A 240,808-nucleotide genomic window follows, 5' to 3' on the forward strand; every position below is an offset into this window, starting at 1 on the left:
TCGCCTGGAAGCGTGTTCAGCCTCTCCCCCTCGCAGGGACTACCGGTCTGAAGAGGAAAGGTCCGGCTCGGACGAGGACACAGAGCCGGAACCATCGCCTAAGCTCTCCAGCATGGTGGCAGACTTGGTCACGGCGGTCCGTGACACCTTTGACATCCAGGGGGAACCTCCTTCTACTAGTAACCAGGAGTTCCCCCTTTTCCACTCTAGAAAACCAGAGGCAGTCACATTCCCCATTCATGGCGAGTTTGCCAAGGTTCTTTCCAAGGCTTGGGAGCGCCCTAATCACAGTGCCACAAGGCGCATGGATACTCTGTATCCTTTCCCGGCAGATAGTGTGCAGCAGTGGTCTTCTCCTCCTAAGGTCGACCCGCCGGTGGACAGATTGGCTAAGAATACGGCAATACCAGTCCTGGACAGGTCCTCCCTACAGGACTCAGTTGACAGGCGTTTGGACTCTTTTTCCAAAGCCATCTTTACTCTGGCGGGCACAGGTCTGCGGCCCGCGTTCGCCTCAGCCTGGGTAGCCAGGGCGCTGTCGGTGTGGTTGCAACGTCATCATCAGGACCTCGCGGAGCAGGATGCCTCTGCGGACACCCTGTCGGGGGGTAATAATTCAATTAAGAATTATTAATTATGGTAAAAAAATAATTAACCATAAAAAAAAAAATTTATAAAATTTATCATAAATTCTTAAAATCATGACCTGGTGAATTGTAGCCAACCTAATTGATACAATTCACATCTGAGTCCGACTATTTCCTCAGATAAATAAGTTCTTTTTGACGTGAGATGACGTCAATGATAAAATGTAGTTCTGCATTATATAAGAATACACAGGTATTATAAAAATATGCAGATTTATTGGTTACAAGGTTATAAGCATATATAAGTAAATAAACACAATGATACATGCAAATGAATATATATAGCGTTAATATAAAGCATTACAAGCTTAACAATACATGTGAGTGGAAATAACTTGTCACATTATACACAAGCTATTAATAGGTTAGGATATCAAAATATGAACATAAGTTATATACATTACTTCTGTTCAGAGAAAACCTCATGATATCAGGATGGGCATGTCTAATCCTAGACATCAATATAGAATGCTAAATACATTCTGCCCCCCTAACCAACTACACATCACATGGCTTCAAGATGGGCACTTCCATCCAAGGATATAACTTAGAAGAGACAACTGTATCCTTCCGCCCCATCCTGGACTATTTTCACATATATAACTTTGGTAAGACTATTAAGACAAATGACAGGGATCTAGGATCTTAAATGGGAAGGACTTGACGTCTTTCCTGTGGGAATCCATCACTTAGCTTGGCGAAGAATGTTCTATCAATATATATATATATAAAAGCAATCATTTAATGCTTTGCTAGATTATGAGTCTAGATTCTTCTGCAGGTAGAATGAAGCCTCACAATATCCTAAGACTATATCTCAATATGGAGATGATCAATTTATTTAATCATTTATTTATTCGCCAATGTAGATGGTATAATTTCACCCACATTATCAAATTAGTCTTAATAAAATGAAATATCATTTTCTGTGTCTCTTACCAAGTCCTAGCAGGAATCTCACTTCTGCTCCTAGGAAAGCTGGGTGGTCCATCATAGCGCATCTCATTATGGCTTTCATCTTGATAAACCCCTCTAGAGAGCTCCACTTCTCTCTTTTCCTTCTTTAATCTCCAGCTCTCGCCCTTTTTTTTCCTCTCTTGCTAGCTAGCCTTTTTTTTAATGCTACTCCGCACACGAGTAATTATTCCCCCCCTTATCTAAGAATCATCCCCTTTACATTATGGATTAGCCAAGATGAGTTCATGGAAAGTTCAGTCTACATAAACGGACATTGTATTAAAAGTTATTGCTAAAGATATGAGACCATCTGTAAGGAGTATGCCAACTCCCTAAAACATGTCTGTCTGGAGGGAACAAGGTTACTTGATAAGGAACTCATATCCTTGGGGCACACCTGCTATAAGAGGTTCAATTTATATATTCATAATTATATTATATATATCTTTGCATGGTATATTTATTTTACAACATATGTTAATCAATAATTCATATAATGTGTTATCTATGTGTAACAATGTATCGATTTATATATATGTTATACCATATATTTACCATTTAGAAGGTACAGAAACAAAGTAAGTTTAAGTTAATTGGGTTTCTGGGAGAAGTAAGTGCCATTTCAAAATAATAGTTATTCATGGACGTAGATAAGTGAAATGTACAAGTTCCGATGCCAAGCATCAAAGCCGCTATATAAAACTTTCACCAAGTCAACCTATATTTCAAAAAGATAGGAGAAACAGGACCTGTCCAACAAACCCAGCAACAACAGGTAGGACCCAAACAGATAAAACCCCAAAACCTCAATGGGTTAGAGAGAGATAATTCTGGTGCTGAAAGGTCTAACTACCGTCCCTATTACAATAGGGGCCCCCAGGGATCTAGGCCCTTTAACAATAGAAGGGGGTACAGGAATTGGAACGACAGGCCCAGACAACAAAGGGAAGATAGGCAGGAACCCTCAAGTTCACCTAGAAGTAGGTCACCCACCAATAACCAGGCCGCCCCACAAAATCAAAATGTACGCAAACCAAACAGGTTTGATCAACTGGCTGAACAAATGACCCAGCTGTATGACAACCCTGAACTTCGTCCTCTAGATGTCCCAAGCGACATTTCTCTGCGAGGCCTCATTGGACGTCAACACTCTCTTTGCGCGGGTGTCGGCCCTCTCGGTCACGCAGCGCAGGGAGGTCTGGTTGAAGGTCTGGGATGCAGACGCTTCCTCCAAGCGCTCCCTCACTAACCTCCCCTTTGCGGGCTCCAGACTCTTCGGTGCTAAGATGGACAAGATTATCTCTGACGCTACGGGGGACAAGAGTACACACCTGCCCCGAATCTAGATCCAAGCGCGCCTTCGGAGCTCGCCCCTCTGGCTCTAGAAACCAGTCCTTTCGGCGCTTCTCCTCCTCCAGGTCTCCGGCAGCCCCCTCCTCCGGCGGCTCTCAGGACTCCCACAAGAAGCCTTCCTTTAAGCCTCAACCTTCCTGGAGCCCGCGGGCCCAATTCCAGGGGAGTTCTGCCCGCCCTGCGACTCCCAAGCAGTCCTCAGCCTGAAGGGGCGCCCCCACCGCTGGCGGTGGGGGGCAGTCTGCTCTCCTTTCAGCAGGTCTGGAGAGCTCACGTTCAAGACGCCTGGGCTCTGGAAATTGTAACTTCCGGGAACAAGATAGAATTAGTTTCTAGACCTCCGGAACGTTTCTTTCCTTCTCGGGTTCCGGGGGATCTGGCCCGTGCCTCGGCCCTGTTACAAGCAGTCTCCTACCTTCTGGCCCGGGGAGTAGTTGTTCCAGTCCCTCTGGAGGAACAGGGTGCAGGATTCTACTCAAATCTCTTTGTAGTGCCAAAGAAGGAGGGATCAGTGCGTCCAGTCTTAGACGTGAAGCTACTAAACAAGTCCCTGCGGGTGCGGAGGTTCCGTATGGAATTCCTCCGCTCCGTTATTGCTTCCCTTCTTCCAGGGGAGTTCCTCGCGTCGGTGGACATCGGGGACGCCTATCTGCATGTCCCTATCGCAGAATCTCACCACAGGTTCTTGCGCTTCGCCATTCCCTTTGGGCTGGCGACTGACCCGCGGGTATTCACAAAGATCTTGGCGCTTCTCCGTACCAGGGGCATATCTCTGCTGCCCTACCTGGACGACATTCTGATAAAGGCTCCCTCTCGTCCCCAGGCCGAAGACAGCGTCAGGATCACTGTTCAAACTCTGCAACAGTTCGGCTGGCTAATCAACTTCCCGAAGTCCTCTCTCCAACCTTCCCAGAGGGTGATCTTCCTGGGGATGGTTATGGACACTACTGCAGCCCGGGTTTTCTTTCCGGATTGCAAGTTCTCTTGGATACGGGAGTCAGTGTCTCGCCTTCTGCATTCCCAGTGTCTCACCATCCGGGAGTGTATGCAGGTTCAGGGGCTTATGGTGTCCTCCTTTGAGGCAGTCCCCTTGGCCCAGTTTCACACTCGGCCTCTGCAGCAGGCGATCCTGTCCTTCTGGGAAAAGACATCCAGGGGTTTAGATTCTCGGATCAGTCTTCCGCCTCGGATGTGCATAGATCTCCCGTGGTGGCTGTCCCCTCAGAATCTGACTTCGGGAAAATCCTTCCTCCCGATCTCCTGGACAGTCGTCACCACCGATGCCAGTCTTCTGGGTTGGGGTCGTGTTCTCCGGGCTCAGACTGTTCAGGGTGTGTGGTCAGAGGTGGAAGCCCACCTTTCGATCAACATACTGGAGCTCAGAGCAATTTTCCTCTCTCTGTCTCATTGGACCCCCCCCCTAGCGGGTCTCCCGGTCAGGGTCCAATCGGACAATGCCACAGTCGTGGCCTACATCAATCATTAGGGCGGAACCCGCAGTCGACCGGAGATGCAGGAGGTGAAAAGGATCCTACAGTGGGCGGAGGCTCACGTTCCTATATTGTCTGCAGTGTACATCCCAGGGGTCGAAAACTGGACGGCAGACTTTCTCAGCCGCAACAGGGTGGATCCGGGAGAGTGGTCTCTGCATCCGGACGTGGACTTGATGGCGTCCAGGCTCAACAACAAGGTTACCACGTTCCTGGCCCGAGCTCGGGATCCGGAGGCGTACGGGATGGACGCGCTGGTGTCTCCATGGCAGGACTTCGCGCTCCTCTATGTCTTCCCACCACTGCCTCTGCTTCCAAAGGTTCTTCGCAGGGTAGCAGCAGAAGGAATCCCGACCATCCTCATCGCCCCCGATTGTCCTCGCCGCACCTGGTTCTCGGAGGTCTCTCGGATGCTGGCAGACGCTCCGTGGCCTCTTCCTCTCAGGGAGGACTTGCTGTCTCGGGGCCCGCTCTTCCACCGGAATTTACAGTCACTTCGTTTAACGGCGTGGCTGTTGAGACCACCATCTTGAAGAGGAGGGGCTTCTCGGACTCTGTCGTGAAGACCATAATCAAAGCCAGAAAACCAGCCTCATCCCGGATATACTATCGAACCTGGAAGGCCTTTCTTGCCTTTTGCGAGAAGTTGGGCGTTTTTCCCCTTCGTTTCTCCGTCCCGGTAGTCCTCTCCTTTCTTCAGTCGGGCCTTGAGATGGGAATGTCCCTTAGCTCTCTGAAGGGTCAGGTCTCTGGCTCTGCTCGGTCCGGTGAAGACCTTCCTACAGGGGGTGGCGCATTCGGTTCCTCCGTATGTTCCTCCCCTGCCCCCCGGGGATCTGAACCTGGTTCTGTCTTCTCTCCAGGTGGCTCCTTTTGAGCCCCTGAGGGACATTTTCCTGAGTATTCTCACCTGGAAGGTGGTCTTTTTGGTGGCCATCACCTCTATCAGGAAGGTGTCGGAGCTGGCGGCACTTTCCTCTAAGGAGCCCTTTTTGGTCTTCCACAAAGATAAGGTGGTTCTGCGCCCAGTTCCTTCTTACTTGCCCAAGGTGGTCTCCGCCTTCCACCTCAACGAGGATATAATCCTGCCCTCCTTTTTCCCCGCCTCGGCGAACCCCAAGGAGCGCACTCTCCATTCTCTTGATGTTGTCCGTGCTTTGCGGGTGTACCTGTCGGTTACTGCCCCATTTCGCCGCTCGGACTCCCTTTTTGTGATTTCCGAGGGGCCTCGTAAGGGTCTGGCGGCCTCCAAGGTCACTGTGGCTCGGTGGATCCGGTCGACTATTGCCATGGCCTATCGGTCCCGGGGAAGGGTTCTCCCAGCGGGGGTTACCGCGCACTCCTCCAGGGCGGTGGGGGCCTTCTGGGCTAGGCGTCTACATCTCAGCTTTGTAAGGCGGCCACCTGGTCGTCCTTACATACCTTTACAAAGTTCTACCAGCTGCACTCTCTGGCGTCAGCTGATGCTTCCCTTGGGCGCAAGGTATTGCAGGCTGTGGTTCCTGTTTAACCGTTGGATGTTTTCCCTCTGGAGGTTCTGGTCTTCCCACCCCATGGACTGCTCTAGGACGTCCCATGGTCTGTGTTCCCCAATGGAATGGGCGAGAAAAAGAGATTTTTTTGTGAAACTCACCTGTAAAATCTTTTTCTCGTCTTTTCCATTGGGGGACACAGCTCCCACCCATTCTTGTCTGTTGCAGGAGGGGTTGGTTCTATTCTTTTGGGACCTTATGGTTAACGGCCTGATGGTGGTATTCCTAGGTTCTGGTGTTCTTTGTTAACATTTAGTTTTTGGTCTCCTTTGCCTACTGCTTTTGCACGCACTGAGGTCCTCCTGTTTGAGCATGGGGGTATAGCCAGTGCAGGAGGAGCTGTTTTTTCTTATTGCATAGTGTCTCCTCCTAGTGGTGGACTAAGCTATACCCATGGTCTGTGTCCCCCAATGGAAAAGACGAGAAAAAGATTTTACAGGTGAGTTTCACAAAAAATCTCCTTGTTCAGAAGCCCAAAGCAGCTCTTGTGCTTGGGCAGTACCAGGGTGGAGTAGGCCACCCGTGGTCTGGCTTGTTTCCAGATGAAGGAGGAAAAGGTTCTGCGGACAGCTAGAAGGAACGAATCTGAAAGGGAAATGGGTAAAGTCTGTAGTAAGTAGAGTAATTTAGGCATAATAAATGTTTTAAGAAGATTCTTCCTGCCTATCCAAGACACATAGGTAATATTTAGGTCTTTAAGTTGTTGCTTGATATTTGACAGGAGAGAAGGGTAATTTAGTTGAAAAGACAGGTTAGGGTCTTTCAGGATGTTCACCCCCAGGTAGTTTATGTGGGAATCAGCCCATTGAAATGGGAATACCCCAGCCAGTTTTGAAACCGTATGTGTGGATATATTATTACTTAAGGCATTGCATTTAGATAGGTTTATCTTGAAATTGGACATGTGCCCAAACTCTTCAAATAGTTTAAGAATAGCTGGGAAAGTTGCTTCGGGGTCTGATAACAGCAGCATATCATCTGCGAATTTAGAGATCTTATGAGTCACTGTACCCACAACCAGGACCTTAATCATGTCATACTGTCTGATGGCCTGTAGAAGTGCTTCTAAGCAGATGATGAAGAGTGAGGGAGAAAGTGGGCAACCCTGGCGTGTGCCATTCGAGATGGAGAGAGAACATTCACCTTAATTCTAGCGTGCGGAGAGGAGTACAGGGACATAATCGCCTTGATAAATTGGTGAGGAAAACCAAACTTGAGTGGCTTCCATAAACCTCCAATCCACCTGATCGAAAGCTTTCTCTGCATCTGTGCTAAGCAGGAAGAGCCAGGTGCCATTAGCTAGGGCATGTACAATGGCCTGCTGTATTCTGAAAGCGCTGTCTCTGCACTCTCTACAAACCCAGACTGATCAGGGGATATTAGTTTTGAGTGCAGGAAGCAATCCTACTAGCTAGGATTTTTGCCCATAGTTTAATGTTGGCGTTTAGTAAAGAGATGGGTCAGTAACTTGAAGGGAATTTGGGATCTTTATCTGGCTTGGGAAGGACCACAATATGGGCTTCTAATGCTTGATGTGCAGGAGAAGAACCAGAGAGTAGTGTATTGAAATAGGTCACCAACTGCGGTCCCAATACCAGGAGGAATTTTTTGGAGTAGGAGATTGGTAACCTATAGGGCCCGGGGCTTTTACCTTTGGGGATTGTGGTGAGGATTTTCTTCACTTCCTCTAGTGTTACAGGGGTAACCAGCAACATACAATCATTAGGGTCTAATGCGGGCAGTTTAAGGGTGGAGAAGAACTTTTGTATGTTTACAAGTCTGGTTGTCAAGTGGTTCATGGGGGCATATATTGTAGAGGAACTGGTAGAATGTGGTGAAGATCTTGGCAATGTCATGGGGTGAGGTGCTAGTCGAGCCATTATGTGACTTCATCTGTTTAATATGTAGCCGTTCTGCTCTCTTTTTAATAAGTGCTGACATGATTTTGTTGCCTTTTTCACCATGGGCGTAGTGCTTGTGTCTAAGGCTACTTTCACACTTGCGTTGGTCTTTTCCGGCATAGAGTTCCGTCACAGGGGCTCTATACCGGAAAAGAACTGATCAGGCATAGCCCCATGCTTTCTGAATGGAGAGTAATCCGTTCAGTTTGCATCAGGATGTCTTCAGTTCAGTCGTTTTGACTGATCAGGCAAAAGAGAAAACCGCAGCACGCTACGGTTTTATCTCCGGCTAAAAAAACTGAAGACTTGCCTGAATGCCTGAATTTTTTCCCATAGGAATGTATTAGTGCCGGATCCGGCATTCAGAATACCGGATCCGTCCTTCCGGCCTGCGCATGCGCAGACTGAAAAAAAGGTGAAAAAATAAATGCCGGATCCGTTTTTGCCGGATGACACCGGAAAGACGGATCCGGCATTTCAATGCATTTTTTCGACTGATCAGGCATTTTTAAGACTGATCAGGATCCTGATCAGTCTTACTAATGCCATCAGTTAGCATACATTTTGCCTGATCCGGCAGGCAGTTCCGGCGACGGAACTGCTTGCCGGATCTCTCTGCCGCAAGTATGAAAGTAGCCTTAGCCTAATCAAGGCAATGGCAGCTTTAGTGTTCAGGATGGATTTGAGCTTGTTCCACAGCATCAATAAAGTGTCGTGATCCCTCACAGCCAGTGACCTTTTGTGGGAACTCTATCTATGTGATTTGTGAGAGGTGATTTGTGACAAATGGTTTTTCTTCAAGTGAGATCCTAGGGAGATCAGCTCCCCTCAAATAACCATTTTGTGTGCTTCCCAAATGGAGGAGGGTGAGGCCTCTGAAGGGTTGTTTATTTCAAAGTAGTTTTGAATTGTCTTGCTTAGTGAATCTATATGAACGGGGGTATCTAATAAGGTGGGGTTCAGACGCCAAGTCCACACTCTGTCTGTGATCTCGGGTACATACAGTCGTGTTCAAAATAATAGCAGTGTGTTTAAAAAAGTGAATAAAGCTCAAAATCCTTCTAATAGCTTTTTTTTTTCCCACACACACACAAATGCATTGGGAACACTACACATTCTATTCCAAATAAAAACATGAAGAAAAATATCAAATTTGTGTTGTTCCTCTAAAATTTTTTTAAGAAAAGTGAATATTAGACTGTTAGCAGTGTTTGTATTCTTCTTTACAAACTCAAACATTCACTATATAAACTAAAAAATGTTTGAAGATTTTTCTTTCCTTTGAATCACTTAACTAATATTTAGTTGTATAACCACTGTTTCTGAGAACTGCTGTACATCTGTGTTGCATGGAGTCAACCAACTTCTGGCACCTGTGAACAGGTATTCCAGCCCGGGATGATTGGACTACATTCCACAGTTCTCTATTTCTTGGTTTTGCCTCAGAAACTGCATTTTTGATGTCACCCCACCCCTATGTCCTTAAGTACCAGGACATCAGGGCGTACCTGTGCGCCCTGTGTCCTGAAGAGGTTAAAAAAAGTTATTTAAAAAATAAAAATAAAAAAATCTGAAAAATTGCTCCTAAAATTATAAGCCTTCGAATGTCCTAAAAAAATAAAAGGACGTTTACAAAATTAAGCCAACATAAAGCAGACATCTGGTGAATCTTAACTATTTTGTGGGGTGATAAATTCAAATTTAAAAAATTGAATTTTTCCAAACTTTCTGTAAATGAAATATAAGTTTAAGATATCGACCTGAATTTACCACTACGTAGAAACATAGAATGTGTCGGCAGATAAGAACCATTTGGCCCATCTAGTCTGCCCAATATACTGAATACTATGGATAGCCCCCGGCCCTATCTTATATGAAGGATGGCCTTATGCCTATCCCATGCATGCTTAAACCCCTTCACTGTATTTGCAGCTACCACTTCTGCAGGAAGGCTATTCCATGCATCCACTACTCTCTCAGTAAAGTAATACTTCCTTATATTACTTTTAAACCTTTGCCCCTCTAATTTAAAACTGTGTCCTCTTGTAGTAGTTTTTCTTCTTTTAAATATGCTCTCTTCCTTTACCGAGTTGATTCCCTTTATGTATTTAAAAGTTTCTATCATATCCCCTCTGTCTCTTCTTTCTTCCAAGCTATACATATTAAGGTCCTTTAACCTTTCCTGGTAAGTTTTATCCTGCAATCCATGTACTAGTTTAGTAGCTCTTCTCTGAACTCTCTCTAGAGTATCTATATCCTTCTGGAGATATGGCCTCCAGTACTGCGCACAATAATCCAAGTGAGGTCTCACCAGTGTTCTGTACAGCGGCATAAGCACTTCACTCTTTCTACTGCTTATACCTCTCCCTATACATCCTGGCATTTCGTGCTGCTCTATTACATTGTCTTCCCACCTTTAAGTCTTCTGAAATAATTACTCCTAAATCCCTTTCCTCAGATACTGAGGTCAGGACTGTGTCAAATATTCTATAAGCGGTGTTATACGCTTATTTTCATTGAGGTACGCCAAGATAGCGTCTCTTAGAAAACCTTCAAACAGTAGTTTACCCACGAAAAGATGTTAGACTTACCAGCCTATGGTTTCCAGGCTCTGTTTTTGACCCCTTTTTGAATATTGGCACCACATTTGCTAAGTGCCAAGCCTGTGGAATGCTCTCTGTCAATATAAAGTCCTTAAATATCAGAAATAAGGGTCTGTCTATGACATTACTTAATTCTCTTAGGATTGGGGGTGTATGGCATCTGGTCCTGGCGATTTGTTAATTTCAATCTTTTTAAGACGCCGCTGTACTTCTTCCTGGGTTAGACAGGCCACTTTTACTGGGGAAACAGTGGGAAATAAAAATATTTTTTTTATAGCTTTGCTTTATCCTCATTGCTGTCTACAGCTCCTCCCTCATCACTCTGTAAAGGGCCAACACTTTCAGATTTAAACTTTTTACCATATATATAATTGAAGAACATTTTAGGGTTGGTTTTACTGTCTTTGGCAATAAGTTTCTCTGTCTCTAGCTTGGCTGCTTTTATTTGTCTTTGAAATATATTTCTTTGCCTTATAGTTTTTCAGTGCTTCCTCACTACCTTCCTGTTTTAGTGATTTAAATGTTTTTGGTCATTCATTGCTTTCTTTACATTTCTTTTTATCCACATTGTTTTTTTTACCCTTTTATTCCCATAAAAGGTATGTACCTCTAACAATTATTTGGTATGGTTTTAAAAATATTCCATTTTGTGGGTGCATTTTTATTTTTGAAGACATTGTCCCAGTTAGTGAGGCTAATGGCCTCTCTTGGCTGGTCAAATTTAGTTTTTGAAAGTTTGGTATTTTTGTGCATCCCTGAAGAAACACTCTTTTGATTGCCTGCATGTCTGTTGTTCTGTCAGGTCTATTGGTTCATACTATGGCTGTCCATCTAGTAGGAACCTCAACCAGTTGGGAAAAGTAATTCTCTTTAGTTATTGCCCAGAGCCTGTTTTGTTTACGAGATATACAGGTTGCAGTTTCACAGTCTATATGTGGATAGTTGAAGTCCCCCATAATAATGACCTCATTATTATTTGCTGCCTCATCTCTCTCATTTAGCAGTAGATTTTCTGTGGACTCTGGTATATTAGGTTGCTTATAACAAACTTCTATCAGCATTTTATAATTTTTTTTTGTATGTAACCATGTATTTCTACCCACAGTGACTCCACATGTTCATGTCGCTCACTTATATCTTCTCGGAGTGTGGGCTTTAGACAGGACTTTACATAACGGCAAACCCCTCTCCCTTTCCGGTTTTCACAATCTTTTCTAAACAGACTGTAACTTTGTATGTTAACTGCCCAGTCATAACTATCACCCAGCCAAGTCTCAGTTATTCCCACTAGTCCTCTTCAGACATTACTAATTCCAGTTCACCAGTTTTATTAGTCAGGCTTCAGGTATTAGTGTGTATATATGCAACATCTCTCAAGTGCAACTCTTAAGTGCACTGACTGAATTATACCAGAATTGGACCAGAAGGAGACCACAGGTAATTACAGACATAGTTAATGCAAACAATGTTTACATTTTTCCTCTTACTCCTCCTACTTTTCCACAACCTCCTGAAATACCCCCACATCCATTCACCCAGCAAGGAACTATTCATCTCTTCCTCCATCTTACCTTCTCATCTGACCCTTTGCACAAACCTGTTTGTCAACATAAAACACTTCCTTCCCAAACACACACAGACACCTCATGCCCTCTCTTATTCTCATCTATTAACACTTTCTCTGCTTCTCCTTACTGCTGGTGATATCTCTCCAAATCCAGGACCCCCTCAGCAAATCCCCACTATCACCTCCATGTCCCACTACAGATCTCCTTCTACAAATTTCTCCAACCCCTTGAACCTATATACCATTCCTCTGAACCCTGCTCCTTTGGTTCCTCTTGCAGGAGCATTATGGAACGCGCGCTCCGTCTGTAATAAACTGTCGTACATTCACGAACTTTTCATCTCTCAAAACCTTTCCTTTCTGGGTCTCACAGAAACATGGCTGACACCCTCAGACACCTCCTCCCCTGCTGCACTCTCTTATAGTGGATTTCAATTCACTCACACCCCCCGCCCCGGCTGCAAACATGGTGGAGGAGTTGGTCTTCTCCTATCAGACACCTGCTCCTACAGCTCAACTCCACTGCCACCCTCCATTACGCTCACCTCATTTGAAGTACACTCTGTTCGCATCTACTCTCCCTCCAACCTTCAAGTAGCAGTCATTTACCGCCCTCCAGGCCCAGCCACCATCTTTCTTGACCACTTTAACACCTGGCTACTACACTTTCTTTCTTCCGACATCCCCACTATCATCATGGGTGACTTCAACATCCCTATTGACACATGCCACTCGGCCGTCCCTAAACTCCTGTCACTCTCTTCCTCCTTCGGCCTATCCCAGTGGTCTTCAGCTCCCACCCACAGAGATGGTCACACTCTGGATCTGATCTTTACCCGCCTCTGCTCCCTATCTAACCTTTCTAATTCGCCTCTCCCCCTATCCGACCACAACCTACTCACCTTCTCTTCACTGGTCTCTTCTGCAGCTCCTCCGGTCCACACACTAGCACACCCCCGCAGGAACCTCAAACATCTCGACTTTCACTTGCTTTCTGACTTTTTTCTCCCACTCTCTACCATCTGTTGCCTCCAAGACCCAGATGCTGCTACCACCCTATATAACACCACAATAAGTACAGCTCTCGACACTGTTGCCCCCCTCACACACAACAAAATCCGGAAAATCAACAGACAACCCTGGCACACCAACCTGACCAAAAAACTCAGACAAGCTTCCAGGGCTGCTGAGCGGCAATGGAAGAAATCCCATTCAAATGATCATTTCACCGCATACAAGCAATCCCTCCTCATATTCAAATCCTCACTCGCTAATGCAAAACAGGCCTACTTCTCACGTCTCATATTTTCCCTGTCACACAGCCCTAAACAACTTTTTAACACTTTTAACTCCCTTCTCCGTCCCCCAGTGCCGCCACCCTCTCCACTCTTCTCAGCTGAGGACTTTGCCAAATATTTCAAACAAAAGATAGTCCACATCAGAGAAAGCTTTACTGCACAGTCCCCACAGACCCTCTACACAACAGCTCGGTCCTCTTCTCCCAAAACCCGCTTCTCCACCATTACAGAAGAAAAACTCTCCACTCTACTCTCCAAATCTCATCTGACCACCTGTGCACTTGACCCAATCCCATCCCACCTCATCCCTAACCTCACCACAGTGTTTATCCCAGCCCTAACTCATCTCTTCAACCTATCACTAAACTCTGGTGTCTTCCCCTCTGCTTTTAAACATGCTACCATTACACCCATCCCCAAAAAGCCTTCACTTGACCCATCTTCCTTGTCCAGTTATCGCCCCATATCACTTCTTCCGTATGCCTCAAAGCTACTTGAACAACATGTCCATTCAGAACTGTCCTCCCACCTCTCCTCCTGCTCCCTCTTTGACCGCCTACAATCTGGCTTCCGACCCCACCACTCGACCGAGACTGCCCTTACCAAAGTCACCAATGACCTACTGACAGCCAAAACCAAGAAACAATACTCTGTCCTCCTTCTCCTTGACCTGTCCTCTGCCTTCGACACTGTTGACCACTCCCTTCTGTTGCAAACTCTCTCATCTCTTGGCATCACTGACCTGGCCCTCTCCTGGATCACATCATACCTCACAGACCGGAGGTTTAGCGTCTCCCACTCCCACACCACCTCCTCGTCTCATTCCCTCTCTGTTGGTGTCCCGCAAGGCTCTGTCCTAGGACCCCTACTCTTCTCTATCTACACTTTTGGCCTGGGACAGCTCATAGAGTCCCATGGCTTTCAGTATCACTCCTACGCTGACGACACACAAATCTACCTCTCTGGTCCAGACATCACCACCTTACTGTTAAGGAAGGGTGGCAGGTATACATAAATATATATGCATGCCTACTGGGGCATGCATATATATATATGTATTAGCGGTGCATAATGTTCCCCTCAGAGGGCGATGTGCCCAGCACCTGCGCCCATCCGCCTCTGATATTCCCCAGGGGCTCATTCATGCCCCTGTGGGAATTCATATAATGTGCCCCCTGAATATATATATATATATATATATATATATATATATATATATATATAAAATGTGTGCCCCCTTAATATATGCCCCCCTTATCATATAGATATATATATATATATGCCCCCCCTATCATATAATGCCCCCTTATCATATATAGCCCCATACCATATAAATCCCCCCCCCCCCCCCCTACATGGACACAGATGCATCAATGTAAATGTGCCCCAAGCATTCACATTGATGTAATCTGGGTGAAGGCGCTAGGATGACCGGACAAGGTCCGGTCATTCTGGTGAGCTCAAAGGATTCAAATTCAATAGAATTTGAATCCTTTTGTTCTAATTATCTGCAGCCCTGCTGGAGATAATTACGCATAATAGAGAGAGAGGAGATACCTCCGCTCCCTCTATTATGTGCATTCTGGCATCGCAATTACCATTGTGATGTCCGGAATGCCGAGAGTTACAGGCGGGAGATCAAAGGATCTCCCGCCTGTCAGCAAGTGCACACGGCCCTGCGGCGCGCGGGCAGGCGCGGTGACCTCATCTCACCGCGCCGGCCCACGTGTCCTTCACTGTGGTGCGCGCTCACGCGCCGCTGTGTGGGCGGTACGGCAGTGCGGGCGGCCGGACATATAAGTCCGGCAGGCCCTGCACTGAGGTGGAAGAGAGCCGGCCGCCCACCCTCACTGAAGGATCATCCCCAGGACGACGAGCATCCCCTAGGCAACGAGCGGAAGGACTAAGTATCACCCTATATATATACAGCTATCCCACCAACGATTCTCCCTTTAGCTAAACCCCCTGACTATACACCCCTTGTTAGACACCCCTGGTAACCCCTATATCACCCCTGGTAACCCCTATCACCCCTGGTATACCCCTTGTTAACCCTATTGCCCCTGGCACTATACCCTAGTCCCTGCCCTGAAACCCTTGCTGTGCTTTAACACATTTGCAGGGTATTAACCCTTGCATTACTGTGTAGCTATATTTGTGTCGGTGGCCTGCATACACCCCTACAGTGCCACCGCTAACCCTCGTCGTACCCCGTAGGGACAGTGAGTAACCAGGTGGGTGGGCTGTGAATATACTTGTATGTGTGAATTGTATAGATAGTTTATGGGTGGAATTTGGGAACGTGTAGTGTAGTTTAGGATTATATGTGTAGTGCTGTGTATTGTTATTGTATTGCGTGCGTAGTGTATTGTAAGTAATAAATAACGTTATATTTGTACCCTTTGTGTAGCGTGTACTTGTTAGCGGTAGTGAGTAAGGTGCATGCAGCTAGTGTAGTGATTAGTGTAAGGCATAGCAAAAGTATTGTGTTATTATTACATAAAGGTATAAATAGGCGGAGTCATCAATAGACGGCTCCTCCTATTTATGAATATTAATTATCGATATTTGCATAAATATTGGTGATTAATATTCCCGGATGCTGTGGTACAGCCCGGTGTCATTCGAGGATGAACAAGCTAAGGATCCTCTTCTAATGACACACATCCAAGTACCACAGCATCCCTGGTTCTTACAACAGGGGATCCTGTGTTACGACACCGGTACACAGTCGCTTCCTCTCCCGGTGGTTCCACAGCATCTGTAAGCAGAGCTGACGCGGTTGAACCACCAAATGTTTGGGCATCTTGGCCGGAATAAGCTCTTGCCTCTCCTGAGAGACAAATTGTTCTGGCTCGGAATGTCCAACACAGTAGAGGAGGTTACGCAACAGTGCCTGGTGTGTGCTCAGGTTAACCCAAGGGCATCTGCCCTGAAGCCAGTGTTACAGCGGGTTCCTCCTGCTGATAGTCCATGGTCCGCAATCCAAATTGATTTCATCGGACCTTTGCCAACTGGGAGTCGTAACTGTCGTTACGCCCTGGTGGTAGTGGATGTCTTCTCGAAGTGGGGTAGAAGCCATCCCTACGGTCAATGATTCGGCCTCCACCACTGCCCGTGTTCTCTGGGAACAAGTTCTGTCACGATGGGGGATCCCCAGATTGATAGAATCCGACAGAGGGACTCATTTCACGGGTAAGGTCATGAAAGAGCTTTGTGGTCTCCTAGACATAAAGCAAAGGTTTCATGTCCCTTACCACCCTCAGTCAGCGGGCATCGTGGAGCGGATGAACCGGACCATCAAAACCCGGCTTTCCAAGGCACTGCTGGAGAAAGGTTCCTCTTGGGTAACCTCCCTTCCAGCTGTGCTCATGGGTATCCGAGCCACAGGCCTCTAGTACCGGTATCTCCCCATTTGAACTCATGACCGGACGTAGGATGCCCCTATGTCTACCAAACGAACCCCAAGTGTCGGAGCCCACGAAGAACGCCATCGCCAGAGACTTGTTTCTTCAACAGGTTCAGCAGAACCTGAAGGAGTTACTGCCTCATGCAGCTATACGGTTACACAAACCGTATCTACAGGGGGAAACGCCTATGCCCTCTGTAGGAGAAATGGTAATGGTGAAAGTCTTTCGTCGGGTTGGCCCATGGGACGCAAACTGGGAGGGACCGTACAAGGTCCTTAAAGTGATGGGGGACACCATGCTGAAGGTACAAAGGCCTATCACGAGCAAGAAGAAATCCCGTAGACGCCAGGAAGTTTTTTGGATTCACATCGACCAGGCCAAAGCCATCCGAGCCTCCCCAACTCAATAACGCATACCGTTCCGAGTTGGGGGGGGGGGGGGGGGGGAGGGCTTGGTGGGACGAGTGTGAATCCAATACACTTAACACATTCCATCTCATTGCAGAACACAAGAGGGAGACACTCCATGGGACCACACTGCCAGGGAAGAGCTAGGCATCCTCTGAATGGGATACGTATCCAGCTTGTGACACTGGTGGTAAGCATGTTGATGGCGGGCTCAGGCTCTTCAGGGGAGGACCTGGGGACTAATATTGGTATGGCCAGCATATCACTTGATAGACCCGGCCTTTTAATGGTGGAATGTTTGGATGGCAAAATCCTGGAACCATACAAGAACGTTACCTTTACACCAGGTCAATGGTATCTGTATGGTTTCCAGAGAGAGGGTTTTGCCAACGGTGTAATTCAGCATTATACCCCGGTGGAGAATGTGTCTGCCATACAACATGACTTGCACGCCCTCTGTCTCAAAGGCATTTTCAGGACTTGGACCCTGTACCTATCAAATCCTTAAGATGGGTGTCTAGGAATCCACACTTACACCCTTACCAGCAAGTGAGAGCCAACACTACCACAGTGTTGTGTACCAAGGAGGGTTTGCTGAGTCCTGAAGATGTCACTGGGGCAGAGTACAGCGGTTGGTATATCCTGAAAGCTACTTTCCTAGGGAAGGATAGCAGAGACGGGTTGAGGGTTAGGACATATTTCGATAGGCCCATTCCGATAAAAGGCACCCTGAAGGCTTATTGTATGTTGAGGGATTCCCAGATGATTATCACCAGGGAATCCAGTTATGTACAGGGACATGTATCCACAGATTACTTGCGAACCAGCATAATGATGTTAAAGTTAAACTGCAGTGACTCTGATCAGGCCATTTGGAATGATCAGAGTGGTCCGGTAAAACTGGAGGTTTTGTATCGAGCCACAGTTTTAAAAGGTACGGACCGATGCCAAGGACCCAAGGTATGCGCAGTTAAAGGGGTCTCCATCCATACGGTCTTTCATGATCACGATCATGAGAGACAACTGCGTTCCTGAGGTGACGGGATACTATTTCGTCACCTATGCCCACTGGGAACAGGATACCCAGATGGTGATGTTGGACACTAATCCCTGGAGGTGGGATTTAGTGTGCAATGGGGTGGACACCCCTACAGTGGATGTATGGATGGATGGTACCCCTATGACTGAGGAATACCGGGGTAGGTATGTGTCTTCCGATTGGACAGACCCCAGGGGCAGGGACATTAACTTTGACATCAATATAGATGGTTCATTCAAGTGGCCTTTTTGCGAGGCAGCTGACGAAGGGTGCTGGACCTTTACTCAATGGGTCTATCTGTCTCAAACCAAACCCGTAGGGAAACTAGTGTTACAGGCTGGAGAAGACGAACAATGGTATCCATTCAAAGGACGGGGACAGGTCTGTGTTACAGTAGTAAGGGTCCCCTACGAAACAGAAGGTCTCCAACCAGTAAGACCACATTCGGACTCTTGCACCACCCCTATCCATCAATTGGCAGACCCTGTAGCTCCTCAACTGTCATTCCCCTGGAAGATCATCACGGATGCAAAATTTATCCTGTTTACCTGGAGAATTTTCGTAGATGACTTCCGAGTTGATCACTGGGATCACAGGTGTGAGGAGTTCGTTAGGAACCAAATTGACATGGTAAGAGGTTGGATAGAGGCGGGGCAAGAGGTCAGGAAAGACGACTCTCGACTCAGGAAGAACAGGGGAAGGAGAGACCTGGTGGCTATGGGACTTGGCAGAGGTGCTTTGGGAGTGGGTGCCCTGAACACTATGGATATGGAAGTCCTGAGAAGTAAGCTTGGGGAGGTTGCGCGACATGCCGGGGAAGGATTCAAGACCCAGATTGATGTAGACCACGTCTTAGAGGGTTTACAACACTCGCACATTGATGCCACTACCTCTCTATCTTCTGCTATACGTGAGAAGTTTAGAAGGTTAGTTGTGGGTCTCTTGGAGGAGCAGGATCGGGCTCAGCTTGCTCTAGCGTGTACGCAGGTCCAGAGTGAACTCTCGGACAACCTTAAACATGTTGTCACGGCACTACACAACGGCCACTTCCCATTCAACCTCCGTCAGCGAATAAGTCCACTGATTTCTCCTTTTGCCATTAATCACACCAACTGGTGGGTGGTTCAGTGGCATGGATGTCAAAATTTAACCTGCACTGCTTCGTCCCTGGCACCTGTGTCCGGTCGCATCAGACAAGGATACAGTGTCGTCAATCTAGGAACGGTGATCAACAACCAGACTGTGCTTCATCCCCAGCTCCCCTCGGGCGTTCTAACCTATGAGGAGGGCCATCCCTCTTTGTTTGATACAGAGGGATGTCGGATTAGGGAGAATGCCATCCTCTGTCAGGGTAGTCGGGAGCGGATGCTCAGACACCAGTGTTGGAACACCGAGGGGTCCTGTGAGATGAAGGCCAACCCAATGCCCTCATCCTCTTTGAAATATTTGGGACAGGGGTATTGGTGTTGGTACCAAGGGAGTGATCAATCATATGCAATTTTTGGGCTTAACTCTACCGAACGAGGAACACTCCGCCCCGGATCGTACTGCACCCTTAGTCCCGTTTTAGGTTTGAACGTCGCAGAGCAGCAGGGAAGAACCCCGATTACCCCAGAGAAAAGGCTTGACATCCACCCCGATGTTCTTGTAAGACTTCAGAAGATTCCTCTTGGCTTCGGCAAAGAACTTAGACATCTCCTGATGGATTTCAGCCAAGAGGAAGAGATCATACAACGTCTTCGGGAGACGGAGAAGCAAGCCACCATTCAACTAACCCATGACCGAACAAAGATTATCGCGGTTGCCACAGCATTGGACAAGGACTCAAAGGTTTCGTGGTGGGAAAGTCTTTTCGGATACAGTCCTAAGGCAACGTCATTTTTCAATTTATTGATACACCCGGTGATAGTGCTTCTGGTTGGACTCATGTACCTTGGACTATGGTGGATGTATCGGAGAGTCAAGAGACTAACGGACCAACTAAACCAGAACCAGACGGCACTTCACGAAATCAACCGCCGAAGGCTCAGGACCTGACTTCACAAAAAGTCCTGAGGCCTAATCACCCAAAGGACAGGACAATTGGACTGAACTCTTGGGTTTAGGGGGGTTGGGGGTTATTGGGTAAATAGATGGTGTGAATGGGGATAAGATTAGGGCACGATAGGGACAGGCCCCCTCTGGTTGCCATTTGCCACTTTGACCCCTGAACGGTAAGGATCATAAGGGAATAACCTGGATGTGTAGTGTAACGGAGGTATTCCCGTTGTTAGAATTTAGGTACCGTGACATCACCTCTATTGAAGAAAAAAAAAAAGAAAAAATCTGACCTGCCTTGTAAAGACCGATTCAGCTGTCCATGGGAGAACCGCACCCATCCTTCGATCAAGATGGAACAAGACATGCTTAAGGAGAGTTGGCGCAGAATAGAGACTGAGACTGTAAGGGTGGACCCACTCCAGATTCCTTGGGCGTGGACGACACCTGAAGATCGGCAGCAATGCCGAGAGACAGCGAGGGTGTGGTCATTCTAAACTTATCAGGAGTGACCAACACCGGAAGAATGAGAGAAAGACCAGTCAAAGACTGCGAGGGTCAAGCCACTCCGGAAGTCCAGAAAGAAATGACAGTAGGAGGGGCTGACACCGTAACAATCAAGGCAGAAGAGAGTTCCTGGGAAACAAAGACGACGGTGTATCCTGTGGATGGAGGAGTCGGTTACGGTGAAGGGCAGGTCGGAGGAAGTCGTTGGGTTAGATGATGTCTAGGTACCTAAGAGACAGGGTGCACTCCGATTTTCCTGGACCATCACCGAGGATGGGGTTGAGGGGGGCAAAGATGCCTCCACCCTTCCCCCCAAGATATTGTCGTATTTCCGACAACAGGGGGATTGTTGAGGAAGGGTGGCAGGTATACATAAATATATATGCATGCCTACTGGGGCATGCATATATATATATATATATATATATATATATATATATATGTATGTATTAGCGGTGCATAATGTTCCCCTCAGAGGGTGATGTGCCCAGCACCTGCGCCCATCCGCCTCTGATATTCCCCAGGGGCTCATTCATGCCCCTGTGGGAATTCATATAATGTGCCCCCTTAATATATGCCCCCCTTATCATATATATATATATATATATATATATATATATATATGCCCCCTGAATCATATAATGCCCCCTCATCATACAGGGAGTGCAGAATTATTAGGCAAATGAGTATTTTGACCACATCATCCTCTTTATGCATGTTGTCTTACTCCAAGCTGTATAGGCTCGAAAGCCTACTACCAATTAAGCATATTAGGTGATGTGCATCTCTGTAATGAGAAGGGGTGTGGTCTAATGACATCAACACCCTATATTAGGTGTGCATAATTATTAGGCAACTTCCTTTCCTTTGGCAAAATGGGTCAAAAGAAGGACTTGACAGGCTCAGAAAAGTCAAAAATAGTGAGATATCTTGCAGAGGGATGCAGCACTCTTAAAATTGCAAAGCTTCTGAAGCTTGATCATCGAACAATCAAGCGTTTCATTCAAAATAGTCAACAGGGTCGCAAGAAGCGTGTGGAAAAACCAAGGCGCAAAATAACTGCCCATGAACTGAGAAAAGTCAAGCGTGCAGCTGCCAAGATGCCACTTGCCACCAGTTTGGCCAACATCACTGGAGTGCCCAAAAGCACAAGGTGTGCAATACTCAGAGACATGGCCAGGGTAAGAAAGGCTGAAAGACGACCACCACTGAACAAGACACACAAGCTGAAACGTCAAGACTGGGCCAAGAAATATCTCAAGACTGATTTTTCTAAGGTTTTATGGACTGATGAAATGAGAGTGAGTCTTGATGGGCCAGATGGATGGGCCCGTGGCTGGATTGGTAAAGGGCAGAGAGCTCCAGTCCGACTCAGACGCCAGCAAGGTGGAGTACTGGTTTGGGCTGGTATCATCAAAGATGAGCTTGTGGGGCCTTTTCGGGTTGAGGATGGAGTCAAGCTCAACTCCCAGTCCTACTGCCAGTTTCTGGAAGACAACTTCTTCAAGCAGTGGTACAGGAAGAAGTCTGCATCCTTCAAGAAAAACATGATTTTCATGCAGGACAATGCTCCATCACACGCGTCCAAGTACTCCACAGCGTGGCTGGCAAGAAAGGGTATAAAAGAAGAAAATCTAATGACATGGCCTCCTTGTTCACCTGATCTGAACCCCATTGAGAACCTGTGGTCCATCATCAAATGTGAGATTTACAAGGAGGGAAAACAGTACACCTCTCTGAACAGTGTCTGGGAGGCTGTGGTTGCTGCTGCACGCAATGTTGATGGTGAACAGATCAAAACACTGACAGAATCCATGGATGGCAGGCTTTTGAGTGTCCTTGCAAAGAAAGGTGGCTATATTGGTCACTGATTTGTTTTTGTTTTGTTTTGTTTTTGAATGTCAGAAATGTATATTTGTGAATGTTGAGATGTTATATTGGTTTCACTGGTAAAAATAAATAATTGAAATGGGTATATATTTGTTTTTTGTTAAGTTGCCTAATAATTATGCACAGTAATAGTCACCTGCACACACAGATATCCCCCTAAAATAGCTAAAACTAAAAACAAACTAAAAACTACTTCCAAAAATATTCAGCTTTGATATTAATGAGTTTTTTGGGTTGATTGAGAACATGGTTGTTGTTCAATAATAAAATTAATCCTCAAAAATACAACTTGCCTAATAATTCTGCACTCCCTGTATATAGCCCCATACCATATAAATCCCCCCCCCCCCCCTACATGGACACAGATGCATCAATGTAAATGTGCCCCAAGCATTCACATTGATGTAATCTGGGTGAAGGCGCCAGGATGACCGGACAAGGTCCGGTCATTCTGGTGAACTCAAAGGATTCAAATTCAATAGAATTTGAATCCTTTTGTTCTAATTATCTGCAGCCCTGCTGGAGATAATTAAGCATAATAGAGAGAGAGGAGATACCTCCGCTCCCTCTATTATGTGCATTCTGGCATCGCAATTACCATTGCGATGTCCGGAATGCCGAGAGTTACAGGCGGGAGATCAAAGGATCTCCCGCCTGTCAGCAAGTGCACACGGCCCTGCGGCGAGTGTGCAGGGACGCGCGGGCAGGCGCGGTGACGTCATCTCACTGCGCCGGCCCACATGTCCTTCACTGTGGTGCGCGCTCACGCGCCGCTGTGTGGGCGGTACGGCAGTGCGGGCGGCCGGACATATAAGTCCGGCAGGCCCTGCACTGAGGTAGAAGAGAGCCGGCCGCCCACCCTCACTGAAGGATCATCCCCAGGATGACGAGCATCCCCTAGGCAACGAGCGGAAGGACTAAGTATCACCATATATATATATATATATATATACACACACACACACACACACACACACACATACACAGCTATCCCACCAACGATTCTCCCCTTATCTAAACCCCCTGACTATACATCCCTTGTTAGACACCCCTGGTAACCCCTATATCACCCCTGGTAACCCCTATCACCCCTGTTAACCCTTTACACCCCTGGTACACCCCTTGTTAACCCTATTGCCCCTGACACTATACCCTAGTCCCTGCCCTGAAACCCTTGCTGTGCTTTAACACATTTGCAGGGTATTAACCCTTGCATTACTGTGTAGCTATATTTGTGTCGGTGGCCTGCATACACCCCTACAGTGCCACTGCTAACCCTCGTCGTACCCCGTAGGGACAGTGAGTAACCAGGTGGGTGGGCTGTGAATATACTTGTATGTGTGAATTGTATAGATAGTTTATGGGTGGAATTTGGGAACGTGTAGTGTAGTTTAGGATTATATGTGTAGTGCTGTGTATTGTTATTGTATTGCGTGCGTAGTGTATTGTAAGTAATAAATACCGTTATATTTGTACCCTTTGTGTAGCGTGTACTTGTTAGCGGTAGTGAGTAAGGCGCATGCAGCTAGTGTAGTGATTAGTGTAAGGCATAGCAAAAGTAATGTGTTATTATTACATAAAGGTATAAATAGGCTGAGTCATCAATAGACGACTCCTCCTATTTATGAATATTAATTATCGATATTTGCATAAATATTGGTGATTAATATTCCCCCTTTACACTTACTATCAAGAATCCCACAATGTCTATCTTCTATATCATCCTTCTTCGCCTCTCGCTTTCTTAAACTTAACATGGATAAGACAGAATTCATAATCTTTCCCCCATCTTGTTCAACCTCCCCAACAGACCTATCTATCATGATCAATGGCTGCACACTCTTCCCAGTCAACAAAGTCCGCTGCCTTGGAGTGACCTTGGATTCTGCCCTTTCCTTTCGACCGCACATCCAAGCCCTTTCCACCACTTGCCGCCTCCAACTCAAAAACATCTCCCGCATCCGTGCTTTCCTTAACTTTGAATCTGCGAAAATGCTTGTACATGCCCTCATTATCTCCCGCCTAGACTACTGCAACATTCTCCTCTGTGGCCTTCCATCTAGCACTCTCGCACCCCTCCAATCTATCCTCAACTCTGCTGCCCGACTAATCCACCTCTCACCCTATTACTCCTCTGCCTCTCCCCTCTGCCAATCCCTTCACTGGCTCCCCATTGCCCAACGAATTCACTTCAAAGTACTAACAAATACATACAAGGCCGTCCATAACCTGTCCCCTCCCTACATCTCTGAGCTACTTTCCCGATACACCCCCACACGCACTCTCCGATCCTCACAAGACCTCCTTCTCTCCGCTCTTCTCATTGCCTCTGACCACAATCGACTCCAAGATTTCTCCCGTGTATCCCCCATACTCTGGAACTCGCTACCCCAACATATCAGACTCTCACCTACAGTGGAATCCTTCAAAAGAAACCTGAAAACCCACCTCTTCAGACAAGCCTACAACCCGTGACCCTGCTGCCTCTATACCGCCATGACCAACTTAACCCGCACCTACTGTGTCCTTCTCCCATACCATGTAGATTGTAAGCCCTCACGGGCAGGGCCCTCTCTCCTTCTGTACCAGTCTGTAACTCGTCTTGATCCTGCTTAGTGCACTTGTCTGTATTATGTATGTGCACCCCTTATCATATGTACAGCGCTATGGAATGAATGGCGCTTTAATAATAAATAATAATAATAAATATATATATACAGTCTTGTGAAAAAATTAGGACACCCTTTGAAAGCATGTGGTTTTTTGTAACATTTTTAATAAATGGTTATTTCATCTCCGTTTCAACAATACAGAGAGATTAAAGTAATCCGACTAAACAAAGAAAACTGAAGAAAAGTCTTTTCAAGATCTTCTGTAAATGTCATTCTACAAAAATGCCTATTCTAACTGAGGAAAAAGATAGGACCCCCTTGCCCCTAATAGCGAGTGTTACCTCCTTTGGCTGAAATAACTGCAGTGAGACAGTTCTTGTAGCCATCTACCAGTCTTCGACATCGGTCTGAGGAAATTTTACCCCACTCCTCAATGCAGAACTTTTTCAGCTGTGAGATGTTTGAGGGGTTTCTTGCACGTACAGCCCTTTTCAAGTCACCCCACAGCATCTCAATGGGATTCAAATCTGGACTTTGACTTGGCCATTCCAGGACTCTCCATTTCTTCTTTTTCAGCCAATCTTTGGTTGATTTACTAGTATGTTTTGGGTCATTGTCATGTTGCATGGTCCAGTTCCGCTTCAGCTTTAATTTTCTAACTGATGGTCTCACATGTTCTTCAAGCACCTTCTGATACACAGTAGAATTCATCGTGGATTCTATGATGGTGAGCTGACCAGGTCCTGCTGCAGCAAAGCAGCCCCAAACCATGACACTTCCACCTCCATGCTTCACAGTTGGTATGAGGTTCTTTTCTTGGAATGCTGTGTTTGGTTTACGCCAAACATGTCCTCTGCTGTTGTGTCCAAATAATTCAATTTTGGACTCATCTGTCCAAAGAACATTATTCCAGAAGTCCTGGTCTTTGTCAACTTTATCGCTGGCAAATGTCAGTCTGGCCTCGATGTTTCTCTTGGAAAGCAAAGGTTTCCTCCTTGCACACCTGCCATGCAAGTTAAACTTGTACAGTCTCTTTCTGATTGTAGAGGCATGTACTTCTACATCAACAGTAGCCAGAGCCTGCTGTAGTTCTCGAGATGACACTTTAGGGTTTTTGGAGACCTCTTTTAGCATCTTGCGGTCTGCTCTTGGGGTGAACTTGCTGGGGCGACCAGTCCTGGGCATGTTGGCAGTTGTTTTGAAAGCCCTCCACTTGTAGACTATCTTCCGGACAGTGGAATGGCTGATTTCAAAATCTTTTGAGATCTTTTTAAATCCCTTCCCAGACTCATAGGCTGCTACAATCTTTTTTCTGAAGTCCTCTGACAGCTCTTTTGCTCTCACCATGGTGCTCACTCTCACTTCAACAGTCAGGAGCACACCAAACTAAATGTCTGAGGTTTAAATAGGGCAAGCCTCATTCAACATGCAGAGTAACGATCTACTAATTATGTGCACCTGGTGTGATATACCTGTGTGAGATCTGAGCCAATTTAAGAGGGAATACATGTGAGGGTGTCCTATCTTTTTCCTCAGTTAGAATAGGCATTTTTGTAGAATGACATTTACAGAAGATCTTGAAAAGACTTTTCTTCAGTTTTCTTTGTTTAGTTGGATTACTTTAATCTCTCTGTATTGTTGAAACGGAGATGAAATAACCATTTATTAAAAATGTTACAAAAAACCACATGCTTTCAAAGGGTGTCCTAATTTTTTCACATGACAGTATATATATATATATATATATATATATATATATATACATACATATACATATATATATATATATACACACACACACACACACACACACACACACATACACTGCTCAAAAAAATAAAGGGAGAATTAAATATTCTTCTGAAATACTTTGTTCTTTACATAGTTGAATGTGCTGACAACAAAATCACAGAAAAATAAAAAAATGGAAATCAAACTTTTAAACCCATGGAGGTCTGGATTTGGAGTCACACTCAAAATTAAAGTGGAAAAACACACTACAGGCTGATCCAACTTTGATGTAATGTCCTTAAAACAAGTCAAAATGAGGCTCAGTAGTGTGTGTGGCCTCCACGTGCCTGTATGACCTCCCTACAACGCCTGTGCATGCTCCTGATGAGGTGGCGGACGGTCTCCTGAGGGATCTCCTCCCAGACCTGGACTAAAGCATCTGCCAACTCCTGGACAGTCTGTGGTGCAACGTGACGTTGGTGGATAGAGCGAGACATGATGTCCCAGATGTGCTCAATGGGATTCAGGTCTGGGGAACGGGCGGGCCAGTCCATAGCATCAATGCCTTTGTCTTCCAGGAACTGCTGACACACTCTAGCCTCATGAGGTCTAGCATTGTCTTGCATTAGGAGGAACCCAGGGCCAACCGCACCAGCATATGGTCTCACAAGGGGTCTGAAGATCTCATCTCGGTACCTAATGGCAGTCAGGCTACCTCTGGCGAGCACATGGAGGACTGTGTGGCCCTCCAAAGAAATGCCACCCCACACCATTACTGACCCAATGCCAAACCGGTCATGCTGGAGGATGTTGCAGGCAGCAGAACGTTCTCCACGGCGTCTCCAGACTCTGTCACGTCTGTCACATATGCTCAGTGTGAACCTGCTTTCATCTGTGAAGAGCACAGGGCGCCTGTGGCGAATTTGCCAATCTTGGTGTTCACTGGCAAATGCCAAATGTCCTGCATGGTGTTGGGCTGTAAGCACAACCCCCACCTGTGGACGTCGGGCCCTCATATCACCCTCATGGAGTCTGTTTCTGACCGTTTGAGCAGACACATGCACATTTGTGGCCTGCTGGAGGTCATTTTGCAGGGCTCTGGCAGTGCTCCTCCTGTTCCTCCTTGCACAAAGGCGGAGGTAGCGGTCCTGCTGCTGGGTTGTTGCCCTCCTACGGCCTCCTCCACGTCTCCTGATGTACTGGCCTGTCTCCTGGTAGCGCCTCCATGCTCTGGACACTACGCTGACAGACACAGCAAACCTTCTTGCCACAGCTCGTATTGATGTGCCATCCTGGATAAGCTGCACTACCTGAGCCACTTGTGTGGGTTGTAGACTCCGTCTCATGCTACCACTAGAGTGAAAGCCCCGCCAGCATTCAAAAGTAACCAAAACATCAGCCAGGAAGCATAGGAACTGAGAAGTGGTCTGGGGTCACCACCTGCAGAACCACTCCTTTATTGGGGGTGTCTTGCTAATTGCCTATAATTTCCACCTGTTGTCTATCCCATTTGCACAACAGCATGTGAAATTGATTGTCACTCAGTGTTGCTTCCTAAGTGGACAGTTTGATTTCACAGAAGTGTGATTGACTTGGAGTTACATTGTGTTGTTTAAGTGTTCCCTTTATTTTTTTGAGCAGTGTATATATATATATATATATATATATATATATATATATATATCACCAAAAAAATTCTATACCTTTATGAACTGTTCTAGTCCCTCACCCCATTCCTCCCTCAGTTGCACTATCTTCCCCTCCTATAATGCAATTACCTTCCCCCAGTCCCTAGTTTAAACACTCCTCCAACATTCTAGCCATCTTCTCCCCCAACACAGCTGCACCTTCCCCACTGAGGTGCAGCCCTTCCACTATGATAGAGCCTGTACCCGACAGAGAAGTCAGTCAAGTTCTCCAGGAAACCAAACCCATCCTTCCTATACCAGTTATTGAGCCACTTGTTTAACTCTCCATTATTCTGTTGCCTTTATGGTGTGGCTGGTGGTACCAATAGTATTTCAGAAAATACTGCCTTTGAGGTCTTTGCCCTGAGCTTGCGATCTAAATCTCTAAAATCCTTATTAAGATCCCTCCACTCAAAATAATAAAAGCTCCACAAAAGGTATGTTTGCCCTGCTCTCCTCAGCCCTTACTTAGTGCTACCAGCGTTTACCATCGTCAAAATGCCTGACAAACTCTCTTCAAGAAACATATACATTTTGACAGTGACTTTTTTCAATCACCACCCTCTAAGAACCATAACTTTTTTATTTTTCAACTGACATAGCAGTTAAGAGGACTTGTCTTTTTCAGTATGAATGGTATTTTTTAATTGAACCATTTAATATAATGGAAAACTTCTCCAATTTTTTTTGGGGGATGGAAATGAAAAATTGCAATTCTGCCATTAGGTTTAATTTTGTTGCACTTACTGTTTAAGTTATACATTTTAGTATTATGTTTTACTACTTTTAAACTGTATTTTTTAATTAAATGGAAGAGGTAGAGGAAGAAAGGGTTAGGAAGGGGAGAAATAAACAATATGTTGCCCAACTTACATCGAAAGTATATATAATATAATCATTATAACAGCAGTGAAGACTTCTGAATAGTCGTAGCAAAAGGCAAGAAAAAAAAAGACCTACAAGTGGTCACATTACAGTAGAACTGTGTATTCAAGGTCCAAACTATTTAGATTTAAAAAAAAAAGCTGTTTAAATATAAATATAAGCTTTCTGTCACCTTATTCTGAGCCCATAACGTATTCCTCTGTAGGCTATAATTTTTGTTGGTACATATGACTTATTTAATTTTTTGAGGATGCTGCTGCAGGGAGTCACAGTGTAGCTAAGGGAAGCAGCGGCAGCCATTAGAAGTAGGTTTCTACATTGGATAGGCCTCTTCATTGGATTTACATGCTCTGATCTCTGCCTCCTGCTTCATCTTCCCTGCAGTCTTGGAGGTTTATTATTGAGGACTTTTACAAGCAGCTTTTATGAGATGGCTAGCAATTTTCTCATTCGTCTGGATTTGCAGACGTTAACTGCTTAGACTCTGTGTGTTTGGTTTACATCTGCTGACAGTGAATCCTGGAGCTCTGAGCATAGCTTCTGCTTTAATTCCATCTATCTAACTATTTGATAGGCCTATCTGAAATGTCAGGGGTGGAATTAACACTCATTACTAACTCATTGCTGCCACTTTTCCAGAGTGTACTTTTAAACAGAGTTTTGCTGTATGGGTTGAAAAACCAACACAGCTCCATCACCACAAACCACTGCAAAAGTTCTAGTGGACAGGATGAGGCAGGCGGAGGAGACTACTGAATCTCCACAAAAAACGGAATTAGACTTACTGGTAATCCAGTTTCCATGAAATCACCATGACGGCCACACAGGAGATTGACCCATGACCTCTGTGGGGGCAGGAAACAGAGAAGAGGTTAAATTGCCCCCTCCCACCACCACACCTCAGTGTTTCAAAGATATCAAGTGCCATAACAAAATTATTAGTATTTCCCAGTATTACTTCATGCCAGGAGAAATAAAGGTGAAACTTCATAAAAAGAGTAGGGAATATACGGGCCATCATGGTGATTTCATGGAAACTGAATTACCGGTAAGTCTAATTCCGGTTTTCCCATATCATCACCATGACGGCCACACAGGAGAGTTATACAATTACTTCTTATGGGGGAGGGGGAAAGGCAACCGCCTGAAGAACCTTCCAACCAAAGGAGAGGCCAGAGGTTCCAGATAAATCCAAGCGGTAATGTCTCACAAATGTGTGAATGCTAGACCAGGAGGCAGCCCTGCATATATCGTCCATGGAAGCCACTGCTCTGTCAGCAAAAGTAGTGGCGACAGCTCTGGTAGAATGTGCCCGAATATTAAATGGAGGATCCAGATTTTGATTCCTATAGCATAGGGTAATGGTGTCTTTTATCCATCTTGCAATGGAGGATTTTGAGACCTTGGATCCCTTATTTTTCCAAGCAAACTGGACAAGCAGGCTGTCAGACTTCTTAAAATCTTTAGTGGCATCTAAATATTTAAGGACTGTACGTCTAACATCAAGGGAATGAAATTTATTTTCCTCCTGATCCTTAGGATTGTTGAAGAAAGATGGAAGAAAGATCTCTTGGCCTCTGTTGTGGTCTGAGGCTACCTTTGGCAGGAAACCTGGGTCTAATTTTAGCACAATTTTATCCTCAGTGATGGAAAGGTATGGTTCACGAATAGAGAGAGCTTGAATCTCTCCTAGTCTTTTAGCGGAGGTAATTGCTATGAGGAAGGTGGTCTTAAATGAAAGTAACTTAATTGAACAGTTCTCCAACGGCTCAAACTGGGAACGCATAAGGTTATTGAGTACCAGATTCAAGTCCCAGGTCGGGGTGCGAGATCTTAAGGTGGGTCTAAGTCTACGGGCAGCTCTTATAAACAGCTTAATCCATCTATGGTCTGCAGGTTGGTATCAAAGAGGGCGCTTAATGCAGAAATCTGAAATCTTAAAAGGTAGATGGAGAGAGACCTAGTTCAAGCCCATTTTGTAGAAAATCCAGAATATTTTGAATGTTAGGCTCTTCAAGGTTTGGATTCTTTTCACCTGACCATGAGCAGAACCTTTTCCAGATTTTCAAATATATCGCAGATGTCACCTTTTTCCTGGAGCATCTCAAGGTGGCTATGACTTTGTCCGACAGGCCCTGAGACTTTAAGATGGAGACCTCCGGATCCAGGCCGTGAGTTTCAGGAATTCCGGATGAGGATGTAGTAAAGGACCCTGGTATAGGATGTCCCCTCTGAGTGGGAGTCTCACCGGGTCGTCTATTGCCAGTCTCAGGAGCGGAGCAAACCAACTCCTCTTGGGCCAGAACGGGGTGATCAATATCACTGTGGTTCTCCCTTCCAGTATCTTCTGAATGACCCTCGGGATGAGAGGCATTGGAGGGAATGCGTATGCTAGATCCCAACACCATTTCAGAGAGAAGGCATCTATTCTCCAAGGATGGTCTCCCGCATTCAGGGAGCAGAATGTTTGTAATTTTGTATTATTTTTTGTTGCAAAAAGGTCTATTGTAGGAAGTCCCCATCTCTGGGTTAGCATGTTGAAGACTTCTTGATTCAGAGCCCATTCTGTGTGGTCTATTTTTTGCCTGCTTAAAAACTCCGCTTCTAGATTTTGGGACCCCTTCAGGTGCATTGCTGAGATTGATCTTAGCTCTTTTTCTGCAAAGGAGAAAATTTCCTCTGTGATATTCTGGAGTCTCCTTGATCGAGTACCTCCCTGGTGTTTCAGGTAGGAGACCACGGTCGTGTTGTCCAATAGAACCTTCACATGCTGCCTTCTTATCAGCTGCATGGCTGAAAGTAGAGCCTCCCTTACCGCGTACAGTTCCCTGAAATTTGAGGATTGGACAGATATGTGATGCTTCCAAGCTCCCTGGAAGTAAGCTTTGTCGGCTTTCGCTCCCCATCCAGATTTGCTGGCATCCGTGAAGATTGTTATTGATGGCGATTTAATCCATGGAACCCCCTGGGAAAGATTCTTCTCCTTTGTCCACCATGAGAGAGAAACCTTTACTGACCCTGGAATCCAACGCTTGAAATCTAGAGAGCCCTTCTTGTTCCATTGGGACAATAGCTAATTCTGTATTACTCGACAGTGAGCCTGCACCCACTCCACTGAAGGCATACAGGAGGTTAGGAGGCCGAGAAGGCTCATCGCTTCTCTCACTGAACATTTGTTCCGTTGTTGAAAGTGCCTCACCTTGCTTACCAGAGACTGGATCTGGATCTGTGGCAGGAAAGTCGACTGTGTTAGGGAGTCTAGTATATTTCTTCCTTGTGGATGGTACTAACAGACTTGGGTTTGTTCACAAGTCATCCTAGCTCTGACAGACGGGATAAAAATATTTTAAGTCTGACAGCAGGAGCTCCCTTGAGTCTGCTATAATTAAGAAATCGTCCAGGTACGGCACTATTTAACCCTTCTTGTCAGGGTGGAGCTATCATTTCTATCACCAGTTTAGGGAATAGCCTTGGTGCAGCTGAAATCCCGAAGGGTAGCGCTATGAATTGAAAATGGAGAATCTGATTGAAAGGGTCTGAAATCGCAAACCTTAGCTATCTCTGGTGATCTGGGTGAATGGGAACGTGCAAGTAAGCGTCTTTCAGGTTGACCGAGCACATAAATGCTCCTAGCTTTATCAGAAGTACAATTGATTTCAGAGACTCCATTTTGAATTTTCTGTAAAGAATAAACTTGTTCAGTTGTTTCAGGTTTATAATAGTTCTAAAGTCTCCTTCCTTCTTTTTTTTTTACTAAAAATAGAGTTGAATAGTACCCCCGACCTCTTTGAGACGCGGGAACTGGGATTACTGCTCCCTTTTTTACCAGGTCCTGGACTCCCTGGAAAACATTTAGGTTGGAGGATCTGGAAGGCACCTGTAACGGATCTCCTGACACCCCAACTGCGTACCTCCGTTGATGGATGCCCCCAGTGCCTCCCGAGGACTCCAAGCACTCCACTCGGCACCGATACCACCACAGGAACCAGGAACAGCTCTTACAAGAGCTAGGGGTTATAGCCAGGGGAGTATAGCAAATCTTCAGCGTATAGTAATCCCCACACACATGAGACGAGGCTCTATGTTGAAGGTAAAACAGGAACTCTTTATTGAACACACAGCATTGACTTATATACACATGACATACTGAGGACATGACATAGCAGCCAATCCTGTACAGTTTAAACACAAAACTAACCCTATTCAACAAACACAATGGCATTGTCTGTGACGCAATTAACAAACACACTGGCATGGTCTGTGACGCAATTAACAAAATACAATTACCAAAACACATTGGGTTAACTTAATCAGTCACATGCAGAAAACACACATTTTCCCCAAAACACAGAAAACACCTCAAAACCCCACATATCCCCATAATGTATACATCCATGGATAGCTCTGATCTGGGTGAACATATCCAAAAATCACCCAGATCCGAGCAGGTTTTCCCGAATTCCATGGAAGTCACATTTGGCCGGCCACAAGCATGGCTTTCCTGCCCAAAACAGTTCCACAGATTTAAGCTGTGCGGCCGGTCTGTCTTCTCCTTCAAAGTTAGTATATGGGCCATAATCCTGAGGCAAGAGGCTGGCAAACAGGCCCCTCCAAAACCCAGTGGTAAGGTTATTTTCGCCACACATCTCCCCCTCCCAGGGAAGACTAACCAGATACCTGACCTCACGCCGGTCGGTATCTGAGTTAGTCTGGCAGTCCACCCACAACCAAATACTGGACCTGTTGAATTTGGTAGCCTGTCTCTGCCACCAAGGTTATGTTGGTAACTCGTACTCCCGGTCTCTGTGTTGCTCCCTGGCTTGGAGTGGAGGTTGCTTTGTGGGCAGGGATCAGCAGTACTCTGCCCTGGTGCCAGCGCTACCACGGAAGAAGCCTGGTTGGAGCCTGGTTGTTGAAGGGGGAGACCGACTGTCTCCCCTTTGGATTCCCAGCTCTGCTGCTGGAGGGGGTGATCGACTGTCTACCCTTTGGCTAAACAGCCCTGTTGCTGGGGGACAGGACCGACTGTCCCTACCCCCAGTGCTGTAAGTCCCATCTGCACTGTTGTGGGGCTTACTGTCTCCCCCTGGTGCGTTAAGCTGCCGCTGGGGAGAGGGGGTAACGAGCTCCTCTCCCATACATACTTCCAGCCGCTGGGGAGGGTGACCGACCGTCTCCGCTCCCAATACAGTGTCCTGCTGCTGGGGAAAGGAGACTGGGCTCTCTATTCCCTGCTGGACACTCTGCCGCTGGGGGACAGGACCGACTGTCTCTGCCCCCTGTAACCCAGCCTGCCGCTGGGGAATGGAGACTGGGCTCCCAATTCCCAATAAATCACATTGCCGCTGGGGGACAGGACCGACTGTCTCTGCCCCCTGTAACTCAGCCTGCCGCAGGGAAATAGAGACTGGGCTCCCAATTCCCAATAAATCACATTGCCGCTGGGGGACAGGACCGACTGTCTCTGCCCCCTGTAACTCATCCTGCCGCTGGAGAATGGAGACTGGGCTCCCAATTCCCTGCAGGACCGGTGGAGAGACCTCGGTCCCATCTCCACCGGCCCCCTGGGGCTCTTCCCAGTAAACCTCCACAATATCTTCCCTGCTGAAGAGGTCTGGCTCTGGGTCTGTCACTCTGCTCTCCTGCTGAGCCTTCTCACTGGAGTGGAACAGCTGCTGGTAGCCCTGTTCCAGCTCCATCTCCCGGGTCACCAGGTGGACCAGGTCCTGCTCAATCTCATGAGTGTCGTCCCAGTCATACCTGCTCTCCTTCCATTCCAAGAGATCACAGAACCGGGCTTGTGTAGGGCTCCCAAACTCCAGCTCTGAAAAAGTCTCCCATAACAAGCCAGGACCATCAAACTCCTCTCCCTCTGGCTTGTCATGCTCAGCTGTCCTGGGAAGGTACTGTGCCTCATACCACCAGAGCGCCTGGTAGGCATCTTCCAGCCACAGCTCCTGCCATGCTAGGTGTTCCAATTTCTTTACCCATTCCTCCCAGGGCTGCTCTCCCAGGAAGGGCATTCGCAGGGCTACTCCCTTCTGCCACCGCTGGTCTTCCGTGGGGAGTCTCTCGTCCCGCATATACTCCACAATACACAGTGCCTGGTACCAGATGCCTTTGCGGACTGCATCTCGGTCATCCATGACACCCTCATCGTACTCCACTGCTGTTTCCATTCTGGTGCTGTCAGGGTCGCTGTACTAGGACATGCGTTGCCCTCAAATTGTAAAATGCATGGAATGGTGTCTCCTGTAGCTGTCCTTCTGGCTGTGGGAACGATCGCGCCGCTTGCCACCAATGTAACAGATCGCCTGACACCCCGACTGCGTACCTCCGTTGATGGATGCCCTCAGTGCCTCCCAAGGACTCCAAGCACTCCACTCGACACAGATACCACCACAGGAACCAGGAACAGCTCTTACAAGAGCTAGGGGTTATAGCCAGGGGAGTATAGCAAATCTTCAGCGTATAGTAATCCCCACACACATGAGACGAGGCTCTATGTTGAAGGTAAAACAGGAACTCTTTATTGAACACACAGCATTGACTTATATACACATGACATACTGAGGACATGACATAGCAGCCAATCCTGTACAGTTTAAACACAAAACTAACCCTATTCAACAAACACAATGGCATTGTCTGTGACGCAATTAACAAACACACTGGCATGGTCTGTGACGCAATTAACAAAATACAATTAAACACATTGGGCTAACTTAAATCAGTCACAGACAGAAAACACACATTTTCCCCAAAACACAGAAAACACCTCAAAACCCCACATATCCCCATAATGTATACATCCCTGGATAGCTTTGATCTGGGTGAACAACATATCCAAAAATCACCCAGATAAGAGCAGGGGTTCCCGAATTCCATGGAAGTCACATTTGGCCGGCCGCAAGCATGGCTTTCCTGCCCAAAACAGTTCCACAGATTTAAGCTGTGCGGCCGGTCTGTCTTCTCCTTCAAAGTTAGTATATGGGCCATAATCCTGAGGCAAGAGGCTGGCAAACAGGCCCCTCCAAAACCCAGTGGCGAGGTTATTTTCGCCACAGCATCCTTGTTACGACAAATCTTGGAGGGGGAAGGGAGGTGAACTCGAGCTTGTATCCTGACCGAATGATATCCAAGGCCCAAGGATTTTTTGATGCAAGCGCCCATGGACCAAGGAAATCCTTCAGTCTCCCCCCTACAATGGCGTCATTGTTTGTCTTCAGATTTAGATTGGGGCTTAAGAAGGAAGCCTCTTCCTTTACCCCCCTTGAGATAAGCCCAACGGCCTGACTTGCCTTTCCCTCTACCAGCCTTATTTTGTCCACCATATGACCGAAAGGACTGGTTCCTTCTATAAGATCTTTCTTCGGGGAATCCTTTTTTCCTATCAGCCGCTTTCTCTAGTATTTTGTCTAGAACCGGCCCGAATACATATTCCCCTGAAAAAGAAATAGATACTAGCTTCTGTTTGGATATTCTATCACCCGACCAGGACTTCATCCATAAACCCCGGCGAGCCGCATTGGAAAGTCCAGCCTCTTTAGCACAGAATCTAATAGATTCAGCTGAGGCGTCCGCAAGGAATCCTGTAGCTGACTTAAGTAGAGGGATAGACTGTAGGATTTCTTCCCTAGAAGTCTTGTTTCTCAGGTGATTTTCTAGCTCTCCTAGTCATAAATACATAGACCTAGCTACCGACGTGGCTGCAATGTTGGTCTTAACATTATACAATCGAGGCCTCCTAAGACTTTCTCAGAAGGGCATCTGCTTTACGTTCCATAGCATTCCTTAATTGAGCGGCATCCTTTAACGGCAGGGCAGTTTTTTTATTTACTTTCACCACCTGCACGTCGATCTTAGGGGTCTCATCGAATAGTTTGGACTGAGAAGGGTCAAACAAACGATTTTTGAATTCCTTGGATATTCCAAGTCTTTTCTCTGGTTCTGACCACTCTTCCAGAATCATCTCTTTTATATTTTCGTTTATGGGGAAGACTCTGGATTTCTTCACTCTAAGGCCCCCAAACATTTCGTCCTGAATAGATAGAGACTTAGGGGCTTCTTCAATCCCCATTGTCACTCTGACCGCTTTTAATAAGTTACCCATTTCCTCAGAGGAAAAATAGAATTTTTTGTTACTTTCATAGATCTCTCCCTCAGAGAGAGGAATCATCTTCCCATTGCATGGAAGTAGAAGCCTTATCAGCGTCATCAGATTCCGAGGAGGAAATGATCTTAGAACGTGGACGTTTGTGAGAGGGCTGGCCTTGGGAATCAGATGGAGCGGCTCTAGCGGCCCTAAATTCCTCCTGAACCACGGATCTAATACCATCCATAAGGGAGGGTTGCTCCTGCCGCATCACATCAGAAATACACTCTTTACATAGCTTCTTTCCATATCCATCAGGCAGTCTTTTAGCGCAAGAAATGCAGCAAGGTTTTTTTTAACCTTTTTTTGAGCCTCTTTTGCCTGAAATTAAATAGATATGGAATAGAGCCATCAGTAAAAACCCCAGGCAGAAAACTTCAATTGAAATCACAAGCGGACCCCCAGAGGGATACTTACAGGAGGCAGAGAGGGAGCATCAAGCTCCATGGAAGTTTGCAGATCGGGACCTGACATGCTCTGGCAGTAGGGGACAGTATACACAGTACAGTTACTTACAGACCTCAGATCAGCGTTCCGTGGCCGTCCCGCCTTTTATTCAAACACCTCTGCCTTCTGCGCTTGTGCTTCCGGGTTGCGTCACATGACCGGACCCGGAAGTGACGTCTCAGACGTCGGCGTGCGCACACGCCGGCCGCTGCTCAGCCCGTCCCACCGGGGAGGAGGAGGAGGAAGTTGCAGCCCGGGAGCAGGCTCCAGACCAGCCAGAGCGAGCCCTCCCGATACCCGCCAGCCCAGCATAAGCACGCGGCCGCCGGCGGACTGGAGGAGCTCCGACTTGAGCTTCAGGTAAACCAGGAGACCATCCTCGGACCCTCCTGGAGAAGCACAAAATAAAAAAAAAGGGTGTAGGAAAAAGTTCAATTTCCCATCTTCATCTCCCTGCCAGCCCGCAGGGAGACTCTTCTCTGACCCTGGCCACAGTGGGGACAGGAACACTGTGGTGGTGGGAGGGGGCAATTTAACCTCTTCTCTGTTTCCTGCCCCCCTGTTTCCTGCCCCCACAGAGGTCATGGGTCAATCCCCTGTGTGGCCGTCATGGTGATGATATGGGAAATACAGGGGAGCCAGACACAAATAAGATTATATGTCAGCCATTGCAGCATATCAATCCACCCTAACAGCCAAGATTGATCATCTGCAAATAGACAAACTGTGGAGGACTCTGCCCACTCCAATTCGTAGATTACCTAGGTATGGCAACGCAGGCGAGGGCGGGGAGATGCAGAGAACTTGAATAGACATAACAACGTCAGAATACTGAGTCAGAGAGAGCCAATGGGATCAAACCTAGAAGCCTTTGCAGTACCACAAATTCTGTGGAATGCTCGTACAGGTTGCTGAAGATCATTAGCTCCCATTATTGTGTTCTTGTGCTCCTAAATCTCAGGGATGATTACATGTTACTTTTTTCTCTGTATTATTAGAGCTCATGTTCTTATACATATGCCACTCTTAATATAGGGGATTTTCCCTCTTCTTTTTTCCCCAATTAGCTTCACTCTAGTTGAGTTGAAGGCACTTGGAGCTACTGCTTACCCCCTAGGAGGCTACAAGATGTTTTTCTACAGTGGTTGGTTTGGAATTATATGTTCAGATAGGTTGGGAATGTTTAGGTGGCGTGGGGTGGGATTGTAGGTTTTGCTGAGATTTGTAATGTTCAGTCTGTTAGTGAATGTTGCAGTATGCAAACAAAAACTCCTTGGTTTCAATATTTCATCTACTGAGATAGATGGCAACTTGTAAAATCTAATGAAATGTGTGGGGTTTTCACTGTAAGAATAACAGGTTCCTAGTTTTTAAATATCTTAAAGGGTGTAGTCCTGATATAAACCTCTGTAGTTCATATCATCTGATATCTCTAATACATTTAGCTGGCAAGATAAAGGAAAAAGTTTTAGCTTTAAAGGTAGGTTGATAGATGTGATTCTCCGGGTCAGTGGTACTGACCAGTCCGGTTTTATGCCGGGGAAAACTAGGGATACTGAGGCAATCATTCACTAACTTGAATAGTTTATGTGATAATATGAGTAGTAGAGTTATTGCAGCTATAGATAATGAAAAGGCATTGTGCAGGCTATATGACCATCTTCAAACAACATTACATCAGTGTCAGATCGCATCATACGTCAATGTCTTAGCTAAAGTGGACTTAATAGAAGACGATCGAGGAGTGTTTAAAGCAAATCATAAAAAAAGCGAGACTGGAATTTGTCAAAATGATTGACAAGTCACAAAGGTTCTGGGGGAATGTCCTTTTGATAGTTGAGACAAAACTGGAGCTTTTTGGCAAGTCACATAAGTTCTTTTCGCAGATGTAAAAATGAAGCATACAAAACACCTACTGTGAAACATGGACGAGGCTCGGTTATGTTTTGGGGTTGCTTTGCTGCATCTGGCACAGGGTGTCTTGAATCTGTGCAGAGTACAATGAAATCTCATCACTATCAAGGCATTCTGGACTGAAATGTGCTGCCCAGTGTGTCTTAGTCGCTGGTCATCGGTCCTCCAACAGGATAATGACGCAAAAAACACAGCTAAAAACATCCGAGAATGGCCAAGAGCAAAGCACTGGACTATTGTGAAGTGCCCTTCTATGATCCCTGCTGTAAATCCTATTGAACATCTGTGGAAGGAGCTGAAACATGCGGTCTGGAGAATGCCCCTTTAAGCCTGAGACAGCTGGAGCAGATTGCTCACGAGGAGTGGGCCAGAATATCTGTGGACAAGTGCAGAAGTCTCATTGAGAGTTACAAAAATCACGTGTTTGCAGTGATTGCCTCAAAAGGTTGTGCAAGAAAATATCAAGTTAATATTAAGTTAAAAGGGGTTGAGCGAAACTGATTCGGATTGCTGTATCCGAACCAGATTCTTTTAAAAACTTTAAGAATATTGGCTCCGCCCTACTGTAAAATGTATTGCCTCAGCAGAGGTCATCCCGAAGTTTCAGCAAATATCATGAAACTTACTTAGTTTCACCTCTATCATGTGTCACTTTGTTTATTTGCATAAATTACTGTATCAAAATACTAAGCCGAACTCTGCATTGTGCCCCATTTACGAAGCAGAGTTAAGCTTCATATTTTGATACAGTAATTTATGTGAATAAATGTGATCGAGGCAAGACAAAGTAAGTCTCAAGATATTTGCTGACACTTCGGAAAGACCTCTGTGGAGGTAATATTCCTAACATAGTTTTTAAAAGAATCTGGTTCAGATACAGCTATCCGAACCAGATTTGCTCAACCCTATCTGGATAGATCACCAGTACCTGATCAGTAGTAGTCAGACACTCGAGACTCCCGTTGATCAGCTGTTTGAGAAGACACCGGCACTCACAGTAGTGCCGCGGCCTTCTCTCAGCAAACCAAGCATAGTGCCATACATTTTATATCAGGCTTTGGGTACTGCACAGTTAACATCTGTAAAAGGACTAAAAGATCACACCACGTGGAAAAAAAAAAAAAACATACATTTTATTGGACAACTGCAAGCACCTTAATTCACAATTGGTTACTGTTACAACACGGGGTATTTTCACATCTAATTATTGCAAAGGCTTGTGATTAAACCGAGATGGATAAGTTGAGAAAAGAATAAGTGGCACCATAATTTGTAAAACCAGAAATAAATTTACATTCAATCCACAGACTTCTAAAAAGGTTAAACAGATCTCTGCTTACATTCTAAAATCTGCATCACCTATAGTATTTCTACTCTGTATTGTAAAGGGAGCACTTAAACAATCTGAATATTGAAAGGGAAAATTAATTGCTAGTAGTTCATTTATTCAAAATACAAGTAACCAGTGCATTTCTTTTAAAAAAATAATGCTGAATTATATGTACAACTAAGCAATTGTGAAATGGGCTAGTTAATGTTCAGAATATTACACCAAATAATAGCTACTAAGCCCACTGCACTACATACCGAAGCATAAGGTTGGTTTTTAAAATAAGTTATTTTGCATATGTGCAAAATTATAATAAAGGTTTTACTTGGACATTATACACATCATAACCCAGTGGCAATTTCCATAGCTAATGTAAAGTACAACATTAATATGATCCTACAAGAATACTAACTATTGTAGAAGTCTGCCACAGGAAAAGTTGAGAATCTGTTCTACCCAAGATCCAAAATCCTAGCAGTTACACAATTTCCTTTTTTAAATACCCTACTGCCTCTAGTAGTTCTTCAAACTTACCTTGGCTTGAACACCACTTTATTAAACTAAATAGTTCTTTTCACAATTCCCCTCAACAAAAGGATATACAATATGTTTTCTACATAGGATTTTACTTCTCCCCCCAAAAGGCAAAGGGATAAAACAGAAATACTCTGGTTGGAGGAGCATCATTTCATAGAAGTGTATCTTCTCTATATACTCCAGTGCTCTGTGCAAAAAAAGACCAATCTGGGCAAGTTCAGGCTCTGTGCCAAAAGAGACCAATCTGGGCAAGTTCATGGGGCATACAATGCAAATGGTCTGTTGTGAGTGTACAGACTAATGTATTTTGCAAAAGAGGAGGTAGCTGAAAGTATACAAAGATGGGCTTGGCCTCACCTGCAAAGATGAAATGTTGCTGCAGCAATTTTAATACCTACAAAACATTATGAATGTTACAATGTGCATACACTGATTTAACTACATTGAAGTCAACTCCCCCTAAAGTGCCACTTGGGGTAATTGTTTAAAAAAAAAACCGTGGAGCAGCTTCATTTACCAAAACTCAGGAGATGTTTAAACACCTTCTAGAAAAGCAGATAAAATTGTGTTGAGGAGACTAATCTGCTTTGGAACTGTAATCCCCCTACCTGTAAAGTAACCCTACATTGCTAGATGGGCAGAGAACAGAACGCAGCCCTCAATCGCAAAGCAAGGGTGTTAATGAAAATAAACATTTACAAAGTGAATGTACATACACTATAGTACAAGAATGATAATCCCTTGGTTAAGGTAAAAAGTTTACAGGGCCTTGTATTAGACCTTGTTTGTCTTTCAAAAGCTTGGATTTACCCAACATCAGCTAAAACCTATCTTCATAAATAGTTACAAAATCTGCCAGACACATGGAAAAAATGTACTCCTTGTTCAAAAAATTGGACATCTGAATGCCACGTAACATGAAAAACAAGACCAGATTTTGTGTTTTTTCTCAGTCTTTTTTTCTCCCCAGTCCCCCATCCCCAGAAAAAAGTGGGTCAGTAAAGCTTACAGCTGAAGACATAGAGGCTATTTTTTCCAATGACCACAGCGCACACCAAGCAAAGGAAAACAAAACAGAAACAAAGTACAGTACTTCAAAAAGAAAGTGTCAGGCCACAGCCAGATCACTCAAAATCCTTTTATAGATACTGTGAAAGTCAGCGGTTAGATCCAAAGGAGCAACTCTGAAGACCAAAACAACTTCTAAGAACTTAACCAGGGATGTCTCAAGCACTCGCCAGCAGATGCACGTTTCTCTGGGACCATTTCCAGCATAGGAGTGAGAAAATCTGTAAACTGCGCAGCATCTTCATGAGGCCACCCGTACTTCTCCACCAGAACATCAAAGAGACTCCACGGCTTTAGTTTAGTGATGTGTCGAAGCTCTCCTAAATTATTTGAAACACATTTTTAGTAAACCGATAGAGATAGGTAGCAGGGTACCATCTCACAAATCAGGACAAATCATCAACACCATTCTCTATTATGAAACAGTTTACTCTAAATTTATCGCTAGCAAGTACAATATAAACTAAGCTTGATAACTTTACTTTATGTCAGGCTGTTTATACTGTATAAAAAAAAAAATATATATATATATATATATATATAATTTGGATGGGTGACAATTCAGGCATATGAAAAAAAAAAAAAAAAGCCTCACTCACATGTCAGTGTTCGGTCAGTGATTTCATTCAGTGATTTTGAGCCAAAAACAGGTGCGTCTGTAAACACAGAACAGGTGCAGCTCTTTCCCGTATACCTTAGTCTGTATAGACTCCAATCCTGGTTTTGACTCACAATCACTGACCAGAACAATGTGAATGAGGCTTAAAGGGGTTGATTTTTCCATGTATAGAAAGCTAATACAAGCCACTTACTAATGTATTGTGATTGTCCATATTGCTTTCTTTTGCTGGATGGATTCATTTTCCATTACATTATACACTGCTCGTTTCCATGGTCACGACCACCCTGCAATCCATCAGCAGTGGCCGTGCTTACACATTGCAGGCAAAAGCGCTGGCCTCTCTGGTGGTTAGGAACCTGGGAGCGCCCATAATCTGGTGCTTTTTCCTAAAGTGTGCAAGTACTGCCATCGCTGATTAATTGCAGGGTGGTAATAACCATGGAAAAAAGCAGTGTATAATGTGATGGAGCTATGAATCCAGCCAGCAAAGGAAGCAATATGGATAATAACATATCTGTAAAGAATAAATCAAGGCAACTGGACTTGCTGTAGATTTCTTGAAAACGTTTCACTCGTTCTTCCAACAAGCTTTCTCAATTCTGAGTGACTGTACAAGAATTGTACAGTCACTCAGAATTGAGAAAGCTCGTTGGAAGAACGAGTGAAACGTTTTCAAGAAATCTACAGTACGTCCAGTTGCCTTGATTTATTCTTTACAGATATACCATGACTTGGATAAATGAGAACCTTTACAGACATGGATAATAACAGTACATTGGTAAGTGGCTTGTATTAACTTTCTCTACATAATAAATGCCATTTGCTAAGGTGATACAACCCCTTTAAAGCACAGAATGTTTAGGACATTACTTTACAGGGTCACAGTAGAAAATGCAATTTTAGGAAAATAATGAAGGTTACTTTAAGGTCTATTAGAGAGTATTAAATACAGCGGGTGAAATAAGTATTGAACACGTCACCAATTTTCTAAGTAAATATATTTCTGAAGGTGATATTGACATGAAATTCTCACCAGATGTCGGTAACAACCCATCAAATCCACACAGGCAAAGAAATTAAACCATAGATGTCCATAAATTAAGTTATGTGTAACAATGAGAAATGACACAGGGAAAAAGTAGGATGACAGCAGATTTTTGTCAAGAATGTCTTGGTACATTTAACAATTCATCCTTCCTTAAATTATATGAAGTTTGTCAGTGCCCTATGCTGAAAAACAGCCCCGTACCATGATGTTCCCACTTCCAAACTTCACTGTTAGTATGGTGTTTTTGGGGTGAAATGCAGTGCCTTTTGGCCTCCAAAAAAATGTGTGTATTATGGCACCCAAAGAGTTCAATTATGGTCTCATCTGACCAGACTATATTCTCCCAGCATTTCACAGACTTGTCTAAATGTTGTTGAGCAAACTTTAAGCGTGCTTCAATGTATGTTCAATGGAGTCTTGTATGGTAAGCATGCATACAGGCCTTGGAGGTTGAGTGCATTACTTATTGTTTTCTTTGAAACAATTGTACCTGCTGATTCCAGGTTTTTCTGTAGCTCTCCACACGTGGTCCTTGGCTCTTGGACAATGTCACGAACCAGCGGGTGTGAACCCACTGTGCCACGTGTCCTACCTCCTCTAAGGGCGTTGTCTAAGTGAACCCCTCGATCTTCACAGTACCCCTGATGGTGGGGATAGACTTTCCCGAGGGGAACACCAGGTCGCTACCTCTTGAGGAGGAAAGGCATACTAGGCAGCTGGTCCAGGCGGACCAGGAGGTACCTGAGAAAGGTACCAGAGGTACAGGCATTATCAGCAGGCTGAGTCGTTACCAGGAGCAACAGTGCAGGACAGAAGGATGAGGCCGAGGCGAAATCAGACAGGCAAAAGGTCAGGGCAGGAAGCGGCACAGGTACAGGTCAGGCAATCCGGGTCGGCAACAGGAGAGTCAAGGCAAGCAGGCAGGGATCAAACTGGTAGCAGAATCCAGGAACACAAGTACGAGTCATGAACACAAGCGGATATCAGGAACCTTAGCAGGACACAAGGACCTTGACACTGAGGCAACTTATATATGTGCAGGAGGGCTAGGATTGGTCAGTGAGGTCACATGACCTAATCCATAAAGTCCAGGAAGTGACGAGCGCCGGCCCTTATGGAAGTGCTGCAGGAAACAAACAGCAAGCATGCTGTGGCCAGGGCAGAGAGGAAACTGTGGAGCGGATCCCAGAACAACAGTACCTACACAGACAGAGCCCAGGACTGCAGTGGTGAATGGGAAGCACTGGCCGCAGATCACCGCTGAAAACGGCGGTAAGCAGTGGAACAGTGGTGCACAGCAGCCGCTGTCACAGACAATTCTTCTGATAATTCTTTCCTTTCCTCTGCCTCAAATCTTGCAGGGAGCATCTGGTCGCCGTCGGTCAATGGTTAAATTATGTTTTTCTACTTTCGGATTATGACCCCAACAGTGCTCACTGGAGCCTTCAGTAGTTTAGAAATTCTTCTGTAACCAATGCCATCAGTATGTTTTGCAAAAATAAGGTTGCGAAGGTCTTCATTGGTTTTACCCATCATGAGATGTTTCTTGTGTGGCACCTTTGTAATGAGACACCTATTTATAGGCCATCAGTGGAACCAGCTAATAACTTTTCAATAAGTGGCGGGATTGCTTTCTAATTACTGATAGATTTCAGCTGGTGTCATGACTTTCCATGGCTTTTTGCACCTCTCTTTCTTTATGTGTTCAATACTTTTTCCCTGTGTCATTTCTCATTATTAGGCCTCCTGCACACGACCGTATGGCTTTTTCAGTGTTTTGCGGTCTGTTTTTCACGGATCCGTTGTGTTTCCGTTTCTGTTCCGTTTTTCCGTATGGCATATACAGTATACAGTAATTACATAGATAAAATTGGGCTGGGCATAACATTTTCAATAGATGGTTCCGCAAAAACGGAACGGAAACGGAAGACATACGGATGCATTTCCGTATGTGTTCCGTTTTTTTGCGGACCCATTGACTTGAATGGAGCCACAGAACGTGATTTGCGGGCAATAATAGGACATGTTCTATCTTTAAACGAAACGGAAAAACGGAAATCCGGAAACGGAATTCATACATTCCGTTTTTTTTGCGGAACCATTGAAATGAATGGTTCCGTATACGGAACGCAAAAAACGGCAAGTAAATGGGGGGGAAAAAAACGGTTGTGTGCAGGAGGCCTTACACATAACTTAACTTATGGACATCTATGGTTTGATTTCTTTTCCTGTGTGGATTGGATGGTGAGAATTTCATGTCAATAGCACCTTTAGAAATATATTTACTTAGAAAATTGGTGACGTGTTCAATACTTATTTCACCTGCTGTATATACAAATCTTTAAGGCCACGTTCACATCACTGTTTAGTTTTCTGCTCTGATCTGTCACGTTATGAAAAAAAAAAAAGAAAGAAAAACAGGACACTCCTAGAGTTAAAGGGGTTGAACAAGATAATTATAAATCTCACACAAGCCCTGTTACAGCTTAAAAGAAAAAAAAAAAATCACCCCTTTCTCCAGTGACATGCAAGTGCATGGAACATCACCGCTACAGCCACTCACTGTCTTCAGTGTTGACCTCTGAGGACAATCATTGGCTGCAGCAGTCACATGCAGTATTCCAGAACGTGCCCGCTACTGTTTGTAAACAAGCAGCGGCAGGAGGACTGAAGCAGCACTGAAGAGAACAGCACTGGAGGAAGGGGCGAGTTCAAGATGATTTTCTATTTCAGGCTATTGCAGGGCTTCTCACAGTTTTAATTATCTCAGACAACCCCTTTAAAGATGGCGCCCACTCCAAGTGAAGCGAGTGCCATAGCAATCAGGTGACTGCTGTTTCACACAGCAGACACCTGGGGCTAATGTTCATGATCGGTGGTAATGCTGATCTCAGATATTTAACCCCTCAGATCAACTGTGAACACAGCATCTGAGAGGCGGAAGTGTGTGCTCGAATGCCGGGCGGAGATTGGGAAAGGTGTTCCATGAAAGTAAGGAGCCAGAGTACTAGGCTTCTAGGCTCATTACTTTTATATTACAATTCAGGCCTGCAGGTGGCAGCACTAAATTGTAATATAGCGATCTACAGTCATGGCCGTAAATGTTGGCACCCCTGAAATTTTTCAAGAAAATGAAATATTTCTCACAGAAAAGTATTGCAGTAACACATGTTTTGCTATACACGTTTATTCCCTTTGTGTGTATTGGAACAAAACCAAAAAAGGAAGGAAAAAAAGCTAATTCCTTGACTTTCCTTGATATTTGGTCGCACACCCTTTGGAAAAAAATTACTGAAATCAGTCGCTTCCTAGCGTTTCCATAGCGTTTCATTTCATTTAAATGTCGACGGATAGTTTGCGCTGACACTGATGCTCCCCGAGCCTGCAGGACAGCTTGAATATCTTTGGAACTTGTTTGGGGCTGCTTATCCACCATCCGGACTATCCTGCGTTGACACCTTTCATCAATTTTTCTCTTCCGTCCACGCCCAGGGAGATTAACTACAGTGCCATGGGTTGCAAGCTTCTTGATAATGTTGCGCACTGTGGACAAAGGCAAATCTAGATCTCTGGAGATGGACTTGTAGCTTTCGGATTGTTGATATTTTTCCACAATTTTGGTTCTCAAGTCCTCAGACAGTTCTCTTCTCCTCTTTCTGTTGTCCATGCTTAGTGTGGCACACACAGACACACCATGCAAAGACTAAGTGAACTTCTCTCCTTTTTATCTGCTTTCATGTGTGATTTTTATATTGCCCACTCCTGTTACTTGCCCCAGGTGAGTTTAAAGGAGCATCACATACTTGAAACAATCTTATTTATCCACAATTTTGAAAGGGTGCCAATAATTTTGTCCAGCCCATTTTTGGAGTTTGGTGTGACATTATGTCCAATTTGCTTTTTTTCCTCCCTTTTTTGGTTTTGTTCCAATACACACAAAGGGAATAAACATGTGTATAGCAAAACGTGTGTTACTGCAATACTTTTCTGTGAGAAATACTTCATTTTCTTGAACAATTTCAGGGTTGCCAACATTCCAACATTTACAGCCATGACTGTATGTATAGGGCAATGGACACAATTTCATTACTCTATACAAACTGGAATTTAAAGGGGTTCTGCAGTTTGTTTAAATTGATGAGCTATCCTCTGGATAGATCATCAGCATCTGATCAGCGGGGCTCCGAGACACGGGACCCCTGCCGATCAGCTATTTGAGAAGGCAGTGGTGCTCCAGCAGCGCCTCGGCCTTATCACTGTTTACCGCAGGCCCGGTGACGTCTCGACTAGAATCAACTGGCCTGGGCACGGCTAAGCTCTGTTCACTTGAATGGCATCTGTCAGCAGATCTCTAACTATGAAACTGGCTGATCTGTTGCATGTGCACTTGGCAGCTGAAGGCATCTGTGTTGGTCCCATGCTCACATGTGCCCGCATTGCTGAGAAAAATAAAGTTTTAATATATGCAAATGAGCCTCTAGGCGCAACAGGGGCATAAGCCTTTACACCTAGAGGTTCTGCTCTCTCTGCAACTGCCACTCCCTCCACATTTTGATTGACAGGGCCAGAGATGATCACATTTACAGCTCATTTGCATATATTAAAACTTAATTTTTCGTAGCAATGCGGGCGCATATGAACATGAGACCAACACAGATGCCTTCATCTGCCAAGCGCATATGCAACAGGTCTGCCAGCTTCATAGTTAGAGATCTGCTGACAGATGCCCTTTAAGTGAACAAGAAAACAAAGCGTATCCTGTAAGTAACTGATTACCTTACAATTTACAGTGACAGGTTCTCTTCAAATAATGCATTTTACGATAGCGGAATGCTATTGTTCTGCATAAAACTTTATGAGAGAATGTAACTGCTCATCTATCAGGCAATGTACATGTTAATTAAAGAGAAATCATGTACAATCTCACTATAATGTGATGTTTATAGTATGCAATCTGAGTGATACACAAGGCAAAGTGGATAACATGTAGATTACCATATGATTCAGGATATATTCATTTACACACTGCTCTGTGGTGTAAAACACAGTTACCTTTTTTGGTGAAAAAATCTTTGGAATATTTCCCCAACATAGCAAATTTTCGAGGGATTTTTCCCAGCAGTTCAGTGATCAATGCTATGTGATCTGTATTTGAAGAACATTGCCAGCAAAACAGAAACATACAACTTATCAGTACATTTCATACATTTACAAGTCAGGCCCGGCACAGACAGAATCAATCTGCATGCTGTCAGATCACGGGTTCCACATGATCTGCCGTGAGAACATTTAGTTACGCTTAGGAACTCAAACGTGAGAGGCTGTAGTTGGTGGGCCACCAGATATAATGTACCAGTTCAATAACGCCTAGGGATCTCTTACATATCAAAGAAAAAGCAGCAAAGATTTCATTCTGTCTGCATCACAGTGCCTTCTGTAAGGAAGAGGTACTACCTCTGCGATTGAAGAATTCCCGAGAATATTTTCCAGACAGAGCAAAGTGTCTTGGGATATTGCCTAGAAGCTCAATGATGTGTGCTATATGGTCTATGAAGGAGAGAAAAAGAGGAGTGAAGGAGTGAGAAAAAAAAAGAACAGAATGAAAAATAAAGGGGAAGGGAAATAGAATTAATTACAAAAGAAAAAAAAAAAAAACTTAAAACCAATTATGTGGCAAAATCATGCAGATCAGCGACACCATTAGTAGTATATATGACTAGTGTTCATGTGCAGAATAAATCAACCAAGCAATAAAGCATGGGGATGAAGAGGTTCACAGGCGGAAAATAGAAAAGCCTTGCTATGCCAGTTAGGAAAATTAGTCCTGTAATATGTTCTGTAACCACCAGCCTTAACATGGTTGCCTAATGCTATGAAGAAAATACAATTCGAACTATGAGCTGAACTTTCTATAGGCGTGATGTGCTTTTACTTCAATACATAATGGTCAGTGCCAGTCTTCTTCAGTATCAATCCACTAACCAATTTCTAATGATTTGGCTTCTAGCTCCTCATTGCGTTATTGTTTTTTTATTTAGGGCGTTACTGGAATGAATCCAGCTTCTTTCACCAAACCATAGTGAAGAGCTGCTCAAAGACATCTTCTGTCAACCTGCATTAGCAATGCTTATCCAAACTCACAAACCCAACAGTTCATACATAAAATACATATAAAATGAATGCACTTGTTGGGTAGATTTACTAATCCTGTCTAATAGGCAGAAAAAAATCTGTAAGATTTATCATGGTGACCGATGTTGGGTGATAAATTTGGTGCAGAGTTAGAAGGTTTAGTCTAATTTTCCACCACCTATTGGCTGGCTTACTTTGAGGTAAGAAGTGAACATGCCTCTGAGGAAAGCAGGAGGGAAGTCAAAGGCTTGTGGTCAAAAATTCAGCAGAGCATTCGGCCATAAGACAAGACACACCCTGCGGTAACGGTAGGCTGCATGTTGCTGCATCCATGTTTGACTACAATGGGTCCTCCAGCACAATGGACTGATTAGGATCTGGGTCTCAGAGTCTGAGAAGGGAGACCTTATGAATTCTGCACCTTTTGGCAGAGAAGACGGCTTAGAAAAGGAACCTGAGATATCATCAGATGACTAGTTTGCAGTGGACCATTTACCTGCCCTCGTCAGGGCAGTCAGGTAGGGGGTTGCTGCTCTTTTTGCAGCGGAATGAAGCCATAGGTGCAGGAGGAGCTGAAATGGCGCCATAGCAGGCTTCAGGATTGTCTTCCAGCCAAACATTGCAGTAACAATAAAAATATGTCTTCAATCGTATCTGGAAAGAGGATCATTGGCTTTTTCCTACGTCGTTTGTGGATTCTGCCCATAATGTGGGTAGAGAAAAAGTTGGGTAAAGTGAGGTTAGGTAGAGCAGAGCTCCTAACAGGCGCTGCTCATCTACATGCTGCCAAGTCAAGCTCCCCCCAAATGTGGATTGTCAAGCAGAGGCTGATATATATGCATCAATGTCATCTATAAAACTTGTCAGTTAAGGTAAAAAGCTTTATGCAGACTGACAGAGTAATGAAGCATATAAAACAGACTGCCTACTCCTAATGAAAGGCTGGCAAATCACACCTAGAAATAAGTCATTGCCTGCTTTCTGTAGGCTACATACTATATTATTGCAGCTCAAGCAAAACCTTTCAAACCAATGCATGTCTTACACAGGGATTTAATGTCGTCTGAGTGACACTATGAAATAATATGAGCTTGCTGAACAATTTCCATCCACTTCACTCTTGATTATGAGAAGAAATAAAACACATTTAAACAATTACACAGAAACATACATAAAATGTAGCTTCTCTTTCCTCATAAACACTGTAAATGGGTCTGACCGCACCATGTGTCCTGTAAAATGTGGCTTGATCACTCAAAGCGGATTCGTCCCTATGACATGTCTGTTTTAGTAACTACTTGGAGCATTTATTCATGTGACTATGTTGTGGCAGCCCGCTGTTATTGCTTCTACAAGTTTATGAATGACCTGCCAAAAGTCTGCAATAAAGATACAACTGGGGGAGAGTCCCTGCACAGTTTGATACTATGAAATCAATGCTGTCAGTGTCACACCCCCAGATGAATGTTTATTGCGGACTGCTGGCAATTCATTCATAAACATCAAGTAGTAATAATAGAGGAATGGCACAACACAGTCATAAGAGTAGATGCTTCTGTTATTACATGGAGAATGCAGGTAGTTCCTAAAACAGACATGTCAGGAGTGGGGACACGTCCTCTTTAATAGACTATGTGACTAATAAGATACCATGCAGAGTAGGTGTGCCAACTAGGTCCAGTTAACTACATATGTAGCCAGTGTGATCTTGACCCTAGGTGTGTCAGGAGGCCACTTTAACATGATTTGTTGTATTACTGAAATGTGATTTTTATTTTTTTTGACAAGTGACATTTACAATAGTGGAGAAATTTATCAATTATTGTAATGCCTGCTCCCGCAATTAAATCTGCAGCTCTGCTGCTTTCACCACAGCTCACATGACCACGCCAGTACCCGAGGTCATTGGTGGTCAGTGGTAACAACCATCTGTGCCCCAAGTTAGTGTTCCTCAACTCCAGTCCTCAGGGCCCACCTGCCGGTCAGGATTTGAGAATATCCCACAGAATGAATATCTGTGGCAAGTCCTGATGTATTGACACAAATTATATCACCTGCTCAGTACTAACTGGCAGGGGCGTCCTGGAGGTGAGGAACACTTCCCTAAGTCATTAGGATAAACACAACCCCAGTGGTCGGTGTGCCATCATGAATACATGAACCTCCTATTTTCTCCTCCAAAGGGAGGATTTAAGAAGAAGGGGGGGTCCAGGCTGTGCTGAGGACAAGAATGGCGCATCTGCCATCTACATTTAATACTTACATTACATTTAAGGCTACTTTCACACTCGCGTTTTGGATCTGCACAGACGGATCCGTTCAGATAATACAACCGTTTGCATCTGTTCAGAATGGATCCGTTTGTACTATCTGTAACATAGCCAAGACAGATCAGCTTTGGACACCATTGGAAGTCAATGGAGGATGGATCCATTTTCGATTGTGCCAGATTGAGTCATAGAAAATGGATCCGTCCCCATTGACTTACATTATGTGCCAGGACGGATCCGTTTGGCTCAGTTTTGTCAGACGGACACCAACTTGCTGCAGTGTTTTGGTGTCAGCCTCCAAAGCGAAATGGAGGCGGAACGGAGGCAAACTGATGCATTCCCGAGCAGATCCTTTTCCATTCAGAATGCATTAGGGCAAAACGGATCAGTTTTGGACCGCTTGTGAGAGCCCTGAACGGATCTCACAAACGGAAAGCCAAAACGCCAGTGTGAAAGTAGCCTAAGCCAACTAAAACAGTTTTTTAAACCGAAAACCTGCTTTAATAATGTTTACCTCGATCACGTTAATGTCACGGACGTTCCCGCGACAAGTGGCAGGAAATCAGTGAGACTGGCAACACGTGGTTTGATCTGACAGGTTTTCCCTGTGGATCAATAGGCGTCTGTGTTTTTGGTAATGGCCACAGCCCTTGCCTCAGGTGTTGCTAATGTGGTCATTTAACCTTCCTTATTTATTGTTGCTTCTCACAATGCTGTGCTGTTTATAGCTTCAGGTTCAGTTGTGGATTGCTGGTGTGTGGATCTCGGCGGAGTTCCTGGTGCTTCCATAGTGCCTTTGAAGTTAAGTCTTTCCTTTCTTTTCTTGTATTTTGTTTGGGTTCTGTGTGTTGCATTTTCCCTATTGTTTATATTAGGCCTGAAGGAGACTCCCGTTTCGTCCTTCCATTTGGAGAAACAAGTAGTCTCGTCCCTGCCATTAGTACCAGGGTCCTATAGGGCTAGATAGGGCTCTAGGTATTCTTGTGTATGAACATACCTACCTCTGGGGTCTGTTCATACTGGTAGTCAGTCTGGAACTTGGCTAGCGTTTTACTAGGAGGTGTCCTTCTTCCTTCCCTAGTTCTCAGGCCTTATTCCCTGTTCCCCCCTCCCCTCTTATGCTCGGTGTGGTGTATCCCTCCCACACCGAAGCGTGACAGTTAAATATAGTCACCTCATTTTAATAATTAGTTTGAGCTAAAAATATTTATCTTGTACCTACAGAATATGGAGACAAGGATTGAGGCTATCTGATTTTCATGTTTTTCAGCAAAAGTTAGTAAATATTGTATTCTTGAAAAGAAGATTATTTCCATCACCAAATTAGATAGATTTATAAAGGATAGGAGTTCCTCCCTATAAGTATAGTACGCACCTTCATCTCTGGAGTAGTCTTCTCCGGAATGTGGTTCAAATAAATAGTCTCCAGTTGCTAGTTCAAATGCCTAAATGGAGGAAAAACCAAAAAAGTCATGTAAAAAAAGTAAAAGCCAAATGTATGAAGCGTTTTCTTTTTTTTCTATAATAAAAATCTTGACAGAAAAGAAAGAAAGAAACTGAAACTTTATTATTGTCCTTGTAGTTACACAATGAAACTTTGCTCGATAGCTCCACCTTGAGAGCTCTAGGCCGCTGCGTCTGCGTTCACCGCCATCTGGGAAGTCTAAATTCCCTATCAGTATGTCTTTGGAGTGTGGGAGGAAACTGGAGAACCTGGAGGAAACCCACGTAATCATGGGGAGAACATACAAACTCCATGCAGATGTGGTTCTTGGTTGGAATTGAACCCAAGAGCCTAGCAATGAAAAGCACTCATGACACAACCATTTTAACCCCTTTTAATCAAATTACAGAACAGTTATAAAATAATATGGAGCGTTATCAAAGTGATTGTTCCTTCAAAGGCTTTTACCTTCACTTTATGTGGCACACGTCACATCAGGTGGTCTGTAGCGCTGCTACACCAGAGGGCTAGGGTTCCACTAATGTATACAGAACTGTCCCTGCCCACTCATTTAGAATTTTTTAAGCTGCTGTTGTGCATAATGCAAACGCCCAGGAGAACAGCAATTTGCAGTATTTAAACTGCTATATATAAACCCAAGTTATTCATTTCCCAAAAAATCTATGCTCAAATCTTCAATCCTCCAATGATCCAGCATGTGACCACTGAGGCCACATCGGTCAAGTGCCATTATCCGTTGGCAGGGATTTGAAGAGAGAAGTACTAATTAATTTTTTTATTTTTATTTTAGAACATTTGGTGCTCCTCTTATTGCATTTCTCAAACTCTCGTACAACCCCTTTAAGAAAGGAATAGAATACAAGGAGGGGGTGGAGGAGATAAACCCTTACCATACAAGCTGTACTCCAGATATCGGCAGGAGTGCTGTACCCCGCTCCTATGAGAACTTCTATGGAGCGATACTGTCTAGTCTGTATATCTTCAGTGAAGTGCTTGTGCTGCATCAAGAAAATATCTCTTTATAGATAGGTAATAAATGTAAATGCAAGCTATCCATAGGTAATAATGATTACTGTACATACCACCCAACAAGCATTTCCAAGATCTGCAATTTTAACCCTAATGTTGTCAGCATTTCTAGGATCCAGTGGATTCACCAGCAGATCTGCAGCACGCATTTTATCTGCAACAAAAAAGTAATCAGAAATTAAATATAAACTGGAGAATAATTAGGAATATCATTATCAATAGAGGTTAACACTAAAGCTGATGAATGGCCATACTCTTCCATATGGTACTATATGGAGTATGCCATTTGCAAGAGCTGTTTTGGTGGCACGAGAGGGGTCTACATAATATTTAATAAGCACATTTTAAATGTTATGGCTGATTGGTGTGTATACACACAACTTGAGTAGGGTTAAATAGTTTAACTTCAAGGGGTATTCCATGATATTAATATTGATGGGACTATCAGATCGCCAGGTCTTTGAACCCTGCAGTCATCAGCTGTTTTAGAGTAGCTCCAGCATTGGAGGTCAGCACAGTAACTACAATTCTCTGTCCACTGTATAGTCAGTGGTAGCAGCACTGCAACTACAAACCCAGTCCACTGCACAATGGACGGAGCTGTGTAGTTACAACACAGGAGCTACTGTGAAATGAAACAACTGATTAGTGGGGGTGCAGGATGTTGGACCCTCGCTGATCTGATGACCTATCCTGTGGATTAGGTCTCTGGAATATCCCTTTAAAATTAACAGTTGACACTGCAAACACATTTATTAACCTGAAATACTCTTAAATTTAGGCGCCTTTTCATAACTCCAGCAGGTCCACTGCCAGTTTAGCCGGGTATCAAGACCGGCGTCTTAAACACTGGTCTTAATAAATGTGCCCCCATATCTAGTTTCAAATATGAATGGTCAAAATGGTATAAAGATAACAGAGTATATATGTACTGTGGTTTTTCATCACTGAAGGCTCATACACATGAACATACTCAAGATATGTGTTCTATGGATCTTGGCAAGTCATAGTGTCCAATGGGACCATAATGTGCTTCCATATGCTAGATATTGTTATTCAGAGACATTAAACTGGTTCCATGATATGCCCTCATGTTGCCTCACACGGTGGACTTGAGTTGCCCCAAATCCATGTGCATGAGGCCTTGTTCTATATTGCACACCATATACACGTATAGGACGTACAGACACTGAATGTGTTATGTTCTGACATCTCAACATCTCAAGAACAGCTTGTTCTTATAGTTCTCTGAGATATCGGAAAGTCACCGCTGCAGAACGAACAGTGGCAGGAGGACCAGACCAGTGATGCAGCGATAGACACAGGAGAAAGAGGTGATATATAATGTTATTTGAGGCAATAAGAGGGTTTGTCTGAAATTTTTAATTATCTGTAATCTGTATCAAGCATGTGACATGAAGGAAGTCCCGGAATCCATGCCTATGGAGCAGTCGTAGTTCTACTACCATTATGAAAAACAACCCTTCCCTTCGTGAATATTACAGTGTGATAATGAAGAGAACCTAATACTGCCTAACTGCTGCTTCTTACTATGATACCTAAACCTAAAGTTGGCCATGCATATTAGATCAGAACCCAGTAATTTCGATGGGACCTGCTGACCATCTAATGATAGAAGGATTGAGCTGTCGGATTTCAACACAGAGAACCTTTTGTTTTTGGGGAGATCAACCACTGCCAAAGGTGTCTGGCAGCAGCCTACCCTCCACTTCCCATTCAGAACACATGCTCGCTCATTCAAGCCCAGTAAGCATGCATATGGAGGGAAAGAGGCTTGGGACAGACATCCATCAGCTGAACACACATTCAGCCAACAGCTATCTAGAGCGCAACACCAGTTTTACTATGCCCCAGTACAAACATTGAACACATTTGGAAATGTGATTACTTTGTTTGGGGAGCCAGCTTTTACACTTTTATGAGATGCAGACGCCAACAAATACCTGCCTTGCCAGAATTACAAGAGCAGCAAGCTGGTCCAAAAAAACGACCTTCATGAAGTCTCTTCCATGGAAGCAGAGCAAACATAACCTCACTAAATGAATTCACAGCAACCGACTGAACTGGCAGCTTATAGTAGGTTAGCAGTCACTTCCACAGTCTTCTCTATTGTAACAAGACAGGGGAAGTGTCACCGGTATAATTTATGCATCAAGGGAAAATCAAAGTCAACCACTGAATTTACTAAAATAAAGGTTTTGCTCCTGCTTTGGTGAAATGTGGAATTTTCCAATAGAATCTTATTCAAAGTAGAAGTTTTTTTTTCTCCAACTAAATGTCTTAGGCCCCTTTCACACGGGCGATATTTCCGCACGAGTGCGATGCGTGAGGTGAACGCTTGCACCCGCACTTAATCCGGACCCATTCATTTCTATGGGGCTGTGCACATGAGCGGTGATTTTCATACATCACTTGTGCGTTGCGTGAAAATCGCAGCATGCTCTATATTATTGCGTTTTTTCACCCAACGCAGGCCCCATAGAAGTGAATGGAGCTGCGTGAAAATCGCAAGCAAGTGCGGATGCGGTGCGATTTTCACGCGTGGTTGCTAAGATGAAAGTCTATTCACCGTATTATTTTCCCTTATAATATGGTTATAAGAGAAAATAATAGCATTCTTTAATACAGAATGCTTAGTAGAAGGTCAATTGAGGGTTAAAAAAAATAAAAATAAAATAAAAACTCACCTCCTCCTCTTGATCGCGTAGTTGCCGATCTCTTCTTACTACTTTAATCATGAGCTGCTGGCTAAAGGACCTGTGGTGACATCACATCACATGGTCCAATCACATGGTCAATCACCATGGTGATGGACCATGTTATGAGCTCAGTGACGTCACCACAGGTCCTTCGAAGGGTCCTGAAGAAAGAACAGGAGACCGGCAGCTGCGCGATCAATTGGAGGCGGTGAGTTAATTTTTTATTTAGTTTTTTTTTTTAACCCTCAATTGACCTTGTACTAAGCATTCTGTATTAAAGTATGCTATTATTTTCCCTTATAACCATGTTATAAGGGAAAATAATTACATCTACACAACACCGAACCCAAACCTGAACTTCAGTGAAGAAGTTCGGGTCTGGGTACCACATTCAGATTTTTATCACGCGCGTGCAAAACGCATTGCACCCGCGCGATAAAAACTGAACAACGTAACGCAATCGCAGTCAAAACTGACTGCAATTGCGTACCTACTCGTGCGGGTTTGCCGCAATGCACCCGGGACGCATCCGGGCCTAATCCGGACACGCTCGTCTGCAACGGGCCTTAGGAAAACGATGGCACATGAGATTAGAAAAAACGTAGTTTGTCTTTGTCCATGGGCTGTGTCTGGACTTAGCTGCAATAGCAGCAGCAATGTAAATGAGTGGTGAGGTTTCTAGTGATTTCTCATGCAACCCCTTAAATTATGAAGGCAGGGGCTAGTTTTAGCTAGGATGGAAGTAGTCATCATCCGCTGACCAAATAGTTTGCTTGTCAATTAAAACTCCATTCATATGTTTCCACTCACATACGCATAGATTCTAAGCTCACTTTAGTTGGATCATGATACGCACAGCACTTCTAAATTAAGCTCCACTGTGCTGTCTGCATTAGCATGAGCAATAAACATACGGCTGACATTTTTAGAGAGGGGAAAATGCGCTGCCGATGTAAAAGCCTCCAGCTGCTATAATGTAGACTAGGACTGAAATGATTACTCGATTGAATTGAGTAATTCGACACAAAAAAAATCCTTGATGCAAATTTTTTGCATCGAGGATTCGTTTGTGTCATATGACCACGGAGCGGGAGTGAAGCGCTTGCTATTACTTACCGCTCCGTGGTTACCCGACGGCCTGGACCACGCTGCACTATCTTCCTGACACATTGTCAGGTCATAGTGCATGAAAGAGAGCTCTATGACCCGACGCTGTGTGACGTCAGGACGATAGTACAGCGAGCAGAGAAGAAGATGGAGGAGCTGTGGAGTGGCGACCCTACAGGAAAGGTAAGTACTGTCGCTGGGAACATGGCTAGGAGGGGAAGATGGTGGCACTGGGGGGCAGTCGGTGGCACTGGGAGGCAAGCTGGTGGCACTGGGAAGCAGTTGGTGGCACTGGGGGGCAAACTAGAGACAAGCTGTTGGCACTGGGGGGCAAACTAGAGACAAGCTGTTGGCACTGGGGGGCAAGCTGTTGGCACTGGGGGACAAGCTGGTGGCACTGGGGGCTAGTGGAGCTGATGCACTTGGGCTGATCGCACGGGGGGAACAAAGGGTGTTGGGGACTGATGGCAGGCGGTCTGATGAGTTTTTATAAAGGAAAACAGTCTATTAATTTTTTCTTATTAGATTATTCGATTAATCGTAAAAAATTATCGATAGAATACTCTATTTCTAAAATAATCGTTTACTGCAGCCCTAATGTAGACACATTACTGTTACATTCAGGGTGAACCTTTCAAATCTTACAAACTGAATTTGGACTAGAACACTCTGTGTTCTATCAATATCTTCAACTGCAGCATGCTATTAATTCTCAGGGGCGCACAACACACTTTTTTTTTTTATAGGATTGTTCTGGCCCTTACATCTAAAACACTGATCTCCTTTACTTATGGGGATCTCTTGCCAAAGTGTGTTGGAGACCCTTTACAGGGGCTGAAGGATAAGTGGGAAGTAGATGTTGGACCCCTATCCGACACCCAGTGGGAAAATGTTCTAGCTTACACTCAGTCACTCTCCTCATCGGTGGCACAGCGTAGGTCACAAATATTTTTACTACATAGGGTATATAGAACACCTCTATTGCTATATAAAATGGGCATTCGAATGGCTGCTAGTTGTCCTAGATGTAACCATCTTGAGGGCGGCGGATATGGCTCATATATTGTGGTCATGTCCGGCTCTCACAGGTCTGTGGTCGGCAGTTTACACCCGTCTGGAAGACGTCTATGATGTTACTCCACCAAAAGTCCCCAGGGTTGGGCTCCTGGGTTGTGTAATGGATATTCCTACTACAGATATAATACAGTTGGCGCTTGCCAAGATCTTATATTTAACTAGGAAACTTATAGCTAAGCATTGGCTACAATCATCTGCTACAGGAATAACAGAATTAATAAATGTGGCAAATATGATTTATATGGAATGGAAACTATATGTGAAAAGAGGCAATATTAGGAAATTTGAGAAACAATGGAATGCTTGGATTGCGCATCCAGGGCTCGCTACTGCGACTCTGCTGCGCACACAGATTCTACCATTTAGAGGTTTCTAATCTGCCTGGGAATGGCTGAGCTGTCGGGGACTGCACAGAGGAAGAATGGGGGGCGGTGAGAGAAATTGGGTTTATGTTGGGGAGGTGGTTTTTCCACCTTTTTGCACTTTTGTATTTCGTGTATCTCTGTATGCCCAGATTCCTCCTGGCTGGCCCAGACACACTTCCAAACAGATTGTGGCAGTCAGTGCATTATCCTCCGCACAACGAATGTGTATTTCGCAAGTTCAGAACAGAGTATTTTGTAGCTGATTTTGGAGCGCTAAAAAACGCCTCAAAACAACCTTTCATACATTTCAACAGAATTCATCACTTTTTTTTTTTCACATGGGAAATAGTATAGAAAAAAAGAAACAGCATTCCCCATCTTGGGGCAGAATCCTTGCTGAATCTCCAATTGAAATGAATGGGAAGCATAAAAAAAAATCTCCGTATGGATCCACTCCAAAAAACTCAAGCTGAAAATGCAGGTTTGTATTGAGGAAAACACCCACTGGTTTAAAAAAAACAAAAACGTACAAAACAAAAACTTGCCAGAAAAAAAAAAAACATGCTGAAAAAAAATAAAAAAATAAAAATGTATGGCTTCTTCCATAACATGCCCTCAAACGCACAAACTCAATAATAAAATAAACTTTATTTATGGAGGGAAACACAATCTTTTTTTGTATGAACCTTGTGGATAAATTTGCTGTACACTGTCAGATTTCACGTGACCGTTAGCTAAGGACAATGCCAATCTCTACAGAGATTCAACCATTTCAGGTGGTTGCATAGAAAAGGTATGCAAACCATTGCAATGCAAAAAACTGCTGAGTGATTGGCCATGTTACATTCTTTCAGGAGCTCAGAGAATGAAATGATTACTAATCAGCCGTATACAACCAATTGTTCACCACTTTTAGCAAGGCGTATGTACCGGTAATAATTAGGGCTTCAGCTTAGGCTACTTTCACACTGGCGTTTTTCTTTTCCGGCGCTGAGTTCCGTCCTAGGGGCTCAAATCCGGAAAATAACTGATCAGTTTTATCCTAATGCATTCTGAATGGAGAGAAATCCGTTCAGGATGTCTTCAGTTCAGTCTTTTTGACTGATCAGGCTTTTCAGAAAACCGTAGCATGTTGTATTTTTACCTCCGGCCAAAAATCCGGAACACTTTGATTGAACGCCGGATCCGGCCTTTTTCCCATTGACTTGCATTAACGTCGGATCCGGCACCGTGTGTTCTGTCAAAACGGATCCGGCTTTTGCATGTTAAACCCGAAAAATGTGAAAAAAAAAAGTTAAAGTCCATAAATGGCAGATCCGTTTTTTCCAATGCATTTTTTCATTGTGATCAAAATCCTGATCAGGATTCAAATGTAATCAGTTTTCACACATTTTTCCGGATCCGGCGGGCAGTTCCGTTGACGGAATTGAACGCCTTATTCAAACAACACTAGTGTGAAAGTAGCCTTATTTTTTTGTTTCATATTAATGCACAGTATACATGTAAATATTCTAGCTACAATGTTCGAGATGCAGCGCTCATTTGACGTCAGGCAGCAGCATGAAAAACTAGATTTTTGTACTTTCTGTAAGATCTGTTTCTCTTCCGTTCATTGGGGGACACAGGCTTGACCATGGGTATAGCTGTAGCCGCTAGAAGGGCGGACACTAAGCACATAAATTGTAATCTCCTCCCCTTCAGCTATACCCTTCCTACAGGGACTAAGCTAAATCAGTTAGTGCAAAAGCAGTAGGAGAAGCAACGGGGGGAGGGGGGGGGGGGGAATACACAGGCCCGAAAAGGCTCATTAAACAAAAGAATGGGTGGGATTTGTGTCCCCCAATGAACGGAAGAGAAACAGATTTTATGGTAAGTACAAAAATCTAGCTTTCTCATCCGTATCATTGGGGGACACAGGCTTGACCATGGGACGTTACAGGGAAGTCCCCAAAGGTGGGCATAACAAGAACCGCCGTTTGCAAAACTACGCCCCAGAGAAGCGTCAGAAGACGCAAAGGTGTGCACTCTATAAAACTTGGAAAAAGTATGCAAAGACGATCAAGTAGCCACCTTGCACACCTGAAGGGCCGAAGCCCCGTGATGCACCGCCCAAGAGGCCCCCACTGCCCGAGCCGAATGAGCAGCCACCCAGAAGGATGGGGCCCGGCCATTAACGTGGTATGCTTCCACAATGGCCAAACTAATCCATCGGGAAATGGAAGCCTTCGACGCCGCCAGCCCTCTTCTCGGCCCCTCTGGAATCACGAACAGGGAATCAGTCCGCCGGAAATATGCCGTCTGGGACAGATAGACTCAAACGGCTTGTACCAAATCCAGGGTATGGAGCGACTGCTCCCGAGGATGAGACGGGTCCGGACAAAATGAAGGGAGAATAATCTCATTTAGATGGAATTCTGACACCACCTTCGGCAGGAAGGAATGCACAGGGTGAAGGACCACCTTATGCTGATGGAGGATCAGGAAAGGCGACCGACATGAAAGAGCCGCGAGTTCCGACGCACTACGGATGGACGTGATTGCCACCAACGACGCCACCTTGTAAGACAGGAAGCGAAGCGACACCTGCTGCAAGGAGTCCAACGGAGAAGATTGGAGAGCGTTGAGCACTAGATTAAGACACCAAGGATCCAACGGAGGACGGAAAGGGGGAGCAGAATGCGCCACCCCCTGCAGAAACATCCGAACCGCCGAAAATGAAGCTAAAATTCCTTCTGAAAAAAAAAATGGAGAGAGCCGACACTTGCCCTTTGAGGGAGCTGTGAGCCAGCCCCAAGTCCATGCCCGAATGCAGGAAAGCAAAGAGTTACGGCAAAGAGAACCGAACGGGAGGCAGCTGATGCCGCTCGCACCAACTAAACTAAGACTTCCAGGTCTGGTGGTAGATTCTGGAAGACGATGGCTTCCTGGCCCGAAAACATGGTTTGGACCACCGCTCGGCTAATCTGAAAGAGGTGGGGAAAAAAAGGCTTCTGCTTTTTTGACCTATTAGACCGCCCCCTGTTCTGTGGTAAATGCGAGCTCTTACCACCTGTAGCGTCCAAGATGATCTCATCCAGGCGCTTACCAAAAAGTCTGCAGCCGTTAAAGGGGAGGGCTGTCAGAATCCGGGTTGAAGCATTATCTGCTGCTTAGCCATAGGACACGGTGAATAGCCACCAACAGAGCTGACGAACGAGCCATAAGCCTGGCCGCATCCAAAGAAGCTTCACAAATATACGCACTGGCATGAGAGAGCTGCAGGGCCATATCTGCAAGTTTCCCCCCGGGAACTCCCGAGTCGAGACCCTGATGTAAATTACTTGCCCACTCCCCATAGCCTTGCTCACCCAAGTAGAGGCAAACACCGGCTGCAGAACTGTGCCCACTCCTTAAAAGGCAGATTCAACAAACGCTTCCAGCTTCTTATCTCTGATATCAGAGAAAGAAGCCCCATCCGCTATCGGCAAGGTAGTATGTTTAGCCAAGCGGGAAACTGGCGGGTCCACTATAGGAGAGGACGACCATTTCTTAGTCAAATCCTCCGGAAAAGGATAAAAGGATGTTTAAGTGTTTTGGCAAGGTAAAACATCTATTAGGGAAATTCCACTCCTTGGAATGAGAGGAATCAAACTCCTGGTGGTTGGGGAAACTCTTGTGCGAGCGACGGGACCTTCTAAAGGAAAAACCCGAGCTGGCAGATGACTGTGCGGGATCCTCAACCTGCAACGTCTCGATCACTGTTATAAGAATATCCACCATGGAAAACAGTTTGGCGGACTGACTCTCCAGCGAGAGACAACATCATTATCTGACCCCCCCTCACAACACGCCTCTTCCATTGAGGACACATCAGAGTGAGACTCTCTAGCAGGAAGGGGAGAGGCTGAGGAAACGGGAGACACAGACACCCTTTTATGGGGGGGGTGTTCTGGCCCGTTTTGCAGGACGGCCGCGATGGGCATGCGCCCCCTGATCCCCAGAGTTGGACCGGTCAGAGGACTGCCTTGCTGACAAATGTCCCAATATTTCCACAATGGCCTTGTTGGTATTGGAGACATCCTTTACCACCCTACACAGGGAACGCCCCCATTCCGGTTGTACCATAGGCTGGGCAGCAGGAACCATCGAGGCCGAGCCACTTAATGGTGGAGTCGCACACGCAAAGCAGAAGAAGTCTGACGTTAAGAGGATGGAAATTTTGCGGGACACGACGCACAGGCAAAATGTGGAGGGGCGGGTACTGGAAGGGGGGAGCACTTTCCTCTCCTCCTCTTTTTTTAATTTTTATTATTTTTTATTATTATTATTTTTTTATACTCACCTGTCTGGCGTCTTCTGCCCCCCTGGCTCCAGCCGGATCACCACCTTCGGTGTGTGGCCCCTTGGGGAGGGACGGTACACCGGGACAGAGGGTACTTGCGGTGGACGACTGTGGTGAACCGAACGGCTTTGTGGAAACCTGTGGTCTTCCTTTGCTTCTGGAGAACGGGAAGGAGCAGGGAGGATTGGGGGACCCCCTGGTCTCCCATCTCCTGGGTGGGAGTGCAGGCAGCTTTAATGACTGCCTGTAACTCCCGCTAGGGAAAAAGGAAAAACAAAAAAGAACCAAAAACCAGCAGACCTCAGGGAGGTAGGCCTCCTACAGACACTAAGATAAAACTGATTAAGCTTAGTCCCTGTAGGAAGGGTATAGCTGAAGGGGAGGAGATTACACTTTGTGTGCTTAGTGTCCGCCTCCTAGCGGCAACAGCTATACCCATGGTCAAGCCTGTGTCCCCCAATGATACGGATGAGAAAGTTTTACTTCTTGGTTCTGTGCCATTGTACACTGGCTTAGCGTGCAGTGATGAGGAATGTTTGTTCCCAATCATCCCCTGTTCGCTAGTTGCATTTACATAGAGCAAACATTTACTCTGTATGGGGATGAATGATTATTAGTACGATCATTCGTCCCCACACAGTTTCATTGGGCCACAAACTATGGACCAGCTGGTAAATGAGTGTTTGTTTGTTTTTTGTTTCCCAGTTGATTGCTGCCACATTTAAATGGGCCAAGAATTGTAAAACGGCCTTAAATCGGTATTCTCACCTGGAATATTGGTGGTGTATCACTAGGATATGCCACCAATGTCAGATAGGTGCAGGTCCCAGAGGTGGGGTCTATATCTAGAATGGAGCCCCAAAGATGATTTTAGGTTTAGATTCACCTTTGGGGGAACTACAACAGTGCATCTAAAGAGTGTTACAATAACAGATCCAGCATGATGTAACTTAAGCTCTCCTACCATTTACAATAGCTGCACTGTGTAAGCCGACAAAATGTACTAAACGTCAATATGTATAGCTGGGGAAAGGCTTCTGCTCTGGAGGTCTGGCAACAGCACATGGTTGTACTTTCGGTGAGGGTAACACCACACAACGGTAAAATATCGCGTCGCCGTACAGGCTGCAGCTGGCTCCTGTTGAGGACCACACTGTTTAGCTGGTGTGGTCTGCATTGTTAATAACCGCACAGTATTGTGGGTGCTCCAAGGGCATTAACAATGCAGAACAGTGCAATCTTTGTTAGTTTAACAGGAGCCAGCTGTGGCCTGTACGGCTACACGGTACTCAACCACATCCTGACATGACCGCATTGTGTGGGGGTACCCCGACATGTAATACTAGATTAACGATCACCTACGCATGTGGCGAACATACAGTTAGAAAAACAAAAAATGCCTAATTTTAGGGCCCTCAGGATAATTTCACAAGTACTCAATTCGGTCAGTGGACCGACAAAAATCCCTGTAGGGATCCTAAACTAAATAACTTTATTGTTACATATCTAAAATCTAAAGACCTACAGGGATAGGTTAAAGCTATCAGGAATGAAAGGGGGGTGACTGTTCCTCACTTGCAATTGGTGCCACCTCACACTTTATGGACCAATTGGTTATTTTATGGGCGCAGAGCCTGTCACAGAACTGAGGATAGCTAGACTACATTAAGGATCAGGTGTGTGGTACTGCTGTGCGAGACTGAGAGTTCATTAACCCTTTCGTGACCAAGGGTCATTGATGCCCTAATGTCCAGGTCAAAATTTACAAATCTGACATGCGTCACTTTATGTGGTAATAGCTTTGGAACACTTTTACTTATCCAAACCATTCTGAGATTGTTTTCTCGTGACATATTGTACTTCATGATAGTCATATATTTGAGTCAATATATTTCACCTTTATTTATGAAAAAATCCAAAATGTACCCAAAATTTTGAAAAATTCACAATTTTACAAATTTCAATTTCTCTGCTTCTAAAACAGAAAGTCATATCTAATAAAATATTTATTACTTAACATTTCCCATATGTCTACTTTATGTTGGCATCATTTTGGAAATGTCATTTTATTTTTTTAGGACGTTAGAAGGCTTAGAAGTTTAGAAGCAATTCTTAAAATTTTTAAGAAAATTTCCAAAACCCACTTTATAAGGACCAGTTCATGTCTGAAGTCACTTTGTGGGGCCTACATAGTGGATACCCCCATAAATGACCCCATTGCAAAAACTACACCCCTCAAGTTACTCAAAACTGATTTTACAAACTTTTTTAACCCTTTAGGTGTTCCACAAGAATTAAAGGAAAATGGAGATGAAATTTCTAAATTTCACATTTTTGGCAGATTTTCCATTTTATTGCATTTTTTTATTTAACACATTGAGGGTTAACAGCCAAACAAAACTCAATATTTATTACCCTGATTCCGCGGTTTACAGAAACACCCCACATGTGGTCGTAAACTGCTGTACGGGCACACGGCAGGGCGCAGAAGGAAAGGAATGCCATACGGTTTTTGGAAGGCAGATTTTGCTGGATTGGTTTTCTGAACGCCATATGTTTTTTATTTTTCTGCCGATCGTCTTGTGCAAGGGCTCGTTTTTTGCAGAAAGTGTTGAGGTTTTAATTGGTACCATTTTTGGGTACATAGGATTTTTTGATCATTCATTATTACACTTTATATGGCAAGGTGACCAAAAAATTGGCTGTTTTGGAACAGCTTTCATTTATTTATTTTTACAGCGTTCATCTGAGGAGTTAGGTCATGTGATAGTTTTATAGAGAAGATCGTTACGGACGTGGCAATACCTAATATGTATACCTTTTTCTTATTTATTTAAGTTTTACACAATAATAGCATTTCTGAAACCAAAAAAATTATGTTTTAGTGTCTCCATAGTCTGAGAGCCATAGCTTTTATATTTTTTGGGCGATTGTCTTAAATAGGGTATCATGTTTTGCGGGATGAGGTGACGGTTTAATTGGTACTATTTTGGGGGTCATAAGCCTTTTTTATCGCTTGCTGTTGCACTATTTGTGATGTAAGGTGACAAAAATAGCTTTTTTTGGCACATTTTTTTTTATTTTTTTTTAATAGTGTTTATCGGACTGGGTCTATCATGTGATATATTTATAGAGACGGTCGTTACGGACGCGGTGACACCTAATTTGTGTATTTTATTTTTTTATTTTTTTTTATAGGAAAAGGCAATTTCTTTTTTTAATTTACATTTTTATTTATTTATTTTTCATTTTTATTATTTTCACTTTCCTTTTTTATCAAGTCCCTCTTGGATCATGAAGATCCAATGGGGCTGATGGCTGTACTATACTTTGCAATGCTCTTGCATTGCAAAGTATAATACTATTAGATGCCCTGTAGGTGGCAGCACCAGATGCCTTTGCCATGGCAACCGGACGCCTTTGCAAAGCGTCCGGTTGCCATGGCAACCATCGGGCGCTGCTATCAGCGCTGCAGCCCCGATGGTTCAGAGAGGGAGCTCCCTCCCTCTATTAACCCCATGGATGCAGAACCGCAGCATCTATGGGGTTACAGCAGAGTGTCAGCATAGAGCTGACACTCGCTGCTGATGGCGGCGGCTCAGGAATGGAGCCGCCGCCATCACACACAGCGGGGGCACAGGATCGGGGGCAGCGCTGGAATGGGGGGGGGGGGGGGGGGGTTGTATTGGGGTACGGCGGCTAACCTTGAGGGTGAGGGAGGCTGGGGCAGGAGGGGCGGGGAGACAGCATGGGGCGGACCGCATCAGGGAGGGACTACATAAATATGGACGGGGAAACTACTTCATCAGGGGCAGGCGCGCACAGGGGGGTGTTGGAGGAGCACAGATCGGGGGGCACAGGAAAGGGGCACAGATTGGGGGCCACAGAGACACTACCTGATTTCAGGCTGTGATCTGCAGAGCGCAGATCAGAGCCTGAAACCGGCATTTTTTCCACTGCCGCGATCCGATTGGTTAGTCTGCACAGACTAACCAATCGGATCGATTGTCGGCAAGGGGCCACTCTGATTGGTCCCTTGCCGGCATTACTGAACTGTATGCTGTCCGTGACAGCAGCAGTGCGGGGGCAGAAGCTTTAATCCAAGCGCTTTGCAGCGCTTGGATTAAAGAACTGTCTTGACGTTTATAGACGTGATAGCTGCACGGGGCATGTGCAGCTATCACGTATATACAGATTGCAGTCGGGAAAGGGTTAATAAACAATTAGGTGCAATCTAGGTTGCTACCATTGAATGTTATCTTACAGTCTCCCAGAAACTCGTAGCAATTATTGCCAATGGTAATGGAATTGTTTGATTCGTGCAACTCACATTTCATCAATTAGCATTCAGACCAAGGGTACTATTCAGTTCTGTTGTATAGGTACTGGGGCTCAGCACCACAGGGACCCCTACAGGGATTTTTGTCAGTCCACTGACCGAATTGAGTACTTGTGAACATACAGTTAAACTCTAGGCCAGCTGTTTTCCAAAAGGTGGATATCTAATTGGGACAACTTCTTAAAGGAAACGTGTAGTCAGAAAATTACCTATTGCTTAAATCAAGTTTTTATGATAATATATATATATATTGTATATATTTTTTTAAATTTCCATGCAACTATCTATATATATTTTGTTTAAATGTTAAAATTATGCACTTTTACACTGGCTACTAGGCCTACAATATGTCAAGAGTTCCTGTCCTTTGACAGCAGCTACAAGGACCATAGACACAATGGACTGGAGGGGACCCCATTGACTTCTATGGGAGGGTTTTCTAAGAATGTGCTGTGAGCTGCCCAGAGGGCAGGAGAGAGTAGATGAGCTGTTATCACCTATTGTGAATGGTGCCGCCATAACATCAGCGCAGATTTTCCAGCAGGAGCCTCCATTAGAGATCCAGGCAAAACAAAAGAAAAAGACGACATATCACTGCATGCAGTGGTATTTTGTCCGGCCAGCTGGCAGTATTCATGCAGGACAACCAACTGACCCCATTATAGTAAATGGGATCTATACGGTTCCAGCAGTATCTGGCATACACCAGATCCATCAGTTCTAGTATTCTCCTCCTATGCTGCTACAGAATACAAGAATCCTAGCATAGATGTGTACTTAGCCTTATCTATATACAGGCAATATATATCATTGTAATTCTGCTTGTGATGATAATCTGATGGCTACTGAAAAGCTACCCGTTCAGAACAGAAAGTCTGAAAATATAATTAGGCCTAGTGACCAGTGCAAAATCTGCAGTTTTAGGTATTTTTTTTTTAAATATAGCGACATTGAAAATTAAAATAAAAATCAACACAATTTGTAAAATAAATATATTGAACATAAAACGTGAGTCAAACACATTACTTTTAAAGGAGTTGTCCGGTTTCCGATATTGATGACCTATTCTCAGGTAAACAGTGAAGAGAATGCAGCACTCATATGAGCGCTGCTGTCTCTTCAAACAGCTAATTGGCTGAGGTGCCGGGAGTTGGACTCCCACCGATCTGATAATGATAACTTATCCCGAGGATAGGTCATCAATATTGGAAACCAGACAACCCCTTTAAAGTCTGCTAGTACAAAATAAAGTTTATTAAGTTTGGATTTATAAAAGGGTGCTCAACAAACACGGTCTAAAAGTGCCCAACACGATAACTCAATCACTGTGTGGATAGTTTTGGAAGAGGACACTGCAAGTTAGGCTACTTTCACACTGGCGTTTTGGTTTCTGTTTGGGAGATCCGTTCAGGGATCTCACAAGCGGTCCAAAACAGATCAGTTTTGCCCTAATGCATTCTGAATGGCTCAGAATGCATCAGTTTGGCTCCGTTCTGCTTCCATTCCGCTTTGGAGGTGGACACCAAAATGCTGCTTGCAGCGTTTTGGTGTCCCTTTGACAAAACTGAGCCAAACGGATCCGTCCTGACACACAATGTGTTTTCACTGACACAATAGAAAACTGATCCTTCCTCCATTGACTTTCAATGGTGTTCAAGACGGATCCGTTTTGGCTATGTTAAAGATAATACAAACGGATCCGTTCTGAACAGTTGCATGCGGTTGTATTATCGATGAGGATCAGTCTGTGCAGATCTATGACAGATCCGCACCAAACACGAGTGTGAAAGTAGCCTTACCTATGATGTACAACTTACTTTTTGGCATATCTCCAGTACTTGATGCGGAAACCGTCCTGCTTCTGTCTTGGCAAGGGCTACTTTCATGCCGCTCTATAACTGTGGAATCCTCAGAAGCTGCCAAAGCAGATTTTACAGACTCTAATGGGTCGGAAAACATTGCTGCTGAAAAATCAGAGAACTCTAACTCCGTATTCTTATGTTGTCCATTTGGCAAATCACTGTTATACTGTTCATAAGAGCTACTGTATGTATAATCACTTTCGGCATTTGACTCATCATGGTTAGAGTCATCTGGATTTGGGCAGTCTTCCTCTTCCTCATCTTCATCATCTAACGGCTGTTCCAGGGAGAATGGACCATTTTCCAAATGGCCATTTGTTTTTGGAGACTCTATCCATGTTGGATCTGTGTTCACCAGTTCTGGCTCCACATCATCATCCTCATCATCATCCTCATCATCATCTTTTTCAACAATTTCCTTTTCGGTATCTTCTTTCTCATCATGATCTTCCCCTTCTGAAGAAACATTACCTGCTAAAACTGTAAAAATACATTTCAAACAAACCTTAGGCTGCTTACAGGAACATCATGGCTTTAAGTTATAAAACAAGACATGATAATGTGATGGCTCTGTTGTCCTGGCTGAGCCAAATCAGAGAAAATCAAGGTGTCAAAAGATCCTTGCGTCTTTGGCAGATATAGTGACGATGTCAGTGAATATCAGCCCTAGCAGTGAAATATAGGTTTATATAATCTGGACCAGGCTTTCTGTGTAAAAAGCAAACGTAAATCCGATAGGAGACCTAGAACTGCAGACAAATATTGGGAAAGCAGCGTTCATTCCTGATAATTTCCCGCTCGTCAGTGGAGGTGAAGAGTTGCATTTACATGCAGCAGTCACCTCCACGGTATGTGGATGAGTAATGGCTACTGCGATTACTCGTCCCCAGACAGTCATTGTTACTGGGCAGCAGAGTGCTGTTTACACAGCATGATCTGCTGCTCAGAAACAATGACTGAGATGTCCGCAGGAACAATCATTCCACCCGATGAATGTTTCAGTTGTTCATGGGGTGATCTGCAGCACCTTTACACTGGCAAATTATTGGGAACTAGTGTCTAATATGAATGTTTGTTACCGATAACCCGCCTGACAATTGGACAATGTAGATGAAGCATAGGAGTGCTGACTGTGTGTAGGTGGGGTTATCAGGACTCTCACAGTCTACCCTAAGGCTAGGGCTGCGCGACACAAAGGGAACAACTACACCAATGTCACGCAATAATTTTCATAATTTCATAATTATAGTCTATGGTGTCGCACTGCAACATGCTGCAACTGCGACAGTCACCGAAAAATCCATCTTGGGTGGATTTTTTTGCTACTGTCGCGTTGCAGCATGTCGCAGTGCGACACTATAGACTATCATTATAAAAAACATGTCGTCGTGTAGCCCTAGCCTAAGAGTCCTATCGGGATTTACGCCGTTTTTTTTCACACAGAAATACTGATTCGAACCATATGAACCTATATATTATGCAGCTGTTTCTCTTCATGCATCCCACCCTGCACTCAGATATGGCAGACATTTACTCCTAACAGGTTCGCTTTAAGTATCTTACAGCAGCCCATGTATACTGTCCAATAGGCAAGTGATAGGTAATGGGCCATCAATCTCCCCCTTAAAGGGGTATTCCCATCTGAGAATCCTAGGGGAATATTGCTAGGATATGCCCCCATTGTCTGATAGAGCGGGGAAGGTGGCGGCCGGAGGACCCCACGTTTCCCTGGGTCAGTCCACCACCAAGCGCTCTCCCCATAGTAGTGAATGGGAGCGCATTGTGCTTGCGTGGCTAGGATTAGAAGAAAAAAAACACACCACACCTGTCAATGCTTTGGGTTTAGTATTACAGCTCACTTCCATTGAAATGAATGGGGATGAACTGCAATACCACAAATGACCTGTGGACAAGTGTTGCATTGCTTCTGGAAGGAAGCAGCCATGTTTTTCTAATCCTGAACAACTCCATGTAAAACTTCTTTATTCCCAATTGGAAATGGCAATGAATCAGATTTTTTTTTTAAAGGCTCCTGATCTTGTGTTTATTTAGTTACACTGTACAGGGAGTGTGAAAAAAGCTCTGCATTTAATACGCACCATAGTCATTGACTGGCTCCTCATCAGTAGCATCCTCCAGACAAACCGTCTTCAATTTGGCTTCTGGCTGGCTATCAGCATCCTGCTCATTTTCATTTTCTGCAGTTTTTTTCCTTTCTGCCTCCCTCTCCAGCGCTTCGATTTCTTGAAGGCGTTTTTCTAGGAGCTCTGCTTGACGCTTCTGCTTTTTTTTAAGTTTTTTCTTTTTATTTTTGGAAATCTTTCCAACCTGTGCAGGAAAAGCAACATGTTTCTTAGTTAACCGTTTTTCTAATAAAATGTAAAGAAAAATAAATTACAGTAAATACTCTGAGCTCAAATAAAAAAGAAGCCTTTCAAAAGTAAGATAAAGAAAAGTTATCCCACTGGTCACCAGCATAAAACTATATGGTGTTCAATGACCCGTTTTCACGAAGATCACATAATGTACATGGGAAAGTTTTTCTGTACGACATTTCACCCCTTTACACTGTAATAGAATCCGCAATGTGTACATATTTTTGAAATCTCATCCACTTTGCAGATCTGACATTGGAAAATCTGCAGCTAATAAACAGTGCATGCATGTAGCCTTAGGGTATTTTCACAAGAAGCATATTTTTTGAAGTGTTTGTGACTGTCCAATTCATCTGAATAGGACCTGCGTGTATCCATGTGCTTTTCTTCAAAACAACCTCATTCAGATGAATGACACGGATTTTTAAATCACAGAAACATTAGCAACAAATCTGACAAGTGTGAACTTATACAACCGGTAAAAAAGACACGATCGCACATCCACATTCTATGCATTGATCTATTGCAAAGCCTAATTATACGTATGCTCTATGTATACTGAACGGTATAGGCCCATTTACCAGGTCACAGTGGCCTCTTTTGAGTGGGTTTCTACTCCTACACTGCAGATGCTATGCTACGGCAGCAACGGTTGCTACAAATTCATGTAGGATTTCAGCTGAAAGAGGCCACCATGATGTGATGTGCGGGCCTAAGCATTCTGGCCATAACATATACAAAGAGCCTTGTGTTCATATTTATACATTTTGCTAAGCAGCACTAGTGTAGATCAGTGTATAATATTTGGATTCATGCCTTTTACTACAGTTGTTGCACATGTGAACTTTCCCTAAGACTTGTGAAAATACTGTTCAACTTACCACATACAGGTAGCTTCTTCAACAGCTCCTGCGGGAATTGTCCAGGGGTGTACATAGAAGTAAGGGGGGCCCCATAGCAAAAATCAAAATGGGCACCTCATTTTGAAGCTAAATTTTGTTTTCCAAGACGACAAGTGTTTGTTTCATCCATCTCCTTTCATTTGTCCATGGGCCAATACTCTGCTCCCTCTTTTATTTAGTTCCTAAATTAGTTCATCTGATTAGAAGAGTTCTAAAGTAGGTACCCAGTAGTAAAGGAGATGGGATTAACAAGGGCTTGGACTTCTGTATGAAAGGGCTCCACAGCATGGCCTCTAAAACCTAGGTGCGTCTTATAGAGCAAAAAATATGGTACATTTTTCACAGAAGCTGAAGGCCACTTGTCAGTATGAAAAATAGTAAACAACAGTTGATAATTCAAAAGTGACAATCAATATGGCAGCACTTCCTGTTGTCACTTCTACAAGGACGGTCAACACAACTGAACAGAAAAAAAAAAGATCTTTGTAAATGAAATAATCTAAAGCTATTTAATACTATGGACATTTTTAGATTTGGAAATTCTCCTCAATGTATATTTTGAGAATTCTAAGCAGAAGTCAATTTAAATGAACTTGGTGTCAGATTACTGGAATTTTCATTTAAATGGAATGATATGTCTAACCATCAAAAAGTAATTCCTAGGAATATAAACCAGTGGCATTACACTGTACAGTAAAATGAACTGACAAATAAGCAAAAACAGAAAATAATAATATAAATATATTAATTACAATGGGGTATTCCCATCTGTTACATTTATGGCATGTCGTTAGGATATACTATCAATGTCGGACAGGTGCAGGTCTCCCCTCTGGGACCAGCTCTAATCTTCAGAACGGACCCAGAAGTAAAGGACAGCGCAAAACACATGCGCAGCTTACTCTCCATTCACTGCTACAGGACTTCTGAAAATGGCTAAGTAAGTGTGCTCTACTGTTTTTGGGAGTCCTTTAGCAGTGAATAGAGGAAGCCGCACATAAGTCATCTCCATTCACTGCTATGGGACTGCCTGAAACACGTGAACCAGCACAAGGCTATTTCTGGAACTCCCATAGCGGTGAATGGAGTGGCCACACATCTGTTGTTGCTCCCCCTTCACTTCAGGGGCCCTATTCTGGAGACCGGACATGGTCCCAGAGGTGGGACCTGCACTTCATATTGATGGCATATTTTAGCAATATGCCATCAATGTTCCAGATGTGAATACCCATTTACCGTAAGTCTGTGGATTCATAATACTGTTCTCACACAATCATTATAAAAAGATACTTTCAAGTACTTACTGGCTTCTGCTGTGGAGCAGTGCTCACTAAAAGAAAAAAAAGAAAAATGATAAAATATCATTCTTAAAATCATATTAGGACTTAAGTGCAGAGTATAGAGTACACAGTTAAAGGGGTAGTCCGGTTATATTGGTATCCCCTATCCACAGGATGGGGGATAACTATTAGATCAGTGGGGGTCTGATATACCAGAGGTCCAGAATACCCCTTTAAGTACACAAAGTATGTACTACAAAGCCCCTTACCCCCTTAACGACCAAGCCAATATTTTATTGCATTTACGTATTTTTTCCTCTCTGCCTTCCAAGAGCCCAAACGTTTGAAATTCTCTGTTCACATAACCATGACATTCTAGTAATTTCATGCAGGTAATGTATTTTTAATGGCACTATTTAAAGGAGTTTTCCGAGATTTATTTCACTGATGATCTATCCTTTGGTTAGGTCATCAGTATCTGATCAGTTGGGGTTCGACACTGGGTACCCCCACCAATCAGCTCTTTCAGAAAGCAGCAGTGCTAGAAGTAGCACGACAACCTTCTCTCTGCTTTTCCTAGGCCAAGTGACGACACAGCAGCTCAGCCCCATTCAAGTGAATGAGGCTGAGTGTAATAACAAACACAGCTGCTATACAATGTACAGTACAGCACTGTGCTTGGTGAGCACCGAGAAGGCCGCAGCACTCACAGGAGCGCCGCTGCCTTCTCAAAACACCCCCATGACAAGATGTTTGAATTTATGTTGTATTGCCCATTTTTATTATTTCTTCACTATGCATGATGAATATTTATATTTATAAGACATTTTCAGACATGGCAATAACTGATATTTAGATAGATTGGTGGTTGGCTCACACCCAGGTGATTATGGGCAGGTGCTACTAACTCGTAACTTGGGTGCCCGGACCCAAAGAAATTGTAAATAGTAAAAAAGAAAGGGAGTGAGCACTCACACCATCTGGACCATAGGATATATTTATTAAATGGTATCCAATATATCATTCATATAAATGCACTCAAATACAATAAAACTTCATAAAAGTAGTGGTTGGTACCAACATATAAAATAACACTGAAGAATGGTAATTGTGCAATCCTTGCGTAATTGGTATTCAAAATTGGCACTTTGTACTGCCCAGAATTATGCAGTAAATAGACCACTAATGGTAGTGGTAATACCGCAAACCGCAGTCGGCAATTGAAGTGTCCTGGAGAGAAGTACCTGTGACTCCAAAATGGTATTCAAATCTCCTCGTGCATGCAAATATATATTACACTAGAAAAGTCTCTCCACGATTCATTAGATGTAACCGTCCAGGACTATAGGTTTCACACCACTTAATGCACAGTTCAAGTTCATACCTTATTCCAAATTGTTCCATGCTAAGCCGTCCTTCCACGAGGAGCGAGTGATGCCGGCTGCTACGGCGTCTCACGTCGCAAGTCTCGGGTTGCTGACGTCACTGTATCGCGGGATCACGAAATTCGGCTGGTAAGAATAGTAATTCGTTGGTGGCACCTGTAGTTGTATCCTGTATCCTGGAGCGGTATTCGTATTAGTGGGATTCCTTATCGCATGGCCATGCAATATCTTTAATCAAGGTCCAGTGGGTAAGGTAGGCGCTTTTCTTCCAGTGGTGACTACTTTTATGAAGTTTTATTGTATTTGAGTGCATTTATATGAATGATATATTGGATACCATTTAATAAATATATCCTATGGTCCAGATGGTGTGAGTGCTCACTCCCTTTCTTTTTTACTAATAACTGATATTTAATTTAATTTTTTTTTATGTAAAATTGAGAAAGAGGGGTGATTTAATTAGTAGTGTTTTTTTTTTTTTTAACTTGTCACTTGTACCATAGACTTCAATTAGGCAGGGCTTAACAGACATCTTACTATGTTAGGCCTGGGAGCCTTCACAAGGCAACAGACTGCCACAGTAACCGACTGGAACCCCACAATTTCGCAGCAGGGGATGTGGCATCTGAGGGGTTAAATAACCAAGCTGAGTTTTTTTTTTATTTTATATATATTTGACTTCCTTTGCACAATAAGAACACTTCTTTCAAATAAAAATCTTTAGTTTTTGTGCCACCATATTCTGACAGCAGTAACATTTTTCAATTTTACGAGGACAGAAATGTGTGAGGGCTTATCTCCTAAGGAACAAGCTGTAGTTTTCACGGGTACCATTTTTGGGTGCATATGACGTCTGAATCATAACAAAAATAGCAATTCTCACACAGCATTCCTGCCTATAATGAATGAACTGACAACTGGACACTGCCGCATCCTCATTCACTATAATGGGATCTGGTGGATTTCTGGCATAAATGCTGGCTTTCTCTTGGAAAAATAGTGCTGCATGCAACGCTATTTTCCCAGTAGAAAGCTAGCATTCTTACCAGAAACCTGTCAGGTCCCAGCTGGATCCCAATATAGTGAATGGGGATCAGGTGATGTTCAGCTAGGCTAGATACGGTAACTGTTAGTCTGCTCCGGTGCCGGAACAAACTAGCGAAGTTACCTTAACGGAGAGTGAATGAAGCTTTACTAACAAAGACAAGTCAGGAGTGCCCTGTAAATGTGCTGAAGGTTGATAGTTTCACACCATTGTATATGAAAATCTAAGCTTTTTACCTGCTGAACCAGATGGAGGTGGTGCACCCGCTTTCTGCCATTCTGTGGCTTCTGCAGCCATTCTACGGACATAAGCATCATCAACACACATCAAGATGTTTTCTGGTTTTATATCGGTGTGGATGATTTTACATTTGCTATGCAGATAGTCCAAGCCCTGGAGGACCTACAAAACAAAAGCAATTACCGGTTTATGTGGAAAGATTCTATATTTAGAGTCATTTTATGTCACTTCCACACAGATCTATTCAGCACAGTAAACAGACTATATGACAATATCATTCAGGTCAAGTAGATGCAGAACAACCACTCAGACTGCTGTACATGCATGTGTATTAAATTTAACCATGGTCCTAACTAGATCAATGCACAAATGTCACCTATTTTGTCATACAAAACTATTTTTTTCTAATTTTTAAAAATGCTCCTTTAATTGGTAACTGTGTACACAGCATTACCAGAGCTCATAGACTGCAGACACAGTTCTGATAAGAAGGCAGAAAGAGTAATAAAGCAACTCATTTAAATAGGATCCTCTTCATAGGGATGTAACAGAGCAGAGGTTGTCACTTGACACAATGCATTGATACCATGTCTTTATCACAGGTGTGCACTACAAAAAAGGTTTCTTTTCAAAAAGGTATGATCACCCCCTTTAAACTCCGTCTGACCACATAAAGTGGGTGTTGCATGCCAACTAAAAGTTGTGCACAAGTTATATGAAAATTGCAGTGCTGATTCTGCACATCCTGACTGCTAGGTTATGAACACATTAGTAACACTTTGTAAGGCCTCATGCACACCGCCGTTGTGTGGCCGTTTAGTGCTCTGGGGACCGCAATTTGCGGTCCCCAATGCATGGGCAACATCCATGCGGCGGCAGGGACGAATCAAGACCCGTTCAACTTGAATGGGTCAGTGATCCATCCGCACCGTAAAAAAATTTAAAGTTCTATTTTTTTGCGGTGCGGAGGCACGGACAGAAACACCACGATAGCACTCCATAGTGCTTCTGTTCCGCACCGCATCTCCCGGATTGCGGACCCATTCAAGTGAATGGGTCCGCATCCGCGATGTACACGGCCGTTGCCCGTGTATTGCGGACCTGCTGTTTGTGGGCCGCAATACGGACACAGCCGGGCAACGGCCGCGTGCATGAGGCCTAAGGCTGAAACAATAACGCCCATCTAGTTCAGCCTATCCTGCAAAGTAGGTGCATTGTAGGAGCAATTTGTCGCACTGTGTTCACTGTTATGGTGAAAACTGTTGTGCTTCACATACCTTGTATCTTGAATTATTTCAATAAAAAAAAAAGAAAGTGAAAAACATTTTAAAAGAAAAGTTGAACTGGCATTTCCCTTTAAGTGACCCTGTTACCCACAAAGGGTTCTTGGACACACAAACCTGACCAAACAGTACCTTTGTCGTTATAGTCCGATTTTCTTAAGTTGCAAAAACAAGGTTTTAATAGTATGTAAATGAAGGCTCGCAAGTTCCCAGGGGCAGCGTTCGGGCTGGAAGTGCCTAGGCCGCTCGGTGCTTTGTGCTCCTTACTCCTCCCCAGCCACATCTGGCCGGTCCTGTAATCATCTTACATCATCCTCTGCAGATCCCGTGCTTTCACAGTTCACCAGTGAGCCTGGGCATAACCACTAAGGGCATCGGCTTTGTTTGCAGCAGTGCGCATGCGCACAAAGCCGATGCCCTCAGTGGTTATTGCAGTGCTCATGCCCAGGCCTGCACGTTGTCTTAAGGATGAATTTCTCTGATTTAGCATCAACCAAACTATTTACTCTGAGCTTGCTTTGAGATGTATAGCTGTGGCCTTCACAATTTTGCAGAGAAAAGAATAAAAGCACAAAACTACCTGATGTATAATACTTTTCACACAGCGAATGGGAAGACCCTGATAGTTTGACTTGATGATCCATTTCAATAAGTGATGACCCAGAACTTCAAACACCATACAGACATCTGATAATATGTTAAGGTTAAACATTACAGCAATACAAATGCGCCTGCAACTTAAATAGGAATTTCATCACCATAATTCTACCACGCATTTGTCTTTCAGAGAAAAGCTAAGTAGAATTCTGCTGCACAGTGAGATTAAGATATTTTCCTAAATAATTTTAAAAGCACTGGAATATTTAAAATATTTTTTTTTTAAAAAAAAGCATTCCCTCAGGGTGCACATGATGTTCCGAAGGTGCAGGGGTCCCTGTTGCACTCCAATCACTAGTTGCATTGATTACACACATAATCCAGTGTTTGGCTGAGCAGCAATCCCAGCCATATCCTCTAGTGTCGAGAAAGGATTGCAGAGCGGACACTGCACCGTTGGAACAGCGGGAGTTTCCGCTATTTTTTACAGTATGTGCAGCACAGGGTAAAGCTTTTTTGTTGCAGGAATTACTCCTTTGATACTAATTAAATTGAAGGCTTTTAAAAAGTATTCTGTATAAAAAACTGCTAAAAAAAAAAAAAAAAAATGAAGGGAACACTTACAGGGGTTGTCCCACGAAAATTTTTCTACAGTTTTCAAACCAGCACCTGGATCTGAATACTTTTGTAATTGCATGTAATTAAAAAATTTTAGAGAAAAGGTATAGTGGCTCACCCGTCTCAATTTTTTGTTATTAGGTGCTCGGTTATAGGCCCACCCCTCGGCCTTTTAGTATCAATGGACAATATTACAGAGTATTAACAGGCACCCAATCACCTAGAGCTGCATTGAAGATTAATTCTTTAATACATCAAATATATCATATATAAATAGACAATTAAATTAAATATACACTACAAAAAAAAAAAAAAAATATATATATATATATATATATATATATACACACACACACATATATATATTAAAAAGATATAAAAATTGAAAAAGTAAAAAAGGTAAAGAATGCAATAGACGTGTTCACATCAGAAGTTCATAAGGTGGTCACTTATTAATTGTATACACTCACCTAAAGAATTATTAGGAACACCTGTTCTATTTCTCATTAATGCAATTATCTAGTCAACCAATCACATGGCATTTGCTTCAATGCATTTAGGGGGGTGGTCCTGGTCAAGACAATCTCCTGAACTCCAAACTGAATGTCAGAATGGGAAAGAAAGGTGATTTAAGCAATTTTGAGCGTGGCATGGTTGTTGGTGCCAGACGGGCCGGTCTGAGTATTTCACAATCTGCTCAGTTACTGGGATTTTCACGCACAACCATTTCTAGGGTTTACAAAGAATGGTGTGAAAAGGGAAAAACATCCAGTATGCGGCAGTCCTGTGGGCGAAAATGCCTTGTTGATGCTAGAGGTCAGAGGAGAATGGGCCGACTGATTCAAGCTGATAGAAGAGCAACGTTGACTGAAATAACTACTCGTTACAACCGAGGTATGCAGCAAAGCATTTGTGAAGCCACAACACGCACAACCTTGAGGCGGATGGGCTACAACAGCAGAAGACCCCACCGGGTACCACTCATCTCCACTACAAATAGGAAAAAGAGGCTACAATTTGCATGAGCTCACCAAAATTGGACTGTTGAAGACTGGAAAAATGTTGCCTGGTCTGATGAGTCTCGATTTCTGTTGAGACATTCAAATGGTAGAGTCCGAATTTGGCGTAAACAGAATGAGAACATGTATCCATCATGCCTTGTTACCACTGTGCAGGCTGGTGGTGGTGGTGTAATGGTGTGGGGGGTGTTTTCTGGGCACACTTTAGGCCCTTTAGTGCCAATTGGCCATCAATTAAATGTCACGGGCTACCTGAGCATTGTTTCTGACCATGTCCATCCCTTCATGACCACCATGTACCCATCCTCTGATGGCTACTTCCAGCAGGATAATGCACCATGTCACAAAGCTCGAATAATTTCAAATTGGTTTCTTGAACATGACAATGAGTTCACTGTACTAAAATGGCCCCCACAGTCACCAGATCTCAACCCAATAGAGCATCTTTGCCCTGGATGTGCATCCCTCAAATCTCCATCAACTGCAAGATGCTATCCTATCAATATGGGCCAACATTTCTAAAGAATGCTATCAGCACCTTGTTGAATCAATGCCACGTAGAATTAAGGCAGTTCTGAAGGCAAAAGGGGGTCCAACACCGTATTAGTATGGTGTTCCTAATAATTCTTTAGGTGAGTGTATATGATTCTTAATCAGGTAAGTATAAAACATGATTCCTATCTTATGAAATACGTACATACGTAAAGTAGATGATATCCCAAAAAACATCCAGAGAATGATAAATAGCATTACTCGTTTCAAAAATTTTATCAAAAATAGTCCAAATATTCTTAATTCATCCAATGATTGTTCCAAATGTCCTTAGTATATCCAATGATCAGTGTATATAACTTAAAATAGCTGTAAATGATCAATAATGTCACTTAATCATGATTTAATTTCATTTGTAAATCAGTGTTCATGATTGCAGGTAGTTTGTGATGTTACTTAGTACAAATAAAAAAAAACCTTAACGCCCAGCGCCGTACATGTACGGCGCAAGGTCCACGGGGCTCTGTTTAACGATCGGGAGAGAGGTAAGGGCAGCAAAGAAAAGAAGAACATCTGGAATAGCTGAACAGATTTTTTGTTTCATTTGCAGCTGTTCCAGATCCCTAAACCACCATCCGTCCCTGTGATTCAGAATACCGGAATGCCGGATCCGTCGTTCCGGCATGCGCAGATCGGTAAAAATGTGAAAAAATGTACAAGACGGATCCGTCGGTCCGCATGACAAGCGGAGAGACGGATCCGTCCTTGCAATGCATTTGTGAGACGGATCCGCACCCGGATCCGTCTCAAAAATGCTTTCAGTCAGCGGCAGATCGGCGGGCAGTTCCGACGCAAGTGTGAAAGTAGCCTTAGTCCTAGTAAATAATTATTTTTTCACAAATATGTGGTTTGAAATGCTTTCACAAGTATTTCTGTCTTCTGTGAAACACCTGTTTGCTGAAAAGTACTCTTTCCACCATTTAAAATGTTCATACGGGGGTGCTCTTTCCGAAATGGGGTCACTTGTTGGGGTTTTTGATTTCTGGGGACCTCAGGAACAGTGATGGCCAGCGCAGATTGGCCAGCGCTGCAGCAAGGGACACGCCTCATACAAGAAATCACTCCAGTACAGCAGAGGGAGCGCAGACACCGGAGCCTATACCGGGCGAACGGAGCGGCGCCCAGACATACTAGTAAGTGCAGGGGGACCCCTGGGCGCCGCTCTGCCCACTGATATAGTTAGTTTTTAGTTTGTAGAGTAGTGAAAGGTCCTCTTTAAGTCATGGCTGCCATGGTATATTAGTGAGCAGCATTATACTCACATGCGCCGTTGCCGCCTGTCACTACCAGAGCTTTGGGACGTTCTCACAGCTCTGTTTCTCCACCCCTGTGAAGATGTCACTACTAGAGCTGGGAGGCGTTCTCACTACTCTGTTTACTTCTGGTTTCTTTCACCACAGCTGTCCTTCATGTGTTTGATTTCCCTCTCTTTATATCACCCCTCCTCCTATGATAGGATGTGGATTATAGTTCTCACTTCAGTTGTGGCTCTTGCTTTGGTTTCTTCACTTGTAGCTATCAGTCCACTGGACCTGTGTTCTGCTGCAGCTAGCACTCCGGATTTTGCCAGCCTGTCCTTGGATCCGTCTTCTCTGCGGCTACAACACCTTCAGCTAAGTCTGCAGACATTGTTGTATTCCTGTTTGTTTTCTGACTGGATCTGAGGTGGCCACGGTTCCCTCCATATACTGCGTAGGGCACTGGTGGCCGTGCCCCTTCCACTATTGTAGGGGTTACAGTGGTCATTAGTCTTAGGCACGTGGGCATGCCTCGTTATGCCTTTCGGCCTGATGAATGCTCCGGCCGTCTTTCAGCATTTTGTTAATAGTATTTTCTATCATTTAATGGGGAAATTCGTATTGGTATATCTTGATGATATTTTGATTTTTTCCCCTGATGTTCAGACCCATCAGGATCATCTTTTTCAGGTTCTGCAGATTCTGCGGGAAAATAAATTGTACGCCAAGCTGGAGAAATGTCTTTTTATGGTATCGGAGATTCAATTTCTGGGTTTTCTCCTCTCTGCTTCTGGTTTTCGCATGGATCCCGAGAAGGTCCGTGCTGTACTTGAGTGGGAGCTTCCTGAGAATCAGAAGGCATTGATGCGCTTTCTGGGTTTTGCGAACTATTACAGAAAGTTCATTTTGAATTATTCCTCTGTTGTCAAACCCCTCACTGACATGACAAAAAAGGGGGCGGATTTTTCCTCTTGGTCGGAGGAGGCGCTTGCAGCCTTTTCTAAGATTAAAGAGAATTTTGCGTCTGCTCCCGTCTTGGTGCATCCCGATGTTTCCTTACCTTTTATTGTTGAGGTGGATGCTTCCGAGGTGGGTGTGGGTGCGGTTTTGTCCCAGGGCCCTTCCCCTGCCAAGTGGCGACCCTGTGCCTTTTTCTCTAAAAAACTCTCCCCGGCAGAGAGAAACTATGATGTGGGAGATAGGGAGTTGTTGGCCATCAAGTTGGCTTTCGAGGAATGGCGCCATTGGTTGGAGGGGGCCAGGCACCCTATCACCGTTTTTACCGACCATAAGAATCTGGCATACTTGGAGTCGGCCAGGCGTATGAATCCGAGACAGGCCAGATGGTCTCTGTTCTTCTCCAGATTCAATTTTGTTGTTACATTCCGACCTGGGATAAAAAATGTGAAGGCTGATGCTCTCTCTCGCTGTTTTCCGGGAGGAGGAAACTCAGAGGACCCGGGTCCCATTTTGGCGGAGGGGGTAGTTGTTTCTGCTCTATATTCCGATTTGGAGGCCGAGGTCCAGGCTGCCCAGACTGAGACACCTGCCCGTTGTCCTTCTGGGAAGTTGTTCGTGCCTCCTGAGCTACGTCACAAACTCTTTAAGGAGCATCATGATACGGTTCTTGCTGGTCACCCCGGGAGTAGAGCCACGGTGGATCTCATTGCTCGGAGATTTTGGTGGCCGGCTCTTCGTAAGTCGGTGGAGGGTTTTGTGGCTGCTTGTGAGACGTGCGCTCGCGCTAAGGTCCCTCGTTCACGGCCTTCAGGTTCCCTTCTCCCGTTACCCATTCCTTCCCGTCCTTGGACACACCTGTCCATGGACTTTATCACCGATCTTCCTCGTTCCTCTGGGAAGTCGGTGATCCTGGTGGTGGTGGACCGTTTTAGCAAGATGGCTCATTTCGTACCTTTCCCTGGTTTACCCAATGCTAAAACGTTGGCGCAAGCTTTTGTCGACCATATTGTTAAATTGCACGGCATTCCCTCTGATATTGTTTCCGATAGAGGCACGCAGTTTGTGTCCAGGTTCTGGAAGGCTTTCTGTTCTCGCCTGGGGGTTCGGCTGTCCTTCTCTTCTGCTTTTCATCCGCAGTCGAATGGTCAGACTGAGCGCCTCAATCAGAATCTGGAGACATATTTGCGCTGTTTTGTTTCAGAGAACCAGGAGGATTGGTGTTCATTTCTCCCTCTTGCTGAGTTTGCGCTGAACAACAGTCGTCAGGAATCTTCTGATAAGTCACCATTCTTTGGTGCATATGGGTTCCATCCGCAGTTTGGTACATTCTCGGGAGGGGCTCTTTCTGGTTTACCTGAGGAGGAGAGATTTTCCTCGTCTTTGTCTACCATTTGGCAAAAGATTCAGAGTAATCTTAAAAAGATGAGTGAGAGGTATAAGTGTGTGGCTGATAAGAGACGTGTGCCTGGTCCGGACCTGAATGTGGGTGATCTGGTGTGGTTGTCTACTAGAAACATTAAGTTGAAGGTTCCCTCCTGGAAATTGGGTCCCAAGTTTATTGGGCCTTATAAAATCTTGTCAGTCATCAATCCTGTTGCCTTCCGTCTTGATCTTCCACGGGTTTGGAAGATACATAATGTATTTCACAGATCTCTCTTAAAACCATATGTCCAGCCCACGGTACCCTCCTCTTTGCCTCCTCCTCCAATTTTGGTTGATAGCAATCTGGAGTTTGAGGTTTCCAGAATTGTGGACTCTCGCATGGTCCGCGGTTCTCTTCAGTACCTCGTTCATTGGAAGGGTTATGGTCCTGAGGAGAGGATGTGGGTTCCGGTGTCGGACATTAAAGCCACTCGCCTCATCAGGGCATTTCATAGGGCTCATCCTGAGAAGGTGGGTCCTGGTTGTCCGGAGTCCACCCGTAGAGCGGGGGGTACTGTCACTACCAGAGCTTTGGGACGTTCTCACCGCTCTGTTTCTCCACCCCTGTGATGATATCACCACTAGACCTGGGAGAGGTTCTCACTACTCTGTTTACTTCTGGTTTCTTTCACCACAGCTGTCCTTCATGTGTTTGATTTCCCTCTCTTTATATCACCCCTCCTCCTATGATAGGATGTGGATTATAGTTCTCACTTCAGTTGTGGCTCTTGCTTTGGTTTCTTCACTTGTAGCTATCAGTCCACTGGACCTGTGTTCTGCTGCAGCTAGCACTCCGGATTTTGCCAGCCTGTCCTTGGATCCGTCTTCTCTGCGGCTACAACACCTTCAGCTAAGTCTGCAGACATTGTTGTATTCCTGTTTGTTTTCTGACTGGATCTGAGGTGGCCACGGTTCCCTCCATATACTGCGTAGGGCACTGGTGGCCGTGCCCCTTCCACTATTGTAGGGGTTACAGTGGTCATTAGTCCTAGGCACGTGGGCATGCCTCGTTCCGCCTTTTGGATCCGGGCATGTGCTTTAGCAGAATAGGGAAAGCGTTGAGGGTCGGACAGGGGTCACCCTTTATCCTCCCTAGTTCTGGGTCCAGTCAGTTGCTCTGTACTGTGAATTACTATCGTTGCTCGCATACACCCGTGACACCGCCAGGCGCTCCTTCTTCTGTATGTGCGGCGCATTGCTAATGCTTATAGCATTAGCAATGCGCCGCACAGACCTATGAGAAGAAGGAGCGCCCGACGGCCACGGCGCACGTGAGTATAATGCTGCTCACTAACATACCATGGCAGCCAGGACTTCAGTAGCGTCTTGGCTGCCATGGTAACCGATCACTGGGACTCCGGTCGGAACTGCCCACTGCCACCAATGATTGGGGGGGGGGGGGGGGGACCCTGTGGCCACTGCCACCAATGATTAATACTGGGGGGGGGGGGGGGGCGCACTGCCCACTGCCACCAATGCAGAGACTGAAGAACATTCCTGGCACCCGACCTCTGACAGGACGCTGTGATCCGCGCAATTAACCCCTTAGGTGCCACACCTGAGGGGTTAATTGCGCGGATCACAGCGTCCTCTCAGAGGTCGGGTGCCGGGAATGCGAGTCACAGAATTCCTTCCCCCACGCCGAACTGCTAAGAGCGCCGCCGCAAGTGGCCAGCAGGTATCGGGGACATTTGCACGAGTACAAGTATCCAGCAGGTATCGGTTCATGCTGGGGCGGGCGGCCGCGGACGCAGATTTAGAAGCGGTCAGCGCACATGACCGCTTCTATGACGTCACAAAATACTGCGTTAATTAGGAAACAGCGATATCGCCGTTTTTTTTTTAATACAGCGGTATATCGCCCAACCCCATTTCCACTTTAGGGGTATGTCAGGATGTGTTCAATTGCAAGATGGCGCCTGTCAATTATTCCAGTGAAATCTGCCTTCCAGATTCCATTTGGTGCTCCTTTCCTTCTGACCCCTGTGGTACACCCATATAGCAGTATATAAGCATATATGGGGTATTGCTGTAATCAGGAGAAAATAGGCAATAAATTAGGGGTACATTTTCTCCAGTTTCCCCTGGTTAAAAGTAAAAAATTTGGGCCTAAAGTCATTTTTCTGGAAAAAAAAATTATTTTTAATTTTCACAGCCAATTCCATGAATCACCTTTGAGGACAAAGTTCTCACTACATATCTTGAAATATTCCTTGAGGGGTGTAGTTTCCAGAATGGGGTCACTTTTTGGGGGTTTCCACTCTAGGGTTACCTCAGGGTGTCTGCATATGCGACATAGCTACCAAAAGCCAATCCTGCAAAATCTGTCCTACAAAAAGTCCTATGGCGCTACTTCCCTTTTGAACCCTGCCACGCACCTATACATCATTTTTTGAGCACATATGGGGTGTTGGCGTATTCAGGGGGAAATGGGGAACAAATGTGGGGTGCATTTTGTCCTGTTACCCCTTGTAAAAGTGAAAAATGTGGGTGAAAAGCAACTTTTTCTGGAAAGAATTGTAATCTTTCATTTTAACAGCCAAGCGTTTCCTAATTCTGTGAAACGCTGATGGGTCAAAGGGCTCACTACACACTTTGAAATATTCCTTGAGGGGTGTAGTTTCCGGAATGTTGACACTTTTTGAGGGTTTCCACTGTAGGGCCACCTCAGGGTGTCTTCATATGCGACATAGCTCCCAATTACAATTCCAGCTAAATCCGCTCTCCAAAAGCCATATGGTGCTCCTTCCACTCTGAAGCATGCTATGCGCCCATACATCAGTTTTTGAGCACACATGGGGTCTTTCTGTAAACTCCAGATTCAGAGTAATAGATTGAGGTTTTTTTGGCTGTTAACCCTTGATGTCTTAGAGGAAAAAATAGAAAAATCCCATTTTTATTTAATTCTCGTGGGGCGACTAAAGGGTTAACAAAGTCTGCAAAATCAGTTTTGAATAGCTTGAGGGGTGTAGTTTCTAAAATGGGGTGATTTATGGGTGGTTTCTAATATGTAAGCCCCAGAAAGTGACTTCATAACTGAACTGGTCCTGAAAAAATTGGGGTTTGGAAATGTTCTTAAAAATTTTAAGATTTGCTTCTAAACTTCTAAGCCTTCTAACGTCCCAGAATAATAAAATGTCATTTTCAAAATGATCCAAACATGAAATAGACATATGGGGAATATAAAGTAATAACTACTTTTAGAGGTATTACTATCTATTATAAAAGTAGAGAAATTGAAATTTGCAAATTTTTCAACTTTTTGGGTAAATTTGGTCTTTTTTTTTTTTTATAAATAAAAATGAAATTTTTTTACTCCATTTTACCACTGTCATGAAGTACAATATGTGACAAGAAAACAATCTCAGAACGGCTTCGATAAGTAAAAGCGTTTTAAAGTGATTACCACATAAAGTGACACGTCATATTTTCTAAAAATGGCCTGGGCAGAAAGGTGAAAAATGGCAGGGTTGTGAAAGGGTTAAGAATCAATGTTCATGGTTATCTGTTGTTTTTCATCTCCTTTTCAAGATGCAGATATACCTCTTATTTATTGCACATATACCGTTATAGTTAATAACTAGAGTGGATATTATTGGTATAGTGTAATGTAACTTTCTTTCACTATTATTGGTTAGGCTACTTTCACACCTGCGTTAGGTGCGGATCCGTCTGGTATGTGCACAGACGGATCCGCACCTATAAATGCAAACGCTGGTATCCGTTCAGTACGGATCTGTCTGCATAACTTAGTAAAAAAAAAAATCTGTGTAAGGCCGAATGCACACGGCCGTGTTCCGCGGCCGAGAGCGGTCCGTGGTATGCCGGGCTGAATTCCTGTTCAGAGCGGGAGCGCACGGCATCATTGGTTGCTATGACGCCGAACGCTTCATGCCGCCGCTGCACTACAGCAATACACTCGTATGGTCTATGATTACTGTACAGCAGCGGCGGCATGAAGCGCACAGCGTCATAGCAACCAATGACACCCTGCGCTCCTGCTCTGAACAGAAATCCAGCCCGGCATATCACAGACTGCTCCCGTGTGCATTCGGCCTAAGTCAAACGGATCCGTCCTGACTTAAATTGAAAGTCAATGGGGGACGAACAATTGCACCATATTTGTGTCAATGTAAACGGATCCCGTCCCCATTGATTTACATTGTAAGTCAGGACGGATCCGTTTGGCTCCGCACCGCCAGGCGGACACCACAACGCTGCGAGCAGCGTTTTGGTGTCCGCCTCCAGAGCGGAATGGAGGCGGAACGGAGCCAAACTGATGCATTCTGAACGGATCCTTATCCATTCAGAATGCATTGGGGCAAAACTGATCCGTTGGGGGCCGCTTGTGAGAGCCCTGAAACGGAACTCACAGGCGGACCCAGAAACGGCAGTGTGAAAGTAGCCTAAGAATGTCTTCCCAGGGTTTATTATCTGTGGGAGCAATGTGTATTGCTCTCAGCCAGATCTTCTGGCTCCCCGTGTATCAGCTTATGCAATGACTTTGCTTGGCTTCCTGCGTGTTGGAGCTCATTGCTTACCCTCCGATGCAGCACACTGTTTATTGGTAGTACCGGAGTCTTTATCCAGCGATTTAGTTTTGCTCTCAAATATTGCAGCTGTAATGGTACCGGGGATGTCTTTTTGGATTACATTAATTACACCATACGCGTTTCGGAACTGCCGGATCCTTCTTCAGTGGCTCATACATGTAATCCATTTTCCTCTACTATTTATACTAAGTTCTTGGGTGGAGCAAAATTTCTCTAAGATCCAGCAAAAAAGTGGAATGGATCCTCCAACTTCACATACACTATAGGATAAATCCTAAGTTGAATGGTTAGCATAATGAATAATATATCAAGTGTCAACAGTGAGCAACAAGGCATTGGGACATATCATTCATCTTGATATATCAAAATATATAGATTGTGGAGACATATTTTTTTGATGGACCCATATTTAATTAAACTCTTGACACTTAAACTTCGGGTACATCAATGGTTTAGGGCATGGATGCTCAACCTGTGGAACTCAAGCTGTTGCAAAACTACAACTCCCAGCATGCCCTAATAGCTGTAGGCTGTCCAGGCATACTGGAAGTTGTAATTTTGCAACAGCTGGAGGGCTGCAGGTTGGGCATCTCTGGTTTAGGGGATACCTGCAACCCAATCAGTCTGCACAGGTAGTCCTGCTCCTCCAGGATTGCACATCCATATGTGCCGTTGTAAGAAGGATTGCTGTGTTTCCCAGTACAGTCCCAAAAGCATGGAGAAGAAACCAGAACACAGGCCATTATACGAGGAGTGCCGAACAGAGTAAAAAAAAAATATTACCAACAGAGCATCAGGTGAAGTATCTGCTCCTTTGTGTGAAGTGGAACAGAAAACGCATTGCCAGAGCCCGAAAAAATGACCGCCAGGTGGCTACTGGTCTACATGCGTCTAAACAGACTGTCAGAAACAAGACTCCATGAGGGTGGAATGAGGGCCCAACGCACTGTAGTAAGACCTCTGCTCACTGCCCAGCACTCTACAGCTCGATTGTTTTTTTGCCACAGGATACCAGAACTGGCAGGTCCGCCACTGGCACACTATTCTCTTCACAGATGAGAAAAGGTTCACTCTGAGCAAATGCGACAGACATGAAAGTCTGCAGATGCCGTTATGATTGTTATGTTGCCTGTAACATCATCCAGCATGACCAATTTGGTGGTTGGTCAGTGGTTGTCTGGGAAACATATCCTTAAAGAGTCCCACAACCTCCATGTGATAGCTAGAAGTACTCTGAATGCCGTTAGGTACCAGGCCCTAGGTTCCTTCTGGGGCAGGACAATGTCAGGTTTATGTGGCCAGTCTGTGTAGTTCGTTCCTGAATAACAAAAGGTACTGATGCCACTGACTGGACCTCATGTACCACAGACCTGAAAGCAACGGAGAATCTCTGGGACATTCTTTATCAATACATTCAATGCTGCCAAGAAGCTCCACTGACAGTTCAGGAATTCACTTCTGCCCTGATGCAGGTTTGGGAGGAGATCTACCAGGACATTATGATTTAAGTATTTTCTTAATTTTTTGGAGCAGTGTAGATCAAAGGATAATTCAGAGAGATGAAGCAGCACAGCAGTAAAAGCAATGGTGCTCCAGTGATTAATGGATCTCTATTTGTTCACCCAAGTGACAGACATGGTCAAATAAATGAAGATCCACTAATCACCAAGGTGCTGCCTCTCATTTTTTGCTGTATACAGATGTATAAATGTTCCTTAAAAACAAATTACAAATCACCTCTTAGACCAGCACCTATAACTAGAACACAGCCTCCAAAGTGAACGAGAGTACAGTCGTGGCCAAAAGTTTTGAGAATGACACAAATATTAGTTTTCACAAAGTTTGCTGCTAAACTGCTTTTAGATCTTTGTTTCAGTTGTTTCTGTGATGTAGTGAAATATAATTACACACACTTCATACTTTTTAAAGGCTTTTATCGACAATTACATGACATTTATGCAAAGAGTCAGTATTTGCAGTGTTGGCCCTTCTTTTTCAGGACCTCTGCAATTCGACTGGGCATGCTCTCAATCAACTTCTGGGCCAATTCCTGACTGATAGCAACCCATTCTTTCATAATCACTTCTTGGAGTTTGTCAGAATTAGTGGGTTTTTGTTTGTCCACCCGCCTCTTGAGGATTGACCACAAGTTCTCAATGGGATTAAGATCTGGGGAGTTTCCAGGGCATGGACCCAAAATGTCAACGTTTTGGTCCCCGAGCCACTTAGTTATGACTTTTGCCTTGTGGCACGGTGCTCAATCGTGCTGGAAAGTGCATTGTTCTTCACCAAACTGTTGTTGGATTGTTAGAAGAAGTTGCTGTTGGAGGGAGTTTTGGTACCATTCTTTATTCATGGCTGTGTTTTTGGGCAAAAATTGTGAGTGAGCCCACTCCCTTGGATGAGAAGCAACTCCACACATGAATGGTCTCAGGATGCTTTACTGTTACTGTTGGCATGACACAGAACTGATGGTAGCGCTCACCTTTTCTTCTCCGGACAAGCCTTTTTCCAGATGCCCCAAACAATCGGAAAGAGGCTTCATCGCAGAATATGACTTTGCCCCAGTCCTCAGCAGTCCATTCACCATACTTTCTGCAGAAGGTCAATCTGTCCCTGATGTTTTTTTTGGAGAGAAGTGGCTTCTTTGCTGCCCTTCTTGACACCAGGCCATCTTCCAAAAGTCTTCGCCTCACTGTGCGTGCAGATGTGCTCACACCTGCCTGCTGCCATTCCTGAGCAAGCTCTGCACTGGTGGCACTCCGATCCCGCAGCTGAATCCTCTTTAGGAGACTATCCTGGCGCTTGCTGGACTTTCTTGGACGCCCTGAAGCCTTCTTAACAAGAATTGAACCTCTTTCCTTGAAGTTCTTGATGATCCTATAAATTGTTGATTGAGGTGCAATCTTAGTAGCCACAATATCCTTGCCTGTGAAGCCATTTTTATGCAACGCAATGATGGCTGCACACGTTTCTTTGCAGGTCACCATGGTTAACAATGGAAGAACAATGATTTTAAGCATCACCCCACTTTTAACATGTCAAGGCTGCCATTTTAACCCAATCAGCCTGACATAATGATCTCCAGCCTTGTGCTCGTCAACATTCTCACCTGAGTTAACAAGACGATTACTGAAATGATCTCAGCAGGTCCTTTAAAGGGATTCTGTCATCAGAAATGACCCCTATAAGCTAAACATATGGCGATGTCCCTTGTAAAACACAGAATCCTAAAGAGAGTTTATCAAATGCCCCTGTGGCTCTATATTCCTAAAAAAGCGGTTTATATCACCTGTCAATCACTTCAAAATGTGTTTAAGGGGACGTCTCATGGTGAAAGGTGCCCGGCTGCAGCCATGTCGTTTAGGTGCCCAGCGCCGCCTTCTTAGCTGAAATCGCCGCCCTCCCTTTCATGCGATCCGCCTACCTCACGTCATCACTGCCTCTCTAACCACCGCTCGCTTCATCCAGATCCCGCGAGCTTTGAACCAGGCTGTAGGAGGTTGGATGGCTGGGATGGGCTGTAATAGGGCAGTCAGTGGAGGTTCGAGCGAAGTGCGCCGGCCGGCACATGCGCACTTCGCTATACGAGGCCCCTGTCAGTAGTCCGCACGGGGGCATCAGGATATACCTAGTGCGCACGCACGGGATCTGGATGAAGCAAGCGGTGGTTAGAGAGGCAGTGATGACGTGAGGTAGGCGGATCGCATGAAAGGGAGGACGGCGATTTCAGCTCAGAAGGCGGCACTGGGCACCTAAACGACATGGCTGCAGCCGGGCACCTTTCACCATGAGACGTCCCCTTGGACACATTTTGAAGTGATTGACAGGTGATATAAAATGCTTTTTTAGGAATATAGAGCCACAGGGGCATTTGATAAACACACTTTAGGATTCTGTGTTTTACAAGGGACATTGCCATATGTTTAGCTTATAGAATCCCTTTAATGACAGCAATGAAATTCAGTGGAAAGTTTTTTTGGGGATTAAGTTAATTTTCATGGCAAAGAAGGACTATGCAATTCATCTGTTCACTCTTCATAACATTCTGGAGTATATGCAAATTGCTATTATAAAAACTTAAGCAGCAACTTTTCCAATTTCCAATATTTATGTAATTCTCAAAACTTTTGGCCACGACTGTACACCGTGCATGCGGTGTCACCCTTCATTAATTTCTATGGGGCTAAAGAAAATAGCCAAACGCTGGCTTGGCTATTTTCGGAACTCTCATAGAAGTGAACGGAAAGTACAATGTGCATTTGCAGTACGTGCTCTTTCACTTGTGGGGGTCTGTTTTGGAGATAGGTGAAGGTTCCAGAGGTGAGACCCGCACCTATCTGACATTGGTGGAATATTGCTAGACTATGCCACCAATGTCCCAGATGATACCCTGATGCCTTAAAGACCTGGAGATTAAGTTGGGCATTTCACAAACAGACCATAATCGACCATGTTTATTCTGCAAAGGATACGTATGCCGTTCATTCCAGAAATTTTGAAGTCATCAATTAATTGCACCACCATGTCTTTATTTGGATCTCCAGGGTCACTTTCACGTACCTGCAAGGAAAAAATAATTCACACTGTAAACAGAAATAAATAATTTGCGAAGACTGCCACCATCGGTACATTGTACAAATGCTCATGTATTGCAATAATGCTCTCTTAACACGGGAATGTTTTTTCAGGGAAAAAAAGACATTTACTGTCCTGTTCCGAAGCAATATAAGCCAACTGAAGGTTAAAGGGGTTTTCCAAGACTTTTCTACAGACCTATGGATAGGCAATTAGTATCTGATCAGTGGGGGTAGGACACCTGGGACCCCCGCCGATCAGTTGTTTGAGAAGGCACCAGGGCTTGCACTTGCACCATTGCCTTCCTGCAGTTTAGTCTTACACGATGTGACGTCACATTTATTGGTCAAAAGGCCTAGGCGGAGCTCAATCCCACCCACTTCAACTGGGATGAGTTGCACCTAGGCAATAGCGAGATACTAAGCACAGCTTCTGTACAATACACGGCACTGTGCTTGGTGAACTGAGAGAAGGCAGGGGTGATACTGCAAAGGTCGGTGCCTTCTCAAAAACTTGATCGGCAGGGGTCCGGGTGTCAGACTCAAATACTTATTACCTATCCAGAGCTCATCAGTATAAAAGTCAGGTCATCGGCATAAAACTCTTGGAAAACCCCTTTATTGGGAAAAGTCGAATAAATAGTTAAATAACTCCAAATGGAGGACTACTGCTACCAATGAAGTGCCTATTTTCTGAAAGGGGTTGTCCTCGAATGACCACTAATCATTAGTGTTGGGCGAGCATGCTTGGCCAAACACCATTTTGACTCGAGCATCGCCATGCTCGGCACATCGCGGTGCTTGGCCCACCGAACACGGCGTGTGCTGGAACGCGATACTCGAGTCTACTCCCCGCATGTTTGTTGGCTGCGTAGCAGCCAATAAACATGCGGGGAAGTACTGGCACTCACTGTAATGTCGTAGCCATGTTGGGGGAAGTGGCCATGCTGCTGATGGTGCACGCAGAGGCCGTGGCGAAACTGTGCCTGCTGCCAGAGCACAAGAAACACACTCATCCATGATACCTAGATTCATGTCCCAGTTTGCAGGGAGGCGCAGGACACCACTCTCAAAGTCATACTAGTGTGACCAGGTGGTCGGTTGGATTGCAGCAGATAATGCTTCCAGTCCGTTAAGCACCACCCTGTCTTCCACAAAGTCCAGTCTCAGTAGCCAAGAGTCTGGTAAACAGAATCCTCACCCTGATCCTCCTTCCTCCCACCATAGAGATTCTTGGCAAACAAGTGATCCCACACTTGGATATCCCGAGGAGCTCCTTTCATCTCCATTACTTTATTTGGGCCTCTCGCCAATCTCGCTTGAAGAGGGACATAAGGAGATCTTGTGCACGGATTCCCAAACTCTTGAGCATTCACAGTCAGAAGATGAGGACGGTGGGGAACGGTAATTAGTGTTTCATGAGGTGGATGATGAGACACACTTGCCAATAAGTCAACGGCAACTAGTGTCTCAAGAGGTTGATTATGAGGATGAGACACAGTTGTCAATAAGTGAACTTCTTGTTAGGTCAACAAGTCAGGAGGATGAGCAGAGTGAGGAAGTGGAAGAGGAGGTGGTGGACGATTAAATCACTGACCCAACCTGGGAAGGTGGAAAGCTGAGCAAGGACAGCAGTACAGAGGGGGGGGGGGGGTCCGCAGCACTGCGACAGGCTGGAAGAGGCAGTGAGGTGGCAAAAGAGAGAAGGCAGGCCACACCAAACAGGCCCGCAGCTGTTCCCGGGAGCACCCCCTTGCGGCAATCTCCCTTGCCAAGGGGTAGGTGTTCCGCAGTCTGACGCTTTTTTGGGGAAAGTGCAGACGATAAAATTCTTCTATGTCATTTGCAACCTGTGCCGTACCAAAATGAGCAGGGGCGTTACAACTAGCAACCTCCCCACCACCAGCATGATCCGCCACATGGCATCAAAGCACCCTAATAGGTGGGCCAAACGCCTGGGTCCACAATCAGTGTCTACAGGTCACACCACCGCCTCCTCTTCCCCTGTGTTACGTGCTGGCCAATCCCTTGTCCAAGACGCAGGCCCCGATGCCTCCTGCCCTGCACCTGGACCTTCACAAGCACTATCAGCTAGCACATCCACTTTTGTGTCCCAGCACAGTGTACAGATGTCCATACCCCAAGGCCTTTGAACGAAAGCACAAATACTCAGACAACCACCCACAGGCCATAGCACTAAATGCGCACCTTTCCAAATTGCTGGTCCTGGAAATGTTGCCATTTAGGCTTGTGGACACTGAGGCTTTCCGCAGCCTGATGCGGCGCCCGTCCCTCGTTACTCTGTTCCCACCCGCCACTATTTTTCCCGGTGTGCCGTCCCCGCCTTACACCAGCATGTGTCCCGTAACATCACCCGTGCCCTGACCAACATAGTTATTGGGAAGGCCCACTTAACGACTGACACATCGACAAGTGCTTTTAGCCAGGGACATTACATTTTCCTGACGGCACACTGGGTGAACGTTGTGGAGCCCGGGAGCAAGTCGCACCCTGGGATGGCACAGGTGTTAGCGACGCCAAGGATTGCGGGCCCTACTTCCATCAGGATTTCCACCACCACCAGTCAGTAGCTAGAAGCAGTGTAGAACTGCAGTGGGGAAGCGGCAACAGGCCGTGCTGAAACTAATTTGTTCCACATGTTTACCAGGCTTTGTGAGCAGCAGAGGGCAGTAGTGGAATACCAGCTGCAACATGGTCGTCGCCTTTCCAGTCAACTTCCACTCTTCACAAGCGATGAGTGTGCATGGATGTCTGACCTCTGCGAGGTTTTATACAAATTTGAGGAATCAACACAGATGGTGAGCAGCGATGCCGCTATCAGCGTTATCAATCCCACTTCTGTGTCAACTGAAACGCTCGCTGCTCACAATGAAGGCTGATGCTTTGCATGTGGAAAAGGGGGAAATGGGGGAAGACAGTACAAAGGGTGATAGCCAGACCACCCTCAGTTCGTCTTCTCAGCGCGAATTGGATAATGAGGAGGAGGAGCAGGAGACGGTTGCCTCCGCTACAGAGGGTAGTACCCATAGCAGGTTTATTCCATCTCTTCAGCGTGAATGGGCCGAAGAGGAGGAAGAGGATGTGGAGATTGAGAGTCATCCTCCTGATGAGCACAGCAAAGTCTTGTCTATTTGGACTCTGGCACACATGGCTGACTTAATGTTATGCTGACTTTCCCGTGACGGGAAGTTATACGCATTTTGGCCAACACCAATTACTGGTTGTTCACCCTTCTCGACCCCCGCTACAAAGAGAACTTCTCATCTCTCATTCCTATGGTGGAGAGGACTAGCAAAATACCAGAAGGTCCTTGTGGAAAAATTGATCCAAAAGTTTCCAGCTGACAACGCTGGAGGCAGAGTACGTAGTTCCTTGGGCAACCGAGGAGGAGACTAGAAGAACACAAAACAGTTCCAACAGAGGCAGGGCAACACTCTCCAAGGTCTGGGACAGTTTCATGACACCCCGCCAGCACCCTTACCCTGATGCACGGCTTAGTGTCACAAGGAGGGAAAAGTTTTGGAAGATGGTGAAGGAGTACGTAGCAGACCGTGTCAGCGTCCTCAGTGATCCCTCTGTGCCTTACAACTATTGGGTGTCCAAGCTGGACATGTGGCACGAACTGGCGCTGTATGCTGCCCTGCCGCCAGCGTTTTGTCAGAGCGGGTATTTAGTGCTGCTGGGGGCATAATAACTGATAAGCGCATCCGCCTGTCAACTGAAAATGCTGACAGGTTGACTCTTATCAAAATGAACAAGGCCTGGATTGCCCCTGATTTCTCTACTCCACCAGAGGAAAGCGGCTGAACATAAAGGCACTTTAAATGTGTCTTTTATGATGTATTGAATACACTGTATTCCCATGCGCCCCTTCCACGACAAAAAACGGTATATGGTTCAATCTTCCTTTTCTCGTCCTTCTCCTCCTCCATCATATCAACATGCTTATTAGGTTGCCCTTGCTCCTAATGTTTTAGAGGGTCAGCTCAGCAGCAGACCCTCACTCCTAATGTTTTAGAGCAGGCATGCTCAACCTGCGGCTCTCCAGCTGTTGTAAAACTACAACTCCCACAATGCACTTCTGTAGGCTGTTAGGAGTTGTCGTTTTGCAACAGCTGGAGGGCCGCAGGTTGAGCATGTCTGTTTTAGAGGGTCAGCTCAGCAGCAGGCCCTCGCCCCTAATGCTTTAGAGGGTCACCAGCAGGCCCTTGCTCCTAATGTTTTTGAGGGTCACCAGCAGGCCATCAATCATAATTTTTCAAAGGTGTGTATGATGCCATCCTTTTTATGTGTAATAAAGGGTGAATTTTGAGTTGCAGGTTCCTTGTACTTTTTGGCAGCCCTTTAACTTAGTACAGAGGCCCTCCTTTATGTGATATACAGGTTGTATCAGAGTGCCTCTTCCTTGTAATTTTTGGGAGCACTTTATATACAAGTAAATATACAGGAAAGAATGTTTCCTAACAATTTTTCCTCTAAAATCGAATTTATCTTCGGTTTTGTGCGTATTATTGTCAGTCTGTAAAAGTGGCGTACTACTCGGACAACATCGTTTCCGGCAGCGACCTGGGAGTCAAAGATGCATCCAGACATCCTCCCCATGCTGTTCCCGAACCATTTCAGTGGTGTTTCCATCAATTTGTGACCTTTTCCTGAAAACCAGACACCCTCCCCTCTTCAGAGCAGGGGGTGCCTGGTTTAATGCTCTGGTTCTCATACTGACTTACAGTGAGCTCTGGTGATCTGTAGCGCACCCGAGCATCCCAAAGTGTTCTACTCGAGCACCAGAGCACTTTGGAGCTCGATCAACACTACTAATCATCCATCTATAGGATATGTGGTGGGGGTCTGACTGCTGGGACCCACATCAATCACCCGTATCCCTTGTCTGAATGGAATGGCGACTGCTACTCCATTCAAAGTGTGTAGGATACAGAGCTCAGCTTGCCCCATAGAATTTGAATAGAACAGCAGTGTGCATGTGAACACTGATCCATTCAAATTACTCGTTTTGATGCAACCCATAATCTTATTGGCCTCAGCCATCAATATCAGATCAGAAAGGAAGGGGGGGGGTCTAACACCCTAGCACACTGCCTATTAGGCTCCATTCACACGTCCGCAACGTGTTTTGCGGTTCCACGGAGCCGCAAAACACGGAAAGCGGCAATGCGCGTTCCGCATTTTGCAGACCGCACATTGCCAGTACTAATAGAATATGCCTGTTCTTGTCCGCAATTGCGGACAAGAATAGGACATGTTCTATTTTTTTGCGGAACGGAAGTGCGGTGTGCTGCCCCATAGAAAGTAATGGGTCCGCAATTCCGTTCCGAACAAAATTGCGGACGTGTGAATGGAGTCTTAGCTGTTTGGGAGTAGATCTGGCACTGGAGATAATCACCAAAACTACACTGCATCAGATCTACTTAAACAGCTGATCGGAATGTAGGATTTTCACCAATCTGATACTGACAAACTGTCCTAGGGATCGGTCAGAAATTGTTAGATCTCAGGCAAGCACTTTAAAAAGGTACTTTGCTAGAATAACATATTTTAAGTGTAATGTTAAGAAATAACTGATCACATTCAATTGTCAGAAATAAACAATTTATCCCAGGGGAAGGGGGGATTGTGATTACCGGTATATACTGTAGCAAACATTATTAAAGATATTGAGGATTAAATAAAAAAAAATCCTTCAGCAGTGAACTTACACATCTGAGCAGCTTAATCTCATCCAAAGCAGTCTCCGTATAGTGTTGAGCGCTTTTTACGACTTTCATTGCCACAAATCTCTTTCCCCTAGAAAATGTATAATTTTACATATGTGTTGATGACATAAATAAAATACTCTTTCCAATGTAAAGGAAAACTTAATTCAGAAACTACAGGTGAAAAATACATATTTCATATGTCCATATTCCTTTCTGTAAAAAAAAAAAAAAAATGATAATATCAAAATCTGCAGTGGGGTCTTTTTTCTGACGCTCCTTGACCTTTGTTAATGGTAACACTTTTGTAATGCCTTCTATGGCCACAGACCAACAGCTAATATTCATTACATTATTATATAGGATTGCCGAGGAAGGCACATTAATCCAATTTTAAAGATGAGAAATCTCAGTCTCTGAACATCTAGAAGTAATTAACATCGAAAAACCCAACTATGGAGTTTTCCTTTAAATATGTTTGTCCTTAAATAAGACAAAGTAAATTATGCTGCAACTGCCCTTGTTATTTGTTGTATATTAGACTATGTCAAGACATCTGGTACCATTATGACGTCAATAACACGTGACTGCGGCAGTCAAACACTGGGTGCACTGAAACCGTGCAACCCTTTTAATTAGAGCACATTTTGAGAAGCTTTCCAAAAATCTTTTAGTCTTTGTTTAGGGTTGTTTCCATAACAAAAAATTTTGATTTACTTTCGATACCATAAAAAAAGTATTGCAATACTCGATACCATGCGAAAAAAAGAAAAACACCATAAAAAGCCGCGTGCATTCCGCATTTTATGGAACGTCCGGCCCATAATAGAACAGTCCAATCCAATTTTTTGGGGGGACAAGGTGACAAAAAAAAAAGGTGAATTGCGCAGGTTTTATTTTGTTTTTTTTCTGTTATGGCGTTCACCGCATAGGACATTTTTAAAATATTTTAATAGTTTAGACTTTTCGGAAGTGGTGATATGTTTGTTTATTTATTGTTTATATATTTTATATGTAAAATTGGTAAAGGAGGTGATTTAAACTTAATATTTATTTATTTTAAACTTTTTTTAGTTTTTTTTGTTTACTTTTAAATTAATAACTATTTCCCCCCTTAGGGGCTAGAACCTGGGATCTTTTAATCCATTTTCCTATTCACCCTAATAGAGCTCTATTAGGGTGAATAGGACTTTACACTCTCCCTGCTGCTTTGTGCTCTGTGCACACGGCAGAAGGGAGATTACCATGGCAGCCAGGGCTCCGATCAGAAGCTGCTACTGCCACCAATGAGGAACTGCCACCAATGATTTTAAATACTGGGGGGTGGGCGCACTGCACCACCAATGATAATTAACTTTTAATACAGGAGGCAATTGCGGCACCTGAAAGGTTAACTGCCGCTGATCGCAGCTCCCCACCAGCTACCGCCTATTGGATTTGTATTAAACGCACAAAGGGGGATAGGGGGGGGGAGAGAGAGAGAGAGAGAGACTCCTTCTCCCCTGTGCTGAGGGGAACACTGAGCGCACCGAGAGCGGCACGCTCCATGTTCTCTGATACTAGACAGCGCAATAGCGAAGCTTAGTATTGAAAAAAAGTCATATCCCGGTATCGAGGTCGATACCAGACAAAAGAATCGATTCGGATATCGCATTTTCGATACCCAAACAACCCTAATACAAAGGGGGAGATTTATCTAGCCCTCTGCTCCTGAACTGTGGTGACAAAAAGTCAAAATTTTCTGCGCAAGCCCCCTTTTCCACAAAACAAGGTCACTTGCCCCCACTCTCTGCCATGCTTGCCACGTTTGTCAAAAGTAGGTAGGATATTATGGGCAGACCCATTTAGAGTACCATTAGCATTACATCACATTACTATGCCAACGCAAACTACCAGTACATTTGTACTGGAAGAATAACTAAGGCAGTATCAGAGGCTGCAGATAAACACCGGACTTAGGCCTCATGCACACGGCTGTTGTTTTGGTCCGCATCCGAGATGCAGTTTTGGCGGCTCAGATGCAGACCCATTCACTTCAATGGGGCCGCAAAAGATGCAGACAGCAGTTCATGTGCTGTCCTCATCCGTTGCTCCAGTCCATGGTCCCACCCAAAAAAATATAACCTGTCCTATTCTTGTCCACGCTTTGCGGACAAGAATAGGCAGTTATATTAAAGGCTGTCCGTGCCGTTCCACAAATTGTGGAGCGGACGCCATTCGTGTTTTGCGGACCGCAAAACACACAACGGTCGTGTGCATGTAGCCTTATTCTCCAATCAAAAATAACTGATCTCTGACGGTAGTGACACAAACGGATCAGAAGAACAGAAAGCTAAACGGTGATGTGAAGTTGGCCTGACCAAGTTTTTTAGGAAACTGATGCAAAAACAAATCCCAGTTTGAGAATCCTATAACAGAATATGGTCTCTTGTGAGAAAGTATATTGGAGATTAAACGAGAGGCCTTCCTATTTTAGTAAGAGCTATAAAGAAATGTTAGTGGCATAATAAATTATTCAAGAAAATAGAAAATCTTACTGCATGTCCCAGCAGAGCCACACTGTGGAGAAATGACCCCATCCTAGCTTCCTAATAACGTGGTAACGACCATTAAACAGATCTCCTATTTTCACAGGATGGTAGCCACCTGTAGGAAAAAAAAAGTTCCAATGAATGTTATACACAAATCACGGGGAGTTACATAAAAGCAGTGTTTAATAGTTTGGCATAAATCACATGATCAGATGCGAACCTCCATTGTAGCAATATTTGTTGTATGTTATGTGGAAGGCGCCATCATCCAAGTCCAGTGTCGCCTTTCACACTTAAAGTGGCTTTGCCACCAGTATTAACTCTATTAACCAGACATACTGACAGGTAGGGCTCCCCATGCTGATTAAAATAATATATCTTTCTTTGGTCTGTATGAGAAACAGCTGCAGATATCTGCGTTTTTATTTTATATACAAATGAGAAGAAGTTCAAGCACCAGGAGGCGGTCTGAATCCTTTGAGCACTGCTTTGTAAAATCCCATGTGCTTTGCACATTCCCACCTCCCCTTGATTGACAGGGGTAGACATCAGCATGCAGAGGGCAGAGCTGCATCTTAGCATCTACATATTATATACACTATGTACTATAGCTTCACCACATTGAGATCTGCTCAAAAAGCTAATCTACATATTACTGCTTTATTCACAAGCACAATACATGATTATAAATACACCAGTAATAAGTGTTAGCTTATAAGAAAAGAAAAAAAATCTATCTTCTCTATGTGTTAACCGCCTGAATAAAGTACATTAAGAACATTTTATTGAACAACAATTAAAAATTGGTTCTCCACCAGATACAACAATCAGGCTGCTGGTGAGAGTCGGAGTATAGAAAATGTATGTATATACTATCTTCTCAACTCCCACCGCCATAAAACGTCTCCCTTTTATTATGTGGGAGCTACTTAAAGCCCACAAGAGTAGTGGGGTGACTAGGTCCAAACCAGATAATGTCCGGTCTACCCTTCTATCCCCAGTATATATCCTGGAGTGAAGGATTAGACCCCTGGTATTATTTAGATGGACCAACCACTGGGTCACCGCTGCACTATATGAGCGGCTCTGCACTGATAATGATCTATAAAAACTGAACATAGGAAGGCGCATTTATTTGCTCGACGCGTTTCCCTGCCGATATTAAACTGTATTTCCTCAGGAGCATACAGCAACCAAACACAGAAGGTGTTGTTCAGACATATTGCTACATCACTCTGATGGTGAGTGTAGTGATAGAAACATATACCATGCCCGCCTGTCTCTGATATCTTGCAAGCAGACTTGAATCTAGTATAGCAAACTCTGCACGCCTCTGATGGCAGAAGAGTAGAGCCTCCGGCCCTCATAGGAGATATACTGGGGATAGAAGGTTAGAAGGATAGGCCGGACATTATCTGGTCTGGGGCTGATGGCGCTGGCTGGGGGACATGATGATGGTGGCAATGGAATGCGGCTGATAAACAAAAAATATAGTTTTCATAAAGCAAATTTTAGCTTTACGTTTTTTATTATTCGAGTACTCGATTAATACTCGATTGCTAAAATAATCGTTTCCTGCAGCCCTAGATGTCATCAAGCTGTGTGCCTGTTTTAGTCAACTCGCCTGCATGGAGCAGCTTACACGTGTGGAAGATGAGGAGGAGAAGGTGCTCACAAAGAAGACCAGTGCGAAGTCGGTCATATGGACCTGGTTTGGGTTTAAAGGGGTTCTCCGGGTTCAGAGCTGAACCCGGACATACCCTTATTTTAACCCAGGCAGCCACCCTGAGGATAGCATCGGAGCATCGCATGCTCCATAGCTCTCCTTTACCCTGCGCTAAATCACGCAGGGCATGGGCTCTTTTGTTTAGCATAACACACTGCCGGTGTGTTCGGTGACGGTGACAGTGTGTTCGGTGACGCTCTGATGGGCGGGCTTTAGCGCTTCCCTAGCCGTTTTACTGGCTAGGGCAGCGCTAAATCCCGTCCATCAGTGTCGGTGACATCACCGGGCTTCCTGGCAGCACCATGGAGAGCCCGGTACGTCACCGGATCGCCAAAAAATGCTTTTGCCCTGCGCGATTTAACGCAGGGCAAAGGAGAACATCGGAGCATGAGATGCTCCGATGCTAGCCTCAGGGGGGCTGCCTGGGTGAAAATAAGGGTATGTCCGGGTTCAGCTCTGAACCCGGACAACCCCTTTAAGGAGTCAGATGTTCAGCAGAAAAATATAATCTGCAAACTATGCCGGGCGAGAATAATAGCAAAGATAGGGAATACAACAAATTTGTTTCATCACCTCAAAACGAAGCACGTTTTGGAATACAAAGATAGCCAAAAACTGCGCCCTCCTCCACAAACGCCCAGTCAGTCAAGTGGAAACCAAAAAGGTGGTCCTGCCCCCACACACCAAATTAATATTTTAAAAGCATTTTCTAAAGGAATTCCATATGACAAAAGTAATTGGCGGTGGATTGATATTACAAATGCCATTACCCCGTACCTGTGTAAGGACACAATGCTGTTTCTTACAGTGGAGAAAAGGCGGCTTTCAGAACATGATTAAGACACTCGATCCATGTTACGAGGTACCTAGCCGCAAACAATTTACCCAAACTGAAATGCCCAAACTGTATGACAAAGTCCACGAGCAAGTGAAGAAAAAACTCCGGAGCATAAAACACTATGCAACTACTATGGACTTGTGGTCCAGTCGCACAATGGAGCCTTACATTAGTCTCAGTCCACTTCATCAATGACGAGTGGAAGTTGTGCAGCAGATGCCTACAGACAGCTTATTTCCCCGAGGATCATACGGGTGAATTAATATCTCAGGGAGTAAAGGAAGCACTGGAGTCATGGGGACTTGAAGAGTTACAAGTCTGCATAACCACCGACAATGGCGCAAATATCATGAAAGCAGTGGAAATGAACGGCTGGACAAGACTGCAGTGCTTCGGCCACAGGCTCCACCTCGCCATCGGTAGGTAAACGTTTCTCATTACGTGGTGCTATTGTTCTAATAATATCTTAACCACCTCCAGACCGCCTAACGCAGATTCGCGTTCCGGAGGTGGCAGCGCTGCGCACAGTCACGCATATAAGCGTCATCTCGCGAGATTTCCTGTGAACGCGCGCACACAGGCGCGCGCGCTCACAGGATCGGAAGGTAAGCGAGTGGATCTCCAGCCTGCCAGCGGCGATCGTTCGCTGGCAGGCTGGAGATGTGATTTTTTTTAACCCCTAACAGGTATATTAGACGCTGTTTTGATAACAGCGTCTAATATACCTGCTACCTGGTCCTCTGGTGGTCCCCTTTGTTTGGATCGACCACCAGAGGACACAGGCAGCTCAGTAATATGTTGCACCAAGCACCACTACACTACACCCCCCCCCCCTGTCACTTATTAACCTCTTATTTACCCTTGATCACCCTTGATCACCCCCCTGTCATTGATTACCCCCCTGTAAAGCTCTATTCAGACGTCCGCATGATTTTTACGGATCCACTGATAGATGGATCGGATCCGCAAAACGCATACGGACGTCTGAATGGAGCCTTACAGGGGCGTGATCAATGACTGTGGTGATCACCCCATATAGACTCCCTGATCACCCCCCTGTCATTAATTACACCCCTGTCAAGCTCCATTCAGATGTCCGCATGATTTTTACGGATCCACTGATAGATGGATCGGATCCGCAAAACACATATGGACATCTGAATGGAGCCTTATAGGGGGGTGATCAATGACAGGGGGGTAATCACCCCATATAGACTCCCTGATCACCCCCCTGTCATTGATCACCCCCCTGTAAGGCTCCATTCAGACATTTTTTTGGCCCAAGTTAGCGGAAATTATTTATTTTTTCTTACAAAGTCTCATATTCCACTAACTTGTGTCAAAAAATAAAATCTCACATGAACTCACCATACCCCTCACGGAATCCAAACGCGTAATTTTTTTTTAGAGATTTATATTCCAGACTTCTTCTCACGCTTTAGGGCCCCTAGAATGCCAGGGCAGTATAAATACCCCACATGTGACCCCATTTCGGAAAGAAGACACCCCAAGGTATTCCGTGAGGGGCATATTGAGTCCATGAAAGATTGAAATTTTTGTCCCAAGTTAGCGGAAAGGGAGACTTTGTGAGAAAAAAACAAATAAAATCAATTTCCGCTAACTTGTGCCAAAAAAAAAAAAATAATTCTATGAACTCGCCATGCCCCTCATTGAATACCTTGGGGTGTCTTCTTTCCAAAATGGGGTCACATGTGGGGTATTTATACTGCCCTGGCATTCTAGGGGCCCTAAAGCGTGAGAAGAAGTCTGGGATCCAAATGTCTAAAAATGCCCTCATAAAAGGAATGTGGGCCCCTTTGCGCATCTAGGCTGCAAAAAAGTGTCACACATCTGGTATCGCCGTACTCAAGAGAAGTTGGGCAATGTGTTTTGGGGTGTCATTTTACATATACCCATGCTGGGTGAGATAAATATCTTGGTCAAATGCCAACTTTGTATAAAAAAAAGGGAAAAGTTGTCTTTTGCCGAGATATTTCTCTCACCCAGCATGAGTATATGTAAAAAGACACCCCAAAACACATTGCCCAACTTCTCCTGAATACGGCGATACCACATGTGTGACACTTTTTTGCAGCCTAGGTGGGCAAAGGGGCCCACATTCCAAAGAGCACCTTTCGGATTTCACCGGTCATTTTTTACACATTTTGATTTCAAACTACTTACCACACACTTGGGCCCCTAGAATGCCAGGGCAGTATAACTACCCCACAAGTGACCCCATTTTGGAAAGAAGACACCTCAAGGTATTCGCTGATGGGCATAGTGAGTTCATGGAAGTTTTTATTTTTTGTCACAAGTTAGTGGAATATGAGACTTTGTAAGAAAAAAATAAATTAAAAAAAAATCATCATTTTCCACTAACTAAGGTGCACATTCCAAAGAGCACCTTTCGGATTTCACAGGGCATTTTTTACAGAATTTGATTTCAAACTCCTTACCACACATTTGGGCCCCTAGAATGCCAGGGCAGTATAACTGCCCCACAAGTGACCCCATTTTGGAAAGAAGACACCCCAAGGTATTCGCTGATGGGCATAGTGAGTTCATGGAAGTTTTTATTTTTTGTCACAAGTTAGTGGAATATGAGACTTTGTAAGAAAAAAAAAAAAAAAAAATCATCATTTTCCGCTAACTTGTGACAAAAAATAAAAAGTTCTATGAACTCACTTTGCCCATCAGTGAATACCTTAGGGTGTGTACTTTCCGAAATGGGGTCATTTGTGGGCTGTTTGTACTGTCTGGCCATTGTAGAACCTCAGGAAACATGACAGGTGCTCAGAAAGTCAGAGCTGCTTCAAAAAGCGGAAATTCACATTTTTGTACCATAGTTTGTAAACGCTATAACTTTTACCCAAACCATTTTTTTTTTACCCAAACATTTTTTTTTATCAAAGACATGTAGAACAATAAATTTAGAGCAAAATTTATATATGGATGTCGTTTTTTTTTGCAAAATTTTACAACTGAAAGTGAAAAATTTCATTTTTTTTGCAAAAAAATAGTTAAATTTCGATTAATAACAAAAAAAGTAAAAATGTCAGCAGCAATGAAATACCACCAAATGAAAGCTCTATTAGTGAGAAGAAAAGGAGGTAAAATTCATTTGGGTGGTAAGTTGCATGACCGAGCAATAAACGGTGAAAGTAGTGTAGGTCAGAAGTGTAAAAAGTGGCCTGGTCTTTCAGGGTGTTTAAGCCATAGGGGCTGAGGTGGTTAAAATGTTGTCCTTAGAGAGAAGTGTGAAAGATGCCCGTGTTGAACATGCAATTGGCAAATGCAAGAAAACAGTGAGTGCCTTTTTTTTACACTTGGAAAAGGAAGAGAGAAATGTCTAATGCACAAGCTGAGCTAAACCTGCCTCCTCACCGCCTCATTGTGAACCTACAAAACCTCTGTCTACCACTGAGGTGTTGTCCTTTGCTTCTCTGTATATCCTTTTCCAGCTTGGCTTTTTCCTTCCATATTTTATATATATTATAATAAAGTTGATACTATTTTTGATAACTAGTTCCACTGGCTTTTCCTCACAGCCTCTTCACTGAAACACCAACAAGATGGGGGTCTCGACAGCAGATGATTCAGCGGCTGCTTGAACAAGAGAAGGCCATATCACAGGTCCTGAAAGCAGACAGGAAAACCAGGCACCTGGTACCAACTTGGCAGGACATTGATGTGTTGTGTTAGAATCTATGAACAAGACCCTCAATCCCCTGTTGGAGTTCACAGATGCTCTGTCTGGAGAAGATCTGGAGAAGAGTATGTGAGTGTGTCGTATGTCAAACCTGTGCTCCACCTTCTAAACACCACAGTTCTTCCTCTAGCAGCTGATGACATTGACACAGACCTCACGAAGGACACGAAGAGAGCCATCCTCAAGTATTTAAATGAGAAGGATTCAGACGCTGCAACTGATGACGTCCTGGATATGGCCTCCTTTGTCGACCCACGCTTCAGATCATCATATATAGCAGATCACCGAAGAGAGTTCATCTTCACAAAAGCAGCAGCAGATATTCAGGCACTGCTAGAGACGCAAGCTGTGTCTGCCACAGAGTCACCACCATCACACACAAGCACCGAAGCCCAGAGAGAACCCAAGAGGAGTAAACAAAGTCTGGGCAGCTTTTTCAAAAATGCATCCGCTCAGCCTGGCCCAGATCCCTTCACTGACAGAGATTAGAGAAGCAATTGAAATTGGAGCTCAAGGCTACATGCACACGACCGTGGTGTGTTTTGCGGTCCGCAAATCACGGATGCCGTCCATTTGTGTACAGCAATTTGCTGAACGGCACAGACAGCCTTTAATATAACTGCCTATTCTTGTCTGCAAAGAGCGGACAAGAATAGGACATGTTATATTATTTTTATTTTTTTGCGGGGCCACGGAACGGAGCAACGAATGCAGACAGCACACGGAGTGCTGTCCGCATCTTTTGCGGCCCCATTGAAGTGAATGGGTCCGCATCTGAGCCGACAAAACTGCGTCTCAGATGCAGACCAAAACAACGGCCGTGTGCATGAGGCCTTAGAGTTACCTGCAGGCACTGGATGTAGAAGGAGAAGCTGACCCACTGGTCCAGGGTGGCAAGCCTTGCCAAGAAATGCCTTTGCATACCTGCCACGCGTGCCCCCTCAGAAAGGGCATTCAGCACCAGTGGCAACATAGTAACATGCCACCGATCTGCACTGAAGCCCGAGTCTGTGGACAAACTTGTGTTCCCGGCGAAAAACCTCATTTGATGTGCAAGAAGTTTAATCACGGCACTCAAGGAGCATAAACACTGATGTTGTTCAGTCATGTTCGTATTTGCACTACATACTGCAAACAAAGTTTGAAATTTGTAGTATATTTCCAGGGAACCTGTCATCAGCTTAGTGAAAGTACCCTAACACTTCATCTTTACATTGTTTAGAAAAAGATCTGTTACACAATACACATCTTAACCACTTCCCGCAACTGTAACGCCGAAAGGCGTCATTGCGGCGGCTCCCCCAGGCTACGCTAACGCCAATAGGCGTCATCTCGCGTGAGCCGAGATTTCCTGTGAACGCGCGCACACAGGCGCGCGCGCTCACAGGAACGGAAGGTAAGAGAGTTGATCTCCAGCCTGCCAGCGGCGATCGTTCGCTGGCAGGCTGGAGATGTGTTTTTTTTAACCCCTAACAGGTATATTAGACGCTGTTTTGATAACAGCGTCTAATATACCTGCTACCTGGTCCTCTGGTGGTCCCCTTTGTTTGGATCGACCACCAGAGGACACAGGTAGCTCAGTAAAGTCCCACCAAGCACCACTACACTACACTACACCCCCCCCCCCGTCACTTATTAACCCCTTATTAGCCCCTGATCACCCCATATAGACTCCCTGATCACCCCCCTGTCATTGATCACCCCCCTGTCATTGATCACCCCCCTGTAAAGCTCCATTCAGACGTCCGCATGATTTTTACGGATCCACTAATAGATGGATCGGATCCGCAAAACGCATCCGGACGTCTGAATGAAGCCTTACAGGGGCGTGATCAATGACTGTGGTGATCACCCCATATAGACTCCCTGATCACCCCCCTGTCATTGATTACCCCCCTGTCATTGATCACCCCCCTGTAAAGCTCCATTCAGACGTCCGCATGATTTTTACGGATCCACTGATAGATGGATCGGATCCGCAAAACGCATCCGGACGTCTGAATGAAGCCTTACAGGGGCATGATCAATGACTGTGGTGATCACCCCATATAGACTCCCTGATCACCCCCCTGTAAAGCTCCATTCAGATGTCCGCATGATTTTTACGGATGCACTGATAGATGGATCGGATCCGCAAAACGCATCCGGACGTCTGAATGAAGCCTTACAGGGGCATGATCAATGATTGTGGTGATCACCCCATATAGACTCCCTGATCACCCCCCTGTCATTGATCACCCCCCTGTAAAGCTCCATTCAGATGTCCGCATGATTTTTACGGATGCACTGATAGATGGATCGGATCCGCAAAACGCATACGGACGTCAGAATGAAGCCTTACAGGGGCATGATCAATGACTGTGGTGATCACCCCCCTGTCATTGATTACCCCCCCGTAAAGCTCCATTCAGATGTCCGCATGATTTTTACGGATGCACTGATAGATGGATCGGATCCGCAAAACGCATCCGGACGTCTGAATGAAGCCTTACAGGGGCATGATCAATGACTGTGGTGATCACCCCCCTGTCATTGATTACCCCCCTGTAAAGCTCCATTCAGATGTCCGCATGATTTTTACGGATGCACTGATAGATGGATCGGATCCGCAAAACGCATCCGGACGTCTGAATGAAGCCTTACAGGGGCATGATCAATGACTGTGGTGATCACCCCCCTGTCATTGATTACCCCCCTGTAAAGCTCCATTCAGATGTCCGCATGATTTTTACGGATGCACTGATAGATGGATCGGATCCGCAAAACGCATCCGGACGTCTGAATGAAGCCTTACAGGGGCGTGATCAATGACTGTGGTTATCACCCCATATAGACTCCCTGATCACCCCCCTGTCATTGATTACACCCCTGTCATTGATCACCCCCCTGTAAAGCTCCATTCAGATGTCCGCATGATTTTTACGGATCCACTGATAGATGGATCGGATCCGCAAAACGCATCCGGACGTCTGAATGAAGCCTTACAGGGGCGTGATCAATGACTGTGGTGATCACCCCATATAGACTCCCTGATCACCCCCCTGTCATTGATTACCCCCCTGTAAAGCTCCATTCAGACGTCCGCATGATTTTTACGGATCCACTGATAGATGGATCGGATCCGCAAAACGCATCCGGACATCTGAATGAAGCCTTACAGGGGCATGATCAATGACTGTGGTGATCACCCCATATAGACTCCCTGATCACCCCCCTGTCATTGATTACCCCCCTGTAAAGCTCCATTCAGATGTCCGCATGATTTTTACGGATGCACTGATAGATGGATCGGATCCGCAAAACGCATCCAGACGTCTGAATGAAGCCTTACACGGGCGTGATCAATGACTGTGGTTATCACCCCATATAGACTCCCTGATCACCCCCCTGTCATTGATCACCCCCCCTGTCATTGATCACCCCCCTGTCATTGATCACCCCCCCTGTCATTGATCACCCCTCTGTAAGGCTCCATTCAGACATTTTTTTGGCCCAAGTTAGCGGAAATTTTTTATTTTTTTTTCTTACAAAGTCTCATATTCCACTAACTTGTGTCAAAAAATAAAATCTCACATGAACTCACCATACCCCTCACGGAAACCAAATGCGTAAATTTTTTTAGACATTTATATTCCAGACTTCTTCTCACGCTTTAGGGCCCCTAGAATGCCAGGGCAGTATAAATACCCCACATGTGACCCCATTTCGGAAAGAAGACACCCCCAGGTATTCCGTGAGGGGCATATTGAGTCCATGAAAGATTGAAATTTTTGTCCCAAGTTAGCGGAACGGGAGACTTTGTGAGAAAAAAATTAAAAATATCAATTTCCGCTAACTTGTGCCAAAAAAAAAAAATTTCTATGAACTCGCCATGCCCCTCATTGAATACCTTGGGGTGTCTTCTTTCCAAAATGGGGTCACATGTGGGGTATTTATACTGCCCTGGCATTCTAGGGGCCCCAAAGCGTGAGAAGAAGTCTGGTATCCAAATGTCTAAAAATGCCCTCCTAAAAGGAATTTGGGCACCTTTGCGCATCTAGGCTGCAATAAAGTGTCACACATCTGGTATCGCCGTACTCAGGAGAAGTTGGGGAATGTGTTTTGGGGTGTCATTTTACATATACCCATGCTGGGTGAGAGAAATATCTTGGTCAAATGCCAACTTTGTATAAAAAAATGGTAAAAGTTGTCTTTTGCCAAGATATTTCTCTCACCCAGCAAGGGTATATGTAAAATGACACCCCAAAACACATTCCCCAACTTCTCCTGAATACGGCGATACCACATGTGTGACACTTTTTTGCAGCCTAGGTGGGCAAAGGGGCCCATATTCCAAAGAGCACCTTTAGGATTTCACAGGTCATTTACCTACTTACCACACATTAGGGCCCCTGGAAAATGCCAGGGCAGTATAACTACCCCACAAGTGACCCCATTTTGGAAAGAAGACACCCCAAGGTATTCCGTGAGGGGCATGGCAAGTTCCTAGAATTTTTTATTTTTTGTCACAAGTTAGTGGAAAATGATGATTTTTTTTTTTTTTTTTTTTTTCATACAAAGTCTCATATTCCACTAACTTGTGACAAAAAATAAAAACTTCCATGAACTCACTATGCCCATCAGCGAATACCTTGGGGTCTCTTCTTTCCAAAATGGGGTCACTTGTGGGGTAGTTATACTGCCCTGGCATTCTAGGGGCCCAAATGTGTGGTAAGGAGTTTGAAATCAAATTCTGTAAAAAATGACCTGTGAAATCCGAAAGGTGCTCTTTGGAATATGGGCCCCTTTGCCCACCTAGGCTGCAAAAAAGTGTCACACATCTGGTATTGCCGTACTCAGGAGAAGGTGGGGAATGTGTTTTGGGGTGTCATTTTACATATACCCATGCTGGGTGAGAGAAATATCTTGGCAAAAGACAACTTTTCCCATTTTTTTATACAAAGTTGGCATTTGACCAAGATATTTATCTCACCCAGCATGGGTATATGTAAAATGACACCCCAAAACACATTCCTCAACTTCTCCTGAGTACGTAGATACCAGATGTGTGACACTTTTTTGCAGCCTAGGTGGGCAAAGGGGCCCACATTCCAAAAGCACCTTTCGGATTTCACTCGTCATTTTTTACAGAATTTGATTTCAAACTCCTTACCACACATTTGGGCCCCTAGAATGCCAGGGCAGTATAACTACCCCACAAGTGACCCCATTTTGGAAAGAAGAGACCCCAAGGTATTTCGTGATGGGCATAGTGAGTTCATAGAAGTTTTTATTTTTTGTCACAAGTTAGTGGAATATGAGACTTTGTAGGAAAAAAAATAAAATAAAAAAAAATCATCATTTTCCGCTAACTTGTGACAAAAAATAAAAAGTTCTATGAACTCACTATGCCCATCAGCGAATACCTTAGGGTGTGTACTTTCCGAAATGGGGTCATTTGTGGGGTGTTTGTACTGTCTGGGCATTGTAGAACCTCAGGAAACATGACAGGTGCTCAGAAAGTCAGAGCTGCTTCAAAAAGCGGAAATTCACATTTTTGTACCATAGTTTGTAAACGCTATAACTTTTACCCAAACCATTTTTTTTTTACCCAAACATTTTTTTTTTATCAAAGACATGTAGAACTATAAATTTAGAGCAAAATTTCTATATGGATCTCGTTTTTTTTGCAAAATTTTACAACTGAAAGTGAAAAATGTCATTTTTTTGCAAAAAAATCGTTAAATTTCGATTAATAACAAAAAAAGTAAAAATGTCAGCAGCAATGAAATACCACCAAATGAAAGCTCTATTAGTGAGAAGAAAAGGAGGTAAAATTCATTTGGGTGGTAAGTTGCATGACCGAGCAATAAACGGTGAAAGTAGTGTAGTGCCGATTTGTAAAAAAGGGCCTGGTCTTTAGGGGGGTATAAACCTGTGGTCCTTAAGTGGTTAAACATTTCTTGAAAAGTTTTGTAATTTGTATACATACAGAAGAAAATAATATATTGCAATATATCGTTATATCGCACATGCTTCAAATTATATTGAGATATAGATTTTAGGCCATATCGCCCAACCCTACCCAAAACTAAAACTAAGTGTACACAACCAAAAATGAGTTGGGGGGGAATCATAACCAGTGTCAGGAAATATTATTACGCTAAAAAAGGAGTTGAGGCTTGGAAAAAACTCCCATCAGATGTGGTTGGAAAATTTACAGTATGTGAATTTAATAATTTCAGGACCCTGCGATTTACCGTTTAACCCTCTGCCTTCGCGCAGCCATAACTTTTATTATTTTTTTATTCACATAGTTGTATGAGGGATTGTTTTTTTATTAGTACCATTTACCATTACATACAATGTCGAGGGAAGCCGGAGAAAAAAATCCAAATGGGGTGGAATTGGAAAAAACACCGTTTTACAGCGTTCCCCATGTGGTTGAACGGACCTATAAGGGTCATTACAATTACAATTACAGGGATAACACATTTACAGGTGAAAATCGAAAAATTAGAATATTGTGCAAAAGTTCATTTATTTCAGTAATGCAACTTAAAAGGTGAAACTGATATATAAGATAGACTCATTACATGCAAAGTGAGATATTTAAAGCCTTTATTTGTTATAATTTGGATGATTATGGCTTATAGCTTATGAAACCCCAAAGTCACAATCTCAGGTACCCTTTGATCAGGGGGTATGGATTAATTAGCTGACTAGAGTGTGACACTTTGAGCCTAGAATATTTAACCTTTTCACAATATTCTAATTTTAAGCTGCATTAATCCAATTTATTTTAATTTGCATTACTGAACTAAATGGACTTTTGCACGATATTCAAATTTTTCGAGTTTCGCCTGTATGTACTCTTTTTGTTTTACTACTGAAAAAAAAAGAAAAACGGAAAAAAATAGTATTTTCTTTTCATTGCCATATTCTGACCCCCATAACTTTTTTATAGTTATAGAGCTGTATGCGGGCTCATTTTTTGCAGGACGATCTGTAGTTTTTGTTGATTCCATTTTGGAGCGTGCATGACTTTTTGATCACTATTTAATTCCTTTAGGGAGGTGGTGACAAAAAAAATAGAAAATCTGCCATTTTGATAATTTTTTTCCATTATGCCGTATGGGAATAATATGTTAATAGTACAGGCGTTTTCAGGTGCGGCGATGACCAAGAGATTTTTTTTTTTTTTATTCTAGGGAAAGGGGGCTATTTGAACTATATATTTTTATTCTTTTTAATTCATAAGAAGCTATCATTAGATTGCTACTTGCAGTCTGTAATGGATATCTATCCATTGGAACATACTAGTAATCTGCCAGGAAGCCTTGTACAGGCTCACGTCTATTACTAGTACGGCACACCTTCCTCGATCTCCGCCAGGGGAAGGCGGCCAGGGCAATGCACGGCCACCCAATAGCTTTAGCGCTCTCAGATGCCGTGGCCACATGTGACCATGGCATCTGAGGGATTAAGTGACTGCGATCAGCATTACTGCCGATTGCACATATTAGCCCCTGGCAATTGCTGTTTAAAACAGTAGAAACCTGGTAGTTAAGGCGTCTGCAGCACTTGTATGCGGGTGCCATCGCTAAAGACCAGACATCCAGCTGCCAAGCACACATGCAACAGATCAGCCAGTCTCATGGGTAAAAATCTGTTGACAGATGCCCTTCAACTTTGTCTACATGATAAATGCCACTTGTTGAAAGTGAGAAAACCCCTTTAAAGTTCTTTTGAAAGATGGAAGCTGTGCTATTACTGGTTGCTATAGGAAACAACAACAGTTTTCTTTTAAGCCCATTTTGAACTGTAAATGAAGACGTGTTTGTATGGTCTAGTAAAACGGACAGTGGCATGGTGCTGAGAGAAAGGAACTTTGTCACCAATTTGCCTCCAAGCAGAACTTTAGGAGACAGAGTTCTCCTCAAGTTGTACCTCTCTCACCTTTGTCCAACTAGGTTGGATAACTGAAGCCGTGTACAGTTCACACAATGACATACATACTTCTACTGCGGACACCCCCCACCCCAGCCTGGTAGCTGCTGGTGCACCACTTCTTGGATTGTTGGACATTGATGTACAGTAGTGGACAGTTATAATTGCGTAGCCAAATAGTCCCCTGGAATAGTGTATCTAGACCCTTTTTATAGATTCCACAGCAAGTAAATTTTTTATCATATATATTGCATGAATGACTGTACTGCTTACATCCTCAGCTAAAGAAATATACTTTCTTGATTCAGAGCTAATTTTAACAGATCGATTATTATGTTCGGCCACAAATGCAATTATAGTATGGTTGACTGTAATTAACACTATGTAGTCAAAGGAATAGGAAACTTGACAAGGTGTCCTTTTCCTATCATTGCAACTTAAACGGTCTTTACTACTGTTCCCACCTTATGTTGACAGTCCATTATAATTGCTGGAATAACGGCAAACTGAGAATCTGTGCATTTAACCCCTTAGATGCTGTGGGCGATAGTGCCTGCATCATCTAAGAAGTTTCACAGAAGGAAGGGGCTTCATCTGTCAGCCTGTTGGCACCCACTCATGACTGCTGGGTACCAATGGATTACCATGGCAGCTGGGGACCTAACTAAGACCCTCAGGTCTGCCATAAGTATCTATCTATTAGGCTATGCCACAGGCCTAATAGAAATCAAACATCTAGAGTTCTTACCTTTACAGTAATCAGCAGGGTCTTCTTGTTCCTCATCATCAGAGCCCAAAATTTCTTCCTCTGGCTCAGGTGGTGCTGGCTCTGGTAGTGGAGGTGGTGGTGGGGGAGCTGGAGGAGCTGATGGAACTTTCTGTTGAGCCTCCGGCCTAAAAAAAAAAGCAGCGCAATTACTTAAAAATGTTCTATCCCAAGCTAAGTCTCAACATTTAGAATGCCTGAAAGGACTGCCCACAGGAACAGGTAGCAGAGCCATACTAGCTGTCAGGGTTATTAAAGCATGCAACAGTTTAACGGTCCATTCACACGTCCGTAAGTGTTTTGCGGATCCGCAAAACACGGACACCTGCAATGTGCGATCCGCAATTTACGGATCTGCACATCACAGACACTATAATAGAAAATGCCTTTTCTGGTCCGCAATTGCGGACAAGAATAGGACATGTTCTATTTTTTTTCAGTAACGAAATTGCGGATCCCGAAAATGCAGATGCGGATTCAGGAAATGTGGATTTGCATCCGTTCCAGCCCCATTGAAAGTGAATGGGTCCGCAAATTGCGGAACGAATGCGGACCCAAATTACGGACGTGTGAATGGACCCTAAGCATGATGTTGCAGAAATGCAAAAAAACAAACATTGACATGCACTGTGTGCTATAATCCTGCAATAGTGAGGGCAACCCAATGGCTCTCATTACAATCCTATGTGCAGCATCTCAATACATACTGTACATGCACAACTTGTAAATATATTGTGTTACAGTCTGGAAACTGATGGCATTTTATCAGGATAGGTCATCAACATCAGATCGGTGGGGGTTTCCCTTTTCTCTTCTTGTGCGGTGCTGCTGTCTATGGCTAAGACCATAGACCGCAGAGGTGAACAGGAAGACAGAAGCACTGTGCGGGCTGTCTCTTCGTACAGCTGATCGTCGGGGGTGCCGGGTGCAGGACCTCGCCGATCTGATATTCGTGACCTATCCTGAGGATAGGTCATCAATAGTAAAAGCCCAGAGTAGAACCTCTTTATATATATAAAAAAAAAAAAAAAAAAAACAAACACACACACACACACTACAGGACTGTGTTCTTTGACTATACAGAGCAGGATATGTCATTATTAAAGAATAAGATAGAAGCTCTTGTATAATCCTTTTGTATACCTGTTTTATTTGATGTGTAGTTTGTGGGTTGTCCACCATCTTGATTTTTTTCTCCCCCTTAGATATTCCTAATGAATCTGACATTTCCCATTATGCCTGGGTTTGCAGAGATAGAGTAGGCAGAGTCTCACCACCCTGCACGGCTCTGTGTCCTCTGAGGGCAGCCATGACATATCAGTGACACAGAACTACTGTCCCCTCACACTGCAGTCTCTACAGGTTTTCCTATGTATTACAGCTTGAGTGTCTGTCATCGCTCTCTCCACTCTTAGCTCTTACATACAAGAGGTAGGGAGAGCAGTGTGAAGCTACATCTTATAAAACTATAGCTGGAGAGTCAGCACACACAGATAGTACAGACAGGCAGTGCAAGTCCGGAGGTTTATATAACTGCAGTTAATTAGTGTATACCCTATATATCTGTACTGATGGTCCTTTACATAGGGGAGCCATACTATCTTTAAAGGGGTTGTCCGGGTTCAGAGCTGAACCCGGACATAGCCATAATTTCACCCAGGCAGCCCCCCTGATGTTAGCATCGGAGCATTTCATGCAAGGGCTCTTTTATTTACAATAATACACTGCCAGACGGAGGCTTCTGCCCAGCAGTGTGTTCGGTGACGTCACCGATTCTGATGGGCCATCAGTCCCAGTGACGTCATCGGGCTCACTGCTGGGCGGAAGCCTCCGCCTGGCAGCCCTATGGAGAGCCTGATTTAGTGCAGGGCAAAGGAGAGCATCGGAGCATAAACCGCTCCGATGCTCAAGTCAGGGGGGCTGCGTGGGTAAAAATAAGGGTATGTCCGGGTTCAGCTCTGAACCCGGACAACCCCTTTAACAAAATACAGTAATATACAGAGAAATATGGAGGGAAGAGAGGGGAGGAGCCTGGGAGCTGGCAGGAGGGATTTGTTTGGAGATGATGTCCTCCTGTAGTTCACACAGATAGACTGCTGGGAGACTGACCACTGCTGTTTACACACATCTGAGCAAGCTCCGTGGTGGTGGTCATACTTGAGATCACATGGCCAGATTTCCATAATGAAAAGGTTCAAGAAGAATATGGCAGGCAGTTCCATTGCCGGAACTGCCTGCCGGATTCGGAAATCCATATGCAAACGGATATCATTTGTTTCCGGATCAGTCTGACAAATGCATTGAAATACCAGATCAGTCTCTCCAGTGTCATCCGGAAAAACGTATCCAGTATTTATTTTTTTCACATTTTTAAAGGTCTGTGCATGCGCAGACCAGAAAATCGCATCCGTCAATGCGGCAATTTCCTGAACACTTGCTACCGGATCCAGCATTAATATACTTCAATGGAAATTAATGCCAGCAAGTGTTCTGGAATTTTGGCAGGAGAAAATACTGCACCATGCTGCAGTATTTTCTCCGGCCAAATACCGTAAAAGGGACGGAACGGAAGCCTTCCTGATGCATACTGAACGGACGGCTTTCCAATCAGAATGCATTAGGATTAAACTGAAGCTTTTTTTCTGGTATTGAGCCCCTAGGACGGAACTCCATACCGGAAAATTTTAACGCTAGTGTGAAAGTAGCCAAACAGGTGCTTGCAGTGTGCCTTCCATACTGAAAGATTCATACTTATCTGCTCTCCGCTGCCCCAGTCCTCTGTGCTGGCTCCCGCATCTCCATTTTCTGGTCTGGGGTTTGTTTTCTTCCTCTCCGGCACGGTCACTTGATACTCTTGGAGACGCAGTAGCCAGCGTGGAGGGCCGGAGCGGCAGAGAGCAGGTAAGTATGATCCTTTCAGTAGGGGAGACACCTGTTTATTAGAAATTGTGTATAACTGGAAGACGCCTTTAATTTGTTTTTATTAGAAAGGAGGCTTCATTTAGCAATCTATATGTAATAATAAGAACACCGACAAAGAAACCCCTATACCTAAATATCAAAATTGTGCTCAGATACTTTGCCACAAGGCAGACTACTTGTCCAGTGACCAAGCTGCACGATGAAAGGGCTGATGACACAGGAAAATCATTTGCTCATAATGACACTTAGGGCTGCACAATTCATGAACAGCTCACCTCAGACGCCGCTCTACCAGCACTGCAGGGGATGGCAATTTGGCTTCTAGCCCTGTACACATTTGTGACAAAACCATGATGTGCAATAATCCGTAATGACACAAATAAGTGCAGAGCTGTGCAAAACCTGCACACATTAGGTCAAATGACAATATCCGGGTAGGTTCTGAAGCCAGGAGGTAGGGATCCAAGGTGACACTGAAGAGTTAACTCCTCATATCTATTCCTTGTCCTCAGGTATCAAGAGTATGCCCTGACAGAAGGCTCTATGTCACCTATTTACACCACTACTCTGGACATTGAGGGGGTGGGCACCTTCACGTAGGCTACGGTAAACCAAGATGCTAATAAGCAGCTGCTAATGCCGTCACAAACACCAGCGATAGTACATTGGCATACACTGCAGCAAAACTGGGATGGTTTCTGATTCAGGAGTCTAGAAAACTGTAGCAGTGACCACCTATATGTATGCGCTATAGTGGATAAAAGAAGATGAAATCTAACTAATGAACAACTAAATTAAAAGTGCAAACTTCACAATTTGGACCCTGGTGCCTCTCTTTACTTGGTAGATTTTTTATATTTTAGAAAGTGATTCAAATATATAACATTATTTTTAATTATTATACACGCTGACAAAACTGAATCTATTTTACAGATGTAGCAGAGATGAAAGCTTAACGCCTTAAAGGGAACCTGTCATCAACGTTATGCTGACCGTACTGAGTGCAGCATATAATAGTGACAGAAATGCTGATCTCAGCAATGTGTCACTCATGAACTAATAGTAAGTGGTTGCTGAGAACCAGCATAATAATCATTGCAGCCCAGGCCTGGAAAAGAGTCAATTCTACCTGAGAAGAGTCACGGTTATCCATAATCTCCTGCTCTCTCACCCATCTGCTGATGATTGGCAGTTCTCTCCTAGAGAGAGAAAGGGAGACAACTAGGTAGAGGACTGCCAGTCATCAGCAGGTGGGCAGGAGAGCAGGAGATTATGAATAACCAGGACTCTTCTCAGGTGGCTGGGACTCTTTTCCAGGCCCAGTCTGCAATGATTGTGATGTTGGTTCTCAGCAACCACTTACTTTTGACTTATAAATGACAGACCGCTGAAATCAGCTCACCTGTCTCTACTTTATTCTGCCGTTAGTATGGGCAGCATAAAGTTGATGACAGGTTCCCTTTAAGTAAACAATGGCAAGACAATGTTAATTGACTTTAGCAGCAGCTTTTGTCATGAAGTAACACTGACGTGTATAATCACCGGTCCTTTTGGTTCTGCGACATCAGTATTTATAAGGGTCTTGGCGCGGTCTATTGCTTTATACTATCAGCTATTTCAGGCAGAGAGGAAGCTGATGACATCTAGTACCTGTTCTTCCATGGCTGTTGTTATAGCAACACATTTCCTGTCCTGCAGCAATGAAGCCTGCCGCACGTACACACACACTGGTTCCTAGACATGATTAGGGGGCCCCCAAGTTGCTACGATGGCAGCAAAGGGAGATGCTTTATGACAACAGCTTGTTTGTAACTGGAGGGGACGCCATACCCAGACTAAAATGAATGAAAATCACACTACAGATTTACGCTTTCAGCGGCTATTGATTCTGTATGGATGCTTGGTGAGAGAATTTTGGCTACCAATTAGAAGCTTTGGGGACATTTATGAAACGATCTCTGTTGCCGATGACAACCAATTAAGGCACAGCTTTAATTTCTTACAGTGCATAAAAATAAAAAATGACAGCTGCACTGTGATTGGCTGCTTTGTGCCGAAAGTGGACTGAAAAAGAAGAGGACCCCTAGGCATGAACAGTATATGGGCCCCAGGCTCCCAAAAAGTCTGGCAAAGAGAACTCCTTATGTCTATCTAGCAATCCAGCAGTAATTATAAGCGATGAAATTAATTTGTTTGCCCGCTTAAATGCAGAAGGAAGCTGTTTTAATGGGAATTTGTCCCATCATGTACAGTAATACATGAACAGCACTGCTGCTCGTTTGTATCTCGATGCTCAGCCCCGTTTCTGCGCTGGTAGTGGAGCGCGTGGAGAGGACTCCATTATGTGCGCGCTCAGGCGGCTTCTCAAAACGTGCCAGGGCTGGTTTGAAGCTTACTGCTCTGGAGTCAGCAGCGGTGTTCATGTACTCCTGTACTCAACAGGGCTGGTCCGAGGTGACAGATTCCATTAAAAGAGACAGCGCGCCCACATACCTACTGGATCCCTGTGCAGCTGCAGAAGTTGCACGTATGCAATGTCCATCCCTGCTATGGGCAACAAAGACTGTAAATTTATAAAAACTAAGCATTCATATCAATTCCCTAAATTGCAGACGAGCAATAAGGCTTCATGCATACGGCCGTATCAGTTGTTGCCAATCAAACAAAAAGATACCGGTCGTGTGCGTCCTGCACTTGCTCATTCTGCATTTCCCGCCATATGTTAAAAACTAACTAAGAATAGGACAAGTTCTACCTTTTTTGTGGGATGGCGGAATGGACATAGGGATGCGGACAGCACACTGTGCGCTAGGGCGCATTCAAGCGACCCGCAGTGTTTTGCAGATCCACAAATTGCAGATCTGCAAAACAGGGATAGCAGCCATGTGCATTCCACAATTTGCGGATTGCACATGGTTGCAACCATAATAGAAAATACCTATTCTAGTCTGAAATTGCGGACAAGAATAGGACATGCTCTATATTTTCTACGGAGCCACGGATGCGAACAGCACACGGTGTGCTGTCCGCACCTTTTGTGGCCCCATAGAAATGAATGGACAGGGCTCCAGACTAAAAAAAATATCAAGGAGCCATTGGATCCTAACCTGAAAAATTTAGTCGCCAAATTTAAATTTTTAGTCGCCAAATTTAAAATACATATAATTACGGTATAATAATAAAAAAAACACATGTCTTAACTAGGGTTGTCACGATACCAAAATTTTTACTCGATACCATAAAAAAGTATTGCGATACTTGATACCACGTGAAAAAAATAAAACACCAAAAAAGCCGCGTGCATTCAAGATATTATGGAACGTCTTGACCCTAATAGAACAGTCCTAACCTATTTTTTGTCAGGACAAGGTGACAAAAAAATGGCAAATTGCAGTTTTTTTTTTTTTGTTTTTTTTTTCTGTTACGGCGTTCACCACATAGGAGATATTTTTTTATATTTTGCACTTTTTCGGGCGTGGCGATATGTAATTTTTTTTATTGTTTATATATTTTATATGTAAAATTAAGCAAGGGGGTGATTTAAACTTAATATATATATATATATATTTTTTTACATTTAATAACTATTTCCCCCCTTATGGGCTAGAACCTGCGTTCTTTCATCCCTTGTCCTATTTACCCCAATAGATCTCTATCAGGGTGAATAGGACCTCACACTGTCCCTGCTGCTCTGTGCTCACAGCAGCAGGGATCTGAACATGGCAGCCAGGGCTTCAGTAGCGTCCTGGCTGCCATGGTAACCGATTGGAGCCCCAGGATTACACTGCTGGGGCTCCAATCGGAACTGCCACTGCCACCAATGATTATAATACTTTGGTGGGGGCGGGGGGGGGGGGATTGGGGGCGCACTGCGCCACCAATGATTCTACTTTATAATACTGGGGTTGGGGGGGGGTTCAGTGCACTGTGCCACGAATGAATATAGTTTATGCTTAATACAAACGCAGGCTGCGCTGTGGGTGCCGGCCATATTCCTTACCCGGCACCCAGCCTCTATGACTGCGCGCTGCGATCCGCCGCTATTAACCCCTCAGGTGAGAGTTAAGTAGGCGGGGGGATACTGGGCTGCGGCAGCCATTAGCAAGTGGCGAGTTGATCATCAGTCATCTCGCCAGTTGCTAATGTTAAGTATGTAAAGGGTTAATAGAAGCCCTGCGCTGGTCAAGACACTAAATAGCCAGTGAACCATATATCTCTTTCAAAAGTCCGTGCTTAGTAGGAGGGGAGGTTATCTCCTCCTACTAAGCACTGACTATTGAAAGAGATATAGTTCACTGACTTTTTAGTGTCTTGACCAGCACGGGGCTCCTATTAACCCTTTTCTTCCGTTATTAATAAGATAATTTTTGTGAGCCCAGGCAGGGAGCTCACACGGAGCTGAGTATTATCAGGGTCGTAAAGACATAAGGATTAGCCTTTAGCAGCGCAGGGGTGACTGTGAATTGTTTGTAGAATGTTAAGTATGCGCTGAAAAACTTCTCAAGCTAACTTTCACACTTGCATTTGGGGTTCCGCTTGTGAGATCCGTTTGAGGGCTCTCACAAGCGGCCCCAAACGGATCCGTTCATCCCCAATGCATTCTGAATGGATAAGGATCTGTTCAGAATGCATCAGTTTGGCTCTGTTCCGCCTCCATTCCGCTCTGGAGGCGGACACCAAAATGCAGCTTGCAGCGTTTTGGTGTCTGCCTGGCCGTACGGAGCCAAATGGATCCGTCCTGACTTACAATGCAAGTCAATGGGGACAGATCCGTTTGACGTTGACACAATATGGTGCAATTGCAAACGGATCCGTCCCCCATTGACTTTCAATGTAAAGTCAGTTTATACCATCGGATCAGAGTTTTCTCCAATCTGATAGTAGATTTTAACTTGAAGCGTCCCAATCACCATGGGAACGTATCTATGTTAGAATATACCATCGGATTTGAGTTAGATCGTGAAAACTCAGATTCGACAGTATATTCTAACACAGAGGCGTTCCCATAGTGATGGGGACGCTTCAAGTTAGAATATACTAAGAACTGTGTACATAACTGCCCCCTGCTGCCTGGCAGCACCCGATCTCTTACAGGGGGCTGTGATCCGCACAATTAACCCCTCAGGTGCCACACCTGATGGGTTAATTGTGCGTATCATAGCCCCTGTAAGAGATCAGGTGCTGCCAGGAAGCAGGGGCCAGAACCCCCTCCCTCCCCAGTTTTAAATTCATTGGTGGCCAGTGCAGCCCCCCCTCCCTCCCTAGTATTAAATTCATTGGTGGCCAGTACGGCCCCCCCCCCTCCCTCCCCTGTATTAAGTTCATAGGTGGCCAGTGCGGCCTCCCCTCCCCCCCCCCCCTAATTAAAATCACCCCCCCATCATTGGTGGCAGCGGAGAGTTCCGATCAGAGCCCCAGTTTAATCGCTGGGGCTCCGATCGGTTACCATGGCAGCCAAGACGCTACTGCAGTCCTGGCTGCCATGGTTACTTAGCAATTTTAGAAGCATTATTCTTACCTGCGCTGTCTGTGGCCGGCCGGTCGCTCCTCTTACTGGTAAGTGAAAGGTCTGTGCGGCGCATTGCTTATAGCACAGACCTTTCACTTACCAGTAGGAGGAGCGCCCAGCCGGTGACAGACAGCGCAGGTAAGTATAATGCTTCTATATAATTACACGCACTTCATACGTTTCAAAGGCTTTTATCGACAATTACATGACATTTATGCAAAGAGTCAGTATTTGCAGTGTTGGCCCTTCTTTTTCAGGACCTCTGCAATTCGACTGGCATGCTCTCAATCAACTTCTGGGCCAATTCCTGACTGATAGCAACCCATTCTTTCATAATCACTTCTTGGAGTTTATCAGAATTAGTGGGTTTTTGTTTGCCCACCCGCCTCTTGAGGATTGACCACAAGTTCTCAATGGGATTAAGATCTGGGGAGTTTCCAGGCCATGAACCCAAAATGTCAACGTTTTGGTCCCCGAGCCACTTGGTTATCACTTTTGCCTTATGGCACGGTGCTCCATCGTGCTGGAAAATGCATTGTTCTTCACCAAACTGTTGTTGGATTGTTGGAAGAAGTTGCTGTTGGAGGGTGTTTTGGTACCATTCTTTATTCATGGCTGTGTTTTGGGGCAAAATTGTGAGTGAGCCCACTCTCTTGGATGAGAAGCAACCCCACACATGAATGGTCTCAGGATGCTTTACTGTTGGCATGACACAGAACTGATGGTAGCGCTCACCTTTTCTTCTCCGGACAAGCCTTTTTCCAGATGCCCCAAACAATCGGAAAGAGGCTCCATCGGAGAATATGACTTTGCCCCAGTCCTCAGCAGTGCATTCACTATACTTTCTGCAGAAGATCAATCGGTTGCTGATGTTTTTTTTTTGAGAGAAGTGGCTTCTTTGCTACCCTTCTTGACACCAGGCCATCTTCCAAAAGTCTTCGCCTCACTGTGCGTGCAGATGCGCTCACACCTGCCTGCTGCTATTCCTGAGCAAGCTCTGAACTTCGATCCCGCAGCGCAATCCTCTTTAGGAGACGATCCTGGCGCTTGCTGGACTTCCTTGGACGCCCTGAAGCCTTCTTAACAAGAATTGAACCTCTTTCCTTGAAGTTCTTGATGATCCTATAAATTGTTGACTGAGGTGCAATCTTAGTAGCCACAATATCCTTGCCTGTGAAGCCATTTTTATGCAACGCAATGATGGCTGCACGCGTTTCTTTGCAGGTCACCATGGTTAACAATGGAAGAACAATGATTTCAAGCATCACCCTTCTTCTAACATGTCAAGACTGCCATTTTAACCCAATCAGCCTGACATAATGATCTCCAGCCTTGTGCTCGTCAACATTCTCACCTGAGTTAACAAGACGATTACTGAAATTATCTCAGCAGGTCCTTTAATGACAGCAATGAAATGAAGTGGAAAGTTTTTTTTGGGATTAAGTTAAAGCGAACCTTTCACCAGGATTTCACCTAATAAACTATTACCAGTACCTTATAGATTATGCTCATTCTGTTTAAATGCATTCTTGTCCCGCTTTCCTGGGATGTATATTGATGAAAAAACGACTTATAAAGTCCTTGTCTCCAGCTCCTGCAGTCACGGTGGAAGTCAAGGGGGTAGCCCTTCCCTCACTCCGGGCTGTACCTCCCCTGCCCTAACCCCTCCTCTAACTAGTGTAACTGACAGCCGGCTCAGTCGCCGGGACCGCGCTTGTACTGGCGGCGCATGCGCCGTTGGTCTCAGTAGCACCGCGATCTCGTCTATCGCGCGGACTGAAGCGCGATCCTGTAAGTGAATTGCGCATGCGCCGTCCGTCCCCGATGCCTCCCTGTCTTCTGTTCTTCAGGCGCGCGCCTGAATAGAAGACAGGGAGGCATCGGGGACGGACGGCGCATGCGCAATTCACTTACAGGATCACGCTTCAGTCCGCGCGATAGACGGGATCGCGCTGCTACTGAGACCAACGGCGCATGCGCCGCCAGTACAAGCGCGGTCCCGGCGACTGAGTCGGCAGTCAGTTACACTAGTTAGAGGCGGGGTTAGGGCAGGGGAGGTACAGCCCGGAGTGAGGGAAGGGCTACCCCCTTGACTTCCACCGTGACTGCAGGAGCTGGAGACAAGGACTTTATAAGGCTACTTTCACACTTGCGTTCGGAGCGGATCCGTCTGATGTTTCATCAGACGGATCCGCTCCGATAATGCAGACGTTCGCATCCGTTCAGAACGGATGCGTCTGCATTAAAACTTAGAAAATTTTCTAAGTGTGAAAGTTGTCTGAGCGGATCCGTTCAGACTTTACATTGAAAGTCAATGGGGAACGGATCCGCTTGAAGATTGAGCCATATAGTGTCATCTTCAAGCGGATCCGTCCCCATTGACTTACATTGTAAGTGTGGACGGATCCGCTCGCCTCCGCACGGCCAGGCGGACACCCGAACGCTGCAAGCAGCGTTCAGGTGTCCGCTCACTGAGCGGAGCGGAGGCTGAACGCTGGCAGGCGGATGCATTCTCAGTGGATCCGCCTCCACTGAGAATGCATTGGGGCCAGACGGATGCGTTCGGGGCCGCTCGTGAGCCCCTTCAAACGGTGCGCACGAGCGGACACCCGAACGCTAGTGTGAAAGTAGCCTAAGTCGTTTTTTTCATCAATATACATCCCAGGAAAGCGGGACAAGAATGCATTTAAACAGAATGAGCATAATCTATAAAGGTACTGGTAATAGTTTATTAGGTGAAATCCTGGTGAAAGGTTCGCTTTAATTTTCATAGCAAAGAAGGACTATGCAATTCATCTGATCACTCTTCATAACATTCTGGAGTATATGCAAATTGCTATTATAAAAACTTAAGCAGCAACTTTTCCAATCTCCAATATTTATGTAATTCTCAAAACTTTTGGCCACGACTGTATGTTCTCCCCATGTTTGCGTATTTTTCTCTGGGTACTCCAGTTTCCTCACACACTCCAAAGACATACTGATAGGTAAATTTTACGTAAGAACACGAGGAGGTACAGCTCCAGCACAATACAACAAGGAAAGATTGACATGGATCAGGCTTGTTTCAGAGAGTCCAAAACAGGAATTCAGGCGTCAGACACGGCGGATCCGTACACAGATTAGCTTCAGTCTAAATCAATACTCCATTCTATGGCATTACCAGATGTTGTCAGGATTCAGGCGCTGGAGGTGTGCTTAAAATCTGTCGGAATCCTGAACATGTGAACATGGCCTAACAGCGAAAGGGTTAATGATTCTATAGGGTGATGTCTGCTTTTATGTAGGTCATATGCTAACATGGTTTTCTAACATTCCTGTACTGGATTATTTCTCATCTTTAAAAGGGATGAAACTGGAGCTCATGTATGTAAAAAACGTTTATGGAATTCTCCCAACCTCCCTATGCTGTATGCCTTAGTAGTGGAGGCATTGTTCAGTTATGTAAGAAAGGGAAGGTACATTTAGAGCCTACATCATTTCCATGATTTATTCGCACATCTCATCAGGGCAAGCAGCTAAAAATAAAGGAAACGGTGAAAAAAAAAAAAAAAAAAAAAAGATTCAGCTTGGATGGCCGCTGAATTATCGGATTGTATTTTACCTAATGTTAGGTGACAAATATAGAATCTGAGGAAGTCAGCTGAGAATGAATCAGGGCGACAAGACAGAGGGCTCTCTAAATACTGCGAGTACATGCAAGTCCACATGGGTTATGGGTTACATCATTCTGAATCTAACAGCTTGACATATAGGTGAGGTTTATGAAATGGCTCATACACATTACAATAAACAGCCCGGAAATGACCGCACAGACTTCACAAACACCCTTACAGGGCGGCATTAATGTAATCGCATCTGAATGAGAATCAAAGGCTGGAAGAATTTACAGTTCAAGAAAGATTGGTCTATAAAGTCAAACTACAGCATCTTCCATTCTGGCCTTAATCTTTCAGTCCCAGCCTTCACATCAGGATCCATATTGAGAAGCGTTACCAGGTGTCATTGAGAGATTTTGACAGTTTAACCCCTTAAGGACTTAGGACGTACCGGTACGGCATGGTTCCCGAATCCTTAAGGACCCATGACGTACCGGTACGTCATGGCTTTAATTTGCTATTCCGTCGCCGCGGGGGTTAATCGGAACGGGATTTCGGCTGAAATCATTCAGCCGGCATCCCGTAACAATGCAGGGGGGGGTCATTTGACCCCCCCGTATCGACGATCGCAGAAAACCGCAGGTCAATTCAGACCTGCGGTTTTCTGCGTTTCCGGTCCATTCGGGTGTCCTGTGACCCGATGAACCGGAAAAAGACTGCGATCGGTGGCGTAATTATACACCACCTATCGCAGTCCGAGGATTTGGAGAGGCGGCGCTGGCCCTGGTGCTGAACGCTGCTGTCCAGGGTGCTGATTGGTGCAGGGGAGAGAGGCGCGAGATTCAAACTTCCTGCGCTCCTCTCTCCCCTCCTCTTCCTGTCCAGCACCCTGACCGTGCAGCACCGTCCAGCGTCCAGCTCCTGAGTCCCCCTAATCGTAGTCCATCACCCTCCTGCACCCATCGCCACCCAGGTAGGTTAGGGTCAGTGAGGGAGAGGCACCGTTAGGAAGGGAAAGAAGGGAAAAGTTAGGGAAAAAAAAAAAAACTTTTACTAAACTTTCTTTTCTTTCTTTCTTTCTGATCCATCTAATCCCCAGACCCCCCCCTGCCACTTGCCCCCCCCCACCAACCCCCCACCACCACCAGCGCCCCCACCTCACCACCCCCCCCCCCTTACCACCCCCCCCCCCCCCCCCTTACCACCACTTTTTTAAAAAAAAAAATTTTCTGCGTGCGCTGACTGTCCGGCACTTTTCTTTTTTTGTCCGGCCACTGTTAGCGCATCGCCCGCCTCACCGCCCCACCGCTGATCAGCGTTGTACCGCTGATCAGCAACTTTGAACTTTTTTTTTTTCTAAACACTTGCCCCTTTTTTTTCCTTATTTAGTACGCGAACACCCGTTGCCCCCACACACACGCACATATAATAAAGTTTGCCACACACGCACACATACACGCACACACACCCATGGCCCGCCGGATGTTCTCGGCCGAGGAGGCATACGCCCAGATTGCCTCCGACTCCGAGAGCCCCAGTGAGGATGAGGATGACCCCACGTTCCTTTTGTCATCCGCATCCTCCTCATCATCATCGGATGACGATGAGCCACCAAGGCGGCGGAGACGCCGCCAGGCGGAGCCAGGGGCCCCACATGCTAGGGATCCTGTGGCCCACCCTAGTACGAGCCGCCCTGGGGTTCGTACTGGTTTCCCGGCCCACCAAATAAGTCCACCGGAGCCCCCTGCCGATGAACTTAGCTGGTGTCCCCCAGTGGACTTTGAGCCTGAGATTCCGGATTTTGCTGGCAATCCTGGAATCCAGATTCCCACAGTGGGGTTTACTGAAATTGACTATTTTAGTTTTTTTTTCAGTAACCCACTGGTGAATCTGATGGTGGAGCAGACGAATCTGTATGCCCAACAGTTCGTCGCTCAAAACCCAGGCTCATTTTTGGCTAGACCCGGTGGCTGGACGCCGGTCAGTGCAGCCGAGATGAGGACATTTTGGGGCCTCGTGCTGCATATGGGTCTAGTCCAAAAACCCAGTGTCAGACAATACTGGAGTGGGGACGTCCTATACCAGACCCCACTGTACAGTATGGTTATGACACGTCCCCGGTTTGAGGCCATCCGGAAATGTCTGCATTATTCCGATAATGCAGCATGTCCACCCCGAGGTGATCCTGCCTATGACCGGCTGTATAAGATACGGCCGGTCATCGATCACTTTGGGGCCACATTTCAGCAGGCCTACGTACCTGGAAGGGAGGTCGCGGTTGATGAGTCTCTCGTTGCGTTCAAGGGGAGACTCAGTTTCCGCCAATATATTCCCACAAAGCGGGCGAGGTATGGCGTGAAGCTATACAAAATTTGTGAGAGTACCTCAAGGTACACTTACAAATTTTGTGTGTACGAGGGGCGAGATTCCCGGATTCAACCCCCAGAATGTCCCCCCACTCTGGGTGTTACCGGGAAACTCGTGTGGGACCTTATGTACCCACTGCTGGATAACGGTTACCACTTGTACGTGGACAACTTTTATACCAGCATTCCCTTGTTCAGGTCCCTTGCCGCCAGATCCACGTTCGCTTGTGGGACCGTGCGGAAAAATCAACGCGGCCTCCCTGCCCACCCCCTCCAGGTACCTATCCCCAGGGGTGAGACCCGTGCACTTACCAGTGGAAACCTGTTGCTGGTCAGATATAAGGACAAGAGGGATGTCCTTATGCTGTCCACAATCCACGGTAACAGCACCACCCCAGTCCCTGTGCGAGGTACCGCGGCAACGGTCCTCAAGCCCGATTGTATCGTCGACTACAATCGGTATATGGGAGGAGTTGATCTCTCTGATCAAGTCCTCAAGCCATATAATGCCATGCGCAAAACCCGGGCATGGTACAAAAAAGTTGCGGTCTACTTGGTGCAGGTTGCCATGTACAACTCTTTTGTACTATCCCGAAGCGCTGGCAGCACAGGGACATTCCTCCAATTCTATGAGGCAGTCCTCAAAGACCTGATCTTTTCGGACCGGGAAAGAGCAGGCCGGAGTACCTCGGGAATTGGAGGCGCCCGGATCGTCCCTGGCCAACACTTTCCAGGTGTGGTCCCCCATACTGGAAAGAAGGGACGAACCCAAAAAAGATGCAGAGTGTGTCACAAGAGGGGGATACGGAAGGACACCACTACTCAATGTGACACGTGCCCCGATCATCCGGGCCTCTGCATTATCAATTGCTTCAGGGAGTATCACACTTCCATGGAGTACTAAATTTTTATAATCCCCAACAGTCCACTAGAGAACATAAAAAACTATGGCTCTCAGACTTTGGAGACACGGAAACAATTTTTTTTCCCCAAAAAAATATTAGTTTTAGAGCAGGCATCCTCAAACTGCGGCCCTCCAGATGTTGTAAAACTATAACTCCCAGCATGCCCAGACAACCTACAGCCATCAGCAGGGCATGGTGGGAATTGTAGTTTTACAACATCTGGAGGGCCGCAGTTTTTAGGATGCCTGCTTAGTGTCTCCAAAGTCTGAGAGCCATACATATTGGGCATCGTCGCGTGCGTAAAAGTCGTCGCTATAAAAATAACTTTTGACACCATGTTCCATTAGAAGCCCCCCCTGATGTAGCCTAGACTAGAAACTCCAAAAAAGTGACCCCATCTAAGAAACTACACCCCTCAAGGTATTCAAAAGTTACTTTACAAACTATGTTAACCCTTTAGGTGTTCCACAAAACTAAATAGCGAATGTAGAAACAATTTTTAATTTTTTTTTTTGTTACATTGCCTCAAAAAAGCGTAATGAAGAGCAACTAAAAATCATATTTACCCCTAAAATAGTCCCAAAACAACAACCACCTGATCCCGTAGTTTCCTAGATGGGGTCACTTTTATGGAGTTTCTACTCTAGGGGTGCATCAGGGGGCTTGAAAGGGTACATGATGTAAATAAACCAGTCCAGCAAAATCTGCCTTCCAAAAACCATATGACGTTCCCCTTCTTCTATGTCCTGCCGTTTAGCCAAATAGTAGTTTACGACCACATATGGGGTGTTTCTGCAAACTACAGAATCAGGGCAACCCATTTTAAGTTTTGTTTGGCAGTTAACTCTTGTTTTACTCCTGGAATAAATTGATTATATTGGAAAATTTTCCAAAAAATAGAAATTTCTAAATTGTTTCTCCATCTGTCAATAACTCTTGTGGAACACCTAAAGGGTTAACAAAGTTTGTAAACCCAGTTTTGAATACCTTGAGGGGTGTACTTTCTTAGATGGAGTCACTTTTTTGAAATTTCTATTCTAGGGGTGCAACAGGGGGCTTCAAATGGGACATGGTATAAACAAAACCAGTCCTGCAAAATCTGCCTTCCAAAACCCATATGGTGTTCCCCTCCTTCTATGTGCTCCCGTTTGGTCAAACAGTAGTTTACGACCACATATGGGGTGTTTTTGCAAACTACAGAATCAGGGCAACCCATTTTGAGTTTTGTTTGGCAGTTAACCCCTGTTTTACTCCTGGAAAAAATTGATTATATTGGAAAATTTTCCAAAAAATTGAAATTTCTAAATTGTTTCTCCATCTGCCAATAACTCTTGTGGAGCACCTAAAGGGTTAACAAAGTTTGTAAACCCAGTTTTGAATACCTTGAGGGGTGTACTTTCTTAGATGGAGTCACTTTTTTGAAATTTCTATTCTAGGGGTGCAACAGGGGGCTTCAAATGGGACATGGTATAAACAAAACCAGTCCTGCAAAATCTGCCTTCCAAAACCCATATGGTGTTCCCCTCCTTCTATGTGCTCCCGTTAGGCCAAACAGTAGTTTACGACCACATATGGGGTGTTTTTGCAAACTACAGAATCAGGGCAACCCATTTTGAGTTTTGTTTGGCAGTTAACCCCTGTTTTACTCCTGGAAAAAATTGATTATATTGGAAAATTTTCCAAAAAATTGAAATTTCTAAATTGTTTCTCCATCTGCCAATAACTCTTGTGGAGCACCTAAAGGGTTAACAAAGTTTGTAAACCCAGTTTTGAATACCTTGAGGGGTGTACTTTCTTAGATGGAGTCACTTTTTTGAAATTTCTATTCTAGGGGTGCAACAGGGGGCTTCAAATGGGACATGGTATAAACAAAACCAGTCCTGCAAAATCTGCCTTCCAAAACCCATATGGTGTTCCCCTCCTTCTATGTGCTCCCGTTTGGCCAAACAGTAGTTTACGACCACATATGGGGTGTTTTTGCAAACTACAGAATCAGGGCAACCCATTTTGAGTTTTGTTTGGCAGTTAACCCCTGTTTTACTCCTGGAAAAAATTGATTATATTGGAAAATTTTCCAAAAAATTGAAATTTCTAAATTGTTTCTCCATCTGCCAATAACTCTTGTGGACCACCTAAAGGGTTAACAAAGTTTGTAAACCCAGTTTTGAATACCTTGAGGGGTGTACTTTCTTAGATGGAGTCACTTTTTTGAAATTTCTATTCTAGGGGTGCAACAGGGGGCTTCAAATGGGACATGGTATAAACAAAACCAGTCCTGCAAAATCTGCCTTCCAAAACCCATATGGTGTTCCCCTTCTTCTATGTGCTCCCGTTCGGCCAAACAGTAGTTTACGACCACATATGGGGTGTTTCTGCAAACTACAGAATCGGGGCAACCCATTTTGAGTTTTGTTTGGCAGTTAACCCTTGTTTTACTCCTGGAAAAAATTGATTATATTGGAAAATTTTCCAAAAAATTTAAATTTCAAAATTGTTTCTCCATCTGCCATTAACTCTTGTGGAAGACCTAAAGGGTTAATAAAGTTTGAAAAAACAGTTTTGAATACCTTGAGGGGTGTAGTTTCTAGAATGGGGTCATTTTTGGGAGGTTTCTATTATCTAAGCCTCACAATATGACTTCAAACCTGAACTGGTCCATAAAAAGTGGGATTTTGAAGATTTCTGAAAATTTCAAAATTTGCTTCTAAACTTCTAAGCCTTGTAACATCCCCAAAAAATAAAATATCATTCCCAAAATGCTGCAAACATGAAGTAGACATATGGGGAATGTAAAGTCATCACAATTTTTGGGGGTATTACTATGTATTACAGAGGTAGAGAAACTGAAACTTTGAAATTTGCTAATTTTTCAAAATTTTCGGTAAAAATTGTATTTTTTTATGCAAAAAAATTAACTTTTTTGACCCAATTTTAGCAGTGTCATGAAGTACAATATGTGACGAAAAAACAATCTCAGAACGGCCTGGGTAAGTCAAAGCGTTTTAAAGTTATGAGCACTTAAAGTGACACTGGTCAGATTTGCAAAAAATGGCCAAGTCCTTAAGGTGAAATAGGGCCGAGTCCTTAAGGGGTTAAGAAAAAATTATATATATATATATATATATATATATATATATATATATATATATATATATATATATATATATAAATGAAAAGAAAGAAGATCCGCAGCACTCCTTGAAAGATAAAATGTGCTCTTTATTCACACATATCAAATATTGACAACGTTTCGGTTCTCTCACAGAACCTTTCTCAAGTCAGGTGGCTTGAGAAAGGTTCTGTGAGAGAACCGAAACGTTGTCAATATTTGATATGTGTGAATAAAGAGCACATTTAATCTTTCAAGGAGTGCTGCGGATCTTCTTTCTTATCTTCCGTCCTGAATCGAAGGACCACGGCCTGCACCCGGTGATACTGCTGAAGGGAGTGCTGCCAGATTTTCCATATATATATATATATATATATATATATATATATATATATATACACACACACACACACACACACACAGTTGCAAGAAAAAGTATTCAGCTTGGGCCCCCTTCATTCAGTGCTGGTGCACCTAGCTTTTCTGCTGCCCAAGGCAAATATTGAAATGGCCCCCCGTTCCCTCTAGTCCTACTGTTAAAGGGGTTGTCCTCTTTTTACTACTGATGACCTATCCTCAGGATAGCTCATCAATATCAGATCGGCAGGGTCCCTCAGCACCCCCGACAATCAGCTATTTGAAGAGAGGGCAGAGCTCATATGAGAGCTGCTTTCTCTGTTCTGTTCACCTGCTCCCGTAGCATTTTCTGTGGTGAGCAGGTAAACAGAGCAGAAAAGGCAGCGCTCATACAAAAATAAAAAGCGGACAACCCTCTTTCAAGGCATACTTGGAAAACATTACATACAGCACTACAGAACATACAGGGTAATACAGCGCCACATACAGTTGCAAGAAAAAGTATGTGAACCATTTGGAATGATATTGATTTCTGCACAAATTGGTCATAAAATGTGATCTGATCTTCATCTAAGTCACAACAATAGACAATCACAGTCTGCTTAAACTAATAACACACAAAGAATTAAATGTTACCATGTTTTTATTGAACACACCATGCAAACATTCACAGTGCAGGTGGAAAAAGTATGTGAACCCCTAGACTAATGACATCTCCAAGAGCTAATTGGAGTGAGATGTCAGCCAATTGGAGTCCAATCAATGAGATGAGATTGGAGGTGTTGGTTACAGCTGCCCTGCCCTATAAAAAACACACACCTGTTCTGGGTTTGCTTTTCACAAGAAGCATTGCCTGATGTGAATGATGCCTCGCACAAAAGAGCTCTCAGAAGACCTACGATTAAGAATTGTTGACTTGCATAAAGCTGGAAAGGGTTATAAAAGTATCTCCAAAAGCCTTGCTGTTCATCAGTCCACGGTAAGACAAATTGTCTATAAATGGAGAAAGTTCAGCACTGTTGCTATACTCTCCCTAGAAGTGGCAGTCCTGTAAAGATGACTGCAAGAGCACAGCGCAGACTGCTCAATGAGGTGAAGAAGAATCCTAGTGTCAGCTAAAGACTTACAAAAGTCTCTGGCATATGCTAACATCCCTGTTAGTGAATCTACGATACGTAAAACACTAAACAATAATGGATTTCATGGGAGGATACCACAGAGGAAGCCACTGCTGTCCAAAAAAAACATTTCTGCACGTTTACAGTTTGCACAAGAGCACCTGGATGTTCCACAGCAGTACTGGCAAAATATTCTGTGGACAGATGAAACCAAAGTTGAGTTGTTTGGAAGAAACACACAACACTATGTGTGGAGAAAAAGAGGCACAGCACACCAACATCAAAACCTCATCCCAACTGTGAAGTATGGTGGTAGGGGCATCATGGTTTGGGGCTGCTTTGCTGCGTTAGGGCCTGGACGGAATGCTATCATCAAAGGAAAAATGAATTTCCAAGTTTATCAAGATATTTTGCCGGAGAACTTAAGGCCATCTGTCCACCAGCAGAAGCTCAACAGAAGACGGGTGTTGCAACAGGACAACGACCCAAAGCATAGAAGTAAATCAACAACAGAATGGCTTAAACAGAAGAAAATACACCTTCTGGAGTGGCCCAGTCAGGGTCCTGACCTCAACCCGATTGAGATGCTGTGGCATGACCTCAAGAAAGCGATTCACACCAGACATCCCAAGAATATTGCTGAACTGAAACAGTTCTGTAAAGAGGAATGGTCAAGAATTACTCCTGACCGTTGTGCACGTCTGATCTGCAACTACAGTAAACGTTTGGTTGAAGTTATTGCTGCCAAAGGAGGTTCAACCAGTTATTAAATCCAAGGGTTCACATACTTTTTCCACCTGCACTGTAAATGTTTACATGGTGTGTTCGATAAAAACATGGTAACATTTAATTCTGTGTGTGTTATTAGTTTAAGCAGACTGTGATTGTCTATTGTTGTGACTTAGATGAAGATCAGATCACATTCTATGACCAATTTGTGCAGAAATCTATATCATTCCAAAGGGTTCACATACTTTTTCTTGCAACTAATGTGTGTATATATATATATATATATATATATATATATATATATATATTTATTATGTGGCAAAAATATTTAGAGGAGCAAGTCCAAGCAGCAGAAGATAAGATCTATACCAGCAACGAGCTGGCAAAGATTTCTGATGTAATGTATGCCATTGTTTAAGAGGACCGTTCATGGGTTCTGGTATTACAATATCAATACCTGAGTGACACTGTAAGGCCTCATGCACGGTCGTCGTTTTGGTCCGCATCCGAGACGCAGTTTTTGCTGCTCGGATGTGGACCCATTCACTTCAATGGGGCAGCAAAACATGCGAACAGCACTCCGTGTGCTGTCCGCATCCGTTGCTCCGTTCCGTGGCCCCCGCAAAAAAAATATAACCCGTCCTATTCTTGTCTGTTTTGCGGACAAGAATAGGCAGTTATATTAATGGCTGTCCGTGCCGTTCCAAAAATTGCAGAAAGCACACAGACTCCATTCGTGTTTTGCGGATCCGCAATTTGCAGACCGCAAAACACACCACGGTCGTGTGTATGTAGCCTAAGGCATATTTACTAGATGTCATATCGTTGCACCGTTGTCCACCCCCTCATTAGGTTTTGCCACCCTGTGTGCTCATCAATAGCATCGGTACAGAGAGGAGGAGATGGCCATGTTTCTCGGGGGGCGTTGCCTCCCTGGCTGTGAGCTGTCCAATCACAGTGGAGCACGTCACAGCCAGAGGGAAGGTGAGCTCTTTTTTCTCAATCGGTGACGTGGTCCGCTGTGATTGGACCGCTCACAGCCAGGGAGAAGGAGACGTCCCCTGAGAAACACGGCCGTCTCCTCCTCCCTGTACCGATGCCATTGATTAGCATGCAGGGTGGCAAAACAGAACGGGGGGCACAGTGCTGCAACAGAGCAGTGTATCAGTAAAAAAAAATTTGCAATATGACATCTAGTGCCCTGCCATACCAGTTATTGATATTGTATATCAGAACCTGTGAAAGGTCCTCTTTAAATGTGTCGGGCACAGAACTTTAATAAATTCCCCTAATTCTGTTATGCCATTTTTCTGTAATCCCTTCAGGAAGTATTTTATGATCTATCCCCCTTAAAAGAGGCAAGTCCCTACACACTCTAATCTTGTCCAATCAGTGGTGCTGAATGTGTACCCACACACACTATTGGCAAAGAAAATGGCCAGGAGACAATTTAGATCCTCCTGCATAATTTCATGAGCCACACAAAAATATACTAAAACAGACATATCAGTTAAGCTGAGAAGTCATCTTAAAGAGGACCTTAAATGGGTTATCCCCCGAACAGCAGCTGTCCACAAGATAGGTGACAAATGTATGATTGCTGGGGGACTGAGAGCTGGGACACCAATGGCCACAAGCTAACTCTGATCCCGTCATTTAACCCCTCAGATGCCAAAATCTATAGTGAGGAAAGGGGCGACAGGAAAGGGCTCCCGCTACAAATTTGTGGGGCTCTGATCAGTTGCTTTGACAGCATGGGGCCTTGTGAGGGCTCCCAGGCATGTTACAGTCAGCTACCTGCAAAGCTGTGTCATAGACTGCAATGGTATTCAATTGTAGTCTATGGTACAAATAATCACATAATCAAGTCCCCTTAGGGGGGACTAAAAATTAGAGTGAAATTTAAAAAGCAAAGTTTTAAAATATTCTTTTTTAAATCCACAAAAAAAAAAAAATTAAAATTCAAACCAGCCCACGTTCCCAAATTTGCACATAAAAATATACAAAGCGAGAAGGAAATAAATGATAATGAAAAAATGGAAACTGGTCCGGTCCTTAAGGAGTTAATTAAATTAAATTAACACATTTGCTTAACAAATCCAATTAAAAGATACACTAAAAATAGATACAAATGTATACCAAAGAAAAAGGCATCAGTTTTACTTTGAGTTCAATGTTAAAAAAAAAAAAAAAAAAAAAAAAGTCACTTTTTTTTTTTAAGCAGACATGAAAGAAAATGTGAACCATACTTTTAGGTCTAACGGGAAAAAAAAACTACTTGTGATTGTTTTTTTTTGTTTTTTTTAAACATACCGGAATATGGTAAACTGACCTGCCAAGAGAGCGATAGAAACATGATCTGAACATAGCCAAACAAGATACAAAATTAGCCGTAACTAAAATAGACATATCACACATTTTTGAAGATTTTATATGCAAATTTGCTTATTGCAGGTCTCAGGCCAAAGTCATGCTGAGGATTCTGTCAGGATTTCGGAACACCTAAATCCTAACAGAAGACACTGAATACCAAATCCATGTTTCAGCAGCAAATTTCTTCCACAGATTTCGCAAAAAGTCCACAAAGAATTTACCGTGCTGTGTGAATACTGCCTGAAGGGACGCCAGTCAATACTAGATCATAGTGTTTACAGTAGAAGTCATAAGTTAACATACATCTGAAATAAATAATTGTCACTAATATTATTCTGACATTATTCTATCTTAAAGGGGTTGTTCCCTCCTGTGGACCTTGTTTTACAGACCTCCCAGTGTGGCTGATGATAATCAAACTTACCATCGCTGCCCATCTGGCTCTGCAGGTCCTGGGTCTCCTCAAGTCAACAACGGGTTCGACTCCAGGTCATCTTTGGCTGGGCGGTGACATGGACCTAGGCATCATGTTGCTGGGTCATGTGACGCCTGGCTGACATATCAACGCGGCAACTATTGATTGGCTGCAGCGGTTATGTGACTCGGTGTCAAACTGAATGTTGACGTGGGGAGACCCAGGACCTGCAGAGCTGGCAGGCAGAGATGGAGCCGAAACCCAAGGGGGTCGGGTAAGTACGATTACCATCGTGGCTGGGAGATCTATAGAAAAGGTGACTAACTCCTTTAAAATACAGTAGCGAACCTAACTGACCTAAAAGAGGGAATGTGTATAGGATTAAATGTCAGGAATTGTGAGTTTTAGTGAATGCGTTTACCGAGACAGTAATACTGATGACCTATCCCCTGGATAGGTCATCAGTATCTGATCGGTGGGGGTCTGACACCTGGGACCCCCGTAGATTAGCTGTTTCAGAAGGCAGCGGCACTTGCAGTAACACAGCAGCTTCTCTCCGCTTTTCCTGGCCCGAGTGACAACACGTTCATCAGTCAGGTGGCCTAGGCAAAGGGAAGGGAATGGGGCTGAGCTGCCATACCAAGCACAGCGCTGTGCTTGGTGAGCATGGAGACGGCCGCAGCACTAACAGGAGCCCAGATGCCTTCTTAAAACAGCTGATTGGCAGGAATCCCACCACCGATCAGATCCTGAAGATAGGTCATCAGCATTAACATCTTGGAAAACCCTATTTGTGCATTTCTTATTTGAATTCCCTGGTCCACCCATAGAACTTACTTGCAGCATCATCTCATTGCAGAGTAATTTTGATATTTGATGTCCTTTTTGTAATTTGGGGTTTTCGTAGGGCTACTTTCACACTGGCGTTTTGGTTTTCCGTTTGTAAGATCCGTTCAGGGCTCTCACAAGCGGTCCAAAACGGATCAGTTTTGCCCTTAATGCATTCTGAATGGAAAAGGATCCGCTCAGAATGCATCAGTTTGCCTCCGTTCTGTCTCCATTCCGCTCTGGAGGCGGACACCAAAACGCTGCTTGCAGCGTTTTGATGTCCGTCTGACGAAACTGAGCCAAACGGATCCGTCCTGACACACAATGTAAGTCAATGGGACAGATCAGTTTTTTATGACAATAGAAAATGGATCCGTCCTCCATTGACTTTCAATGGTGTTGAAGACGGATCCGTCTTGGCTATGTTAAAGATAATACAAATGGATCCGTCTATGCTACTTTCACACGTTTGTATTATCTGTAACATAGCCAAAACGGATCCGTCTTGAACACCATTGAAAGTCAATAGGGAACGGATCCGTTTTCTATTGTGCAATATTGTGTCAGTGTCCACCAGGCAGCGTTTTGGTGTCCGCCTCCAAAGCGGAGTGGAGACTGAACGGAGGCAAACTGATGCATTCTGAGCGGATCCTTTTCCATTCAGAATGCATTAGGGCAAAACTGATCCATTTTGGACCGCTTGTGAGAGCCCTGAACGGATCTCACAATCGGAAACCAAAACGCAGGCTGTACGCCATAATCATCCAAATTATAAAGGCTTGAAATATCTCGCTCTGCATGTAATGAGTCTATCTCACATGTTAGTTTCACCTTTTAAGCTGCATTACTGAAATAAATGAAATTTTGCACAATATTCTAATTTTTGGAGTTTCATCTGTATGTATATATACCGCACAGGACAACAGAAAACTGCATGCTGTAACTGTGTGCACTAACTAATGGAGCCTCCTACACTGGATACAGCAAACGCCATAAAGCTTCAATGACATCCAGAGTTTGTAGCTATGACAACAGGCAGAGCCAATCACACAGATCAAGTATATGTCACGGCTGCAGAAGAATAGGACCTGAACGCCCACAAATGCATTGCTGAAGAGAAATCTAGGCTATCCAGCCTTCCCATATGGAAAAGACTAGTTTTATGCATTAAAAAAAATGGCATTGCAACAATATAATGCACAATGACAGGATTCCTTAACATCAAATCAGTAAGTATATACCATGAAATAGTGGAACACATGCCAGCTACATGATCGTGAATGAAAGCTTACGTTGAAGAGGGCACAAGAGACTCATATTCTAGGAGGTCCGCACGTATCAGAGAAGTACAAGCTAATCACAAGGACTGCTTGGTAAGCTTGAGTTGTCCCTATGGGCAGGATGTAACTAACCATATTAGGCAGCACATCCGGAAGCTGTTGTGATTAGAAACGCGTGGGCCTCATTGGTGAGGATCTACACATACAGACATCTCCTAACGTTCACAATACTGCCGACATTCTTCATAGCATGTACTATGGAAATGACAGGCAAAAATGTACATCGGAAGCAGTGACCTAGAATCTGGCACTCTCTGATTTGTTACTACTTGGGCTACGTCAGGATAGATTTGGGCAGTAAAAAGCATCCCGTGACCTTCTAGGGATTACATTTTTGCCCAAAAATTTAAATGTCTACAGGTCTGATTTAGACAGTCTAGGACTGCAGGTCGTATAAGTACATAGTGGATGCTAGGAGTAGTAGTCTTGCGTACAACAATATGACTACCACTCTTTTTATTAATTTGTTTGAAAAAAATAAAATTTCAGACAGCCCGCAAGCTGGTGCCAAAAAAGCCCGCCTGCCAGCCTTACAGCATTGTATATAGGCCGCCCGTCTTCATTTTTTTTATTTTTTATGACAAGTAATATTTGCGTGGGTCTTTTGTCTTCTGTAAAGTCCAAATATAAAAAATGTTATTTTTATTTCTATAGGCATATCTTCTTCAAGTGAGGCTGGGAGCTCTCCTCATCGACAACGCCGCCGACATGACACGGTATGTCAAGTTGGGTAGCATTCCCAAATGTAATATAGTGTCATTATTCTAATTATTATATTTTTTTTCCTCAGTCATCGTCTCTGGAGGAGATGCATCCCGGCCAAGAAAGGACTACCGAGGAGGAAGTCGGGAGTGGAGGACAGCAAACGGTAGGTGTTAAAAAAAAAATTCCCTCAAAGATACATGTTATTGTATGTTCTTAAATTATAATATTTTTTTTTTTGTATTTTACAGCCATCTCGTACCGTTGCCTCTCAGAGAGGTCGTCGAGCCTCTGCCAGAGGAAGTCGGGGAGCATGCGATGGTCGGGGTCATGTGAGCATTTTCAATCAAAGTCTTTGTAATTTAAAAATGTACAAACATTGTTAATTAATTTTATTTATTTTTTTAGGGTTCCCGAGTCTCCACCAGAATGGATGAGGAGGACGTCGACAATTTTTTAAAAATTCATAATGAACTTCTCATCCAGATGGTGGAGGAGCAACCACACCGACCGCCGTCACGCAGACCACCAAGCAACCCGGCTCCTCTGGCAAGAGATATGCGAGGCCATTGTGCCAAATTGAGACGACCTCAGAGACGGGCAACGGGATCAGTGCCATAAGTATACAGTATTTAATTTGTAAATAGCATACACGTATGTTTTATTGCTCAGAAGTGGTTTACAGTCTAGTTTATGTTGGTCACTGCCACAGATAGTTTAACAACAAATGTATTTTTATTGTTGTTGTGGCTGGTTCAATTAAAAAGTAAACCATTTTTGATGTCAACAAATCATGTATTTTAAAGCATAACCTTTTTTTTTTGTTTTGTTTTTCTTTTGTTCCAGGGTATACAGTCATGGTTCGGTGGTGGTCAATCTGGGAGGAACCTCAAGGTGGCCATATCGCTACAATGCCGCCTTGGGGTTCCTACGAAGAACCCTAGAGCTGCGAAGGTAAGATATTATGTTTATACAGATTATGAATTATGTTCTCCAATCTATGTGTATGGCCCAGGCAGACTGTCATTTGGCTATCTGTCTTGGACATCCACATAGTATTTTGTGGAGTAGAGATGAGAGAAGCATGCTTCAGATTATACATCTGAAGTTGCTTTCACAACAAAAATTCATACTATACATAGACACTTCTCTGTACACTAATATAATGTATGGGCTCTATGTACAGTATTTGTATGAAATTTTTTATTTTCTGAAACTTCCTATGTAGCATCAGAAGTCGCTTTGCTCACCTCTATCCAGAGGTTCTCCACCAAAATACAATTGCTAATTGTTATTTTTTTTCTTTTTCTTTGCTTTACAGAACAGCAAGCGGTACTCGGGAGCACGAAGTTCCCCAGGGGGCGGTCCCGCAATGTTCCACTACCTATCGGCTACAGGCTCTATCGTAGGGACGGGCTGGGGAGAAAGATGGCTAGAAGGTTGGAGGAGTGTTTAAACTAGGGACTGGGGGGGAGGGTAATTACGTTATAGGAGGGGAAGATAGTGCAGATAGAGACCGGGGGCAAGGTAATAAGAATGGGGGAGGAATGGAAGGAGGGACTAGAACAATTCAGAAGGAAAGGTGTAGGGTAAAAAATATACATAAACCTCTCAAATGTATGTATACTAATGCCAGAAGCCTGACTAATAAAACTGGTGAACTGGAATTAGTGATGTGTGAGGAGGACTATGACATAGTGGGAATAACTGAGACATGGCTGGATGATAGCTATGACTGGGCAGTTAATGAACAAGGTTACAGTCTGTTTAGAAAGGATCGTCAAAACCGGAGAGGGGGAGGGTTCTGCCTTTATATAAAGTCCTGTCTAAAGCCCACAGTCCGAGAAGATATAAGTGAGGGACATGAACATGTGGAGTCACTGTGGGTAGAGATACATGGAGCTAAAAACAACAATAAATTACTAATAGGAGTTTACTATAAACCACCTAATATACCAGAGTCCACAGAAAATCTACTACTAAACGAGATAGACGAGGCGGCAAATCATAATGAGGTGGTTATTATGGGGGACTTCAACTACCCAGATATAGACTGGGAAACTGAAACTTGTATATCTCATAAGGGAAACAGGTTCGTGGCAATAACCAAAGACAATTACCTCTCCCAACTGGTTCAGGACCCGACTAGAGGGACGGCCATACTGGACTTAGTATTAACCAATAGACCTGACAGAACAACAGACGTGCAGGTTGGGGGACACCTGGGAAATAGTGACCATAAAGTAATAACCTTCCAATTATCATTCAAAAGAGCGTTTCTACAGGGAGGAACAAAAATACCAAAACTTCAAAAAAGCTAAATTTAGCCAACTAAGAGAGGCCATAGGCCAAACTAACTGGGACAAAGTCCTCACAAATACAGACACAAAATGGGATATCTTTAAAAACATCCTAAAAACTCATTGTGAGAGGTACATACCGTATGGTAATAAAAGGTTAAGGAACAAAAAGAAACCAATGTGGATAAATAGAACTGTAAAGAAAGCAATAAATGACAAAAAGAAAGCATATAAAACACTAAAACAGGAGGGTAGCACAGAAGCACTGAAAAACTATAAGGAAAAAAATAGAACATGTAAAAAACAAATAAAAGCGGCCAAACTAGAGACCGAGAGATTAATTGCCAAAGAGAGTAAAACTAACCCTAAAATGTTCTTCAATTATATAAATGTTAAAAAGTATAAATCTGAAGGTGTTGGCCCTTTAAAGAGTAATGAGGGGGGAGTCGCAGAGAGCGACGAGGAGAAAGCAAAGCTGTTAAATATTTTTTTCTCCAATGTATTCACTGAGGAAAATAAATTGTCAGATGACATGCAGAATGCAAAAATAAATTCCCCATTAAAAGTGTCCTGTCTGACCCAGGAAGAAGTACATCAGCGACTTAAAAAGATTAAAATAGACAAATCGCCAGGATCGGATGACATACACCCCCGTATCCTAAAGGAATTAAGTAATGTCATAGCCAGACCCTTATTTCTGATATTTGCAGACTCTATATTGACAGGGAATGTCCCACAGGATTGGCGCGTGGCATATGTGGTGCAAATATTCAAAAAGGGGCCAAAAACAGAGCCTGGAAACTATAGGCTGGTAAGTTTAACATCTGTTGTGGGTAAACTGTTTGAAGGTTTTCTGAGAGATGCTATATTAGAGCATCTCAACGGAAATAAGCAAATAACGCCATATCAGCATGGCTTCGTGAGGGATCGGTCATGTCAGACTAATTTAATCAGTTTCTATGAGGAGGTAAGTTCTAGACTTGACAGCGGCGAATCAATGGATGTCGTATATCTGGACTTCTCCAAAGCATTTGACACTGTACCACATAAAAGGTTAGTATATAAAATGAGAATGCTCGGACTGGGAGAAAACATCTGTATGTGGGTAAGTAACTGGCTGAGTGATAGAAAACAGAGGGTGGTTATTAACGGTACACACTCAGATTGGGTCACTGTCACTAGTGGAGTACCTCAGGGGTCAGTATTGGGCCCTATTCTCTTCAATATATTTATTAATGATCTTGTAGAAGGCTTGCATAGTAAAGTATCAATTTTCGCAGATGACACTAAACTGTATAAAGTAATTTACACTGATGAGGACAGTATACTACTACAGAGGGATCTGGATAGATTGGAGGCTTGGGCAGATAAGTGGCAGATGAGGTTTAACACTGATAAATGTAAAGTTATGCACATGGGAAGGAAAAATGCAAGTCACCCGTACATACTAAATGGTAAAACACTCGGTAACACTGACATGGAAAAGGATCTAGGAATTTTAATAAACAGCAAACTAAGCAGCAAAAAACAGTGTCAGGCAGCTGCTGCCAAGGCCAACAAGATAATGGGTTGCATCAGAAGGGGCATAGATTCCCGTGATATGAACATAGTCGTACCACTTTACAAATCGCTAGTCAGACCACACATGGAGTACTGTGTACAGTTCTGGGCTCCTGTAAACAAGGCAGACATAGCAGAGCTGGAGAGGGTTCAGAGGAGGGCAACTAAAGTAATAACTGGAATGGGGCAACTACAGTACCCTGAAAGATTATCAAAATTAGGGTTATTCACTTTAGAAAAAAAGACGACTGAGGGGAGATCTAATTAATATGTATAAATATATCAGGGGTCAGTACAGAGATCTATCCCATCAGCTATTTATCCCCAGGACTGTGACTGTGACGAGGGGACATCCTCTGCGTCTGGAGGAAAGAAGGTTTGTACACAAACAGAGAAGAGGATTCTTTACGGTAAGAGCAGTGAGACTATGGAACTCTCTGCCTGAGGAGGTGGTGATGGTGAGTACAATAAAGGAATTCAAGAGGGGCCTGGACGTATTTCTGGAGCTTAATAATATTACAGGCTATAGCTACTAGAGAGGGGTCGTTGATCCAGGGAGTTATTCTGATTGCATGATTGGAGTCGGGAAGGAATTTTTTTTTTCCCCCTAAAGTGGAGAAAATTGGCTTCTACCTCACAGGGTTTTTTGCCTTCCTCTGGATCAACTTGCAGGATAACAGGCCGAACTGGATGGACAAATGTCTTTTTTCGGCCTTATGTACTATGTTACTATGTTACCTGTGCCCTCTGGCGACGCATGAGGGACTCAAATATTGGGGCTAAAGTGGCCATCGTTGCTTCGCCAGAGGGCACAGTTAGAGAAACATTGCGGTCAGGACAGGTAGGAGCCGTGAGGCGGACTACGAGAATCTCAAAAGGCTAGTTTATGAGTCCTTTATGGGATTCACAAATCGAGTTGCCGCTTTAGAGGATAATGTGCAGTGTCTTCAGGAGGGGGCGGTGTTGACGTTGCAAATGAGTCCGATGCATCACTATTTGATATCGTTGCTCCTTGTGATGGAACAGTTCACGCCCGACCAACTGTTTGAGGCAAGAAGACAAGTGGACTGCGTCTTGTGGTCTTGTGGCAAGTGCAACACCACCCCCCCTACATCCCTTCCTCCGCCCTATCCCCCATCCCACACCTATCCCCCTTCCCAGCCGCCCCATCCCACCGCCCATACCCAATCCCAGTCCCAAACCCCCAAGCTATTTTCTCACCACTTTACTCATTCTCCTCCTCATTACTTTCCTCCAACCTCTTTCACCACTCCCTCTACTCTAGCTCGGGAAAATCCATCTCTTGCCCAATCCTCCACTTTAAATACTACCTCTCAGGCACTTCCCCCCCCCCCCCCCCCCATCACGCACTTTTTTGTCCACAGTGGCAGATGAACAACAGGACAAAGGGACCCCAAAATGTTAACTCCCCTCCACCCCCACCCTTCTACTTCCCCCAGGCCTTTTTATAGGCAATTCTAAAAAAAAAAAAAAAGTTATTAAAAATGTTATGGCTTTTTATATATTTATTTTATCAAAAATCTTATTTATTCATAATAAATCTAATTTGTTTTTGAAATTTTGTGTGTTGAAAGTTTTTTTTTTTTTAAGAAATTGATAAAAAAAATGGGTTCTTTTGGAACCCTTAAAATTTCCCGCAATTGGTAGAGCGACAATTATTTGTCCCTCCGCCAGCGTGGGGAGATTATGTTGACAAGAAAAGAAAAAAAAAAACACAAATAATTTTAATCATTTGGTCCTGCTAGTCCACCCTTCCTGCTTCGGAGCAGAAATATTCAGCAAAGGAGTCTCTCATCCTTGAAACTACCACACTTGTCCGCGGTCCAAAACTTTCAATACTGGCCAACTCATTGTCTTCAGGTATCTGATCGACATGTAGCGGATCTTTTACCAGGAGGTAGTTGTGTAAAACGACAGCTGCCTTTACTACCTCATCGACAGTTTCTATTTTCAGTTGAATTGGTTTGGTGAAAATTCGCCATTTGGCCACCAGTATACCGAATGTGCATTCAACCATTTTTCAAACCCTGGTCAGCTGGTAGTTAAATACATGACAGTAAGCGCCTTCACTTGTAGTACGGTATGCAGTACGCACCTCCTTCCAGACGTCGGAACGTGCTGCGTCACAGGAGGAAGTGACGAGGGGTAGTGAAAAGTTCCTGGGCAGTCAAATCTGCCAGAGCCAGAACACCACTGCAGTGCAGGCGCTTTCTTTGAACGTGACTACAGGCATAGAGTCAGAGTCAGTGTACCTCCTTCTACAGGTGACTCAATTATTTGGCATCAGCATTTACTTGGCATGCGTTTAAAAAGCAAAAGTAATGTCTGCAGACAAGTTTAAAAAAAAGTAAAAAATGATAAAGATAAAATGAAATAATAATCAAGATCCAAATAAAACAAAGTACATATAAAAGTATGCGAAAACACACTCTGGGGAGGCTCATGCCCACGAACGTAAGGGCGCCGTGCCTGTGCTGCAGACCGCAAATAGTGGTCCGCAATGCACGGACACAGACTGTGGGGCAGCTGCATGAGGATCGCGGACCCATTTACTTGAATGGGGTTCGCGATCCGCATCCGAATGCCCGTTGCGCATGCACTACTTTTTTGCGGTGCGGAAGCACAGCCAGAAGCACCACGGAAGCACTCTGTAGCACTCATATCCCAGATCCTGGAGCCATTTAAATGAATGCGTCCATGATGCGGGCTGCACACATCCAGTGCCCGTGTATTGCGGTCCCGCCGTATGCGGTCCGCAATATGGCAACGGCGGGCACACGGTCGTGTGCATGAGCCCTGATAGTCCTCACTGGTACTGTTGACGCAATACACGGGCACTGGCCGTGTGCAGCCCACATCTTGGACCCATTCACTTCAATGGGTCCAGGATCCGGGATATGAGTGCTACAGAGTGCTTCCGTGGTGCTTCTGGCTGGGCCTCCGCACCGCAAAAAAGTAGTGCATGCGCTACTTTTTTGCGGTGCGGGCAGTCGGATGCAGATCGCGAACCCCATTCAAGTGAATGGGTCCGCGATCCTCATGCAGCTGCCTCACGGTCTGTGTCCGTGCATTGCGGACTGCTATTTGCGGTCCACAGCACAGGCACGGCGCCCTTACGTTCTTGGGCATGAGCCCAGAGTGTGTTTTTACATACTTTTATATGTACTTTCTTTTATTTGGATCTTGATTATTATTTCATTTTATCTTTATAATTTTTTACTTTTATTAAACTTGTCTGCAGAGCCAGTGCAAGGTGTGCACGCCTATTTTATTACTTTTACTTCTTGCCTACTGTTTGGATTCGGTGTATCCATCAAGGCGGAGAACCCTGCTTAAAATATCCATTACATCCTAGGTGTGAGCCCCACAAATTTTATATTACTATTTACACAGACACCAATATAACCAACCAACAAGTTGATGATCCTAAAGGGGTTTCAGCTTTATCAATAGCAGTTGACGAGTCTTGTGACATAAATGATACAGCGCAAGTTTCACTTTTTGTAAGATTTATGTCAACTACAGGTCCTAAAGAAGAACTTTTAGGATTATTGCCACTGAAAGGTCAAACACGTGGAGAGGATATAGCAAATGCTGTAATTGATTGCATTGAAAAACATCATATTCCACTAGATAAAATCGTCTCAATTGCAACAGACGGGGCAAAAAGTATGACCGGCGTAAGAAAAAGGTTTTGTTGCTATTATGAAAGAAAAAATTAGTCTCGAGATACTTACATACCATTGCATCATACATCAAGAAGCACTTTGTGCGCAGACATTTCCAGAAGAAATGTGCAAAGTTATGGAATTGGTGATTAAGATGATCAACTCCATTATAGCTAAAGCTCTTAATCATCGCCAATTTAAAGAATTTTTAGTTGAAATGGAGAGCGAGTACGCAGATCTTCCGCTGCATAACAAGGTACGTTGGTTTTCAAGACGAAACGTTTTGCCTCCTTATTAACAGAAATTAAAGCATTTTTCCTTGAGAAGGGTGTTCACTATCCAGAATTAACAAACGATCAGTGGATCCAAAAACTATTTCATGGTAGATATTACGTCCCATCTAAAATCAGCTTAATCATAAACTACAGGGGAAAGGAAACACAATTTTTTCGATGTTAGAAGAAGTTATTTTGTTTGAAAACAAATTATCTGTTTTTGCTCAAAATTTTGACAGAGAAACTTTGATTCACTTTCCAAGCCTGTTGAAACATCGCCAAGAAAATAATTCTGATATTGACATTTGCTATTTTAAAACAGCACTTTTAAGTATGAGGGAAGCTTTTTTCAAGAGGTTTCAGGAATTCAGAAACAGCAAAGCGATGTTGGCCTTTGTTAAAAAACCTCTGGATGCTACTGTAACGGAATAAAAATTTTCTCCCTTTAATATCGACATTGGCAACTTTGAAATGCAATTGCTGGATTTAAAAAACAAAGAAGTGTGGAGCTCGAAATTTAAACGTCTTTGTGCTGATTTAGAAATATTGGAGAAAAACAAATGTGAACTTAGTTCACAGCACAAGTGGTCTGCTTTGAAAGACCTGGAGAAGGAAGATATGTTGATTTTTAACACCTTGAATAGTATTCCTGACTCATATAATCAACTGAAAAAACTAGCGTTTGCTGTTCTTTCCTTATTCGGGTCTACATATTTATGCGAACAATCATTTTCAAGCATGAACCTTATCAAGAGTAAATTGAGAAATCGTCTCAACGATGAGAACCCGGAATTGTGCCTAAAATTAAAAACAACATACAAACCTGACTTACTCAAACTTTCCAAAGAGATGCAAGACCATTGTTCACATTAGTGTTTGTGACTTTGTCAGTCATTGAAAGGATGTAATTTTCTCTACATTGTAAGGCAAATTTTACGGAATTTAACGTTATCGATAAATAATATCGTTCTAAAGTCTTTGGTTTATTAGTTGTGTTATTTCTATCCTCCATGTGGATACTTACATGCAGAATATTCTCAATAAAAACTTATTGAAACTAAAAACAATGTACCTTCCTATATATTTTAGGTTTTAAAAATGTGGCTCTCAAAAGAAATTTCAATCGTGGTTTTGGCGATATTTGGCTCAGTTGACAAAAGTTTGCCCACCACTGGTCTATTATATAGCCTTCGCCCCATATAAGAATTTTAAAGACCATGGAATCATTGGTTCGGCCGTAAGCCCCAACATCGATTGCCACAAAACGGTATTGGGCATCAGCGATGGCCATTAATATGATTGAGAAATATTTTTTGTAGTTAAAAATACTCTGACCCAGTGCCTTGGGGCTTGATAATACGGATATGTTTCCCGTCTATTGTCCCAAGACAGTTAGGAAACTGGCACACCTCACAGAAATTTTCAGAAATTTCGATCCACTGTTGCCTACTTGGATGTGGGATAAATTCCGCATGCAACTGCTCCCACAAAGCATGGCACATATCTTTAATAAATAAGGAAACTGTGGATATTCCAAGATGAAACTGATAATGGAGGGACGTTGCCGGAAATCAGGAAAAAAAATAAAAAATAAAAAAAAATTAAAAAAAGTGTAAATAAAAATGAGCAAATATGTAAAATAAATTACAAAAAATAAATAAATAAAACAATACAAGCTATATAATTTGGATGGCCTTGTTTGGTGCCTTAAACTGGCCATACCACCGTTAAATGCTCAAAAATGCTTTCCTTTGTTCTGTGGTCATTTTCACCGGTCAAAGGACATTTTTTGGGAAATCTAGTGATGGAACGGGCTCTCCATGGAGAACAATAGGCGTATGCTTCTGACTAGCATTGCTCACAGTGCTGTCAACGTCTCTAATGGTCGAGACAGGGTTAAATCATGACTATAGGAGCTGTTGAAGTCACAGTGATGCAGCGCCTCCAAAGCCCTTGGCCTGCGCAATCGAGAGCTGCGCTAGGTAGAGTACTGTAGTATCAAGTAAAGAAAATTTTCGTAACATGGGGTAGGGAAATTTGTCTGGTTTCAGCTTTGAACCAGGAAAATCAACGTTAAAAAATTATACAAAACTAAAATAGTAAAATATAAAAAATAAAATAAAATAATTACCTTATTGTAAGCATTAGGCGTTCTGCAAGTGAAACACTTAGACAGAAAGCGGTGTCCTGTCTTTCGATGGGATGTGACACCCTTTGTAACAGATCGTCAAAACTTTTGACGCTCATCCATAAGTAGTTATGAAACTTGTCTGGATAATTCCGCAGTTCGGGAAACAGAACTTCAAATGCTCCCCTTCTTATTCTGGCAAAAGTAATTGGATGCACCCAATAGCGACGGTGCCGTCTGGCTCAAAGACGTCTTCTCCAGCAGGAAACAAGGATTAGAGCCTGAAATCCAAATCAAATGTGGTCCGGCATCATCTTTGCTATGTTCTGAAGCAGCATCTGAGGGGTATGTGACCTTCGGTTGTCTTTTATAGCCACTATAAAATCTGCATATGAAATGGTTACTTTTGATCTTTGAAAATTTTAATCAAAACTGGATGATAACGGATGAGACGGATCCATTATTTCACCGGATCCGTCAGACGGATCCAGTAAAAAATTATCTCCATTTACATACGGTTGGCCGGCAGGTATTTCTGGCAACGGACTAATGGATCCGGGAGGGACGGGACTATCAGTTAGTATCCGGTTTGACAGATTCCAGCAGGCGCTTCTGTTGCCGGAAATGCCTGCCAGATCCAACAACGCTAGTGTGAAAGTACCCTTACTCAAGTAGGTCTGAGTTATATTAGTTTGTTATTCCCTAATGCATTTTGCATTATATGTTTTGCACTAGGTACTTTTGATTATTTATTTTGTTGGGAATTAGATTATGTATGGGGTGTAATATTGGTCTGCACCTAGTTCACTGAGGTGATCTATTTTTGGAGTGTCACATGTCCATTGTGGTTCTATTCTGCCACTGACCTTTTAACATTTTGGATAAATTCATGATATATACACTCACCTAAAGAATTATTAGGAACTAGGGATCGACCGATATAGATTTTTTAAGGCCGATACCGAAATCGATAATTTGTGAACTTTCAGGCCGATAGCCGATAATTTATACCGATATTCTGTGAAATTTCATTTTTGAAAAAAAAATAAATAAATCCTACACAAATCTGCTGAAAATGAATATTTTTATTAGGGATGTCCCGATACCATTCTTTTAAGACTGAGTACGAGTACTGATACTTTAATTTAAGTACTCACCGATACCAATTACCGATACTAATTTTAACAATAAAATACACACACACACATGTATTTTCTGACCACTGACCAACCAAAAGGCCCAAAAACAGAACTATAACATTCCAAGGAGACGTTATACTGTATGGGGGCCACAAAGAGACGTTATACTGTATGGGGGCCACAAGGAGACGTTATACTGTATGGGGGCAGCCACAAGGAGACGTTATACTGTATGGGGGGCAGCCACAAGGAGACGTTATACTGTATGGGGGCAGCCACAAGGAGACGTTATACTGTATGGGGGCAGCCACAAGGAGACGTTATACTGTATGGGGGCAGCCACAAGGAGACGTTATACTGTATGGGGGCAGCTACAAGGAGACGTTATACTGTATGGGGCAGCTACAAGGAGACGTTATACTGTATGGGGGCAGCTTCAAGGAGACGTTACACTGTATGGGGGCAGCTACAAGGAGATGTTATACTGTATGGGGGCAGCCACAAGGAGACGTTATACTGTATGGGGGCAGCCACAAGGAGACGTTATACTGTATGGGGGGCAGCCACAAGGAGACGTTATACTGTATGGGGGCAGCCACAAGGAGACGTTATACTGTATGGGGCAGCCACAAGGAGACGTTATACTGTATGGGGGCAGCTACAAGGAGACGTTATACTGTATGGGGCGGCCACAAGGAGAGGTTATACTGTATGGGGGCCACAAGGAGACGTTATACTGTATGGGGGCAGCCACAAGGAGACGTTATACTGTATCAGGGCCACAAGGAGACGCTACTGTAAGGAGTCAGGACAACAATTTTTGAAGCCCCCCCTCCTCAGTATAATAGTCTTGTGGCCATCATACAGTAATGTATATTTCTTCTTGCCCTAATGCCTGCTTTTAGAGATCAATGTGCAGCTTGCAGGCAGGAAGGGAAGGACCAGGGCCATAGAAGACAGACACTATCACCTTTAGAGGGACTCGCTCCTGGCAAACACAGCTCTGCTGCAGTGAATGCAGTGGAGCAGACTGTGATGTAATTACAATGTATAGTTATTGCAGGGACTCAGAGAATCGTCTGAGAGTTTATTAGTTAAAAGAATCGAATGAGTCAGAGACGGTCACCGAGTCCCTGCCAGGCTTCCTGCTCTGCTACATGCACCTGTACACACACAGCTCCACTACATGCTATGCTAATAATGCCCCCCCCCCTTCCCCCGGACGGACTTACAGGGAGCCGCAGAGCAGGAAGCCTGGCAGGGACTCGGTGACGATTCTTTTAACTAATAAACTGTCAGACGATTCTCTGAGTCCCTGCACTGTGAGTCAGTGCTGGTTGCCTCTGATTGGTTGGAGGGCGGGGAGGGGCGGGGCGGAGCTAGCTTCCACTGTCGGCTCCTATTACACTGCCTGCTGCTGCCTCTGAAGCTGTTAGCTGTGCGAGGTGCAGGGGCAGGCCGCGGACGGACACAGAAGCGGCGCACAGGTATCGGCAGTGGTATCGGGGACATTTGCACGAGTACATGTACTCGTGCAAATGCCCGGTATCGGTCCCGATACCGATACTGGTATCGGGACATCCCTAATTTTTATTGTTAATGTGTAGCTTTTTTTTGTAAATCTTTCTTTTTTATTTATACCTAATATTTTGGTGTTTTTTTTTTACTAACTTTTAACCCCCTTAGGGACTAGAACCCTTGTCCTATTCACCCTGATAGAGCTCTATCAGGGTGAATAGGACCTCACACTGTCCCTGCTGCTCTGTGCTTTGTGCACACAGCAGCATGGAGCTTACCATGGCAGCCAGGGCTTCAGTAGCGTCCTGGCTGCCATGGTAACTGATCGGAGCCCCAGGCTTACACTGCTGGGGCTCCGATCGGAGGAGGAGGGGAGAGGGGACCCTGTGGCCACTGCCACCAATGATTAAAACTGGGGGGGATTGAGTGGGGGGGCGCACTGCGCAGCCAATGTTTTTAATACTGGGGTGGGGGGCGCACTGCGGCACCAATGTTTTTAATACTGGGGTGGGGGGCGCACTGCGCCAACAATGTTTTTAATACTGGGGTGGGGGGCGCACTGCGCCACCAATGTTTTTAATACGGGGGTAGGGGGCGCACTGCGCCACCAATGATTAATACTGGGGGGCGCACTGCACCACCAATGAACATAAATCTCTCATTTATTCATATACAGGAGGCGGGAGCTGGCTGCAGAATCACATAGCCGGCTCCCGACCTCTATGAGCGGTAGCTGCGATCCGCGGCACCTGAGGGTTAACTACCGCAGATCGCAGCTACCGCTCATAGAGGTCGGGAGCCGGCTATGTGATTCTGCAGCCAGCTCCCGCCTCCTGTTCAATTTGAATGAATGAGTAAGTTAATATCATTGGTGGCGCAGTGGCCACAGCCCCTCCCCTCCTCTTGTCTTCTCTCCTCTCATAGGCGGGAGCGGCAGCAGCATCACAGGGGGAGGGAGACACTGCTTCCTTCTCTCCTGTGCTGCTGAGGGAACACAGAGAGCGGTCAGCAGCGCGATCTGTGTTCCCCATACGTTATCAGAAAATATCGGCAAAATAGATGCCGATAACTGTCAAAATCCTGAATATCGGCCGATAATATCGGTAAAACCGATAATCGGTCGATCCCTATTAGGAACACCATACTAATACGGTGTTGGACCCCCTTTTGCATTCAGAACTGCCTTAATTCTACGTGGCATTGATTCAACAAGGTGCTGATAGCATTCTTTAGAAATGTTGGCCCATATTGATAGGATAGCATCTTGCAGTTGATGGAGATTTGAGGGATGCACATCCAGGGCACGAAGCTCCCGTGCTCCCGTTCCACCACATCCCAAAGATGCTCTACTGGGTTGAGATCTGGTGACTGTGGGGGCCATTTTAGTACAGTGAACTCATTGTCATGTTCAAGAAACCAATTTGAAATGATTCGAGCTTTGTGACATGGTGCATTATCCTGCTGGAAGTAGCCATCAGAGGATGGATACATGTTCTCATTCTGTTTACGCCAAATTCGGACTCTACCATTTGAATGTCTCAACAGAAATCGAGACTCATCAGACCAGGCAACATTTTTCCAGTCTTCAACAGTCCAATTTTGGTGAGCTTGTGCAAATTGTAGCCTCTTTTTCCTATTTGTAGTGGAGATGAGTGGTACCCGGTGGGGTCTTCTGCTGTTGTAGCCCATCCTCCTCAAGGTTGTGCGTGTTGTGGCTTTACAAATGCTTTGCTGCATACCTTGGTTGTAACGAGTGGTTATTTCAGTCAACGTTGCTCTTCTATCAGCTGGAATCAGTCGGCCCATTCTCCTCTGACCTCTAGCATCCACAAGGCATTTTTGCCCACAGAACTGCCGCACACTGGATGTTTTTCCCTTTTCACACCATTCTTTGTAAACCCTAGAAATGGTTGTGCGTGAAAATCCCAGTAACTGAGCAGATTGTGAAATACTCAGACCGGCCCGTCTGGCACCAACAACCATACCACGCTCAAAATTGCTTAAATCACCTTTCTTTCCCATTCTGACATTCAGTTTGGAGTTCAGGAGATTGTCTTGACCAGGGCCACACCCCTAAATGCATTGAAGCAACTGCCATGTGATTGGTTGACTAGATAATTGTATTAATGATAAATAGAACAGGTGTTCCTAATAATTCTTTAGGTGAGTGTGTATATATATTTAGATTAATTGTGTACTGTTAGGCAGTGGGAGCCCACTACCTCGCACAAGTTGCTCACCACTGCAGAAAAGTGGCGAGAGAAGTGAAAGTTGCAAATTATGTCACAAATATGGCTTTTTTACAAAACAATAGCGGAGTAAATATTTGATTGTCCCACAATGGATCTCGTTTTCTTACTTTTTATATTTATTGGGGTTGTCTGGGAGATTTACTTTCAAAAGCCTCATAAATGGTATTAAAAATATATATATTTTTTTAAATCAGTCATCTCACCGATCCCCCGCTATTGCCGTTCTGAAGCTTCTACCCATCAACAAGGATGCCAGAAATCAACAGGCTGTTATTGGAAATGCTTCTTTAGGTTTTGTTTTTTTCGTTGTACAGAATAATTTTAGAAACAGCAGAGATAATCCCCAAGTGTGAACTGAACCTTAGAGAAGAATTTCCATTATAGAACTGTTACAACATATGGCTAAACCATGCCATGATATTCTGATTGCTGGATATTTGAGCCTCAGTACTAGGACGCAGCTTGGTTTCACGACCACTGCAGCCAATCATAGGCCCTGAGCGATCACACTGGCTTGAACAATATATCACAGCTGTTTGGGGTATGTATGACCTTTTTATTTTTTATCACTTTTTATTCTTTTCAGGGAGGCGAAGTTACCATACAACAGTGCTTTGGGCCATTTAGATTTTTTCGTTATGGTATTAATTTTTAGGGGGATTTTTGATGCGGTAATACGTTTTTTTCTTTCTTCATTAATTTTTTATGTAAAATGTGGAAAGGGTGAGGTTTTAATTTTTTTTTTTATATTTCTAAAAACTATTTTTTAACTTTACTTTTAGTCCTCCTTAGGGGACTTGAAGATACGATTATCAGATCACTTATACCATACACTGCAGTGGTTTACTTACCACTGGAGTCTACAGAAAAATTACTTTCATTATTGAGCTCTGTCTGAGACAGGGCTCTAGAGGAACTTTGCTATGGAAGGCTGGGGATCCCGTCACAAGGCTCCCGGCTGCCATAGCAACCGAGCGTCTCCTGTAATCTTATCGCAAGGGTGCGTGCGTTCGGTTACTGGGAGCAGACTCCTTACAGTACATGACCCTTCAGTCCTCAGATGACGTGGTCGGACTCGCAATTGACTGTGGCATCTAAGGGGTTCAATTACCACTCATCTCCTGAGCAGGCGGCATCTTTAAAGACCAACATGTACGGCAGATGTCAGGAAAGGGTTACACGGCGACATGTGTCGTTGGGGCAACACTTTTTATAATGATAGTCAATGGTGTCGCACTGAGACATGCTGCAACTGCGACAAGACATTCGCAAAAAATCCATCCAAGTTTCTGTGCGACTGTTGTAGCATGTCGCGGTTCAACACCATTGACTATCATTATAAAAAGTGTTGCACGACATTAGTGTAAAACGTCACAATGCAGTTCCGCGACACGTCGCTGTGTTGCCTTAGCCTTATCGAGATTAATGGATGGGAGAATGCAAAATTGAATTCCATCAAAATACGTTTTAAACAATTTTTATAACTCATTAGACAGTTTTGAAAATGTGTCTATAAAAAGTGAGTGCATCCCGCACCAGTATAATTTAACAGGTTTTCTCCCTATTAGAACTCCTGTGGACAGGGTGTAAGTATCTGGTGAGGGTCTGACCACTGGAACCCCCACTGATCACAAGACTAAGGTGCTGAGGTCTGAATGGAACAGTGGTCAAACATGTACTAGGAGACTGCTAGCGAAGCCTGAATGCTGCACTCGACTTCTCTTCAGCAGTCCCATGCGGTTGAATGGAGCAGCAGTGAGCACATGTGACCGCCACTCATTCCAAAGACTCTACTGGTATAAAGCAGGCGAGCAAAGAGGTACTGAAAACTTTTCCTACAGTGTGCGCCAGATATTCAGTAGTTTCTGGCCGTTGGGTCTAATTTTATCTTATCTAACCTCTGGACAAAACTGATAAAATTCCCCCAATGTTGCAAACGGATATCTTTCTTTTTTTTTCCCCGAATACGGTAGACTTATGCATTGAAATACCGGATCCGTCTTTTCCGGTATCATCCAGAATAACAGATCGGGTATTTAATTTTTTTCTAAGCTAGAAAGAACTGCGCATGTGCAGACCGGAAAACCGGATCTGGCAATGCGGCAATTTCAGGAACACTTGGTACCGGATCCGGCATTAATAAATTTCTATGGAAATTAATGCCGGATCCGGCAAGTGCAATAGTGTTCCGGAATTTTGACCGGTCAGATACTGTACAAGGGACGCACCAGAAGACATCCTGATGCATACTGAACGGATTGCTTTCCATTCAGAATGCATTGGGACAAAACGGAAGCTTTTTTCCCCAGTATTGAGACCCTTTACCGGATTTCAATACCGGAAAAGAATACCGCTAGTGTGAAAGTACACTAAAAGGGGCTATGCTATGAGTGGTCTAAAAACTGAAAATCAGAAATCAAAGTACATGACAATCTAACAAAGTTAAAACCAGCCCTGAACCTTACATGGAACCAGACCTCTCCCATTCATTTCTTCAATTGTTCTGCTAGATTTAACACAGCCTGGTAGCTCAGGGGGCATGTCCTTTCTGCTGCAGCTCTTTCCCCGTAACTGCTGCTGCTTCTAACAGAAGATATGGCTTGTGAAAGCTGAAAATTTAAACTGAGCATTTGAGACCACCTCAGTGAGGTGGACGGAGAAATAAGGAAAAGAACAAACAGCAGGTGGCTTTGTATAGATACATTTTATTGAAAATTTCAAAGGCTATACTAAATCTTTAACTAAATGCAACCACAAAAAAGTATGCAGATCCAGGTGCTGGTTTGAAAAATGTAGAATCATTTTCGTGGGATAACCCCTTTGAAGGTCAATGTTCTGCCTCCGATTCCACAGTCCTAGATTTACTAAGCTAATTGCTCCAGTATTTTGGCTATTGTAATGACTTGCGCCAGATTTATTATGTATTTTAGACATTCTTTGTACCTCGCTAGACATGTGAGTAGGGCTGGGCGAATCATTGAATTAATTTGATTACGTTGCCCTTTTACAACCGGCCAATATAGATTTTTTTAAATATATATTCTTACGGAATGCTGTATCAGCGCAGCATGCGACCTCAGCATCTAGGCAGTTACACAAAAGCTTTCCATCACCATTGGCCCCTGCAAACACAATTATGGGGCACTGATGTGTTGCCATGACAACAGGCCTGCTATTACTGTATGGGTATTAGGGCTCATGCACACGACCGTACTGGCTCAGTGCCCGAGCTGCACCGGCCATGTGCACTCCTGATGCAGACCCATTGACTTGAATTCATGTGAGTATTCTGGCTTTTTACAGTCCAAAAACCGCCAGTGCAAATGTGGGTGTGTAGGAACAACAAATATGGAAAGTACAAGCCATAAATGTCCGATAGGTGCAGGGTTCCACTTCCAGAAGCCCCCCATTCACACTCCGGAAGAGATCAGGTATAGTTTATGTGAGACCATCTATCCATGGCCACACAATGCATTAGTGCTTGCCCCAACTCTTGCAGTGCAAGTCACTTCTCTTGTCTCTGACGTGGAAAATACACGTCGGCACGCACAAGCAAGTCTATGATCAGATGTTTGGGTGCTGCACAGAATGGCATTGGGGAGCCACATGTGGCCCATGGACCACAGGTTGTGCACCCCTGACCTTACAGAATTACAGACCTTATCTGAAATTATTTTATAACTTAAAGAAAGTGATTTTATAGACCCAATACGCAAAGAGGTGCCCGCTGTGGCCATTTATAAGTCCTGTATATGCAAAATGGATCTTTAAGACATTGTTCAGTTTTTGTCACATTTCACGGAAAGAATGAAACAATCTGTGCTATTCTTCCCTTCACAAGGAACAGAAATAAAATAACACCAGAAGCAGATCAATCATATGACGAGCAAAAATGGACCCCAGCCTCTATAATGGAGTACATTGGACTTTCGTTACGTGGTCGGTCGTTTTGACACACAACACATCGAAGCACGCTGCTCTATTTTATTCTCTATTTGTAATGGAATCTGCGACTGAGTCTCTTAACAGAGCCTATGATGCACATGTGAACATAGCCTTTTTTGTGGTTTTTATTCTGCGGTTGTGGTGCAGGTTCAAGTTGCATCAAATTGGTGTGAATATGGTCTTAGGCCCCTTTCACACGAGCGAGTTTTCCGCACAGGTGCAATGCGTGACGTGAACGCATTGCACCCGCACTGAATCCAGACCCATTCATTTCTATGGGGCTGTGCACACGAGCAGCGATTTTCACGCATCACTTGTGCGTTGTGTGAAAATCGCAGCATGTTTTATATTCTGCGTTTATCACGCAACGCAGGCCCCATAGAAGCGAATTGGGCTGCGCGAAAATCGCAAGCAAGTGCGGATGCGGTGCGATTTTCACGCATGGTTGCTAAGAGACGATCGGGATGGGGACCCGATCAATATTATTTTCCCTTATAACATGGTTATAAGGGAAAATAATAGCATTCTTAATACAGAATGCATAGTACAATAGGGCTGGAGGGGTTAAAAAAATAAAAAATAAAATATAACTCACCGTAATCCACTTGATCGCGCAGCCCGGCTTCTCTTCTGTCTTCTTTGCTGTGCACAGGAAAAGGACCTTTGATGATGTCACTTCGCTCATCACATGGGCCGTCACATGATCCATCACCATGGTAAAAGATCATGTGATGGACCATGTGATGAGCGCAGTGACTTTATCAAAGGTCCTATTCCTCAAAGAAGACAGAAGAGCCGGGCTGCGCGATAAAGTGGATTAAGGCGAGTTACATTTTTTTTATTTTACCCCTCCAGTACTATGCATTCTGTATTAAGAATGCTATTATTTTCTCTTATTACCATGTTATAAGGGAAAATAATAAAATCTACACAACACCTAACCCAAACCCGAACTTCTGTGAAGAAGTCTGGGTTCAGGTCTTGGTACCAAACGTGCCGATTTTTCTCACGCGCATGCAAAATTCATTACAATGTTTTGCACCCGCGCGGAAAAAACGCAAACATGGAACGCAATTGCAGTGAAAACTGACTTGCTTTAGTGTCAAAATTGCACCATTTTCCCTGAACGCATCCGGCCCCAATCCGCAACACCTGTGTGAAAGGGGCCTTAGGGATGTCAAGTAGCTGTCTGCCTGTACAGAGATACACAGCTCTGAGCATGAAAAGCACTGAGCATAAAATACACTGGCGCTCGAGTTCGACACATCGCGAATCGGGTTGACAGATTACTGGGAGAGGCTGGAGAAGATCCAGCGGTCATGGTCCATATCGGAACCAATGACAAAGTAAGAGGTAGGTGGAGCGTCCTTAAAAATTATTTTAGGGATTTAGGTCAAAACCTTAGGGCAAGGACCTCAAAAGTTAGTATTTTCAGGAATACTGCCTGTACCACGAGCCACACAAGAAAGGCAGCGGGAGATTAGGGAGATTAACAAGTGGCTCAAGAACTGGTGTAGGAAGGAGGGGTTTGGGTTCCTGGAGAACTGGGCCGACTTCTCTGTCAGCTACATGCTCTATCGTAGGGACGGGCTGCACTTCAATGGGGAAGGGGTAGCTGTGTTGGGGGAGAAGATGGCTAGAAGGTTGGAGAAGTGTTTAAACTAGGGACTATGTTATAGGATGGGAAGATAGTGCAGATAGAGACCGGGGGCAAGGCAATGGGACTGGGGGAGGAAAGGAAGGAGGAACTAGAACAGTTCAGAAAGAAAGGTGTAGGGTAAAAAAAATATACATAAACCTCTTAACCCCTTAAGGACTTAGGGCGTACCGGTACGTCCTAAGTTTAAAAAAATATTGCGGCGCGGCGGGGGTTAATTGTGACAGGATGCCTGTCATCCTGTCACAACGCCGGGGGGGTGAGGTCATGTAACCCCCCGTATCGGCGATCGCCGCAAACCGCAGGTCAATTCAGACCTGCGGTTTGCGGCTTTACCTGCGGTTTGCAGTGGCGATCGGGCGTGCCATCGGGTCCCCATGCGGCTGTAGGGGGGACCCGATGGCATGGAAGGCAGCGCGATGTCTAAGGAATGCATCGCGCTGCCTTACGGTGACGAGCCTGTGAGATCCAGCCCCCTGGATCTCACAGGCCGGAAGCTGTATGAGTAATACACACAGTATTACTCATACAGCCAATGCATTCCAATACAGAAGTATTGGAATGCATTGTAAAGGATTAGACCCCCAAAAGTTTAAGTCCCAAAGTGGGACAAAAAATAAAGTTAAAAAAAAAGTTGAAAAAAAAGTTGAAAAAATAAAGTCCCCCCCCCCCCCCCCAAAAAAACGAGATTTTTGTATAACTTACCAGGAAAATCTCTTTCTCGCTCTTCATTGGGGGACACAGAGAGCATGGGTATAGCTATGTCCTCTAGGAGGCGTTGACACTAGTAAAAGCTGTTAGCTCCTCCCCTGGCAGCTATACCCCCTCCAGCCTGGAGAGAGAGCTTCAGTTTGTGAGAAGCAGTAGGAGAAGCAAGTAACCAAACGAAAAAACGTGGAACAGCCAATGCCGAGAACCAAACTAGGTTCTAACCAGCAACAGCCACAACTGTGGCCGAACAACAATACTGGGTGGATGCCGTGTCCCCCCAATGAAGAGCGAGAAAGAGATTTTACTGGTAAGTTATACAAAAATCTCGTTTTCTCGCCCATATTCATTGGGGGACACAGAGACCATGGGACGTCCGAGAGCAGTCCACAGGGAGGGAAAACCACAGACACATGGAGCAAGCGCCCCTGCAGGCAACTAAGAACTGCCGCCTGCAAGACCATGCGGCCCAAGGCAGCGCCTGCCAATACATAAGTATGCACCTGGAAGCTGTCTGGCACAACTGCGCGGCCGAACCTTGAATCCTCCGAGACCAAGAGCGCCCACCGCTCTGGTGGAGTGAGCCGTGACACCAAAGGGCGGAACCCTGCCCCGGGTGCAGTATGCTTCAGCAATTGCAGACGTGTAATTGCCACCCTGTAGGCCGCCAATGCCTTGCGAGGACCCTCCGGGATGACAAAAAAAGAGGAGCCCATACGCCGGAAGGAACTGGAGGCTGGCAAATAAATCGTCAGAACCCTGACACCGTCCAAATGGTGTAACTCCCGTTCCCTAGGGTGTGAAGGGGAGGGACTCGGCGATGGAAGAACAATTTCTTCATTGAAATGGAAATCAGAGACCACCATCGGGAGAAGGAATAAATGGGCCGGATGATCGCTTATCCCTGTGAAGAACCAGGAAGGTTCTCTGCAAGCGCCCCAACCCAGACACCCGTCTGATGGATGTGATAGCCACAAGAAAAAACTACATTCCAGGACCGGAGTTGGAGAGACATCTACCGTAAGGGTTCAAGGGGGGAATTCTGGAAACGGTAATTGGTCCACCAAAGTCCCTCGAGCCGAAGAGGCTTGTGGGGAGACTGAGAAGCCGGCTGATAGACTACCAAGAAAAAAAAAATGAGGCGTGTCCAACCGCAAGACAAGGAATCAATACATTGGATAGGCAGAAGAAGAGACGATATGAGGATCACCGGCGGTGAGGAGTTCCGTCAGCGACCGTGTATTGAAGGTGTAGCAACGCTGCTCGACGGAAATTTCGACCAGACCAAGAAGAGAGAAAAACTCCTGCCTCGAGGAGGAAGAATAGAAGGGGTGTTCTGTTCCAGGAATGAAACTCCAGCAACGGTGGCGAGTCGCGACAGCACCCCAGCTCCGCCTGGCGTGGTGAGTCTCGTAGTCTAGCCACGGAAAGTGCAGTGAAAAGGCATGACTACCATCGGACTGACATGGCAGTCAGTAGTCAAGTCTTGAGAGGTAGTTGTAGATCCGGGTAGGACACCCAGAACCAACGGGTAGGCTTCACCTGTAGAAGGAGAATGTGGAAAAACGTCACAGCCCAACAGTCAGTCCGGAACGAGACGAGACCCTGAGCCAGAGAAAGAAGAAACAGAAGGAAAAGGGGGCAGGGCAAAGCCCATTCACCATCTGAGACAGGCGCTACACAGAAGTAGCCACCTGATGAGTGGCGGTTCCATACTCCGCCTAAGGAGGAGGCCATGCAGCGTACGCCACCGAATTCGGCGTTAGAAGAATCCGTCACCTGACGAAAGAGCCGTGCAGGAAGAGCCAGAGTATGTAATGGCTACTCCAGGACCCCCGTACCGTAGGAGCCGCAGCGTGCCCCGCCAGCACAAACTGAGGGGGCAGACTAGAGGAACCCGATAGAAGCCATGGTACCATACTGCCTCAGGGAAGGAGAGCTAACCTTAAACACTCCACCTGGGAAGGGCGTCGAACAGGAACAACCGCCAAGCCAGCTTCAGGGTGGAACCCTTACCTGAGGGGATGCCACACTGCAGCGACTGCGAACGCTAGTGCCAGCGTAAAAACCGAACCAGCTGAGAACACGCTGCAAAGTCAAACCAGAGCGCCAGCACAACCACTTCCCACATCAGGAATGGTGGATAACATATTGGAACAGTGGAGGACCATGGATATAGGGACGCTAGGACACATGAGTGACGCTGGGCAACCCCCTGAAGAGAGAGGTGATCATATTTCTGCCCCAAACCGGCACTAATGGAAAAGGACACAACGTGGAAACAGCCACAGTATCACGGCCCACTTGTAAAAGAAGCTTAGGCATCTATAGCCGTGGCGTAGTTGAAGTGCAACATCCAAGATGTGTACTCATTCCCCACGATAGTGGAAGGGGCAATGTTGCAATTATCCAAGTAGAGAGAGTACACTTCTTTCGGAAAGGGCAAGGCATATGGAGAGTCCCGTATCAATACACCACCTACGTGAGGGGGTAAGACATACAGTAAACACTGAACCAGGGATAATGCCATAGCGCCACCTATGGAAGAGGCTAATGCAAACAGTAAGTACTGACCCCAGTGGGAATGCAGTTCCGCCACCTATCAAAAGGGGAACGCTTACTGCCGGCACTGAAACAGTTCTAGTGCGGTTAGACCCCAATGGAGGTAGGTAATATCCAAGGGAGTATTGCATCCAGTAGTAGTGCAATACTCCGCCCAAGGAAGGGGGTAATGCATACGACAAGTACTGCTGTCTACCTCGGAGGCCATCTTGGAACATCGCACCGGAATCACGGCAGAGACCGAACCACTGATCCCCCCCTTCGGACCGCACCTCTCCAGGGAGAGGAGGGTGCGACTGAACGTGACCCTAGGGAGGAAGGGTGGGGGTGTGGAGGTGACCGAGGAGGAAAATATCCTGCTCTGGCCCATTGTGTGCAGTCTTAACTCTCAGAATCTTGTCCATGGCAGTCGCAGGCTCGCCGGTGGGAGCTATCAACCAAACTAACTTCCCGGGAGTGGAATTGGAACTTCTAAAGGTACACTCACCGGATTGCGCAGCCCGTGCTTAACCAACCAAACGACCCCGGAGGGAGATTGGGAAGTCCAGAGATCCACCATTGTAGTGCGCAGGCGGAGGTAATCAACCAAACGACCCGGGAGGGTGATTGGGAAGATCCAGAGGTCCACCATTGGATTGTGCAGGTGGAGGATTATCAACCAGATGACCCCGGAGGATGGAATGGGAACTTCCAGAGGGTCTGCGCTGGATGGCGCAGGCAGATTTTATCAACCAGACGACCCCGGAGGGTGGAATGGGAATTTTTAGAGGTTCTGCACCGGATCACGCTGGTGGCGAATTATCAACCAAACGGCCCCGGAGGACGGATTGGGAATCCAGAGATCCTGTACTGGAGTGCGCTGGAGAATTATCAACCAAACGGCCCCGGAGGACGGATTGGGAATCCAGAGATCCTATACTGGAGTGCGCTGGAGAATTATCAACCAAACGGCCCCTGGAGGACGGATTGGGAATCCAGAGGTCCTACACTGGAGACTATCAACCACACGACCAGAGGGTGGATTGGGAATACTTCAGCTGTCCTCCCTGGATATGCACAGGTGGAGGAATATCAACCAACGACCCAGGAGGGGGATTGAGAACTATGAGATGTCCTCCTTTTTCCGCTATAGGACACGGGCCCAGCCTGGTACCCAAAGACAGGGTGTTCTTGCGGTAATGAGGCTGAGGGGGGCCCGTATGAATGCACATTTTTTTTTTTATAAAACTTGGATGCCCAACATCAAGTGGGCAGAGGGGCAGGAAGGGGTTAATTATATAACATGGAAGCACCTGTACTGAGATAGAATCCTCAGAATAATCTGATGCTGGCCCTCAGTGGCTGGCCAGAAAGGGTTAAGGTGTCCTGGAGGGGGCGGGGCCCAGCGGCTTCTGGGGGGTGGTGGTGGTGGCGGGAAGGATTTGTGCCAGAGCGTACCCCCCACTCCTGTCAGGAAAGTTATTAACCCCCTAAGAGACCTGACAACAGCAGATCACAGGGGAGAGCCTCCTTCGCTCCCTTCCCCGTGTGTACGTCGGTGCGTGTTCCTGGTCTGCAGCGGGGGAGGTCGGGACTATGCATTAGGGACAGCGGAGCGCAGAGGGACCTGAGTCGCATTAACAGGGCAGCAGTTGAATGCGCCCAACCGGCAACGGACGGGGGGTTGCACCCTGTGCGGGCCGGGCAAATAATATCGCGGCCGGAGCACCGAAGCGGTGCCGGCCGAACTTATGCAGTTAACCCCCTCCGGAGCGGCGCGACCGGCGTCCGCTCCCGAAGGGGGTGGCAATGAGGTAGGTGCCGCAATAGTGGACGGCGCCGGCCCTTATCGATCCAACTCTGGAGGGTGGAGGGGAGCAGAAGCCTCCTGCGCTACCCTCCCTGCATGTGCGCTCCGGGGGGCGTATTAACCCCCCATGTGCCGATGTCTCTTCTTGACAACAAAAGGAGTGAAGGGAATGACAGGAGGGGTGCTGATGGCTTGAGAGGAGCTGGTGATGGCCTCAGGCAGACAGGGTGGTCCTGGAAATTGTTTCAGGGCATAAGTATGTCCCTGATTGTTGAATATTAATCACCACCAAGAGTGAGGGAGGGCTAGGAGGGTTAACCCGGCGTCAGATCCCGAAGGGTAGATGCCGCCTTGTAGGGGAGTGGGAGCTGCGCTCCGCTCCCTGCATATTAATACGGAAATACGGCAAGTCCTAATTCGCGCCAGAATGCATACAGCACACCATTAACCCCCTATTGTCCTCCAATCAATCATCAACCAATTGGCCTGTGCCAGAGGGGAATACTTCAGGGGTGCCGGAATGGCTGCAGATGCTGGGCTCTGCTGAAGTCCTGCCTGTTCACAGACTATTGCCACCACGAGGGAGGGGGAGACCAACCAAGAGGGTCAAACATACTCACCTAGTCCCGTGTACTCACCTCTCTTCTCTGCTGCCATCTTCACCCCTCCTTTGGTCCAGCAGGGTCACCCCTTCAGCTACTGGCACCGTAGTGGCAGGACGCTGGAAAAGGGAGGATTGGATGGCAGTGCTCCAGACAAAAAAAAAAAAAAATGACCAGGAGCCATTGGCTCCTAAACTAAAAAATTTAGGAGCCAAATAAAAATTTTTAGTTGACAAATTTTAAATGCATTTAATTAAAAAAAAAGACTTTGAGAAGATGAGAGGGAGGTCACAGTAGTGAGCCAGCACTACATATAGGAGAAAACAGCACCACATACCTCTCACATCCAGGGACATCTTCTGAGGGACAAGGTGACTAAAAATGGCGAATTGCGTGGATTATTTTTTTTTTTTTCTGTTACGGACTTCACCGAGCGGAAATATTTTTTAATATTTTAATAGCTCATACTTTTTGGGACGTGGCGATATGTAATATGTTTATTCTTTATGGTTTGTAAATTTTAGATGTAAAGAGTATAGAGCGGCGCCCAGGGATCTAAGTGCACTTACTATTATTCCTGGGCGCCGCTCCGTACGTTCACTGGGCCCCCCGGTATTTTCAACATTCAGAGCAAGGAGGAGGAGACGCCAGTGTATCTCCGTCTCCATGACAGCAGCGCTGTCCAATCACAGCACAGAGCTCAGAGCCAGGGAGGAAAAAAAACTCCCTCGCTCTGAGCTGTGATTGGACAGCGCTGCTGTCATGGAGACGGAGAGACACTGGCGTCTCCTCCTCCTTGCTCTGAATGTTGAAAATACCGGGGGCCACAGCGGACGTACGGAGCAGCGCCCAGGAATAATAGTAAGTGCACTTAGATCCCTGGGCGCCACTCTATGCAGCCTGCTACTAAGTTCATATTCTTTGGACCCATGAAAGGTCCTCTTTAACTCCTTTATACAATTGTCTGCAGCGGTATCACAGACCCAGCACCCGGCCTCAATAACAGGGCATGCGATCTGTGGCACCTGAGGGGTTAATTGCCGCGTATCGCATGCCCTGTTATTGAGGCCGGGTGCCGGGTCTGTGACACCGCTGCCAATACATTCATACATTTTACATTCATTGGTGGCGCAGTGGCGACAGTTCCTCCCCTCCTCCTCCCTGCTATCTCCCCATTGGTGGTAGTGGCGGCCGCGTCACAGTGGAGAGGGAGGGACAAAAACGTAATTTTCCCCAGATAAAGTTAAAAAAATTGAAAAAAAAGGGGGGGGGGGGGGAGGGGGGGAGAGAGTATACATATTAGGTATCGCCGCGTCCGTATCGACCGGCTCTATAAACATATCACATGACCTAACCCCTCAGATGAACACCGTAAAAATTAAAAATAAAAATTGTGCTAAATAAACAATTTTTTGGTCACCTTACATCACAAAAAGTACAACAGCAAGCGATCAAAAAGGCGTTTGCCCACCAAACTAGTACAAATCTAACCGTCACCTCATCCCGCAAAAAAATTGCCCCTGAGACAATCGCCCAAAAAATAAAAAAACTATGGCTCAGAATATGGAGACACTAAAACATAAATTTTTTTGTTTTAAAAAAGCTGTTATTGTGTAAAACTTACATAAATAAAATAAAAAGTATACATATTTGGTATCGCCGCGTCCGTATCGACCGGCTCTATAAAAATATCACATGACCTAACCCCTCAGATGAACACCGTAAAAAATAAAAACTGTGCTAAATAAACCATTTTTTGTCACCTTACATCACAAAAAGTGTAATAGCAAGCGATTAAAAAGTCACACGCACCCCAAAATAGTGCCAATAAAACAGTCATCTCATCCCGCAAAAATCATACCCTATGGTCTCAGACTATGGAAACACTAAAACATGATCTTTTTTGCTTCAAAAATGAAATCATTGTGTAAAACTTACAAAAAAAATAAAAAGTATACATATTAGGTATCACCGCATCCGTGACAACCTGGTCTATAAAAATATCACATGATCTAACCTGTCAGATGAATGTTGTAAATAACAAAAAAAATAAAAACGGTGCCAACACAGCTATTTCTTGTTATCTTGCCCCACAAAAAGTGTAATATAGAGCAACCAAAAATCATATGTACCCTAAACTAGTACCAACAATACTGCCACCCTGTCCCGTAGTTTCTAAAATGGGGCCACTTTTTTGGAGTTTCTACTCTAGGGGTGCATCAGGGGGGCTTCAAATGGGACATGGTGTCAAAAAAAACAGTCCAGCAAAATCTGCCTTCCAAAAACCGTATGGCATTCCTTTCCTTCTGTGCCCTGCCGTGTGACCGTACAGTAGTTTACTACCATATATGGGGTGTTTCTGTAAACTACAGAATCAGGGCCATAAATATTGAGTTTGGTTTGGCTGTTAACCCTTGCTTTGTAACTGGAAAAAAAATATTAAAATGGAAAATCTGCCAAAAAAGTGAAATTTTGAAATTGTATCTCTATTTTCCATTAATTCTTGTGGAACACCTAAAGGGTTAACGACGTTTGTAAAATCAGTTTTGAATACCTTGAGGGGGTGTAGTTTATAGAATGGGGTCATTTTTGAGTGGTTTCTATTATGTAAGCCTCGCAAAGTGACTTCAGACCTGAACTGGTCCCTAAAAATTGGGTTTTTGCAAATTTCTGAAAAATTTCAAGATTTGCTTCTAAACTTCTAAGCCTTGTAACATCCCCAAAAAATAAAATATCATTCCCAAAATTATCCAAACATGAAGTAGACATATGGGGAATGTAAAGTAATAACTATTTTTGGAGGTATTACTATGTATTATAGAAGTAGAGAAATTGAAACTTGGAAAATTGCAATTTAAAAAAAAAAAGAATTGGTAAATTTGGTATTTTTTTTAATATAAATGTGATATTTTTTTTTAGCTAATTTTAGCAGTGTTATGAAGTACAATATGACTGCCCGTGCCCCTGAAGACGCCATGTATATGGCGAAACATGTCGGGGGGCAGTGTATAAGTTTTTAGGCTATAATAGACCTCTGACCGTTCTAAATATAGACTCCGCATAGTATCATCGAGTGGCAACTGGAGCAAGCGCGCCGCCACCAGGCCACTACTATAATAGCACAGCTAATATATAAAAAAACGGCTTATCAGAGGCTCTATTAGATAGTTTTAACATTAGGTTAGGTAGTTCATTTTCATTTTCATTTTAATCAGTTAGTAATAAAAGCTATATTTTAATGTCAATGATCAATATACACATGTCAAGAGAAGGCAACTAGTAGTATTGCACTATATGAAAATAGAATGAAGTACAATATGTGACGAAAAAATTATCTCAGAACGGCCTGGGTAAGTCAAATCGTTTTAAAGTTATCAGCACTTAAAGTGATACTGGTCAGATTTGCAAAAAATGGCCAGGTCCTTATGGTGAAATAGGGCTGAGTCCTTAAGGGGTTAAATGTATGTATACTAATGCCATAAGCCTAACTAATAAAACTGGTGAACTGGAATTAGTGATGTGTGAGGAGAACTATGACATAGTGGGAATAACTGAGACATGGCTGGATGATAGCTATGACTGGGCAGTTAATGTACAAGGTTACAGTCTGTTTAGAAAGGATCGTCAAAACCGGAGAGGGGGAGGGGTCTGCCTTTATGTAAAGTCCTGTCTAAAGCCCACACTTCGGGAATATATAAGTGAGGGACATGAACATGTGGAGTCACTGTGGGTAGAGATACATGGAGCTAAAAACAACAATAAATTACTAATAGGAGTTTACTATAAACCACCTAATATACCAGAGTCCACAGAAAATCTACTACTAAAGATAGACGAGGCGGCAAATCATAATGAGATGGTTATTATGGGGGACTTCATCTACCCAGATATAGATTGGGAAACTGAAACTTGTATATCTCATAAAGGAGACAGGTTCTTGGCAAAAACCAAAGACAATTACCTTTCCCAAATGGTTCAGGACCAGACTAGAGGGACGACCATTCTGGACTTCGTATAATACCATTAACCAATAGACCTGACAGAACAACAGATGTGCAGGTTGGGGGACACCTGGGAAATAGTGACCGTAAAGTAATAACCTTCCAATTATCATTCAAAAGAGTGTTTCTTCAGGGAGGCACAAAAATACCAAACTTCAAAAAAGCAAAGTTTAGCCAACTAAGAGAGGCCATAGGCAAAAGTCCTCAAAAATAAAAACACAGCTACAAAATGGGATATTTTTAAAAGCATCCTAAAATCTCATTGTGAGCGGTACATACCTTAATGGAATTTAATGTGGATAAGTGCAAGATAATGCACCTGGGGCGTAAAAACCCAAGGGCACAATATAGAATATTTGACACAGTCCTGACCTCAGTATCTGAGGAAAGGGATTTAGGAGTAATTATTTCAGAAGACTTAAAGGTGGGAAGACAATGTAATAGAGCAGCACGAAATGCCAGCAGAATGCTTGGATGTATAGGGAGAGGTATAAGCAGTAGAAAGAGTGAAGTGCTTATGCCGCTGTACAGAACACTGGTGAGACCTCACTTGGAGTATTGTGCGCAGTACTGGAGGCCATATCTCCAGAAGGATATAGATACTCTAGAGAGAGTTCAGAGAAGAGCTACTAAACTAGTACATGGATTGCAGGATAAAACTTACCAGGAAAGGTTAAAGGACCTTAATATGTATAGCTTGGAAGAAAGAAGAGACAGAGGGGATATGATAGAAACTTTTAAATACATAAAGGGAATCAACTCGGTAAAGGAAGAGAGCATATTTAAAAGAAGAAAAACTACCACAAGAGGACACAGTTTTAAATTAGAGGGGCAAAGGTTTAAAAGTAATATAAGGAAGTATTACTTTACTGAGAGAGTAGTGGATGCATGGAATAGCCTTCCTGCAGAAGTGGTAGCTGCAAATACAGTGAAGGGGTTTAAGCATGCATGGGATAGGCATAAGGCCATCCTTCATATAAGATAGGGCCGGGGGCTATCCATAGTATTCAGTATATTGGGCAGACTAGATGGGCCAAATGGTTCTTATCTGCCGACACATTCTATGTTTCTATGAATAAAAGGTTAAGGAACAATAAGAAACCAATGTGGATAAATAGAACTGTAAAGAAAGCAATAAATGACAAAAATAAAGCTTTTAAATCACTAAAACAGGAGGGTAGCGAGTAAGCACTGAAAAACTATAAAAGAAAAAAAATAGAACATGTAAAAAAATAAAATAAAAGCAGCCAAACTGAAGACCGAGAGATTAATTGCCAAAGAGTAAAATTAACCCTAAAATGTTCTTCAATTTTAAAAATGGTAAAAAGTATAAATCTGAAGGTGTCTGCACCCAACAGAGTAATGAAGGGAGAGTTGCAGAGAGCGATAAGGAGAAAGCAAAGCTATTAAATATTTTTTTTCTCCACTGTATTCACTGAAGAAAATAAACGGTCAGATGAAATGCAGAATGTAAAAGTAAATTCCCCATTAAAAGTGTCCTGTCTGACCCAGGAAGAAGTACAACAGCGACTTAAAAAGATTAAAATAGACAAATCGCCAATCGCCAGGACCAGATCGCATACAACCCCGTATCCTAAGAGAATTAAGTAATGTCTTAGCCAGACCCTTATTTCTGATATTTAAGGACTCTATACTGACAGGGAATGTCCCACAGGATTGGCGCAAAGCAAATGTGGTGCAAATATTCAAAAAGGATCCAAAAACAGAGCCTGGAAACTATAGGCCGGTAAGTTTAATATCTGTTGTGGGTAAACTGTTTGAAGGTTTTCTAAGAGATGCCATCTTGGAGTACCTCAATGAAAATAAGCAAATAACGCCATATCAGCATGGCTTCATGAGGGATCGGTCAAGTCAAACTAATTTAATCAGTTTCTATGAGGAGGTAAGTTCTAGACTTGACAGCGGCGAATCAATAGATGTCGTATATCTGGACTTCTCCAAAGCATTTGACACTGTATCACACAAAAGGTTAGTATATTAAATGAGAATGCTCGGACTGGGAGAAAACGTCTGTATGTGGGTAAATAACTGGCTGAGTGATAGAAAACAGGGTGGTTATTAATGGTACACACTCAGATTGGGTCACTGTCACTAGCGGTGTACCTCAGGGGTCAGTACTGGGCCTTATCCTCTTCAAAATATTAACTAATGATCTTGTAGAAGGCTTGCACAGTAAAATATAAATTTTTGCAGAGGACACTAAATTGTGTAAACTAATTGACACGGAAGAGGACATTATACTGCTACAGAGGGATCTGGATCGATTTGAGGCTTGGGCAGAGAAGTGGCAGAGGTTTAACACTGACAAATGTAAGGTTATGCACATGGGTAGGAATAATGCAAGTCACCCGTACATACTAAATGGCAAAACACTGGTTTAGGCTACTTTCACACTTGCGGCAGAGTGATCCAGCAAGCAGTTCCGTCGCCGGAACTGCCTGCCGGATGCGGCAAAATGTATGCCAACTGATGGCATTTGTAAGACTGATCAGGACCCTGATCAGTCTTAAAAATGGCTATTCAGTCAGAAAAATGCATTGAAATGCCGGATCCGTCTTTCCGGTGTCATCCAGCAAAACGGATCCGGCATTTATTTATTTCACCTTTTTTCAGTGTGCGCATGCGCAGACTGGAAGGATGGATCCGGCATTCCGGTATTTTGAATGCTATAATACATTCCTATGGAAAAAAAATGACAGATCCGGCATTAAGGCAAGACTTCAGTTTTTTTGGGCCGGAGATAAAACCGTAGCATGCTGCTGTTTTATCTTTTGCCTGGTCAAAATGACTGAACTGAAGACATCCTTATGCATCCTGAACGGATAACTCTCCATTCAGAATGCATGGGGATATACCTGATCAGCTCTTTTCCAGAATTGAGCCCTTTTGACGGAACTCAGTGCCGGAAAAGAAAAACGCTAGTGTGAAAGTACCCTAACACTGACATGGAAAAGGAATTTTAGTGAACAGCAAACTAAGCTGTAAAAACCAATGTCAGGCAGCTGCTGCCAAGGCCAATAAGATAATGGGTTGCATCAAAAGGGACATAGATTCCCGTGATAAGAACATAGTCCTACCACTTTACAAATCATTAGTCAGACCACACATGGAGTACTGTGTACAGTTCTGGGCTCCTGTGAACAAGGCAGACATAGAAGAGCCGGAGAAGGTCCAGAGGAGGGCAACTAAAAGAAATAACTGGAATGGAGGGACTACAGTACCCTGAAAGATCATCAACATTAGGGTTATTCACTTTAGTGAAAAGACGACTGAGGGGAGATCTAATTACTATGTATAAATATATCAGGGGTCAGTACAGAGATCTATCCCATCATCTATTTATCTCCAGGACTGTGACTGTGACGAGGGGACATCCTCTGCGTTTGGAGGAAAGAAGGTTTGTACACAAACAGAGAAGAGGATTCTTTACGGTAAGAGCAGTGAAACTATGGAACTCTCTGCCTGAGGAGGTGGTGATGGTGAGTACAATAAAGGGATTCAAGAGGGGCCTGGATGTGTTTCTGGAGTGTAATAATATTACAGGCTATAGCTACTAGAGAGGGGTCGTTGATCCAGGGAGTTATTCTGATTGCCTGATTGGAGTCGGGAAGGAATTTTCTTTCCCCTTAATAGGAGAAGATTGGCTTCTACCTCACAGGTTTTTTTTGCCTTCCTCTGGATCAACTTGCAGGATAACAGGCTGAATTGGATGGACAGATGTCTTTTTTCGGCCTTATATACTATGTTACTATATTAGTATATGTAAATGAATAAAAATGCCTAAAATTAAAAGCAGAACGTTTCTGCATATTAAAATCGTGAGGTGAACGCATTGCACCCGCACTGAATCCGGACCCATTCAATTCTATGGGGCTGTGCACATGAGCGGTGATTTTCATGCATCACTTTTGCGTTACGTGAAAATCGCAACATGTTCTATAGTGTGCGTTTTTCACGCAAGCAAGTGCGGATGCGGTGCAATTTTCACGCTCGGTTGCTAGGAGACGATCAGGATGGGGACCCAATCTTTATTATTTTCCCTTATAACATGGTCATAAGGGAAAATAATAGCATTCTGAATACAGAATGCGTAGTACAATAGGGCTGGAGGGGTTAAAAAAAAAAAATTATTAAAAAAATTATTTCATTACCATGGTGATGGATCATGTGACGGACCATGTGATGAGCGCAGTGACATCATCAAAAAGGTCCTATTCCTCAAAGAAGAAGACAGAAGAGATGCCGGCTGCGCAAACAAGTGGATTAAGGTGAGTAAAATAATTTTTACATTTTTTTTTAACCCCTCCAGCCCTATTGTACTATGCATTCTGTATTCAGAATGCTATTATTTTCCCTTATAACAATGTTATAAGGGGAAATAACACAATCTACACAACCTTGAACCCAAACCTGAACTTCTGTGAAGAAGTTCGGGTCTGGGTACCACAGTCAGTTTTTTATCACGCGCGTGCAAAACGCATTGCACCCGCGCAATAAAAACTGAACAACGGAACGCAATCGCAGTCAAAACTGACTGCAATTGGGTACCTACTCGCTCGGGTTTGCCGTAACGCATCCGGACCTTATCCGGACACGCTCGTGTGAAAGAGGCCTAAGAGAAGAGAGATGAAGGCTGCCATGGCCCGAATCCATTTCCCAGAAGCAGGTTGATTTATTTGTCCACTCCACAAAGAGCGCGCCCACCACATTTCCAGTACCCATAGTGACCTCTGAGAAGTTACAGCACAGTGCAGTGCTTCATAGTGAGGCACATCATCCATGTGCTTTCCGCATCCGTATGTCTGTTCCTGCAAGATGTGAGCCACGGACTTATTGAAGTCAATGAGTCTGCAAAAAGAAAAAAAATTGTGGAAGGCACACGGACAGCAACTATGGTGCCCTCACAGTGACCCACGTCTACGTCCTTGCACTGCATCCTCTGTTAGTAAGAAGCTACAAGCAGGAAGTGTTTGCCTGTAGATTCCTGTTCTCCACTGATCTCTACAAAATTTTTACCGCCGCTGTTTTCTCTTTTGCTGCAAAAGACAGAATGGGATGCTGGGAGTGATCGCCTGGTTCCATTAATTCATTAGTAGATGTAAGGTCTTGGCTGCTGAATGCCTACAGGGATGATAAAGACATATCTTTAGACATATCTTTCAGTTGCCATGACAACAGTTTCGTCCACCCTAAATTACATAGTCAGGCGTGACAACGGCCACAGTATGTGTTGCCTTTTCTCTACTTTTACCAATCATTAAGTGATAACTACTTGAAACAAACGTGAGAGGTTGTCCGTTTTTACTATCGATGACCTATTACTGCCTTCTCTTCAGCTGTCTGAAGAGAAGGCAGCGCTCGTATGAGCGCTGCCTTTTCTGATCTGTTTATCTGCTCGCCACAGCAACTGTAGTGGTGAGCAGGTGTAATTACAAGTATGGCGTCCCCATTCACTTCTATGGGATGGTTCTGTAGGATTCACTTGGACAGAGCCGTCCTATTGAAGGGAATGGGGACGCCATACTTGTAATTACACCTGCTCACCACTGCAGTTCCTGTAGTGTTAGCGATCATCCGATAAACGAGCAAACCCACTAATTTATCGGGTGATCATGTTGTTCTGCCGGCACAAAAAATTATTGTTCCTAAGGAACAGACTTTACTGTTTAAACAACGATCTGCTGCGCAGGATCAATTATTTCCTATGGGGACAGACAATGGCTGTAGCAATCACTGATGTCCATACAGTGGAGGTGATTGCAGCATGTAAATGTAGCTCTCATCTCTGCTGATGATCAGGAAGTTATCGAGTGCGTCTGTTTCGTTCTAAATCATCCATCCATGTAAAAAGACCCCCATTCAATCAATATTGAAGACTATTATAGGCAGGGCTGTGGAGTCGGTAGATAAATGTTCCGACTCCGACTCCCCGACTCCGACTCCTCTGTATTAATATGCGAATGTATTTTATACATTCCTTGAGGGAAAGAAACGCAACCTACCACAGGACTACTGGCTGGGAAGCCAACAGTCTACTGTATTGCACAGTTTAAGCAAAAGACAAACACAATGAAAACAAAGTTTTATTCATTTTTTTTTATTCTAAAACATGATTTTCCTAGGAGAATCCCATAGTCATGTTTAAAGTTTAAGCTAACAATCGGAGTTTACAAGTTTTTATAGCCTTAGCTAAATGACAGCAGTTTTTCCAATGGTTTACAGCTTCAGTCTTGAACTATTGGCCCTCCATTCCCTTCACTTATACAAGTGTCTCTAGTCCTGCAAAAAACATATTTATTTAATCCCTTATCAGTGAGAGGCTAGGTTACACATGGACGCTGGTTTCCTGTAAAAGCAGAACACAACACTATGGAAAGTATAAGTATTGCAGCTCCTAATTGTGCGTTGCGTGCCATATAGTGAAGCACATGAAAAGCATGCTTCTTCATGGTCACTTAACGTGTTCGCTTTGCGGTTACGTGAGGCACTGCATGCATTGGTCTTTATTCTTACAGTAGAGAAGTCATTAACTATAACTTTTTGTGAATTGGGACATTTAAACTTGCTTTTTTTTTTTTTTATTCCAATCTAAATTTAGTAGGAGTCGGAGTCGGTGCATTGTTTGCCGACTCCGACTCCAGGTACCCAAAATTTCCCCCGACTCCGACTCCACAGCCCTGATTATAGGTCCACCTATCACAAATATAACAGAAGTACAAAAATGAAACAAATAGCGGTTGCATCGCAAAGGGTGAAATCTGGACTAAAAATCTGCACAATTGATAAAATCCGCATTAATCCACACCACAGCTCAATGTCCGCAAAGAAAATTTCTGCAGTGTGTAGGACATTTAGAAAAACTCATCTACTTAGCTGGTACTGTATTACAACTATCCACCTGAAAATCTGCCTGTAATTTGCACCATGTGCATGTGGCCTAAAAACCCATGTGTCATGTAAACAGTTTCCAATACAGAGATGACCCTATACTATAATATTTCTAGCTATGGCATATTTTTATATTAAAATATTATTTAAAAAAAGTATCACATTTCATATGGTCACCTGTGATATTCTTAAGATTAGGATTTTTGTGGCATTTTTTAATTTTTTTTTTAAAGCCAAAGCCAGAAGTGGATCCAGCAGGAAGGAGCAGTTTAAAGGGCTTGTCAAGGATTAGAAAAACATGGTGGCTGTGGATTGCGGTGGTGCGGTTTTTGGAAAAAAGCAGCCATGTTTTTTCTAATTCTGGACAACCCATTTAAGTATTTTCTTTAGGCCTTATCCACACGACCGTTTTCCGTTTTTCCGTGATCCGTGACCGTTTTTTCGTCCGTGGGTCTTCCTTGATTTTTGGAGGATCCACGGACATGAAAAAAATGTCGTTTTGGTGTCCGCCTGGCCGTGCGGAGCCAAACGGATCCGTCCTGAATTACAATGCAAGTCAATGGGGACGGATCCGTTTGACGTTGACACAATATGGTGCAATTTCAAACGGATCCGTCCCCCATTGACTTTCAATGTAAAGTCAGGAGTTAATATACCATCGGATCGGAGTTTTCTCCAATCCGATGGTATATTTTAACTTGAAGCGTCCCCATCACCATGGGAACGCCTCTATGTTAGAATATACCATCGGATTTGAGTTACATCGTGAAACTCAGATCCGACAGTATATTCTAACACAGAGGCGTTCCCATAGTGCAGGGCTTGACAAATTTCCTTGGAATCTAGGAGCCAGCTAAAAAAGTTAGGAGCCAGGCGGAGCCGCGTCATAAAGCCCCTAGTAGGTGCCCCCATAGTGCCCCCCCCCCCACTTCTCCATAGAGCCCCCCCCAATAATGCTGTATACCATGTTACATATACCGCCGCTCCATCCCCGACCCTATTGACTATAATGGGGACGGGGGTAGAGCTCCGGCGCAACATGGCAGTTCGCGGTGAGAGGCCGCCGGACTAAAAAGTTGGACATGCAGGACTTTTAGTCCGGCGGCCTTTCACCATGCACTGCCGTGCTGCGCCAGAGCTCTGCCCCCATTATAGTCAATGGGGATGGAGCGGTGGTCCGGCGAAACAGCGGAAGGACGGATCCGACAGGGTGAACAGCCTGCCGGATCCATCCTGCCGCAAGTGTGAAAGTACCCTTAGTTCTATAGCTACTGAATGAGACAGAAGAAGGGATGCCTTTAACATATAGATCTCCTTGAGAAGCCAATTTGATCCTAAAGGGTTAATTCAAACTGTAATCTAAACTGTGTCCTGTCACTTCTCTTATCTCTCTGCTCCTGTCCCTAGTCTTATCACTACTGCAAAAGCATCAGGACAGCCTCAGTGTAACCTGTTCTAGAGTCTGACTGACTGTTCTTTTAACTCAAAGAATCGAATGAGTCTCTAACTAATCGGATCTTTAGATTCTTTTAACCTGAGACTCATTCGATTCTTTCTAGACTCCCTCCTGTACTTGTGTCAGTGACTCGGGCTCAGAGCTGCTAGTGCTTGCCTTGCCTCAGCTCTGATTGGTTGGTGGGCGGGGAGGGGAGGGGCTGGCAGAAGCAGCTTCCACTCTAGGATCAGATTACACTCCTCCCGAGCCCCTCCCCTCCCTGCTGCCAGCGTCTCTGCTATTGTGTGCTGTGACGGAGCTGTTTCAGACTGTGCTGCCTCCGGACAGAACGGCAGCTCCGCACCCATCGCCCGGGCACCTTTGAAAACGGGCTGACAAATACCCAAGCGCCAGGACAAAATTCCTGGTCGCCATGGCGACCTGGCGCCTGGGATTTGTCGAGCCCTGCCATAGTGATGGGGACGCTTCTAGTTAGAATATACTACAAACTGTGTACATGACTGCCCCCTGCTGCCTGGCAGCCCCTGATCTCTTACAGGTGGCTGTGATCAGCACAATTAACCCTTCAGGTGCGGCACCTGAAGGGGTTAATTGTGCGTATCATAGCCCCCTGTAAGAGATTAGGGGCTGCCAGGCAGCAGACCCCCTCCCTCCCCAGTTTGAATATCATTGGTGGCCAGTGTGCGGCCCCCCCGCCCCCCCCCCCTCTATTGTAATATCATTGGTGGCCAGTGTGCAGCCCCCCCCCCCTCTATTGTAATTTCATTGGTGGCCAGTGTGCGGCCTCCGTCGGCCCCCCTCTATTGTAATTTCATTGGTGGCCAGTGTGCGGCCTCCGTCGGCCCCCCCTTCCCTCTATTGTATTATCATTGGTGGCCAGTGTGCGCCCCCCCCCCCCCCTGCTCCCCCTCTATTGTATTAATATCATTGGTGGCCAGTGTGCGGCCTCCCCTCTCCCCCGATCATTGGTGGCAGCGGAGATTCCGATCGGAGTCCCAGTTTAATCGCTCTGGGGCTCCGATCGGTAACCATGGCAACCAGGACGCTACTGCAGGCCTGGTTGCCATGGTTACTTAGCAATATTACAATATTAGAAGCATCATACTTACCTGCTGCGCTGTCTGTGACCGGCCGGGAGCTCCTCCTACTGGTAAGTTACAGATCATTAAGAAATGCGCCGCACAGACCTGTCACTTACCAGTAGGAGGAGCTCCCGGCCGGTCACAGACATCGCAGCAGGTAAGTATGATGATTCTAATATTGCAGCACCTGAGGGGTTAATTGTGCGGATCACAGCCCCCTGTAAGAGATCGGGTGCTGCCAGGCAGTAGGGGGCAGTCATGTACACAGTTCGTAGTATATTGTAACTAGAAGTGTCCCATCACTATGGAAACGCCTCTGTGTTAGAATATACTGTCGGTTCTGAGTTTTCACAAAGTGAAAACTCAGCTCAGAAAAAGCTTTTATGCAGACGGATCTTCGGATCTGTCTGTATGAAAGTAACCTATGGCCACGGATCACAGACGCGGATGCTAATCTTGTGTGCATCCGTGTTCTTTCACGGACCCATTGACTTGAATGGGTCCGTGAACCGCTGTCCGTCAAAAAAATAGGACAGGTCATATTTTTTTGCATTTTCCGATTTTTCCACGGACCCGTTGAAAGTCAATGGGTCCACGAAAAAAAACAGAAAACGGCCTCATGCAACAGTCGTGTGCATGAGGCCTAAGGCTACTTTCACATTAGCGTTTTTTGCGGATCAGTCATGGATCTGCAAAAAAACACTTCCGTTACCATAATACAACCGCATGCATCCGTCATGAACGGATCCAGTTGTATTAGGTCTTCTATAGCCATGACGGATCCGTCATGAACACCATTGAAAGTCAATGGGGGGCGGATCCGCTTTCTATTGTGTCAGAGAAAACGGATCCGTCCCCATTGACTTACATTGTGTCAGGACGGATCTGTCTTGCTCTGCACCACATCGCGGACAGAAAAACGCTGCTTGCAGCTTTATTCTGTCCGCGATGGGAGCACAACCAAACTGAACGGAATGCATTTTGGTGCATTTCGTTTTGTTCACTTCAGTTTTGTCCCCATTGACAATGAATGGGAACAAAACTGAAGCGTTTTCTTCCGCTATAGAGATCCTATGACGGATCTCAATAGTGGAATTGAAAACGTTAATGTGAAAGTAGCCTAAGTGTGAACACTCCTTAAAAGGATTCTTTTTATCATAGACATTTATGCATGTCCACCTATGAGAACTAGATCCAGAATGGGGATAAGCCTGGTGATCTGGATCCAGGCATAGAAAGGCTGGAGAGGCAGCGCTCTCCATTCACTTCTATGGTAGGTAGCCAAGCTAAGTGTGAAATAGGAAAGCCACATGCATACGGCCACCTCTCCATTCATTCTCCACCTATGCAGTGGCATGTGTCAGAGGTACATGTAATTTTGTTCTAAATGTGCTCAATTTTCAGTTCTCTGAATGCAGCCAGCAATGTAAACAAAGGATGCTTTCACTGTGGTTCCCATCACTACATCAGGAGACGTGCAAATATCTGCAAAGCAAATGTAATGATGTTTTCACACATCATTTTAGAGGTGCTTTTCTCGGGGCGTTTTTGTTAATTAGCTGACTAAGAAAAAGAAAAATGCTGAAAAATCTGCATTAAAAACTAGCAAAATCTGTGGGTGAAAAAAAATTAACTTCTTGTGCTTATTCTGTACCAGTGCAAAAAAAAAATGCCGTAGCCAAATTCCTGTGTGTTTGGAGCCTAATGAATATAAAATAGAATGCTTTCTAAACTTAACCCTTTCTACCCCAGAGTTTTTTTGCGTTTTGTGTTCCCTGCCTTCCCAGAGCCATAACTTTTTTTTATTTGTCTCTTCACAGAGCCATATGAGAGCTTGTTTTTTGCCGGACGAGTTGTACTTTCCAACGCCACCATTTAATATTGCATATGATGAAGTAGGAAATATATATTTACGACGTTCGATGTGCGATAAAACTGACCAGTTACTTTTATTCTACAGGTCAGTACGAATCCGGCGATACTTTATATGTATAGTTTTTCTTGCATTTTGATAGTGATAAAAAAAATTAAAAGTGAGAAAAAAAAATGGTTTTATTTTTTGTCACCATATTTTGACCCCTATACCTTTTTTGTAAGTATGTGTACGGAGCTTTATCGGGGTTTATTTTTTGCAGGGCGATCTGAACTTTTCATTGATACCATTCTGGGGTGTGTTTGATCACTTTTTATTAAATTTTTTGTAGAAAATGAAGCGACCAAAAAAGGTGAATCGCCCATTTTGACCCTTTTTTCCATTTTGCTATTTGCTGTATGGGGAATATATTTTTATACTATGGGTGTTTTCGCACATCACGACACCCATGATGTGTAATTTTTTTTATTTCTTTTATTTTTATTTTGGGAAAAGGGGGGTGGATTTGAATTTATGTTTTTTTATTTCTTTATTTTTTACACTTTTTTATACTTCCCATAGGGAACTATAACAATCAATCATCTGATTGCTATTATTATAGACTACAATGCACTTGCATTGGAATCTATGATGATTTTACTACTTTCCTATGGAGCCCTAATACAGGCAAGGGCTCCATAGGAAATACTATGCAGCAGCCTCCTGTCATTAACAAAGACAGGGGCTGCTACACACACGCTCCTGCCCCTCAGATCGCCACACGGGGGAGCCGGAGCACCACCGAAAACACGGCTCTCAGTTTTCAGCGCTCTCAGATGGCGTGGTCAGGATTGACCATGGCATCTGAGGGGTTAAATGTCCGCAATCGGCATTACTGCCAGTTGCGGACATGAGCCGCAGGTGTCTGCTATAAGACGCAGACGGCCACCTGCGGCTATGGCGCCCAGGAGTGGGCGCCATCTTTAAAGATGTACTATTACGGCGCTGGTCAGAAGGGGTTAAAGGGGTTGTCCATCTTATTTTAAAAGCTCCCCAAAGCCCCTAAGACCCCTTTCACATGAGCGAGTTTTCCGCGCGGGTGCGATGCATGATGTAAACGCATAGCACCCGCACTGAATCCTGACCCATTCATTTCAATGGGTCTGTGTACATAAGTGTGTTTTTTCACGCATCAGTTCTGCGTTGCGTGAAAAACGCAGCATGTTCTATATTCAGCGTTTTTCACGCAGCCCTGGCCCCATAGAAGTGAATGGGGCTTCAGTGAAAAACGCATTGCATCCGGAAGCAAGTGCCAATGCAATGCGTTTTGACTTATGATTGCCAAGAGATGTTGTTCTTAAACCTTCAGTTTTTTATCATGTGCGGGAAAAACACATCAAAACGCATTGCAACCGTGCCTGATAAAAAAAACTGAACAACTGAACGCAATCGCAGACAAAACTGACTGAACTTGCTTGCAAAATGGTGCGAGTTTCACTGAACGCACCCGGAGCCAATCTGGCTCGTGTGAAAGGGGCCTAAATGTGGTAAAATATTAAAAGATTGTATAATCACCACTTTGTTCCCCGCGGTTTACAGCACTGCAGCTCCAGTCCTCCATAGTGAATGGCTGCAGTGGTCACGTCCTGTATATGGCTACTTCACTGCTGCAGGCAGAGGGAAGATCAAAGCAACAGCCCTTGGAAAGGCAGAGGATTAAAGGGGTTTTCCAAGCGTTCAATACTGATGACCTATCCACAATTGCTATCCAACGGATGGCGTGCTGATTGTTAAGCTTCAAGGAGGCCGTGGCACTCGGCGGAGCACTGCATAAGGCCTCATACAGACCACTGTAGAAGGTCCATGCCCCTATTGTGGCCTGCAAACAGCGGATCCGCAATATAGAGGCACCGGCTGTGTTGGCACCATATCACAGATGCTGACACTAACTTGACTGGGTCTGCAATCTGGAAGATATGGTGCGGTACAAAAAAAAGGCAAGGATCGGAAGCCCACAGAAGCACTATTTTGCGGTGCGGATCACGGACCCCATTTAAGTGGATGGGTCCGTGTCTGCAGATGGCGGGCATACGGCCAGTGCCCATGCACTGCGGACCACAGCACGGACATCACACGTTCGTGTGCATAAGGCCTTAGTCTCTCTCCAGTATAGACTAGTGGAAAAAGTCATGGCAGCCAGCTATGCGGTCCACAGAAACAGCACCGTGGGCAAACGGTGGCGTGCTTAAACCTGTCACCTCCAAAAACCATCCCAAGCCGGCAGCAGTACCTGAGAGTAGCCAGCATCGTGTTTGTAACGATCATTTTCTTCGTGCAGGCAGATGAAGCAAAAGCAGTAAAAACGATCTTTAATCCCCTAACCACGCCCCCTTCCCTGCCCCTTCGCTGTGATTGACAGCGCTTATGCACGACAGTTCAGCTGGCTTTGCCAAACTGCCGGCTGTCAGTCATAGCGAAGGGGGCGTGGTTACCATGACTTGAAGCAAGGAGGCCGCTGCCCCATGACTTTAAGTCTGACTAGAGAAGCGCGCCGGCAGGGGATTAAAGAACGGTTTTACAGCTTTTGCTTCATCTGCCTGCAGGAAGAAAATGATCGTTACAAACACGCTGCTGGCTACTCTCAGGTACTGCTGCCGGCTTGGGATGGTTTTTGGAGGGGACAGGTTCCCTTTAAGGTGAAAAATGGCATGGTCCTTAAACACTCGGAAAACCCCTTTAAGTGACGAGGACAACCTCTTCAGGCCTCATGCACACTAGCGTAGCATGTCCTTGTCTGTATTGCAGTCCGCAAACAGGGGGTCCGCAATCTACGGGCAACAGCCGTGTGTGGACGACGTATCACGGCTGCGGACTCATTGACTTGAATCCAGAAGATACGGTGCGGAACGGAGGCACGAACGGGAAGCCCATGGCTGCACTACGGAGTGCTTCCGTGGGTTTCCTGTCCGTGCCTCCGCGTCACAAAAAAAGTAGTGCGGACCGCCGGATGAGGATCATGGACCCCATTCAAATGATTTGCGGTTCGCAGCATGGGTACAGACACCGTGAGGCCTTAGTCTCTCTCTAGTATAGACTAGTGGGAAAAATTCCATATATACTTGTCCGTGGACGTAGTCTTTGCAACCCCCATGAAAACACCCATCAATTATGGGCAGCTACATTCAGAATAAATGGGAGGCAATGTAGAATTGAAGTACGATTCAGAACCCAAAATGATATTTTTAGGAGTACGGAACTTCTGGAATTATAATCATGCCGGCAAGATCTGATTTGTGCTGCTGGTGAATGCCAATTTTGAGGAAAACTTTTAGGGTCAACAAGTATTGCAGCATGTGTATGATAGAAGAGGTAATATTGGCGCTATACGTACGGAGATGAAGTATTTTCCAAACGCAAGCATCTGATCAGGCTGAGGAATGTCTCAGCAGGAGAAGATTTATCACGTACGTGCTGAGGTAGGCACCCATGGCCAGATAGAAGCTACCCAGGCAATCTGTAATGGCACTCCCTGCATTTTCTATAAGAATTCTTCAGTTCAGCATCTGACAGACAGAGGCTGCAGCCAAGACAGTCGGCGACCACACAACGGATACCAATCACGTACAAATCCCCATACCTGGACTAGACCAATCCTCATTTCTCACTGACAAGCACGAGCCGTCTGCTCAACACAAATCAATACTGCTTATTCCTGCCAACGTCAGGTAGGTGCCCATCATCAGCAAGCCCCTGCAAGGTAAATTCCGCCGGCCAGAGCTGTACCTTTCTGAAGAGGACGACTTCTCGGAGTTAACTGACATCAGCAGCTCAATCTTCTACTTGGTTTCTTGAAAAATCAGAAAATAGTCCCCACCAGGATTGTCTGCTGTGTCTTGACTTGCACAAAAGATACGTGTAACCAGGAGCCGGGCTGTAATCCTGAAGGCCAATGAAATCGGCGGCGCCGGAAGATAGAACATGTAAAAATTAAAATAAAAAAACAAACAAAACAAAACAAAAAAAAAAAAACAAACCCAACAGAAGCGGGAAGGCAATTCACTGGTGCCTTTCAGAAAAAGAAAGCTCCAGAGGCATCAGGCCTGGCTGAACTGTACACATGACTGTTTATGAAAGCAGGAAGTACCATTCCTCTCAAGCACAGGGGTGTTCCCAAGCACAGAATGAGAGGGCTGTGCTGCGAGATGTGCTTGTGAGCAGGGGACATGTCAGCTCTCCCTCGCCTCTTCCAAATGCTATTTGGAGAAGAATCAGTCCAGTCGCCCCGTGAACCATGTCCCAGAAAGCAAATCTCCTTGATGGAGGTTATCGGACGCCGACTCCTCCATGGAGGAAGCCTTCACATGTAGATGTCACAGCAGCCCTGCATTCTGTGGTCCTCGCTTCCCAGATTTCCTGTGACCACCCCTCACACCATCACAGAGTGCTCAGAGCCCAGCCCAGCTTACATGTTGTCAGGCAGCACTGGGCTGCCCAGCCTGTGCACCATTCATCATCAGCACCACAAATCTCAAGGTTACCTCCATGTTACAGTATGGCACATCGCCTCCTTACACACACACACAACGCCACAATAACCACATGCTTTGTTATGGCCATCTGCAGCTTTTCTTGTGGTTTTTATACCAGGTGGGTTTTTTTTATCAAACAGTATGCTTGTCCTCTAGTTTTTTCTTGATGCCATTTCTCCCCTATAGAGAAGGCGATGTGAAAACGCCAGGCCAAGTTCACGCTTCCGTTATTTGGTCAGTTGTTGTGAGCCAAAACCAGGTGCGGAGCAGATCTTTCCATTACACCTGATCTCTGTGTAGGCTTCACCACTGGTTTTGGCTCACAATAAGGCCTCTCGCACCCGACCGCGTGTGTCCCGTGGCCATATCGCGGCCCGCATACGGTGCATTCCGCATCACGGATGCGGACACATTCACTTGAATTGGTCCGCGAATCCGGAGATGCGGTGCGGAACGGAACTACGGAGTGCATCCGTGGGGTTCCGTTCCGTGCTTCCATTCCGCAAAAAGATAGAACTTGTCCTATCTTTTTGCAAAACGGATGGATCGCGGACCCCATTCAAGGGAGTGAGGTTGTGATCTGCATGCGGCTGGCCCACAGTCGGCGCCCGTGCATTGCGGACTGCAATTTGCGGATCGCAGCATGGCCACGGGGGACACACGTTCGTGTGAAAGAAAACTAACTGATGGAAATAACTGAAGCGTGAACTCCAAGAAGCCACCCGATTACTAAAAGCACCAGTAGCTAAAAGCACTTGTGTGTCTTACGTTTTATTCTTTCCATAGCCCTTCAAGCTAATATCTGATGCTGGCGTTTTTACTGCAAAAAACACACCGTTCAAAAAACACCACTAAATATGCCAATGTGAGGAAAAATGCCACTACACGGGATGTACGGTACCTTAAGATTTGTGGACTTTTGCTCAGATTTAATTGCATTTCTGAACTAAATCTGCATTTGTTACACAGATTTTGTCTCAGGTTTCCCAAGATCTCTCTCTTTGCAAAAGGTGAAATCTGCACTGAAAATGCACATAAACTGACATGCGGAAGCACGGAATGGAAACACATGGAAGCACTACGCAGTGCATCCATGGGGTTTCGTCCCATTCTTCCGTTCCGCAAAAAGATAGAACATGTCCTATCTTTTTGCGGAACGCGGACCCATTAAAGTGAATGGGTCCGCGATCCGCTGCGGCTGCCCCATGGTCGGTGTTAGTGCATTGCGGGCCGCAGAACGGCCACAGGGCGCACACTTTTGTGTGCAGGAGGCCTAAGAATGGGTCATCAATCTCAGGAGCTTGGAAATTAACCTTTACTTTACCATATTGGAAAATGGCAAAAATAAAAAAATAAAAATTGTGGGGTGATACTGCAAAACAAAAACCCACAGTTCCATTAAGTTTTTTGGGGTTTTGATATTAAAGCATTTATTATGCACTAAAAATGACATCCTTAGGCCTCCTGCACACGAACAGGAGGCCTTATACTGCGGATCAGTACGATTAGGACAATACCAAATTTGTATAGATTGTAATGTTTTAATTCTTTCAAAAAATAAATAAATAAAAAATAAAAATTAAAACTTACATTTTCTTTGAATTGCTAATTTTCTGACACCAATTTTTTTTTTCTTTATTTCTGCCTACAGAGCTGTTTGAGAGCTTGTTTTTTTTGACGGGGTGAACTGTAGTTTTTATTGGTACTGTTTTGAGGTACATACGCCTTTTTGATCTTTTTTTTTTTAAATCGATTACAAGCCAACTAAAAATTGTGAATCATGGATTTTTTTTTTAATGTTTCGGCATTTATCATGCAAAGTAAATATTGTCAGATTTTAATAGTTTGGACATTTTGGGCGATACCTGTCCTGTTATGTTTATTTTTTATTATACTTATTGGGAAAGGGAGGAGAGTTAAGAATGTGTCTTTTAAAAACGACTTTTTTTTACTGTAATTTTTAGTCCTCTTACGATCTGCTGATTATTTGTCCTACAGACTGCAATAGAACACTATTGCAGTCTTTGGGATTCTGACAGGCTTCAGGCAGCTTACTGTGACAGGCCTCAGGCTTTATGGCAACTAATCAGAGTCCTGTGATTTTGCTGTGGGGGCTTTAACAGACAGAGGGAGGGTGCTGCCTCTGTCCTCCTATGGCCTCCTGCACACAACCGTTTTTTTTTCCCCGTTTAGTGGCCGTTTTTTGCGTTCCGTATACGGTCCGTATAAGGAACCATTCATTTCAATGGTTCCGCAAAAAAAACGGAATGTACTCTGTATGCATTCCGTTTCCATATTTACGTTTTTCCGTTCCATTTAAAGATAGAACATGTCCTATTATTTCCCGCAAATCACATTCCGTGGCTCCATTCAAGTCAATGGGTCCGCAAAAAAACGGAACACATACGGAAATGCATCCGTATGTCTTCCGTTTCTGTTCCGTTTTTTGCGGAACCATCTATTAAAAATGTTATGCCCAGCCCAATTTTATCTATGTAATTACTGTATACTGTATATGCCATACGGAAAAACGCAACAGAAAAAAGGAACAGAAACACAACGGAAACAAAAAACGGAACAATGGATCCGTGAAAAACGGACCGCAAAACACTGAAAAAGCCATACGGTCGTGTGCAGGAGGCCTAAGTCCAAAGTTGATGCAGTCGCTATTGACAGCTGCATCTGAGGGTTAAATGACTGGTATCGGCGAAGATGCCTGCTATATTGCTGCTATGTATAGAGCAAGCTCGTGAGCTTGCTCTATACATCCCCTGCACGCTAGTGCTATACATGTATGGCATTGTTCGTTAAGAGGTTAAAGAGGTTCTCTGGCTGACTAAATTGGAAAAAAATAAAAATAATCCAGAACAGTGTCAAATTATAAAATAAGTCGTATTCGCCTTACCGATTCCATTCTTGCTCCCGTTTTGACTATTTTCTAATCCCTCGAGACACAGAAAAGGATTCCTTAGCGCAGGTCGTCACCACTGCAACCAGTAATTTTCCAGGAAATAGTCAAAATAGAAGGAAGGAGGGGGATCGGTAAGGCTGGGTTCACACTTGAGCGTTTTACAGCGCGTTCAAACGCGCTGTAAAACGCTCAACACATGAAAACCAATGCTTCCCTATGGCCCTGGTTCTCACTTGAGCGTTTTACAGCGCCTTTGAACGCGCTAAAAAACGCCCTACGCTCAAACAAGTTCTTGAGCTTCTTTGGGGCGTTTTGACGCGCGTTTGTGGCCATAGGACACTGCAGTCAATCACACAAACGCGCGTCAAACGCGCGTTTACTATTGCAAAAAACGCGCATAAAAACGTGCGACTTAAACGCGCATATCAAATACGCTCAGGTCTGAACCCAGCCTAAGGGGAGTAAAACTTATATTATTTTACACCTTTCTGATCCTTACAAAAAAACAAAACAAACAAAACACGAAACATTATTATTATTTTCCACTGACATGCATTAATGCCAGATCCGGCACCAAGTGTTGCGGCAAAACGGATCCGCAGACCTTTAAAAATGCAAAAAAAACGATAAATGATCAAAAAAATACCGGATCCGTTTTCCCGGATGACACTGGAGAGATGGATCCGGTGTTTCAATGCATTTGTTAGACGGATCCATATCCGGCTTCAAATGCTATCCTGCCGGATCTTCACAACGCAAGTGTGAAAGTACCCTAAGAAGTATATAAAGTGTAAAGAAAAGAGACAACATGCAGGATCTAAGGAAAATGAAAATGAAATAAATGGTCCATCAATAATACTACAAGTACACTCACATACAGGTAGACATATACGAGACCATAAACTATGTTAATATTACATCTGGGGCCCATGGTATGCAGTAGATCATTATTCTAAATGTCTTAGGCATTGCTCATTTTCATAAACATAAACCTGCCAACATAAAAAGCTTTGCTGGAGGATGAGTCTATTGGTTCAGAAAAGCATGAATAGCACATTGCTCTCATGAGTTAGTAGTGAATCATACATATGCTACCTACATACACACCTACATGCCTGAGCTTCTTGAAAGGCAACCTTCATAATAATCAAGCTGAATAGAACAGATGAAAGGGAATCTGTCACCAGCGACCTCCCTATTACACTATTTGCATAAACACATAACTGTGGTTCATTTGATTAAAAACTCTTTCTTTTGTTGATCTGAGGCTCCGTTCCTGAGTTATGCTACTTTTTCTTAATATGCAGATTGCTGTTGTTGCATCCAAGCTCGGCTCCTTTCTGTGGCCAGCCCCTCCCTGGCTGTTTTGCCACTTCCTGGCCCTGTCAATCAAAGCAGCCATGAAGAGACTAGCCACAGAAAAGAGCCTGGGTGCAACAAGAGCAATGGTGATGCCCTCATTGCACTAAAAGCCTTACGTGCATACTGTATTAACCCTTTCATGACCAAAGGTCATTGATGCCCCAGTGTCCAGGTCAAAATTTACAAATCTGACATGCGTCACTTTAAGTGGTAATAGCTTTGGAACACTTTTACTTATCCACGCCATTCTGAGATTGTTTTCTCGTGACACATTGTACTTCATGACAGTCATAAATTTGAGTCAATATATATCACCTTTATTTATGAAAAAATCCCAAATTTACCAAAAATAAATAAAAATTAGCAATTTTCTAAATTTCAATTTCTCTGCTTCTAAAACAGAAAGTGATACCTCATAAAATATTTATTACATAACATTCCCCATATGTCTACTTTATGTTGGCATCATTTTGGAAATGTTATTTTATTTTTTTAGGACGTTACAAGGCTTAGAAGTTTAGAAGCAATTCTTAAAATTTTTAAGAAAATTTCCAAAACCCACTTTTTAAGGACTAGTTCAGGTCTGAAGTCACTTTGTGGGGCCTATATAGTAGATACCCCCATAAATGACCCCATTGTAGAAACTAGACCCCTCAAGTTACTTAAAACCAATTTTACAAACGTTATTAACCCTTTAGGTGTTCCACAAGAATTAAAGGAAAATGGAGAGGAAATTTCTAAATTTCACTTTTTTAGCAGATTTTCTATTTTATTACATTTTTTTCTTTAACACATTAAGAATTAACAGCCAAACAAAACTCAATATTTATTACTCTGATTCTGCGGTTTACAGAAACACCCAACATGTGGTCGTAAACTGATGTAAGGGCGCACGGCAGGGCGCAGAAGGAAAGGAACACCGTATGGTTTTTGGAAGGCAGATTTTGCTGGATTGGTTTTCTGAACGCCATATGTTTTTTATTTTTCTACCGATCGTCTTGTGCAGGGGCTCATTTTTTGAAGAAAGAGTTGAGGTTTTTATTGGTACCATTTTTGGGTACATAGGATTTTTTGATCATTCATTATTACACTTTATGGGACAAGGTGGCCAAAAAATTGGCTGTTTTGGAACCTTTTTTTTTTTTTTTTTTTTTTTACAGCGTTCATCTGAGGGGTTAGGTCTTGTGACAGTTTTATAGAGCAGATCGTTACGGACGTGGCAATACCTAATATGTATACTTTTTCTTATTTATTTAAGTTTTACACAATAATAGCATTTCTGAAACCAAAAAAATGATGTTTTAGTGTCTCTATAGTCTGAGAGCCATAGCTTTTTTATTTTTTGGGCGATTGTCTTAAATATGGGCTTTTTTTTGCGGGATGAGGTAACGGTTTGATTGGTACTATTTTGGGGTATATACGCCTTTTTTGATCGCTTGCTGTTGCACTTTTTGTGATGTAAGGTGACAAAAATGGCTTATTTTTTTACACCGTTTTTATTTTTTATGGTGTTTATTGGACGGGGTTGATGATGTGATATATTTATGGAGATGGTCGCTACGGACGCGGTGACACCTAATATGTGTGGTTTTTGTTAGTTTTTTTGTGTTTTTTTTTTATAGGAAAAGGATTTTTTTTTTTTACATTTTTATTTATTTATTTTTACTTTTATTATTTTCAATTTTTTTTTTATCAGTACCCTCTTGGATCTTGAAGATCCAGTGGGGCTGATGGTTGTACTATACTTTGCAATGCTTTTGCATTGCAAAGTATAATACAATCAGATGCCTGTAGGTGGCAGCACCGGACGCCTATGCCATGGCAACCGGACGCCTTTGCAAAGCGTCCGGTTGCCATGGCAACCATCGGGCGCTGCAATCGCAGCAGCCCTGATGGTTGAGAGAGAGGGAGCCCCCTCCCTCTATTAACCCCATGGATGCCGCTACTGCGGCATCTATGCGGTTACAGCAGTGTCAGCATAGAGCTGACACACGCTGCTGATGGCGGCGGCTCAGGAATGGAGCCGCCGCCATCACACACAGAAGGGGGACCGCATCGGGGGCAGCATTTTACTTATAACAGATCGGGGCAGGAGGGGGCGGACGCATCGGGGGCAGGGGGCAGCATTTTACTTATTACAGATGGCGGCAGGAGGGGGCGGACGCATCGGGGGCAGGGCGCAGCATTTTATTTATTACAGATCGGGGCAGGAGGGGGCGGACCGCATCGGGGGCAGGGTAAGAAGAAGGACAAGAAGGGGGCACAGATCGGGGGCTTCAGGACACATTACCGATTTCAGGCTGTGATCTGCAGAGCGCAGATCAGAGCCTGAAACCGGCATTTTAACACTGCCGCGATCCGATTGGTTAGTCTGCACAGACTAACCAATCGGATCGATTGCCGGCAAGGGGCCACTCTGATTGGCCCCTTGCTGGCATTACTAGACTGTATGCTGTCCGTGACAGCAGCAGGGCTCGGGCAGAAGCTTTAATCCAAGCGCTTTGCAGCGCTTGGATTAAAGAGCTGGCTTGACGTCTATACACGTGATAGCTGCACGGGGTATGTGCAGCTATCACGTATATATACAGATTGCGGTCGTGAAGAGGTTAAAGTGTAACTGCCATTTCATTTTTTATTCCCTAATGGTATAGTACACCCTTCTGTATAAGTGCTTTGATCATTTTCGGTTTTACCTGCTAATAACTCCCACAAATGCATGCTATATTCCTATTCAGCAGCTCTCATCTCACAGCGTTGCCATGTGCAGTCCGTCTTCTCAGTATTATAACAAGAGACTGATGAGCTCTGGTCGGAGGAGCTCAGCCCTGACAGCCTGGAGCTGGGCTGAGGCAGAAAGTGGAGGGAGGAGGGCTGCTTTAGATGGTGATTCTTCTCAATGACAGTCCAGGCTTTCATACAAGACCAGAATAACAGCTCTAGTCCAAGCAACAGAGGAGAAATCACTGTTCGAAATAAAGTCGGGCATAATCGTGGGTATAATCTGCTTTTACTTTCAGCTTCATTCACAGCATCCCAATTTCTATCATTGATATCTTCCCCTGTACTCAACAGATTTAGGTAATTCTGGTATTGTCTGAAAGTTTTCCATATTTCTAGCTGGTACCAAACCAGAGATATAAGCAGTCTGGAAGAGAATGAGGGACAGCTGGCTATTAAGAGGTTAAAAGAAATGCTTACTGATGTAATTTAATTGCAGGGCTTGTCTCTGGTTAGCTGTATGTGAGGATTCACACTGCTCTGGGTACTGTGGGAAGTTATCTGTGTTCTGATTGGTCCTGCTAGTTCATGTGAGTAGAGCAAGGGCTTATGGGAAGTTAGGGAAATACAGGATGGCCTCAAGGAAGGGCAAAGATCATCACAGGAAGAGCAGCAGAGGCCATCTTAGGAAGTTGCTGAAATAGAGGCACAGAGAAATATAGTTGCTAAGGGCTGAATACAGACATCAGAAAGGTAAAATTAGTTGAAAAATGCAGCTTCATGAATATCTTCCCTTCAGCATCACATATGTTAGGAATTTCATTTTTGGTAGTGAAATGGTAGTTACACTTTAAAAAAAAAAAAAAAGTATCACAACTTAGGAACGAAGCTTCGGATCAACAAAATAAAACCAGCATTTAATCAGGTAAACCATAGGTATGTGTCTACGCCAACAGTTTCACAGGAAAGTAGCTGGTGACAAGTTCCCTTCAAATATCTAATTATTGTTTATATTCATTACAGTGCACTGAACAAGAACAGTAAAGGGGGGCAGAAAATAATTTGCCTGGAATAGCTCTGCCTCCTCAACAGTTAGCAGGGGGAAAAAAAAGACAAGGTAGGTAAACATACCATGACACATTTTTCTAAAGAAAAGATTGCAGCAAAATTATATAAAAGTGTGGGCTATTATTACTTTTATTCTTATAATTAATAGATAACTTTTAAGGCTATGTACATCTTTGGAGGCAATTTGTTTATGATTTGCATTTTTACTCTTTTTGGGTTCAAAATCATTTTTTCAATTGGCCTATTAAAAAATATTGAGCCGTTCTGTCACAAAGGGTTAACTGTTTATCTAGCTGTGTGAATCTGCTTTTTACTTTCACTTTGTGCAGGTCATCTAATAATCTCTATCTCTAATTTACTGAGAGGTCATAAAACACTTACCGTATTTTTCACCCCATAAGACGTATTTTATCCCCCCAAAAAGGGGGGCAAATACTAATGAGCGCTTCCATTAGGCTGGGTTCACACCTGAGCGTTTTACAGTGCGCTCCTACGCGCTGTAAAACGCTCAACAGGCAAAAACCAATGACCCTCTATGGGCATGGTTCTCACCTGAGCGTTTTACAGCGCGTACGAACGCGCTGTAAAAAGCCCTACGCCCCAAGACGTACAGGAGCTTCTTTGGGGCGTATGGTCGCGCGTTCCCGCACATAGATTTCCGGGAACGCGCGACAATGGCCGTTTGCTTGTTTCCCTCCGCGCGTCTGTAAACGCCCGAAAAAATCGCGCATACAGAGCGCAACAGAGTACGCTCAGGTCTGAACCCAGCGTTACAGAAGTGATCATTAGTATCGGAGGACCAGGTGAAGGCTTTGTACTCACCACTTCCTTGTCCTCGGCTGTGCAGTGGCTGCGCACAGCATGAGGGTGCTCTGTGACGTGAGGGCTGGAGCAGAGGAGCCGCGGCGTCCGGAGCAGGAGAGGCAAGTGTTTTTTTTATTTTATAAAACATGGGGCATTATGGGGCCCTCTGGGGGATGATCTGAGGCAATATGGGGCCCTCTGGGGGATGATCTGAGGCAATATGGGGCCCTCTGGGGGATGATCTGAGGCAATATGGGGCCCTCTGGGGGATGATCTGAGGCAATGGGGGCTAATATGAGAGGCAATGGGGCTGCTGGGGGCTAATATGAGAGACAATGGGGGCTGATGAGAGGCATGGGGCTCTTATCTGAGGTCTGATTGGGGGTCATTAACATTGGGGTCTGAGCTGAGGTCTTATTGGGGTCTTATTAACATTGGGGGTCTGATTGGGGCTGTTAGCTGAGGTCTGACTAACATTGGGGGTATGATTGGGGGTCTGACCCGAGGTTTAATTAAAATATTTTTTTTCTTATTGTCCTCCTCTAAAACCTAGGTGCGTCTTATATGGCGAAAAATACGGTATGTAAGCCACATTCTTATCAGTAAGATTAGAACTGAGCAATAATGTGTATTTAAGAGTTCAGAGATCAGCGATAAGGAGCCATCAGGTGAGCTGGCTAACTGAACAGAGAAAATTCAGTTCCTATTTCAAGAGCAGATCAGCTTTTACATGGATAACTCAATTTAAAGGGATTATTTCAAGGCAAGTCCTCTACGTATATAACATAACAGGACATATAACCGTCATAGAACCAGAGCAAAGAGCTAATCTCAATGCCTGGCATGTAATGCTAAATTTTTTATATGGGAATGGATGGTTAATATAATCTTCCACCAGTAATAAAAGGGGTTTCGTCTTGATGCGACAACCCAATTGGAGACAATGTACACTCCATTGCAGCCATTTATTATTGCTGAAATTTAAAATAACAAATATTAGAATGTAATATATTTACATCTCGTAAGCATACCTTTGTTTCCATGGTAACAGACTACAAACCCTGTGTAGACTGATGCTGAATTTGTCTGTTGCTCCCTTTTCTGTCCCAAACGTCTTGCTAACATATATTTTGCGGCATCCGCAGTAGGTGGTGTTACAACACAATTGGACAACATAACTTTGTATGGTCTTTTCCATAAAACTGCGAAGGCACAGTTTGCTGCATCACACAAGCATTGGCTCTGTTCACAACTGGCATCATGACTTCAGTTTTACAGAAGCCATAATGGATATAATTGAATGGTTCTTCAAGTGTGTGGTTTTTACTAGACAGAACACATTAATATACATTACTGTTAAAGCTGTGTGAATTTTATTCTATATTTTTGTATATCTAGGATTGTAATGAGTTAACTTTTTCTTCTCCAAGTGCCCACCCACCCCCTCTTTGTTTCAAGACTGGAGAAGAGAGGGGGTGGCAAAGAGCTGTGCTGTGGGCAGCATCTGGTTTCTCATCCTTGTACAGGTGACCCAAGGGAGGTATATAGAGTGTGAAGGAGTGCATAAGCCAATCATATGGCTCGATGATATGTATATATTATTCACTGCCTATAGAGAAGCACCTCTTTGAAGTGTCACATATGACGTATGGAGTATTATTGTTAGAATAGAAGCCATTACAAAATGGCGACGGTAACCAGATGTTTACATTAGTTCACATTCCAAAGTAGGGCCCAGTGTGCAGATGCCAGGGTGTTATCCTCTCTCTCATCTCTTCTTCCTTTTTGACCAATGAAACAATGTTTAAGCCTCAGTGAGGAATGCCCTCTTCTGAAGATGTATATACGCTTACCCCATGTAATAAAAGTTAGATTGCATTGACCATCTATGTGTCAGCGTCTAGTCTCTCAGCCACGCATGGATATTAACCCCTGGGGGGGTACATTGATTTGGAGCACCAGAGTGCATCTCAAATGCTCTAATTTAGGGCTACTTTATCATTACTGTGGTTTTTTTTTTTTCGGATCCAAAATAATAACAGGAGCATGATGGAAAGAATACAGCTCAAGTGTGAACATAGCATTACATGTTAGTTGGGAAGCAGCTTTTACAGTAATTTTGGTGCGGATTTTCAGCACTGGTGTTTCTAGTGGCGTTTCTTGCACCTTTTTTTCCAGCAAAAATGCAACTCCTTTGAATGTAAATGACCATATTTTTTGCCCTATAAGATACTTAAAAATGTAAGTGTGTCTTATAAGGCAAATATTAATGAGCACTTCAATTATGGGGATCGGAGTTGAGGTTCTGATAAAAAATATTTTATTTCTTATTTTCCTCTTCAAAAACCTAGGTGCTTCTTATTGGCAGGTGTGTCTTATAGGGCGAAAAAATACTGTAATGTAACATATTACCCATGTAAAAATAAAAATAAAATAAAAAATATAAGTCTGGATGACCAATTTTTCACCCAGTGGCAAAACAAAGGCAGACAAAGCGCACAGCAGCTGTCATAAAATGGGGGAGCAGGCTGCACTTGATTGCATAGAGGGGGGAGTTCGGAAGTCCTGCCATGAATGCTAGCTGAAGGCTACTGTGATTAATAATTAAGAGACGCGAGAAGGCTGTTACTACTGCAGCAAGAGGGCTGCTTTTGGGGTAGGGTGGGTACGAGGCTGCACTGTGGGCCTGCAGTGACCACTACAGGAGAAACTGTTGGGACCTACTATGACTGCTGGGGAAATTAAGCAGGGAGTGGAAAAACATTTGTATTATTTGAGGGCAGGACCACTGCTCACAATTACATAAAGGGGAGTTATAAACAGACTACAGAATGTGGGGTGGGAGGCACAAGTGATGTGTAAGGCCTCACATCACCCAGTTGCAGAAAAGCTGCTGGATGGTGCTAGCTCTAAAAATTGTAGTTGTTGGCAATAAACTTTTAGAGCTGGCTCCAAGATCTAGTTAAGGTTTGTCCAGGTCTGCCACACACAGACGATACCAAAAGTATCCAGTGTAATCACATCACATAAACTTAGATAGGGCTGAAGTATGAAATACTGTAGTATTATGATAACAATAGCTAAAAGGGAACCTACAATATTTTCACACTAGAGCTACATTTCCGTTTTTTTTAACAGCACTCCTTTTTTTTTTTTTGCAACCAAAGAAGACCAATGGCAACAGAAAATGTTAACGGAAAGGGAGCCTTTTTTCTAGATTATTTTGTAAAAAAACAAACAAACAACTGATTATTGAAATAAAATTTGCCAATTTGACTAGAGCCTAATAGCTCATGCACATGACAGTGATCGGCCCTTAAAATACGGTCTGTGTGTCAGCCGCAGCTCCAAGGCCGAGACCGGCTCCCCTGACCCAACCTGACAGTATCATAGTAATTCATGATACAGTTAGTCATCTGATAGCGGTGCTATTGCTGTGTACTCACATGATGACCAACTATTATAAATTATTATGATACAGAAAATTAGGGTCAGGGGAACTGCGGTTAGCCTTTGAGAAGTAGCTAACATGGACCGCCGATCACGGTCGTGTGCATTGAAGCCTAAGGGAGGTCATTCCAATTGAAAATACAGTATATCGTCATTTCAAACCTAGAGCACTCCTAAACATTGAAACTGCAACACGAAGAAGACTAAGTTGTATGGCAAATTTTCAAGCACCTAGCTCCAATCTGTGGCATGTGGAAGGGGCATAAAAGCTGGATCGAAAGTTTTTTTAGTTACATGAAACCTAAAAAATTGGATAAAGTCATGTAGGATGATTGTGCCAAGCCTCCAGTTCATTGACGCGCCAGTTATCGCAAACTCAGAGGGACAGAAACCTTAATCTGAAAGACCTTGACAGATCACCAGGCATCTAGGCTGAGATGCAAGCACTGTTCAATGTTTTCTCTTCTGGTGGTTGGGAGACTAACAATGACCTGTAATGACAGCAAGAGTTGCACAGAGACAAACCTATGCACGGACAAATCATCTGATAAGAAGAATGGCGCATAGTGATCCTGTAATGGGCGGCGTCGCGCACAGGGAGGGAAAAGGGAAAGCCCTGCCCAAGGGAGAGGGAAAGGTGGTGACCCCTGACTCACCTTGCGGCTGGCACCTGACTGCCCTGACGTCCCTAGACGGGTTCCTCACCCGTGCGGCGATCACGTGCCTAAACCCTGGCTTTCCCTAGAATGAGCCCTAGATAGTGAATGGGCCGGTGGGATCGCTAGTCCGCACCACTGACACTAAGAGGGAAACACCAGGGAGAGGACAGACAATACAGACAAACACATACACCCAGGTGGGCGACCACAGCAGACCACAAAGGTTCAACAGGGATCCGGAGGGTAACGTTCTGGACCAACTACCAGAGAACGCAGCAACACAGCTCCAGAGGGTCAGTATAGAAGCCCAGGCAGGAAGCTCTATATCTGGCAACCAGAGAAGTGTGAGAGGGGAATATAAGGATGTTGGGAGTGCTGGACAAGGAACAACTGAGGAGAAGGAGCTACAGATCCCTGAGTGAGCCAAAAAGGGTTGCAAAGCAAACCCAGAAAGCTACCATAAAGAAACAGCCCTATCTTACATAGAGCGCGCAGCCAACCGCTGTGACTTCCTGACCCCGGGTATAACGGAGTCAGGCGTGGATCTTGACACCCTCGTGACAGTACCCCCCTCTCTACGAGGGGCCTCCGGACACTCAGGACTAGGTCTCTCAGGATGAGAGGCATGAAAAGAGCAAACTAGCCTGTCGGCGTTTACCTCAGACGCAGGAACCCACATTCTTTCCTCGGGACCGTAACCTCTCCAATGCACCAGATATTGAAGAGAGTGGCGGACCCGACGAGAATTAACAATTTTGGATATATGAAATTCTAGATTACCATCCACAACAACAGGAGGGGGTGGCAGCGGTGACGGTTCTAGAGGTGGAACATATTTTTTGAGTAACGACTTATGAAAGACGTTATGGATTTTAAAAGTCTGAGGTAGCTCCAGGCAAAAAGCCGCGGGGTTAATGAACCTGATGAACCTAGGACCCAGTTTCCAAGAGGGAACCTTTAATTTAATATTCCTAGTAGACAACCACACAGTCATTCACTCCTAGGTCCGGACCTGGCGACCGTCTCTTATCAGCCATGCATTTGTATTTACCTCCCATATTTTTCAAGTTAGCTTGCACCTTCTGCCATACCGATGAAAGAGATGACGAAAACAGTTCCTCTTCGGGAACCCCAGAAGACCCCCCCTCTTTGAAAGTAAAGAATTGGGGATGAAAACCATATGCACCAAGAAATGGTGACTTGCCAGTGGATTCCTGACGACGATTATTTATGGCAAACTCAGCTAACGGTAAATATGATGACCACAACTCTTGGTTTTCAGACACAAAACATCTTAGATATGTCTCCAGGTTTTGGTTGGTACGCTCAGTCTGTCCATTCGACTGAGGATGGAAAGCTGAGGAAAAGGACAAGTGTACCCCCAAACGGGAACAAAAAGCTTTCCAAAATTTAGAAATAACCTGGGTACCCCGATCTGAAACAACATCGGAAGGGACCCCGTGAAGCTTCACGATTTCACTGACGAATACCTGAGCAAGAGTCTTAGCATTAGGTAGTGCGGGTAACGCAATGAAGTGTACCATTTTGCTAAACCTGTCCACTACTACCAAAATAACTGTTTTACCGCAGACAAAGGTAAGTCAGTGATAAAATCCATTGACAGATGTGTCCATGGTCTATTGGGAATGACGAGTGGTAATAGAGACCCTGCAGGACGTGTATGTGAAACTTTTGCGCGCGCACAGGTAGAACAAGAAGACACAAAATCCAATACATCCTGACGCAACCTTGGCCACCAAAAACGACGAGACAATAGCTCCAAGGTTGCTTTACTACCCGGGTGCCCAGCAAGTGCCGAATTATGATGTTCCTTTAATAGTTCGAAACGCAGGTTCAACGGTACAAACAATTTCTCTGAGGGGCAAGAGACCGGGGCGTCCCCCTGGGCCTCTAACACCTTCCCCTCCAGAGCAGAGTGTACCGCAGAAACAACCACTCCTCTTTGAAGAATGGGTACCGGATCACTCACATTACCCCCTCCCGGGAAACAACGAGATAGTGCATCAGCCTTGGTATTCTTTGCCCCAGGACGATAGGTAATAACAAAGTTAAACCTGGTAAAAAATAGAGACCACCTAGCCTGTCTAGGGGTGAGACGCTTAGCTGATTCGAGGTACAGAAGATTTTTGTGGTCCGTAATCACAGTGACGGGGTGGACTGCCCCCTCTAAAAAGTGACACCATTCTTCAAACGCTAGTTTAATAGCTAATAGTTCCCTATTGCCAATATCGTAGTTCTTTTCTGCTGTAGATAGTTTTTTAGAAAGAAAGCACAAGGACGCAATTTGCCAGGAGACGGACCCTGAGACAGCACCTCCCCCCACTCCCACCTCTGACGCATCGACTTCAACAATAAAAGGCTGAGAGACATCAGGTTGGACTAGTACAGGTGCCGAGGTAAACCTCTCTTTTAGAGAGGAAAAAGCAACTTTAGTGGCGTCAGACCATTTAGAAAAATCAGTCCCCTTCCTAGTCATGTCAGTAAGGGGTTTTACAATAACTGAATAATTTTTAATGAATTTCCTATAGAAATTCGCGAAGCCCAAGAACCGTTGCAGAGCTTTGAGGTTCTCAGGAAGATCCCAATCTAAAATTGCCTGGACCTTCCTAGGATCCATACGGAAACCTGACGCAGATAAAAAATAACCTAGGAATTGTATCTCCTGAACGGCGAAGACACATTTTTCAATTTTAGCATATAATTCATTCGTCCGTAGGACCTGCAGTACTTGTCTGACATGCACCTCATGTGTTCTCAGATCAGACGAATAAATTAAAATATCATCTAGGCCAGTGTTTCCCAACCAGCGTGCCTCCAGCTGTGGCAAAACTACACCTCCCAGCATGCCTGCACAGCCAAAGGCTGTCCGGGCATGCTGGGAGTTGTAGTTTTGCAACAGCTGGAGGCACGCTGGTTGGGAAACACTGATCTAGGCATATTACCACAAACCTGCCGATTAGATGACTAAAAATGTTGTTAACGAAATGTTGAAAGACGGCAGGAGCATTGGTCAGACCGAAAGGCATAACTAGATTTTCATAATGCCCCTCAGGGGTGTTAAAAGCTGTCTTCCACTCATCCCCCTCCTTTATACAATTCAGATTGTAGGCCCCCCTAAGATCAAGTTTGGAGAACCACCTAGCACCCGCAATCTGGTTAAACAGGTCAGGAATGAGAGGAAGAGGGTATGGGTCTCGGATGGTTATCCGATTTAATTCGCGAAAATCTAGGCAAGGACGCAGGCCCCCCATCTTTCTTTTTAACGAAGAAAAACCCTGCAGCCACGGGTGAAGAAGAGGGTCTGATGTGTCCTTTAGCCAAGCTCTCGGAGATATAATCCTTCATGGCTTGTCTCTCTGGACCCGAAAGATTATATAACCTGGTCTTGGGTAATTTTGCGCCGGGAATAAGGTTAACCGGGCAATCATAACGACGGTGAGGTGGTAACTTCTGACAACCTTTTTCAGAAAAAAACGTCCTCAAAGTCCGAAATAAATGTAGGTAAGGTAGTTATGGAGGCGACTAAGCAATGGCTATTTAAGCAATTTTCTCTGCAATGCTCACTCCACTCCGATATCTCCCTGGCCTGCCAATCCACCACTGGATTGTGCGCTACCAACCAGGGAAGGCCCAGCACTACCGGAGTGGGAAGCCCCTCCAGAACATAACATGAAAGCATCTCGTTATGGTGGTCCCCTACCCGAAGGTGTAAATTATGAACAATGTGGGTGAGGTTTCTCTGAGACAGAGGAGCAGAATCAATAGCGAATATGGGAATAGGTCTCTGTAGCGTACAGAGAGACAAACCCATAGTGCGGGCAAAATGGGCATCTATCAAATTTACCCCTGCTCCACTGTCTAGAAAGAAAGAAATAGTCTCCGTCTTAACACCAAAAACAATAACTGCTGGCAACACAAATTGCGATGTACTTATGGAGGAAACATATACCCCCCGGCTGACATCCTCCACACAGCCTGGGGTTAGTAGTTTTCAGACGATCTTTTGTTTCTGAGGAAAGAAGGACAGACATTAATGAAATGACCCCTCTCCCCACAAAGAAAACAAACCCCACGCCTACGGCGAGCCTCAGGAGGACGGACCTGACGAGTAGTTCCTCCTAGCTGCATAGGCTCGTGTAAGTCTGTACAGACTAACTGCTGCTTGGGAGGGGTTACCAATTGCTCCAGTTTTTTCAACCTGTCCCTAAGGCGTCTATCTATTCAGATAGAAAGGGACATAACCGCATCCAGTGAAAAGGGGGTCTCATATAATGCAAGCGCATCCTTAACCCTTTCAGATAACCCAGAGCAGAACTGACTCCTGAGAGCCGGGTCGTTCCATTGGGTATCCGTAGCCCACCTACGGAAGTCAGAGCAATACTCCTCTACCGGCCGCTCTCCTTGTAGGAGTCTCCGTAAACTTGATTCAGCCAGTGCGACTCGGTCAGGGTCGTCATATATGAGACCCAAGGCCCCGAAAAACTCATCCACTGACCGAAGAGCCTGGGAATCAGTGGGTAAAGAGAACGCCCAGGACTGCGGGTCCCCCTGCAGCAGGGAAATAACAACCCCCACCCGCTGTTATTCATTACCAGAGGAGTAAAGGCGCAGTTTAAAATATAATTTACAGGCCTCACGGAATGTCAAAAACTTGTCCCTTCCCCCAGAAAATCTGTCAGGGAGAGGGACCTTGGGTTCCGCAACAACCTGGTTACCAGTAGCAACCGCTGGGCTTGCGGTCAGTTGTAATTGCTGCTGTTGCTGGAGGACCGACGCCTTCAATCCTGCCACCTCCAAAGACAGGCCATGAAATTGTTTGGACAGAGCAGCAATTGGATCCATACTGGATTCTAAGTAGGTAAAAAATATATATTTTTTTTTACCTACACAAAATAAGGGCCAGATATAAAGTAATGGGCGGCGTCACGCACAGGGAGGGAAAAGGGAAAGCCCTGCCCAAGGGAGAGGGAACGGTGTTGACCCCTGACTCACCTTGCGGCTGGCACCTGACTGCCCAGACGTCCCTAGACGGGTTCCTCACCCGTGCGGCGATCACGTGCCTAAACCCTGGCTTTCCCTAGAATGAGCCCTAGATAGTGAATGGGCCGGTGGGATCGCTAGTCCGCACCACTGACACTAAGAGGGAAACACCAGGGAGAGGACAGACAATACAGACAACACATACACCCAGGTGGGCGACCACAGCAGACCACAAAGGTCCAACAGGGATCCGGAGGGTAACGTTCTGGACCAACTACCAGAGAACGCAGCAACACAGCTCCAGAGGGTCAGTATAGAAGCCCAGGCAGGAAGCTCTATATCTGGCAACTAGAGAAGTGGGAGAGGGGAATATAAGGAGGTTGGGATTGCTGGACAAGAAACAGCTGAGGAGAAGGAGCTACGGATCCCTGAGTGAGCCAAAAAGGGTTGCAAAGCAAACCCAGAAAGCTACCATAAGGAAACAGCCCTATCTTACATAGAGCGCGCAGCCAACCGCTGTGACTTCCTGACCCCGGGTATAACGGAGTCAGGCGTGGGTCTTGACACCCTCGTGACAGATCCATTCTGTACTGAAAAGGTACCACATCCCAAGTCAAGGCCGTCAAACAGTGCCTACACAAACCATTAGAAGGCATTTGCACAATACTGGGCTACAAGCCAAACATTCAGCTACAAGTGTTCCATTGACCTCATATGACTGCTCTCAAAACCTATCATGATGAACAAAAAGATTGCAATGAAGGATGGAAAGGAGATCTATCCTCTTCAGGGATTAGAATAAAAATCATAAAAATGTCATTTAGAGATAAGATATACCACCAATAATGGGAAAAAATAGATATATACAAATATATAAAATATGCAAACTGAGGGTACTTTTACAATAGCGTATTTGCTGGATCCGGCAGGGTCCAGCAAAAACGCTTCCGTTAGGGTACTTTCAGACTTGCGTTGTTGGGTTCTGGCAGGCAGTTCAGTCGCCGGAACTGCCTGCTGGATCCAGCAATCTGTATGCAAACAGCGGATCCTTCTCACAAATGCATTGCAATACCGGACGGTAGTCATCTGGAAAAACGGATCCGGTATTTATCTTTTTCACATTTTAAAAGGTCTGCGCATGCGCAGACCGCAAAGCGGGTCCGTTTTTCGGGAACACTTGGGGACGGTTCTGGAAACTCATCTATTGCTGAGGGGTCCTTGTAGTCATAGACAATTAAATCAATCCATGCATTGATTTCAAAGCCAGTGTCAATGCTAAAAAAAAAAAAAAGGTTTGGCAGTATGCTTTGAGCCCCATATTCACCTACCTTCTGGATGCCAACAATAAAAAGTTGTTAAGTATGGTGTAAATATAACCTATTAGATTAAGAAAAAGTTCAGCTAGATCAGGACCTATCTATGCACATCTGACACTCTCCAACTGAAAGCAACAGAGGATAAAAATGGAAACCAGCCTTCTGCCAAGCAATAGAATAAGGCTACTTTCACACTCGCGTTTGGTGCGGATCCGTCATAGATCTGCACAAACGCATCCGTTCAGATAATACAACCGCATGCATCCATTCAGAACGGATCCGTTTGGATTATCTTTAAAATAGCCAAAACGGATCAGTCTTGAACACCATTGAAAGTCAATGGGGGACGGATCCGTTTTCTATTGTGCCATATTGTGTCAGTGAAAACGGATCCGTCCCCATTGACTTACATTGTGTGTCAGGACGGATCCGTTTGGCTCAGTTTCGTCAAGCGGACAGCAAAACGCTGCAAGCACCGTTTTGGTGTCCGCCTCCAGAGCGGAATGGAGACAGAACGGAGGCAAACTGATGCATTCTGAGCGGATCCTTTTCCATTCAGAATGCATTAGGGCAAAACTGATCCGTTTGACCGCTTGTGAGAGCCCTGAACGGATCTCACAAACGGAAAGCCAAAACGCCAGTGTGAAAGTAGCCTTAGACACTTCATCTCAAGGATACATCCGTGGGCACATTTGCTCCTACAATGATGTAAGCAGCAGTCTTTTCAGTGAGTCACTTGTTAAGAAGAACAGAAGCAAGACAAGCACGAACATGAATGATGAAAAGGTTATAATATGGAGAGAGAGGAAGAAAAAAAAAAAAAAGCCATGTAAAGGGTTTCTTACGTAAAACATGAACATGTATACTAGGGATGAGCGAATCGACTTCGGATGAAACATCCGAAGTCGATTCGCATAAAGCTTTGTTCTAATACTGTACGGAGCAGGAGCTCCATGCAGTATTATAATGTATTGGCTCTGATGAGCCGAAGTCTCACGAGTTTTCACGCAATAACTTCATAAATTTGTACTGTCAAAAGACATTTCCTGAACTCTGGTTCGGTTCCAAAGTACCATCGGCTCATCGGAGCCAATACATTCTAATACTGTACAGAGCTCCTGCTCCGTACGGTATTAGAACGAAGTTTTATGCAAATCAACTTCGGATGTTTCATGTATACCAATCCCTAAGGCCACGTGTAAAGGCTGTGGATGAGTTGTCAATTTCCAAGTTGGAACAGGTACAGAAAGTCCAGTCCAATGTATATGACTAAGGTTACAAAAAAGCTAGCACACATTGCAGAAAAATCTGCGCCAACTAAAGGGCACAATGCAGATTTTGAAATACACAGCATGCTTTACCATGCAATCAAAATCATATATGGTCCATCTCCGTGTTAGCCATGTGTTCACACCACCTGCTGTATTATATTCCCCCAACAGGATGTACATAGATAAGCAAATATATTCATGCATATGTTATCTGCAACTGAATAACCCTACAGGCCCTCTATACAGAGGTAACCAAAGTCCTCAGGGATGCACAACACCTGCAAAATGTGCGCCATCTGCCTGAAACTCCGGAATCAGTTTTACCAACTATGGATGTGTCCTTCCTTACGTTTCCTACCGACTCAATGTATCCTGAAATGAGTGACGTGAGACATGATCAGCTTTGGAAAAAAAAATTGCCTTACAAAGCCTAACAGATTAGCACACGACCATATGTATTTTGTGGTCCGCCAAAAATACGGATGGCATCCATTTTTTTGCCAGTCCCGTTGACTTAGGCCTCTTTCACACTTGCGTTGTCCGGATCCGGCGTGTACTCCACTTGCCGGAATTACACGCCGGATCCGGAAAAACGCAAGTGTACTGAAAGCATTTGAAGACGGAACCGTCTTCCAAATGCGTTCAGTGTTACTATGGCACCCAGGACGCTATTAAAGTCCTGGTTGCCATTAGTAGGAGTGGGGAGCGGGGAAGCAGTATACTTACAGTCCGTGCGGCTCCCGGGGCGCTCCAGAGTGACGTCAGAGCGCCCCATGCGCATGGATGACGTGATCCATGTGACACATGATCCATGCGCTTGGGGCGCCCTGACGTCACTCTGAAGCGCCCCGGGAGCCGCACGGACGGTAAGTATACCGCTCCCCTGCCTCCCCACTACACTTTACCATGGCTGCCAGGACTTTAGCGTCCCGGCAGCCATGGTAACCACTCTGAAAAAGCTAAATGTCGGCTCCGGCAATGCGCCGAAACGACGTTTAGCTTAAGGCCGGATCCGGATCAATGCCTTTCAATGGGCATTAATTCCGGATCCGGCCTTGCGGCAAGTGTTCCGGATTTTTGGCCGGAGCAAAAAGCGCAGCATGCTGCGGTATTTTCTCCGGCCAAAAAACGTTCCGTTCCGGAACTGAAGACATCCTGATGCATCCTGAACGGATTTCTCTCCATTCAGAATGCATTAGGATAATCCTGATCAGGATTCTTCCGGCATAGAGCCCCGACGACGGAACTCTATGCCGGAAGACAAGAACGCAAGTGTGAAAGAGCCCTTAAATAGGTCAGTGGTCGGTATTTAGCGGCCAAGTATAGGATAGGTTCTATTCCGGGAAACATGGTTCGGGTGTTGGCCGCATCTTCCGGACTGACCATGGCTACCCTGACCAGAATGAACTGTATCATAGTGACTTATTATACAATTAGTTTCTATCTGATCCTGGGCCTAATGTTCTGTACTCGCAAGAATCTCCAGCAGTCCATAGAGAATGAATGGAGCAGATGGGTGCATGCTCAGCCTACCACTCAGGACAGGGGACCGCAGTGGTCGGACCGCCAGCGATCAGTTAGGTATCCCTTATCTGGTGGATAACTTTAAAACATGGCATAAACCTTTAATCTACGTTTGATTAAGACAGACATTTGACAATTGTCACTTTTTAGGCTACTTTCACACTTGCGGCAGAGTGATCCGGCAAGCAGTTCTGTCGCCGCAACTGCCTGCAATTGCACCCGGCAATCTGCATAGAAATGGACAGCATTTGTAGACTGATCCGGATGCTTATCCGTCTTACAAATGCATTGGAACAACAGATCCGTCTCTCCGGATGTCATCTGGAAAAACGGATCCGTTATATATATTTTTTCACATCTTTACCCGTCTGCGCATGCGGTATTTTGAATGCCGGATCCGGCACTAATACATTTCAATGTAAAGTAATGCTGGATCTGGCATTCCGGCAACTGATCCGGGATTTTGGACAGAATTTATCTCCGTCCAAAATTCCGGATCAGTTGCCGGAATGCCGGATCCAGCATTAATTTACATTGAAATGTATGCAGCATACTGCGGTATTTCCTCCATCCAAAACGCCTGACAGTGACTGAACTGAAGACATCCTGAACGGATTTCTCTCCATTCAGAATGCACGGGGATAAAACTGATCAGCTCTTTTCCGGTTTTGAGCCCCTATGACGGAACTCAGTGCCGGAAAAAGAAAACCGCTAGTGTGAAAGTACCCTTAGTGTCTCAAAAGGCATTGTCTACTGCTACAAGTCAATTGTGGAGATTTATCAAAACTGGTGTCAAGGAAAACTGGCTTAGTTGCCCATAGCAACCAATGGAAGGTGAAATCTTGTTGCTATAGGCAACTAAGCCAGTTTTCCTTTACACCAGTTTCGATGAATCTTCCGAAGAGTCCAATTTCAGTCGAAAGATTGGAGTAGATTAGCATAATAGGACATGAGACATGATTAACTAATCAGCTTCTTAAAAGAGGGCTGAAGAAGGGTAATCATCAGCAACCATTCTGTCAAGACGCATAGATAAAATTTACTAAGTTAGTGGACGAAAATTGCGGTCACGTACTGTAAATCAGATTTACTGGACTGCACTGTCGGCAGTCCATAACAGTCCTGTCTGCTGCTATGTGCTGATAGGAATCACGTGTGAACATGACCTGGTTAAAATAGTTGGGATGGTTATTTAATATGTCAGAAAAGAAAGTGTCATTACAACTCTATACTCCTTTCCATTCTTACTTTGGGCAGGGAGACATACGGGAGCACAGTTGCCAAGGCAGCTACACGGTACCCGAGTCTTGTGCATGGCTCCTATTAAATGGAGAGGGAGCTGTGCAGTGGACTGTTCTGCGTGCTCCCTGCGTCTCTCCATACCCAATGCACTGACTATGAGAAACCGCACTTTTGAACTTCTTATCCTGCACTGAATCTGTACTCCAGTAGGTCTTCTGCGTGCATGCCTTCAGCTAAAGTCAGAATTCTGCTACTTTCTGGTCATCAGAATGAAGCTTTAAAAAGGGAAATGCTGAAAGCTAAAAGGTCATGAAAAAAAACTGAAATATGGACAAAAACACAATTATACATCAACAACTAAATCCAATTTTCAACTGATCTGTTTTTAAAAGGATTGATAAATGCAGCCTCCCAATTGTACAATGTGCAAGCACCTCCAGACTCCATCAGCTGGCCTCCACAAAAGAACCAGACCCGGTCACGCCAGCTCATACGGACATAGGTTGAGTAGAAGAAGAATGTGGTATGGGTGCAAATTTGCCCTCACATACAGTGGTGGGGCAATAACTGATGGTTGTGATGATGCAAAACTCATTCCTCTCCCAGAACACCAGCATTGGTCTCCTCACGTCCCAGATGCTTACAGGGATGCTGCACAATGGTAGACAGGGCCTTGTCCTAGCTTTTCTGAGATGTGTTGCTGCCATCAAGTTCTAAATGAGGTCATTCTTTTCATGAAATAGTAAAATGGACATGTGTTTTATGATATAGTGCAGGCATGGCCAACGTGTGGCTCTCCAGCTGTTGTAAAACTACAACTCCCACCATGCCTGCTGTAGGCTAATAGCTGTAGCTGTCTTGGCATGCTGGGAGTTGTAGTTTTGCAACAGCTTGAGAGCCTCAGGTTGGCCATCCCTGATATAGCGGTAATAAAATATAGGTCCCGGGCAGATTATTGGGAGCAAAAGTTTGCACGAAAGCTCATGTCTGATAATTGGCTCTTGTAAAAGGTGCAGCTGTTAACTCGGCACCCAAAATCCGTGTTTCTGTGCAGCACCTCTACCTGTGTAAACAGGGATCTGTCGCCCAGAAACATTGAAGCTATAGCAATCACTCGTCCCCATACAGAGAGGATTGAAGCTTAAATTTACACCACCAATTAGTTGGCTTAAGTTGCATTTAGATGGGCCGATTAAGCGGCCTATTGTCGGGAAGGAAGCGTTCCTTCTCAACAGTCGGCTGCTCGTTCAGTGAAAGAGACTTTCCATGTAGCGATCTCCTTCACTGTATGAGGACGGGGGATCGTTCTAGTGATCCCTCGTCCTCATACAGAACCATTGTTTCCGGGCAGCAGAGCGCTGTTTAGACCGCACTTTCTGCTGCTCAGAAGCCATGATCGGTGGTGCCTGCATGAACGAGCGCCTCACTTGTTCATCGGCTGCACATTTAGATGGCAAGTTCCCGATTATCTGGACGATTAATGCCAGCATTTTACACCCAAAGTTTAATGCACATATCACATATTAAGTCATGGCCATTTCATACAGACCAACCCCATTTTCCCATCAAGCCATGTCAGATAATTCAGAAAAAGTATCTAAAACATTTAAGAAATATGGTGTGATGCATGTAAACCAGTTTTTTAGCACAAATGTCACCAGCCTTCGGTTGCATTTACACTAGAGTCTGGCAGTGAACAGAGTAAACACTATAGTCAGTGGGACAACGAGGGCTAATTTGGTCAGTATAGACTGTATTATTGAGCCTGTATTTAGGTCTATGCTTCATCTAATTGGAATATCCAGCCAATCAGCATCAGCGTCTTTGTGCCACGCTGTTCTGCCGAATACCCTGCGTCACACATAGGAAAAAGGTGAACGTCCTTGTGTTAAAGGGGTTGTCCAGCCTTTTTTAAGTCCTGGCCTATCCTGAGCTTATCGGCAGGCGTCCAACACCTCACACTTCCGCCGATCAGACCAGAACTACACAGCACCGCCAACATTGTAGTGGACAGGAAAGGGAGTGGGGGCTCAGTCACAATTTTGCTAAAGAACGCCGCCATAAAAAAAAGAATGATATCAAAAAATCCTCTAATAGCAACTTCTGTGAACCCTCCAGGGGCAATGTGGTGAAGAACAATGCTTCTTCCAGCATGATGGAGCATCATGTCACAAGGCAAAAGTGATAAGTGGTTCGGTGAACAAAACAATGAAATTTTGGGTCCATGGCCAGGAAACTCCCCAGATCTCAACCCTCAAATAGTGGGCAAATTGCAGAAGTCTTGAAAAAGAAGGGTCATCACTGGAATAGAGTCTTTGCATGAAGTTGATGTATTTGTCAATAAAAGTTCAAATATGCTCGGAATTGTACTTCAGTATACCACAGAAACAATTGACAAAAAGATCTAACACTGCCGCAGCAAGCACGGCGAAAACCAAAATTTGTGTCAGTCTCAAAACATTTAGCCATGACTGTACTATAGAAATGTATGTCTTCTAAAGCACAAAATATAGGCAATATTAACATCTTTACAACTCCTTCCTGCCTCACCCAAGTATATGCCGCAGCAAGATTTTTCATGCATTCTTCACAGGGTGGGGGTAATAAAACCACACATAACCTAAGGGTGAAAATTGTAGCACATCTTATTTCAAGAACCAAAGGCACTCATGACACAACCACTTTAACCCCTTTTAATCAAATTACAGAACAGTTATAAATTGATATGGAGTGTTATCAAAGGGGGGGGGGGGTTCAATCATAGAAAGTGATTGTTCCTTCAAATGCTTTTCCCTTCACTTCAGTGGCACAACGTCATATGAGGTGGTCTTTAGCGCTGCTACACCAGTGTTGTTCCATCTATGTTCAGGATCAGTCTGGACAGTAAAGGGGTTATCCAAACCTAAAAATACACCACAATGCCCGGGCCTCTCATACAGAGAATACTTACCTGGTGCCCAACACCTGGCTGGGTCCTTCCGGATCCCTCCACAACTGTTGTGCATGTCCCCGGAGTGCAGATCACAACATCCATCGACTGGGGTTAGGGTGCCAGCCAATAGCAGGCTGCAACGGGGACCTGCCCCCTTTAAGACCCCCATCGATCAGAAAAACCTTTAATTGCATAGTATCCATTCATTGGTGTCCACTGACTCCCTCCATCGCCTCACTACTTCATGGTACCTCACAGCAGTTTTGAATTCCTCAGCTGAATTCAGACAGCTTTTAGTACCCCAATAGCCTTGTCAGGTGGTCTTTATTACACTGATGGTTTAATTGCTTGTAGTTTATAACCTATCCATTATTATTTTACTTAGGTGCATTAAAAGGTCTTCTTCATGAGTTTATGGAGGACTTGCATATACATGGCAGCCAAACAGACAAAGCAGAGTTACAGTGAAAGTCATCAGGTAGGACAAGTGCATAAAGAAAACAAGCCTGAGCCTTTGGCATCATCAGAAGTAAGAAAGGTGGATTTTAGATTTAAGAGAAGCTAAGTAGCCAAGGCTAAAAAAAAAAAACTATAAGCAAGCACTGCCCAACGTAGTGCCTTTTGATATAGTTTTTTGCTGGAGATTCACCTGAACATTGGCCATTTCTCCTAGATGACCCCATTTTGAAAAATAGTATCACGTCCGATATGGCAGGTAACAGACGTGCGGCGCAGAGGGGAGGGAAGGAAGGAGAGTGCACTTTTACTAGGGAGAGGGAGGAGTGGTGATCCCTAAACTCACCTAGCACTGGCACCTGGCTGCCCTGACGTCCCCTAGAACGGCTGCTAACCCTTACACCGATCATGTGCCTTGTCCCTGGCTTACCCTGAAAACAAACCCTAGGTAGTAAATAGGCCGGTGGGAAGTATTCTCACACTGACACCTAGGGTAACAACAGGAAAAGGACAAAACACAACAATCCCCAAAGGGAGACAAAAAGGAGTGAACCGGAGATTCAACAGCTCCAGTTTCCAAACCTCCACAGCAACCTTAAACTCACACAGAGGTCAGAATAGAAGATCTGGAAAGAAGGTCAATATCTGCCAACAAGGGAGGCAGAAAGGCAGAAGATATAGTAGTGGTAGTGGCTGACAGAACAGCTGAAAGGAAAAGCTACAGATTCCTAATAGGACAAAAAGGATCGCAAACCTAAGCAGGAAAACCCTGGACCGGAATCCATTCCACCACTAGGTCATGAAGTGATCTCTTGAAACGAGGTGGTAGCCACCCGCTGCAACCTTCTGACTCCAGGAACAACAGGGTCAGCGATAGGTCGTGACACCCTCGTGACACATAGTATCCCTAGAAGACCACAAGTCACTTATTGGAGGTTCAAATCCCCTAAACAAAACCCAAAACTTTGGTATTCAGTAAGGGTACTTTCACACTTGCGTTGTTGGATTCCAGCAGGCAGTTCCTGAAATCCGTATGCAAAGGATAGCATTTGTAGAAGATCGGATCCGTCTCACAAATGCATTGCAAAACGGATCAGTCTCTCTGGTGTCATCCGGTATTCATTTTTTTTAATCCGGAAAACTGGATCAGTTTTTCCGTAACACTTGGTGTTACGGCATTAATGCATTTCAAAGGAAAAAATCCGGCCTTCCGACAAGTGTTCCTGGAATTTGGGACAGAGAAATACGGCAGCATGCTGAACTGATGGATCCTGAACGGAATGGTCTCCATTCAGAATGAATTGGATAAACCCTGATCAGTTCTTTTCCGGTATTGAGCCCTTGTGACTAAATTCAATACGGAAAAGAAAAACGCTAGTGTGAAAGAGGCCTAACACTAAACTCAAACCCAGTGTTTTTCCTAAAATGGTAGGCAGTTTCAAATACAAATGTTGTTTTAGTATGCCAGTAAGTATTCACAAAGTCCTTCACTAGTATTCAGCAGACTGGTTACTTCTAGACTGTCTACATCTATATGCAGTTTATCTAATAGAATGTCACAGTGGTTTACAATATATAGGACGCACACCCAGAGCCTTAAGGAAGGAGTAATGGAATGTCACAAAGCATGAGTGAGTTTTTCATAAAAGGCACATTTGAATAATCTTCTGCTGTCTACAGCCTCAGACCTAATGTCTGAGTTGCAAACAGGTTCTTCTACTGCAGTTCCATATAGTTTCGATTCACAACTGCATTTCAGTAGATATGGCAGGACTGGAACGAGAAGTAAGGGAAGATGCTACCTTTCTACAAGCGCGGGGGGCCCTCTGTCTTACGGCATGACTTACTTTCTAATCAATGCGCACCTTCATTCCTGACAGAGGAGCTCACTGGCCCAGGAAGTGGTGAGCATGGCTGCCATTACTCCCCATTTGGCATTACTGATTTTATGGGACATGTTTTCAGTTCCATCATATATTAGGCATACTGTTCATCTTTGAGAAAATCATTCTTCAATGAAATTTCGAGGGGGACGTTTAGCTGTAGGTTGATATGGACACAATACTCGCCCTTCACACTTACAATGTATTTTTATTTCATTGGTCTTCAGTTTGACATATTACTACCTGGACTTAAATATTGCACCAGTTCCAGTGGAAAACTGCCCATAAGGTATGAAACCAATTTTGTCTCTATTAGCAGTTTATTCCCTTGTCGTAAGACCTGCCCTAATGTACACATACATTTTTCTACTATAGGTTTCTCTTTTGGAAGGAAACCATAAATGTCACCTATAATTTTATCTGGGGCCATCATTTCAAATTCCATCTACACCAAATGTTACAAGTAACCCCAACTACTCAGCTATCAACTGTTCTAATATGACAGGCACCCTAAGCCTCCTTCTTCAATTTTCATATATTAGAGTTGAGCCGATACATTTTAAAATAAGGTTCTGCAAATTAGTATCTGAATTAGTATTTGGTAATTTGCTACTAGAATCAACAAGTTCTAAAATGTATTTTAGGCGGCATAACCATTTTTGCTAAAGCTGTAGAAGGGATTGCTCATGGGTGTATTTCATTTTTTCCCTTCCCAACCAGAAACACTATGGAAGAGTAAGATGGAAATCTTTTTCAGAACTTTGGAAAGATAGGACTTAGAGCTCATGCACACGACCGTTGTTTTGCGGTCCGTTTTTCACGGATCCGTTGTTCCGTATCTAAGGTTTTTTTTCTCCAATTTAAGTCGTCTTCCGTTCCATTATTCCACAAAACATATCTGCATAGTTTCCGTATGTGATCCGTTTTTTGCGGATCGGAAACAGTAACTTATTAATCATTAAACACATGAGCAATATGGGCTGGGCATAGCATTTCTACAGTATGGATCCGCAAAATACGGATGACATACGGATGTGTTCCGTGCGCATTCCGGATTTTTTGCGGACCTGTTGACCTGAATGGGGCCTCAGACCGTGATTTGCGGACAATCACAGGAGATGCACTACTTTTTTGCGGAACGGAAATATGGAAACGGAATGCACACGGAGTGCCTTCAGTTGTTTTTGCGGACCCATTAAAGTGAATGGTTCCGCATACGGTCCGCAAAAAAAACCGAATGGAAGCGGAAAGAAAATACGTTCGTATGCATGAGCCCTTGCGGATCCATTCACTTGAATCGGACCACGATGCGCAAGATTCAGTCTCCAACGCAAAAAAAAAATAGAACATGTTTTTTGCGATGCGGAGGCACAGTATAAAACCATAAGGAAGCGCTCCGTAGTGCTTCCATGGGCTTTCGCTATGCATCTTCCAGTGAATGGGTCTGCATCCCTGATACTGAGCGCACACGGTTGCTCCCCGGAAATTTCAGACCCACTGTTTGCGGGCCGCAATACGGGCCACACATGTAAACAGGTTCCAGAAAAGCCTATAGGTTGTGCAATAAACAAATATACAATTTTTTTACTTTTTTTTTGTTAACCACTTCCAGACCACCCATTAACTATAAACATCTTGGTGGTCCGTTCTAACTTCTTATAGTTTCTAAATGTCCTTGCAGAGTTAGTGACAGCGGGACTACATACAGAAGTCAGGGGTGTTTTTCTTACTGCTCCTGCCTCTTCCATCACTGTATATACAGATCAGTAAGCGGAAATGATACTTCTTGCACTGATCCCAGCAGTCATGCTATAGCTGGGGGCTGTGTTTCTGCACAAGCTGCTTGGTCTTAGCAGACCCTGATCAGCTGAGCAGTATGCCTCCAAAGGTCTTCTGTGAGCTTATGGGGGAACAAAGTAGGGATCGACCGATATTGATTTTTTAGGGCCGATACCAATAATTTGTCAACTTTCAGGCCGATAATTTATACCGATATTCTGGGTATTTTTATTTTTGAGAAAAAAAAAAAAATTTCCTACACAAATCTGCTGAAAATTAATATGTTTATTGTTAACGTGTATTATTATTTATTTATTTTTAATCTTTTTCATTTATACTTAATATTTTTGTGTTGTTTTATTTTTTTACTAACTTTTAGCCCCCTTAGGGACTAGAACCCTTGTCCTATCCCCCCTGATAGATCTCTATCAGGGTGAATAGGATCTCACACTGTCCCTGCTGCTCTGTGCACACAGCAGCATGGAGCTGACTATGGCAGCCAGGGCTTCAATAGCGTCCTGGCTGCCATGGAAACCGATCGGAGCCCCAGGATTACACTGCTGGGGCTCCGATCGGAGGAGCAGGGGAGAGGGGATCCTGTGGCCACTGCCACCAATGATTAATACTGGGGGGGTGGGCTTGGGTGGGTGCCACACCAATACTCCACCAACGTTTTTACTATTGGGAAGGGGGTGGGGGGTGCACTGCGCCACCAATGATTAATACTGGGGGGCTTGGGGGGGGGGGGCGCACTGCGCCACCAATGAAGATAAGTCTCTCATTCATATACAGGAGACGGGAGCTGGCTGCAGAATTACATAGCCGGCTCCCGGCCTCTATGAGCGGTAGCTGCGATCCGCGGCACCTAAGGGGTTAACTACCGCGGACCGCAGCTGCCGTTCATAGAGGTCGGGAGCCGACTATGTGATTCTGCAGCCAGCTCCCGCCTCCTGTATATGAATTAATGAAAGACTCATCTTCATTGGTGGCGCAGCGGCCACAGCCCCGCCCCTCCTCTTGTCTCCTCTCCTGCCATTGGCGGCAGCGGCAGCAGCAGCAGCACAGGGGGAGGAGACACTGCTTCCTTCTCCCCTGTGCTGCGGAGGGAACACAGAACGCGCTGAGAGCAGCGCGTTCTGTGTTCCCAATACGTTATCGGAATATCGGCAAAATAGATGCCGATACCGATAACGTTCAAAATCCTCAATATCGGCCGATAATATCGGTAAAACCGATAATCGGTCGATCCCTAGAACAAAGTATAAAATAAGAAAAAATACTAAACAAAAACTGAAAAAGATGCATGTGCTAAAAAATGGAAAATACATCTTGTCAGGAAGAGGGTTCAAATGACCCTGTCTTGAACTGGTTGAAGGAGTTCTCTGGTACTGTCAGTTTCTATGGAAGGCAGAAAGGTACAATGTACATGTTCACATTGCGTACTACAAGAAGAGGTATAGAAAACTAGATATTCTTTTGGAATAAAAATGGCTGGTGTAAGCGCCAGAAAATAAGCTGCTCATACTGTAAATCCCTATAAGTTGACATGTTTCAGCTTGCCAAAGCTAACACACCGATATACTGTACACAGCTTTCAATGCAGCCCACTGACACACTTTAAAACATTGTATGAACATATGTGCCTTACACTCCCCCTGGTGGAATAACTTGGAAATACACATTTCAAGACCGGGCCATCAATCTGACTTCAGAGGTATTTAACAGGACCTGTGTGAAAAAACGGTCATGAAAAGGGAAGGAAGCAACGGCAAACTAATGGCAGGTAGCCATTTTTATTACATGCAACAAGGCAGGAAAGTAGGCAGGAGGATAAGGGGAGACAATAGGGCCCTAAGTGATGAAACATACATAAAAAAAATATATATATATATATATATATTTTTTTTTTTCTCTTCGACTTTGCCATTTTCTCTCTGTGTCTTCAGTCTCTCTGAGGCACAGGCTTTGTGGACAAATGGCTTTCCTGAACAGTAGTCCTGATATTTTAGTTTTGTTTTCGGGATCTAGTGTCCTCCTCAACATGTGCAGAAGGAAGCATGACAGAGTGATGCTGCCACCTGCTGGGAAAATGGGAAATATCTCTTCTAACACAAACAAGACACAATTTTTGAAGGGCTCGTCAGTGACTGAGGAAATTAGCAGGGGGCTGGACGTGGTGTATAAAAAAAAATTAAAACACATTGTCAAACTGTTCCGGTTCCAGCACAGTGGCTCTCGCCCTTGCCAGACCAGAAGTGTGACATGCTGTATACTTGACTGCTGCCAGCCAATGGCCTTAGTAATGTGACCGCTAAGGCCAACGTTTAAGTGTATTCAACATGTATGGTGGCCTCCACGCTCTACCCAACACAAGCTATCTGAAATGTATTAGGTGATAAATCAAATGAAAAATAAATAAAAAGGGAAATCCAGAGAACCTACTACTGCAAATCAAGCTAGTGTCAAGCTAGTGTCGGACTAGCCCACTGGGGAACCTAGGGATCACCTCAGATCCTGCCACCCCACTGCCCTGCATATAGTTACAACATCCTGAGCTTCTTGCCAGCTGTTGTAACACACCGACCCTGTTCAACAGCCCCAGAGAGCAGGAAAATACAGTACACAGTAGGGTTGTTTTGATACCAAAATTTTGATACCATAAAAAAGTATTGCGATACTCGATACCATGGGAAAAAAATAAAACACCAAAAAAGCAGCGTGCATTCCGCATTTTATGGAACGTCCGGCCCGTAATCGAACAGTCCGATCCTATTTTGGCAAATCGCGCAGTTTCTATATTTTTTTGTGTTCGAGCGTTCACTGCATAGGATATATTTTTTTATATTTTAATCGTTCACATTTTTTTGGGCGTGGCGATATGTTTATTTATTTATTGTTTGTATATTTTATATGTAAAATTGGGAAAGGGGATTTAAACGTAATATTTTGGTGTTTTTTTTTTTTTTTTTTTACTTTTTATTTCATAACTAGTAGCCCCCTTAGAGGCTAGAACCTGGGATCTTTTCATCCCTTGTCCTATTCACGATGATAGAGCTCTATTAGTGTGAATAGGACTTCACACTCTCCCTGCTGCCCTGTGCATAGTGCACACAGCAGCAGGGAGATTACCATGGCAGCCAGGGCTTCAGTAGTGTCTGGGGCTCTGATCAGAAGCTGCCACTGCACCACCAATGAATGAAGAGGAGGGGACACTGTGGCCACTGCCACCAATAATTATAATACAGGGGGTGGTTGAGGGGGCGCCACCAATGATTTTAGTACTGGGGGAAGGGGGACGCACTGCGCCACCAATGAAGAGGAGTAACTTTTTAATACAAATACAGGAGGAGAACATGGCGCGCACTGAGAGCAGAGTGCAGCCTAGTATCTATAAACGTCAAATCTCGGTATCGAATCGATACTGGTACAAAAGTATTGATTGGGTATCGATAATACAGTCTTGTGAAAAAATTAGGACACCCTTTGAAAGCATGTGGTTTTTTGTAACATTTTTAATAAATGGTTATTTCATCTCCGTTTCAACAATACAGAGATTAAAGTAATCCGACTAAACAAAGAAAACTGAAGAAAAGTCTTTTCAAGATCTTCTGTAAATGTCATTCTACAAAAATGCCTATTCTAACTGAGGAAAAAGATAGGACACCCTTGCCCCTAATAGCGAGTGTTACCTCCTTTGGCTGAAATAACTGCAGTGAGACGGTTCTTGTAGCCATCTACCAGTCTTCGAATTCGGTCTGAGGAAATTTTACCCCACTCCTCAATGCAGAACTTTTTCAGCTGAGATGGGGGGGGGGGGGGGGGGGGGGGGGGGGGGGGGGGGGGGGGGGGGGGGGGGGGGGGGGGGGGGGGGGGGGGGGGGTAGGTTTTCTTGCACGTACAGCCCTTTTCAAGTCACCCCACAGCATCTCAATGGGATTCAAATCTGGACTTTGACTTGGCCATTCCAGGACTCTCCATTTCTTCTTTTTCAGCCAATCTTTGGTTGATTTACTAGTATGTTTTGGGTCATTGTCATGTTGCATGGTCCAGTTCCGCTTCAGCTTTAATTTTCTAACTGATGGTCTCACATGTTCTTCAAGCACCTTCTGATACACAGTAGAATTCATCGTGGATTCTATGATGGTGAGCTGACCAGGTCCTGCTGCAGCAAAGCAGCCCCAAACCATGACACTTCCACCTCCATGCTTCACAGTTGGTATGAGGTTCTTTTCTTGGAATGCTGTGTTTGGTTTACGCCAAACATGTCCTCTGCTGTTGTGTCCAAATAATTCAATTTTGGACTCATCTGTCCAAAGAACATTATTCCAGAAGTCCTGGTCTTTGTCAACTTTATCGCTGGCAAATGTCAGTCTGGCCTCGATGTTTCTCTTGGAAAGCAAAGGTTTCCTCCTTGCACACCTCCCATGCAAGTTAAACTTGTACAGTCTCTTTCTGATTGTAGAGGCATGTACTTCTACATCAACAGTAGCCAGAGCCTGCTGTAGTTCTCGAGATGACACTTTAGGGTTTTTGGATACCTCTTTTAGCATCTTGCGGTCTGCTCTTGGGGTGAACTTGCTGGGGCGACCAGTCCTGGGCATGTTGGCAGTTGTTTTGAAAGCCCTCCACTTGTAGACTATCTTCCGGACAGTGGAATGGCTGATTTCAAAATCTTTTGAGATCTTTTTAAATCCCTTCCCAGACTCATAGGCTGCTACAATCTTTTTTCTGAAGTCCTCTGACAGCTCTTTTGCTCTCACCATGGTGCTCACTCTCACTTCAACAGTCAGGAGCACACCAAACTAAATGTCTGAGGTTTAAATAGGGCAAGCCTCATTCAACATGCAGAGTAACGATCTACTAATTATGTGCACCTGGTGTGATATACCTGTGTGAGATCTGAGCCAATTTAAGAGGGAATACATGTGAGGGTGTCCTATCTTTTTCCTCAGTTAGAATAGGCATTTTTGTAGAATGACATTTACAGAAGATCTTGAAAAGACTTTTCTTCAGTTTTCTTTGTTTAGTTGGATTACTTTAATCTCTCTGTATTGTTGAAACGGAGATGAAATAACCATTTATTAAAAATGTTACAAAAAACCACATGCTTTCAAAGGGTGTCCTAATTTTTTCACATGACTGTATGTGTGCGTTTAATGGACAACTGTACACACGTATACAAATGTATCTGTGTCTAGTACAGTACTGTACTACCACAGCTCAACCCCACATGAATTGCACAATTTTCACACTAGCACTAAACTGTTGCAGCAGGCTGTTCAGGTAGAGGAGTAGTCTCGTATCCGGTATAGCCGGATTTAACTTTTACCCGTCAGAGCCCATTAACTATAATGGGACCCGGCGGGAATCCGGCCTGTTCGGGAATTAGTGCCAGGATTCGGCCAGACAAAAAACACTGGTTACAGCAGTATTTGTCCGGCCGAATCTCGCCACTATTTCCAGAAACAAGCCAGATCCCCGCCCGAGTCCCATTATAGTCAATGGGGTCTGCGGGTCCTCCGGTAGTTTACGGCTATGCCGGATGCAATGAACTCCAGCAGGCTGTTCCTCTACAAGAATAGTTTGGCACTAGTATGAAACTAGTCTGAGGCATCAGTCACATCTCTGGCAAGCAAATCCAGCTGCCTGACAGGCACAAATGCTCGGTCGGCCAGACAAAAAACTGTCGCATGTAACTTCTGTCCATTCGAAACCCAGCATTTATGCAAGAAAGCAGCCAGATCACCGATGGACCTCATTACAGTCAATGGGGATCCAGTGGTCAACTAGAGAATCCAGCAATGCCAGATCAGGGAAAATCTGCCGGATCTGCATAACAGAGTTGTGAACGAAGCCTAAGTATTCAATTAGAAGGGTCTAGAGCAGGCATCCTCAAACTGCGGCCCTCCAGCTGTTGCAAAACTACAACTCCCAGCAGGGTGGATAAAAAAAATCAATGATATTTTATTTATTTTTTTAAATCGAAATAAAAATCTGATTTTTTTTATTTAAATCAGATTTTTTAATATAAAATGCTTTTTGAGGAAAATATATTACCATCCAAAGGTTATTTCATTATGAAATAAAGATTACTTTTTTAACTATGTAGAATAAGGCTGTATATGTTAAATTTTTTGTTAAATTCCATTAATCCATTCACAGTCATGCTCTTCCAGAGGTTTTTGAAAGATTACTGGGTAGTTTCTCTGCCTACAAGATATCACAGATGCTTGGTTTAATTTTGGAGTTCTCAAAACTGAATTTATAACATGAAAAGAGTTGAGAAAAAGATCTTAATCCTAACTTCTACAAACCTATAAATACAGAATCAACCCCTTCAGTGCTAAGTTTAAAGTTCAGTGAATAGAATATAAACAATATTTTTCTGATTGTTTGGAGTGGAATAGATCTGCACAAGTAGAAAGTGAAACTAAGTGTAAGGAGGAAAAGGCAAGCAGACAAGGAGTACTACAAAATCAAAGTGAAACTTTCTGAGCACAGTACTGCACAGCCACAGACAGACAAGTCTTTGGATCTTTTTGTGTGTATGACCTGAGGGTTATCACATTCTTTCCTTGGTGGGAAAAAACTAAATGGCAGCAGGCCATAAAAGAGACCCAGGTTGGCAATATTTTAATGAAGTTCCTTTACCTATCGGTAAGGCAGGCATGCGTGCAAAATGATATTTTAAAAGAAAGTCACACCAGTGAACTGGTGGAAGTCACTTAAGCACTTGGATTTAGAGACTGTTCAAGTAATGATTTCACTTTTAACAGCAGTAGCTCCTTCTGCGGGCGTTGAAAGAATATTCTCTTCCTTTGGACTCGTTCATTCTAAATTGAGAAATCGTTTGGATCCCGATAAAGCAGGAAAGCTTGTTTTTCTGTTCCAGATTATGAACAAAGAAGATGAAGATGACGAGTGAGCTACAGAGGACATTATTAAGCTTTTCTTGTGTAGGCTGGGCTGACAGTCTAAGTTTCTTAAAATATATATATTTTCTTTAGCCAAATTAGTTAACAAACATGGATGTTTGAAGCAAATAACATGCTGTAATGTTATTGTTTCAGTTGAATAAATCCTATTTAAATTGTTATTATTAAGGTAATTATTATTTTTCTCCTTCCCAAGTACAACAGAAAAATTGTCCAAATATGAATCTTTATGTAAAAAACTATGATTTAAATCAAGCCTTACTGACTAGTGATTTAAATCGTGATTTAAATCAAATCCACCCTGACTCCCAGCATGCCCGAACAGCCTACAGCAGGGCATTGTGGGAGTTGTAGTTTTACAACAGCTGGAGGGCCGCAGTTTGAGGATGCCTGCTCTAGAGAATCTGGCAATGCCAGATCTGGGAAATCTGGCAAGCGGTTCTCTACTGAAACAGCCTACCAGGTCTGCTTCACAGAGGTTTCAACGAAGCCTAAGTCTTCAATTATAAGGCTACAGCCACCACAATTGTGCTGTCAGATGGCTGTACCCTAACGGAAGCAAAGGTCACCAGTTGAGTATGTTCAGAATTCACTACTGAGCCATGGGAAACAAATCATCTACATCCATTATGTTGCTGTTTGATTCTGAATATTTAAAAGGGGTTGTTCACCCCTGGGGACCCTTTCTACAGGCCTCCCAGCATGGTAGGTTCCACAGTTGATAATTATACTTACCCGATTCCTGTCACTAGGTTCCGTCTCCATCTCTGCCCCACAAGCTCTCGAGTGCCCCTGCATCAACATCCTGTTTTCTGCGGGTCAAGTAACCGCTGCAGCAAATGACTGGCCACAGTTGTCACATATCACCCATGCGTCATGTCACTGGGTCACATGACCCGTGCAGTCATTGGCTGCAGTGGTCACATGACTTGCGTCAAACCAGATGCTGACTCAGTGAGACCCAGGGCCTACTTATTGGGCAGGGCAGCAATGGAGTGGGAACCCAGCGGCGGGGATCAGGCAAGTATGATCACCACAGCATATCCGGCCATGAAGAGAAGTCTGTTGAAAAGGTCCCTGGGGTGAACAATCCCTTTAAAGCAGTTGTTCAATGGGATTAAATGTTTTTATATATGGGTCAGAACTAGTTTAAAAAAAATAAGTATTACTCACCTAACCAATCCCACCCCGCCTACAAGGGTCTGTGCTGGTCTTCACATCCATTTACCTGGCGTGACACGCAGAAAATGTCTACTCAGCTAATCACTGTCCGAGACATGTCTCTGCCATGGCGGGTGACTGGCTGAACAAGCATCTCTTGCCATTTCATGTGTTTTGAACCCAGGCCAGGATAACAGAGACCACCCAGGCCTAATAATAGGTCCTGATTTCCTTTATCATCACAGGCAGAATTACAATGAAAGATATCACCTCTATGTAGATAACACAGGATCCAAATTTCACCGCACCGGCACTACAATGTCAAAGGCGTGCAGGTCATCACAAAAAAAATAAAAAAATAAATAAAGATTTGCAAGTGCTATGGCCCCATTCAAACAGTGGATCGGCAGGAGTGCCCACAGTCGGGCCCCTGCTGATTTACTGAGGACAGGTCATCAATATCAGTAAACCAGACAACCCTTTAAGTGTATACTCGGTATTTAAAGGTTTTCTGCATATGTACATGGATAAGTGTGGCCTTGTCCCCTTTTAAAACAACTCAACATTTAGATAATAAAGATTTAAAAAATGCTTGCACACTGTACCATGCAACATTAGTTGTATTTTCAGGGCAATGTCCTTCCACTGACAACAGGAAAGGGCAGGCAGTGATGACGAAAATAATGAAAGTGTTTTTCCAGGCTCCTGATATTGATGACCAATCTTCAGTATAGGCCATCAATATCCGATTAGTAAGGGCTCAACACCCTGCACCCCCTTAACCAGCTGTGCCCTGCAGGCTCCGGCGCTGGAACTAGCACTTTGAATAGAACAGTAAGCACAGCTCCGTTCAAAGTGTAGTGGTTGTGCCGGTTACTGCAGCTTAGCTCTCATTCATTTCAATGGGAGCAGAGATGCAGTAACCTGCCGCGACCACTACACTTTGAACGGAGCTGTGGTTACTGTTCTATTCAAAGTGCTAGTAACAGCGCCGGAGGCTGCAGGTTGTCGGATATAAGCAACATGTCCTGAGGATAAGTCATAAATATCAGGAACCTGGAAAGCCCCTTTGAAATCTTAGGCTACTTTCACACTTACGTTTTGGGCGGATCCGTCATGGATCTGCTAAAACAGATCCGTTACAATAATACAACCGCATTTATCCGTCATGAACGGATCCGGTTGTATTATCTGTAACATAGTCAAGACGGATCAGTCATGAACTCTATTAAAAGTCAATGGGAGATGAATCAGTTTTCTATTGTGTCAGAGAAAACGGATCTGTACCCATTGACTTACATTGTGTGTCAGGACGGATCCGTCTCGCTCCGCATCCCATGAACGACGGAAAAACGCTGCAGGCAGCGTTATGGTGTCTGCCTCCAGGGCAGAATGGAGACTAAGCGGAGGCAAACTGATGCATTCTGAGCGGATCCTTTTCCATTTAGAATGCATTAGGGCAAAACTGATCCGTTTTGGACCGCTTGTGAGAGCCCTGAACGGATCTCAGAAACGGAAAGCCAAAACGCCAGTGTGAAAGTAGACTTAATAGTAGTTGCCATGAACAAAATCTGAGAGTTACCATTGTGTCTAAAAAGTATATATAATATAAAAAAAAAAAAAAAAAAAACATATACATGTCATATTAATAAAATCCAGGGTGGATAAAAATCAATGATTAAAAAAAAAAAAAAAAAAAAAAAAAAGCCTTTTTTTTTTATAAAATGCTTTTTGAGGAAAATATATTACCATCCGAAGGTTATTCCATCATGAAATAAAGATTAGTTTTTTAATTATGTAGAATAAGACTGTACGTGGACTCCCATATTGTTGAATGGATTAGGCAGTGGCTGAGGGACAGACAACAGAGGGTTGCAGTCAATGGAGTATATTCAGACCATGGTCTTGTTACCAGTGGGGTACCTCAGGGATCTGTTCTGGGACCCATATTGTTTAATATCTTTATCAGCGAAATTGCAGAAGGCCTCGATGGTAAGATGTGTCTTTTTGCTGATGACACAAAGATTTGTAACAGGGTTGATGTTCCTGGAGGGATACACCAAATGGAAAAGGATTTAGGAAAACTAGAGGAATGGTCAAAAATCGGGCAACTAAAATTTTATGTTGATAAGTGCAAGATAATGCACCTGGGGCGTAAAAACCCAAGAGCAGAATATAAAATCAGTGACACAGGACAAAATCATCACCTTCACTAACACACACTTGACCAATTTTACCCCACGCGACCCACTTTGGGCGCTGTTCGGTTATTTGGATAAGGACAAATACAACTGCACCCCGGGATGTAGGAAACTGCTACACTTTGTGGCAGCGGTGGGCACCAAGGCAATTTTGCAAGTCTGGTTACAGCCCACAATTCCCCCTTTTAAATTATTCTTGGAGAAACTATCTTATATCATGCGCATGGACTGGGTGGAGGCGTCACACCAAAAAGACAAAAAAGTAGAACATTTCTTTCAGGTGTGGGAAAGCTTTCTTAATATACTGCCGTTACATATCCGTAAGGCCATACACTAATGCTTTTCGGGGACCACGTGGTTTCTGCAACAGATGACAGCTGGCGAAGAACTGGTTCTACTATCCTGAATTGGGGGGGGGGGGGGGGGGATCATTGAGCCCAAACACTCCCGAGCATCTCCGCTTTTGTTCTAGTCTTTTCTTTATTTGTCTGTGTCGTTCTCTAATTCACTACTACAAAGTACAATAGGAATGAGACAATATCAGGGCATCTACCCCGGAAGCACACTAGGGATCATATCAGTCTATAATATTAAGGCTCTCTCGGGAATGGCTGCTATTGTATCCCACGGAGGCAGACGGCTAATACTGACAGCTTAGTTGGGTTTTTGTCAGCCTCTGTATGTTCATGGACACTACAACTGGTAAATTACTTTGCACTTGTAAGAATGGATACCAATGGTAGCAGTGCGACAGTGCCTTTGTTTGTATGTTTATTCTTTAAATATTTGAAAACTTAATAAAAACAGTTTGAAAAAAAAAAAAAAAATCTGTGATACAGTCCTAACCTCAGTATCTGAGGAAAGGGGTTTAGGGGTCATTATTTCAGAAGACTTAAAGGTAGGCAGACAATGTCATAGAGCAGCAGGAAATGCTAGCAGAATGCTTGGGTGTATAGGGAGAGACATTACCAGTAGAAAGAGGGAGGTGCTCATGCCGCTCTACAGAGCACTAGTCAGACCTCATTTGGAGTATTGTGCGCAGTACTGGAGACCATATCTCCAGAAGGATATTGATACTTTGGAGAGAGTTCAGAGAAGAGCTACTAAACTGGTACATGGATTGCAGGATAAAACTTACCAGGAAAGATTAAAGGACCTTAACATGTATAGCTTGGAAGAAAGACGAGACAGAGGGGATATGATAGAAACTTTTAAATACATAAAGGGAATCAACTCGGTAAAAGAGGAGAGAATATTTAAAAGAAGAAAAACTGCTAGAAGAGGACATAGTTTTAAATTAGAGGGGTAAAGATTTAAAAGTAATATCAGGAAGTATTACTTTACTGAGAGAGTAGTGGATGCATGGAATAGCCTTCCTGCAGAAGTGGTAGCTGCAAATACAGTGAAGGAGTTTAAGCATGCATGGGATAGGCATACGGCCATCCTTCATATAAGATAGGGCCAGGGGCTATACATAGTACTCAGTATATTGGGCAGACTAGATGGGCCAAATGGTTCTTATCTGCCGACACATTCTAGGTTTCTATATGTGTAATTTTTTTGGTAAATAAATTCCATTATCCATTCACAATTTCATGCTCTTCCAGAGGTTTTTGTAAGATTATTAGGCAGTTTCTCTGCCTACAAGATATTATCACAGATGCTTGGTTTACTTTTGCAGTTCTCAAAACTGAATTTGACTCAGCAGAGATCACATGCCTCTTCTTCACAGCAAAAATGTTATAACATGAACAGAGTTGAGAAAAATACCTTAATCCTAACTTCTACAAACATATGAATACAGAATCAACCTAATCAAACTAATATGAAAAGTTGTCATTCTAAAAATCTTCATCTACTTGCATATTATAAGTTATACTAGCAAGAATTAGTCTTTATGTAGAAAACGATGATTTAAATCAAGCCTTACTGACTAGTGATTTAAAATCGTGATAAAATCATAAAAAAATATAAGAAATGGCCACTGATTTCAATCATTTAATGCTATATACACGAAATCGAAAACCAACTACAATGAGGGGAAACAGAAGAACCAGAGCATGCTTGCACCTGTCCAGGTATAACCTCCAAGACAATAAATAGTCTTAGAAACCAACTCATTCTCTTAAGGAAATGCCAGTTCTTAAGGAAATGCCAGTTCTTCAGGAAATGCCAGTTCTTCAGGAAATGCCAGTTCTTCAGGAAATGCCAGTTCTTCAGGAAATGCCAGCTGCTGTCTGAGCCCACACATAAAAGCAAATTCTCTTGCACTTGCACCTACACACCTCTGTAATACAAACACACCTCTGTAATCTCACTGCGGTGTAGGAGCGAGCAATGACCAACCCTTCCACTGAAGCGGCATGAGGAATGTCTGACCGTTTTCTTCTATTTGCCGATGCGTCCACAAAAGATTTGCCTCTTCGAATTCTCGTGCAGCCAGTCTGCAGTGTCTTACAGAACCCACTATTAATAAATGTGTCGATGGAGCCGAAATGTACAAAATGACAAAATACTTTACCAATTCATGGACAATGATAAAAACAAAGAAGGGAATTTATCAGGAGGGTGGTCTATGAACGAGGTCATTTATCAAATGGGTGTAAAGTAGAACTGGCTTAGTTGCCCATAGCAACCAATCAGATTCCACCTTTCATTTTCCAAATGAGCTGTGAGAAATAAAAGGTAGAAACTGATTGGTTGCTATGGGCAACTAAGCCAGTTCTACTTTACACCAGTTTTATAAAATGACCCCAGAAGTCTTTTTTGCTTGGGCCTGCATCGGCGTACTTTGCACCAAATTTATTAACTGGCACACATTTCTTGTTAAATTTGGCGCATTTTTTTCTCATTCAAAGTTTTATTAAATTTTCCAAGGTAAATAGGACAAAAGCAATAAAGCGTATCTGAACATACAGCATGTGGCAAGAAGTCGAGAACAGCAAATATCAGTTTCAAAGACAGAGAACCTCAGGGGGACTGCCCCTGTATCAAGAACATATTCAGTAAAGAAAAGGCATTGGGAGAAGGAGCATACAATGAAGACAGCAGGGGGGACACACGAGGGAAAAAAAGGGGAAGGAAGAGGGTGGGGAACAGACACGAGCGCTGGTTACAGGTGTGCAGCCCGGAACTCACTGGAGGTGTGAAACGTCTCCCATGGGCTCCACGTCTTCACAAAACGGGCAACAGCCAATGGGGAAACGCAGAGGAGGTCCTCCATTCTTTGGTGGAGAGCAATTTCCTCAAACCAATCAGTGGGGGGGGGGGGGGGGGGGGGCGGAGGTGACTTCCAGTGGCGGGGGATGACCGTTTTGGCGGCTTGGAGCATATATTTCAAGAGGGAGACCTTATAGGCTTGGAAATTTGGCGCATTTTTAAACCTAACACTTTTGTCTAGAAAGGCTTATTTTACTCCATTATTGTGGTCATGTGGATTAAATTATATATTTTTTTATAAAATTGAGGCTACAAACATTTTGCCTGATCTTCAGCTAGGATAGGGTTAAGCATGCCATAGTATAGCATAAAACTTTTACAGGTAGCTGATGACACCTCCGTCACACCTCACTTACGGCATAATGAAAGGATCATAAATTATAAAACAAGCTTATGTACTTGCATATAAAATAGGATGGTTGAGAAAATAAGCTCCTGTCATCCAGGTAAACGATAGGTGGAGCTTTAGCCTGTAAACTGGTCATGGCATAAACTGAAAGCCCCCCCCCCCCCCCCCCCCAACATATACTATACACAGCTGCTTGTACTCGGGATCAGCAACCTTCAGCACTACAACTCCAAGCATGCACCATGCTCTAATTCCCATAGCAGTGAATGGAGCATTTTGGAAGTTGTAGTTTCAGAACAGCTGGAGCGCCAGAGGTTGCTGCCCCCTGGTATAAGCAGCTGTGTATAGTATATACTAGGGATCGACCGATTATCGGTTTGGCCGATATTATCGGCCGATATTGAGGATTTTGAACGTTATCGGTATCGGCATCTATTTTGCCGATATACCGATAACGTTTTGGGAACACAGAACGCGCTGCTGACAGCGCTCTCTGTGTTCCCTCCGCAGCACAGGGGAGAAGGAAGCAGTGTCTCCTCCCCCTGTGCTGCTGCTGCCGCCAATGAGGGGATAGAACATAAGAGGAGGGGAGGGGCTGTGGCCGCTGCGCCACCAATGAAGATAAGCCTTTCATTCATTCATATATACAGGAGGCGGGAGCTGGCTGCAGAATCACATAGCCGGCTCCCGACCTCTATGAGCAATAGCTGCGGTCCGCGGTAGTTAACTCCTCAGGTGCCGCGGATCGCAGCTACCGCTGATAGAGGTCGGGAGCCGGCTATGTGATTCTGCAGCCAGCTCCCGCCTCCTGTATATGAATGATCGATAGACTTATCTTCATTGGTGGCGCAGTGCGCCCCCCCCAAGCCCCCCAGTATTAATCATTGGTGGCGCAGTGCGCCCCCCACCCCCATCCCAATCCCGGCCAATACTAAAAACATTGGTGGCGCAGTGCGCCCCCACCCCCACCCCAACCCAGTATTAATCATTGGTGGCAGTGGCCACAGGATCCCCTCTCCCCTGCTCCTCCGATCGGAGCCCCAGCTGTGTAAGCCTGTGGCTCCCATCGGTTACCATGGCAGCCAGGACGCTATTGAAGCCCTGGCTGCCATGTTCAGCTCCATGCTGCTGTGTGCACTATGCACAGAGCAGCAGGGACTGTGTGAGATCCTATTCACCCTGATAGAGATCTATCAGGGTGAATAGGACAAAGGTTCTAGTCCCTAAGGGGGTTAAAAGTTAGTAAAAAAAAAACCACAAAAATATTAAGTATAAATGAAAAAGATTTATAAAAAAAAAATACACATTAACAATAAACAAAAAAAATACACATTAACAATAAACATATTAATTTTCAGCAGATTTGTGTAGGAATTTTTTTATTTTATCAAAAATGAAAATTCCCAGAATATCGGTATAAATTATCGGCTATCGGCCTGAAAGTTCACAAATTATCGGTATCGGCCCTAAAAAATCAATATCGGTCGATCCCTAGTATATACCGGAGGGGGGAGGGGTTATGTCATGCCCAGTTTACACTACTCTACGTGGCAGCCAACACATCAGAAAAAACAAGCAAAATTATTATTCCCCCCCACGCCACTTTTCTGGAGTAAAAAAAAAGTTGCAAACCTCACGTGCCACTTCTACGCCACTCTCGTCACTTTCCCGAAAAGGGTCTGGAGCGATAAAGGGGCAAGGCCAGGGGGCCCAGCACATTTATATTCATTTAAGTCAGCTTTCTTGTGTAAATGAAGACAAAAATCTACAGCACCCAAGCTCTGCACCTGTCATAAATTAGGCACATCTCCTGCCTATGATCCATCTCCCCCATGCCGATCCCTAGTGATGACTGACCTGCCATATCACTGATTGCCAATCGGAATGGGCAAAAGATGAAAGGGCCAAACTAATATAAATGTATCCCGCCCAACAGATATTGTGGTTATATCACTTACCAAATACCACCATAAATCAAAACTGCCTTATTCTAAAGTGATGGGGCAGCCGATAGCAGGCCGCGACGAGAACAAGCCTCCCTAGGGTCACCAGCGATGCCGGGGTGGCTCGTTCCCATTGAGGCCTGCTACTGGAGATTTGTAAGATTGCAGATCCGTAAGCAGAAATTCTGCATAAAAATAAAAAAAAAATACAAAATCAGAACATAAATCTGCACTATTGATCGCAGATTTTGTGCGTATTTTAAGGGTAGGGTCAAACGGAGGATTTTGTCCATGAGAAAATTCTCCGCAAATCCCATGGCAGAATTTTCTGCTGTGGGTTTTCATGCTGAACCGCTGCATTGGACGGAGCGAGATCGCGAGCAGGCTCCCGCTGTGGCTTTGCGTGGGATCCATGTGATAACTGTGCCAAGAATGGACTTGTACATTCTTGGCGCAGTCTTGAAAACCACAGGCTGAAAACAATGCAAGGCGGTTTCAGCGCAGATTTAGCCCGGTTTTCGATAGCGAACTTGCTCTGTGTCAACCTACCCTAATAACCCCATTGAAGTCTATGGGATCCGCACAAACAGTTGACATGCTGCCGATTTTAAAAGCGGCCCCACAGTTTAACGTGTACAAAATACACACCGTGTACAATACATGAGATTTGGCAAATGTCATTCACTTTGTATTCTATGTTATGCTGACGATTATCTGCACGAAAATCTAAACCGTGTACAGTTATTCTAAGGCCATATGAATAAAATCCACATGAAAACAGTGTTTTTGGCACAGATTTCCTGTTTAACCATCCCAGAGCTGAGAAAATCACTCTAAGGCCCCTTTCACACGAGCGAGTATTCCGCGCGGATGCGATGTGCGAGTTGTACGCATTGCACCCGCACTGAAAACCGACCCATTCATTTCTATGAGGCTGTTCAGATGAGCGGTGATTTTCACACATCACTTGTGCGTTGCGTGAAAATCGCAGCATGCTCTATATTTTGCGTTTTTCACGCAACGCAGGCCCCATAGAAGTGAATGGGGTTGCGTGAAAATCGCAAGCATCCGCAGGCAAGTGCGGATGCGGTGCGATTTTCACGCACGGTTGCTAGGAGACGATCAGGATGGAGACCCGATCATTATTATTTTCCCTTATAACATGGTTATAAGGGAAAATAATAGCATTCTGTCTACAGAATGCATAGTAAAACAGCGCTGGAGGGGTTAAAAAAAATATATATATTTTAACTCACCTTAATCCACTTGATCGCGATGCCGGCATCTCCTTCTGTCTCCTTTGTTGAACAGGACCTGTGGTGAGCATTAAATACAGGAACAGGACCTTTGATGACGTCACTCCGGTCATCACATGGTACGTCACATGATCTTTTACCATGGTGATGGATCATGTGATGACCGGAGTGACGTCATCAAAGGTCCTGTTCCTGTACTTAATGCTCACCACAGGTCCTATTCAACAAAGGAGACAGAAGGAGATGCCGGCATCGCGATCAAGTGGATTAAGATGAGTTAAATTATTATTTATTTATTTTTAACCCCTCCAGCGCTGTTTTACTAAGCATTCTGTATTCAGAATGCTATTATTTTCCCTTATAACCATGTTATAAGGGAAAATAATACAATCTACAGAACACCGATCCCAAGCCCGAACTTCTGTGAAGAAGTTCGGGTTTGGGTACCAAACATGCGTGATTTTTCTCACGCGAGTGCAAAACGCATTACAATGTTTTGCACTCGCGCTGAAAAATCGCGGGTGTTCCCGTAAAGCACTTGCACATTTTCCCGCAACGCCCGTGTGAAAGGGGCCTTAGGGAGCCTTCACACGCTGCAGATTTTGTTGCAGGAATTTCTATGAATAAAAATCTGTTCCATTCACCTGAATGTGGCTTGCAAAAATCCATATACGTGCAGCCCCTTTCAAATGAATGGAACCGATTTTCAGTCGTGAAAGCAGAGTGTGACGGCACCCTTTCCGCTTCTCGTTTTGCAGTCCACAAATTGCAGATCCTGGCCATGTGCTTTCCGCATTTTGCAAACCGAAACGCCCTGCCCTCTATAGAACAGTTCTATCATTGTCCGTATCGTGGACAAGAATAGGACGTGTTCTCTATTTTTGCGGATGCTACAGGACAGACATACGAATGCGGACATCACGTGGTGTGATGTCCGCATTTTTACGGCCCCATTGAAGTGAACGATTCCACATCTGACCTGCAAAAAATTCAGATGCGGACCAAAAACCCGTTTGTGTCCATGAGCCCTTAGGCTGAGTTCACACTTCAGTTATTTGGTCAGTTATTTCCATCAGTAAGGCCTCATGCACGTGACCGTTGTTCGGGTCCGCATCTGAGCCGCAGTTTTTGCGGCTCGGGTGCGGACCTATTCATTTCAATGGGGCTGCAAAAGATGCGGACAGCACTCCGTGTACAGTCCGCATCCGTTGCTCCGTTCCGTAGCCCCACAAAAAAAAAAATATATAACATGTCCTATTCTTGTCCGTTTTGCGTACAAGAATAGGCATTTCAACAATGGGCCGACTTTTCCGTAAATTGCAGAAGGCACACGGGAAAAAACGACCGCAAAAAAACGGAACGATCATGTGCATGAGGCCTTATTGTGAACCAAAACCGGGTGCAGGTCAAAAACACAGAACAGGTGCAGATCTTCCCATTCCACCTGATCTCCGAGTAGGCCTCACCACTGGCTTTGGCTCACAATAACTGATCAACATAAGTGTGAACTGACATGATAGGGTTTGTGCACTAATGAGAAGCAGTGCATGTGGCGCCTTACATATGCGGTGCGCTATATAAGCATGAGACTCGGCAGATGGGGTCTGGCGTTTCGGGCTTCCTCTCTCCTGCTGCCATATTCTATATGTGTCTATAACAGCACTGTCCACAATGTACCTCACCTAATTAGGGTGGATTTACACGTGGCGTCAAATTCACATCAAAATCCACTATTGTGGCTTTGGAGGCAGATTTGGCACAGGGATTTCACCCTTTTCAAAAGCTATATCCACGGCGGCCCAGGGATAAGTCTACATGTAGGATACGGGGATTCTGAGGTGTATATGCCACATGTGAATTCACCTTTACATTAGGGATCGACCGATATTGATTTTTTAGGGCCGATACTGATAATTTGAGAACTTTCAGGCCGATAGCCGATAATTTATACCGATATTCTGTGAAATTTCATTTTTGAAAAAAATAAAAAATCCTACACACATCTGCTGAAAATGAATATTTTTATTGTTAAGGTGTAGTTGTTTTTTTTTGTAAATCTTTCTTTTTTTATACTTAATATTTTGGTGTTTATTTTTTACTAACTTTTAACCCCCTTAGGGACTAGAACCCTTGTCCTATTCACCCTGATAGAGATCTATCAGGGTGAATAGGAGCTCACACTGTCCCTGCTGCTCTGTGCTTTGTGCACACAGCAGCATGGAGCTTACCATGGCAGCCAGGGCTTCAGTAGTGTTCTGACTGCCATGGTAACTGATGGGAGCCCCAGGCTTACACAGCTGGGGCTCCTATCGGAGGAGGAGGGGAGAGGGGACCCTGTGGCCACTGCCACCAATGATTAATACTGGGGGGGGGGGGGTTGGGTGGGGGGACGCACTGCGCCACCAATGTTTTTAATACAGGGGGGGGGGTGTGGGGCGCACTGCGCCACCAATGATTAATACTGGGGGACCACACTGCGCCACCAATGAAGATAAATCTCT

At 44.3% G+C, this 240,808-nt stretch overlaps 1 protein-coding gene across 5 annotated transcripts; it reads right to left on the reverse strand.

Moving 5' to 3' along the window:
- Positions 1-41,206: 41,206 nt before the first annotated feature.
- Positions 41,207-190,694, reverse strand: SRPK2 (SRSF protein kinase 2). 5 transcript variants are annotated; one of them, XM_040412672.1, is made up of 16 exons: positions 190,122-190,694; positions 118,625-118,770; positions 103,678-103,786; positions 101,144-101,231; positions 95,307-95,394; positions 80,453-80,559; positions 78,586-78,751; positions 75,944-75,969; positions 73,462-73,690; positions 71,318-71,833; positions 55,625-55,725; positions 55,433-55,540; positions 54,453-54,522; positions 50,130-50,222; positions 49,728-49,820; positions 41,207-43,325 (listed from the first exon to the last, which is right to left on the reverse strand). In XM_040412672.1, the coding sequence occupies exons 1-16, from the start codon at positions 190,157-190,159 to the stop codon at positions 43,141-43,143; spliced, it is 2,163 nt and encodes a 720-aa protein (XP_040268606.1). In that variant the 5' UTR covers positions 190,160-190,694; the 3' UTR covers positions 41,207-43,140. The 5 variants fall into 5 exon arrangements, with proteins under 5 accessions (XP_040268606.1, XP_040268581.1, XP_040268573.1 ...); XM_040412647.1 differs by lacking the exon at positions 50,130-50,222 and having other exon boundaries at positions 71,318-71,842; positions 190,122-190,689; XM_040412639.1 differs by lacking the exon at positions 49,728-49,820 and having other exon boundaries at positions 71,318-71,842; positions 190,122-190,688.
- Positions 190,695-240,808: the final 50,114 nt, after the last annotated feature.

The sequence above is a fragment of the Bufo bufo genome, chromosome 1 (genome assembly GCF_905171765.1).
Source record: "Bufo bufo chromosome 1, aBufBuf1.1, whole genome shotgun sequence".
Lineage (NCBI taxonomy): Eukaryota > Metazoa > Chordata > Amphibia > Anura > Bufonidae > Bufo > Bufo bufo.

Coding starts and splice junctions, on each gene's coding strand:
- SRPK2 (XM_040412672.1), bottom strand. CDS start 190,159: ATGTCAGTTAACTCCGAGAAGTCGTCCTCTTCAGAAAG. Junction 103,787..118,624: donor CCCTGCTGATTACTGTAAAG/GTAAGAACTCTA, acceptor TTTTTCCTACAG/GTGGCTACCATCCTGTGAAA. Junction 80,560..95,306: donor TTCTGGAATGAACGGCATAC/GTATCCTTTGCA, acceptor ACATATTATCAG/ATGTCTGTATGGTGTTTGAA.